At 45.9% G+C, this 284,720-nt stretch overlaps 1 protein-coding gene and 1 pseudogene across 2 annotated transcripts; both read left to right on the forward strand.

Annotated features, from left to right (window-relative positions):
- The first annotated feature begins 398 nt into the window (after positions 1–398).
- Positions 399–62,139, forward strand: LOC136586557 (ATP-binding cassette sub-family B member 5-like; annotated as a pseudogene).
- A 17,231-nt stretch (positions 62,140–79,370) lies between these two features.
- Positions 79,371–220,579, forward strand: LOC136586954 (ATP-binding cassette sub-family B member 5-like). Of its 2 annotated transcripts, XM_066585312.1 has the most exons (29): positions 79,371–79,405; positions 91,272–91,476; positions 130,168–130,289; positions 137,417–137,474; positions 137,663–137,813; positions 141,522–141,564; positions 141,651–141,842; positions 141,928–142,099; positions 157,027–157,151; positions 157,238–157,412; positions 157,545–157,658; positions 159,482–159,592; positions 159,725–159,850; positions 159,947–160,150; positions 164,075–164,245; positions 164,375–164,536; positions 178,003–178,161; positions 185,792–185,935; positions 189,674–189,778; positions 190,940–191,017; positions 191,114–191,197; positions 193,152–193,355; positions 194,922–195,022; positions 195,132–195,272; positions 198,707–198,863; positions 199,234–199,431; positions 214,796–215,002; positions 219,099–219,245; positions 219,396–220,579. In XM_066585312.1, the coding sequence occupies exons 2-29, from the start codon at positions 91,414–91,416 to the stop codon at positions 219,591–219,593; spliced, it is 3,912 nt and encodes a 1,303-aa protein (XP_066441409.1). In that variant the 5' UTR covers positions 79,371–79,405; positions 91,272–91,413; the 3' UTR covers positions 219,594–220,579. The 2 variants fall into 2 exon arrangements, with proteins under 2 accessions (XP_066441409.1, XP_066441410.1); XM_066585313.1 differs by lacking the exons at positions 79,371–79,405; positions 130,168–130,289 and having other exon boundaries at positions 91,371–91,476.
- Positions 220,580–284,720: the final 64,141 nt, after the last annotated feature.

Consider the following 284,720-nt stretch of genomic DNA (forward strand, 5'->3'; position numbering starts at 1 on the left):
CATACTATGTTAACAGGCTGCATTAGAGCAAACGAGCTAGCGATGATGTCATTTGCTTGTTCAAACGAGAATCGGCTCGTGTAAATGGACCCTTACTTCTATCAACTAAAGTAAACTCATGAGAGAAACTGAGCAATGTTTGTTTGAAAAGTCCAAAAAGTGGAAGATTTGTTTCAGATGACTATTACATGGCCACATTTCAGCAAATGTACTGTATAAACTCACTTCTACCGCGTTCCCCTGAAAATAAGACCCACCCAAATAATAAGCCCTATCCTGATTTTCAGAGGGGGTTGAAATATAAGCCTTCCCCTGCAAATACGTCCTAGGTAAACTACATGAAAAAAATTACTTTGAAAGACTGTCAGAGCGCCTGGAGAGCAGCAAGAGGAACCAGAATGGTGCCTGCTAGGTAAGCATTAAGACACCCCCCGAAAATAAGACACTGTGGCTCTTTTCGGGCAACAATTAATATAAGACAGTGTCTTATTTTCGGGGGAAACATGGTAATAACATAAAGTCGTATGTCGTCTTATTGGCCTTCTAGCTACGATCAAGTATATTATCATATTACCAATCTGGGTTAACCAAATTATTATTTTTTTTATTCTACATAGTGGTTTTCTTGGTTTCATAACCTAAGAGAAAACATGACCACAGTTAAAGACCCCGATGCAATAATGAATAATAATTATCCAACCACAGAGATTTTACTAAAAGAAGCCAGTGACTCCAGCAGGTACAGTACACACAAATGACAAGAATCACTTTGTTATCCACGTACAGTATATAGATTTTAATGGATGTGCAGTCCAATTTATATCATTTCCAGCCAAAATCACTGCCTTGGCACAAAAGAGTCTGACAGATGTGGACTGAAAGCGGGTAAAGTTGATCTGTTCTGTTAGATTTTTTTGGCTGTTACCAGATGTAGACATGGGAATATTTGGAAAGTCATTCACAACAAATTACATGTCTACGGGACTTGCACAAATCAAATGCACTTACACAATTCTGTTTGTGGTATTCCCAGGTGCTTTGATAAAAACTCAGCCTTGATCGGACAGTAAAATATAGATTGAACTGTTAATGGCGTTTTCATCCACAATGGCAACCTACAAGGATCAACCATGAACAACAAGCTGTTGAAAAAGTAGACATCTAGATTCTTTAGTTTACGATCAACTTTAGAGAACTTTACAAGATTTTTTATCAATAAGGGTGTTTTACATAATTAGAAACTATAGGATAGACAAAACATAAAAACGCAGATCATCTAAAGTGATTTTAGATTTTGGAAAATTATGAAAGTGATTATGAAACACAGCAAGATACATAACACAAATTGTCTATGGTAAGGCCTCATGTCCACTGGTAAAATAAGATTTAAAATCCGCAGCGTTTTTCCCGCAGCGTGATCCGCGCCCCATAGGGATGCATTAGACACCCGCAGGTAGTTAAATACCTGCGGATGTCATTTTCCCTTCAGGCGCCGATTGCGTCTGCAGGAAATCACCCGCGGCATGCTGCATTTTAGTGCGGGTCTCCCGCGGGGACGGCTCCCACAGGCTTCTATTGAAGCCTATGGAAGCCGTCCGGATCTGCGGAACACTAATACCTGAATTTCTGCTCCAGGGAGCAGGAGTTCAAAAGAAAAATGGAGTGCCGAGCACATCCGCCGGGCCGAAGAAGAAGATCCGGCCGCGACGGAGGGAAGATCCGCAGCGTCTGGACAGGTGAGTTTAATCTTATTTTTAGCCTCATGTCCCCGGGAAAGGAGGAACCCGCTGCGGGATTCTGCATGGAGAATCCGTGGTGGGCCTTATTTTCCCCATGGACATGAGGCCTAAAAAGTAGTATGAAGCAGCAGCATTGTTTACAGCAGATTTTAACCCTGGGAATAGCAATCAAATACATTATATAAAAAAGTGTGAGATGTGGTGTCAATGAGTATTAATTTGAATAAAGTGGTCCAGCATAGGATATGTGATTTGAACCAACAACAGAAGCATTTAGGCCAGGTCTGCACAAGGGAGTTCAATGCAGTTTTTGATATTCTTTCTGCATCTAATTCCAGTGTACATAGAAATGATTATATTCTAACCTTTTTATGCACCCCTATTTTTGCTAAAAAGAGATGCATCTTGAAATGCAATATGTTTTAGTGACTTGAAGCTCATATAATACTTAAACATTACAAAAATGCAATTGTAGTACATAATACAACAGTTAGAAATTACACTGATATCTGGAATCTTGAACACTAGAAAAAATGTATGCCATTAAAAAATGGGTGCTCTTTTGTATCTATCTATCTATCTATCTATCTATCTATCTATCTATCTATCTATCTATCTATCTATCTATCTATCTATCTATCTATCTGATCATTCTATGTCTTTTTCCTAGGGATCATGAAGAAAATAAGAAAAAACCAAAGACTGTTGGGCCAATTGAAATTGTAAGTCACTTAACATAGCTCATTTCTAAAGTTGCATTTTTCAAAAAAGTATTCATAAAATGGTATGAGAATTAGAGATGAGCGAGCACCAAAATGCTCGGGTGCTCGTTACTCGAGTCGAACTTTTCGCGATGCTCGAGGGTTCGTTTCGAGTAACGAACCCCATTGAAGTCAATGGGCGACCCGAGCATTTTTGTATATCGGCGATGCTCGCTAAGGTTTTCATTTGTGAAAATCTGGGAAATTCAAAAAAGTGATGGGAACGACACAGAAACGGACAGGGCAGGCGAGGGGCTACATGCTGGGCTGCATCTCAAGTTCCCAGGTCCCACTATTAAGCCACAATAGCGGCAAGAGTGCCCCCCCCTCCCAACAATTTTTACTTCTGAAAAACCCTCATTAGCAAGGCATAACTTAGCTAAGCACCACACTACCTCCAACAAAGCACAATCACTGCCTGCATGACACTCCGCTGCCACTTCTCCTTGGTTACATGCTGCCCAACCCCCCCCCCCCCCCCGCACGACCCAGTGTCCACAGCGCACACCAAGTGCCTTCAGCTGCCCTCATGCCACACGCTGGCCTCATAGCCACACCACCCTCATGTTTATTTTTAAGTGCGTCTGCCATGAGGAGGAACCGCAGGCACACACTGCAGAGGATTGGCACGACCAGGCAGCGACCCTCTTTAAAAGGGGCGGGACGATAGCCCACAATGCTGTACAGAAGCACTGAGAAATCCAATCCTGTGCCACCTCCATCAGGAGCTGCACACGTGGGCATAGCAATGGGAAACCCATGTGCCACACACTATTCATTCTGTCAAGGTGTCTGCATGCCCCAGTCAGACCGGGGTTTTTTTATAAATAGTCACATGCAGGTTCAACTCCGCAATGGGAATTCCGTGTGCACCCACAGCATGGGTGGCTCCCTGGAACCCACCAGCTGTACATAAATGTATCTCATTGCAGTGCCCTGGACAGCAGAGCCAACGTCAGATTAAATGCAGGTGAGCTTGGGCCCACACTGCATGCCCCAGTCAGACTGGGGTTCTTTATAAGTAGACACATGCAGTTACAACTCCGTGTGGACCGACAGCATGGGTGGGTCCCAGGAAGCCACCGGCGGTACATAAATATATCCTATTGCAGTGCCCTGGACAGCAAAGCTAACGTCAGATTACATGCAAGTGGCCTTCGGCCCACACTGTATGCCCCAACCTGACCGAGGTTTTTAATTCATAGACACAGGCAGGTACAAATCCCCAATGTGAAGTCCCTGTGGACCCACAGCATGGGTGGCTCCCTGGAACCCACCGGGGGTACATAAATATATCCCATTGCAGTGCCCAGCACAGCTGAGGTAACGTCAGGTTTAATGCAGGTGGGCTTCGGCCCACACTGCATGCCCCAGTCAGACTGGGGTTCTTTATAAGTAGACACATGCAGTTACAACTCCGTGTGGACCGACAGCATAGGTGGGTCCCAGGAAGCCACCGGCGGTACATAAATATATCCCATTGCAGTGCCCTGGACAGCAAAGCTAACGTCAGATTAAATGCAGGTGGTCTTCGGCCCACACTGCATGCCCCAGTCTGACCGGGGTTTTTAATACATAGACACTGGCAGGTACAAATCCCTAATGTGAAGTCCCTGTGGACCCACAGCATGGGTGGCTCCCTGGAACCCATCGGCGGTACATAAATGTATCCCATTGCAGTGCCCTGCTCAGCAGAGCTAACGTCACATACAATACAGGTGTGCTTCGGCCCACAGTGCATGCCCCAGTCAGAGTGGTAATATGTACCTTAACAGTAACCGCGTTGGTCGGAATGTGGTGGCGACTGTGGACCTAGTAGCGTGGTTTTATTTAGTTGGTTTTCGGAATGTGGACAGTATTAAGTGGGCCGTGGCGGGGGGATGGTGTGGGGGCTCTCTTGTTGTGTCGGTAAAGGTGAAATTCTTGGACTGCCACCAGACGAACCAATGCAAAGGTATTTGCCAAGAATGTTTTCATTGTTGGAGGAGGAGGGGGATGTTTTTGAGGCACTACGTGTCCTCTCCACGTGTCCGTGCTTATATACACCTTAACAGTAACCGCGTTGGTGGGAAATGGCCTCGCCACCATCATGTCTTTGGGAAGCCTCCATTTCCACAGCCCAGTGACATAGCATTAGCAGCGGTATAGGCAGAGCCCAGAATTAGTAATATTTCAGAGGTAGCATTAGGGCCAGGCCCCAGTAACATATCACTAGCAGCATTATAGGGGGAGCACAGTATTAGTTCCATTTCAGTAGTAGTAGCAGTCCAGACAGGCCCCAGTAACAATTCCGAAGCAGCAGTATAGGGGGAGCACAGTCTTAGTTCCATTTCAGTAATAGTAGCACTGAAGACAGGCCCCAGTAACAATTCCGAAGCAGCAGCATAGGGGGAGCACAGTATTAGTTCCATTTCAGTAGTAGTAGCAGTCAAGACAGGCCACAGTAACATTCCTATTGCAGCAGTTTAGGGAGATAACAGTCTCTTTCACATTTCAGTAGTTGCAGTATAGACAAGGCCCCAGTTACATTTATGTAGCAAAAGTGTAGGCCAACCCCACACACCTTGCTGTAGCATGAGTGCAGGCGAAGCCCATAAAAATTACTAGGATTACACTGTAGGCGAGGGCCCCAAAAAATTGGTGTACCAACAGTACTAATGTACCTCAGAAAAATTGCCCATGCCCAACCAAGAGGGCAGGTGAAACCCATTAATCGCTTTGGTTAATGTGGCTTAGTTGGTAACTAGGCCTGTAGGCAGCCCAGTCAAAATAAAATTGCTTCAGGTGCAAGTTTCAACGCTTTAATGAGAATTGAAACGTATAAACATTGTTTACAAAAGTAATATGACTGAGCCTTGTGGGCCTAAGAAAAATTGCCCGTTCGGCGTGATTACGTGAGGTTTCAGGAGGAGGAAGATGAATATAATACACAGATTGATGAAGCTAAAAGGTCCCCGTTTTTGATGGTGATAGAGAACAATGCTTCCATCCGCGGGTGCAGCCTACGTATTGTTTAGGTACCGCTGCTGTCCGCTGGTGGAGAAGAGAAGTCTGGGGAAATCCAGGCTTTGTTCATCTTTATGAGTGTAAGCATGTCGGCACTGTCAGTTGACAGGCGGGTACGCTTATCCGTGATGATTCCCCCAGCCACACTAAACACCCTCTCTGACAAGACGCTAGCCGCAGGACAAGCAAGCACCTCCAGGGCATACAGCGCGAGTTCAGGCCACGTGTCCAGCTTCGACACCCAGTAGTTGTAGGGAGCAGAGGCGTCACGGAGGACGGTCGTGCGATCGGCTACGTACTCCCTCACCATCCTTTTACAGTGCTCCCGCCGACTCAGCCTTGACTGGGGAGTCGTGACACAGTCTTGCTGGGGAGCCATAAAGCTGGCAAAGGCCTTGGAGAGTGTTCCCCTGCCTGTGCTGTACATGCTGCCTGATCTCCGCGCCTCCCCTGCTACCTGGCCCGCGGAACTGCGCCTTCTGCCACTAGCGCTGTCGGATGGGAATTTTACCATCAGTTTGTCCGCCAGGGTCCTGTGGTATAGCAACACTCTCGAATCCCTTTCCTCTTCGGGTATGAGAGTGGAAAGGCTCTCCTTATACCGTGGGCCGAGCAGTGTGTACACCCAGTAATCCGTAGTGGCCAGAATGCGTGTAACGCGAGGGTCACGAGAAAGGCATCCTAACATGAAGTCAGCCATGTGTGCCAGTGTACCTGTACGCAACACATGGCTGTCCTCACTAGGAAGATCACTTTCAGGATCCTCCTCCTCCTCCTTCTCCTCCTCCTCCTTCTCCTCCTCAGGCCATACACGCTGAAAGGATGACAGGCAAGCAGCATGGGTACCCTCAGCAGTGGGCCAAGCCGTCTCTTCCCCCTCCTCCTCATGCTCCTCCCCCTCCTCCTCATGCTCCTCCCCCTCCTCCTCAACGCGCTGAGATATAGACATGAGGGTGCTCTGACTATCCAGCGACATACTGTCTTCCCCCACCTCCGTTTCCGAGCGCAAAGCGTCTGCCTTTATGCTTTGCAGGGAACTTCTCAAGAGGCATAGCAGAGGAATGGTGACGCTAATGATTGCAGCATCCCCGCTCACCATCTGGGTAGACTCCTCAAAGTTTCCAAGGACCTGGCAGATGTCTGCCAACCAGGCCCACTCTTCTGTAAAGAATTGAGGAGGCTGACTCCCACTACGCCGCCCATGTTGGAGTTGGTATTCCACTATAGCTCTACGCTGCTCATAGAGCCTGGCCAACATGTGGAGCGTAGAGTTCCACCGTGTGGGCACGTCGCACGGCAGTCGGTGCACTGGCAGATTAAACCGATGTTGCAAGGTCCGCAGGGTGGCAGCGTCCGTCTTGGACTTGTGGAAATGTGTGCTAAGCCGGCGCACCTTTCCGAGCAGGTCTGAGAAGCGTGGGTAGCTTTTCAGAAAGCGCTGAACCACCAAATTAAAGACGTGGGCCAGGCATGGCACGTCGTCTGGCTGCCGAGCTGCAGAGCCGCCACTAGGTTACGGCCGTTTTCACACACGACCATGCCCGGTTGGAGGCTCAGCGGCGAAAGCCAGCGGACGGTCTGCTCTGTCAGACCCTGCAGCAGTTCGTGGGCCGTGTGCCTCTTCTCTCCTAAGCTGAGTAGTTTCAGCACGGCCTGCTGACGCTTGCCCACCGCTGTGCTGCCACGCCGCACGACACCGACTGCTGGCGACGTGCTGCTGCTGACACATCTTGATTGCGAGACAGAGGTTGCGTAGGAGGAGGAGGAGGAGGGTGGTTTAGTGGAGGAAGCATACACCGCCGCAGATACCAGCACCGAGCTGGGGCCCGCAATTCTGGGGGTGGGTAGGACGTGAGCGGTCCCAGTCTCTGACTCGGTCCCAGCCTCCACTAAATTCACCCAATGTGCCGTCAGGGAGATATAGTGGCCCTGCCCACCTGTGCTTGTCCACGTGTCCGTTGTTAAGTGAACCTGGCAGTAACCGCGTTGTTGAGGGCACGTACAATGTTGCGGGAGACATGGTCGTGCAGGACTGGGACGGCACATCGGGAAAAGTAGTGGCGACTGGGAACCGAGTAGCGCGGGGCCGCTGCCGCCATCATGTTTTTGAAAGCCTCCGTTTCTACAAGCCTATACGGCAGCATCTCCAGGCTGATCAATTTGGCTATGTGCACGTTTAACGCTTGAGCGTGCGGGTGCGTGGCGGTGTATTTGCGCTTGCGCTCAAACAGTTGCGCTAGCGACGGCTGGACGCTGCGCTGAGAGACATTGCTGGATGGGGCCGAGGACAGCGGAGGTGAGGGTGTGGGTGCAGGCCGGGAGATGGTCGTGCCTGTGTCCTGAGAGGGGGGTTGAATCTCAGTGGCAGGTTGGGGCACAGGGGGAGAGGCAGCGGTGCAAACCGGAGGTGGTGAAAGGCCTTCGTACCACCTTGTGGGGTGCTTGGCCATCGTATACCTGCGTATGCTGGTGGTGGTGAGGCTGGTGGTGGTCGCTCCCCGGCTGATCTTGGCGCGACAAACCTTGCACACCACTGTTCGTCGGTCGTCTGCACTCTCAGTGAAAAACTGCCACACCTTTGAGCACCTCGGCCTCTGCAGGGTGGCATGGCGTGAGGGGGCGCTTTGGGAAACAGTTGGTGGATTATTCGGTCTGGCCCGGCGTCTACCCTTGGCCACCGCACTGCCTCTTCCAACGTGCCCTGCTGCTGCACTTGCCTCCCCCTCTGAAGACCTGTCCTCAGTAGGCTTAGCAAACCAGGTGGGGTCAGTCACCTCATCATCCAGCTGCTCTTCCTCCGAATCCTCTGTGCGCTCCTCCCTCGGACTTACTGCCGTTACTACTACCTCACTGATAGACAACTGTGTCTCATCGTCATCATCCTCCCCACCCACTGAAAGCTCTTGAGTCAGTTGCCGGAAGTCCCCAGCCTCATCCCCCGGACCCCGGGAACTTTCCAAAGGTTGGGCATCGGTCACGACAAACTCCTCCGGTGGGAGAGGAACCATTGCTGCCCAATCTGGGCAGGGGCCCGAGAACAGTTCCTGGGAGCCTGCCTGCTCCTCAGAATGTGTCATTTTAATGGAGTGAGGAGGCTGGGAGGAAGGAGGAGCAGCAGCCAGAGGATTCAGAGTTGCAGCAGTGGACGTCGTAGAAGTCTGGGTGGTCGATAGATTGCTGGATGCACTTTCTGCCATCCACGACAGGACCTGCTCACACTGCTCATTTTCTAATAAAGGTCTGCCGCATGGACCCATTAATTGTGAGATGAATCTGGGGACCCCAGAAACTTGCCTCTCTCCTAATCCCGCAGCAGTCGGCTGCGATACACCTGGATCAGGAGCTCGGCCTGTGCCCACACCCTGACTTGGGCCTCCACGTCCTCACCCCCGTCCACGTCCTCTAGGCCTACCCCTACCCCTCAGTATGGTGTATTACGAGATTAGCAGAAACAGAATGCTGTAATTAAATGTGCCGCTTATTGGCCTGTGGTTGGAGGCTGACTTCACGTATGTAACGCACTACAGAGGCAGGAAACAATTATGCGCAAGGCTGGGTATTAATTCACCAACTACTACCCCCAGCAGAGACGCTGTAAATGGAAGGCACTGACAGGCAGGCCAAATATTGTATATTTTTTAACTTTGTGGGAACAAGCACACTGCCTGTGATATACACTGTATTTCGATTGCCCTGTTGGAGGCTGACTTTGCGTACGTAACGCACTGCAGAGGCAGGAAACAATTATGTGCAAGGCTGGGTATTAATTCACCAACTACTACCCCCAGCAGAGACGCTGTAAACTGAAGGCAAACGCACTGCAGAGGCAGGAAACAATTTTGCGCAATGCTGGGTATTAATTCACCAACTACTACCCCCAGCAGAGACGCTGTAAACGGAAGGCACTGACAGGCAGGCCAAATATTGTATATTTTTTAACTTTGTGGGAACACGCACACTGCCTGTGATATACACTGTATTTCGATTGCCCTGTTGGAGGCTGACTTCGCGTACGTAACGCACTGCAGAGGCAGAAAACAATTATGCGCAAGGCTGGGTATAATTCACCAACTACTACCCCCAGCAGAGACGCTGTAAACTGAAGGCAAATGCACTGCAGAGGCAGGAAACAATTATGCGCAAGGCTGGGTATTAATTCACCAACTACTACCCCCAGCAGAGACGCTGTAAACTGAAGGCACTGACAGGCAAGCCAAATATTGTATATTTTTTAACTTTGTGGGAACAAGCACACTGCCTGTGATATACACTGTATTTCGATTGCCCTCTTGGAGGCTGACTTCGCGTACGTAACGCACTGCAGAGGCAGAAACCAATTATGCGCAAGGCTGGGTATTAATTCACCAACTACTACCCCCAGCAGAGACGCTGTAAACTGAAGGCAAACGCACTGCAGAGACAGGAAACAATTATGCGCAATGCTGGGTATTAATTCACCAACTACTACCCCCAGCAGAGACGCTGTAAACGGAAGGCACTGACAGGCAGGCCAAATATTGTATATTTTTTAACTTTGTGGGAACAAACACACTGCCTGTGATATACACTGTATTTCGATTGCCCTGTTGGAGGCTGACTTCGCGTACGTAACGCACTGCAGAGGCAGGAACAACTATGCGCAAGGCTGGGTATTAATTCACCAACTACTACCCCCAGCAGAGACACTGTAAACTGAAGGCAAATGCACTGCAGAGGCAGGAAACAATTATGCGCAAGGCTGGGTATTAATTCACCAACTACTACCCCCAGCAGAGACGCTGTAAACTGAAGGCAAACACACTGCAGAGGCAGGAAACAATTATGCGCAAGGCTGGGTATTAATTCACCAGCTACTACCCCCAGCAGAGACGCTGTAAACGGAAGGCACTGACAGGCAGGCCAAATATTGTATATTTTTTAACTTTGTGGGAACAAGCACACTGCCTGTGATATACACTGTATTTCGATTGCCCTGTTGGAGGCTGACTTCGCGTACGTAACGCACTGCAGAGGCAGAAAACAATTATGCGCAAGGCTGGGTATTAATTCACCAACTACTACCCCCAGCAGAGACGCTGTAAACTGAAGGCAAACGCACTGCAGAGGCAGGAAACAATTATGCGCAAGGCTGGGTATTAATTCACCAACTACTGCCCCCAGCAGAGACGCTGTAAACGGAAGGCACTGACAGGCAGGCCAAATATTGTATATTTTTTAACTTTGTGGGAACAAGCACACTGCCTGTGATATACACTGTATTTCGATTGCCCTGTTGGAGGCTGACTTCGCGTACGTAACGCACTGCAGAGGCAGGAACAATTATGCGCAAGGCTGGGTATTAATTCACCAACTACTACCCCCAGCAGAGACGCTGTAAACTGAAGGCAAATGCACTGCAGAGGCAGGAAACAATTATGCGCAAGGCTGGGTATTAATTCACCAACTACTACCCCCAGCAGAGACGCTGTAAACTGTAGGCAAACACACTGCAGAGACAGGAAACAATTATGCGCAAGGCTGGGTATTAATTCACCAACTACTACCCCCAGCAGAGACGCTGTAAACGGAAGGCACTGACAGGCAGGCCAAATATTGTATATTTTTTAACTTTGTGGGAGCAAGCACACTGCCTGTGATATACACTGTATTTTGATTGCCCTGTTGGAGGCTGACTTCGCGTACGTAACGCACTGCAGACGCAGGAAACAATTATGCGCAAGGCTGGGTATTAATTCACCAACTACTACCCCCAGCAGAGACGCTGTAAACTGAAGGCAAACGCACTGCAGAGGCAGGAAACAATTATGCGCAAGGCTGGGTATTAATTCACCAACTACTACCACCAGCAGAGACGCTGTAAACGGAAGGCACTGACAGGCAGGCCAAATATTGTATATTTTTTAACTTTGTGGGAACAAGCACACTGCCTGTGATATACACTGTATTTCGATTGCCCTGTTGGAGGCTGACTTCGCGTACGTAACGCACTGCAGATGCAGGAAACAATTATGCGCAAGGCTGGGTATTAATTCACCAACTACTACCCCCAGCAGAGACGCTGTAAACTGAAGGTAAATGCACTGCAGAGACAGGAAACAATTATGCGCAAGGCTGGGTATTAATTCACCAACTACTACCCCCAGCAGAGACGCTGTAAACGGAAGGCACTGACAGGCAGGCCAAATATTGTATATTTTTTAACTTTGTGGGAGCAAGCACACTGCCTGTGATATACACTGTATTTTGATTGCCCTGTTGGAGGCTGACTTCGCGTACGTAACGCACTGCAGATGCAGGAAACAATTATGCGCAAGGCTGGGTATTAATTCACCAACTACTACCCCCAGCAGAGACGCTGTAAACTGTAGGCAAACACACTGCAGAGACAGGAAACAATTATGCGCAAGGCTGGGTATTAATTCACCAACTACTACCCCCAGCAGAGACGCTGTAAACGGAAGGCACTGACAGGCAGGCCAAATATTGTATATTTTTTAACTTTGTGGGAGCAAGCACACTGCCTGTGATATACACTGTATTTTGATTGCCCTGTTGGAGGCTGACTTCGCGTACGTAACGCACTGCAGACGCAGGAAACAATTATGCGCAAGGCTGGGTATTAATTCACCAACTACTACCCCCAGCAGAGACGCTGTAAACTGAAGGCAAACGCACTGCAGAGGCAGGAAACAATTATGCGCAAGGCTGGGTATTAATTCACCAACTACTACCACCAGCAGAGACGCTGTAAACGGAAGGCACTGACAGGCAGGCCAAATATTGTATATTTTTTAACTTTGTGGGAACAAGCACACTGCCTGTGATATACACTGTATTTCGATTGCCCTGTTGGAGGCTGACTTCGCGTACGTAACGCACTGCAGATGCAGGAAACAATTATGCGCAAGGCTGGGTATTAATTCACCAACTACTACCCCCAGCAGAGACGCTGTAAACTGAAGGTAAATGCACTGCAGAGGCAGGAAACAATTATGCGCAAGGCTGGGTATTAATTCACCAACTACTACCCCCAGCAGAGACGCTGTAAACGGAAGGCACTGACAGGCAGGCCAAATATTGTATATTTTTTAACTTTGTGGGAACTACCACACTGCCTATATAGACAGTATATCTCTTTCACCTTTCCCACTGTCCCTGTATCACCAGTACTGCCCCTATACTCTGTAAAATGACTGCAGACTGAGGACGCAATGGTCTGCACGCCCGATATACAAAAAAAAAGCGTGGTGCTCGTCTCGAGTAACGAGCATCTCGAGTACCCTAATACTCGAACGAGCATCAAGCTCGGACGAGTACGCTCGCTCATCTCTAATGAGAATGTATATAAGGCCAGTCGTTATTGATAAAGTAAAAGAGACTTTTAGATCTGACACTAACAGTATTCCTCTTCTATAATTGTAAATTATTAAGTGATTTTCTTTGTTGTTTCTTAGTTTCGATATGCGACTCGACTGGATATTTTCCTCATGATTACTGGATTTCTTGGAGCTGTAGGAAACGGCATGTGCCAACCACTATTGATGCTTGTGTTTGGGGAAATGGCAGACAGCTTTGTATGTCACGATTCAGCAAACCAAAGTAGAAGTAAGACTCACGTTATGATTTTTTTTCCATATTTAGCCACATATTGACATGTTTTGACACAATTTATGATTGTGTCAAAAAACTAAACATTTTATAGGTATATCAGTTCAGAATTTGGCTCTCCGGGCAGCTACTGATCCCCAGCAATCAACTGCTATTATTTAGGGAGCTGAAATGCAAATCTGTAATACTCCCCAGCCTCTGTCTGTAGATTTATGATCTAGAATCCTCTAGTGTTCTTCGGGGTTACATTATGTTGATACCTAAAGAAGATAAACTCATTTACCCTTTCAACAGAAATCACAGTGTTCCTTCCAGTAATCAGGCACTGCCTCATGGCCCATGGCTTAAAGGGGTTTTATCATTAAAAAAAAAAAAGAAATCTTTACTTACCTATTCCTTCCCTGTCAGTTTCCTTAGCACATCTTCTCCTAGCTGAGCTTTGGAGGTGTCCCGGGTCACCTCACCGCACGCTGGGCCCAGCTTGTTATGAAGGCTGCATTCCTCAAATTCCTTCCGGCCGGGTCAGTGAAGGTCATGTTCCTGTGCTGTAGCTTCACTGTCTAGGAAGGACCTGTAATATATTTCAGAGACAACTCGCATGAGCAATCTCTAAAGAAGATAGGTAGTCCTCCTGCTGGCCTGCGAGCTGTGACATAACGTACATTGGTTGGCAGGTAGAAGACTGCCAACCAAATGTACATAACCTCACAGAAAGGAGAAGAATCAGGCAGCTGAAGGTAAAGTGACCCCCGCCCCATGGACTGCAGGAAACAGGAGAAGTTGAGGAAGGTGAAGATCTGGTAGACTGATGGGGAAATAGATAAGTATAGAATTTTTCTTTTTTAGTTACAGAACCCTTTTAAGGGTTGCCTGCACTTTTCCACTTAAAAATACACCATATTTTATGGAAATCATGGCCCTATTTTTCTTCTATGGAACTCTGTCTATGGACCTACAGTGGATATAAAAAGTCTACACACCCCTGTTAAAATGCCATTTTATTTCTATTTTAAAAAATTTGACAAAGATGAATCATTACAGATTTACTTCCACCTACAATGTGACCCATTATCTGTACAACTAGATTGAAAAGCAAACTGAAATCTTTTAGGGTGGGAAAAAAAATAAATAATGTGGTTGCATAAATAAGCACACCCTAAAAATGATATTTTGTTGATGTACCCTTTGACTTTATGACAGCATTCGATCTTTTTGGGTAGGTATCTATCACCATGGCATATCTTGATTTGGTAATCTTTGCCCATTATTCCTTGCAAAAGTGCTTCTAATCTGTCAGATTATAAGGGCATCTTGTGTGTAGCACCCTCTTGAAGTAAACTCAAAGATTTGCAATGGGATTCTGGTCTGGGCTCTGGCTGGGCCATTACAAAAGTTTGTGCTTTTTCTGACAAAGCCATTCTTTTCTTTATTTGAAAGTGTGCTTTGGGTCCTTGTCTTGCTAAAAGATAAAATTCCTATTCATCTTCAGCTTTTTAGCAGAGGCCTGAAGGTTTCATGCCAAAATGCACTGATATTTGAAGCTGTTCATACTTCCCTCCACCTTGACTAAATCCCCAATTCCAGCAGCAGAAAAACAGCCCCAAAGCATAATGCTGCCTCCACCATCTTCACTGCGGGCCTAGTGGTCTTTAGGTGATGCCTAGTGTTGGCTTTGTATCAAATATACCTTTTGTAATTATTGACAAAACATTTAACCTTGATCTCATCAGACCATAACATGTTCTCCCAGGGGCGTAACTATAGGGGATGCAGTTGAACCTGGGCCCATGAGCCTTAGGGGGGCCATAAGTGCTCTTTTCCCCAAATAGGGAGCCCAGTACCATGAATAAAGCATTATAGTTGGGTGCCCTGTTACAGATTTTGTATTGGGGCCCCAAAGCTTCAAGTTATGCTGCTGTGTCCTCCCACATACTTTTGGCAGACTTGATGTAGGTTTTGGCAAAACATAGCCACACCTGGATCTTTTTCTTCATCAGAAAAGGTTTCTGTCTTGCCTTCTACACCACAGCCCAGACATATGTAGAATACAAGAGATGGTTGGCACATGCACTACACAACCAGAACTTGCTTAAAATTTCTGCAACTCCTTTAATGTTGCTCTCAGCCTTTTGGCAGCCTCCCGGACCAATTTTCTTTGGGTATTTTCATAAATTTTTGAGGGATGTTCAGTCCTTGGTAGTATCACTGTTGTGTCAAATTTAATCCACTTCTTGATGATCGTCTTTACTGTGTTCCATGGTATATATAATGTTTTGGAAATGTTTTCTACCTTTCTCCTGACTGATACCTTTCAACAATCAGATCCCCTTTGATGTGTTGTAAGCTCTTTATGGACCATGGCTTTTGCTGAAAAACACAACTAAGTAAATGTCAGGAAAATTCTACTAGAAGAGCTGAACTTTATATAGTGTGAATCAGAATCACTGTAAATAATGGCAGCTGTGTACTTGCTACTTTTTATCGTGAGTTTAAATGTGAATGGCTAATTCTGAATACAACCCTATCCCCAAATATAAGAGGGTGTTCACACTTATGCAGCTACATTTTAGTTTTGTTATGTTTATTTTTCCATCATAAATGATTTCAGTTTGTTTCTAATGGAATTGTACAGATAACGGGTCACACTGAAGCTGGAAATAAATCAGATTTTTTAATATGACAAAAACATGTAATTTCAACAGAAAACGATACACACACTGATGCAGTGATAAATCATAATTCCATTTGGCAGGCTAGAGCTAAGGTTACCTTTAATTTTGAATATAGTAACAATACTCTTATGACTCTTGAGAGTTATACAAGATTTATGGATTTGTATGGAGCAGTTGCAGCATGCTGCCAATCCATACAACTTAATGGAAGGTATGAAAACAGCAGACCGAGCGCTAAGACCCCCAGCAATCTAACATTCATCTTCAATCCCCCAGTTGAAAAATCTCTTTAACCGATGATGAAATTACAATTAGAGATGAACGAACGTACTCGGATAAGCACTACTCGTCCGAGTAATGTGCTTTATCCGAGTACCTCCCCGCTCGTCCTGAAAGATTCGGGTGCCGGCACGGAGCGGGGAGCTGCAGGGGAGAGCGGGGAGGAACGGAGGGGAGATCTTTCTCTCCTTCTCTCCCGCCCGCTCTGCCCCGCTCCCCGCTGCGACTCACCTGTCAGCAGCGGAGCGCCCCGAATCTTTCAGGACGAGCGGCGAGATACTCGGATAAAGCACATTACTTGGACGAGTAGTGCTTATCCGAGTACGTTCGCTCATCTCTAATTACAATCCAATATAATACATTTTCTTTTTTTTTCATAGCTGAATGTGAAACGTTCAAATCACTAACGGAACAGATGACCGAGTCAGTATATTGATTTATATGATTTTTAGCCACACTTTGTTATGAGAGAATAATTGTATCTATTATGCTATTATTTGTACCCCCAGGTATGCCTTGTACGATGTGGGAATAGGAGCGGCTGTTCTACTCTGTGGCTATGTCCAAGTGTCTTTTTGGGTTTTAGCTGCAGCAAGACAGACAAGGAGGATGAGGAAAATGTTTTTTCATGCAGTTTTGTCAAAAGACATTAGTTGGTTTGATGTGAACAAATCTGGAGAAATGAACACTCGTCTTACCGAGTAAGAGAACCATCATCCTGTCCTAGTCTTGTACTGGATCTTTTGTATTAGTGTATATTTTATTTACAGCACTGATTGTTTTTGTAGAGATGTCAATAAGATCAATGATGGAATTGGAGATAAAGTTGGCAATCTTGTGCAAAATGTTGTATGTGCCGTAGGAGGGCTAGTAATTGGAGTAGCCAAGGGGTGGCAACTGGCACTGGTCATACTGGCCACAAGCCCGTTGGTGGCGATTTCAACCGCAATTTGTTCCAAGGTAAAGTCTTCAATTTTGTTAATACACTAAAGCAAACACAATGTATAACATAATAATGTGTTAAATATATGAAGCACTGGTGAGGAGACCATTTATAATTTGGCAAATTGTATAAGTTACATTTGAAAAAGCAGAATATGTTTTAATCTATCTATAAGAGTTTTATAACAGGCCATTATACTTTTCTAGGCATTAGTGAAAGGTTCCACTAAAGAAAATATCCATCAAACTGTATGAAGTTTCATTAAAAAATGGGCTATAAAGTACTACGCTGGCTTTATAACATGTTGCATCAATGTGAAACTATTTCAGGAACTGTCATAATACTAAATCAAGATTCTAAAAGAATTTAAATAGAAGCGTTACTTGTCCAGAATTAGAAAAGTGTCTGTTTTTGCTAGAAAGAGTGCAAATTCATCTGTCCATGGACTGGGAATTAAATTGCAGATCAGGCCCACTCAGTTTACTAGGGATAAAGGCCAATATTACCACCACACAATGACTATATAGTAGGAATATGGCAAATAAAAAAGTGACTGCTATACAGCAAGACACCTTCCCAATTTGTTACATCTGCTAATAGTAATGTTGGGGTAAAGTTTTAGCTTTAAATTCCAACTGCAGGATGTGGCTCAAAAGTGATGTATATTATGAGAAGTGGTGCTTACACAAAAGGTTTCCAAGTACACAAGTTACAGCATTAATATTAACAATATGCTTTTGCAAAAAACCCACTATACTTTAAAACATGAAGTATTGACAATGGTATTTGTCCTTACAATTTACACATTTTTGTTGTTCCTCCAAAAATACCTCCAAATATATGAAAATAGTCAAAATTACAACACAAATACTTGTCAGTCAACGCTTAAGGACTGGGCAGCAGACTTCGTGGCAATCTATGTTGGAACAGCCTTGCAATTTGCTTCCATGATTTGAAGCAACAATTGTTCTTCTTTGTCATTAGTAAAAAAGTCATGGTCTTTGAGCACAACCTTGTCATAGACATAAGAAGCTGAAACTCTGCCCCAAATAAAGGTTTGTTAAAGGGAAAAAAATTAGAGGGTGTCTTGCTTTATAGTTGAAGGTTGATTTTTTTGGGCCACCCTACTATATAGTCATAGATACTGTACAAGTTCTACATAGCTGCTCTGCAGACCATGTAAGTGATTGCAGCACCCTTAAATCCAGGTGACATTTTCTTTGATTGTAGTCATTCACTTTTCCCATCTTTTTCATCAGGCCCAGACCACCATGAAGATTTCTTTCAACTATGACTTGCGTCTGCACAATTTGCTGTCCAGACATCTTTAGCTCCTTGCTTTTCCAGCAGCTTCTTTGCCTTCTGCCCACCTACACAAATTCCCTATTCTGTTGCTATCCCTAAATATGTGCATAGTGTTGCTCCATATGTGTTCTTGTACACACTTCTTCTTATGCCTCTAGTTCTCTCACAGGTTGCTCCCTATGCCATCCTCAAGGACTGCTCTCCATGTCTCTCCTCTCCCACAGAACCTGATAGTTCAGCTTCCTATTTCCTCCCTCTGCTGATCAAAGAGATGAGCACGTAGACTGCACAGTTCTCTCTGTGATTGGGCAAAAAGCTTCATCAGCTCTGTCCAATCATTACAGGGAGAGTTCAGGGAATCTCTTGGAAGCAGGCTTAACCTGGGCAGTGGGGGGCAGAATTTTAAAACTGCAAGGAGGGGAAACAGTGATAGGAGACCCCTTTGAGATTGGAAACTCTCAGCCATTCCCCATTTTGACCTCCACCAATGCTCGCCCTGACTGGAGATGAGCTACAATAGCAGACCTTGTTTTCTAATCCTGGACAAGCTCTTTAAAGAGGTCAATATAAAGGCGTCTACAATGACCCACCCCTTATCTTTTTGGAGTTCTACTCAGACATTTGCAACCGGAATCCTGTGAAGCTGGTGTTGTCGTCCTCTACAAAAACTGTAGTGTTGATATGTAAAGTATTAGGAAAAGTAAAATAATTTTTTTGCGATTCTTAACTGCTGGTAAGAATGGAATATGACTGCGATTATGCTAGACTCGCTAATATTAATCACTTTTTTAGATGGTAGTATCACTGACTAGTCAGGAGCTGTCAGCTTATGCAACAGCTGGAGCTGTAGCTGAAGAAGTTCTTTCATCGGTTCGGACCGTGGTCGCATTTGGTGGACAAGAGAAAGAAATACAAAGGTACATATGTCATATATGGACTCATATAATGGCTTTTCAGATAAAAGTAATGCAGTACTTAAATAATGTGTTCTCATATTTTTAGATATACAAATAATTTAGGAGAGGCCAAAAAAATTGGAATAAAAAAGACCATTACCTCTCAGTTGGCTGTTGGTGTTATGTATGGCTTTATTTATGGCTCTTATGCACTTGGATTTTGGTATGGCTCAGTCTTAGTATTGGGAGGAAATGGATATACCATCGGAGATGTTCTTGCGGTGAGTTTACAAAATGAATATTAAAAGAGGTTTTTTGTAGCTTTGTATAACCAAGATCCCTTGGTTAGTAATCATTCTATAAAAGGTCTGTAATTAAATGATTTATAAAGTCTATCTTACATTAAAGGGGTTGTCTCGCGAAAGCAAGTGGGGTTAAGCACTTCTGTATGGCCATATTAATGCACTTTGTAATATGCATCGTGCATTAAATATGAGCCATACAGAAGTTATTCACTTACCTGCTCCGTTGCTGGCGTCCCCGTTCCAGCCTCTGATTGGCTGGAATCGGCACATGTGACGGGGGCGGAGCTTCGCGATGACGCGTACAAGGGGGCGGAGCCAAAATGCAGGTGATGCCGAGCCGAATGGAGAAGATAGATCTGCGCAAGCGCGTCTAAAAAAGCAAGAAGACACCGAAGTTAGACGGAGCCATAGCAACGGGGACGCCAGCAGCGGAGCAGGTAAGTGAATAACTTCTGTATGGCTCATATTTAATGCATGATGTATATTACAAAGTGCATTAATATGGCCATACAGAAGTGCTTAACCCCACTTGCTTTCGCGAGACAACCCCTTTAATGTCTCTCCTTTCAGGTCTTATTCTGCATTGTCCTTAGCAGTTCTTGCGTTGGTGAAGCTGCTTCTCATCTTGAAGCTTTCTCAGTGGCAAGAGGCGCTGCTTATCAAATATTCCATACTATTAACCAGGTAAAGCACTGAGTATATTTTTTTGGAAACAAAACTTTTGCTATATTAAGATCTCATCTAGGCTGCACTGCAAAATATTACATGTTTTCTTTAAAAACATTCACACTAATTTCTAGGAGGCTTGGAAGGTATTTTGAGGGTGCAGCTGCAGTGAGAGAGAGAGGCAGAGAGACACAGAGATGCAGCTGTAGCTTCTAGTAAGTGTTTTACTGTCTCACCATGTGAGCTTTGCCTAAGTATCACCAGTTTTGCTGTATGTGAATGTAAACAATAATACTTTCATTCATTCACAGCAAACTAATGTCTTGACTAGAGATGAGCGAGCATGCTCGATAAGGTCAGTTACTCGAGGGAGCCTCACTCATCTCGAGTAACTGCCTTTCTTCTCCGTGCTTGGGGAGAAAGGGGGGGTAGCAGTGAGCAGCGGGCGGCAGGGGGTAGCGGAGGGGAAAGTGAGAGCTCCCCTCCACTCTCCCCCACCGCCGTTTAGCGTAGGTGCGCGTTTCTGTGCCCAGGCCCCGCCTATCTCATCTGTCTACATCTCTTCCCTTGCACATACCCGGCCACCACGGTTCCCAATCGCATAGAGTTTGCCATCATACAATCCAGCCAAGTTGCCCAAGCGGACATCCGAGAGGGCTTAATGACATGTCTGCGGGAATAAGCTTCCTCTAAGTGAAAGTTTTGATTCACCAAGTTTTTCACCTCAAGAATAGAGGGACCATCTTTTGATCTCCAATGTTCCAAAAGGAACGTATAGCCGGACACGACCACCACATGTGGAAGTACGTGCCCTTCACACCACAACCTCTCCAGCATGTCTCTGGAGCATCTTTATTCATTCTGGACAACCTTGCTGGAGTCAGATACGAGCACAGGAATATCTTCTAGGAAGATTCCCAGTGGGTAATGCCGTGCAATATCTTCTTAGTCCAGGCAAGGGCACCTTTCCATTATTCCAGGCTAAACTGTTGCTTTAGATCAAATTTCCAAAGAATCCTCATAAAATGCGGATATACTGCCAGAAGCACTCACAGGGAGTGAAACGAAAAATGAAGGGCGCCTTAGGGAACATCGGGCTATGGATATCCAAGGTCTGTAAAGCGTATCTCAAGTGAGCAAAGCCCAGTCTACTAGGGAGATGAAATAACTCACTTAGCGTAGGGAAGTCCATTACAGCCCCCTCTTTACATAGGTCACCTATTTTTTGATACCGAATTCCTCCCACCCTCCAAAGTCAAAATCTGAAAGGATAGAGGAAAGGAGTCTTAAGGGGAGAGTCATGATCGGGTCCTTTACTGAGGCCGAGGAGACTAGTTGGCTCCATATCTGGACCGAGACTTGAAGACTCGGCAGCGCATTTGTCGTCAAGGAGGGTTCCCTCACTACAAGAAGGGTAATCAACGGGACGCCGCCTGTATAGAAATCCATCTTTTGAGCAATGAACCACCTTTGTTTAATTTGGGCTAAAATGGCTGCAGCAAAATATTGTTTAATGTCAGGAGCCCTCATGCCCCCTAACTCGTATGGTCTTGCAAGGGTGGAAAATTTGATTCTGGCATGGGCTCCTTCCCAAATAAATTGGTTAATAATGGATTGGAGCTTAGAAAGGAAATACCTAGTGATAGGGATCACTACTGTTCTGAAAATGTACAAAATTCGTGGAAGGATCATTATCTTAACCGCTGTGAGTCTACCTGCCCAGGATATGAAAGGTTTACGAAAATTGTTTAAGATTCGTGGGACCTGATTAAGAAGAGGTAGATAGTTTTTAGCAAAAGTAAGGGAGATAGGGTATGCTATATTAATATCTAGGTGCGGGATAGAGTGCTCACTCCAAGTGAAGGGAAAGGAGGCCGATATAAATTGTTTTGTCTTAGCATCTATACCAATATTTAACATCTGTGATTTTGAAGTATTCATCTTATAATATGAAACCCCACCAAATTGGGTTAGGGTGGACAGGGCCTGTGACAGGGGGGTAATAGGGTTAGTAATTGCAAGTATGACGCCATCTGCGTATAATCCTATTTTGTGTTTTTGAGATGCTATTTTAATTCTTTGTATATTTTGGTTATGCCTAATCCGCTACGCCAGCGGCTCCATCAGTAGAGCAAAGATTAGTGGCGAGAGAGGGCACCCCTGCCTTGTGCCATAAGAGATAGCGAATGGAGGAGACATACAACTTGAGGAAAAGACTCTTGCAGAGTGCAGAGACATGATCGCTACTATAATGGACCCTGAGAAATCGAACCTCTCCAGGGTAGCCCTCAGGAATCCCCAATAAATCCGATCAAATGCTTTCTCTGCATCTAGCGCCAGGAGCAAAGCAGAGATCCCATTCCTTTTCGCTACCCTGACGAGGTTCAGAAATCGCCATGTACCATTAGGAGCCTGTCTCTGGGGACAAATCCCACTTGGTCCGTTGCTACTAGTGCCGGAAGGACCGAGAACATCCTCACTCTTAAGAGCTTTGCATAGATTTTAACGTCTGTGTTCAACAGGGAGATGGGTCGGAAATTAGCCGAGGAGGTATTTTCCCTTCTTGGTTTAGGAATCGTAACAATCAATGCCTCTAGCATCTCAGGTGGGAAGGAGCCATTGTTCATCTCCCCGTTGAATACAGACGCCAGGTAAGGATCCAGCAAAGGGGCATATTTTCTATAATAACCATTTGAAAACCATCCGGACCCGGCACCTTATGAGACTTCAATAGTTTAATTGTGTCCAGGACTTCCTGCTGAGTAATTGGCACTGAGAGTGTGGCCACTTGTTCGAGGGATAGGCTGGGGAGGTTGATACTCTGTAGGAAACTCTGAATTTCTTCATTTTGCGGGTGGTGTAAGTTTTTGTTATTCTTTAGGTTATATAGAGATGAATAATATGCAGCAAATGCATTTGCGATCTTTTGGGGATGAGTGATTTTTTTACCGTTTGAGTCTAAAAGGAATCTAATTTTCTCTTTGGCTTTGAGGTCTTTAAGTTGTTTTGCTAGTAATGCTCCTGTTCTATTGTCATGTGCATAAAATTGCATTTTTAACTTCTGGAATGTGATATCATGCCTGGCAGCTAGAAGGGTTTTGAAGTTTTACTCGTAGTTTAAAGAAATCAGCTGTTTTCTGTGGTGACGGTTCGGTTTTATTTAAGGAATCTAATGAATTAATTTGTTCCATCAGGCGATTAAATTCCTCTTCTCTTTTACTTTTAATCCTCAAGCTAAATTTAATAAACAGGCCTCTCATGAAAGCTTTGTGCGCATTCCATACAGAAAATGTGTTCGGGACAGAGCCTACGTTATTCAGAAAAAACTCTTCTAACTCTTTTTTGAGGGGCTGCTCATATTCGGGGTGGTTGAGAGTAAATTCGTTCAGCCTCCATGGGGATGCTGGAGATTGGCTACATTTTTCTTTAAGGATATCGGGGCATGGTCAGACCACGTAATAGTCCTAATTTCAGCCCGCAGGACTTCCACCAAACCCCTCCACTGCAATACAAACATATCGATTCTAGAATAGGAAGAGTGGGGCAGGGAGAGAAATGTATAATCTCTTTCCAAACCGTGTAGACACCTCCATACGTCATGTAGTTCCTTCCTATGTAGGATCGGAACAACAGGCGATGAATGTCTAGTGCTCGCGGATTAGTCTAGCGAGGGGTCAAACACAGAGTTGAAATCTCCTCCAATTACTAAGTTACCCTCCTGAATTTTAGCCGCTTCTGACAGGATGTGCCTGAAGAATCTAGCCTAACGTCCTAACGTTTTGGAGAGAAATAGACATTTACAAAGGTGTAGATAGTACCATTACGGCAATTAGTACTCCTCCTTTCTTTTTTCCGGGGTTAGAAGCAAATAATAGATTTGGGAATTTAGGATGTGTGCAAGGGGGTTGTCTATCCTTCAGGAAATGTGTTTCCTGAGCGAAAAAAAAACATCCGAACAGAGCTTAAGAGCCTCCCGCCAGAGCATATTGCGCTTGTAGGGGCTATTCAGAACCCTTAACATTCAATGATATAATGTTAATAGGCATGACTGCCAGGTGGGCTAGGAGCTAGACTGTTGTGTTGTCTTGTTATTGTAGATAGAAACCTAAAATGGGGAAAGGACCTCCTAGGTAAACAGTTATAACCAATAGAAACATAAAAATAGATATCAACATTTGAAAACATCAAAATATTGTTCACCCATCGCCAGCGGGGGTTGGGTGAATAGAATTTGAGGGGATAGCATTACGAACCATGTATAAACGGCTACGAATAGCAAGAAAAAAAACTTAATAGATTACCAGTTCACGCATGTTGACCATGTTTGCCTGCGGTTGACCATTCTTCCCCACCCTCTCTGGGGGTTTCTGGGAAGTCTGGATTTCCAATATCTTCAAAAGAGAGAGGCCTTCCACCACCGATGCCACAACATGGAGTGTTCCATCTCTAGAAATCATTAGTTTGGTGAGAAAGCCCCACTTGTATTTGATGTGAGCCCCTCGAAGTGCTGCTGTGATTTCCGCAAATTGCCTGCGCGACTTTAGTGTAGCAGCAGAGAGGTCTGGGAATATCTGATTTTTTTCGAATGTGGCTGGCAGGGAACCCCTACATCTTCAAACAGACAGTCTCTTCTTTAGTCTTTAGTCCATAGACATGGATCCTAACCAGGATATCTCTTGGAGCGGATTCAGGAAAGGAGCGGGCTTTCGGTATCCTGTGGGCTCTGTCAAATATTCCACGACAGGGAGATCCAGGAGAAGTGTTTGAAGCATCTTAGGTAAATACTGGGGAATGTCAGATGATGACACCATTTCTGGAATTCCCCGAAATTTGAGATTATTTCTTCTAGATCGGTCTTCTAGATCTGTAACTTTTGCTCGTAAACAGATTACTACTTACTCCAGATTTCCATGAGCATCTACTAGCTGGTTATGTGCCTTGGTGAATTCTCCCATCTTTAGTTCGATGTGATCAGTAAGGGCGGCCAAATGGTCTATATTGGATTGGAATTGACCTGAGAGATTTTGCATGTCTTGTGAAATGTCCTTCTGTAGAGATAGCAGCATTTCTTTCAGAGTACTAATAGTTAGGGGACTTTCAGAATCCGGGTAGGATTGGAGGTTTCTGGTGGCCTCTATCTGCAGAGGTATTTCTGGCAATGGATCATTTTGGCTTTTTTTGCACCACTGAGCACTCACAAGGGTCGCCAGACGTCCTCTGTGCCACTAAAGGGGGGAGATTTCTCGTATTTTTTAGGTATCCTGAGAGGAGCTCCAGAGAACACGTCTTCCCGCTCTGAAGCCAGGCCACGCCCCTACAGTTTCTGTTTTTTTCAGTAGACAGATTTATCACAAAAACAATAATTTAACCCTTCCCAATCCACTGTCTGACGTCTAACGACATTATGACTTAAGGCTGTACAGCTCCGATGTTGGAAGTAGTCCGTCGGGGTTCTCTTACTGTATATTGCCAGCCTCTCTGCTGTCGGAGCCTATCCAACGCGTCACCTCATGCAGTACTGGCTTTAGCCAGCATATAGCATCATTGTATAACGGCAGAAAAAGAGTAAGTCCCATAGGGAAACCAGGATAGAAATTGGATTGGAAAGGATTAAGTTTGTTTCATTTTGTTTACTCCTGTTTTTAACAGATTCATTTTTTTTTGTCTTTTTCTCTTTTGTGCATGCTCATTTAAAATGAATCAGTTACACAGACAATAAAAACAATGCCAAACTGTAACCTTTGTGCTCAGCCCTGTTACCCATTTACAATAATCTATATATATAAAATTGAATGTATGTCTGTCTGCGTGCGTGCGTGCGTGCGTGCGTGCGTGCGTGCGTGTTTGTCCTTTATGCGCTACTACACCATTCATCCGATCGCCATGAAACTTTGGGAAGTTGTTAAGTACACTCCTGGGAAGATTATAGGCATAGTACAAATATCCTACGATAAATGGCGCGCGAGCGTCGTCGAAAGTTACGCCCCCCCCCCCACGTAGATCGAATAAGTAAGCCACCTGCTATTGTGATGTCATCACTGATGTCATCAACATCGGACGCCCTTGAACATGCCCCAACATGTTCTAAAAAGCTGCATTGTGATGTCATTAAGGCTGTATTATGACACGTACAGCTTGGAACCACTAGAGCACGCCAGCCAATTACCATTGGAGTTGGAAGTGGGTAAACAAGCACTAGGATATCTTCCTAAGAAGCCACAGCAGCCGGATAAATTGTATGTTCCACCCAACGGCTATTTTATTCAGCCCGCAAGGGGGAAGCAGCGGCCTACAAAATCTCATTCAGGTAGGTAGGTTCAGTTCTTGGAGGTTGGGGAATGCTTATGGGCAAGGCCTTATGTCTCATCCCAACTTAATTCTCTCACTTCCCAATGTCATAGAAACTTCTGACTGCTTTTTAGATGCGGAAATGCTGCAGAATTTTCCACAGAAATCTCCGCTGAGCACATTCTATGATTTTACCCCCGTCGTTCTAAAAAGGACAAGGCTGTTTCAGAATAGACCGGGTGCAGATTCTGACTGCTTTTTGGACGCGGAAATACTGCAGAATGTGCTCAGCGGAGATTTCTGTGGAAAATTCTGCAGCATTTCCGCATCTAAAAAGCAGTCAGAATCTGCACCCGGTCTATTCTGAAAGAGCCCTGCCCATTTCTGCCACATGTACACATACCCCAGCGGTAATAGTGACACCTTCACCCCAGCGATAATAGTGACATCCCACAGCAGTAATAATAGTGACACTCCCCCCATTAGTAATAAGAGTGACATACCCCAGCGGTAAACCTCAGTGGTCGCTGCTGCCGTCATCTAGATATATAAAAACGTAGTATGTATGTATGTCTGTCTTCGCAGCAACGCGCGAACATGCCCCAACATGTTCTCATAAGCTGCATTGTGATGTCATTAAGGCTCTATTATGACACGTACAGCTTGGAACCACTAGAGCACGCCAGCCAATTACCATTGGAGTTGGAAGTGGGTAAACAAGTACTAGGATATCTTCCTAAGAAGCCACAGCAGCCGGATAAATTGTATGTTCCACCCAACGGCTATTTTATTCAGCCCGCAAGGGGGAAGCAGCGGCCTACAAAATCTCATTCAGGTAGGTAGGTTCAGTTCTTGGAGGTTGGGGAATGCTTATGGGCAAGGCCTTATGTCTCATCCCAACTCGATTATTCAATTCTAAGCGCAAAAGAATTAGCGTCCAAATTTTATTAGAAACTTGAAATTTGGCTCGAGCATTGATTATGTCATAAATAGGAAAAGTTAATGGGTCCCAACTCGATTATTCAATTCAAAGCGCCAAAGAATTAGCGTTCAAATTTTACGTACGGAATCTAATTCTCTCATTTCCTGATGTCATAGATAGATAGATAGATAGATAGATAGATAGATAGATAGACTGTATGCAATAACCTAGATAGATAGATAGATAGATAGATAGATAGATAGATAGATAGATAGATAGATAGATAGATAGATAGATAGACTGTATGCAATAACCCAGATAGATAGATAGATAGATAGATAGATAGATAGATAGACTGTATGCAATGACACGTACAGCTTGGAACCATAAATACTAGAGCACGCCAGCCATTTACAGTCAGTCTCCATTGGAGTTGGAAGTGGGCAAACATGTACTAGGCTATCTTCCCAAGAAGCCACAGCAGCCGGATAAATTGGATGTTCCACACAACGGCTATTTTATTCAGCCTGCAAGGGGGAAGCAGCGGCCTACAAAACCTCAGTGGTCGCTGCTGCCGTCATCTAGATATATAAAAACGAATGTATGTATGTCTGTCTGTCTTCGCAGCAACGCGCGACGGGTACGCTAGTGTAAAATAAAAAAGGGCCCTTTTAATTAACTTTCTGTATTTGTTTAGTAGAAAAAGCACTGAGGTATGTACTATTTTTTCATTAAAAAATAAATAAAAGTATAGAAAACAGATGAAATGAGCACAACTGAAGCTCAGGAAATCTCACTATAATCAGTGGGAAGTCAAACTTTCCCCCCCATTTTGCTCCTCTTCTAATATGACAACAAAACAGAAATTAAAAGCGCTGATGTGAATGAGCCCTTAGAAAGTTATTTACATTTCATTTGCATAGCGATTAAGCTTTATTTAGATAACACCAGAAAACCTTTACCAGTAGTGGAAGAGATGATTTATGACTGTTCATTCTTCACCAATGCTTTTATGTGGACAATTACATTTTACTTTTTATTATTTACAAATTTTAATTTTTGTCTTTATGTTTTCTTTCCCGACCCCACAGTCATCTGCGATTAACAGTTATTCGACAGAAGGGTACAAGCCTGATAATATAAAAGGAAATATTGAATTTAAAAATGTGCATTTTTGTTATCCTTCAAGGCCAAAGGTTCAGGTAAATTTTATGTTATTTCTTTGCTATAGTATGCTTTATTACATTACATTTTGTGCTTTTTTTGTAAATTATGTGTAATCTTGTATTTGTGAATGGACATACACAATGGACTCTTTTGTGCTTAACTAAAAGGTTTTAAAAGGACTTAATCTAAAAGTTAAACCTGGACAGACGGTGGCATTGGTCGGACAAAGTGGATGCGGTAAAAGCACCACAGTGCAGCTCCTACAGAGAATGTATGATCCACAAGAGGGATCGGTGAGTAGATTTGTTGTTTTTTTCTAAATAGAAACTTCACAAATTTGATTGGCCTTGTATTGAGGTTTGAGTCATGTTTTGGTCTTTTGGCTTAGATAATGGTTGATGAGCATGATATAAGATCTCTGAATATTAGACACTACAGAGAAATGATCGGTGTGGTCAGCCAAGAGCCCGTCCTGTTTGCAACAACTATTAAGAACAATATCAAATACTAGCGTACCCGTCGCGCGTTGCTGCGAAGACAGACAGACATACATACATTCGTTTTTATATATCTAGATGACGGCAGCAGCGACCACTGAGGTTTTGTAGGCCGCTGCTTCCCCCTTGCAGGCTGAATAAAATAGCCGTTGTGTGGAACATCCAATTTATCCGGCTGCTGTGGCTTCTTGGGAAGATAGCCTAGTACATGTTTGCCCACTTCCAACTCCAATGGAGACTGACTGTAAATGGCTGGCGTGCTCTAGTATTTATGGTTCCAAGCTGTACGTGTCATTGCATACAGTCTATCTATCTATCTATCTATCTATCTATCTATCTGGGTTATTGCATACAGTCTATCTATCTATCTATCTATCTATCTATCTATCTATCTATCTATCTATCTATCTATCTAGGTTATTGCATACAGTCTATCTATCTATCTATCTATCTATCTATCTATCTATCTATGACATCAGGAAATGAGAGAATTAGATTCCGTACGTAAAATTTGAACGCTAATTCTTTGGCGCTTTGAATTGAATAATCGAGTTGGGACCCATTAACTTTTCCTATTTATGACATAATCAATGCTCGAGCCAAATTTCAAGTTTCTAATAAAATTTGGACGCTAATTCTTTTGCGCTTAGAATTGAATAATCGAGTTGGGATGAGACATAAGGCCTTGCCCATAAGCATTCCCCAACCTCCAAGAACTGAACCTACCTACCTGAATGAGATTTTGTAGGCCGCTGCTTCCCCCTTGCGGGCTGAATAAAATAGCCGTTGGGTGGAACATACAATTTATCCGGCTGCTGTGGCTTCTTAGGAAGATATCCTAGTACTTGTTTACCCACTTCCAACTCCAATGGTAATTGGCTGGCGTGCTCTAGTGGTTCCAAGCTGTACGTGTCATAATAGAGCCTTAATGACATCACAATGCAGCTTATGAGAACATGTTGGGGCATGTTCGCGCGTTGCTGCGAAGACAGACATACATACATACTACGTTTTTATATATCTAGATGACGGCAGCAGCGACCACTGAGGTTTACCGCTGGGGTATGTCACTCTTATTACTAATGGGGGGAGTGTCACTATTATTACTGCTGTGGGATGTCACTATTATCGCTGGGGTGAAGGTGTCACTATTACCGCTGGGGTATGTGTACATGTGGCAGAAATGGGCAGGGCTCTTTCAGAATAGACCGGGTGCAGATTCTGACTGCTTTTTAGATGCGGAAATGCTGCAGAATTTTCCACAGAAATCTCCGCTGAGCACATTCTGCAGTATTTCCGCGTCCAAAAAGCAGTCAGAATCTGCACCCGGTCTATTCTGAAACAGCCTTGTCCTTTTTAGAACGACGGGGGTAAAATCATAGAATGTGCTCAGCGGAGATTTCTGTGGAAAATTCTGCAGCATTTCCGCATCTAAAAAGCAGTCAGAAGTTTCTATGACATTGGGAAGTGAGAGAATTAAGTTGGGATGAGACATAAGGCCTTGCCCATAAGCATTCCCCAACCTCCAAGAACTGAACCTACCTACCTGAATGAGATTTTGTAGGCCGCTGCTTCCCCCTTGCGGGCTGAATAAAATAGCCGTTGGGTGGAACATACAATTTATCCGGCTGCTGTGGCTTCTTAGGAAGATATCCTAGTGCTTGTTTACCCACTTCCAACTCCAATGGTAATTGGCTGGCGTGCTCTAGTGGTTCCAAGCTGTACGTGTCATAATACAGCCTTAATGACATCACAATGCAGCTTTTTAGAACATGTTGGGGCATGTTCAAGGGCGTCCGATGTTGATGACATCAGTGATGACATCACAATAGCAGGTGGCTTACTTATTCGATCTACGTGGGGGGGGGGGGCGTAACTTTCGACGACGCTCGCGCGCCATTTATCGTAGGATATTTGTACTATGCCTATAATCTTCCCAGGAGTGTACTTAACAACTTCCCAAAGTTTCATGGCGATCGGATGAATGGTGTAGTAGCGCATAAAGGACAAACACGCACGCACGCACGCACGCACGCACGCACGCACGCAGACAGACATACATTCAATTTTATATATATAGATGGGAGAATAGATGTGACAGATGAAGAAATAGAGCAAGCGGCGAAGGACGCCAATGCCTATGACTTCATTACGGCACTGCCTGATGTAAGTATACACAGTTTGTGTGGCTCTGCTCACACATTTCTGTTACAAAAGATGATATGAAGGGCTCAAGGAAAGAATGATCAAAGTCTGCTTTTACTGAAAATTAGCGATAAGTAGACTTTTCAAAAGGTTGGTTTGGCTGGTCCAAATTAGTGTCAAAAGAAGAATTACTTAGGTGAATTCAACCGAAAAACCATGTAATGCTTTGTGACAACTGTTGTAGTGCTGCAGAAGCATGAAGTATAAACAGTTTTCTTGCACTCTTTCTAAGGATTTAATTTAGCATAGGACCTAACGATCCAAGTTCTAGTGCTATAAATAAGAGAAGTATTGTCCCAACCACATCTGTGCCTTGCAGTTCTAGTCTATTTCTGTTGTTTGGCTCTGTTCTCAGAGATGAACAATGAAAATACTGCACCTGCCAGATCCAGCTGATGCCAGACTCAAACAATGCTTGATGGACCCCATTGACTATAATGGGGTCCATCTAGATTCTGGTATTCCAGCTGGCATTTTAGAGGAAAAAGTAGCTCAGCATGCTGCACTGTTTTGTCTGGAATTTTGTGCTCTGAATTGAGCCTACGACATAGATGTAAATTGAGTAGACAAAGTATAAAAGAACCCTACGCTCCAATGCACTTAGGATAATGTGAACGATATAAGTCTAGTCATGGGTATAACTTACTTCATTGAGGAGCCCTATACCTATACAGGACTTCTCTCAATCCAGGAACGTCCTTAGTAAGCCCGAGGGAGCCTGAGAGTTTTCAATTTTAACTGGTTTATTGGTAGGAAAATTACCATTACCAGCAACCTAGACCACCAGACTGATTTATTCTTGAAAAAGGAGCATGTTTTGCTCCATAACGTGTTGCGCTCCATTGGGTTTTCCTCTATTATTGCCTGTGTCTGCTTATGTTTGTTTTGCTACCAATGAACCAGTTAATATTGAAATCTCCCAGGGCTCCTTCTGGCTTACTAAGGACGCTCGTGGATTGAAAGAAGTCCTGTATAGGCATAGGGCTGCTCAATGAAGTAAGTTATACCCATCACTAAACCTGCATCGTTTACATTATCCTAAGTGCATAGTAGTGCGGGGTTCTTTTCTACTTTGTCTACTGTGTTCTTGACCGAGGTCCTTCTACTTGTGGGCTCTCCTCCAGATGCTCTCCCTAAGGACAAGCGATCCTGATCTTCTGGATACTTTATTTAGCCTCTCTGGACTGACAGTGTGGACGCCTGTCATTGAACAGGTGCTCCACACCAGGTAAGTCCCACCTTTTACAGTTCTACCCACCTACGTATTATTTATTAATCCCTCCTTGAAGGAATCCTGTAGATTGGAGTGCTAGTCCGCTGATTCTCATAGATGTAAATGGGCCCTTATCTCTGTCATTTGCTCAAAGGCTTTCTGAATTTTATTCTTGCTAACCCTAAATATTTCAAACACAAACCAGTACTGAAAGATATTACAATATAAGTTCCTAGTAAGCTTGACGTAAAATTCTTCACTAAAATGCTAAGCATGCGTGATAAGGTCATCTCGTACTTTTAATGATTTCATCTTGTTTTTTTTAGAAATTTGAAACCCTTGTTGGAGAAAGAGGAGCTCAGTTGAGTGGTGGCCAAAAACAAAGAATAGCCATAGCCAGAGCTCTGGTACGAAATCCTAAAATACTTCTTCTAGACGAGGCCACCTCTGCTCTGGACACTGGCAGTGAGTCTATCGTACAAGCTGCTCTAGACAAGGTATATACGTTCTTCTGTTATCTGATAATATATCCCAAGGTCATAAGGTTCTCCTAAATGTCTGCTAGAGCTATTGCACCAGTTTACAGTATATCATCTGATAAGAATATAACACCCTGTTTTCAGGCCACTGAAGGACGCACTACAATTGTTATCGCTCACCGCCTGAGCACTGTGTGGACCGCAGATTTGATTGTTGTGGTAGAGAATGGCTCTGTAGCTGAGCAAGGAACACATTCTGAATTAATGGAGAAAAAGGGAATATATTATTCACTTGCAACAGCGCAGGTATGTTTACTGTATTACAATAAAAAATAATTGGGGCAGATTGCCGAATACAGCCTAAGGGCTCAGTCAGACGAGCATTTTTTCACGCGTTTTGCGCATGCGCATGCGTTTCGCGCATATATGGAACCAATGGTTCGCTATGGCATCGGTCACATGTCCGCTTTTCCGAAAAATTATAGGACACGGCGATTCGCAAATCGCGCCTATCGGCATTTTGCGATTAATGTGCGCACCAAAATCATTTTTTTCGCCGGTCAGACGAAGTTTCATGCGCATTTTGATGCGCACAGCGATTTTTCTGCGGTCAGACGGGCGTTTTTCTGCGACGATTAACGCGGCTAGGTGCAGATTTTTCCTGCGATTTTTCGCCTCCGGTCACGCGATTTGCGCATGCGACATGCGATGCGCAAAACGCGCAAAAAAACGCCCGTCTGACTGAGGCCTAATACTTAGACAGTGCCAGCTTAGACAAGACAATCTTTAAATGCACAAGTTTTACCACAGAGACTTTACTGAACAATAAATCTGTTGAATTGTTATACTGTCTGGTCTAACCTGATACAGCCTATAACTTGGTGTAATTTACAGCAAAAAGTGCAAGAAAATTTTGGCACAATTTGGCACATTTAAGCCACACACCATTTTCCACGAAGCCATGCACCTTTGTCAGACATGTTGAAAAAAGTGTCCAAAAGTATCTAAAACACATCAGAAATGTGATGCAAAGTATGTTAGACAGTCTTTTTTGCGCAATTTGCATCAGAGATTGTCACATTTTTTATAGTAAATCTGCCATATTGAGTACAATTTTCTGTCTAAACATTTTTCACATACAATCTTATCTTGCCATCTACTGCAGTGTTTATAAAGCAAACACATTGTGGGGGCCTCAATAGCCCTTTGATTCCATTTATCATAGCATTTACTCACTTGTTGGGTCAAGGGATACAAATACCCATATGTAGGTCATTTTTTAATGGCTGCATTTGTACCAGGCGTTCTCTTCATATTATACATAGCAAAATACTGATTTGACAGGAGAAAAAACAACTTTCCAACTTTCCAAAATATCTTCTGAGATCTGTTAAAAAAATATATGAGGATTGAACAGAGACCACGGGCATATAAAAAAGTCGATGCAAAAACAGAGCAGATCATGCAGCATACAGGAGCATTCATGCCTGATCCCTTTTGTAAGAAAGGCGGCTATGCTATATGAATTTGCTTTCCCCTGAGGTCCACATATCACATACATGTGGGTTATCAGCTGGACATCACTGATCTAATACATTGAAACCACAGGGATAGTTAAAGATTAGAGATGAGCGAACGCGTTCGTCCGAGCTTGATATTCGTGCGAATATTAGGGTGTTCGGGATGTTCGTTATTCGTAACGAACACCATGCGGTGTTCTGGTTAATTTAACTTTCTTCCCTGAGACGTTAGCGCTTTTTTTTGGCCAATATAAAGACAGGGAAGGCATTACAACTTCCCCCTGCAACGTTTAAGCCCTATACCACCCCCCTGCTGTGAGTGGCTGGGGAGATAAGGTGTCACCCGAGTATTGAAATCTGCCCCTCCCGCGGCTCGCTATGGATGCATTCTGACATGAGTTTAGGGAAAGCGCTATCGTGTTGGAGCTGCTATAGGGAGAGTGTTAGGAGTATTTTAGGTGTCAAGAACCCCAACGGTCCTTCTTAGGGCCATAAATCTTCTCTATATGCGCTCAATGGGGCCGGCGGCAGCAGCGCTGACCCCATTGAGAACATATAGAAGAGAAATCCTTCTTCTCTGGCACAGCTGTAACAGCTGTAGCAGAGAAGAACGATGTTTGCCCATTGAATTCAATGGAGCCAGCAATACAGCATGTTCCACTGAATGCAATGGGCTGCCGGCGATCGCAGGATGAATATATAACCCCTTTCCTGCAATTCATCCAGAAATGTGTTACACTAAAAATATATACCGGCGTATAAGGCGACCGGGCGTATAAGACGACCCCCCAACTGTCACCTTATACGCCGGTAATACAGTGGAGCAAAGAATAAAAATCATTACTCACTTTTTCAGATGATCTGCGGCGCTCCTGCAGGCTGTCGCTCCTTCCTGGTTCCCGGCAGACTATTCCTTTCTCCACGAAAGGCTTTAAATCCACGCCTCCAGAAACACATGTGCCTTCAGCCAATCACAGCCAATGACAATGATGTCATTGAATGGCTGTGATTGGCTGTTTTTCTGGAGGCGGGGATTTCAAGCCAATCACAGCCATTCAATGACATCATTGTCATTGGCTGTGATTGGCTGTGTTTCTGGAGGCGGGGATTTCAAGCCTTTCGTGCAGAAAGGAATACTCTGCCGTGGATTAGGAGGGAGCGACAGCCTGCAGGAGCGCCGCAGATCATCTGAAAAAGTGAGTAATGCTTTTTATTCTTTGCTCCACATTATTACCGGCGTATAAGGTGACAGTTGGGGGGTCGTCTTATACGCCCCGTCGCCTTATACGCCGGTATATATTTTTAGTGTAACACATTTCTGGATGAATTGCAGGAAAGGGGTTATATATTTAACCCCTTTCCGACCATTCATCCTGCGATCGCGGGCAGCCCATTGCATTCAGTGGAACCTGTTGTTTTTCTGGCTCCATTGAATTCAATGGGCAAACATCGTTCTTCTCTGCTACAGCTGTTACAGCTGTGGCAGAGGAGAACGATCTTTATGCTGACAGTGGGGGGGGGGGCACTCTTGCCGCTATTGTGGCTTAATAGTGGGACCTGTGAACTTGAGATGCAGCCCAACATGTAGCCCCTCGCCTGCCCTATCCGTCACTGTGTCGTTCCCATCACTTTCCTGAATTGCCCAGATTTTCACACATGAAAACCTTAGCGAGCATCGGCGAAATACAAAAATGCTCGGGTCGCCCATTGACTTCAATGGGGTTCGTTGTTCGAAACGAACCCTCGAGCATCACGGGAAGTTTGTTCCGAATAACGAACACCCGAACATTTTGGTGTTCGCTCATCTCTATTAAAGATATATTTCTAAAGTTCATTATTAGAGATGAGCGAGCATACTCGGAAAAGCACTACTCGTTCGAGTAATGTGCTTTATCCGAGTATCGCTGTGCTCGTCCCTGAAGATTCGGGTGCAGCTGCGGCTGACAGGTGAGTGGCAGCGGGGAGCAGGGGAGAGCTGGCGGGAGAGAGGGAGAGAAAGATCTTACCTCCGTTCCTCCCCGCTCTCCCCTGCAGCTCCCCGCTCCGTGCCGGCACCCGAATCTTCAGGGACGAGCACAGCGATACTCGGATAAAGCACATTACTCGAGCGAGTAGTGCTTTTCCGAGTACGCTCGCTCATCCCTATTCATTATGCATCGTATAATCAGTTGACACCCTGTGGTCCAGTGTGCATGCTACTATTCACTCTATCAGTCATAAACTAATGAATGGTGACAATGATTTCCTTCTGTCATATTATCATAAATCTACACTACTTTTAGTTTCTCAATACTAAACATGATGTATAAAAACAACCCATAATTAACCAGTGGTGTACTCCATTTAGGCATGTCTTCCTTCGCAATTCATTCTTAGGGCCCTTTTACATGGACTGATAATTCGTTCAGTGTAAATGTGTGCCCCGACTGAACGAAAAACAAAAATTAATTTGCTTCTTGTTCGTTGTTCAGTTTTTGCATGCAGAAAAGGGAATGACGGATCGGCCTGTTCCCTTATGAATGACTGCCTGTTTATTGTGAATGGAGGCCGGCGTCCAGAACAACCCCAGATTCCATTCACTAGCAATGCTCGTTCCTGTGTAAAAGCACAGGAATAATTATCTCTGGGACGACCTGTTGGGCATCTGTGCCTGACAGGTCATCCCATGTAAAAGAGCCCTTAGGGGCTATTAACACTTTATATTTTACTTCATCCCTAAGTTTTGTCTGGGGGCTACATCTAAATCCCCAGAAACAGTATTCAGACGGAACCATAGACTTTTACTGCTCAAATAAGGACTCGTTTTGAGCAGCTTTTTATGCATTACCAGAATTTATGCCAAAGAGAATAACATGGTCAACTGCAATAAACAAATGAAAGGCTGCTCAAATGAAGACCTTATTAATGTTTGTTTAAGACTATGATTCTGTCCTAGGGCTCTGTCTAAATCTTGTTTTCAGAAATTCAGACAAAACACAGGAATGGAACCCGAGAACCTAAGGAAAAATGAAGTATGAGTGGCCCCTTACTTCAAAAGACATAAAAACTTAAGTGATTTGTAAAATACTAAAATAGTAAATAAAAGAATATAAAAATATAATCCATCTGTCATAATATAATCCTATTTCTCATGGCTCGAGTCATGTTGTAGAATGGACCTTACAAAATAATCTTGTCCCCTTATCCTTATTTTTTCTTTTAGACTATAAAAGTAGCAGAAGACACAGAAACTGAAGAAAATGAACAAGCGACGCCGGGTAAACCACCTCTAGTACAGAGATTATATTCTAACTTGTCTAATGGAAAATGTTCTATGTCGGAAAAAGACGAAGAAGAAGACAAAGAGGAGGAAACCAAAGAGGTAAAGAGATAAAATGGGCTGTAGCTGATGAATGTACTGATAGCACAACAGATTTTTATTTGTTCTGCTACATAACTATAACCAAAACTTTCCTCAAACTCCGTGCTGAAAATCATTTTAGGGACATTGTTACAGAACAAGGGAAAAGCTATAGGGAGTACAGATCTAACAGTCCAAACTGGGCCCAAATATACCTCTACCACATTAGAAAATACTAGTAATATAAATGATACATGGTAGATGATTCCTTTTTTCAATTTTGGCATTGAAAAAAGGAATTCCAATCAGGTTAAAAATATGAAGCAACTTTGAAAACTGATTGGATATTTTCTATGCAGACCTATGCCTCTCCATGGTAACAGACTACAAACAAGCTGTGTGTAGTCTGATCCTGCTATCATGTGTTAGGTCTCCTTCACAAAGGTGACAAAGTCGCGCAGTTTTGTTGCGTTGCTACAATGCTACATGTATTTGAAGCCCATGCTTTCCTATGGGTTACTTCACACATGCAATGTTTTGTAGCATGCAACAACCTGACACAATAACCTCGCGGGTCCGGCTATATGCCTGCAATACGCGAGGTTTTGTAACCCATGTTTCTCTATGGAGCCTTCCTCTCTGTTGAACTAATCACAGCCATTCATCGAGCACTGGCTAAGATAGGCTAAGCATCAGCTAATCACAGCCAGCTCTTTCAGCAGCCGGGGATTTATCAATCACCGACCAGAAGATGAAGACGATGATCAGTGCCGGGACCCAGGGAGATGCTGCGGTGGCGCCCAAGCAGCGCGGGAGAGGTGATATATACTTTTCTTTCTCTAGCTACACCTTTTTTTCGAGGTAGGGTTTATATTTTAAGACCCCTTCTGAAAATCATCGCATGTGATGCTACAAAGTCACGCGACTTTGTAACATCACATGCGACTTTGTAGTGCTACAGAATCGCGGTATTGCTGCAAGAAGGCACAGTGATATCGCACGTTGCAGTGATGCGATATTGCTGCGATTTTCTCACGGCAATGCTATGTTGCCCGTGTGAAGGAGGCCTAAATCCACTGCTTCTACCCCCTCTTATTGCTGACCAACAGGCAGTAGGCATAGGAAACTGAAAGAACGCAATTAAACATGACTGCAGGATCAGGATACACAAGGTTTGGTTGTAGTTTGCTACCATGGAGATACATAAATCCGCATAGCAGCTATATACATAAAATAGTAGAAGATAGTTTTTACCAAGATTACCTGCAAAGATGCTTCACGTTTTTTATTTTAGATGCATTGGAATAATAAAATTGCAATTGAACTAGTACATTGAGGACAAATTTAGCACTAAAAAAACCATTCGGTACCGTATGGAGACCAAACATTTTTCTTTTTACTGAATGGAGGATATCAGAATGCATCACACACAAGATGGAACAAAAACATCTTCTGAAACAGGACAACGGCAGCACTAATTTACTAACAATACACTCTTTATTGGTAATTGATGTGTGAAATTATTTGTTCATTTATTTAGATACTATATCATAGCTGTGAGATAATACTAGCGCAGTTTTCGAACAGCAGATGCAGAAGAGGTAACAGTCATTAACAATCAGTCTGATTTGGTGAATAATAGCTTTTAAGATAAAGAGTAACTGTTGTTTCTTCTTCGCTCTAGGAAAAACTTCCAAACATTTCATTCTTCAAGATATTAAGTCTGAATAAATCAGAGTGGCCATATATCTTGATTGGAACTCTTGCTGCAGCGCTCAATGGAGCAGTTCACCCAGCTTTCAGCATCATATTTGCTAAAGTTATAGCTGTAAGTATATTATAGGCATAGATTACAACCTGGGATATATCTATCAGGAAAATGGCACCCCCTGGCCGAACGGCCTTATGACGGAGCAAAACGGCGCTGTATGGCCCCCTCATTGATTATAACGGGGGGTCCGTTCAATTTCCGTTCATCAGTCCAACATTTTGCCACAGTATACAGCTCGTATTTCGGCCTGTTTTCTAGCGGAAATCAGTTTATGCAAACGAACAGAAAAGATTTTATGTGGCATTTTTTATACAATTTTTCCATAAATTACTGCAAAAGCCACAGTCTTATACAGTGGTATACATAGAAATGTGGGGACCTGATAGTAAAGATAAAAATGGGTCCCTTATTAGGGCTCAGTCACATGGGCGCATCAGCGCCCGTCTTACTGCAGGTAGCAGACGGCCGTACCTGAAGAAGGACGTCTCTCTGCAGCGCCGGAGGAAAGAACATGTGAGCGGCTTCATTGCCAGTCATGTGTTCTTTCATCAGCGCTGCAGAGAGACGTCCGTCATCAGGTACAACCGTCTTCTTTCTGCAGTAACGGCTCAGTCACACGGGCGCATCGGCGCCAGTGTACGGGTGCCGATGCGCCTGTGTGACTGAGCCCTTAAGATGCAAGAAGGATCTGATGTTTGCTTTCCTCTCCACTCCCTTTTCAGGACCCTTAAGATAATTCTCAACCCCTTTATTTTTGAGCAATTTGGTTTCTCTGGAGAGGGAAGTCTCACATAATTCCTGCCACCCAGTTGAAAGGGGGATGCAACCAAATATCACTTGGCCTCCTCTCTCCATGTGCCCCATAGCAGCCGCATGGTCTGTCCTTATGGTATGTACGCCCTTGGCCTTATGCTATATAGGCAAATTATTATTTCTAACAATGCAGCATTCTTACTATTTAGTTAATGAACAAATTACTGAGCAAAAATTGCAGAATTCATGAATTAGGCTGCATCCACATTGGTGCTTTCTGTTTCCGTTTTTCAATAGCAAGACAATGGGACATGTGCCCAAACAGAACCGTCATATAATAGTACCGAACAGCAGTGAACGGACCCCACTGACTTTAATGGAGTCCATTTTGTTTCCCTCATTTTACAGGATGAAGTAAGGCAGCATGCTGCGCCATTTCTTCCTCTTTTTTAAAAAAAAGATTTTCAAAGAATCTCTGACTCTAAATTAGTTCTAACTAGAATTTCAGAATCTCTCATGATTATATTTCATTTTAATATAACTGTTTCTTTTTTCATAGATTTTTGGAACTAATGAAGAAGAGACGATACAACGTGAAATAAATATTTATTCTATTATAGTTGGTGCTATCGCTTTGGTTTCTTTCTTCTTATTCTTTATACAGGTTAGTAATCTCTAAAACCTATGTATGGATTATATGTATATTTCAAGCTTCAAGCCCATGCATATGGCTATATTACAGATACGTGTGGCAGCCTGGCATGGGTATATTCTGTAGCTCTATTGGCCTTTGATTTCATTATGAGTCACATAAAGGTATTGTTGATAAATTGTGGCATGTTCCAGTACATGGGGACATACAGAGACCCAACTGGGACACATGGAGTCCCTATAGATAAATATAAACAATCATAAAAGGATTCTGTCTGGCACCGTAGAGGGCCAAAGCAAACAACAGTGGCTTGTGTATGAATGCTTGATTTTTTAATTAAACCTAAGAAAATAAGCACCTACTATACATCAGAATTAAAAGGGTTTTCCAAGGAAATACTATTCATGACCTGTCCCCAAAAAAGGTCATCAATAATTGATTGGCTGGGGTCCACCGATTGGGACCCCAGCCTATCAGATGACCGGATGTGCACTGACAGTGGGTACCCGATTAGCTGAGGTTCTTAGCGGCAGACCCTAGCCAATCAACTATTGATGACCTATCCCGAGGACAAGTCATGAATAGGGATGAGCGAGCGTACTCGGAAAAGCACTACTCGCTCGAGTAATTTGCTTTATCCGAGTATCGCTGTGCTCGTCCCTGAAGATTCGGGTGCCGGCACGGAGCGGGGAGCTGCAGGGGAGAGCGGGGAGGAACGGAGGTAAGATCTTTCTCTCCCTCTCTCCCGCCCGCTCTCCCCTGCTCCCCGCTGCGACTCACCTGTCAGCCGCAGCGGCACCCGAATCTTCAGACCCGAGCACAGCGATACTCGGATAAAGCACATTACTCGAGCGAGTAGTGCTTATCCGAGTACGCTCGCTCATCTCTAGTCATGAATAGTATTTCTCTGGAAAATCTTTATAATTTATTTCTACAAATAATGACCTTTTTAGACACATTTTTGTATCTATAAAGTTTTATGTTCACAGATTTAAAAAGATTGTTTCTCCAACCTCCTGTGATCTGTTGTTATTACCAGAGAAAGCCATCTTTACAGTAGCTAAACATTTTCCCTGGTGCTGCTATGTAATGATTGGTGGACCATGTAATGTATGGACAGGCCAGGTCCACCAGAGAAGGAGCTGCCAATACAGAGCAAATCTTCATTCTATCTCATAGTGGGGAGTTCTGAGCAGAGAACCCCACTATAATATCAAATTAATATGATATGTGACTATAAAATAATAGTTGCCAACTGAAGGCGTTGTTTGTACTGTTTTATGCCATTTATTGTCCTGCATGTGGTAGTTATAACAGATTGTGTACTTTTTTTATTAGGGTTTCATGTTTGGAAAATCAGGGGAAGTTCTTACCATGCGGCTTAGACAAATGGCATTTAAATCTATGCTGCGTCAGGTTAGTTTGAGAATGGATACTACCTAATGTCGTGAGTCTTGTGTTTATATGTGGTTTTTAGATATACAATATGTTGTCTTTTTGTACTCTAAAGGAAATGTCATGGTTTGATGACAAGAAAAACAGCACTGGAGCTTTAACAACCAGACTTGCCACAGATGCTTCTGAGATACATACTGTAAGTAGACATGGCCATTCGATGAATTTGATATTTAGTATTAAAAATGATTGACTATTCTAAAAACTTTTTTTTTTTTACCATAAAGCATTCAAAAGCACCTATTAAAGTTTGCAATTGGCAGTAAAGGAAACCAAAACCCGGATTTAGATAAGACCATGAGTTTTACACCCATTAAACTTTTAGGGGCAGCCTGTTAAAGCTTCTGGGTCCCAATGCAAAGTCTATAAAAAGCCTTTCCAACTACCATGTGCCACTTATACTGCTGGTGCTTTTTATGTGGCAGGAGGTCATTTAGGTACTCTCAGGTATTTAGTAGTGCAACCATCACCTTTGTACCCCCTTAAGGTTTGAGCAAGGGCCATCAGCCTTCTTGGGCGCAACCTGACCCTTGAAGGATTTGTGGTGATATGATGGAGAAAATACATAGTTTTGGCTAAACCAAAAAAGCCTGTGATATTCTAGTAGGGCATAGTAATGCCCCCCTTTCAAATATATGTGAAACCCCCAGAGATCATCTCACGGTAAAGACGACATATGTAGCCAATAACACATACAGGTACGTATTTTTATAGGAATATTGTAGAAATTCTCATAGCAGATTTCTTTTGAAGTCTATACAAATCAGTAAATGCTTTTCATAAGATGAAATACTTTGGAGAATAGTAATATTGTTATAAACCTACTAGATAGGATTTAAATTTCATTCAGGATTTTTATTTGTTGATTCAATGTTATTCAGGCAACTGGCTCCAGACTTGGGCTGATCGCTGAATGCCTTTCCACAATGGGGGTAGGAATCATTATCTCTTTCATTTTTGGATGGGAAATGACATTGCTGGTTCTAGCCCTGACTCCTGTTCTTGTGGTCACTGGACTTCTTGAGACCAGAGCACTAATTGGCTTCGCTAATCGAGATAAAAAGCAGCTCCAACAGGCTGGCAAGGTAATTATTCCAGGCTACATTAAAATGAATGCTGCATGTAAACTGCAATATAGAACTAATACTTATATACTGTATGTTATATTATTGTTTCTGTTGGCCGTTGCCAAACTTCTATTCCTCCTCTTTGGAAGTCTTCATAATGTCCTTTTTTTGAATAACTAGTTGGTGAAGGTAGACCAGTTACATCTCATTGAAGAGGCAGCTGCCCTTGCAGTCCACTCTTTCACAAATTTGTATCTGATCTGGGATCCCTGGCACAGATTTTGTATCTCCACAGAGTAGCTCTCATGGATATCTATGACTTCCTGATTCTCTAGCCTCGTCCAACACTATTAGGCCATTCTAACCCCTATTGGTTATTTCAGGATATGTGGTGCACTCAACTCATACTTCAATCCTTTTACCTAATTCTCTCACTACCTGCTCTCCCCTATGCCTATTATTCACAGTTTTAAGTACTCTTATGCACATTATATTGTAGGCACATTACGATACTAAGTTTATTGTACTATCCCATGTTTATTTAAATATTTTCTTTTTTTCCCCAAATTTGTACCACAGCTCAGATCCCCACTAAACAGCTGATTCTGGTACCACGGTTGCTTTGGTCAGTGGAGGAAGCAGAAAGCACTGGCATAATGCTGCTGCTAGGGTTGGTATTTCAGGCACAGAACCCATTGAATTCAGCCAGAGTGCACTGTAATACCAACCCAGGTAACTGCACTACGGTCAGTTCTTTCTGCTTCCTCCTCTGACCATGGCAACAGCGGTGCCAGGAATCAGCTGAACAGCGGGGATCTGAGTGGCGAGTCCCTGCTCATAATCTATACAAAAAAGTTAACAAAGTCCTGGAATTCACCTGTAGAGAGTGATTCAAGATAAATATTTTTGAAAGAAGAATTTACCCTAAATTGTACTGATATGTGTTGGCTAGTTCAACCTCATCAAAGGGTTTTTCCATCACAGAAAGTGATCGCTAGGGTTAGAGGCGTAACTTGAAGCTTCTGGGCCCTAATGCAAAGTCCGTAAAGCGGCCCCCAACTATAATTCTCTATTTATAGTACTGGGCTCCCTACATGGAGAAAAGAAGCCTTATGGGCCCTGTAAGGCTCCTGGGCCGGGGGGGACCGCATTCTCTGCATCCCCTGCATCCCCTATAGTTATGCCCCTGGCTAGTCAGCTACGCCTTTTTGCTGGCAGTTACTATGACGCACATCCAGACCACTACACTGACAGCTAGCCGGGTGATCACGTGATCGGCGTGGATCCTATGCGGTGGGTCCCCGGCAATTAACTATTGATGACCTATCCTTCGGATAGGTCATCAATTTTTTTGTCGCCCAGAAAACTCCTTTAATGTTTCCACATACGTTTAGTTTATATTGTGATATATAAAAACCCAGAGCACCAGCTTATGGATGTGCATGAATGTTTTAGAGAGCGTACTGATGAATATGGCAAATGGAAGACAATTTCTTATTTCATTAACCGGAAATATATTGTCATGCATAAATCTTTTTCTGTTTTTGCTAAATTTAATAGATCGCAACTGAAGCAGTGGACAACATTCGCACAGTGGCATCATTGACTAGAGAGAAGACGTTTGAAGAAATGTATAGTGACAGCTTACAGAAACCCTACAAGTCAGAAGATATTTACTTTTTTTTTCACATTATTACATTAAATTTTGTCCGCTTGAAGTTTGGAATTTATTTGACTCTTATTGTTTTAACATTGCCTTTAAATTGATATATTTTAGGAACGCTAAGCGCAAGGCCCAGACGTATGGCATCTGTTTTGCATTTAGCCAGTCCTTCATCTACTTCACCTATGCTGCCAGCTACCGTTTTGCGGCTTTTTTGGTAGAAATTGGAAGGATGGATCCAGAGGAAGTATTTCTGTAAGTATTATTATTTGTATGTGTTTTATAGTAGAAATCATTAAGATCAGGGGCGTAACTATAGGGGATGCAGGGGATGCGGGCACCCGGGCCCAGAAGCCTTAGGGGGCCCATAAGGCCTCTCCTCGCCATAAAGATAGCCTAGTACTATGAATAATGCATTATAGTTTGGGCCGGCCCTATTACAGGTTTTGCATTAGGGCCCAGAAGCTTCAAATTAGCCTCTGATTAGGACAACCTGCCAATCCTATCTTTCACTGCTGTATGGTATAGAATTTACAAAAGGCATATTCATCATTGTGCTATGAGAATCCTCAGGGTGTAGAAAACATGTTCTGCCTGTTCGTAATTGCCATGAGCAGATGCTTTGGCTATTCATCATTACTGGAGTACACTGCACAGAGCATGCTCAGAGTGTGCTAGCTGTGCTCCATCCAAAACTAGGGTTGAAAGCAGAGCATCTAAATGTCAGTACCTGGTGCAATAGCTCTGATCCAATTTATCCTGGACAGACAGTTGTGCCACTTTGAAATTGGTGCAGAAGCAGCACAGAAGGTAATTCTCTGTCTGATAATTATTTAGAAGCACGTATAGACTGATGATAGAAGCATGTATAGACTGATGATAGAAGCATGTATAGACTGATGATAGAAGCATGTATAGGTTAAAGCATTTTGTTGGTTTACTGCAGAGTTTTTAACTGATCAAGTGAAAATTAATGTTCAGCTTGTTGCTATTGATGGACAAATAATTCAAAACAACTAGGTTTCATCTGCCTCAGACTTCTGGTCACATGATTAGAGATGAGCAAGCACACTTGTCCGAGCTTGATGCTCGATCGAGTATTAGACTACTCAATGTACTCGTTACTCGAGTCCAGCACCACGCGGTGCTCGAGAAAATTTAATTTCCCTTCCCTGCATGTTTAGCGCCATTTTTTAGCCAATAAACATGCAGGTAAGGCTTTACCACTTCCTGCTGTGATGTGCCAACCCTGTGCACATCCTTGGCAGTGACTGGCTGGGCTGATCAGGTGGCGGCCGAGTATTAAAACTCGCCTCAGACGCATGCTGCATGAGCTGAGGGATAGATCTGCTGCCATAGGGAAAGCATTAGTGTAGAGATTAGGTTGCGGTTAGGCAGGGAATGGATCCTTGCTTCAAAAACTCAACAGTCCTTTTTAGGACTACTACTCCTCTCATTGTGTGCATCAGCATTGTGGCTGGCTGGGACTAGTAGTGTGCACAAATTTGTTCTCAAGCATCCCGGCTGTATTCTGCCCACTGTCACCGGTTTTATGCCGTGTACTGCCAGTGGTGTACATAGGAAGTAACAAAACTCTTTAATTTTTAATTTTTTTAGTTTTTAGGGGCCCAAACGTACGCTATATACCAGTGTCTGCGGGCTGTGAATCTGCGCTATTTCACAACAGTATACACTGTACTAAATTTTTCTGGCCCTGCTGAGAGCGTACTCTATATACAAGTGTCTGGCGGCTGTGAATCTGCGCTATTTCACAACAGTATACACCGTTCTAAATTTTTCTGGCCCTGCTGAGAGCATAATCTATATACCTGTAAGTCTGAGGGAGGAGCAGACTGAGGAGTCAGAGGAAGAGCTAGTGGATAAGGAGGTGACTGACCCGACCTGGGTTGCTAAGCTTACTGAAGACAGGGCTTCAGAGGGGGAGGCAAGTGCTACAGCAGAATCGGTTGGAAGAGGCAGTGGGGTGGCATAGGGGAGAAGCAGGGCCACAGAAAATACTCCCCCAACTGTTCCCCACAGCACCTCCTCCCGGCAAGCTCCCATGCAGAGGGCTAGGTGTTCAAAGGTCTGGAGAGCGTGAACGACCGATGAACAGTGGTGTGCAACCTGTGCCACACCAAGATCAGCAGGGGAGCCACCACTACCAGCCTGACCACCACCAGCAAGCGCAGGCATCCTGTCACTGACATCCAATCCCCCTCCCAGGACGCAAGCACGAGCGTCTCCCAGCCTGCACCCACACCCTCACCTCCATAGTCCTGCACTGCGTCCACCAGCTTATCCCAGTGCAGCGTTCAGCTGTCGATAACACAAGCATTGAAACACAAGCGGAAATACACGGCCACCCACCCGCATGCACAATTTTTAAATGTGCATATTTCAAAACTACTGAGCCTGGAGATGCTGCCATATAGGCTAGTAGAAATGGAGGCTTTCCGCAACCTGATGGCGGCGACGGTCCCTCGGTACGCGGTCCCCAGCCGCCACTATTTTTCCCGCTACGCCATTCCCACCCTACACCAGCACGTCTCATGGAACATAAACCGTGTCCTCACCAATGCGGTTACTGGGAATGTCCACTTGATATGTGGACAAGTGCTGGCGGGCTGGAACGCTACATCTCCCTGACGGCACATTGGGTTAATCTTGTGGAGGCTGGGACCCAGTCTGACCCTGGTTCCGCTCACGTGCTACCCACACTGAGGATTGCGGGTCCTACCTCTGTGAAGGTTTCTCCAGCTTATTATGTCACGTCCTCCAAACACACCCCTCCTCCACCCCCTCCAGCTCTCAATTATCACGTGTGAGCACGTCGCCTGCAGCCGGTACTTCGAGGTGCTGTAGCACTGCGGTGGGGAAGTGTCAGCAGGCTGTGCTGAAACTCCTCAGCTTGAGAGACAAGAGGCACACCGCCCAAGATCTGTTACAGGGTTTGACGGAGCAGACCAATCTGTGGCTTTCGCCACTGAACTTCCAACCAGGCATGGCCGTGTGTGACAATGAGCGTAACCTGGTGGCGGCTCTGCAGCTTGGCAGACTAACACACGTGCCATGCCTGGCCCATGTGTTCAATCTGGTGGTTCCGCTTTCTTAAAAACTACCCCCATTTGTCTGACCTGCTCAGCAAGGTGTGTCGCGACTGCGCACAAGTCCACCACAGATGCTGCCACCCTCAGGACACTGCAACATCGCTTCCAGCTGCCAGTGTACTGACTGTTGTCCGATGTTCCCACGCGCTGGAATTCAACATTGCACATGTTGGCCAGGCTTTACGAGCAGCATAGAGCCATTGTTGAATACCACCTGCAACATGGCCGGCGGAGTGGTAGTCAGCCTCTGCAGTTCTTCACAGAGGAGTGGGCATGGGTGTCTGACATCTGTCAGTTCTTAGGAAACTTTGAGGAGTCTACACAAATGGTGAGCGGCGATGCGGCCATTATCAGCGTTACCATCCCACTGCTTTGCCTGCTGAGAAGGTCGCTGCTAAGCATTAGGGCCGACGCTTAGCAGCTAGAACAGGAGATGGGGGATGACAATACATCGCTTGATAACCAGACCACCCTCACGTCTGTTTCTTAGTTCGTATTGGAGGAGGAGGAGGAGGGGGAAGAGACTGCTGCCCACACTGCAGAGGGTACCCATGCTACTTCCTTCACATCTGTTCAGCGTGTATGGGCTGAAGAGGAGGAGGAGGAGGACAGTGAGAGTCATCCTACTAGTGAGGACAGCGATGTGTTGCATACTGGGACTCTGGCACACATGGCTGACTTCATGTTAAGCTGCCTTTCCCGTGACCCTCACCTTAGACGCATTCTGGCCAACCAGGATTACTAGGTGTTTACCCTTCCTGACCCACGGTACCACAAGGGCCTGGTGGAAAAGCTGATGCTAAAGTTTCCATCTGACAACGCTAGCGGTAGAGGACGTACTTCAGTGGGCCAACTAGCAGAGGATATGCGATGAACAGGCAGCATGTCCAGCGCAGGCAGGGGAACACTCTCCAAGGTCTTTGCCAGTTTTATGGCTTCCCAGCCAGACTGCGTCATCACTCCCCAGTCTAGGCTGAGTAGTAGGGAACACTGTAAAAAGATGGTGAGGGAGTACAAAGCCGACCGTACCAACGTTCTCCGTGATCCCTCAGCTCCATACAACTATTGGGTGTCAAAGCTGGACACGTGGCCCGAACTTGCGCTGTACGCCTTGGAGGTGCTAGCCTGCCCAGCCGCTAGCGTGTTATCAGAGAGGGTTTTTAGTGATGCTGGGGGGATTATCACGGATAAGCGTACCTGCCTGTCAACTGACAGCGCCGACAGGCTTACACTCATTAAGATGAACAAAGCCTGTATTTCCCCTGATTTCTCTTCTCCATCGTTGGAAAGCAGCAGAACATAAAGATTTTTTAAGCTGGAACAGGAGAACCATGCATCCTCTACCACCCCAAAAAGGGGAGAAGTAGCATGGTATATCCTTCTCTGATCTTCCTCCTCCTAAACCAGCATGTCAGCACGCAGAACAGCCAATTCTTCAGAGGGCCAAAAGGCTCTGTAAGAACAAATTTTTTCGGAGGGCTGCTTCTTGGCTCTGTTAGCAAATTAAGCAAGTACGAGCTCTATGTTAAAAAAAATTTCTGGGCTTCACCTGCACTCTGGGTAACCAAATTTTTCAGGGGTACACCTAGAATCTTGGTACACAAATGTTTCAGGGGTTCCCCTATACTCTCGGTACACAAATGTTTCAGGGGTTCGCCTATACTCTTGGTCAACAAATCTATCAGGGGTTCGCCTATACTCTTGGTACACAAATGTTTCAGGGGTTCACCTATATTCTTGGTACACAAATGTTTCAGGGGTTCACCTATACTCTTGGTACACAAATGTTTCAGGGGGTCGCATATACTCTTGGTACACAAAGGTTTCCCAGCACAGAGTTCAGCTATCTGATACATACACAGAATGAATTGTCCTCCTTTGGCCACTCAAATTTCTTCATGGTTTATGCTGTCCTTTTAGCGATCAAATGAAGCGTAACTGATTTAATGAGACTTTCACAGGTTCACTGTATACCTGTGGTGGCTACTTTTGTGACACCTCCTGCTTTCGGTCTGATAGACACACGCATCCCAGGGGGTCAGCGCTGGTCGCCATGTATTATCTCTCGTGTTACCACCGTTTTCCAAGATACTGAATTAGAGCACTCAAAGGAAACATAACTGATTTCATGAGACATTGACAGTTTCACTGTAGAGCCGTGGTGGCTAGTTTTGCAACACCTCCTACTTCAAACCAATCTTTGGTTTTAGAATGGGTTGTTGAATAGTACTGATAGTTTGAAGTACTAGCATCTGAGTCCGCTTTATGGCCACGTTTGTAGCTCCTGACAATTTAGTGACGAAGGTGGCACTGGATCGTAATTCTGATCAGCACTGTATAACAAGACAACTCATTCCACACAGTCTGTTTTTGGATGTACGCTGACGTATAATACTCTGAGTGGTAAACAGGCGGATTGGTTTAGGCCTGATAAACGCACACATCCCTGGGCTCAGCGCTGGTCGGTATGTAGAATCTGCTCCAGATATGCTGCCCAGCGTGGGGTCCTGCTTTGGCCACTCAAATTTATGCAGGGATCACCCATTCCTCGTAGCGATCAAAGGAAGCGTAACTGATTTCATTAGACATTGACGGTTTTACTGTAGACCTGTGGTGGCTAGTTTTGTGACACCTCCTTCTTCAAATCAATCTTTGGTTTTGGAATGCGTTGCTGAATTGTGCAGAAGGTTAGAAGTACTGGCATCCGAGTCCACTTTATGGCCACTTTTGTGGCTCCTGAGAATTCTGTGACGGAGGTGCCATGGGATTGGAAAATTTTGTGACCCAACAGTCCTTTCTAGGACTACAACTCCTCTCATTGTATGCATCATCAGTTTGGCTGCCTGGGACCAGTAGTGCGCACAAAGCATTCACAAGCATCCCGGCTGTATACTGCATACTGTTACCGGTTCTATATAGTATACTGCTACTGGTGTACACAGACTATATAGGAACTTACAAAGCTCCTCTCATGTTTCATTTCTTTAGTTTTTTTGGCTGAAATCATTTGCATAATAGGCCTAAGGGTTATATAGTGCAGATCAAGAGGACACACAAGACTGTACACATTTTACACTGTCTATTTTTGGCTGAAAGTGTATGCAAAATACCTCGCAGTTTGCCTAGCATTTTGACGCAGGGCATTATCCAACATGATGAAGACTAGGGGTAAGGGTCGAGGACGTGGACGTGAGCGCCGGAATGAGGGTGTGGGCAGAGGCTGAGGTCCTGGCCGGAGTGCACCTGTGCCTGGTTTGGCTACTCAATTTTCTTCATGGTTTATGCTGTTCTTGTAGCGATCAAAGGAAGCGTAACTGATTTCATGAGACTTTGACAGTGTCACTGTAGACCTGCAGTGGAATCTTTTGTGACACCTCCTGCTTAAAAGAAAGCTTTTGTTTTAGAATGCGTTGCTGAATTGTGCAGATGGTTAGAAGTACTAGCACCCGAGTCTGCTTTATGGCCGCGTTTGTGGCTCCTGACAATTTTGTGACGGAGGTGGCATGGGATTGCAATTCTGATCTGCAGTGTATAGCAAGACAGAACCCATTGCACATTGTCTGTTTTTGGATTTAAGCGAGTGTAAAATACCCAGAGTCGTAAACAGCCAGATTGGTTTAGGCCTGAGAAACGCACGCATCCCTGGGGGGTCAGCGCTCGTCGGTATGTAGAATCTGCTCCAGACACGCCCATAGATTTTAATGAGCTTACTCATATCCGCGCTCGAACATGGTGTTTCTAACGATGTGATTTTCAAGAGCTGTCTGTTATATTTTTGCATTTTCGTGGTTTTTAATACATCTCATCACCTATCACAATGATGGGGTGCATTAAAAAGCGCTGTAACCTGTTCGAAAAAGCTGCTCGAAGTTCCGGTAAAAATGCCACAATTTCAAGCTGCATTTTCTGAACACGTGTGAGAGCGGCCTCAGGGTGGTTCATGTTTATGTTGTACTTTAGAACCACAATAAAGAAAAACACATAAAAAAACCTGCATGCAGTATTTAAAGACCGCGTACGTTATTAAGCAGCTGCAGACACTATTAAAAACTGCATGTGGTTTAGATGCGTTTTTTAATTGTGTGTATAGTGAAACAAATAAATACAGTAAATCCAGGGAGCTGTGTAACTTAGGCCGCCTGCAGATGGGCGGAAATCCCGCGGCGGGATTTCCGCCACTAAAAGCCTGCATAGGAGTGCATTACAATACGCACTCCTATGCAGACGGCCGCGGTTTGGCCGCGCGAAATGTCGTGCGGCAAACAAACCGCTGCATGTCCTATTTTTGTGCGGGGCTCGCACTCACCCGGCCGCCGGCTCCGGTCTGCGCATGCGCCGGCTGCCCGGCAGCCGGCACATGAAAGAGCCGAGGCCGCCGGGCGCAGGTGAGTACGCGCTCCTGCCTGCAGGTGCTCGGGTCGGGTCCCGCGGCGGGAATTCTCGCCGCCGGATCCGACCCACCCGTCTGCAGGCGGCCTTATACCAGAGATAGATAGATAGATAGATAGATAGATAGATAGATAGCAGATAGATATGAGATAGATGAATAGGAGATAGATGGATAGGAGATAGAAGGATAGGAGATAAAAGGATAGGAGATCGATGGATAGGAGATAGATGGATAGGACATAGATAGATAGATAGCAGAAAGATATGAGATAGATGGATAGGAGATAGAAGAATAGGAGATAAAAGGATAGGAAATAGATAGATAGGAGACAGATGGATAGGAGATAGAAAGATAGGAGATAGACAGATAGATAGCAGAAAGATATGAGATAGATGGATAGGAGATAGAAAAATAGGAGATAGATAGGAGATAGATAGATAGATAGATAGATAGATAGATAGATAGATAGATAGATAGATAGATAGATAGATAGATAGATAGGAGATAGATAGATATGAGATAAGATGGATAGATATGAGATAGAAGGATAGGAGATAGATGGATAGGAGATAGAAGGATAGGGGATAGATGATAGGAATCTTGCTGCAGACAGAATGGCCAGCCATTAATGCACTGAATGTGCATGTGCGTATGGCGGAGGGCGGCGGAGGGGCCCCCTGAGCGCAGGGGCCAGGTCACCATGGCGACCCCAGCAACCCCTGACGCTATGCCTATGGTTATCAATATGAGATATGTGGGTGTTCGACTCACAGCACCCCCTCCAATCAGCAATTCGTAGAGGCTGTATCGCAGCTTTTTCTTTGAACTATAACATCAGTCATATGGCCTTTCTGCAGCTCAGTCCCATTCAAGTGAATGGGATTGAGCTACAATACGAGGCTGTGATTGGTATATATATAGTAAAGAGATCGCATCCCTCACCCAAGCCCCTTGAAAATGCCGATTGGCATGGGTGTCAGACCCGCAATGTTATACTGATGATCTATCCTAAGTATAGGCCATCAATATCATAGTTTATGTCTATACATATAGATATATGATCACCCCATGAGGTTGGTGTAAATATGTTTCTATTATCAGATAATGTTAACATCTAAATCCATATTCTAATATAATAATAAAAGTACATACAACTAGCTAAAATAATGTATTTTGTTTTCTTGAAATGTATGAATACAATTATTTTTGGGGTAAGAGATGAAATAAAATGATTATTTTCTCATGAAAATTATTGCTATATTTTGCAGTGTGTTTTCCTGCCTGGCGTACGGATCCATTATTGTAGGCCAAATATTATCCTTCACTCCAGATTATGCAAAAGCCAAATCCGCAGCTTCCCATTTGTTTAGCTTATTCAACAGTGAGCCGTCTATTGACAGCTACAACATGGCAGGAGAGAAACCGGTAAGTCAGTGACAGCCAGTATGTATGGAAGGGTCGGGACAGTTTATTAAAGGGGTGGTCTCGCGAAACCAAGTGGGGTTATACACTTCCGTATGGCCATATTAATGCACTTTGTAATGTACATTGTGCATTAAATATGAGCCATACAGAAGTTATTCACTTACCTGCTCCGTTGCTAGCGTCCTCGTCTCCATGGTTCCGTCTAAATTCGCTGGCAGCTTGCTTTTTTAGACGCGCTTGCGCAGTCCGGTCTTCTCCATTCAGCACGAGCCGCTTCAGTGTGCTCCCCGCTACAGCTCTTCTGCGCATGCGCAGACGAGCTGTCACTGCTCGGGAGCGCGCTGAAGCGGCCATTCTGCACCATCCTCTGTTAGAGGAAGGTGCAGAAACTGGAGCTGCCCAGCGGAGAAGACCAGCCCAGCCCAGCAGCCCCGAGAAGCCTCCCAGGTAAGTGATGGGTCGGGGGGGCTGCCGCTGCGCCGGGGGGGGCTGCCGCTGCGCCGGGGGAGCTAGCGCTAGGCCGGGGGGGCTGTCGCTGCGATGGGGGGGGCTGTCGCTAGGCCGGGGGGGCTGTCGCTGCGCCGGGGGAGCTAGCGCTAGGCCGGGGGGGCTGTCGCTAGGCCGGGGGGGCTGTCGCTAGGCCGGGGGGGCTGTCGCTAGGCCGGGGGGGCTGTCGCTGCGATGGGGGGGGGCTGTCGCTAGGCCGGGGGGGCTGTCGCTGGGCCGGGGGGGCTGTCGCTAGGCCTGGGGGGCTGTCGCTGCGCCGGGGGAGCTAGCGCTAGGCCGGGGGGGCTGTCGCTAGGCCGGGGGGGCTGTCGCTAGGCCGGGGGGGCTGTCGCTGCGCCGGGGGAGCTAGCGCTAGGCCGGGGGGGCTGTCGCTGCGATGGGGGGGCTGTCGCTAGGCCGGGGGGGCTGTCGCTGCGCCGGGGGAGCTAGCGCTAGGCCGGGGGGGCTGTCGCTGCGATGGGGGGGGCTGTCGCTAGGCCGGGGGGGCTGTCGCTAGGCCGGGGGAGCTAGCGCTAGGCCGGGGGGGCTGTCGCTGCGCCGGGGGAGCTAGCGCTAGGCCGGGGGGGCTGTCGCTGCGATGGGGGGGGCTGTCGCTGCGCCGGGGGAGCTAGCGCTGGGGAGCCGGGGGCTAGCGCCGGTTACCTGCTGTCTGGTCGGCGGCTGCGGGGCGTCTGGTCGGCGGCTGCGATGCGTCCGGTTGCCATGGAGACACAGCTGGCGGCGTCTCGGGAGCGCGCACGTCGGGCTGCAGCGAGCGACTGGGAAAGAGCCGGCGGCCATCTTGAGGAAACTTTTATAACTTGCTGAAACGCTGGAACGGTAAGTACGAACCAGCTAGAAATGTCATTTACAGGGGGGCTTAGTAATGTGTGTTTAATGGGGGGGACTGGGCAAAAAAAAAAATTAACTGCTTCCTCGAGACATCTCCTTTAACCCTTATAATATACGTTGTGATTCTAACATTAATTTATATTTTCTACAAATAGGAGGACTATGACGGAAATTTGGGCTTTTCAAAAGTTTGCTTCAATTATCCGTCTCGCCCGGATGTGCCTGTGCTGAAATCGCTATCTGCTGCCATACTCCGAGGACAAACGGTGGCATTTGTAGGCAGCAGTGGATGTGGGAAAAGTACCTCTATTCAGCTTCTCCAGAGGTTCTATGATCCACACCAAGGAGCGGTGGTAAGATCTCAGACTTTCATCAGAATTATTGAATAACCTTTGTGAATTATTGAAAGAGGAAATCCAGTAAAATCATCTGCTGATATGATACAGCTGCAAGCAGGGGTGCAACTATAGGGGATGTAGGGGATGCAGTTGCAACCGGGCCCAGGAGCCTTAGGGGGCCCAAAAGGCCACTCTTCTCCATATTGGGAGCCCAGTACTATGAATAAAGCATTATAGTTGGGGTCCTGTTACAGCTTTTGCACTGGGGCCCAGAAGATTCAAGTTACGCCTCTGGCTGCAAAAAAAAAAGGATAAATGAAGCCTTTAAAATTCCCTGGATTTCTGCATTGATTACTAATAAAATGTGGTCTAATTATTATCTAATTTACAACAATGGCTTAGAAGCTCGGCAAGGGTCATAAATAACTTAAACTGAAAACATATGCCAGAGGCATTAACCCCTATACCAAGTTCCCTAAAATATAACTTTTATTAGATATAAATTTATTTTCAATTGCTAAAGATTAAACATCCAGATTGCAGGCTGTCTGGGACAAATAAGCACCCATTAGGTAAAACACCTATAAGAGTACAGATTTGCCCTATTTACAAGGGATATGAGTGGAAGACTCAAACTTCCTCCTCAGAATAGGAAAGTGCTTGAAATATATGATCACAATCAGAGGCAAAAGATCATATATAAGCAAAAGGGGGAAAAATCATCAAGTGATACTAATATGCAGGTGAAAAACTGCCCTAAACTCCCTATGAACTGAGTGGAAGAACAATGACTTCATCCGGGCCACAGCAATTCACCCCAACTCCCATCTTCCTCAGATGGCCGTAGGCCATAATGAACTTCTGTACATGTACCCTAGATCTTCTTTTATCCCATTGCGGCTATGTTACTTCAATGAAGTGCACAACAGTGTAGATGTCAACTTTAACCATGCACCACAGGTCTATCCCCGGCTACATTATATTTTCTCAGCAAGACACGTGTTAGACACCAAGAAACACATAAACATCCCATTCCTTTCCATCGCAGGCCTGGGCATAACTTAAAGGGGTTGTCCCGCGAAACAAAGTGGGTCTATACACTTCTGTATGGCCATATTAATGCACTTTGTAATGTACATTGTGCATTAATTATGAGCCATACAGAAGTTATAAGAAATTTTTCACTTACCTGTTCCGTTGCTAGCGTCCTCGTTTCTATGGAGCCGTCTAATTTTCAGCGTCTAATCGCCAAATTAGACACGCTTGCGCAGTCCGGGTCTTCTTCTTTTCTCAATGGGGCTCCGTGTAGCTCCGCCCCGTGCCGATTCCAGCCAATCAGGAGGCTGGAATCGGCAATGGACCGCACAGAAGCCCTGCGGTCCACCGAGGGAGAAGATCCCGGCGGCAATCTTCAGCAGGTAAGTAAGAAGTCACCGGAGCGCGGGGATTCAGGTAAGCGCTGTCCGGTGTTCTTGTTTAACCCCTGCATCGGGGTTGTCTCGCGCCGAACAGGGGGGCTGTTGAAAAAAAAAAAAAAACGTTTCGGCGCGGGACAACCCCTTTAAAGTCACATGGCATTCGCACCCAACTGAGGCCAAGCCTCACTTATGTCCTGATGATACAGCAATGTCCCTCATCCTCTGGTGGCACAATCTGCCACCATTGTAACTCTGCTTCAAAGCTTTTCCTTCGCAGGCCATTGCATCCCGATCTGCCCTTCAGTTCCCAATTACCAGGACACTTTCATCATAACAGTTCGGTTCTTGCTCATTGGGTCCTTTGTGTCCCGATTCTCCATATGCTGGGCTCTCCTGACCGCTTACCCCAGCACAAGGATCCGCCAGTTCATGCGGTTTGCACTGCTCTCAGTTCACCTTAGCATCTAGGCCGCTCTCCAGTCTAAAGCTAAGGCATTGCAGCAGCAAGTTTGAGCACTGACAGTTAAGGGATTGGTGGGGAAGGCAAGTACTGTATAAAACTAACATCCACAGAATCAGTGGGTCAGCTACTTTGAGCTCATGAACTTAGCTTATAGGACTCAAAGTACCTGGCAGATTCCTTTTAAGCTCCCAGATGATAGACTAGACTGGATACAATTAAAATTGATGGCATTACATACACCTGTGAGAATTATTTGATCTGTATTGGTAGTTCAGCATTTGCTGATAGCAAATACACACAAATGTATCAGAACAATGCATATCTTCTTATTATGATGATTAAACTTTCTTTACATATGACTGGAAGTGTTATATACCTATTGTGGGAGGACAGCTCGGTAGAGTGTGGGTTGGCGGCAGTCAAAGACGGAAACCAGTGGATAAAGTCCAAGAGCAGGCGTGACCTGCGTTTATTTCAGTTCAGAATAATCAACACAAATGCAGCCTTAGCTTCAGGCAACAAAGTAACAGTCCAGCAATCGGATATCAGGCAGTTCCTGCCTGACCAGGTCACGCTCAGCAGGCGCACACACAGCAGGGTTTTCAGTTCTAGCAGGTATCACAGGCTGCCAGGGTCCAGCAGCCATCTTATTCCCCCCCTGTGTCTGTGCATACTGCTATTTATATGCACACCTATCCTGGCTCAGCCTCAGCACCTGTGCTGATTGACCTCACACACAACCTGGAGTGGAGGAAGTGGAATGGATGGCCCCACTACCAACCTGACATCCATTCCAAAAAACAAACCCAAATACTTTTAAAGGAAAGACCTCCAGCAACTACTTGCTGGAGATTACATTGCCCTCCTGGCTTTTCATGTCTCAAACAGCGGGATATGAACTTCCTCCAGCCCCACAAGGCATAATAGCAGAACCTAGGGGCGATGTAGCGACCATCCACTATCACGCCCCTCACTACCTCACACTATGTTTAGGCTTGTACATCACCACATTGCCCAACATTTTCCTAGTATGCTTGGGGTTGTAGCACTACTTAAAGGGAACCTCTCATCTTCAAACAGCACTTTAAACTAAGTTGTGGTTCAGTTCCAGGAGGTGAAGAGGAATCGGGGGATTTGTTTTCTTTACTCATCGGCAGCCCAGTGAAAATTGTGCACACTCTGAACAAAAGGACTCTTTTTAGACCATTGAGCATTCGCTCTCCAATAGACTTCTATGAGAGAATGAGAGCACAATGGCCTGAAGAGAGTCAGATTTCAGATAGCATTTGATCTTCACCGGGTGACAGCATGGGAACTAAAAAGTGGATAAGTGTAAAAAACATGTCCCCTGGGTCTCCATGACCTCTCTGGAACTGCACCATAACTTAGTTTATGGTGCTGCTCCAGGGTGACAGGTTCCCTTTAATTTCACCCTGAGAATATGGAGTCATTTTTAAAATGTGACATCTGGATTTCTTGGGCACATAAAGGAACATATTTTTCTAGAAATAAACTAACATTACAATTTATAACTATTAGTTATAACTTTTCCTATAAAATCTTTAACCATTAACTCTTTGTTTTCAGCTGTTTGACAAAAATGGAGCCAAGGACTTGAATGTGCAGTGGCTAAGAAATCAGATAGGAATTGTATCCCAAGAACCAGTACTGTTTGACCGCAGTATTGCTGAAAACATCGCCTATGGGGACAACTCCCGTGAAGTTCCTATGGAGGAAATACAACGTGCTGCAAAAGCTGCAAATATTCACTCCTTCATAGAAGAGCTGCCAGAGGTAAATATTTGGCTAGGATTATATTACAAAACACATATCCACTTTGCACCCATGGTCTCTATGGTCTGTGTACAGTATGTAGGAGTGAGGAAAGGAACAAAACCTCTAGCAATCTAGATAGACCATCAGGATAGGTCATCAATAGTAGATCTGTGTAGATCCATCAGCAGGGATCCCAGTTGAGCAGCTGTCCACCAATACAGTGCGCTCAGCTGATTTCTACAGGAAGCAGACAATTTTGTTCCCACTGTAGTGGTGCAACTTGTTATTGCAGGCCAAGTTCTTGATAAAATGAATGGGTACTTGGTCTGCTATACCATCCTGGCCACTGTAGTGGGAACGGAGCCGTCTACATCCTGCACAATTAGCTCAGAACACGAGTGCACCAGTAAATAGCTGATTGTCAGGAGTGCCATTTGACAGACTGCTCATCTACTGCAAAATGATCATTCACTGGGCGATCATTCATTCAATGGTTGTTCAACCATCAACCAACTTTTATGGCCACTTTTAGAAGGGGAACAACTAGAAGTTTTGACAATCTTCAGGATGAGAATCTTATTTTATCGTCGCGTGATGACAGCCTTAGGCTACATGCACACACCAAAGTGCTGAACCTGTAAGGGCGGTTACTGTCTCTCCTTAAGGTGAGCATCCTAGAAGGTGAGTGAAGAGACTTATAAGGCCATGCATGCTCCTCTGGGAAATATATCCAAATAAGGAAGATGGAACAATGCCTCTGCAGCGCCACCTATTGGATGGCAGCATTCCTGCAAATCATAGTCGAATCCTTTGTACAGATCTTAACAAAGATTGGGAATTGAAAACCAAGCCAGAATCCAAGAATCCATACACAGACGGCTGTTTCAGGATGTTTGCCCCTCATCACTGGGCAGTAGAATTCTGTCTTGGCTAGAGATAGGCCTATGATGTGAGTCGGGAGGGGTATTGTTTCTCCTTGAGGAGAGCACCTAGAAGGTGTGTGAGGAGACTTATAAGGCCATGCATGTTCCTCTGGGTTATGCAAATAAGGAAGATGGAACAATTTTGTTCCATCTTCCTTATTTGAACCTTTAAGGAGACACACAGTCCTGAATGACAGACCAGTAGGCACTCTGTGTGTCATTGTCTAATGCTTCTATAAGATGCCTTGTCCTTCTCTAGAACCAGATTCCAAATGTATCTGTTAGAAAGAAGACCTCTGTGTGCCTCCATTAGAAATTGAGAGTAGAGTATTAGGTTAAACATATCTATGGGTGTTACATTGCTATACTGAAGCTTTGCACAACACAGATCAGTAATACACACGTGTACATGAAGTCTTGTTGTGCTGTTAATATGCTGCTTCTAACATGTACAATTAACCTTTCAGAAATATAACACCCGAGTTGGAGGAAAAGGTACTCAGTTGTCTGGGGGCCAAAAGCAGAGAATCGCTATCGCCCGAGCTCTCATCCGCTCTCCAAAAGTTCTGCTTCTTGATGAAGCCACCTCAGCCCTGGACAATGAAAGTGAAAAGGTGGGGATAAAAAAATTATTTTTTATTACTACTCTTTTATATACCTCATTACCCAACACTAACAGGCATAGGGTTGGGTGACAGGAGGTATTCATTGTGGGTCTACTTATTTTGGTCAAACTTGAATGTTATCTTTTTCTGTCATGGTCAGGTAGTACAACAAGCACTGGATCAAGCACGGAAAGGAAGGACTTGTATCCTAATCGCTCATAGGCTGTCCACAGTCCAGAATGCAGATCTCATTATCGTTATGAAGAATGGGGAAGTAATAGAAAAGGGAACTCATCAACAGCTTCTGTCACACCGAGGGGAGTATTACGATCTTGTGAATGCACAAACTATAACGTAATGTCAAATAACCATATGGTGAAGTCCGAATAAAAAACCTGCTGCATACCATTGCGATATAGAAAGTCAACCCTAGCAGTCATGGATGGGAGACTGCTTCTAAATCCAACAGCATGAAGAAGAGCAAACATCAGTACAAAGAGGACGAATTGTTGAGTCTTACCAATCCCAGTTTGGGTTAAAGGACTCTATTATGGGTGTTGTGGCCCAACTGAGACTCAACTGTTGTCTCTATTCAATGGAAATGAAAAAACTGTGGTTATATAGTTCAACGAGGATCACGATGAATAAGGCAGACCACATTTCTGCCTTTTAAATAAGTATGATAAGGTATCTATAGCTTTAACACTTGACTGTGCTTTGTTCTTAAACGGAATCCGTCATCAAGTATAAGCATCATAAAATAAGTTATACTGCTTATAGTTTAGGTGACATGGAGTCCGGGGAACCTCTGTTCTTGCGGTTCTCCGACAAAGTCAGTGTGCCTTTTTAGAAGGGTGTGCACATGCATTACCATTCATCTCTATGGGAGTGCATGAGTACAACCTTCTGGCACAGCAGGAACAAGGGACCAGGTCAGTATGAAATGAAGCTCCCAGGACTCCATGTCACCCAAACTATAAGGATCATAACTTAGTTTGTGGTGCTTATACTTGATGAGCGGTTCCCTTTAACACAACATTCTATACACTGGAGGTCGGAAGTGTGGTCAGAGTTTCATTTGTTTTATACAGTGCGCCAAATTGTGTGGAAAGATGGAGTGTTAAAGCAGTTTTCTACGAATGAAGAAAAAGTCTTTTTCACCATGCTGTAAAAAAAGTAAAGGAAGCCATACTCACCTGATCCGTTCCTCTGCCTCTTTTGTTTCCCGCTGGCCTTTACTTCCGGCTGCAGGGTGATGATGTCTTGACAATGGAACCACAGCAGTCAGGCCGGCTTCACACGGGCAATTAAATTGTGCATGATTTGTGCGCTTTGAGATTCACAAATATGAACCTCATTCTTTTGAATAGGGTCATACACATGAGTGATGTTTTTTTTACATGGCATCGCGATGCGGGAAACAAATCGCAGTATGTTCTATTTGGCTGCATGATCTCGCATCGCAGCCCCATTGTTTTCACTAGGGTTGGCGGTAGCGATGGGAGAAAGTCAACGATTCTCTGTCACAGCTGCTGCGGAGGTTCTCTTCATTCCCAAAGTGGATTTCACATGTGGGGATTTCCCATGGTGGGGAGCGCGATATGGGAGTGGGATTTGGTGCCCATTATCATGCTCGCCTGTGTGAAGTTAGCCTCAAAGTGAGTCACTGATTGAATGTGGCATTCACCTGTCCCTGGTTTAAGTAATGTAATCACTGACTTGCTGCAGACAGAAGTCAAGACCTTTAGGTAACCCAGCACCAGTGTAACGGGAGTGGTGGGGGCTCACCCAAAAAAACTTGTTCAAGGCTGATCCACCATTTTCATGCATCAGCTGACTTTTCCCCTCATTAGTGGGGCTTGTCCCTATATAGGCCAGTTTCACAAGTGCATAAAGTTGCCCATATCACAGCCGCAAATTCTGGCGTGACCAGTGATTTACTGACCCTAACTGACAACATCGTGGGGATATGTACTCAGCTATCAGTCTCATAGACTTTGAGTGGAGCAGTAGCGCACCAATGCGACCACTACCTTATTTAAATGGGGGACATGGGACCCCATTCTTGTCACTGGTGAGGATCCTATCAGACGGACCCCCAGCAATCACACACATTACAAATGTATTCTGTGGATAGGTGAAAGTATTGATTCTGGGATAACTCCTTAAGGGCTTGTTTACATGGTCGTATTTGCGACACGTATTACATGCACAATTTTTGTGCATGTAACATGCAGTGAATAGAACCCATTGATTCCAATGGGTTTGTTCACATGAGCATATTTTTTCACGTGATGTGCGATTGCGTGAAAAAATATGTGGCATGGCCTATTTTGGTGAGTATTACGCAACTCAACACGCCATTGAAGTAAATGGGCCGGCACAAATATGCAGTGAATTTACAGGAACCTGTTTATGGGTCTGTCTATATTCTTTTTGCGTATGCAAATACTTTGTTTCCTCAAAAATATGACCTACCCTGAAAATAAGTTTTACTGTCATATTTCGAGATTTTCTGGGAGGCTAGAAATATAAGCCCTGCCCTGAAAATAAGCCAAAGCTGCATTACATAAAAAAAGGAATACATTACCTAGCAGGCTCGGTCCAGGTTCATCCTGCTGCTCTCCGGATCTCCCACATGCTTCTTGCAGTCCTCAGCCGCCCACAGAAGATCACTTTCTGGTTACGGGATTTATAAATCCAACCTTCAGGAAGTGATGGCTCTGATTGGTTCTCGAGCACTGCTTAGCCAATCAATGCAAAGCTCAATGACACAATGCGATAGGTGTGATTGATTCATCGAGAGTTGCATTGATTGGCTAATTCATAAATTCTGCTGCTCAGCCAATCAATGTCGTGGCTCAGCCAATTCATAAATCCCGCCTCCACAATGCGATGGCTGTGATTGTTTTTTCAACTGCTGATCAGCAAATCAATGCAGCACTCAATGAACCAATCACAGCCATTGCATTGGTTCATTGAGCGCTGCATTGATTGGCTGAGCAGGGCTCAAAAATCAATCAGAGCCATCGCTTTCTGGAGGCGGGAGTTATGAATCCTGTAACCAGGAAGTGAGGACTGCAAAAAGGGCATCGGAGCTCCGGAGAGCAGCGGGAGGGACCTGGACCGAGCCTGCTAGGTAAATATAATAAGACATCCTCTGAAATTAAGGCCTAGCATCTCTTTTGGGGCAAAAATGAATATAAGACATGGTCTTATTTTTGAGGAAACATGGTATGTAGTGTATTTGCACACAAAAAAACAAGCCGGAGCAGTTCAAATATGCAGGCATAAGCGATTTTTGGTCACATACATATGCAGTGTATTCATGTGACCGAAATACGCTTACACCTATGTGAATTAGCCATTAATCTATATAGGTTGACACCCTATTGACAATGGTAGTGGTAACATCCAGTTGTCAATTTATTCATATATTTCCATGATGAATGGCACAATGCAGAGAATAAAAGATGTTCCAGAGTTATTATTTCATGAGGAATACAAGTATGCACTAAAAGAGACATATGAGGATTGCTGACCGGCCCTCCTGAACTGGCTCTATGGACACGTCTTGTAATATAAATCTCTTTCAGAGATGCTGTAAAAGCGGCTCAAGAAGTTGAACTAAATATGGCCTTCCCCATCTCAGCTAGTCAAATTGACTCAGTAAAATACTGTATATTTGAGAATGTATGCAAATGTCACGGTCCACAGCGGAAGCCTTAACGTTCTGTTTTCTCAACAGTGTATTTGTCATTTTAACGTACGGAGCCGTCGCAATAGGTCAAACATTATCCTTTGCTCCTGACTCTGCTAAGGCCAGATCCGCGGCTGCCCATCTCCTTGCTTTATTTAATAGAGAACCAAGTATTGACAGCTACAGTTTAGAAGGACAAAAATTAGTAAGCCTTTTTCTTGTCTTTTCACACCTTTATTGCAGAACATTGAGCTACGATATTACAAGTACTTGATTGTACATAGTATAGCAGATGAGAAAGGCTGAGCGAGTCCGGCCAAAAAATACACTACCGTTCAAAAGTTTGGGGTCACCCAAACAATTTTGTGTTTTCCATGAAAAGTCACACTTATTCACCACCATGCGTTGTGAAATGAATAGAAAATAGAGTCAAGACATTGACAAGGTTAGAAATAATGATTTGTATTTGAAATAACATTGTTTTTACATCAAACTTTGCTTTCGTCAAAGAATCCTCCTTTTGCAGCAATTACAGCATTGCACACCTTTGACATTCTAGCTGTTAATTTGTTGAGGTAAGCTTGTGAAATTGCACCCCACGCTTCTAGATGCCTGCTTCTGCTGTAAATAGTTCTTGCACAATTTGGAGGTGTGTTTAGGGTCATTGTCCTGTTGTAGGATGAAATTGGTTCCAATCAAGCGCTGTCCACTGGGTATGGCATGGCGTTGCAAAATGGAGTGATAGCCTTCCTTATTCAGAATCCCTTTTACCCTATACAAATCTCCCACCTTACCAGCACCAAAGCAACCCCAGACCATCACATTACCTCCACCATGCTTAACAGATGGCGTCAGGCATTCTTCCAGCATCTTTTCATTTGTTCTGCGTCTCACAAACGTTCTTCTTTGTGATCCAAACACCTCAAACTTGGATTCATCCGTCCACAACACTTTTTTCCAGTCTTCCTCTGTCCAATGTCTGTGTTCTTTTGCCCATCTTAATCTTTTTCTTTTATTGGCCAGTCTCAGATATGGCTTTTTCTTTGCCACTCTGCCCTGAAGCCCTAAAATCCCGCAGCCGCCTCTTCACTGTAGATGTTGACACTGGTGTTTTGCGGGTACTATTTAATGAAGATGCCAGTTGGGTACCTGTGAGGCGTCTGTTTCTCAAACTAGAGAATGTGCTTATCTTCTTGCTTAGTTGTGCAACGCGGCCTCCCACTTCTTTTTCTACTCTGGTTAGAGCCTATTTGTGCTGTCCTCTGAAGGGAGTAGTACACACCGTTGTAGGAAATCTTCAATTTCTTAGCAATTTCTCGCATGGAATAGCCTTCATTTCTAAGAACAAGAATAGACTGTCGAGTTTCAGATGAAAGTTCTCTTTTTCTGGCCATTTTGAGCGTTTAATTGACCCCACAAATGTGATGCTCCAGAAACTCAATCTGCTCACAGGAAGGTCAGTTTTGTAGCTTCTGTAACGAGCTAGACTGTTTTCAGATGTGTGAACATGATTGCACAAGGGTTTTCTAATCATCAATTAGCCTTCTGAGCCAATGAGCAAACACATTGTACCATTAGAACACTGGAGTGATAGTTGCTGGAAATGGGCCTCTATTCACCTTTGTAGATATTGCACAAAAAAACAGGCATTTGCAGCTAGAATAGTCATTTACCACATTAGCAATGTATAGAGTGCATTTGTTTAAAGTTAGGACTAGTTTAAAGTTATCTTCATTGAAAAGTACAGTGCTTTTCCTTCAAAAATAAGGACATTTCAATGTGACCCCAAACTTTTGAACGGTAGTGTATGTCACCTCAAGATGCCAAGGACTTTGTATTCGATGTATAAAACTTATTCTGCTGTGGTCACTTGAACTGGTCACATACTGTACTTGTTTGTCAGCTGATATTTAATACTATGTGATGGTTGCAGCATTTATAATCCCAGAACCAAAAAAGCTGCAGAAATTCACTTACTAAAGCAATTCATTAACTGACATATACAGAGGATTGTAAAGTACGGAACATTTTATGAAAAGGGTTTTCCATGACTAAAGAAAAAATCCAATGGGCGGGGAATAGTTGGCGCAAAGTAAAAAAAGTATATGTATATGCTTCCCTCCTTAAATGGGCCACCAGTCCAGCACAGGAGTCCCAGCTTCCACCACTTCAATCCCAGAAGAAGCTGTAGCGGTTACATGTGGGTGATGTGAAAAAGACTTGGGTATACTAATAGATCATAGACTGAACATGAGTCAACAATGTGATGCAGCAACCAAAAAGGCAAACACAATTCTGGGATGTATTAAGAGAAGCATAGAGTCTAGATCACATGAGGTAATTATTCCCCTCTACTCTTCCTTAGTCTGACCTCATCTGGAATACTGTGTCCAGTTCTGGGCATCCCACTTTAAAAAAGACATAGACAAACTGGAGCAAGTTCAGAGAAGAGTTACCAAGATGGTAAGCGGTCTGCAAATCATGTCCTATGAAGAACGGTTAAAGGATCTGGGAATGTTTAGCTTGCAAAAAAAGAAGGCTGAGAGGAGACTTAATAGTGGTCTACAAATAGCTGTCACACTGCCGAGGGATCAGCCCTATTCTCATTTGCACAAGGAAAGACTAGAAACAATGGGATGAAACTGAAAGGGAGGAGACACAGATTAGATATTAGAAAAAACTTTCTGACAGTGAGGGTGATCAATGAGTGGAACAGGTTACCACGGGAGGTGGTGAGTTCTCCTTTAATGGAAATGTTCAAACAAAGGCTGGACAAATATCTGTCTGGGATGATTTAGTAAATCCTGCACTGAGTTGGGGTTGGAGCTGATGACCCTGGAGGTCCCTTCCAACTCTACCATTCTATGATTCTATGATTGTTTTTGTGACCACTTAGCCAATCACTGGCTTGATCGATGGTTCTGCCATGAACTGCACACTCTGAAGCCAGTGATTGGCCAAGTGGTCATGAATACAATGAATGGAACGTGACAACTGCAATTTCTTCTGTGAAGATCGTAGCCCCTGCATGGAACTATGGGCCTTTTAAGACTTTTTCATGACTTTTTATTCTATTCATTGACCATTAGATTTTTTTCTCACAGAAAACACCCTTAACGATTAATTGAAATGAATGCAACTAGTGAACACCAACAGGGTAGAAGATTGCATATAATTCAATATAAAAACAATTAGCTAGCTTCTGGGTCATTCGTGTTTCTACATATAAGAGGTATTTTATACTGCTAAATTATTTAAAGGGGCTTTCACAGACATTTAAAAACCCCAGAATAGGTCACCAATATCCGATCAATGGAGCGCACTGCTCAGGATCAACTCTTTGAAGAGACTACGGTGCTCAGTGGGTTTCTTCTCAGGCCTTTGACGTCACGTTTATTGGTCATATGACCTGCGAGCAGCTCAGCCCCAGTGAAGTAAATGGCTTTTAGCTGCTACACCAGGCACAGCTGCTATGGAATGTACTCCGCTGTGCCTGGTAAGCAATGAAGTGGCTGCAGTGCTTACTAGAGCACCGCAGCTACTTCAAACAGCTCATCGATGGCAGTAGGGTGTGGCAAACCCTCATTGATCAGTTATTGGTGATCTATCCATAGGAAATTTACCATAGAAGTTAGTACATTGGGCCTATTTACTTAGATCAGCATTTCACACGCCAATCTAAGTAAACCAAGCATTTGGCTACGATCCATACACCAAATGAAAGCCTGCATCAGCTACAAGATGGAGTAGGTTTTTGCTATAATCTATGCCAGTTTCTGATGTACATTATAATGATTATGATGGGCTTTTGGAAAAAGTGGTGAAACACAGCATACATTCTGAAAAAGTTAAAGTTTTAGGGCGAGCACTAAAATTACAAACTTTGGACACCAGAATTGTGTATGCTAGAATGAGGTAGCACCACAAAATGAATGGGACTAACACTGGTGACAGACAAGGCCTCTAGTCTTTTTTTCTATCACTCTACTGTCCCTGCTATCACTGTGGATACTGTAATAACATGTTCTTGTCATTTTTTTTTTGATTGTACAACACATTTTCATGAAAGTTACCGATGTTATGGGAATAAATCATATTCCAGAAGATTTCACTAGTCCGCTCCAAATTGGTTTTAACCCCTTAGTGACCAAGCCTGTTTGCGCCTTAATGACCAAGCCAAATTTTGCAAATCTGACACATGTCACTTTAACATGGAAAAACACCAGAAAGGTTTTGCATATCCAAGCGATTCTGACATTGGTTTTTCGCCACATGTTGTACTTCATTTAAGCGGAAAAAAAAGACCGATAGAATTTGTGTTTATTTATTAAAAGCGCCAAAATTGGGAAAATTTTGAAAAAATCGTCATTTTTTCACATTTCCAACTGCAATATCTCAAATATGTGCAAACATAATATAGAAATTTTTGCTAAGATAAATATTTCCACCCGTTTACTTTGTTTTGGGTGCACATTGGATAAACTTTAGGGTTTTTTTAACCATTTAGGAGACGTACAAATTTAACATTACTTTTCAGCATTTTGAGGAACACTTTGTTTTCCTACACCAAGCCAAGATCGGAAAAGCTCATAGGAGTCAAAATGATAGATACCCCCACAAGTGACCCCATTTTAAAAACAACGCCCCTTAACGTATTCACTGAGGGGTGTCATGAGTATTTTAACCCCACAGTTTTTTTTCAGGAGTCAATGCAATTTAGAAGAGAAAAACTAAAATTTCATATTTTTGCAAATATGTCATTTTAAAGACTGGACTTTTTTCTATAGTACACATGAAAATGAGGATTTGCACCCCAAAATGGGTACCCCCGTTTGTCCCGTGTTCAGAAATATACCCACTGTGGCCCTAGTATTACGTCTGTATACACAATGGGGCCCAAAATGAAAGGAGCAACCGGTGGCTTTCGGAACAGACATTTTGCTTGAAGGAGATTTAGTCCCCATTGCCCACTTGTAGAGCCCTTGAGTGACCAAAACGATGGAGAACCCCCACAAGTGACCCCATTTTGAAAAGTAGACCCCTTAACAAATTTATCTAGGGGTACGATGACTTTTTTCACTTCACAGTTTTTGAATGAATCTAAGCCAAGCAGAAGGAAAAAATTATGATTTTCATTTTTTTGGCAATTGTGTCAATTTAAAAACAGTTTTTTTCATACAGTGTACATAGGAATGAAGACGTTCACCCCAAAATGGGTACCCCCGTTTGTCCCGTGTTCAGAAATCTAATCTACTTAAAGGAAACATGACTAGGCCTATAATGGAAGGAGCACCCGTTGGATTTCAGAGTACAACTGAATAAATTCCAGGCCCACTTGCCCACTTGTAGAGACACTGAGCGGCCAAAACGATAGAGAACCCCCACAAATGACCCCATTTTGAAAACTAGACCCCTTAACGAATTCATCTAGGGGTGTACTGCGCATTTTGACCCCACAGTATTTGACTGAATCTAAGCAAAGCAGAAGGAAAAAATTACGATTTTCATTTTTTTGGCAATTTTGTCAATTTAAAAACTGTTTTTTTTTGTACAGTGTACATAGGAATGAAGACCTTAACCCCAAAATAGATACCCCCGTTTGTCCCGTGTTCAAAAACATACGCCTTGTGGCCCTAATCTACTTACAGGACACATGGCTAGGCCCATAATGGAGGGAATGCCCGCTGGATTTCAGGGTACAACTGAACAAATTCAAGGCCCCATTGCCCACTTGTACTGAATAAAAATTGACTTCCTAAAAATAACCCCCCCCCCCCCTCCCCATTTTTTGGCATTCCCTAAATATTAGATAAAAGTAATAATATAAACCGCATTTTATGTCCGAAGACAGGGGTAATTACGGAGGCTGATTGGGTTGGGCACATGGGGCAAGAAAACCGAGTATCCCCCCTCCTCTCTCGCTTGTGGGTATTTCGTGACCTCAGCGGCGGGGATGGGGTGTAAAAAGTGGCCCTCTGTGAGGCTTTGTAATCTTGCTGCGGTGCGGCGGTCTCACACAGAAGGCGCTCAACAAGCTGCTCCTGGAACTGCAGGAAGGTGAACGTTCCCGGGGCTTCTTGTAAATTGCATATTACAGGTAGCGGTCTGAATAACGCCGGGCTCACGCAGCCGTAGGTGGAATCCGCTTGTGGAGGACCGCAGCGGATCCCGGCTGTGAGCCCGGCTGTGACCCTGCATACGGCCGCGTAATGTACTGCGCATAACTGCCTACTCATACGGGCGGTCATGCGCAGTACTTTTTTTGTTGTTTGTATTTACCACACCGTCACTTAGCGATGACGCAGGTACCCGCAGCCCGTATACAACGTAGTTGCGTATGCGCTGCGGGTATATCCGCGACCATGGAGCACAATGGGCTCTATGTTGCGGATATCCGCAGTAAAATAAAACCTGCTGCGTTCTCTTTTCTGCGAGTGGATTACACAATTCCGACCCGTGAGCAGAATTGTGTAATCCAATGCGATTGATCTGCGTATTACCGCGGATCAGACGCATGCGGAATCCGTAATTCCTATCCGGTCATGTGAGACCGACCTAAGGTAGATCGCTACCTTTTTATCACGTGACCGGCGACCGCTCAACGAGGCCACCCGTCACTGCTCCAGGCTCTCGGCGAACGTTGGTCGCTGGGAGCAAGGAGATTTTAAGTTTCCTGGGCTCCCCGACAGCTGAGAGCTGCCCCTGATTGGCCCTGCGCTGAGCCAATCAGAGGCAGCACTCACTCACCCATTCATGAATTAATGAATGGGCGTGAGTGAGAGCTGCCTCTGATTGGTTAGGCTGTGACCAATTAGAGGCAGCTCATTCAGTAGGCGGGGATTTTAAATCCCCGGCTGCTGAATACTACAGAGAGCAGTTCAGAGCAGTTCAGGAGAACTGCAGCCGGCCGCGGCAGAACTCCGTCTGCCGGGACAAGTTGAGTATATATATATATTTTATTTTTACACATTTCTGGATGAATTGCAGGGAAGGGCTTATATATTTAAGCCCTTCCCGACAATTCATCCCGCGATCGCCGGCAGCCCATTGCTTTCAATGGAACCGGCTGTATTGCCACTCTTGCCACTATTGTGGCTTAATAGTGGGACCTGGGAACTTGAGATGCAGCCCAACATGTATCCCCTCACCTACCCATTGCTGTGTCGTTTCCATCACTTTCTTAAATTTCCCAGATTTTTACAAATGAAAACCTTAGCGAGCATCGGCGATATACAAAAATGCTCGATTCGCCCATTGACTTCAATGGGGTTCGTTACTCGAAACGAACTCTCGAGCATCACTGAAAGTTCGACTCGAGTAACGAGCACCTGAGCATTTTGGTGCTCGCTCATCTCTAGTCGTTAATAGAGATGAGCGAACGTACTCGGTAAAGCACTACTCGTCCGAGTAATGTGCTTTATCCGAGTATGTCTCCGCTCGTCCCGAAAGATTCGGGGCGCGCCGCGGAGCGGGGAGCTGCAGGGGAGAGCGGGGAAGAACGGAGGGGAGATCTTTCTCTCCCTCTCTCCCGCCCGCTCTCCCCTGCTCCCCGCCGCAACTCACCTGTCAGCAGCGGCGCGCCCCGAATCTTTCAGGACGAGCAGAGACATACTCGGATAAAGCACATTACTCGGACGAGTAGTGCTTTACCGAGTACGTTCGCTCATTTCTAGTCGTTAAGGATACAATGATACCAAATATGTAGGATTTTGTTTTTAAATTTCAGACAAATGTAAAAGTGCACAAAAAAGGGATTTTTTTGGTTATTTTTTATGTTTTTTTAACATTATTTTTAATTTATTTTTTTCACATTTTTTATGTCTCTACAATAGCGATCCTAGGCCATGGCAGGCTGGGACACCAGTGTAAAGTGTACATTGTGAAGGGCAAATTACATCGCATCGATAGCGGCATGTAGAGGGCGCATTTCCACTGCAGTGGTCTGGCTTGGTATTACAGGCAAAGTTTATATCCGCAGCTTGTGGATAAGATTTTCAAAATCTCATCCACTTTTCTGCTACTGTAAATGCCGCAGAATTCCTGTGCGGAGAGTCCGAAAGTTTGGCAGAGCTAAACTCCCACCCCCCCGGCCAAATTCAGCAGAGCTAAACTCCCACTCCCTAGCTGACGGTATTTCAAAGCTGCAGCGTATATGCGCCACAGCCTCAGCCGTCTGAACGGGCATTTAAACAGGAGTTGCAGCCGTGACTTAGTCATGGCTGACTCTCGTTCACGCAATTTTCGGCCATGCTGTGGCCATGACACGACCGGTCGAAAATCGTCACGCCCGTGTGAATGGAGCCTGAGAAATACAGTGGGAAGTACCCAGAACTTGGCTGAGGGACTGTGTATTTTTGAGAGTCCAGGATGGATTAATGAAAAATCCCCAAATTTTGTGTAGTTCAGAAGGCCAAAGATTGCCTAGTCTTGAGGGGGTTAAAAAAAAAAACTGGTCATATTTGTTCACTTACATAAGACCTCCTTCTGGGTATGACTTTCTTCAAACCCAAAATCTTAGAACCAAAATGAAAAGAACTGAAAACAAACAATGATAAACAATATTTTCAGGATACATTTCATGCAGGAAACATCCATCCTTCCTGCGGTCACATGATTTACATTATCTGTTACTTACACATCATTTTGAATGTGATTGGCATTAGTATCAATGTCGGTGCATGCCATGGCCATGGTCAGCAACAGTTTGGGGTCAGCATATGGTCACATGTATCCATCTCGGTGCAGGCATGGTCACGCTGGCGTGTGCACACCTGATTATTTGGAATTTCTACAGTGATCCAGCACCATGCTGGTAGTCCTAAACTAGTAAACATTATATTACAGAATTATATATATATTATATATATATATATATATATATATATATGATCTATCAAAATTGTAGGATATATTCTTTCCATTTACTATCAATGTTCATCAATAAATGTTATGTGCAGAATTCATAATAGGATACTATAGTTCACTGTCTCCAGTGATACCACTCCAGTGATCTCCAATGATACCACTTCATGGAAGCAAGGAAGTTTGTGTAAGTTTCTGCTTGCCAACTTGTTTATATCTCCCTAATCATGGCATCTGTATATGCAGTTTACAGGTTTCTGACCAGAACTTGGCAGAAACTATCTTTCGTTACCCCTCACATATCACTTATATCTTAGGGCAAGGGTACATGTTGCAGTCATGGTACGGCCGGAAACAGTGTTGACATGACGTTTGGTGTTGTAGTGGCCCAGAGTTAGTGGCGTCCTTCCATAATGTTACATGTCCGTCTCGTGCCATTGTCATGTCAGTGTCTGAATTCTGAAGTGAATTAGAGTTATGTGTATTGCATCTCTGCAGGATTGAATGGGTTAATGTCTGTGTTATGTCTGGAAAATCTATCACTTTGTGTGTAATTTGGTCATGTTAGATATATACACATGCAAGGGTGCTAGTGTGAGCAGTTCATGCCAGCCTAAGTCAGTGTTAGAGTTAGTTAGAGTCAGGCTGCAAGTCTGCAAGCGAGAGAAGTCTCATACCCACACTTCAGAGATTGGCCTGTGTGTAGAGAGAATGGAGGAAGCTGAGCGATTTCCTTCTGCGTGGCCTGGGACCAGTCTACCCAGGATATATCAGTGCTACCACTAAGTACTGAAGAGAAGGAAGGACCGCTGCTTGGTGAGAGCTGACCGGTAGAGAGTTGGAGAGAGAGAGAGTCGCCGGGAGCGGGATTCCACAGATAAATAGGACTGTGGATTGTCTGGAATACCTTGAGTATCCTCCCTGCCACACCATCTTCTATGGTTGTAAATGTGCCAAACTGCTGTTATAAAGAGGACTGTGCTGAAGTTACAGTAAACAAACATTACTGACCGTTCACGGTTTGTCCATAACATTTCCCTGTATGTGAATTACTATTTTTTTCTACCGTCAAGGTTCACAGCAGAGCAGAGGTGGAGTCACGAGTTACAAGAAAGACTACAGGTAACCTCAGGTTACTTTTGCCTGTGATCTCCCCCAGCAGTAACTTGGTTGGGTCCTCAGCTACCCCCAGGGGAGGAGATGGTAGAGCCCCGTGACAAGGCTTTTATCTACATCACTGTCTCCTCGGCTGTGGGCCCGCTCCTCGGACCTGTGATTTCAGTGTGATTTTCAAATATATTGTTCACAACTGTGCAGATTTGTGAGTAAAACTGCTGTGTACCTGCAAAATCATGTGGTCATTAATAAATGATCCCTTAACGGGCAAATGATTGTGGAGCTACACAGCAGTTTTAGTTGCAGAACTACGTGGCTACCAACAATCAATAAGCAAGGCAGGGTGGGTGTCTATCGAGTAGGAGAAGGGATTGTAGCATATGATTCACTAGACTTGCTGTTTCAACATGTAGAAACAATGGGACTCCTGAAGTTGAAGATAAAAACATCTTGACTAAGACCTTTGTCCTAGAGGGATTCTAGGCAGCATGCCAGTGCTTCAAGTCAGCATAGGGAGTTCCTTCTGATATCATGGAAGACTTTCGAGGAAAGCTGAAAGCACCTGGTGACCTTATCTGGGGCTTCAAGGAGTATCCCCAGGAATGACATAATAAGTGTGCTTTGGTACTGGGAAATCTTGTTGTAGAGGAATGCCAGGGGCATAGTCAGTAGATGATGCATCAATGATGGATCTACTTTGAGGATGTTGGAAATATTTTTGCAGTAGCTGGGGTGTAAGAGCAGGTTCTTCACATTCCCTGATAGGGTTTTGGGGGCAGCCTGGTGAGCATTGTAGTCATGTTTCAGTAAGCAGTGGCTACTAATAGTGAGGCAGATCCAAGTAACACCTCACACCAGTCTAAAGCCAAGAGTGGGGCTGTCGTTGCTGGAAGTACATGTATATTGAGATTTTTTTCTTTGTTACGCCTTGAACATTTTAACTTAGACCGGCTTCACATTGGCGATAGGCTATCTTGCATTGCGAGAGTGAGCGAAAAACATGAAAATGAAACCAATGATATTCAATGGTTTCATTCTCATTTGCGGTGCCTTCACTGCACACTTGCCGCGCTAATACAAATCAGCGCTATCACCCATTGTTTTCAATGGGGCTGATGCCAGCAGGCTGGCCCCATGGAAAACACAGGCAGCACTTTGCACTCCCCTGAAACATCTGTGATAGATGTAACAGCTATGGCAGGGGATTCTTTCATCTATGCGGGGACCGCGTTAGTTAGAGTCACAGAGTTAGCGCTTTCTGGGGGCGGGGATTTTTCAATCGCCGGCCTCCAGAAGACAGAAGAAGACTGCCGAGGATGGAGAAAAGAGCCGGACAGCTCTTCTAGGTGAGTTAAATTATTTTTTTTTCTTTTCTTTACAGCTATGGAGGATTTTCAGGGAAGGGCTTATATATCAAGCCCTTCTCTGAAAATCATCGCTGCGGTCGTTCCCTGCAAATCATTGCTTTCCATGCGGTGACAGTAGCGCTGACCCCACTGAAAGCAGTAGATAACATTGCAGACCTCTGCCACAGCTATGGCAGAGGATTCCTTCATCCCCATGGACGATAGCGCTGATTTTTCTTAGCACTGCAAGTGTGCTTCATCCAGTACATTACCTTGCTGTTGAGTGTTCATCAATTGTTACCGTGACTTGGTTTGAGGTTTCACGCACTCCTCCTCATGGGCCGTGAATCTGTAACATGATTTAACATAATGACAGTGAAATTATGAAATTATGACATTATCCTACGCAAATGTCTTCTATACATACAGTATATAATGTATACTGTATATAATGTATACTGTATATATATATATATATATATATCCCTACCAACTATTGTATTGGTCCAACAATCAACAGTGCTATTACCTTGGCTGTTGGTTGCACTATGTATCTCACTAGCGTCTATGTAGTACATATTAGCGACATTCTTATATTGGTTCCCTGCAGTTATGCATTACCTGTCCCTCACTGCCATATCAAAACATTATGGCATGGTATCTACATATTTTACCTCTCATATGAAGATCCGGATATACACGCTACATTCAACTGGACATGTCTATATATTATACTTTACAAATAAAGGCATGTCTGGACATCACTTAATAGTACCATAATGTACCTGAATCACCTGGATACATTCCTATGCTTTTTGGCAAACAGCCACACTAACTAGATACATTCCTACAGAGGGGTTATCTAGTAGAACAAGTGAAACCCGCTCTCCCACACCGGACACTATCCTGGAATCTAAGTAGCATGGTGCCGGGATGGAAGCCACCTCGGCCACGGATGGATCTAATTCCAAAACACAAGATTTCTTCCAGGACTCATATAAAGTAAAAACCAAACTTGTATTATAGCGACCTTAAAAACATCCTTATAGAAGCAGACAGAAAAAAAGGGAACACTTATCTAGTATTTGCATACATTTACTAGCTAACTCTAGGCAAATACACATTTTACTATGTTTAACCATGATAACTCTCTTTAAGGGCTCCTTCACATGGGCGTATTTTGTCAGCCAAAACCAGAAATGGAACCTACGGAAGGAAAGTATAAGGGAAAGATTTGAATTTCTTCCAAATTCTGGACCCGTTTTTGATTTTGGTTCATAAAATACTGATTAAAAGTACCCCGTATGAAGAGCCCTGGGGTTGGTTTCAGACAAATGTGTTTTGGCTTCATATTTGGTCCATGGTTTGCGAACTGTAAGGACGGTTTCAGACGAACTTATTTGCAGAGGTGTTTCCGCACATGAAAATCTCACCCATAGAATGCGACGAAGCGATGCTTTTGATTTCAATAGATTTGTTCAGATGAACGTGTCATTTCTCGCTCAAAATCTTCTAAAAGATAGGACCTGCTCTACCTTTGTCCGTGTTATGCAGAAAGCTGCCGTAGACAGCTGCAGCAGCTCAAAAAGAGGGAGGGGAAGGGAGTTACCCTGCCTACAAAGGAGGGAGAATAAGACAGTGGGCCTTAATTTGGCATGTAACTACCATTCTATTCCATGGGAAGCGTCAAACATGCAAGTGTGGGAACTGGTATTTTGATCGCTGGCACGAACGTATCAGCCTGATTCTTGCCATCTCCAAACTTCGTTCATGTGAAAATACATTCTGTACCGCCAAACGTATTTGTACATACGCTCGTCTGAATCCGTCCTTATACAGAGCTAACGTAGATCTATGCATCTACTCACACTGACTTATATTTCATAGCTAGATTTTAAAAACATAGCAAGACATATTTTTTTGCGTTTCTTCCTCCGTATTGCTATTATTTTCTATTGGTCAAATACGGATCAGCATTTGCCAAGTAGAAAATAAAAACAATACGAAGGCAATTACTGATGACATGCGGTTGTAATACCATCCGTAACACTTCCATAATACGAATCCATATTACAGACGTGTTACAATCCGTTCATTTGAAACCAGCCTTAGGCCAGTCTCACACAACCGGATTTCAATTGCGGAATCCGCGGTCGTCACCCGCGCAGACGATCCACAGTATTCCTCACACATTGAAAAAATAGAGCATTCGCAGATGAGTGGATAGCAATTGCTATTTACGCAAGGCTTCTGATCTGCAGCCTATCCGCAGTTGACATTGCGGATTGGATGCAGGTATCTGTGTTTTCACTTAGCAGGGAAAGCAAACATTAAATAAAAATAATCTGTACTGCACATGACCGATGGCGCGTGTCCGTACAACTAAACTTTTAAAAACTTTTTAAAAACATTAGCCATGTGATAGTGACTCGTCTGACATTTTGATCAATGGGGGTGTATAATAAGGATTATTATTACTAAGATTATTATCTATAGGTAGAAGGGGTCTCAGATAGTGATAGAGGCACTGGCGTAACTATAGAGGATGCATAAGATGCGGTTGCACCTGGGCCCAGGAACCTTAGGGGGCCCATAAGGTCTCTCTTCCCCATATAGGGAGCCCAGTACTATGAATAAAGCATTACAGTTGGGGGCCCTGTTACGGGTTTTGCATTGGGGCCCAGAAGATTCAAGTTACGCCTCTGGGTAGAGGGGCAGTGGTTAGTCCTAACAATAGAGTAAACTGGTGTTTAATTTCTCCAGTGATGAACACGAAACTTGTAGTATAGGCAGTGCATTGTTTTCCCCCAGACCGTCTGCACAGCCTCCACAGCGCGAATATAATGACGTACAATGGGCTAGTAGTAACATGTCCTTATATAACCTCTGGCACACACTGAGCAAATATGTATGACTCACTCTCCTAATCTGAAACATCAAACAGGAACTTGTAGAAGCCTTAGCAGCTACACCTCACTGATTTCCTGACTCATCTAAGTAGATTTGTTAAGGTATCTGGTGCTAAGAAGAATGTTTTATCCCAGGCATGTGAGTTTTTAAATGAAGGTTTAATGCTAATTTTGGTATCATTAAATCATGTACTGATGTTAAGGTAGTGATGTGCACCTTCGGTTGGTTCCATTATAAACCTTTAGGTCAGTTTCCCATGGCTGAATTTCCGTGTTCATAATATGGATATCTGTCCCGTCAGGACCACAGGGCTTACTGCACAGAACTGCCACCATATGGGTGAGCATAAGAGTAACATAATGGGGTTATTTAAAGAACCCATCCGGTGAAGGAAGATGAGCATGAAAAAAAACAAATGTGAATATGAATAAAGTCATCATGGTGGCCATACACATGAAATGAATGTCGGATGGATCTCAACGATACTAGTGGGATCAGCTTAGTATCTAATAGGTAAGATGGTTTGCACCAAAATATGCGACTTTTTGCATTTTACACTTCATCTCTTTTTTTTTTTTAAGTCAGCGCACGGACAGCAAGTTGACTCTTTTGAGAAGGCTGTGCGCCTGACCCATCAGAAACTGAGTTACATTACAGCTGAAACCTAGGCCAGCTCATAGTTGGCATAGGTTTCAGATTCAATACAGGGGTGCCTCATAGATGCAATAAATGTAGTAAGAGGCTTACTCCTCTCAATATATTTGGCACTATATTCACACCAAGACTAACTTTACTTAGACTTGGATGTTAAAATGCTGGGGGCCCCCTGCCATACTACAGTAGAGTATAAAGTTAACTATTTACGTTACTGTTTGTGTCAGAACCTGCAACTCTCGGGGCCGCCGTGCCCACACCACCGGTCCTGCCACCCGGGTTACATGAGTGCGGCGTAGGGGAGCCCCGGTTCTTGTGATCTCCCCGGGCCGCTGTAAGACTGGTCGCCGCCGGGTTGCTAGGGAGGCAGCAGGTGCTTCTCTAGTCACTTGACTACCTAGCTGGCTTCCTGGTAACGGTCTGTGCAGCAAGGCTGGGGGCGTGTCCCCAGCACCTCCCTGATTAGCCCTGCTGCTGTCAGGCTCCCTCCCCCCAATCAGCTGCTGGGGCGGGAGCTCTGGCAGCATTTTAAAAGGTGTGTTTTCCCTCCAGCCCTTGCCAGTGTTAGTTTGGTCTTCCAGCTGCACTCGCGTTTATTCTGACTGCTCTTGTGACCCCGGCTTTCCTGACCTCTGCTTTAGACTTGACTACGTTTTTGCCTTCCCCTCTGTACTGCGTACCCTCCTGTTGCCGGCCCGGATTGTCTGACCACTCTACCGTTTGTTTGTCTTCAGTGTCTGTTTGTTCTTCCCATGTCCCGCTTCCCTAGTGAGGGTAGGGACCGCCGCCCAGTTGTCGCCCTGGGGGTTAGCCCAGGGGGGCAAGTAGGCAGGGACAGGGGTTGCGGGATATCTCAGGGACCCCCATATCCCGGACACTGTCCTGACAGTTTGTATGAGGCAACATATAGAGCATAGCCTGACTTCTTCCCTAGCTCCTGATCTCTGCTTTCCCTATGTACATAGGAGAAGAGGAGCTGGGGAAGAAGTCAGGCTATGCTATCCAAACTGCAGCATAGCCCACCAGACAGCAGTGTGAATAGTCAACTTTGTAGTGCCCTGCTGTCTGTCAAAAGCGCAACACAAAGGGGAAGTCAAAGAGGGGGCACCATTACTTTATAGTGCACCGAGAGGGCAGTATTACTTTGGAGGGGAAGCAGAGGTGGTACCATAACTTTGAGAAAGTCACTGAGCCTGTACCATTATGGTGGGATACAGAGGGGGCACTATTACTTTGGGTAGGCACAGAGGGAGTACCATTCCTTAGGGCGGGCGTACAGGGGACAGTATTACTTTGTGGGGCACAAAAGATGGCACTAGTACTGTATAGGGCACAAAGGAAGGGAACATTTATTGGAAAGGAACTGACAAGAGCAAGGGGGAACATTTATTGGAAAGGAACTGACAAGAGCATTGGGGGTAGCAACAGAATGGGAAGTTTATACAGAGATGAGCCACGGCTGGCAGAAGTCTTCATGGCGGTCTGAGCTGGGGTAAAGAGGAGAGGGAACAGTAAATGGCTCCAATCAGAGACAATGTTACATGTGATCACTGCAGGTAACTGCACTGTGACCTGTGTACTTTCAATAGGACATGTTCATGATACTTATTGGGTGTCGGTTGTCTGCCCACCTTTGATTGATCATTGTCCAGCTCAGTAACCTCTTCACTCACCTGATTTCAAGGCTTAGAAAGAACACTGCTTAAAACATGCTATTTTAGAAGGAACACTGCTTAAAACACCTCAAAAACATGCTATTCTTGAATGTACATTGAAGTCTGCAAAAGGGCTTAAAAGGTTGTAAATAGAGATGAGCGAGCACCAAAATGCTCGGGTGCTCGTTACTCGGGAAGAAATTTTCGCGATGCTCGAGGGTTCGCTTCGAATAACAAACCCCATTGAAGTCAATGGGCGACCCGAGCATTTTTGTATATCGCCGATGCTCACTAAGGTTTCCATTTATGAAAATCTGGGCAATTCAAGAAAGTGATGGGAACAACACAGCAACGGATAGGGCAGGCGAGGGGCTACATGTTGGGCTGCATCTCAAGTTCCCAGGTCCCACTATTAAGCCACAATAGTGGCAAGAGTTGCCCCCCCCCTCCCAACAATTTTTACTTCTGAAAAACCCTCATTAGCAAGGCATACCTTAGCTAAGCACCACACTACCTCCAACAAAGCACAATCACTGCCTGCATGACACTCCGCTGCCACTTCTCCTGGGTTACATGCTGCCCAACCCCCCCCCCCCGCACGACCCAGTGTCCACAGCACACACCAAAGTGTCCCTGCGCAGCCTTCAGCTGCCCTCATGCCACGCCACCCTCATGTCTATTTATAAGTGCGTCTGCCATGAGGAGGAACCGCAGGCACACACTGCAGAGGGTTGGCACGGCTAGGCAGCGACCCTCTTTAAAAGGGGCAGGACGATAGCCCACAATGCTGTACAGAAGCAATGAGAAATATAATCCTGTGCCACCGCCATCAGGAGCTGCACACGTGGGCATAGCAATGGGGAATCCATGTGCCACACACTATTCATTCTGTCAAGGTGTCTGCATGCCCCAGTCAGACCGCGTTTTTTTATAAATAGTCACAGGCAGGTACAACTCCGCAATGGGAATTCTGTGTGCACCCACAGCATGGGTGGCTCCCTGGAACCCACCGGCTGTACATAAATGTATCCCATTGCAGTGCCCTGGACAGCAGAGCTAACATCAGATGAAATGCAGGTGGGCTTCGGCCCACACTGCATGCCCCAGTCACACTGGGGTTTTTTATAAGTAGACACAGGCAGGTACAACTCCCTATTGTGAGGTCCGTGTGGACCGACAGCATGGGTGGCTCCCTGGAACCCACCGGCGGTACATAAATATATCCCATTGCATTGCCCATCACAGCTGAGGTAATGTTATGTTTAATGCAGGTGGGCTTGGGCCCACACTGCATGCCCCAGTCAGACTGCGGTTCTTTAGAAGTGGACACATGCAATTACAATTCCGTGTGGACCGACAGTATGGGTGGGTGCCAGGAAGCCACCGGCGGTACATAAATATATCCCATTGCAGTGCCCAGCACAGCTGAGGTAATGTCATGTTTAATGCAGGTGGGCTTGGGCCCACACTGCATGCCCCAGTCAGACTGGGGTTCTTTAGAAGTGGACACATGCAGTTACAACTCTGTGTGGACCGACAGCATGGGTGGGTGCCAGGAAGCCACCGGCGGTACATAAATATATCCCATTGCAGTGCCCAGCACAGCTGATGTAACGTCAGCTTTAATGCAGGTGGGCAAAAAATTAATTGGATTACACTGTAGGCGAGGGCCCAAAAAAATTGGTGTACCAACAGTACTAATGTACCTCAGAAAAATTGCCCATGCCCAACCAAGAGGGCAGGTGAAACCCATTAATCGCTTTGGTTAATGTGGCTTAATTTGTAACTAGGCCTGGAGGCAGCCCAGTTAAAATAAAAATTGGTTCAGGTGCAAGTTTCAACGCTTTAATGAGCATTGAAACGTATAAGAATTGTTTACAAAAATTATATGACTGAGCCTTGTGGGCCTAAGAAAAATTGCCTGTTCGGCGTGATTACGTCAGGTTTCAGGAGGAGGAGCAGGAGGAGGAGGATGAATAGAATACACAGATTGATGAAGCTAAAAGGTCCCCGGTTTTGATGGTGATAGAGAACGATGCTTCCATCCGCGGATGCAGCCTACGTATTGCTTAGTTATTGCTGCTGTCCGCTGGTGGAGAAGAGAAGTCAGGGGAAAACCAGGCTTTGTTCATCTTTATGAGTGTAAACCTGTCGGCACTGTCGGTTGACAGGCGGGTACGCTTATCCGTGATGATTCCCCCAGCCGCACTAAACACCCTCTCTGACAAGACGCTAGCCACAGGACAAGCAAGCACCTCCAGAGCATACAGCGCGAGTTCAGGCCACGTGTCCAGCTTCGACACCCAGTAGTTGTAGGGGGCAGAGGCGTCACCGAGGACGGTCGTGCGATCGGCTACGTACTCCCTCACCATTCTTTTACAGTGCTCCCGCCGACTCAGCCTTGACTGGGGAGCGGTGACACAGTCTTGCTGGGGAGCCATAAAGCTGGCAAAGGCCTTGGAGAGTGTTCCCCTGCCTGCGCTGTACATGCTGCCTGATCTCCGCGCCTCCCCTGCTATCTGGCCCTCGGAACTGGGCCTTCTGCTACTAGCGCTGTCGGATGGGAATGTTACCATCAGTTTGTCCGCCAGGGTCTTGTGGTATAGCATCACTCTCACACCCCTTTCCTCTTCGGGTATGAGAGTGGAAAGGTTCTCCTTATACCGAGGGTCGAGCAGTGTGTACACCCAGTAATCCATAGTGGCCAGAATGCGTGTAACGCGAGGGTCACGAGAAAGGCATCCTAACATGAAGTCAGCCATGTGTGCCAGGGTACCTGTACGCAACACATGGCTGTCCTCACTAGGAAGATCACTTTCAGGATCCTCCTCGGGCCATACACGCTGAAAGGATGACAGGCAAACAGCATGGGTACCCTCAGCAGTGGGCCAAGTGTCTCTTCCCCCTCCTCCTCATGCTCCTCCACCTCCTCCTCCTCCTCAACGCGCTGAGATATAGACATGAGGGTGCTCTGACTATCCAGCGACACACTGTCTTCCCCCGCCTCCGTTTCCGAGCACAAAGCGTCTGCCTTTATGCTTTGCAGGGAACTTCTCAAGAGGCATAGTAGAGGAATGGTGATGCTAATGATTGCAGCATCCCCGCTCACCATCTGGGTAGACTCCTCAAAGTTTCCAAGGACCTGGCAGATGTCTGCCAACCAGGCCCACTCTTCTGTAAAGAATTGAGGAGTCTGACTCCCACTACGCCGCCCATGTTGGAGTTGGTATTCCACTATAGCTCTACGCTGCTCATAGAGTCTGGCCAACATGTGGAGCGTAGAGTTCCACCGTGTGGGCACGTCGCACAGCAGTCGGTGCACTGGCAGATTAAACCGATGTTGCAGGGTCCGCAGGGTGGCAGCGTCCGTCTTGGACTTGCGGAAATGTGCGCAGAGCTGGCGCACCTTTGCGAGCAGGTCTGACAAGTGTGGGTAGCTTTTCAGAAAGCGCTGAACCACCAAATTAAAGACATGGGCCAGGCATGGCACATGCGTGAGGCTGCCGAGCTGCAGAGCCGCCACCAGATTACGACCGTTGTCACACACGACCATGCCCGGTTGGAGGCTCAGCGGCGAAAGCCAGCGGTCGGTCTGCTCTGTCAGACCCTGCAGCAGTTCGTGGGCCGTGTGCCTCTTCTCTCCTAAGCTGAGTAGTTTCAGCACGGCCTGCTGGCGCTTGCCCACCGCTGTGCTGCCACGCCGTGCGACACCGACTGCTGGCGACGTGCTGCTGCTGACACATCTTGATTGCGAGACAGAGGTTGCGTAGGAGGAGGAGGGTGGTTTAGTGGAGGAAGCATACACCGCCGCAGATACCACCACCGAGCTGGGGCCCGCAATTCTGGGGGTGGGTAGGACGTGAGCGGTCCCAGTCTCTGACTCGCTCCCAGCCTCCACTAAATTCACCCAATGTGCCATCAGGGAGATATAGTGGCCCTGCCCACCTGTGCTTGTCCACGTGTCCGTTGTTAAGTGGACCTTGGCAGTAACCGCGTTGGTGAGGGCGCGTACAATGTTGTGGGAGACGTGCTCATGCAGGGCTGGGACGGCACATCGGGAAAAGTAGTGGCGACTGGGAATCGAGTAGCGCGGGGCCGCCGCCGCCATCATGTATTTGAAAGCCTCCGTTTCCACAAGCCTATACGGCAGCATCTCCAGGCTGATCAATTTGGCTATGTGCACGTTTAACGCTTCAGCGTGCGGGTGCGTGGCGGCGTACTTGCGCTTGCTCTCAAACAGTTGCGCTAGCGACGTCTGGACTCTGCGCTGAGAGACATTGCTGGATGGGGCCGAGGACAGCGGAGGTGAGGGTGTGGGTGCAGGCCAGGAGACGGTAGTGCCTGTGTCCTGAGAGGGGGGTTGGATCTCAGTGGCAGATTGGGGCACAGGGGGAGAGGCAGTGGTGCAAACCGGAGGCGGTGAACGGCGTTCGTCCCACCTTGTGGGGTGCTTGGCCATCATATGCCTGCGGACCCTGGGAACTTTCCAAAGGTTGGGCATCGGTCACGACAAACTCCTCCAGTGGGAGAGGATTCGGAACCATTGCTGCCCATTCTGGGCAGGGGCCCGAGAACAGTTCGTGGGAGTCTGCTTGCTCCTCAGAATGTGTCATTGTAATGGAGTGAGGAGGCTGGGAGGAAGGAGAAGCAGCAGCCAGAGGATTCAGAGTTGCAGCAGTGGACGGCGCAGAACTCTGGGTGGTCGATAGATTGCTGGATGCACTTTCTGCCATCCACGACAGGACCTGCTCACACTGTTTATTTTCTAATAAAGGTCTACCGCGTGGACCCATTAATTGTGAGATGAATGTGGGGACGCCAGAAACGTGCCTCTCTCCTAATCCCGCAGCTGTCGGCTGCGATACACCTGGATCAGGAGCTCGGCCTGTGCCCACACCCTGACTTGGGCCTCCGCGTCCTCGCCCGCGTCCACGTCCTCTAGGCCTACCCCTACCCCTCAGCATGCTGTATTACCAGTAGTGCAGAAACAGAACGCTGTCATTAAATGTGCCGCTTATTTGCCTGTGGTTGGAGGCTGACTTCGCTTACGGAACGCACAGCAGAGCCAGGAAAGAATTTTGCGCAAGCCTGCTGTAACACTTAGCTGGCTGCGTATGAATTAGGACAACTACCCCCAGCAGAGACGCAGTACACTGAGGACGGTCACAGGCAGCCCAAATAGATTTTTTTTCCAAAATTTTTTTGGAAAAGCCCACTGCCTATATAGACTGTATATGTCTTCTGTCCCTGCCTCACCACTACTGGCCCTGGACTATGTAAAATTACTGCAGGATGCAATGCTCTGGATGCAATGCTCTGCACGGCCGATATACAAAAAGAAAAAAAATGTGCAACACTGCAAAAAGCAGCCTCAACAGTACTGCACATGGTCAGATGTGGCCCTAAGAAGGACCGTTGGGGTTCTTGAAGCCTAAAATAACTCCTAACACTCTCCCTATAGCAACTCCAGCAAGACAGCACTTTCCCTGAACAATGTCAGAATGCATCTGTGGCGAGCCGCGGGAGGGGACGATTTATATACTCGGGTGACACCTGATCTCGCCAGCCACTCACTGCAGGGGGGTGGTATAGGGCTTGAACGTCGCAGGGGGAAGTTGTAATGCCTTCCCTGTCTTTCTATTGGCCAGAGAAGCGCGCTAACGTCTCAGAGATGAAAGTGAAAGTAACTCGAACATCGCGTGGTGCTCGTTTCGAATAACGAGCATCTCGAACACGCTAATACTCGAACGAGTATCAAGCTCGGACGAGTACGTTCGCTCATCTCTAGTTGTAAACTTTCATAAGATGTTATATACGTAGTATATGTATATGCTATAATTGTAGTTCAAAACTATTGGATCTATGTCTCCTCGGCAGCCACCCAGATTGTAGTCTGGAAAATATGCCATTACATCCCTCCTACCTGATATTAGAGAGCACTTTGTGATATAATGCTCTCTTGTCAGTTTCCAAAACTGAGTGGCTGTTACGATCGTGTGGGCAACCTAAGCCCGGGAGCCCACACGATCATACCCAAAAGGGGATAGAATGGATGGGATGGACGCACACAGGTAGCACCAGGGTCACACGGGATTCACACAGGTTTCAGGCAACTGACCCTGTTCTACACAGGAGGATGGCATGGCCCTACCTAAGCGGGGAACATTGCCCCAATAAGGGCAGCCCAGCGGTCTTCGGATCTGGGCCCGAGCTGATCCTAGGAACCACGCCACAGAACAAGAGACATACACATGCTACATGACAGAGCCAGAACCACAGGATACACAGCATACAGCAGCCACAATGCAACCACTAGAAACTGATGAGCTGAATATGAATACCAGGTATTGGTTGACATTTTGTACAAAACATGGAAGCTAGCGGGCCACTTCACGGCTCCTGGTTATACTGCTAGTCCCTACACTAACCAGGAGTCCAGAAGAATCGGACAGAGTTCACACAGAAAGCTGAAACAGGATAGGACACAGATAGCAGGTCACGCAGCAAACTGACACAAAACTGACAGAATTTAAACGTACAAACGGACATGAACCAGCAAGACAGATTACTCAGCAAAGCTTGCAACAGGACAGAACAGAGCACTGGACACACAGCCAGCTGCATCAGGAACAGGACAGAGTACAGGGAATACAGCCAGACAGACTCCACTCAGATCACATGCACACAGATGAAACTCAGCAAGTCTATGTGTCCTCATACCAGGGGGAATAGACAGTGAACTACACAAGCTCACATAGGGAACCGTGTCAAGTTACACCAACTGACACACAGAACAGACAGTCAACAACACAAGCTGACATAGGGAACAGTTTCCAGTTACACCAACTGAGACCCAGAACAGACAGTCAACTACACAAGCTGACATAGGGAACAGTGTCCAGTTACACCAACTGACACCCAGAATAAGACATAAGACCTTTGGAGGCTGCACCTGTACAGGGGGAAGGAAAAGGGGGCTGCATGTACTGCAGACTAGGACTACAGGTGTCCAAACAATCTTGGGGAAGCAGAGAGACAATAGACCTACTTGCAAACACAGATCAGAGTGGGAACAAGCTGAACATGACTGATAACAAGTTACAGGACACAGAAGTAACATGAGTGCACACCCTAGGGTACAGCCAGAGACTGGCCAGGAGCTGGGTTTATATGTGAGCACAGACCCAGGAGATTGGCTAGCAGGAAGTACCACACCCAACCAGCTCAATTAACCCTCAACCACCTGACTGTGCTGCTATGAGTACATAGTACAACAAATCCCAGCAGCACACGTAACAGTGGCAATCTATAGCAGTCTACTTTCCCAACTAATATACTGTACATGCAGTCAGGTGACTAGTAAGAATCTATCACTTTTTTGACATGTACAGTACAAAGTATCCAGATTATATTTACTTGGAATCCATAGCAAATGCATGGAATTAAATGTAATCTGAAGCAACTAGTAACTGCATTATCAGGATCAGGGCTTAGTCACACGGGCATTTTTTTTTTGCGCAATTTTTTGTGTGCAAAACTGATGCGCACAAAAAATCACGTGACCGAAGCCTCTGTCACGGCTGAAAAAACCGCTGCTAGCAGCGTTTGTCACCCCAAAGGGCTTGGTCACACGGGCGCTACCCGCTATCCTCTGCCACAGCTGTGGCAGAGGAGAACGATGTTCGCCCATTGAATTCAATGGAGCTGACAATACAGCTGGCTCTATTGCAAGCAATGGGCTGCCAGCAAGCGCTGTATTAATTTTCGGGGAGGGGCTTCAAATATAAGCCCTTCCCTAAAAAGCATCCAAAATTAGTGTAAAAAATAAAAAAATATATATACCCAGCTTTTTGCAGCTGCCAGAGATCAGCCGCGTCCAGCCGGCTCTTCTCCTGAACTGCTTTCTGAAGTTTTCAGCAGGCGGGGATTTAAAATCCCCGCCTGCTGAATGGGCTGCCTCTGATTAGTCACAGCCCTCAGCGAATCAGAGGTAGCACTCACTCACCCATTCATGAATTCAGAGGCCCCCCTCCAGCATATACAGCTCTACTTTCACTTCGCATTGTTGGCGGCCGCTTGCTAAGTTAGTGCGGTCTGGCCGACAGCACAAGCCAGAGAGGAGAGGAGGAGAAGGGAGGGGGGAGGACTTGGAGAGAAGACAGGCGAAGAGGAGGGGGAATGGGGGAAAGAGCAGAGAGGACACAGAAGCAGACTCACCGCACACGGGCACAGCACCGCAAGGCATCGAGTGGAGCAGGGATGAGGTTATCTCCCTGCTGCTTCCCTCCTGCTGACACTGTGTACAGCTGCTCTTCTCAGCAGAGAAGTAGTCCGGGCACCAGGGTATGTATCTATCTATCTGCTTGTCTGCCTGTCTGTATGTCTTTCTATGTGTATCTATCTATCTATCTCATATCTATCTATCCATCTCCTATCTATCAATCTATCTATCCATCTCCTATCTATGTATCTATTGATCCATCTCTTATCTATCCATCCATCCATCTCTTATCTATTTATTATTCTATCTATCCATCTATCTATCCATCTGCTATCTATCTATCTTCTATCTATCTATCATCTATCTCTGTATCTATCTATCTATCTGCTATCTATCTATCCATCTCCTATCTATCTATCCATCCATCCATCTCTTATTTATTTAGTATTCTATCTAATCTATCTATCTATCTATCTATTCATCCATCTTCTATCTATGAATGTATCTATACATCTATCTATCCATCTGCGATCTATCTATCTATTTATCTATCCATCCATCCATTTTCTATCTATCTATCTATCTATCTATCTATCTATCCATTTTTTATCTATTCATCCATCCCCTATTTATTATTCTATCTATCAATCTATCTATCCATCTCCTATTTATCTCTGTATCTATCTGCTATCTATCTATCTATACATCCATCCATCTCTTATCTATTTATTATTCTATCTATTTATCCATCTCCTATCTATATATCAATCTCCTATCTATCTATGCATCTATCTATCCATCTGCTATCTATCTCCTATCTATCTATCTATCTATCTATCCATCTCCTATCTATCTATCTATCTATCTATCTATCTATCTATCTATCTATCTATCTATCTATCTATCTATCTATCCATCCATCTGCTATCTATCTATCTATCTATCTATCTATCTATCTATCTATCCATCCATCTGCTATCTATCTATGTTTCTGTCCATCCATCTCCTATCTATCTATCCATCTCCTATCTATCCATTGATTATCTATCTATCTATCTATCTATCTATCTATCTATCTATCTATCTATCTATCTATCCATTATCTATCTATCTATCTATCTATCCATTCATCTCCTATCTATCTATCTATCTATCTATCTATCTATCTATCTATCTATCTATCTATCTATCTATCTATCTATCTATCAAAAACATGAACACACCCTAAAGCCACTCTCACACGTGTTTCGAAAATGCAGCTTGTAATCATGGCATTTTTGAACACATGGTACAGAGTTTGACAGCGCTTTTTAATGCACCCTATCATAATGATGAGATGTGTTAAAAACCACGAAAACACAAAAATAGAACAGACAGCTCTTGAAAATCATGGTGTTAGGAACACCCCGTTCGGGTGCAGGTTTGAGTAACCCCGTGGTTAGTACGGCGCTCGGAACGAGCTAATAGCGGTAAAAAGCGGTGTGTGTGTGGCCTGCGGGGCTACAAACAAATTTTCATGTAGTGCAGGAAATGCATCATATTTGGAAAGATTACGCCAAGGGCCAGATCATGTATGCAGCATGAGTTAGGTATGGGTACGGGGAGTCTGGGGTAGAGGCCCAGGGGGGGCCCCGAGCAGAACTTTTGCACGCGGGCCCCTGAGCCTTTAGGTATGCCCCTGCTGTCATGGTATATGCTATTATTAATCAGGATGATTTTAATGTATATCCAATGAAAAAAATGGGGGTTTGGTTCTGCTTTACTTCCATTTTTTCCATCCATGTGTGATGTAGAGTATTACATGTTGCCGGGCAGCATCCTGATAGCTGAATGTCTTGTTTGCTCTTAGATTCTATGGATGAATCAGCTCCACGTGATGCGGCAGGAGCTTATTAAAGGAAATTTGACTCCAGGACACAACTCCTCCTTTCTTCTCCATCTGACTTCTCAGAGCTCACCGGCTGCCGGCAAAGTAACATCCAGACTTCAGGATGGCTGCTAACAGGACGAGGAGGATGAGGAGGAAGAGGAGGGGAAGCCCCATTTACTCAGGGGTAAGAAGATAGGGGGAGTTAAGTTACCTAGATGTTAGCCAGCTGTATTACTGAAGGAGATAGTGAAAATTTAGCAGCTACGAGAAATATGATGTAATTATTTGGCAACTTCCTCTACTATGAGACGGAAATGTCTGCTAGAGAAAACTGTACTGCAATGAAGCGAAAAGTCATTCTAGCCAAAGAGCCAGAATAATACATGGTGACCTTTTTGTTGAGCTTTGACATTCTGAATGTCAAATTCCTGTCATGCTAGAAATGAGTTCTGTGACTTCTGCTTGTACTTATTTTACCATTGTAAACTTTAAAGAGGTATTCAAGCCTGGTTCCCCTTAGTTGTAAGAGAGCAGCTAGTAGGAATGGAGTAGTGGTCGAGCATACATCCTCACACTAGCTGGCACTACCATATCCCCCAGACAGCACATTCGCTGCCTAGAGGGTCACATTGGACTCGGACCTCTCCTTCACCCACCCAACCTCTCCTTCACCCAACCTGCAATCTGCACCTCAGGAACATCGCAAAAATCTGTCCATTCCTGACCACGGACACGCTAAAGACTCTCGTTGTTGCCCTCATCCATTCAAAACTTGATTATTGCAACTCATTGCTAATTGGCCTTCCCCGCACTAGACTCTCCCCCTCTCTAATCCATACTAAGTGCGGCAGCTAGACTTATCTACCTGTCCAGCTGTTTCTCAGATGCCTCCACACTATGCCAGTCATTGCACTGGCTGCCCATTTATAACAGAACTCAATTTAAACGCATTACCCTCACTCATAGAGCTCTCCATGGCACCGCGCCACCATACATCACCTCCCTCCTGTCCATATTTCACCCAGCCGGCGCATTGCGCAATGCCAACACGCTCAGATTAGACATTCCCCTTATGCGAACCTTACATGCTCACCTCCAGGACTTCACAAGAGCAGCGCCGACCCTATGAAACGCCCTATCCGGATTATTCCTGATGCATGGAACTTCAGACGTGCCCAAAGACTCACCTCTTCAAAGAAGCATACCAACTTCCCTGCCCTCAAACTTTGCCCCTCATGTACACTCCTTGCACCCATGCCCCCACCCCGTCCTGACTGAGTCCCCATGCATCAAATGCGCTGTGAAATAAGTTGGCACTATACAAATAAAGATTATTATATTGTTATTATTATACGATATGTAAAGTCTACGACACTGACTGAAACCGCCAAGTATAGTGTTATGGTGGTTGGGTCTCTATCCACTGGAAAAGTGAGAATTGATTTAGGCTGGAATACCACCTTAGTAGTTAAAGGGAACCTGTCATACTCAATATACACTATAAATTAAGCTACAGTGCTCACAGTGAAGTGCTCCATGAACTTGGAGTCCGAGGTATACTTCTTAGACTTACCCTTCATTATCACCCTTTGAAGATGGTGTATGCATGCACACTGACTCCAAAAAAGAGTCACGCTTGCTGACCAAGCCCTAACTTCAAGAGGGAACACAGAGGGAACAGTGAGCTGGGTACATTAAAGAAGTATACCTTCTGAATCCACGTTCCCTGTCCTATGAGCACAATAACTTCGTTTAAGGTACTTATAGAAAGTGGCAGGTTTCCTTTAAATGGGCTTTCAAGGATGTTGTTTCAAGGAGTATAGAATAGTGTAGTTGACAAGGTTACTCTATACTCCAAGTATAACTGAAATGAATGGAACTCTTGTAAAAGGGATTCCAAAGTGGTGTGGATTTCACTAATGCAAGTCAATGGATCTGCACCTTTCCGTTCAGGGGTTCCATCACAATGTTTTAGGCAGCTGCGATGGAACCCCCTGACCTAATCACACAACATAGTAAATAACGCTGTTTAAACACTCCCTAAGACACTTTTTATATGGTTACCTGACTAATTGTTCTCTACTTACCTTGTCTGATACATTGCATGACGACAGGTTGTGCAGGCCAAGGTGGCCAGTCACTGACAACCATAGCGATGTTTTGCCTATAATAACATTGCTGTGGAAGATATTGATTGGTCACTGTGGTCTCATGCAAGGTCATCAGTATGGATTACATGTTATTACACTCAAGGAATGGTGGGAGAAGACTGGTGGTGGGGAATGGAAAAATATTGGTAAAATAATTCTATTGTAAAGATTATTTTTTCTATTTTAGGCTCAAAGAGACTTTATTAGCTAGATTACTGGGGAAACCACAATTGAACCCCTTCTCACATGGGGCTATAGAAGTAGTGCCCACTTAGATGCTGAGCCTAAGCCATCTCTCCTTTACTTCCTGTCTCTGTATCTTTTACTAGAGACAGATTTCACATGACAATAGACAACAAATTAGAGGGAAGGGAGACCCCTAGTGGCACTTTAGAGGGATGTTTCAACACAAAAAACAATTTTAGAAAAAGTAAATTGCATTTTTGATAGTTATCGCATTGGCTATAAATAGAGATGAGCGAGCGTACTCGGATAAGCGGTACTCGCTCGAGTAATTGGCTTTATCCGAGTACCACTGTGCTCGGGGCTAAAGATTCGGGTGGCGCTGCGGCTGACAGGTGAGTCGCAGCGGGGAGCAGGGGAGAGCGGGCGGGAGAGAAGGAGAGAAAGATCTTACCTCCGTTCCTCCCCGCTCTCCCCTGCAGCTCCCCGCTCCGTGCCGGCACCCGAATCTTTAGCCCTGAGCACAGCGGTACTCGGATAAAGCCAATTACTCGAGCGAGTACCGCTTATCCGATTACGCTCGCTTATCTCTAGCTATAAATGCAAGGTGTTTGAAAAGTCAGTGATTATCATGTATCAGGGCCATGGCTGTTGATGTTCCTCATCTTCTCCCAGTGGCTGTGGCCTCCATCTTCCTTCCTTTGTTTTCGTTATCAGCGACACAACAGCTAACATCTCTCTGCCTTCCAAAGGGAGTGTGCCTGCGCTCAGGCTTCCTTTAAAAGGGCCAGTGCGTGCACCCAGCTTTCCCAACCCCAGCCAATACTGACCATTCCTGCCCTGTGTAAGGCTTCCTCTTCAACTAAATTGCGTCTGAGTAGTTGGTCTCTATAACATGTGAAGGTGTTTGGTGCTCTGTCCGTTCACCTGGTTTTGATCCATGCCTGTCTGACACAGCTTTTCCTGACTTCTCCATTTCCAACCTCAGATTGTTTATTGACCACCTCTGCCTGTGATTTGGTTATACAAAAATTCAGCCTGCCCTAACCTCTGCTCCTCAACTACGTCTCTGCACCCTCTGGTACCACGTTATGGTAAACCTGACCAAGTTATGGTAAACCTGACCATCAGCTGCCTCTTAACCATGAGTATTCCTGGGGTAGCTGTCTGGGGTTCCGCAAAGACCATATCCCAATTGCTGCTGTTAAAAGGTGAAAACCAGAGAACCCCATGTGCAACCTTCAGATCTAGCTTTAAAGGCGTTTTCCAGGAAGTGCATGCTGTCAGTGCTGGGTTACATCAGGGTTGGAGCGGAAGTTAGTGGCAGACAGTCGTAATTGCGGATGCAGTTCTCATAGAAATCAATGGGAACTGCACTTGTAATTGCATCAATGGGGTCCCATTGATCTTAGTGAAAGCTGTGCCTGTAATTACAAGCGTTGCCAACTTCCGCTCTGACCCGTAGGCCAAATTGGTTTAGAGGCACAGCGGATCTGCTGTCCTGACAGCCAAAAGATCAGATAAATATTGTGTACTGCTGCATGCTCCGTGCATGCGATATGTGCGCGATAAGCACATTAACACACTTGTGTCAGATAGCATAAAACAAACAGAACAACTCAGAGACGTTTTAATGGAAAGGTAGTTTCCTTTTACTTTGGGAGAGCTATCTTACAAAAAAGAGGAAATTGTATAAATGATGATATAATTAAGAAACCTGTAATAGTTATACTATAATACCACTTCTGGGCAGTAGGTGGCGTTCCAGTGCTTTTTTTTAAAGAGATACTATGAGGTCTATTTACTTAGACCAACACTTCAGATGCCAGTCTAAGGAAACTATGCGCCTACCGGTAGTTATGAGCGGAAAATGTACTAAGAGGGGCAAGCCTCATGATATGTTTGTCTCATTTGGTGGCACTGCCACAAACCAGATGTAAATCTATGCCAGCTCCAAGATGAAGTCAATTTTTGATATAATTTATGCCAGTTATTAGCGTAGGCTTTAGTAAATGTGATGACTCCATATAGCCATGTCCCTAAAGCCAGTCCTGCCTACTTTCTGAAAAAGTGTCAGGGAGTTCTGCTAATGCTCTGAAAGTCACAGTTTGGGTGCGTGCAACGAAACTGCAACTTTTAGATGTCATAATTCTGGCATCCATGGTATAATAATATAGAGATGAAAAAAAATAGCATCACATGCTCCATTTAGGCTAGTTTCACACGGGCAAGGGCAATATCGGGCCGTGAATCATGACCCGATATCGCCCTGGCCATCCATGTAAAAGCCCCGTGGATGCGAGGCGTTTTCATGTGAAAATAGTCTCACATCACTCTGTAGATGAAGGGATTCCCTGTTGCAGCTGTCACAGAGGATCGCAGCATTCTCCCATTGCTTTCAATGGGGCCGTTAGGGCTGCTAGCTTTGATCTTGCAGCTAGATAGAACATGCCACGTTTTTTTTTCCTGCATAGCATCGCTCATGTGTCTGAACCTATGCAGAAGAATGGGGTTCATATTTGTGTTTTGCCACACATAAATCTTGCGCGATTTTCTTGGTCGTGTGAAAACGGCCTTAGTGTTTGATACTGAAAAGAGTAAATATGCTGTAGAAAACCTGAGAACTGTTGGAGTTGTTTATTAAATGTAATTATATTTAGTTAAATTTATTTACCTATTATTTACATCAGTTTACGCAGGGGCTGATATAGGGCACTATTACTACTGAAGCCACTCTGCATGTGACAGCATACCTCAAGATTACTTAGGGTTAGAGATGAGCGAGCATACTCGTCCGAGCTTGATGCTCATTCGAGTATTAGGGTGCTCGAGATGCTCGTTACTCGAGACGAGCACCACGCGGTACTCGTCTCGATTAAACGAGCACTGACCATTGAATTCAATGGAGTCGGCAATACAGCCAGCTCCATTGAAAGCAATGGCCTGCCGGCGAGCGCGGGATGAATTGTCAGGAAGGGCTTAAATATATAAGCCCTTTCCTGCAATTCATCCAGAAATGTGTAAAAAAAATATATATATATATATACTCACCTTGTCCCGGCAGAACGATGTTAGCCTATTGAATTCAATGGAGCCGGCAATACAGCCGGCTCCATTAAAAGCAATGGGCTGCCGGCGATCGTGGGATGAATTGTCGGGAAGGGGTTAAATATATAAGCCCTTCCCTGCAATTCATCCAGAAATGTGTAAAAAAAAAAATATATATATATATACTCACCTGGTCCCGGCAGACGGAGTTCAGCGCGGCCAGCGGCAATCCTCCTGAACTGCTCTGAACAGCTGTGAGTAGTATTCAGCAGCCGGGGATTTAAAATCCCCGCCTGCTGAATGAGCTGCCTCTAATTGGTCACAGCCTGACCAATCAGAGGCAGATTCCACTCACACACCCATTCATGAATTTATGAATGGGTGTGTGACTGCTGCCTCTGATTGGCTCAGCGCTTACATTTCATCTCCCCTCATGGATCATATCCGTGAGGGAGGATAAAATTACGTACCTAAGGCCCGCGGATTTATCCGCGGACCTTACCACAGCTTCTGCGCACGCGGCCGTCGCCAAAGCGGTGGACGCATGCGCAAAAGCCGTGGATTGCCAGGATAACTTAAAATCTCCCTGCTCTTGGCTACAAAACTTAGTCAAGAGCCTGGAAATTTCACGGGGGCCGCGCTGAGCGGTTCCTGATCACGTGTTCGTCGTCATCCAATGGATAATGGCGATTACATAAAATAAAAAAAAAAAAGTTAGTTTCATCTCCCCTCACCGATGCGATCGGTGAGAGGAGATGAAACTTTTTACCTGAGGCCTCTGTATTTGCACCCCGACGCGATCCTCATCCGTGAATTTACCCGGATTCTGCACATGAGACCGCCGGCAAAATACCGGACACATGCGCAGGAGTCGGGGAGCCCAGGAAACTTAAAATCTCCTTGCTCTTGGTGACCAACGGTCGCCGAGAGCCTGCAGCAGTGATGGGTGGCCTCGTTGAGCAGTCCCCGGTCACGTAATAAAAAAGTAGCGATCTAACATAGGTCGCTCTCACATGACCGGATAGGAATTACGGATTCCGCATGCGTCTGATCCACGGTATTACGCAGATCAATCTCATTGGATTACACAATTCCACTCACATTAGTGGGTTGGAATTGCATAATCCACTCGCAGAAAAGAGAACGCAGCAGGTTCTATTTTACTGCGGCTCCACAGCATAGAGCCTATTGTGCTCCATGGTCGCGGATATACCCGCTGCCCATACGCAACTACGTTGTATACGGGCTGCGGGTACCCGCGTCATCGCTAAGCGACGGTGCGGGAAATACAAAAAAAAAAAAAGGTGTACTGCGAATGACCGCCTGTGTGAGTAGGCAGTTATGCGCAGTATATTACGTGGCCGTACGCAGGGTCACAGCTGGGCTCACAGATGGGATCCGCTGCGGGCCTCGGCAAGCGGATTCCACCTACGTTCGTGTGAGCCCGACGTTATTCAGACCTACCTGTGATACGTATTTTACAAGAAGCCCCGGGAACGCTTGCCTTCCTGCAGTTCCAGGAGCACCTTGTTGAGCGTCTTCTGTGTGAGGCCGCTGCACCTCTGCAAGCTTACGAAGACTCACTGAACACTACTTTTTACACCCTATCCCTGCCGCTGAGGTCACGAAATACCCCCCAAAAAGCATGAAAGGAGGGGGGATACCCGGTTTTCTTGCCCCATGTGCCCAACCCAACCAGCCTCCGTAATTATCCCTGTCTTCGGATATAAAATGCAGTTTATATTATTACCTTTATCTAATAATTAGGGAGTCAATTTTTTTTCCATATAAGTGGGCAAGGGGGCCTGGAATTTAGTCAGTTTTGCCCTGAAAACCAGTGGGCATTCCCTCCATTACAGGCCTTGCCATGTGTCCTGTAAGTTGATTAGGGCCACAATGGGTATGTTTCTGAACATGGGACAAACGGGGGTATCCATTCTGGGGTGAACGTCTTCATTCCTATGTACACTGTACAAAAAAAACTCTTTTTTTTAAATTGACAAAATTGCCAAAAAAATGAAAATCGTAATTTTTTCCTTCTGCTTTGCTTAGATTCATTCAAATACTGTAGGGTCAAAATACGCAGTACACCCCTAGAGGAATTTGCTAAGGGGTCTAGTTTTCAAAATGAGGTCTTTTGTGGGGGTTCTCTATCGTTTTGGCTGCTCAATGGTACTACAAGTGGGCAATGGGGCCTGGAATTTATTCCGTTGTACACTGAAATCCAACGGGTGCTCCTTCCATTATAGGCCTAGCCATGTTTTCTTTAAGTAGATTAGGGCCACAATGGGTATGTTTCTGAACACGGGACAAACGTATTTTGGGGTGAACGTATTCATTCCTATGTATACTGTACAAAAAAAACTGTTTTTAAATTGACACAATTGCCAAAAAAAGAAAATCATAATTTTTTCCTTCTGCTTGGCTTAGATTCATTCAAAAACTGTGAAGTCAAAAAAGTCATCGTACCCCTAGATAAATTCGTTAAGGGGTTTACTTTTCAAAATGGGGTCACTTGTGAGGGTTCTCCATCGTTTTGGTCACTCAATGGCTCTAAAAGTGGGCAATGGGGACTAAATCTCCTTCAAGCAAAATTTCTGTTCCAAAAGCCACCGGTTGCTCCTTTCATGTTGGGCCCCATTGTGCATCCAGACATAAGATTAGGGCCACAGTGGGTATGTTTCTGAGCACAGGACAAACAGGGGTATCCATTTTGGGGTGCAAGTCTTCATTCATATATGTGCTGTACAAAAAAACTGCTTTTAAAATGACAGAATTACCAAAAAAAATGAAAATCGTATTTTTTTTCCCTTCGGCTTGGCTTAGATTCATTCAAAAACTGTGAAGTCAAAAAAGTCATCGTACCCCTAGATAAATTCGTTAAGGGGTCTACTTTTCAAAATGGGGTCACTTGTGGGGGTTCTCCATCGTTTTAGTCACTCAATGGCTCTACAAGTGGGCAATAGGGCCTAAATCTCCTTCAAGCAAAATTTCTGTTCTGAAAGCCACCGGTTGCTCCTTTCATTTTGGGCCCCATTGTGCAGCCAGACATAATACTAGGGCCACAATGGGTATGTTTCTGAGCACGGGACAAACAGGCTTATCCATTTTGGGGTGCAAATCCTCATTTTCATGTGTACTATAGAAAAAAGTCCTGTCTTTAAAATGACATATTTGCAAAAATATGAAATTTTAGTTTTTCTCTTCTAAATTGCATTGACTCCTAAAAAAAAACTGTGGGGTTAAAATACTCATGACACCCCTCAGTGAATACGTTAAGGGTTGTAGTTTTTAAAATGGGGTCATTTGTGGGGGTATCTATCATTTTGACTCCTATGAGCCTTTCCAATCTTGGCTTGGTGTAGGAAAACAAAGTGTTCCTCAAAAATTCTGAAAAGTAATGTTAAATTTGTACGTCTCCTAAATGGTTAAAAAAATGAAAGTTTTTCCAATGTGCACCCAAAATAAAGTAAACGGATGGAAATATATATCTTAGTAAAAATTTCTATATTATGTTTGCACATATTTGAGATATTGCAGTTGGAAATGTGAAAAAATGACGATTTTTTCAAAATTTTCCCAATTTTGGCGCTTTTAATAAATAAACACAAATTCTATCGGTCTTTTTTTTCCGCCTAAATGAAGTACAACATGTGGCGAAAAAATAGTGTCAGTATCGCTTGGATATGCAAAACCTTTCTGGTGTTTTTCCATGTTACAGTGACACGTGTCAGATTTGCAAAATTTGGCCTGGTAATTAAGGCGCAAACAGGCTTGGTCACTAAGGGGATAAGCAATGGTCAGACCATAAAAAAACAGCGCTCCAGGAAATGAACAAAGCAGAAGAATATGTAGGAGTTATATATTCCTTACGTCATCTGAATTTGTATGATTGAAAAGGGCTCTTAAAGGGCCAAAATGCGTTGCTGTTTACAATAAAGATAATATAGAAATCCACTTGCTGCCTATTGAATCTTGCACTGGATAGTATTTAGGAGCTGGAGTCCTCCAAAGGGATTGGATTGCTCTTTTGGATTAGGGGTATTCTCTTCTGGAACACCCCTGTGAAGTAAGTTCTTCACCTACTACATATTTTTCTGCTTTGCTCATTTCCTGGAGTCCGGGGTTTTTTATGGTCTGACCATTGCTTATTCCTTCGTATGTTTTCCAATCCCCCCATTCGGAACCCCCACTGACACTCTCCTTGTGTGGATGTCCAGTGGACCAGAGCAGATGTACCTAGCGGTTTATTGAATAGAATGCCTACTTGGATTGGAGGCGTGCCAGACTGTCCCTTTCCAGGGAGTCCAGGCACATCAGGGTGAGTTATTAATAAATTTTTCACCATTACACCTGATACTTGAGATCACCGGATGGTCTTTTTTTCACCTTATCCTTGGAGCGCTGTCTTTGGCTGATTCTTGATCATCTTTGAGATGTTTCTACACCTTGATCGGAGTCACCTGTGGTAAAGTCAGTTGACTGAACATCATTTTAAAACACCTATTCTACACTGATAAACATGAAGCAAACAGAACAACTCAGAGACGTTACTGTCTACAGACAAATGTGTTTGGGTTGGCTGGTAATCCATATCATGGTTCAAGGCTACTATGGGGGACAAACGTTAACTTATAGGATATAGGTTTTAATGGAAAGGACGTTTCCATTTACTTTGGGTAGACTATCTTACAAAAAGAAGAAATTGTATAAATGATGATATAATTAAGAAACCTGTAATAGTTATACTATAATACCACTTCTGGGCAGAAGGTGGCGTTTCGGTGCTTTTTTAAAGAGATGCTATGAGGCCTATTAACTTAGACCAACACTTCAGATGCTGGTCTAAGTAAACTATATATAATGTACATACTATGCATTCGGAAAGTCTTCAGACCCTTTCCCTTTTTTTTTTACATTTTCTTATCTTGTGGCCATGTGTAGTGGAATAATAATAAAGTGGAAACAGAATGTTAGAAATCTGTGTATTTTTTTTATTGTAACAAACATTTTGCATTAATATAAGTATTCAAGCCATTTGGTATGATACTTGAAATTTAGCTCTGGAGGCCTCCCATTTCTCTTGATCATCTTTGAGATGTTTCTATACCTTGATTGGAGTCACCTGTGGTAAATTCAGTTGAATGGACATAATTTTAAACAACTTAAGGTCTTACAGCTCACAATGCATATCAGAGCCCAAAACCCAGCCATGAGGAGAAAATAACTGCCTGTAGAGCTCAGAGACAGGATTCTGTGGAGGCACGGATCAGGAGAGAGCTACAAAAATATTTATGCTGCACTGAGCCCTCAAGAGCATAATGGCCTCCAAAATTCTGAAATGGAAGAAATTTGGAACAACCAGGATTATTTCTAGTGCTGGCCAAATCAACAAACTAAATTATCGGGGAAGAAGGGCCTTGATAAGAGAGGTGACCAAGAATCCAATGGTCACCCTGATGATGTTGCCACCACCATGGTGCAGCATGGTGGTGGCAGCATCATGCTGTTGGGGTGTTTTTTAGAAGGTGAGATAGGGAAACTGGTCAAGGCTAATGGAAAGCTGAATGGAGCAAAGTACAGAGATAGGCCGGGCTTACACGAACATGTAGTAAAACGCAGGATTAGAGATGAGCGAACGTACTCGTCCGAGCTTGATGCTCGGGCGAATATTAGGTTGTTCGGGATGCTCGTTACTCTTAACGAGTACCACGCGGTGTTCGGGTTACTTTCACTTTCATCTCTGAGACGTTAGCGCGCTTTTCTGGCCAATAGAAAGACAGGGAAGGTATTACAACTTCCCCCTGTGACGTTCAAGCCCTATACCACCCCCCTGCAGTGAGTGGCTGGCGAGATTAGGTGTCACCCGAGTATTGAAATCTGCCCCTCCCGCGGCTCGCTACGGATGCATTCTGACATTAGTTCAGGGAAAGTGCTATCGTGTTGGAGCTGCTATAGGGAGAGTGTTAGGCGTTATTATAGGCTTCAAGAACCCCAACGGTCCTTCTAAAGGCCATAAATCTTCTCTATATGCGCTCAATGGGGCCGGCGGCAGCAGCGCTGACCCCATTGAGAACATATAGAAGACAAATCCTTCTTTTCTGCCACAGCTGTAACAGCTGTGACAGAGAAGAACGATGTTTGCCCATTGAATTCAATGGAGCGGCAATACAGCCGCTCCATTGAAAGCAATGGGCTGCCGGCGTGCGCGGGGTGAATTATCGGGAAGGGGTTAAATATATAACCCCTTCCCTGCAATTCATCCAGAAATGTGTAAAAATAAAAATATATACCGGCGTATAAGGCGACGGGGCGTATAAGACGACCCCCCAACTGTCACCTTATACGCCGGCAATACAGTGGAGCAAAGAATAAAAAGCATTACTTACTTCTTCAGACGATCTGCGGCGCTCCTGCAGGCTGTCACTCCCTCCTGGTGTTTGCAGGCTCTTGCTCCCTCCTGGTTCCCGGCAGACTATTGCTTTCTCTACGAAAGGCTTTAAATCCCGAAAGGCTGTATTGCTGCTCCATTGAATTCAATGGGCAAACATCGTTCTTCTCTGCTACAGCTGTTACAGCTATGGCAGAGGAGAACGATCTTTACGCTGACAGTGCGGGGGGGGGGCACTCTTGCCGCTATTGTGGCTTAATAGTGGGACCTGGGAACTTGAGATGCAGCCCACCATGTAGCCCCTCGCCTGCCCTATCCGTCACTGTGTCGTTCCCATCACTTTGTAGAATTGCCCAGATTTTCACACATGAAAACCTTAGCGAGCATCGGCGAAATACAAAAATGCTCCGGTCGCCCATTGACTTCAATGGGGTTCATTACTCGAAACGAACCCTCGAGCATCGCGAAAAATTCGTCCCGAGTAACGAGCACCCGAGCATTTTGGTGCTCGCTCATCTCTACGCAGGATGTATAACGCAGCGTTTTAGCACTGTGTGAGCCGGTCTATCACTACATATAGCAGCAGTCTTGAACTGTGCAGGACAGTGTATCTCACGCACGCTGTCATGCTCAGTCTTCCTTGTTTCTTTTTTTTTTTAGCAACGTTGCGTATAAACGCCGCAAATAGCAATGAAATTGCATAAACACAGCGTTTATTACACAATAAGAACAATAGGCCCCTATCGCGCATAGTACACGGTAAAATATAACATGCTGAGTCCTTTTTTATGCCCGTATTATACGCAATGTATATATGCAAGTTTGAATGGATCAATGAAAATCAATGTACTTTCATTGACTCCATTCATCGCATATTACGCAAAATACGCTTTTATATTACGCTTATGTGAGCCTGTCCATATTCTTAATGAAAACCTGATCAGGAGCGCAAGGGACCTCAGATTGGGCATCTTCCAATAAGGCAAAGACCTTAAGAACACAGCCAAGGGAACACAGGAGTGGCTTAGGGACAACTCTGTGAATGTCCTCGAGTGACCCAGAGAGAGCCCTGAGTTGAACTCAATCAAACATCTCTGGAGAGACCTGAAAATGTCTGTTCACAGACGGCCTCCATCCAACCTGACAGAGCTTGAGAGAATTTGCAGAGAGGAATGGCAAAAAATCCCCAAATTCAGCTGCGCAAACCTTTTGGCATCATACCCAAGAAGATTGGAGGCTGTAATCACTGCCAAAGGTGCTCCAACTAAGTACTGAGTACAGGGTGTGAATATCCTGTTTTCACTTTGTCATTTTGGGGTACATACAATTTCAGGCTTGTGAAAATTGCATGCTATTTCAATAGGAAAAATAAAAAAAGCACTTGCATGAAAATCGTATCTGCATGCGAGTGCGTTGCAATTTTTTTTCTCCCATAGACAATAATGGTTGAGATCACCCCAAAAAAATAGCACATGCTGCAACTTTTCTCTCTGCCGTAAAATAATGGACTCTATTTTCATGCAAGTTTTGTGTTCCTCGCAGTGCACATAACCCACGCAATTAAAATGCTCGTGTGAAAGCACCTTAATTCACAAACTGGGAAATCTGAAAGTAAGTAATTCAGGTGAAACACTTAGGCCTCATGTCCATGGGGAAAATCAGGCCCGCTACGGATTCTCCATGTAGAATCTGTTCCGGGTCCCTCCTGCCCCACGGACATGAGGCATAAAAATAAGAATTAACTCACCTCTCGCCCGCTCCGGATCTTCCCTTCGCTGCGGCTTCATCTTCTCTCCGTCGTGGCCGGATCTTCTTTCTTCGGCCCGGCGGATGCGCAGGGCACGTCGGTTGTGTGCCCCACGCATGCGCCGGCCCGAAGAAAAAAGATCCGGCCGCGACGGAGAGAAAATGAAGCCGCAGCGAAGGGAAGATCCGGAGCAGGTGAGTAAATTCCGATTTTGGTCTCCCGCGGATCTGGACGGCTTCCATAGGCTGCAATAGAAACCTGCGGGAGACCCGCACGAAAATGGAGCATGGTCCAGATTTTTTCATGCTCCATTTTTTTTAAAATCACTTTTATTGACGGTATTTATCTACCCGCGGGTGGTCAATGCATGCCTATGGAATGCGAATTCGCGGGCAGGAGAAGAGTTAAAATCCGCTGCGGATTTTAATTCTTCTTTTGCCCGTGTACATGAGGCCTTACTCATCTTTAATCACCTTGCAGTTTAATTGCCCCAAAATGTCCTACTCAGCCTTATATACCAATAGAAAGCATTATGTTATCGCATGCATCATACAGTAACTCACTAATAGGATTCAGAAGGGGTGTCATCTTTCCTTAAGGAGAGCACCCAGAAGGGTTGTGGAGACACCTAGTAGGCAAGTGGGTCGGGGTGGCTTTGGGGGGCGGGGGGGGGGGCATCGTCTCTTCCCAAGGAAAGTACCTAGAAGGGGTGTGGAAACTCTTAATAGGTGAGTGGGTCAGGAAGGGGGAGCCTCATCTCTCCCCAAGTAGAGCACCCAGAAGTGGTGTGGAGACACCAGTAGGTGAGTGGGTCGGGAAGGGGGGGGGCCTCGTCTCTCCCCAAGGAGAGCACCCAGAAGGGCTGTGGAGACACCTAGTAGGTGAGTGGGTCGGGATGGCATTGTGTCTCCCTAAGGAGAGCACCCAGAAGGTGTGTGGAGACAACTAGTAGGTCAGTGGTTCAGGGGGGGGGCATCGTCTCTCCTAAAGGAGAGAACCCTAAACCGGTATGGAGACACCTGGTAGGTGAGTGAGGAGACTTTCGAGGCAGGAGTCACATAAGGTAACCAGCTCCTATTGCAGTTAATAAATAGCCATGTTGCTGATAACAAGGAGAACGTTTGTTAATATATAGTGTGAATGAACTGCCATGCACTATGTGAACTCCATGTATTATATCTAATAGATAGAAGTGGATATAATGGAATAATATGAATACAATTTAGACAGAAATGTGACTTTTATGAGCAATGTTAAAAAATTATAGAAAACTCGAAGAACATTTAGTACTGTTTATATTACAAATTAGTGCTTGGCATCATTTCTAGTGATGAGCGAGCATACTCGTCCGAGCTTGCTACTCGTTCGAGTATTAGGGTACTCGAGATGCTTGTTACTCGAGACAAGCACCACACGGTACTTGAGTCAATTCCATTTCCTTCCCTGCATGTTTAGCGCCATTTTCTGGCCAATAGACATGCAGGGAAGGCATTACAACTTTTTTTTGTGACGTTCCAGCCCTATCCCACCCTCCTGCAGTGAGTGGCTGGTGACATCAAGTGACCGCCGAGTATTTAAAGCGGTCCCGCCCGTGGCTCGCCTCAGACACACACTGGGAGAGATCAAGGAAAGTGCTGCTGCTGCTGCTATAGGGAAAGTGTTTGTGTAGGTTCCAGTCTTCAAGAACCCCAACGGTCCTTCTTAGGGCCACATCTGACCGTGTGCATTACTGTTGTGGCTGCTGGGAGCAGTTTTGCACAATTTTTTATTTTTTTTATATCGGGCTGTGCAGGCCATTACAGCTATAGCGTTCTCAGTCTGCAGTCTGTAATACAGAGTATAGGGAAAGTGCTGCTGAGAAAGGGTAGTGTAGTGTAGGACCCTGTCTCCAAGAACCCCAACGGTCCTTCTTAGGGCTACCTCTGACCGTCTGAATTTTACAGGGTGTCTGGTGGGAGTTGTAGTCCATCAGTATTGCACAGTTAGGCCTGTGTGCAGCCTTCCGTATAATTTTTTTCTGGCTGCAGTTTGCATTACAATACCACTCTAAGTGAGAAAGTGTACACAAACCATTCCATAATTATTTTCACATGTCTGTGTCCGCAGTGAATTTGAGACACACAGTATACGGCCCACGCAGCCACTTATAAATAGAATGTCATATACAGTACACACTATACAGCCTGTATTCTTTAAAAAAAAAAAGAAAAAACCCTTCTTAGGGCTACCTCTGACCGTCTGAATTTTACAGGGTGTCTGGTGGGAGTCCATCACTATTGCATTTAGGCCTGTTTGCAGCCTTCCGTATAATTTTTTTCTGCCTGGAGTTTGCATTACAATACTGCTCCCAGTGAGAAAGTGTACGCAAACAATTCCATAATAATTTATACAGGTCTGTGTCCGCAGTGAATTTGAGGCGTACGGCCAACACAGCCACTTATAGAGGGAAAGTGATATACACACTATATAGCCTGTATTCTTTTCCAAAAAAACCCAAAACGCTCCTTCGTAGGGCTACCTCTGACCGTTTAAATTTTACTAGGTGTCTGGAGGGAGTTTTAGTCCATCACCATCACTATTGCACAGTTAGGCCTGTTTGCGACCTTCCTTACTATTTTTTTCTGCCTGGAGTTAGTGTTACAATTCCGCTCTCAGCGTGAAAGTGTACACACATAATTCCATAATTATTTACAGCGGTCTGTGTCTGCTCTATTCGTAATCCACCATGCTGAGTGGTAGTGGTCGAGGACGCGTACGCGGGACGCGGAGTTCCAAGTGAGGGTGTGGGCACAGGCCGAGTTGCTGGTCCAGGTGAATCCCAGCCGGCTGCTGCGGGATTAGTAGAGAGGCAAGTTTCTGGGGGTCCCCAGCTTCATATCACAATGTATGGGTCCACGTGTTAGACCTTTATTGCAAACAGAGCAGTGTGAGCAGGTCCTGTCGTGGATGGCAGAAAATGCATCCAGCAATATATCGGGCACCCAGTCTTCTACGCAGCCCACTGCTGCAACTCTGAATCCTCTGGCTGCTGCTCCTCCTTCCTCACAGCCACTTCACTCAATGAAAATTACATCATCTGAGCAGGCAGACTCCCAGGAACTGTTTTCGGTTCCCTGCCATGAGTGGGAAAACCTGGTTCCTCTCTCACCTGAGGAGTTTGTCGTGACCGATTCCCAACCTTTGGAAAGTTCCTGGGGTCCGGCTGAGAAGCCAGGGGACTTCTGCCAAGTGTTTCCAGAGCTTTCAGTGGCTGAGGAGGACGATGATGATCAGATGCAGTTGTCTATCAGTGCGGTAGTAGTAAGGGCAGTCAGTCCGAGGGAGGAGCGCACAGAGGATTCGAAGGAAGAGCAGCTGGACGATGAAGTGACTGACCCCACCTGGTTTGCTAAGCCTACTGATGACAGGTCTTCAGAGGGGGAGGCAAGTGCAGCAGCAGGACAGGTTGGAAGAGGCAGTGGGGTGGCCAGGGGTAGAGGCAGGGCCAGAGAGAATAATCCCCCAACTGTTTCCCAAAGCACCCTCTCGCACCAAGCCACCGTGCAGATGGCTAGGTGTTCAAAGGTGTGGATGTTTTTCAGTGAGAACGCGGATGACCGCCGAACAGTGGTGTGCAACCTGTGTCGCACCAAGATCAGCCAGGGAGCCACCACTACCAGCCTCACCACCTCCAGCATGCGCAGGCATGGTGGGACGTAGGCCATTCACCGCCTGCAGGTCACACCACTGCCTCTTCCCCTGTGCCCCAACCTGCCACTCAGATCCAACCCCCCTCTCAGGACACAGGCACGAGTGCCTCCCGGCCTGCACCCACACTCTCACCTCCGCTGTCCTCGACCCCATCCAGCAATGTCTCTCAGCGCAGCGTTCAGCTGTTGCTAACAGAAGTGTTGGAGCGAAAGTGAAAGTACGCCGCCACGCACCCGCACGCTCAAGCTTTAAACGTGCACATTGCCAAATTAATCAGCCTGGAGATGCTGCCGTATAGGGTTGTGGAAACTGAGGCTTTCAAAAACACGATGGCGGCGGCCGTCCCGCGCTACTCGTTCCCCAGTCGCCACTATTTTTCCCGGTGTGCCATCCCAGCCCTGCACGACCACGTATCCCGCAACATTATACGCGCCCTCACCAATGCGGTTACTGGGAAGGTCCACTTAACAACGAACACGTGGACAAGTATAGGTGGGCAGGGCCACTATATCTCCCTGAAGGCACATTGGGTGAATTTAGTGGTGGCTGGGACCGAGTCAGAGCCTGGGACCGCTCACGTCCTACCCATCCCCAGAATAGCGGGTCCCAGCTCGGTGCTGGTATCTGCGGCGGTTTATGCCACCTCCACTAAACCCTCCCCCTCCTCCTCCTCCTCTTCCTACGCAACCTGTCGCGCGGTGTGGCAGCACAGCGGTGGGCAAGCGTCAGCAGGCCGTGCTGAAACTAATCAGCTTAGGAGAGAAGAGGCACACGGCCCACGAATTGTTGAAGGGTCTGACACAGCAGACTGACCGCTAGCTGTCGCCGCTGAGCCTCCAACCGCACATGGTCGTGTGTGACAACGGCTGTAACCTGGTGGCGACTCTGCAGCTCGGCAGCCTCACGCACGTGCCATGCCTGGCCCACGTCTTTAATTTGGTGGTTCAGAGCTTTCTGAAAAGCTACCCACGCTTGTCAGACCTGCTCGTAAAGGCGCGCCGTCTCAGCGCACATTTCCGCAAGTCCAAGATGGACGCTGCCACCCTGCGGACCCTGCAACATCGGTTTAATCTGCCAGTGCACCGACTGCTGTGCGATGTGCCCACAAGGTGGAATACTATGCTGCACAAGTTGGCCAGGCTGTATGAGCAGCGTAGAGCAATAGTGGAATACCAACTCCAACATGGGCGGCGTAGTGGGAGTCAGCCTCCTCAATTCTTTACAGAAGAGTGGGCCTGGTTGGCAGCCATCTGCCAGGTCCTTGGAAACTTTGAGGAGTCTACCCAGATGGTGAGTGGGGATGCTGCAATCATTAGCGTCACCATTCCTCTGCTATGCCTCTTGAGAAGTTCCCTGCAAAGCAAAAAGGCAGACGCTTTGCGCTCGGAAATGGAGGTGGGTGAAGACAGTATGTCGCTGGATAGTCAGAGCACCCTCATGTCTATATCTCAGCGCATTGAGGAGGAGGAGGAGGAGCATGAGGAGGAGGGGGAAGAGACAGCTTGGCCCACTGCTGAGGGTACCCATGCTGCTTGCCTGTCATTCTTTCAGCGTGTATGGCCCGAGGAGGAGGAGGAGGATCCTGAAAGTGATCTTCCTAGTGAGGACAGCCATGTGTTGCGTACTGGTACCCTGGCACACATGGCCGACTTCATGTTAGGATGCCTTTCTCGTGACCCTCGCGTTACACGCATTCTGGCCACTACGGATTACTGGGTGTACACACTGCTTGACCCACGGTATAAGGAGAACCTTTCCACTCTCATACCCGAAGAGGAAAGGGGTTCGAGAGTGATGCTATACCACAGGACCCTGGTGGACAAACTGATGGTAAAATTCCTATCCGACAGTGCTAGTGGCAGAAGGCGCAGTTCCGAGGGCCAGGTAGCAGGGGAGGTGTGGAGATCAGGCAGCATGTACAGCGCAGGCAGGGGAACACTCTCCAAGGCCTTTGCCAGCTTTATGGCTCCCCAGCAAGACTGTTTCACCGCTACCCAGTCAAGGCTGAGTTGGCCGGAGCACTGTAAAAGGATGGTGAGGGAGTACGTAGCCGATCGCATGACCTTCCTCTGTGACGCCTCTGCTCCCTACAACTGCTGGGTGTCGAAGCTGGACACGTGGCCTGAACTCGCGCTGTATGCCCTGGAGGTGCTTGCTTGTCCTGCGGCTAGCGTCTTGTCAGAGAGGGTGTTTAGTGCGGCTGGGGGAATCATCACGGATAAGCGTACCCGCCTGTCAACTGACAGTGGCGACAGGCTTACACTCATAAAGATGAACAAAGCCTGGATTTCCCCAGACTTCTCTTCTCCACCAGCAGACAGCAGCGGTACCTAAACAATACGTAGGCTGCACCCGCGGAGGGAAGCATCGTTCTCTATCACCATCAAAAACGGGGACCTTTTAGCTTCATCAATCAGTGTATTATATTCATCCTCCTCCTCCTGCTCCTCCTCCTGAAACCTCACGTAATCACGCCGAACGGGCAATTTTTCTTAGGCCCACAAGGCTCAGTCGTATTACTTTTGTAAACAATGTTTATACGTTTCAATTCTCATTAAAGCGTTGAAACTTGCACCTGAACCAATTTTTATTTTAACTGGGCTGCCTAGAGGCCTAGTTACAAATTAAGCCACATTAACCAAAGCGATTAATGGGTTTCACCTGCCCTCTTGGTTGGGCATGGGCAATTTTTCTGAGGTACATTAATACTGTTGGTACACCAATTTTTTTGGGCCCTCGCCTACAGTGTAATCCTAGTAATTTTTATGGGCTTCGCCTGCACTCATGCTACAGCAAGGTGTGTGGGGTTGGCCTACACTTTTGCTACATAAATGTAACTGGAGCCTTGTCTATACTGCAACTACTGAAATGTGAAAGAGACTGTTATCTCCCTAAACTGCTGCAACGGGAATGTTACTGTGGCCTGTCTTGACTGCTACTACTACTGAAATGGAACTAATACTGTGCTCCCCCTATACTGCTGCTTCAGAATTGTTACTGGGACCTGTCTTGACTGCTACTACTACTGAAATGGAACTAATACTATGCTCCCCCTATACTGCTGCTTCGGAATTGTTACTGGGGCCTGTCTGCAGTGCTACTATTACTGAAATGGAACTAATACTGTGCTCCCCCTATACTGCTGCTTCGGAATTGTTACTGGGGCCTGTCTGGAGTGCTACTATTACTGAAATGGAACTAAGACTGTGCTCCCCCTATACTGCTGCTTCGGAATTGTTACTGGGGCCTGTCTTCAGTGCTACTATTACTGAAATGGAACTAAGACTGTGCTCCCCCTATACTGCTTCTTCAGAATTGTTACCAGGGCCTGTCTTCAGTGCCACTATTACTGAAATGGAACTAAGACTTTGCTCCCCCTATACTGCTGCTTCGGAATTGTTACTGGGGCCTGTCTGGACTGCTACTACTACTGAAATGGAACTAATACTGTGCTCTCCCTATAATGCTGATAGTGATATGTTACTGGGGTCTGTCCCTAATGCTAACGCTGAAATGTTACTAATTCTGGGCTCTGCCTATACCGCTGCTAATGCTATGTCACTGGGGTGTGGAAACGGAGGCTTCCCAAAGACATGATGGTGGCGAGGCCATTTCCCACCAACGCGGTTACTGTTAAGGTGCATATAACCACGGACACGTGGAGAGGACACGTAGTGCCTCAAAAACATCCCACTCCTCCTCCAACAATGAAAACATTCTTGGCAAATACCTTTGCATTGGTCCGTCTGGTGGCAGTCCAAGAATTTCACCTTTACCAACACAACAAGAGAGCCTCCCCACCATCCCCCCGCCACGGCCCACTTAATCCTGGCCACATTCCGAAAACCAACTAAATAAAACCGCGCTACTAGGTCCGCAGTCGCCACCACATTCCCACCAACGCGGTTACTGTTAAGGTACATATTACCACTCTGACTGGGGCATGCACTGTGGGCCGAAGCACACCTGTATTGTATGTGACGTTAGCTCTGCTGAGCAGGGCACTGCAATGGGATACATTTATGTACCGCCGATGGGTTCCAGGGAGCCACCCATGCTGTGGGTCCACAGGGACTTCACATTAGGGATTTGTACCTGCTAGTGTCTATGTATTAAAAACCCCGGTCAGACTGGGGCATGCAGTGTGGGCCGAAGACCACCTGCATTTAATCGGACGTTACCTCAGCTGTGCTGGGCAATGCAATGGGATATATTTATGTACCGCTGGTGGCTTCCTGGGACCCACCTAGGCTGTCGGTCCACACGGAGTTGTAACTGCATGTGTCTACTTATAAAGAACCCCAGTCTGACTGGGGCATGCAGTGTGGGCCAAAGCCCACCTGCATTAAACCTGACGTTACCTCAGCTGTGCTGGGCACTGCAATGGGATTTATTTATGTACCGCCGGTGGGTTCTAGGATGCCACCCATGCTGTGGGTCCACAGGGACTTCACATTGGGGATTTGTACCTGCCTATGTCTATGAATTAAAAACCCCGGTCAGGTTGGGACAAGCAGTGTGGGCTTCGGCCCACCTGCATGTAATCTGACGTTAGCTTTGCTGTCCAGGGCACTGCAATGGGATATATTTATGTACCGCCGGTGGCTTCCTGGGACCCACCCGTGCTGTCGGTCCACACGGAGTTGTAACTGCATGTGTCTACTTATAAAGAACCCCAGTCTGATTGGGGCATGCAGTGTGGGCTGAAGCCCACCTGCATTAAACCTGATGTTACCTCAGCTGTGCTGGGCACTGCAATGGGATTTATTTATGTACCGCCGGTGGGTTCCAGGGAGCCACCCATGCTGTGGGTCCACAGGGACGTCACATTGGGGATTTGTACCTGCCTGTGTTTATGAATTAAAAACCCCGGTCAGGGTGGGGCATGCAGTGTGGGCCGAAGCCCACCTGCATGTAATCTGACGTTAGCTTTGCTGTCCAGGGCACTGCAATGGGATATATTTATGTACCGCCGGTGGGTTCCAGGGAGCCACCCATGCTGTGGGTCCACACGGTCTTCACAATAGGGAGTTGTACCTGCCTGTGTCTACTTATAAAAAAACCCAGTCTGACTGGGGCATGCAGTGTGGGCCGAAGCCCACCTGCATTTAATCTGACATTAGCTCTGCTGTCCAGGGCACTGCAATGGGATACATTTATGTACAGCTGGTGGGTTCCAGGGAGCCACCCATGCTGTGGGTGCACACGGAATTCCGATTGCGGAGTTGTACCTGCCTTTGACTATTTATAAAAAACCCCGGTCTGACTGGGGCATGCAGACACCTTGACAGAATGAATAGTGTGTGGCACATGGATTCCCCATTGCTATGCCCACGTGTGCAGCTCCTGATAGAGGTGGCACAGGATTGGATTTCTCATTGCTTCTGTACAGCATTGTGGGCTATCGCCACGCCCCTTTTAAAGAGGGTCGCTGTCTAGCCCTGCCAACCCTCTGCAGTGTGTGCCTCCGGTTCTTCCACATGGCAGACGCACTTATAAATAGACATGAGGGTGGTGTGGCTATGAGGCCAGCGTGTGGCATGAGGGCAGCTGAAGGCTGCGCAGGGACACTTTGGTGTGCGCTGTGGACACTGGGTCATGCGGGGGGAGGGGGTTGGGCAGCATGTAACCCAGGAGAAGTGGCAGTGGAGTGTCATGCAGGCAGTGATTGTGCTTTGTTGGAGGTAGTGTGGTGCTTAGCTAAGGTATTCCTTGCTAATGAGGGTTTTTCAGAAGTAAAAATTGTTGGGAGGGGGGGGCCCACTCTTGCCGCTATTGTGGCTTAATAGTGGGACCTGGGAACTTGAGATGCAGCCCAACATGTAGCCCCTCGCCTGCCCTATCCGTTTCTGTGTCGTTCCCATCACTTTCTTGAATTTCCAAGATTTTCACAAATGAAAACCTTAGCGAGCATCGGCGATATACAAAAATGCTCCAGTCGCCCATTGACTTCAATGGGGTTCGTTACTCGAAACGAACCCTCGAGCATCGCGAAAAGTTCGTCTCGAGTAACGAGCACCCGAGCATTTTGGTGCTCGCTCATCTCTACTACTGAGTAAAATATGTCAAAGATACTTGTGACAAAGTCAAAAATGGATAAATGATTAATTAACAAGAGAATCAAAAACATATACGTACCATAGTACATGTAGTATACTCCTCATGTGGTCTACCGGTAGTAGGTAGGGGTCTTTACTGCATCTACGAGGACATAGACAGCATGATATGTAAGAATACCACTTGACAATAAAATGTAGGAAGAGTAAATATGCCTGAAATGTATGTTAGCAGATTGTTCTGGTATTTGTGTAACTGGTATTCCACTGCACTTGTGTGTAATTGTAGTTTATCACAGTTACATAGTAACATTGTATGCTGGGCTGAAAATAGACAAATGTCCATCCAGATCAGCCTGTTTCCACCCCCCTATGTTGATCCAGAGGAAGGCAAAAAAAACAATGAGGCAGAAACCAGTTTACCCCACCCTGGGGGAAAAAATTCTTCCCAACTCCAAAATGGCAGTCAAAATAATCCCTGGATCAACACTTTAGAGAAGGTTCTTCCCTGACTCAAGTCCGGCAGTCAGAAGCTCCGTGGATCAACAACCCCCCTGGTCACCTAATGTCTATATCCTGTAATATCATAGTGCTCTAGAAAGATGTCTAGTCCCCTCTTAAACTCCTCTATCTATTTTGCCATCACCACGTCCTCAGGCAGAGAGTTCCACAGTCTCACTGCTCTTACAGTAAAGAACCTCCTTCTGTGTTGGTGATGAAACCTTCATTCCTCTAGATGTAGAGGATGCCCTTTTGTTACAGTCGCAGTCCTGGGTATAAACAGATCATGGGAGAGAACCTTGTATTGTCCCCTGATGTATTTATAAATGGCTATTTGATCGCCCCTTAGCTGTCTTTTTTCAAGGGAGAATAATCCCAATTTTGATAGCCTCGCTGGGTATTCCAGACCTCCCATTCCATTTATAAGTTTAGCAGCCCTTTTTTGAACCCCCTCAAGCACTGCAACATCCTTCCTGAGCACCAGAGTCCAAAACTGTACACAGTATTCAATGTGAGGCCTGACAAGTGCCTTATATAGTGGAAGAATAGTGTTCTTGTCCCTCGCTCTATACCTCTTTTAATGTGCCCCAAGATTTTATTTGCTTTTACAGCAGCTGACTGGCATTGATTGCTCCAGTTAAATCTACAATCCACTAGTACCCCCAGGTATTTTTCCATATCATTTTTCCCTAGTGGTACCCCATTTAGTGTATATTGGTGACATCCATTTTAATGCCCATGTGCATAACCTTACATTTATCAACATTGAACTTCATTTGCCATTTTTCTGCCCAAGCCCCCAGTTTATCTAGGTCCTTTTGCAGCCATGCATTGTCCTCCTTTGTATTAAATATCTTGTATAGTTTTGTATAGTCTGCAAATATTGATATTTTACTGTGGAGTCCTTTTATCAGGTCATTAATAAATATATTGAACAGAATGGGTCCTAATACTGAACCCTGTGGCACCCCACTAGCAAAGGTGGCCCAATCAGAGTACAAACTATTTATTACCACCCTCTGCCTTCTATCTCTTAGCCAGTTCTTTACCCAGATAAACACGTTTTTGCCCAGACCGAGGTGCCTCATTTTATATATCAGCCTGTTATGCGGCACGGTGTCAAATGCTATAGAGAAATCTAGATATACGAGATCAATAGACTCTCCCAGGTGCAGCCTAGGACTTACTTTATTGTAGAAGCTGATCTCTCTGGTTAAATGTGTAGATGGAATATACTGTATTACTGAATGAGAAATTACACAAATTATACTAAGCATGCCCAGACAGTGCAGTACAGGCCACAGAAGAAAGAAGGGGCGGAGCTCTGTGCTGCCAGGAAGGAGGGGCTGTGAGGAGCTGCTCCAGTGATGACAGTTGGTGCTGTTTGGAAGCCACAGAGTTGGCATGGTAACTACCTCCTGTGCTAAGTGAAATATACATCGAACTAGAAGTATTCTTCAAAGACAGGGACTGAGAGACTTCAGGGAACCGTTGCTGATGTGAGTTGTCAATGTACTAGTCCTGTATTGGAAGGAAGCGACTTGCTTTCCTGAGGCCTATCAAGTGGTCAGAAATATAGTTCAGCAGAGTGAGTGGACTGATAGCATTAGGAGAGACAACAAGCCAAGAGAGTTCCTGTAAGTCAAGTGTCATGGAATATAAAGTGTTAATTTTCAGAATGCAATAAGTGTATGTTTCTTACGTTGTATTGGACTATCAACACTTAAATAGAAGACTAAAACCTATGCTTGGTAGTGCCAGTAACTAGGATTTTAAGATAGTTGGTCAACAGAAAAGTTAAATAAGACTAAGCCGTGTTAACAGAGAAGACACACAGCGATAGCAGAAATAGTGTCTAATGCGATAACAATATCCTGGCTGTACTGATTTCCCTGTCTAAAGCGACCCTTAAGAGCTTTAAGACTATTTGGTAGATGGCAATAAGCCTTATGATCAATAAGCTTTGTCACGTATGTAACATTAATCTTTGTACCAAGTCACTCTTGAATACGCCTTCTTTCTGTATAAGAGTTGGTAATGTTGATAACAAAGTAGAATTCATTGAGTTCTCATGGAGAAGTGCCTTGACATAACATGGAGTGATTTCATGCTATCGATAGATAATTGCTAGCAAATCTTCTCATCGCGGACTCCCCTATATACCAATTTGGCACCTGGCAACGAGGTCATCAGATCGGTACTGGTGTGGTCTGATAGAACAAGCAATAGAGAGTTATCCATTCTTATCCCATAAAGTGTGTCTGAGACCTTTATTGCTACAGTTGTTGAAGAGAAAAATAGAGCAAGGGTGCATTCACACAGGTGGATTCCAACACAATTGTTCAAATGGCCAATTTTCCCCTGGGTAACATCGTCCGGATGGAAAAGATAGCGCACGCACTGCACATTCTGGCCAGCCGCTTTTACGCGTGATCGAAAAAGACAGGACTTGTCCTATCTTTTGGGGGAATACGCAGGCCAGTCCCATAGCTTCCTATGGGAGCCTATGAGAGCTGCCGATAAAAGGAAGGAGTTTAGCAGCAGCTTGCGTTGCTAAAGTCCATCCCCCTCCCCTTGCCAACAGCTCCCATAGGCTGGGGAGGGAGAGGGTGCGACTAGCTCTGCTGAGCTCCCACCCCCTCCCCTTGTCAACAGCCGTAGAGGTGGAGGAAAGGGGGCGGGAGTTTAGCAGAGTTGAACTCTCTCCTCCCAGATGACGGTATCCAGGGCTGCATCGTATATACGCCGCAGCCCGGCTGTTTGAATGGCTGAAAATTAGAGATGCAGCCGCGAGTTGATCGCGGTTGCCACTGGTTCTTTAAATTTTTGGGTGGTCAAAAGTCACAGTGCCCACGTGAAAGAGCCTCGTATCTAAGAATGATCGTGGATAAACCCTCAATTCATCAAAACATGTTTAATAAAACAGAAGACGAGATGCAATAATTAAATAATAGAGATGAGCGAACGTACTCGTTTCGAGTAATTACTCGATCGAGCACCGCGATTTTCGAGTACTTCAGTACTCGAGTGAAAAGATTCGGGGGGCGGCGGGGGGGGCGGGGGGAGGCGTAGCAGTGCGGGGGATAGCAGCGGGGAACAGGGGGGAGCCGTCTCTCTCTCCCTCTCCCCCGCCACTCCCCGCTGCAACCCCCCGCTCACCCACGGCGCCCCCCCAAATCTTTTCGCCCGAGTACGGAAGTACTTGAAAATCGCGGTACTCGGGCAAAAAAGGGGCATGGCCAAGTACGCTCGCTCATCTCTATTAAATAACAAAAACTACTTTATTACCAATCAATGATCAGCCAGTTATTCTTTCAAGGAATGGGAAATGACCTCACTCATTCCTGAGCATGTAGTGAGAGTCCTGCATGTGGATTGCACAATACCGGCCTTTACACCCAACATGATTAAAGATTAAATTATACAACCACTAGATGAATCGCCACTCACTCTGCCTCTATATAAAGGAACGAGCTGGTATAAGATTTCTCAATCCTCTTTCCTGGAATCGGGTCAGTAAGGCAAATCTTTTTTTAACATGTTAAGTCACTTGGATATTATTACATTAACTGATGAATTGATTCTTCATATAGTTGCTTCAGATTCTTCTATATGTACTTTCCATTTCTATTATTTATTATATAAAACTAGTAAGAGTATTTGTTAATCTAATCTGTGGCGATTTACTAATCTAACATGTAACAGATATTAAAGGAACTCTGATGTTACATAAATTTATGTTAATATCGGCAATTTTATTGACAGTCAAATAGAATTACATATTATAGTGATCTCAGTAATCAGGTCCAACTGAGATGGAGGAGTTTGTACTGTTAGCGGGTTCTGTAACAACTTCTTGATCTACTCTTTATATGACTGGATTGGGGAGGATTTATTGTAGTCTAACTATCAGTAGATCTACATGTGACAGGATCCCTATTAAATGAGGGATCTGCTTTGTATTGGAAGTTCTGTTACTTGGACAACTTGTTCACCATTCTGAGAACCTGAAAGGTTAATTGGTGGGTGACGAGAAACAGAAGTGCTCATTATTGTTGGATGGATATATTCTCATACCAGCTTTTAAAATGATTCTTGTAAATCTAGGATCTCAAGTTGAACCTCTAGAAGAAAGTTTTACATGCAGTTTTTTAGGAGGGGAAGGAGGGGGGGGCACAATGTGTTTGATGCAGTGTTTTGAGCCAAAGACAGAAGTGAATCCAGCAGGCAGAATTATGAGTCCATCCTTTATATTTCACTTTCCTAATGAATCTATGAATTTTGGTTCAAAAACTGCCTCAAAAGCTGAGACCTTTTTTCTGCAAATAAAAAACACCTGTGTGTGAAGCCTTCTTAACCCCTTAGTGACGAAGCCTGTTTGCGCCTTAGTGACGGAGCCAAATTTTGGAAATCTGACATGCATCGTTCAACGTGGCATAACTCCGTAAAGGCTTTACATATCCCAGTGATTCTGACATTGTTTTTTCGCCACATGTTGCACTTCATTTAGATTGTAAAAAGAGACCGATATTATTTGTGTATATTTATTAAAAGTACCAATATTGGAAAAATTTTGAAAAAATTGTCATTTTTTCACATTTTCAACCGTAATATCTCAAATATGTCCAAACATACTGTACAAATTTTTGATAAGATATGTATTTCCATCTGTTTACTTTATTCTGAATGCACACTTGAAAAACTTTTGTGTTTTTTTTAACCATTTAGAGGACGTACAAATTTAACATTACTTTTCAGCATTTTGAGGAGCACTTTGTTTTCCTGCACCAAGCCAAGTTTGCAAAGGCTCATAAGTGTCAGAATAATAGATACACCCACAAATGACCCCATTTTAAAAACTACACCCCTTAGTGTATTCACTGAGGGGGGTCATGAGTATTTTGACCCCACCAGTTTTTTTCAGGAATTAGTTCAATTTAGGGGAGAAAAAATAAAATTTCATATTTTTGCAAATATGTCATTATAAAGACATATTTTTTTTCCTATAGAGCCCATGAAAATGAGGATTTACACACCAAAATGGATACCCCCGTTTCTCCTGTGTTCAGAAATGTACCCATTGTGGCCCTAATCTTATGTCTGGATGCATAACGGGAGCCAAAATGAAAGGAGTAGTCGGTGTCTTTCAGAACATAAATTTTGCTTGAAGGCGTTTTAGGCCCCATAGCACTTTTGTAGAGCTCTTGAGTGGCCAAAACCAAAGAGAACCCCCACAAGTGACCCCATTTTGAAAACTAGACCCCTTAACGAATTTATCTAGGGGTGTACTGACCATTTTGACCCCACAGTTTTTGAATGAATTCAAGCCAAGCAAAAGGAAAAAATTGTGATTTTCGTTTTTTTGTCAATTCTGTCATTTTAAAAACAGCTTTTTTTGTACAGCACACACATGAATTAAGCCTTTCACCCCAAAATGGATACCCCTGTTTCTCCCATGTTCAGAAATATACCCATTGTGGCCCTAATCTCATGTCTGGATGCACAATGGGGCCCAAAACGAAAGGAGTAGTCGGTGGCTTTCAGAACATAGATTTTCCTTGAAGGCGTTTTAGGCCCCATAGCACATTTGTAGAGCTCTTGAGCGGCCAAAATCAAAGAGAACCCCCACAAGTGACCCCATTTTGAAAACTAGACCCCTTAATGAATTTATCTAGGGGTGTACTGACCATTTTGACCCCACAGTTTTTGAATGAATTGAAGCAAAGCAAAAGGAAAAAATTGTGATTTTCGTTTTTTTGCAATTCTGTCGTATTAATAACTGCTTTTTTGGTACAGCACACACATGAATGAAGACTTGCACCCCAAAGTGGATACCCCTGTTTCTTCCGTATTCAGAGACATACCCATTGTGGCCCTAATCTTTTGTCTGGATGCACAACAGGGCCCAAAATGAAAGGAGTAGTTGGTGGCTTTCAGAACAGAAATTTAGCATAAGGGTAATTTAGGCCCCATTGCCCTCTTGTAGAGCCCTTGAGCGGCCAAAACGACAGAGAACCCCCACAAATGATCCCATTTTGAAAACTAGACCCCCTAACGAATTTATCTAGGGGTGTACTGTGTATTTTTACCCTACAATTTTTGAATAAATCTAAGCAAAGCAGTAGGAAAAAAATTACAATTTTCATTTTTTTGGCAGTTGTATCAATTTAAAAACTGTTTTTTTTTGTACAGCACACATAGGAATGAAGACTTTCACCCCAAAATGGATACCCCTGTTTGTCCCGTGTTCAGAACCATACCCCTTGTGGCCCTAATCTACTTAAAGGACGAATGGCTAGGCCTATAATGGAAGGAGCACCCGTTGGATTTTAGGCTACAGCGGAATAAATTCCAGGCCCCATTGCCCACTTGTAGAGCCATTGAGCGTCGAAAACTATAAAGAACCCCCACAAATATCCCCATTTTAAAAACTAGACCCCTTAACGAATTCATCTAGGGGTGTGCTGCATATTTTGACCCCACAGTATTTGACTAAATTTCAGCAAAGCAGAAGGAAAAAATTACGATTTTCATTTTTTTGGCAATTTTGTCAATTTAAAAACTTTGTTTTTGTACAGTGTACATAGGAATGAAGACGTTCACCCCCAAATGGATACCCCCGTTTGTCCCGTGTTCAAAAACATACCCATTGTGGCCCTAATCTACTTACAGGACACATGGCTAGGTCTATAATGCAGGGAACACCCGTTGGATTGCAGGGCACAACTGAATACATTCCAGGCCCCATTGCTCATTTGTACGGAATAAAAATTGACTCCCTAAAATCCCCCCCCCACCCCTCCACGCCCTTTTCGGCATTCCCCAAATCTTAGATAAAAGTAATAATGTGAACTGTGTAGTATTTCCAAAGACGGGTAATTATGGAGGCTGGTTGGGATGGGCACATAGGGCAATAAAATCAGGTATCCCCCCTCCTCTCATGCTTTTTGGGGGTCATTTTTTGACCTCAGTGGCGGGGATGGGGTGTAAAAAGTGGCGTTCCGTGAGTCTCCGTAAGCTTGATGAGGTGCGGCGGTCTCACACAGAAGACGCTCAACAAGCTGCTCCTGGAACTGCAGGAAGGCGAGCGTTCCCGGGGCTTCTTGTAAATTGCGTATTACAGGTAGCGGTCTGAATAACGCCGGGCTCAGGCAGCCGTAGGTGGAATCTGCTTGTGGAGGCCCGCAGCGGATCCCAGCTGTGAGCCCGGCTGTGACCCTGCGTACGGCCGCGTAATGTACTGCGCATAACTGCGTACTTACACGGGCGGTCATGCGCAGTACACTTTTTTTGTTGTTGTTTGTATTTCCCGCACCGTCGCTTAGCGATGACACGGGTACCCACAGCCCGTATACAACGTAGTTGCATATGGGCTGCAGGTATATCCATGACCATGGAGCACAATGGGCTCTATGTTGCGGATATCCGCGGTAAAATAGAACCTGCTGCGTTCTCTTTTCTGCGAGTGGATTACACAATTCCAACCCGCTAATGTGAGCGGAATTGTGTAATCCAATGCGATTGATCTGCGTATTACCGCTAATCAAACGCATGCGGAATCCGTAATTCGTATCCGGTCATGTGAGACCGGCCAAAGGTAGATCGCTACCATTTTTTCACGTGTCCGGGGACCGCTCAATGAGGCCACCCGTCACTGCTCCAGGCTCTCGGTGACCATTGGTCGCCGAGAGCAAGGAGATATTAAGTTTCCTGGGCTCCCCGACTCCTGCGCATGTGTCCGGTGTTTTGCCGGCGGTCGCATGCGCAGAATACGGGAAAGTTCACGGAAGAAGATTGTGTCGGGGTGCAAATATGGAGGCCTCTGGTAAAAAGTTTTATCTCCTCTCACCGATCGCATTGGTGAGGGGAGATGAACCTTCCCCTTTTTTTAACTTTTACGTGATCGCCATTATTCTTTGGATAACGGCGAACACGTGATCAGGAACCGCTCACCGCGGCCCTCCGTGAAATCTCCAGGCTCTCGGCTAAGTTTTGTAGCCAGGAGCAGGGAGATTTTAAAAAACCACGGCTTTTGCGCATGCGCCTGCCACATTGGCGACGGGCGCGTGCGCAGAAGCTGGGGTGAGGTCCGCGGATAAATCCGCAGGTCTTAGGTACGTCATTTCATCCTCCCTCACGGATATGATCCGTGGGGGGAGATGAAACGCAAGCTTTTTTTAACTTTTTAAAACTTTTTTTTTACTTTTTGCACTATTTTTTTTTTACCTTTTACCCCTTTTTTTATTTTTATTTTTTTACTTTTTGCACTTTTTTTTTACTTTACATGATCACTGTCATCCATTGGATGACAGTGATCATGTCCCCAGTGACATCCCTCTGCTCTTGGCTACACATGGCAGCCAGGAGCAGAGCAATTTTGAATTCTCCGGGGCTCGAGCCCCTCTGTGCATCGGGCGCGCATGCGCAGACGGGGATTTCGGGTCCCGGGACATCGGGACATCGCAGAGGATCGGGGGTGAGTATCTTCACCTCCCCTCATGGATCCGATCCATGAGGGGAGGTGAAACTTTACTTTTGTTTTACTTTTTCAACTTTTTCGCGATCACCGCTATCGCAATGGATAGCGGTGATCGCGGGCCCGGGGACCGCTCACAGTGGTCCCCGGTAACACCTCCTGGTTCCCGGCTACCTTTAGGAGCCGGGAGCCAGGAGATTTTAAATTTGCCGGGGACACCCGGGCTTCTGCGCGTGCGCGTGACGTCATCGGCTGGCTCGCATGCGCAGAAGGCCGCCGGCGGGTCCGGGAGGACCAGATCTCCGTGGGACACCGCCGACAAGCCGTGTGAGTATTTTCAGCTGCCGTGATGGATCCGATCCATCATAGCAGCTGAATTACTACTTTTTTACACTGTTTTATTTACTTTTTTGCGATCGGCGCTATTCATTTTATAGCGCCGATCGCAATGCCGGGGGGGACTGCCCGCATCCTGGGATGACAGCTCCATGCTGTCGGCTACCTGCGGGCACTGACAGCATGGAGCTGTCACGTTCTCAGGCCAGTGGGCATCAATCCAAAGAGGATGCATAAAACTACGTCCTCTAGGATTAAGGCCCACTTTCTGAGAACGTAGTTTCCCGATGGGGCGGTCGTTAAGGGGTTAAATCTGAAGTGCTTGACCTCAGTTTTGGATTAAATCTGCTTACTCCTAACTTCGTTACATAGAATAAACTTCTTATTACACCTCAGGATCAAACTCTCCCCACAGAGTGATTCCATTTATAAAGTTAATGACAGTCTACTACTCTGAAAAGTAAAGGAATAACTCATACTTTGGACTTCCTTGCAGCTTTTATGGTTAGGGGTGCATATTCTCCATATTGCATAGGATAGGGAGAAGGATATTTTTTTCCTTTAGAATCAAAACAAATACAAGGTGGCATCATTATTTTGTACGGTGTACAAAAGCTGTATTTTATGGGTCAGTACGATTACTACGATACAAAATTTATATAGTTTTTTTTTTGTACTATTTTCAAAATACAAAATATCTTTGGCAAAAAATAAAATTATTTTCTGCCGCCATCTTCTGACAGTCATAACATTGTTATTTTTACTTCAATATAGTTGTGTGAGGGGCAAGATCTTGGGATGGTGTGATGGCATTGTATTATATTACACCACGATCTGACAGACAATCTATCTATCTAACCAAATGGCTCCCTCTGATCTCATCACATTAAAATTCAGCTGTTTTAATTGATGATGAAATTTTAAGGGTTAACAGCTGTGATCCGTGGGAGTCTTGATCAGAGCTGTTATGGGTGGGTGTTAGCTGTAGGATGCAGCCAGCACCTACATTGTATAGAGTGGGATTGACCCCAGATTCACCTCTATACAAACCCCAAAACTCCATGATGTAAATGTACATCTTGGAGCGTTAAGGGGTTAAAGGGGTTGTCTCAAGTGGGGTTATACACTTCTGTATGGCCATATTAATGCACTTTGTAATGTACATCGTGCATTAAATATGAGCCATACAGAAGTTATTCCACTTACCTGCTCCGTTGCTAGCGTCCTCGTCTCCATGGTTCCGTCTAAATTCGCTGGCGGCTTGCATTTTTTAGACGCGCATGCGCAGTCCGGTCTTCTGCTCAGCGCGAGCCGCTTCAGTGTGTTAGCCGCTACAGCTCTTCTGCGCATGCGCAGACGAGCTGTAACCTCTCGGGAGCGCGCTGGAGGGCCATTCTGCTACCATCCTCTGTTAGAGAAAGGTGCAGAAACTTCAGCAGCCCAGCCGAGCGGAGACGAGAAGCCCAGCTCAGCCCAGCCGAGCGGAGACGAGAAGCCCAGCCGAGAAGCCGCCCATGTAAGTGAGGGGTCGGAGGTGATGTGTTAGCCTACCGCCCTGCCCCGTAGCCCACTAGCCCACCGCCCTGCCCCGTAGCCCACCGCCCTGCCCCGTAGCCCACCGCCCGGCCCCCGAGCTCACCGCCCGGCCCCCGAGCCCACCGCCGGACATCGGAGCCCACCGCCGGACATCGGAGCCCACCGCCTGGCCCCGGAGCCCACTGCCTGGCCCCGGAGCCCACCGCCGGACATCGGAGCCCACCGCCTGGCCCCGGAGCCCACCGCCCTGCCCTGTAGCCCACCGCCCGGCCCCCGAGCTCACCGCCGGACATCGGAGCCCACCGCCGGACATCGGAGCCCACCGCCTGGCCCCGGAGCCCACTGCCTGGCCCCGGAGCCCACCGCCGGACATCGGAGCCCACCGCCGTGCCCCCGATGCTGCCGCCGTGCCCCCGAGCCTGCCGCCATGCCCCCGATGCGGCCGCTGTGCCGCCCGAGCCTGCCGCCGTGCCCCTGATGCTGCCGCTGTGCCGCCCGAGCCTGCCGCCGTGCCCCCGATGCTGCCCGCCGTGCCTCCGGAGCCTACCGCCGGGCCCTATACATACATACATACATACACGCATGCATGCATACACACGCATAAATATATACACATGCACACACATACATATATATACATGCATACACACACATACATATATACACATGCACACACACACATACACATATATACACACACATACATATATATATACATGCATACACACACATACATATATACACATGCACACACACACACATACATATATACACATGCACACACACACACACATACATATATATACATACATACACACACATAGATATATATACACACGTGTGTGTATGTATGTATGTGTATATATATATATATATACATATACACAGACACACGTGGGTGTATATATGTATATATACACACACACATATACAAACACGTGTGGGTATATATATATATATGTGTGTATGTATGTATGTATATATATGTATGTGTGTGTGTGCATGTGTATATATGTATGTGTGTGTGTATGCATGTATATATATGTATGTGTGTGTATATATGTGTATGTGTGTGTGTGCATGTGTATATATGTATGCGTGTGTATGCATGTATATATATGTATGTGTGTGTATATATGTGTGTGTGTATGTATGTATATATATATATATATATATATATATGTGTGTGTATATATATGTGTGTGTGTGTGTGTATGTGTATATATGTATGCGTGTGTATGCATGTATATATATGTATGTGTGTGTATATATGTATGTGTGTATGTATGTATGTATATATATATATATATATATATATATATGTGTGTGTGTGTGTGTATGTGTATATATATATATATTATATATATATAATGTGTGTGTATATATACACTCACGAATACGCGTATGCGTATACTCGTACACACGTATACTATATATATATATATATAAATATATATAGATAGATATATATAAAATGTGTACACGCATATATATTTAGGTGAAAAAACTATTTCATCTAAAACAGTGGAAAGTGAATTGCAGGGAGGCATTACAGTACCTTCTGCTGAGAATTCAGCACTGGACAGCTCCCTGCTATACTGAAGCCTGGATTCCCTTGGGCAGGGGAAAGGATCAGCACTGGACAGCTCCCTGCTAAAACGAAGCGTGACCGGCGTCTCGGGAGCGAGCACGTCGGGCTGAAGCAAGCGCAGGGAAAAGAAGCGGCGGCCATCTTTGGGAAACTTTTTATAAGTTCATGAAACGCCAGAACTGTAAGTAGGAATCGGCTTTAAAAGCCATTTACATTGGTACTTAGTAATGTATGCTGAAGAAGGGGGACTGGGCAAAAAAAAAATTTCACTGCTGCCTCGAGACATCTCCTTTAAGTTAGATTTACACAAAAATACCTTGTACAGCAAAAATTGAATTGAATTCAATGAATGGCTGAGTGCTGTCTGTAATTGGCTGAGCGCTCAACCAATCAGATACAGCCCTTTCAGGAGGCAAGGATTTTAACCCCCCCCCCCCTGCTAAAAGAGTTTCAGTACAGTACCAGGGAGCCAAGCGGCAAGACGCACCAAGCCCCGACAGCGCTGGAGAGGATATTTTTTTTAACACAAGCTAGGGATGATTTTCAGGGAAGGGCTTACATTTCAAGCCCTTCCCTGAAAATCACTGCAATCCATTGCTGTCAATGGGGCCGCTGGCAGCAGCGGCAACCCCATTTAAAGCAATGGGAGAACATCGCGATCCTCTGCCACAGCTGTAACTTCGCTTGTCACTGAACACTGTGACAGTGCTGCCACAGTGTTCAGTGATGAAGGGACTCCCCGCAGGGAATATTTATGCGCAGCATGGACCTTCCCGGTGTGCGAATATCCTATCTTTTGCAGGATTTGCGAATTTGCACACCTGGAAAACCCAGACATGTGAACACACCATTGGAAAACAATGGTTCTAATAGACACGTGGTTTTGTGCGCACATACGTGTGCACAAATACACGCTCGTGTGAGCGAGGCCTTATAGAAATGATACCTTATAGAAATTATATTTGCAAGCTTTTGAGTCCTATAGGCCTTTTCATATTGATGATTCATGCCATGTACAGTGTCTGGTTGTGACATCATTTAACCCCCAAGCAGTTAGTGGTGAACTGTATTCTAGTACATTCTACTTTAAACAGCTGTAGCTCTGGTTCTATCAGATTAGATTAGATTAGATTAGATTCTTAGAAAAACAGAGTTACAGAGTTGGAATCACTGAATTTACATCTGTCATCTTCTTTTAGTCAGTGTATACAGAGGAAAAAGGTAGGGTGAAGGGAACCAATCACAGCAGAGAAGATCTGTGATTCTCCTATATATCTGCCTATCACATGGAAAGAGTGACATGAATTTTTGTTCATGCTATCACCCGCCCCCACATCACTCAGAGAGCATATTTGCTCTCTGATTATTACTTATGGTTTTTTTTCCTAGAAAATTAGTGAAAAAATGAGGACGTACTCATCACAACTCTACAGCGTTTAACCCTGCAAATGCTGCAGTTATTGAGGACCTTGACATCTAAATGTTTTTACAGATAGAAAAACTTTAATACATATGAATAATTCTGAAATTTAGAATATTCTTCAAAATACAAGTAAATGAAACAAAAAAGAAAAACAACAGAAATTAAACTCGGTACTTTAGGGAAATGTCACATGGCCATAAGTACAGAATTCTAATAGCAGATATGGTTGTTAATTAAGGGGCTTTTAGATTGAGCAATTATCATTCAAAACAATGGAGCGAAACTGAACGATAATCGTTCAGTCTAAATGCGAACTGACGACTGAATGACAAACGAGAATCATTTGCTCTTTGCCTTTCATTTTATGCAGTCATAAAAACCATTGTTGGCTCATTCGCTTATCATTCAGTCTGAACAGCGAATGTAAAAGAGTGAGCGATTCTCATCTGAACGAACCAACAATGCATTTGCCTGTATAAACAGGCTGCAAGAGAGCGAACGAACAAGAGGTGATGGCACTCGCTAATTGAAATGAGACTCTGCTCCTTCTAAAAGGACCCTTACTTTCATCAGCTATAGTAAACTCATGAGAGGAACTAAGCAATGTTTAAATCACAGAGGCAGAGGAATACGAGAAGAAAGAAATTCTTTTGGAAATATTCACTGTGTGTATTCCTTAAAACGTAACTTTTAATACACAATACTTAAAAACTCGAGGTGCCTCGCTGACACGATATCACATACACAAATAGACATTCAAAACTAAAATAAGCTCAACAAAGAGCCGGTGGCCAGAAAAACTATGAGAGCAGTCTACTTTGAGTATTGACTCACGAAAAAAGGCGGTGGCACCTATAGATTACGTGCCAGCCGGCCGTGATTAGGGGCTGGTGACCAAAATGAAGGTCAATGACTCATAGTTATGGCAATGAAGGTTATAGTTCTGGAATGATGCCAGAAATAAGATAGATGACTCATATGCTTGTTGTCCAGAAAAACCGGACAGCACGGATAAATTGGTTCACAAATGTTATTTGGTTCAACGCGATTCTGTCAAGAACTGACTCATCAGGAACCTTATAGTGGAAAAATTGTCATCCCAAAAATGGGCAAAATAACCCGTACCAATATATGAGTATAGGGCTGAGGTAGTCTATGGGCAAGAGGTATGCACCAGTACTAGGCAGATGGCCCGATAATAACCTTCTAGTGGCCTTCAGACTGTGCACCTGTTGCACACTCTTTCCTAAAAGATGAGAAGGCAACACCAAAACCATACACCTAAAGGAGATAGTAGTGTAGGTAAATGGTCATCTGAACCATAAAGTAGTCGTTCAACAGAAAAACCTAAATAGGTTGGTATATGACCAAAAAGTCTCGGCTAATCTATCAGCAAAAAAAGGGGTAACCAATGCTGGCACCAATAGAGCAAAGCGACCAATACAAAAGTAAGGTAGGATAAGAGAGACAGAGATATGCAGCAGCACCTCCAGTCTGGATGGTAGACTGGAGGCTAAGAACTAAGCAATGTTTGCTTCAAAGACAAAGTCTAAAATGTGGAAGATCTGTTTCAGATGACTATAACATGGCACATTTTAGCAAACGTATTTGGGCATGTACTGTATAAACTCACTGCTGGTAATATAAAGCCATATGTTGTATTATTGGCCTTTTAGCTAGGATTAGGTGTATTATCATATTACCAATTTGGGTTAACCAAATTTTCAAATTTTTTTATTCTACATAGTGGTTTTCTTGGTTGCATAACTTAAGAGAAAACATGACCACAGTTAAAGACCCCGACACAACAATGAATAATAATTATCCAACCACAGAGATTTTACTGGAAGAATCCACTGACTCCAGCAGGTACAGTACACACAAATGACAAGAATCACTTTGTTATCCACATACGGTATATAGATTTTAATGGATGTACAGTCCAATTTAGATCAATTCCAGCCAACTTCACTGTCTTAGCACAAAACAGTGTGACAGATGTAGAACCAAAAGCAGGTAACTTTGATCTGCTTTATTAGCTTTTTTCGGCTGTTACCAGATGTAGTCATGGGCATATTTGCAAAGTCGTTCATAACAAATTTCATGCCTACGGGCCTTGCACTTACACAATTCTTTTTGTGGTATTCCCAGCTGCTTTGATAAAAGCTCAGCCCTGATAGGACAGATAAAGATAGATTGAAATGTTAATGGTGCTTTCATCCACAATGACAACCTACAAAGATCAACCATGAACAGCAAGCTGTTCAAAAAGTGGACATCTAGGGGGGCGTGGCCTGGACGGAGCCAATGGTGGACGCGTATTGAACGGCTCCGTTGCCATTATCAGCCACAAGTAACACAAAGCAAGCAGAGACCGCAAAAACCTGCTCAAACTGACAGGGGAAGCTCATCTGAAGCCAACAATGTCTAGGAGAAGAGCGGTGAAGACCGGACCGAAGCGCCTGACAGATTTTTATCCAGCGCGCGGCCCGGAGGAAGAGACAGACAAGATGGCGCTGCCTGCACACAGAGAGAGAGGAGGACAGGAGAATGCAACGGCGGCCCTGACGGAACCTCCAGAGGGGAACAACGGTAAGCAAAACTTACCTAACACTCAGCAGCAGATGTCTCCCAGCTCTGGAGCCTCTAAATCTCCCTATACACGATCCCCCAGCCCTGCAAGAGAGCATCTAGAAGGAGGGGAGACGGAGTGTGACAGGAGCGCAGCAGAGGAGAGAGGTGGGGCCGAGGGGGTGCCACCATCTTCCCTAACACAGCACATTACATGCTCAGAAAAGAGAAGTATAAGCTCTCCCAAGGGAAGCCCGGAAAAAAGTCGCCCTAGAAGAGAGAATACCTCACCCCCCCAACCTCTAATGAAACAGATTGGCTAGAGGAAGAAGACACTGCAGACCCCCTATACAACATTCAATGTTCCAATCAAACAGCTTCCGAATTCTTTATTCGAGATATGGTCATAGCCTTAAAAGGTTCGATTAAAAAAGACATATCCCAAATGAATAAAAAGATTAACAACGTTATTGAAGAACTAGAAGAAAGAGTAGACCATCTAGAAAATAAAACTGGAGAGATTACTAGTTCACACAACGAACTTATTGATGCTCACTACAAACTCGAAGAAGAGTTTGAATCCTTAAAAAACAAAATGGCGGATTTGGAAGACCGCAACCGCCGCAATAATATAAAATTCAGAGGAATCCCCGAATCGGTCAAACCTGATCAACTAAATAAATACGCCCAAGATCTCATAAGGGCCCTCCTCCCAGACTCAACAACCAACGACTGCTTATTAGACAGAATACATAGACTTTCTAAACCGAAAGGGGTACCCGAAAGTGCTCCCAGAGACGTCATAGAAAGAGTACACTTTTACCACATCAAAGAAAATCTTATGAGAGCGACCAGGGGCATGAGAGACCTCCCTCCACCATTTGAAAACATCAGGCTCTACTCCGATTTCTCTCAGACCACTATGGCCACGCGCAGAAAGCTCTCCCCCATAACAACGACTCTGAGAGAGAATAATATCCTTTATAGATGGGGCTTCCCCACCAAACTTTTCATTAACAGAGAAGGAAACATCACCATCATAAACACTCAAGAAGAAGGCTTTAAGATCTTACAAAAATGGAACATCCCGTTGTCTTAAGCCTATAATCCAAACCACATCTCCAAGGACTGCTCACGGAAACAACCAAACAGAAACAACAAGGGAGGTGCCCCCAACCGCTAAGCCTCCCCAACCTAGATCCTAATGATCTTTATCCAGATCTCGTGCTAAAGAGAATAAAGCTCAGAACGCCGGCTGATCTACAAAAACCCCCAACCAAGACCTTATTCCAAGGACTCAAATCCAATAACTGGAAAGGTCCTTTTCTGGTAATTCGTTATCAACGATCAAATCACAGCTCAAGTAAAGTTCTTACCTTGAGTATGAAGATCGCATCTGTTTTTACCCCAACCCCTACTCCCTTCTCCCCATCCCCAATTGAATAAAACTCGCAAGAACCTGGATCAACACTTCCATCAACCGGATCGAAAAAAGAAACCGGCTCTTCACTAACCTATAAACAGAGACAGTTTGTTCAAGCCCTTTCATCAAGGACCTACATATGGATCTAAAACTAGTCTCCCTCAATGTTAAGGGATTGAACTCTCCTTACAAGAGATCTACTATGTGGAAGGAGGCTATCTCGTCGGAGGCAGATATATTCTGCGCCCAAGAAACTCACCTATCTAACCATAATACTCCAAAGATGACTCATCCTAAGTTCCCAAGACTTTTTATGGCCAACTCACCAAAAAAAAAAGTCAGGAGTCCTGATCGCAGTTAGAGAAACGGTAAACTTCCAGCTGGTGGAAGTAATAGAGGATACAGATGGTAGATTCTTAATCCTAATTTGTAAACTTGATGATCTCCTTGTCACCCTGGTCAATATTTATGTCCCAAATTCTCGTCAACTTAGATTCTTGAACGGAGTGACAAGGAAAGTAAAGAAGGTGCAACAAGGTTCATTAATTATTTATGGGGATTTCAATGCTATCGCAGATGAAACCTTAGACTCCAGCAACACAAGAAGAAATGAGGGATCAAACCTGACCTCCTGGTTACATAATACCGAGCCTTTCAATGCATTTAGGGCCCTAAATGTAAACTTCAGGGAATACACCTTCTACTCATTTAGGCACAGGTCATTCTCAAGAATTGACATGTTTATGGTGGACTTCCAAATTCTTACTAGAACACAAGAAGCAAAAATAGGGGTCACTTCTTAGTCTGACCATGCCCCGATCATATTAAAACTAAAATTAGGCCCCAAAGCAACACGTTTCAACAACTGGAGAAACAACACTTTCCTTATGAGGATCCCGAAATATCAAAAGAAAATTAACGACACAATAACAGAATACTTTCACATCAACGATACCCCAGAAACGTCCCGATTCACCCTCTGGAATGCCCACAAACCAGTTGTAAGAGGTGCAATAATACAACAGGGCTCCATATACAAAAGGGAAAAAATTAGCCTACTCAATAAGACATTAGAGGAACTGAAAACACTGGAAAACTCTATGAGATCCAACCCCTCGCCATCCATATCCAACGAACTTAGAACAACTGGACTAAAATTTTGCAACATTATGATTGACGAACATGAAAAAAATTTTAAATCTATAAAAACAACTTATTACACCGCTTACAACAAAGGAACAAAATGGATGGCCAATAAAGTCAAACAAAAAAGAATTAAAGCAAAGATACCCTTCATAATTGACCCCCTAACAAAAACCAAAATTACCAACCTACTAGACATAGCTGAGGAATTCAGGAAATTCTATGAGGCATTATATAATCTCAAGAAGGACCCATCAGTAGTCCAACCCACAGAAACGGCCATAAACAGTTTCTTATCCTCCATACAGCTCCCTAAACTGTTAGATAAACAAATAGATAAACTAAACTCTCCCATCTCATCTCAAGAAATACTCCAAACCATCAACAAAGCTAAAAAAGATAAAGCACCAGGCCCGGATGGTTTTTCGTACGAATATTATAAAATCTACAAAGACCACCTAATACCCCATATGAAAAATCTATTTAATAAAGCCATGAAAGAAGGCTCACTTCCGCCCGAAATGCTTCAGGCAAACATAGTTACAATCCCCAAACCGGGCAAGGAACCCACAACCCCCGCAAACTTCAGACCCATATCATTGCTAAACAATGATACAAAAATTTATGCAAAAATACTCTCCTTAAGATTACTTGAGGTGATTCCGGATCTGGTTCACAGTGACCAAGTCGGCTTTGTAAAGGGCAGACAAGCGTCAGACGCAACAAGACGTTTGCTGGGGGTTGTGAATGGAGCCGAGAGCTCTCGAATGCCTTCTCTGCTCCTTACTCTGGACGCGGAGAAGGCATTCGACAGAATTCACTGGGGCTACACCTTTTCAGTGCTTGATAAAATGGGATTTAAGGGAAACATCATGCAAGCCATCCAAGCCTTATACAGGTCACCCTCGGCAAGAGTCCTCACCAACAGAGTTATCTCCAAATCCTTTGACATCACCAACGGGACCAGGCAGGGGTGCCTATGTCACCCTCACTATTTATACTCACATTAGAACCATTAGCGGAAGCAATACGAATCCACACTGAAATCAGAGGTATACCCATAGCAAACAGACAGCATAAAATCGGCTTATTCGCAAATGATATTGTACTCATGCTCTCATCCCCCCTGAGTTCACTCAGAACAGCCTTGAACCTCTTGACCCAATTTGGGAAGATCTCCTTTTATAAAGTTAACCCAACCAAATCTAAAATCTTACCAATTAATCTACAACCGGATCTCACAGAACTGATAAAACAGGAATTCCCGTTCGACTGGGACCCGGCCGGCATCCAATATCTGGGAACTACTATTAATCTACCACTAAATAATATTATGGACCACAATCTATCCATGCTAACGGAAAGTATCCAAAGGAACTTAAATAACTTCAACAAGACAGAACTTTCCTGGCTGGGTAGGATCGTTATTTATAAGATGATAGTCCTCCCAAAAATTTTATATATCTTTAGAACATTAGCCCTCAAATGCAACCCCAAACTACTTAAAACCCTACAAAAACAACTAATGACATTCATATGGAATAACAAAAGACCCAGAGTAGCAGCTGCCATATTGTACAAACCCAGAAGATTGGGAGGTTTAGGTGTGCCCAACCTAACAGCCTATTATGAAGCTAACACTATAGCCCAACTGAGACCCTGGGGGGTTCCCTCCAAAGAAGTTAGCTGGCCCACAATTGAGCAAAGCTCTCTGGGCAATAAATCCCTTAGAAACCTCCTACTAACCACAAGCACTAATGCAGATTCTGACCCTATAAAAAACCCAATAGTCCAAAATGCAATCCACACATGGAAACACATCCTTCGTATCACGAAAGACTTCTCCCAATAGAGACGATCGAGTTCCAAATAAAAAATCTTAATACAAAAAATTGGAGAAACAAAGGAATTGAGCTGATATCCGATTTGGCGATAGGAAGTAAAATAAAACCCTTCAACATTCTACAAGAGGAATATGGTCTCCTGAGTGGAGACATTCTTTTATACTCCCAAATTAAAAGTAGTTGGCAAACGATAACAAGGAAAACCTCCTTACCCTCCCCATTAGCTAAATACCTCTTCAACCCCTTACCCTGCAAACTCCCTCTGAAGGACATTTACGAACTTATTTGCAACAGAGGCAAATCCATACAAAATTCTCAGAAAAAGGCACATATTCTCAACTGGGAAAAAGAACTGGGAGAATCTCACTCAACCTCTAAATGGATCACAGCATATAAATGGGCAAACCAAGCATCAGCTTGCGCCTCCCTGGTAGAGGTCCATTACAAGACGATAACCCGATGGTATAGATCCCCAGTGAGATTAGCAGACTTCTTCCCAGGAACTTCAGATAGATGTTGGCAAGGATGTGGGAAAAGGGGTTCCCTTCTCCACATATTTTGAGGATGCCCCAACATCAATTCCGTGTGGCTTGAGTTTTTCAATCTCATAAAAAATATAACTGGAGTGGAGATTCCCCCATCCCCAGAATTAGCAATATTATTAATAGGCATAGAGAACATCCCTCAAAAATTTAGAAAGATGGTTGCTCATGGTCTATTGACCATAAAACTACTGATAACTAGGAACTGGAAGTCTCTAAACTCCCTCTCCTTGTCAGACATAACCCAGCAAATTTCTGAACACATAGCGATGGAAAAGATTTTCGCATTCAGACAAGACAGAGTCACCAGATTTATAGAGGAATGGACCCCTTGGATTAAGCACTTCCAACTTGACCATGCTAACATTAGATTAGACCCTTAGAAGAAGAACTTAACAACTTACCATCCCCTAAAATCAAAGTGAAGCAAATGATGATGTAGTACCAAGACTGATCCAATATATGTATTAAGTGAACAGATCCCTTTCCTTCCCCCCTCTCCCCCACTTACCCCTATTAACCCCCCCTTCCCCTTCTACCCCCCCCCCCTACCCACCAACCCCTTCCCCTCACCTATCCTCTACAGTTAAGACATCTTGTAATGTTATCAGTTAATACGTTTTGTATTCAAGTGCATTTAGTTATTGGTAATATACCTGTATATGCAAAAGTTTATGAATAACTTGTATACATGTCCATGTCATGTAAACTCTCAGTAATCTTACAATAAAAATTAATGAACAGTAAAAAGTGGACATCTAGATTCTTTAGCTTATGGTCAACTTTAGAGAACTTTACTAAAGTTTTTATCCATAAGGTTGTTTTACACAATTAGAAACTATAGGATAGACAAAACATAAAAATGCAGATCATCTAAAGGGATTTTAGATTTTGCAAAAAATTATGAAAATTATTATAAAACACAGTAAGATACATAACACAAATTGTCTATGGTAAAAAGTAGTATGAAGCAGCAGCCTTTACGGCAGATTTTAGCCCTGAGAATAACAATCGTCATATACATTATATAAGAAAGTGGGAGATGTGGTGTCATTGAGTATAAATTTGACTTTGAATGAAGTGACCGAGCATAGGATATGTGATTTGAACCAACAGCAGAATAATTTAGGTCAGGTATGCACAAGGGAGCTCAGTGCAGTTTTTGATATTTTTTCTACATCTAATTCCATTACTGGATGTTGAAGGATGCAATTGCAGATACAAATGATTTAATTCTACCCTTTTTATGCACCCCATTTATGCTAAAAAGAGATACATCTTGAAATGCAATATGTTTTAGTGACTTGAAGCCCATATAATACTTAAACATTACAAAGATACAATTGTAGTACATAATACAACAGTTAGAAATTACATTGGTATCTGGCATCTGGACTGGCATCTTCAATACTAGAAAAATGTATGGCATTAAAAATCGTATGTCATTCAATCATTCAATGTTTTTTTTCCTAGGGATCATGAAGAAAATAAGAAAAAAGAAAAACCAAAGACAGTTGGGTCAATTGAAATTGTAAGTCAGTTAACATGGCACATTTCTAAAGTTGCATTTTTCGAAAAACTATTCATAAAAAATGGTATGAGAATGTATATAAGGCCGGTCGGTATTGATAAAGTAAAAGAGACATTCAGATCTGGCACTAACAGTACTTCTCTTCTATAATTGTAAACTATTAAGTGATTTTCTTTGTTGTTTCTTAGTTTCGATATGCGACTCGACTGGATATTTTCCTCATGATTACTGGATTTCTTGGAGCTGTAGGAAATGGCATATCCCAACCACTATTGATGGTTGTGCTTGGAGAAATGACAGACAGTTTTGTATGTCACGATTCAGGAAACCAAAGTAAACGTAAGACTTACGTTATGATTTTTTCCGTAATTAGCCACATATTGACATGTTTTGACACAATTTATGATTATAAAAAAATAACATTTTACAGACATATCAATTTCAGAATTTGGCTCTCCGGGCAGCCACTGATCCCCAGAAATCAACTGCTATTATTTAGGGAGCTGAAATGCAAATCTGTAATACTCCCCAGCCTCACTCTGTAGATTTGGAATCTAAAATCCTGTAGTGATCTTGGGGGTTACATTATGTAGATACCTAGATCACAGAAAACCTCTTTTAATCAGGCACTGCCTCATGGCCCAAGCGTTAAGGGTTGCCCACACTTTTCCACTTAAAAATACACCATATTTTATGAAAAACATGGCCTTGTTTTTCTTCTAAGGAACCTACAGGGGAAATAAGAAGTCTCCAGAAACACACCTTCACAGGTGAGGGATAATTGTGCTGGCTGGGTGTAAAGTTCTTCCTGCCAGCCAATCCCCACTGGTCTGCTGCATACATATATACGCCAGTTCCTCTGCAAGAGGAAGCTTGTATCCCTTCACTCTATGGTTTGGTTTTCCTGCATGCTTGTTATATCTGTTCTGTGTCAGTTGTGCTCATTCTCTGGGTACTGTCTTGCAGTTTGACTTCTGTCTTATCTGTGTCCCGTCTCCCTCTATGTCTTGAGTCTGTTTCCTGACCTTCTGTTCTGTATGAGGCTTCCTGCAAATCTGCATCTGCCCTTATGTTTATTTTCTATCAGTTTCATGTCAGTTTGTCCTCACTCTGTCCTGCATTTGTTTGCTGCCAGTTCCATCTGGCTTTGTCTGTGTGCCGGGTTCATCTGGTTTTGTCTGTATGCCAGTTCCGTTTGGTTCTGTGTATTACCCCTTCAGGGATAGTCAGACCTGAGGTTCCAGCTCAGGGACGCTTTTATCAGGGCGATCGCCTTGCTTACAGGTAAGGTTCTACCATTCTCCCTGCAGCCTGGGGTGAGTTGTCTTGTTAGTGTAAGGACCAGCAAGACAATGAGGAGCCTTTAGTAGCTTGTGGGCCAATCCACGAACCAATACCTCATACTTTTATAACTATTCTGTTATGTATGCAGGTATGCAAAGTGAGTATTTGAGTCATTTGTTGGTCCCTATTTCTTGTAACGTTCGGGTGGGCCCGATGCTCTCTTGCCCACACAAACGTAAAAGTTTTTGTACCTCTCTCCTGACTGACACCTTTCAACAACCAGATCCCCTTTGATGTGTTGTAAGCTCTTTATGGACCATGGCTTTTGCTGAAAAACGCAACTAAGAAAATGTCAGTAAAATCCTACTAGAAGAGCTGAACTTTATATTGGGTACATCAGAATCACTGTAAATAATGGCAGCTGTGTACTTGCTACTATTTATCGTGAGTTTAAATGTGAATGGCTAATTCTGAATACAACCCCATCCCCAAATATAAGAGGGTGTTCACACTTATGCAGCTACATTTTAGTTTTGTTATTTTTATTTTTCCACCATAAATGATTTCAGTTTGTTCTCATGGAATTGTACAGATAACGGGTCACACTGAGGGCTTAGTCAGACGGGCGTTTTTTGCCGCGATTTGCGCATGCGTCCGGCGATTTTTTAAAACCATTGCTTCGCAATGGTATCGGACACATGAGCGCTTTTTATGCGCTCGTCCGAAAAATTATAGAACAAAAAATCGCAGATCGCACCTATCTGCGATCTGCGATTCCTGTTCGCTTCTGTATATGCGCTCAATGGGGCCGGCGGCAGCAGGGCCGACCCCATTGAGAACATATAGAAGACAAATCATTCTTCTCTGCCACAGCTGTAACAGCTGTGGCAGAGAAGAACGATGTTTGCCCATTGAATTCAATGGAGCGGCAATACAGCCGCTCCATTGAAAGCAATGGGCTGCCGGCGTGCGCGGGGTTAATTGTCGGGAAGGGGTTAAATATATAAACCCTTCCCTGCAATTCATGCTAAAATGTGTTAAAATAAAAAAAAAAATGGATACTCACCTTTCCGCTGCAGCCGGAGTCCAGCCGCGGCCGCTGTCAGTTCTCCTGAACTGCTTCTCGGCACTATTCAGCCGGCGGGGCTTTAAAATCCCCGCCTGCTGAATGATCTGCTCTGATTGGTCACAGCCTGACCAATCAGAGGCCGGTTTCACTCACACACCCATTCATGAATTCATGAATGGGTGAGTGACTGCTGCCTCTCAGCGCTGAGCCAATCAGGGGCAGGTCTGACTCACATCCATTCATGAATTCATGAATGGGTGTGAGTGAGGCATGCCTCTGATTGGCTCAGCGCTGAGCCAATCAGGGGGCAGGTCTGACTCACACCCCCTTCACACCCACTGCAGGACGGCTGCCCGGAGCTGCAGGCAGAAGGTGAGAATGCAATTTTTTTTTATTTTAACACATTTTAGGATGGATTGCAGGTAAGGGCTTATATATTTAAGCCCTTACCGACAATTCATCCCGGGCTCGCCCGCAGCGCATTGCTTTCAATGGAGACGGCTGTATTGCCGTCTCCATTGAATGCAATGCGCTGGACAGCTCCGGCCCGTTTCTAATGAAACGCGGCTAGGAGCAGATTTTCGGGCGATTTGCGGGCGACTTGCGCGCACCGGTCACGCGATTTGCGGATGCGCATCCGTCATGCGATCAGCAAATCGCGGCAAAAAACGCCCGTCTGACTAAGGCCTGACGGTGGAAATACATCTGAAATGCTTCATCTTTGTCGGATTTTTTAACATGACAAAAACATGTCATTTCAACAGAAAATGATACACACAATGATCCAGTGATCAATCATACTTCTTTTTGGCAGGCTAGAGCTAAGGTTACCATATACCATACCATATACCATACCATATACTCGAGTATAAGCCTAGTGTTTTAGCACATTTTTCTGTGCTGGAAAAGCCCCCCTTGGCTTATACTCGAGTCAGGGAAGGGTTAAAAAAAACAAGAAAAAAAAAACTCCATAATCACCTCCCGGCCAGTGTCCCTGGCGGTGGTGCGGCAAGCTGCTTGAATTCCTGTGTTCCCGGCGGCGATGCGGCAAGCTGCTAGAAATCTCCCCGCTGTCATCCCCCACCATCCTCTCTGCTCGGCTCTGTCATACCCCGCCGTCAACGCTGTGATTGGATTGAGCACCAGCCAATCACAGCTAGCGCTCGATCATTCACAGCCAATCGCAAGTTGCTTTAGAATTTTTCCCGCTGTCATCTCCCTGCTCGGCTTTCAAATCCCCCGCCATCAGCGCTGTGTAAGTAAGCGATGTGATTGGCTGGTGCTTGATCCAATCACAGCGCTTACTTACACAGCTCTGACAGAGATGACAGAGCCGAGCAGAGAGGATGGCGGGGATGACAGCGGGGAGAATTCACGCTGGTTGCGCACAGACACAGATGCTGGCTGGGAGGTGAGTATGGAGGTTTGGTTTTTTTCACCCAGTATATACTCGAGTATAGCTAGGTTTATACTCAAGTCAATAAGTTTTCTCCGTTTTTAGTGGTAAAACTTATTAACTCGGCTTATACTTGGGTCGGCTAATACTCAAGTAAATACGGTACTTTTCATTTTGAATATAGTGTCCCCCAAATGTAGATCTTTACATTGTGCCTGATACACATATATAAAAAGTTGAAAAATACCTTTGACCGATGATGAATTTCAATATAATACATTTTCTTTTATTTTCACAGCTGAATGTGAAAAGTTCAAACCCCTACCAGAACAGATGACCATGTAAGTATATTGATTTATATGATTTTTAGCCAGACTTTGTTATGAGAGAATAATTGTATCTATTATGTTATTATTTGTACCACCAGCTTTGCCTTGTACTATGTGGGAATAGGAGCGGCTGTTCTACTCTGTGGCTACGTCCAAGTGTCTTTTTGGGTTATAGCTGCAGCAAGACAGACAAGGAGGATGAGGAAAATGTTTTTTCATGCAGTTTTGTCAAAAGACATTAGTTGGTTTGATGTGAACAAATCTGGAGAAATGAACACTCGTCTTACCGAGTAAGAGAACCATCATCCTGTCCTAGTCTTGTACTGGATCTTTTGTATTAGTGTATATTATTTACAGCACTGATTGTTTTTGTAGAGATGTCAATAAGATCAATGATGGAATTGGAGATAAAGTCGGCCATCTTGTGCAAAATGTTGTATGTGCCATAGGAGCGCTAGTAATTGGAGTAGCCAAGGGTTGGCAACTGGCACTGGTCATACTGGCCACAAGCCCCGTGGTGGCAATTTCAACCGCAGTTTGTTCCAAGGTAAAGTCTTCAATTTTGTTAATACACTAAAGCAAACACAATGTATAACATAATAATGTGTTAAATATATGAAGCACTGGTGAGAAGTCCACTTATAATTTTAGAATTTGTATATGTTAGATTAAAACATTTTGCTTTTTCAAATGTATCTACAAGAGTTTTATAACAGGCCATTATACTTTTCTAGGCATTAGTGAAAGGTTCCACTAAAGAACATATCCATCAAACTGTATGAAGTTTCATTTTTAAAAATGGGCTATAAAGTACTACGCTAGCTTTACAACATGTTGCATCAATGTGAAACTATTTCTAGAGCTGTCATAATATTAAATCAAGATTGTGAAAGAATTTAAATAGAAACGTTACTTGTCCAGAATTAGAAAAGTGTGTGCTTTTTTCTAGAAAAAGTGCAAATTATGTCCATGGACTGGGAATTAAATTGCAGATCAGGCCCACTCAGCTAACTAGGGATAAAGGCCAATATTTTCACCACACAGTGACTATATAGTAGGGTGGCACATAGAGCTATGGCAAAAAATAAAGTGGCTGCTATACAGCAAGACACCTTCCCAATTTGTTACATCTGCTAATAGTAATGCTGGGGTAAAGATTTAGCTTTAAATTCCAACTGCAAGACGTGGCTCAAAACTGCTATAGATCATGAGTAGAGATGAGCGAGCACCAAAATGCTCGGGTGCTCGTTGCTCGAGTCGAACTTCCCGCAATGCTCGAGAGCTCGTTTCGAGTAACAAACCCCATTGAAGTCAATGGGCGACTCGAGCATTTTTGTATATGACCGATGCTCCGCTTAGGTTTTCACTTGTGAAAATCTGGAAAACATCCGAAAGTCATGGAAACGCCACAGAAACAGAAAGGGCAGGGGCAGCATGCAGGGCTGCATCTCAGGCTCCCAGGTATCACTATTAAGCCACAATAGCGGCAAGAGTGGGCCCCCCCCTAACAATTTTTACTTCAGACAAACCCTCATTAGCAAGGCACACCCTAGCTAAGCAGCACACTACCTCCAACCAAGCACAATCACTGCCTGCAGGTCACACCGCTGCCTCTTCTCCTGGGTTACATGCTGCCCAACCCCCCGCACGACCCTGTGTCCACAGCACACACAAAAGTGTCCCTGCACAGCCTTCAGCTGCCCTCATGCCACACGCTGGCCTCATAGCCACACAACCCTCATGTCTATTTATAAGAGCGTCTGCAATGAGGAGGAACCGGAGTCCCACACTACAGAGAGTTGGCAGGGCCAGGCAGCGACCCTCTTTAAAAGGTTTCAAATGCTGTTGAGAATCGATGAGAAATTGACATACGATCATCATTCCAATCCCATGCCACCTCCGTCGCAAAAATGTCACAAGCCGCAAATGTGGGCATAAGGGGGACTCAGGTGCCAACCCAGCACTTCCACACATCTCCACAATGCAGCAATACTCTGTGTGGGAAGTATGTGAGCGGGCCCTGGGTTAGCCTCTGTCCCAGCAAACACCTTGTGTGGTCCAAGGTGCTGCGAGTGACATAGCAATGGGGAATCCATGTGTCCACACACTACTCATTCTGTTTGGGTGTCGGATACCTCATTGACAACGCAAGGAGTAAGCCATCTGCACTCTGCACCCTACCCAAGTCAGTCAGTGTTTTGGGGATAGACAGGTAAAACACCTGTATAGGAAGTCTGTGTGCACCCACAGCATGGGTGGGTCCCAGGAACCCAAAGACAGTACATAAAGAAATCCCATTGCAGTGCCCCGGATAGCTGTGGTAACGCGAGAGAAAATACATGTTGGCCTCAGCCCACAATCCATGCCATAGTCAGTCACTTTTTTTTTAGTGCCAGGCAGGTACAACACCGCTATGGGAAGTCTGTGTGCACCCACAGCATGGGTGGGTCCCAGGAAGCCAAAGACAGTACATAAAGAAATCCCATTGCAGTGCCCCGGATAGCTGTGGTAACGCGAGAGAAAATACATGTTGACCTCAGCCCACAATCCATGCCCTAGTCAGTCAGTGGTTTTTTTTGGGCAAGGCAGGTACAACCCTGCTATGGGAAGTTGTGTGCACCCACAGCATGGGTGGGTCCCAGGAAGCCAAAGGCGGTACACAAAGAAATCCCATTGCAGTGCCTCGGATAGCTGTTGTAACGCGAGAGAAAATACATGTTGACCTCGGCCCACAATCCATGCCTTAGTCAGTCAGTTTTTTTTTTAGTGCCAGGCAGGTACAACACCGCTATGGGAAGTCTGTGTGCACCCACAGCATGGGTGGGTCCCAGAAAGCCAAAGACGGTACATAAAGAAATCCTATTGCGGGTTGCAGCAAAAAGAATCTTTAGTTTCCGCTGCTCTCCGCTGGTGGAGAAGAGAAGTCTGGGGAAATCCAGGCTTTGTTTATCTTTATGAGTGTAAGTATGTCTGCACTGGCAGTTAACAGGTGGGCACGCTTATCTGTGATGATTCTCTCAGCTGCACTAAACACCCTCTCTGACAAGACGCTAGCGGCAGGGCAAGCAAGCACCTCCAGGGCATACAGCGCAAGTTCGTGCCACTAGTCCAGCTTTGACACCCAATAGTTATACGGAGCAGAGGCATCTGGGAGGACAGTGGTACGATCGGCTACGTACTCCCTCACCATCTTTTTACAGTGCTCCCTCAGACTCAGCCTTGACTGTGGAGTGGTGACGGAGTCTTGCTGGGGAGACATAAAGCTGGCAAAGGCCTTGGAGAGTGTTCCCCTGCCTGCGCTGAACATGCTGCCTGATCTCCGCGCCTCCCCTATGAACTGCGCCTTCTGCCACTAGCGCTGTCAGATGGGAAGTTTACCATCACTTTGTCCACCAGGGCCCTGTGGTATTGCATCACTTTCGAACCCCTTTCCTCTTCGGGAATGAGAGTGGAAAGGTTCTCCTTATACCAGGGCTCGAGAAGGGTGTACACCCAGTAATCCGTAGTGGCCAGAATGCGTGTAACGCGAGGGTTACGAGAAAGGCAGCCTAACATGAAGTCAGCCATGTGTGCCAGGGTACCAGTATGCAAGACATCGCTGTCCTCACTAGGAAGATGACTTTCAGGATCCTCCTCCTCCACAGCCCATACACGCTGAACAGATGAGAGGCAGGCAGCGTGGGTACTCTCTGCAGTGAGCCCAGCTGTCTCTTCCCCCTCCTCCTTGTCAGGCTCCTCCTCCTCCTCCTCCAAAACGCGCTGAGATATAGACATGAGCGTGCTCTGACTATCAAGCGACATACTCTCTTCCCTCATCTCCTGTTCCGACCGCAAAGCGTCAGCCTTTATGCTTTGCAGTGAACTTCTCAGCAGGCACAGCAGAAGAATGGTGACGCTAATGATTGCAGCATCGCTGCTCACCATCTGGGTAGACTCCTCAAAGTTTCTGAGGATCTGGCAGATATCTGCCATCCAGGCCCACTCCTCGGTAAAGAATTGAGGAGGCTGACTCCCACTACGCCGCCCATGTTGGAGTTGGTATTCCACTATTGCTCTACGCTGCTCATAAAGCCTGGCCAACTTGTGCAGTATAGTATTCCGCCTTGTGGGCACATCGCACAGCAGTCGGTGCACTGGCAGATTAAACCGATGTTGCAGGGTCCGCAGGGTGGCAGCGTCCAAGGTGGACTTGCGGAAATGTGTACAGACCCGGCGCACCTTGCCAAGGAGGTCTGACAAGTGTGGGTAGTTTTTCAGAAACCGCTGAACCACCAAATTTAAGACGTGGGCCAGGCATGGCACGTATGTGAGGCTGCCAAGCTGCAGAGCCACCACCAGGTTACGGCCATTGTCACACACGACCATGCCCGGTTGGAGGCTCAGCGGTGAAAGCCAGAGGTTGGTCTGCTCTGTCAGACCCTGCAACAGTTCGGGGGCCGTGTGCCTCTTCTCTCCTAAGCTGAGTAGTTACAGCAGGGCCTGCTGACGCTTGCCCACCGCTGTGCTGCCGCGCGACACCAACTGCTGGCGACGTGCTTCTGACACATCTTAATTGCAAGGTAGAGGTTGCATAGGAGGAGGAGGAGGAGGAAGGGGAGGGTTTAGTGGAGGTGGCATAAATGCCGCAGATAGCAGCACCGAGCTAGGACCCGCTATTCTGGGGGTGGGTAGGACGTGAGCAGTCCCAGGCTCTGACAGGTGCTGAGAGACATTGCTGGATGGGGTCGAGGACAGCGGAGGTGAGGGTGTGGGTGCAGACCGGGAGGCGCTCGTGCCTGTGTCCTGAGAGGGGGTTTGGATCTGAGTGGCAGGCTGGGGCACAGGGGAAGAGGCAGTGGTGTGACCCGCAGGCGGTGAACAGCCTTCGTCCCACCTTGTGGGGTGCTTGGCCATTATATGCCTGCACATGCTGGTGGTGGTGAGGCTGGTACTGGTGGCTTGCCAGCTGATCTTGGTGCACCACAGGTTGCACACCACTGTTCGTCGGTCGTCCGCACTCTCACTGAAAAACATCCACATCTTTGAACACCTAGCCCTCTGCACGGTGGCTTGATGTGAGGGGGTGCTTTGGGAAACAGTTGGGGGATTATTCGGTCTGGCCCTGCCTCTACCCCTGGCAACCCCACTGCCTCTTCCAACCTGTCCTGCTGCTGCACTTGCCTCCCCCGCTGAAGACCTGTCCTCAGTAGGCTTATCAAACCAGGTGGGATCAGTCACCTCATCGTCTAGCTGCTCTTCCTCCGAATCCTCTGTGCGCTCCTCCCTTGGACTGACTGCCCTTACTACTACCGCACTGATAGACAACTATGTCTCATCATCATCATCCTCCACACCCACTGAAAGCTCTTGAGACACTTGCCGGAAGCCCCCAGCCTCCTCACCCGGACCCCGGGAACTTTCCAAAGGTTGGGCATCGGTAACGACAAACTCCTCAGGTGAGAGAGGAACCAGGTTTTCCCACTCATGGCAGGGACCCGAAAACAGTTCCTGGGAGTCTGCCTGCTCAGATGATGCCATTTTCATGGAATGTGGTGGCTGTGAGGAAGGAGGAGCAGCAGCCAGAGGATTCAGAGTTGCAGCAGTGGACTGCGTAGAAGACTGGGTGCCCGATACATTGCTGGATGCATTTTCTGCCATCCATGACAGGACCTGCTCACACTGCTCTATTTGCAATAAAGGTCTACCACGTGGACCCATAAATTGTGATATGAAGCTGGGGACCCCAGAAACTTGCCTCTCTCCTAATTCCGCAGCAGACAGCTGTGATTCACCTAGACCAGGAACTCGACCTGTGCCCATACCCCCACTTGGACCTCTGCGTCCTCGCCCGCGTCCGCGTCCACGTCCACGTCCTCGACCCCTACCCCTCAGCATGGTGGATTACGAATAGAGCAGACACAGACTGGTGTAAATAATTATGGAATTATGTGCGTACACTTTCACGCTGAGAGCGGTATTGTAACGCTAACTCCAGGCAGAAAAAAATTGTAAGGAAGGCCGCAAACAGGCGTAGCTGTACAATAGTGATGCACTACAACTCCCACCAGACACCCTGTAAAATGCAGACGGTCAGAGGTAGCCCAACGAAGGAACTTTTTGTTGGTTTTTTTTAAAAGAAGACAGGCTATATACTGTGTATATCACTTTCCCTCTATAAGTGGCTGTGTTGGCCGTACGAGCGTCAAATTCACTGCAGACACAGACCGTTGTAAATAATCATGGAATTATGTGCATACACTTTCTCGGTAAGAGCGGTATTGTAAGGCAAACTCCAGGCAGAAAACAATAGTCATGAAGGCCGCAAACAGGCCTTAGCGCAATAGTGATGGACTAAAACTCCCACCAGACACCCAGTAAAATTTAAACAGTGAAAGGTAGCCCAACGAAGGGGCTTTTTTTTTTTAAAAAAGAATACAGACTATATAGTGTGTATATCACTTTCCTTCTATAAGTGGCTGTGTTGGCCAGACGCTGTGTGTCTCAAATTCACTGCGGACACAGACCGGTGTAAATAAATATGGAATTGTTTGCATACACTTTGTCGCTGAGAGCAGTATTGTAATGCAAACTCCAGCCAGAAAAATTATACGGAAGGCTGCAAACAGACCTAGCTGTGCAATAGTGATGGACTACAACTCCCACCAGATACCCTGTAAAATTCAGACGGTCAGAGGTAGCCCTAAGAAGGACCGTTGGGGTTCTTGTAGACAGGATCCTACACTACCACTTTCCCTATCTCAGCAGCACTTTCCCTATACTCTGTATTACAGACTGAAGACTGAGAACGCTATAACTGTAATGTCCTGCACAGCCCAAGATTGAAAAAAAAAATTTGTGCAAAACTGCTTCCAGACAGTCACAACAGTTATGCACACGATCAGATGTGGCCCTAAGAAGGACCATTGGGATTCTTGTAGGCAGGAACCTACACTACCACTTTCCCTATCTCCTCAGCAGCACTTTCCCTGATCTCTCCCAGTATGTGTCTGAGGCGAGCCGCGGGCGGGACCGCTTTAAGTACTCGGCGGTCACTTGATCTCACCAGCCACTCAGTGCAGGGGGCTGGGATAGGGCTGGAACGTCACAGGAGGAAGTTGTAGTGCCTTCCCTGCATGTCTATTGGCCAGAAAATGGTGCAAAACATGCAGGGAAGGAAATGGAATTGACTTGAGTACCGTGTGGTGCTCGTCTAGAGTACCCTAATACTCGAACGAGCATCAAGGTCGGACAAGTGTGCTCGCTCATCTCTAATCATGAGAAATGCTGCTTACATGAAAGTTTTCCAATTACATAAACTACTGCATAAATGCAAAAAAACCCACTAAACTTTAAAACATGAAGTATTGACAATGGCATTTGTCCTGACACTCTACACATTTGTGCTGTTCCAAAAAAATACCTCCAAATATATGAAAATAGTCAAAATTATGACACAAATACTTGTCAGTCTGAGCTTAAGGACTGGACAGCAGACTTCTTGGTAATCTTTGTTGGAAGAGCCTTGCAATTTGCTTCCATAATTGGAAGCAACAGTTGTTCTTCTTCGTCATTAGTAAAAGGTCATGGTCTTTGAGCACAACCTTGTCTTAGACATAGCAACCTGAAACTGCCCCAAATAAAGATTAGTTAAAGAGAAAAAGAGAGTGTGTCTTGCTTTGTAGTTGAAAGTTGAGTTTTTCGGCCACCCTAGTATATAGTCATAGATACTGTACAAGTTCTACACATGTGCTCTGCAGACCATGTAAGTGATTGCAGCACGGTTAAATCCAGGTGACATTTTCTTTGATTGTAGACATTCACTTTTCCCATCTTTTCTATCAGGCACAGAGCACCATGAAGACGTCTTTCAACTATGACTTGTGTCTGCACAATTTGCTGTCCAGACATCTTTAGCTCCTTGCTTTTCCAGCAAATTTTTGGCTTTTGCCCACCTACACAAATTTCCTATTCTGTTGCTATCTAGAGATGAGCGAGCACCAAAATGCTCGGGTGCTCGTTGCTCGAGTCGAACTTTCCGCGATGCTCGAGGGTTCGTTTCGAGTAACGAACCCCATTGAAGTCAATGGGCGACTTGAACATTTTTGTATATCGCCGATGCTCGCTAAGGTTTTCATTGGCGAAAATCTGCAAAACCCAAGAAAGTGCTGGAAACAACACAGAAACGGATAGGGCAGGCGAGGGGCAACATGTTGGGCTGCATTTCAGGTTCCCAGGTCCCACTATTCAGCCACAATAGCGGCAAGTGTGGCCCCCCCCCCCCTACCAATTTTTACTTCGGACAAACCCTCATTAGCAAGGCACACCTTAACTAAGCACCACACTACCTCTAACAAAGCACAAGCACTGCCTGCGGGACACACCCCTGCCTCTTCTCCTGGGTTACATGCTGCCCCCCCCCCCCCCCCCCCCGCTCAACCCAGTGTCCACAGCGCACACCAAAGTGTCCCTGCGCAGCCTTCAGCTGCCCTCATGCCACACGCTGGCCTCATAGCCACACCACCCTCATGTCTATTTATAAGTGCGTCAGCCATGAGGAGGAACCGGAGGCACACACTGCAGAGGGTTGGCAGGGCCAGGCAGCGACCCTCTTTAAAAGGGGCAGGGCGATAGCCCACAATGCTGTACAGAAGCAATGAGACATCCAATCCTGTGCCATCTCCATCAGGAGCTGCAAACGTGGGCATAGCAATGGGGAACCCATGTGCCACACACTATTCATTCTGTCAAGGTGTCGCATAGCTCAATCCAGACTGCAAGGGGAAAGCCGTCAGCGCTCTGCCCTCTACCCAAGTCAATCAGTGTCTTTGTGCCAGACAGGTCAAACACCGCGATGGGAACTAAGTTTGCACCAACAGCATAGGGGGGTCCTAGGAAGCCCAAGACATGAACAAAAAATTGATTTGAACGGCCAAACATGGCAGACTTGCACCGCGCCCACGACATAGGCCTCGGCCCACAGCTTCAGCAATCCTAGGCAGAAAGCGGACTTTCACTGCACCAAGGACATAGGCCTCTGCACAAACCCTCAGCAATCGCGGGCCTACAGCGGACTCCTATGCTAGCATAGCTGTGCACGTCTCATTAGCGCTGTATTGCTCCTGTAGTTTGTCCCATTGCAGTGCTCCGGATAGTAGAGCTAACGTCAGATTAAATTCAGGTGGGCCTCGGCCCACACTGCATGACCCAGTCAGACCGGGGTTTTTTATAAATAGTCACAGGCAGGTATAATGGGAATTCCGTGTGCACGCACAGCATGGGTGGCTCCCTGGAACCCACCGGCGGTACATAAATATATCCCATTGCAGTGCCCTGAACAGCAGATCTAATGTCAGATTAAATGCAGGTGGGCTTCGGCCAAGAATGTTTTCATAGTTGGAGGAGGAGGACGGGAAAGCTTTTGAGGCAGTACGTGTCCTGTCCCCGTGTCCATTGTTATATGCACCTTCCCAGTGACCGCATCGCTGAAAAGTTGTCACGCCTTTGGAACCTAGTAGCGTGGCCTCGCCACCATCATGTCTTTGGGAAGCCTCAGTTTCCACTACCCTGTAACATTGCAGTAGCAGCAGTATAGGCAGAGCCGAGAATTAGAAACATTTCAGCGGTAAGAGTATGCACAAACCCCTGTAACATTTCATTGGCAGCAGTGAGGACAGACCCCACTAACATTTCATTTGCAGCAGTATACACAGACCCCAGTAACATTTCAGTAGTATCAGTATAGACAGACCCCAGTAACAGTAAAGTAGAAGTAGTATGGGCAAAGCAGCAGATTCAAATTTCCCTGGCAGCAGTGTAGGGAGAGCATAGTATTGGTAAGATTTCAGTAGTAGGAGTATAGACAGGCCCCAGCAACAGCAACGTAGAAGCAGTAGAGACAAAGCAGCAGATTCACATTTCCCTGGCAGCAGTGTAGGGAGAGCGTAGTATTGGTAAGATTTCAGTAGTAGGAGTATAGACAGGCCTCAGCAACAGTAACGTAGAAGCAGTATGGACATAGCCCACTATTAGTTACATTTCTGTTATAGCAGTATAGACATGCCCCAGTAACATTTCCATTGAAGGATTATGGGCAGAGCCCAGTATTAGTAAAATTACAGTAGTAACAGTATACACCAACCAAGGTAACATTTCAGGAGCAGAAGTATCGGCAGACCGAAGTAACATTTCTGTTGCTGAAGTATAGTCAGACCCCTGTAGCATTACTGTGGCAGAAGTATAGGTAGGCAGAACAGAGTTACATTTCTGTAGCAAATGTGTAGGCCAACCCCAGACACAGTGGTGTACCATGAGTGCAGACGAAGCCCATAAAAATTACTTGGATTACATTGTAGGCGAGGGCCCGAAAAATTGTTGTACCGACAGTACAAATGTACCCCAGAAAAATTGCCCATGCCCAACCCAGAGGGCAGGTGAAACGCATTAATCGCTTAGCGTACTGTGGCTTAATTTTTAACTAGGTCTAGAGGCAGCCCAGTCTAAAAAACATTAGGTTCAGGTGAGAATTGAAACAGATAAATATTATTTAGAAAAGTTATATGAGCCTTTTGGCCCACAGAAAAATTGCCCATTCGCGGTGATTACGAGAGGTTTCAGGAGGAGAATCCGGAGGAGGAGGACGAATACCATACACAGATTGACAAAGTTCTTTAGGTAGCGCTGCTGTTCGCTGGTGGAGAAGAGAAGTCTGGGGAAATCCAGGCTTTGTTCATCTTTATGAGTGTAAGCCTGTCGGCGCTGTCAGTTGACAGGCGGGTACGCTTGTCCGTGATCATTCTCCCAGCTGCACTAAACACCCTCTCTGACAAGACGCTAGCCGCAGGGCATGCCAACACCTCCAGGGCATACAGCCCGAGTTCGGGCCACGTGTCCAGCTTTGACACCCAGTAGTTGTACGGAGCAGAGGCGTCACGGAGGACGGTGGTACGATCGGCTGCATACTCCCTCACCATCTTCTTACATTGCTCCCTCCGACTCAGCCTGGACTGGGGAGGTGTGAGAAAGTCTTGCTGGGGAGCCATAAAGCTGGAAAAGGCCTTGGAGCGTGTTCCCCTGCCTGCGCTGAACATGCTGCCTGATCTCCGTGCCTCCCCTTCTACGTGGCCCTCGGAACTGCGCCTTCTGCCACTAGCACTGTCAGATGGGAAGTTTACCATCAGTTTGTCCACCAGGGCCCTGTGGTATTGCATCACTCTCAAACCCCTTTCCTCTTCAGGAATGAGAGTGGAAAGGTTCTCCTTATACCATGGGTCAAGCAGTGTGTACACCCAGTAATCCGTAGTGGCCAGAATGCGTTTAACATCAGGCTCACGAGAAAGGCATGCTAACATAAAGTCAGCCATGTGTGCCAGGGTACCTGGACACAACATATGGCTGTCCTCACTAGGACGATCACTTTGAGTATCCTCCTCCTCCTCCTCAGGCCATACACGCTGAATGGAAGAGAGGCAAGCTGCATGGGCACCCTCTGCAGTGGGCCTAGCTGTCTCTTCCTCCTCAGGCTCCTCCCCCTCCCCCTCCTCCTCCACGCGCTGAGATATAGACATGAGGGTGCTCTGACTATCCAGCGACATACTGTCTTCCCCCGCCTCCGTTTCCGCCCTTTATCAGCCTTTATGCTTTGCAGCGAACTTCTCAACAGGCATAGCAGGGGAATGGTGACGCTAATGATTGCAGCATCGCCGCTCACCATCAGGGTGGACTCCTCAAAGTTTCCAAGGACCTGGCAGATATCTGCCATCCAGGCCCACTCCTCTGTAAAGAATTGAGGAGGCTGACTCCCACTACGCCGCCCATGTTGGAGTTGGTATTCCACTATAGCTCTACGCTGCTCATAGAGCCTGGCCAACATGTGGAGCGTAGAGTTTCACCGTGTGAGCACGTCGCACAGCAGTCGGTGCACTGGCAGATTAAACCGATGTTGCAGGGTGCGCAGGGTGGCAGCGTCCGTGTTGGACTTGCGGAAATGTGCGCTGAGCCGGCGCATCTTTCCGAGCAGGTCTGACAAGTGTGGGTAGCTTCCTCGAGGACAGCAGAGGTGAGGGTGTGGGTGCAGGCCGGGAGACGGTCGTGCCTGTGTCCTGAGAGGGGGGTTGGATCTCAGTGGCAGGTTGGGGCACAGGGGGAGAGGCAGTGGTGCAAACCGGAGGCGGTGAACGGCCTTCGTCCCACCTTGTGGGGTGCTTGGCCATCATATGCCTGCGCATGCTGGTGGTGGTGAGGCTGGTGGTGGTGGCTCCCCGGCTGATCTTGGCACGACAAACCTTGCACACCACAGTTCGTCAGTCGTCTGCACTCTCAGTGAAAAACTGCCAGACCTTTGAGCACCTTGGCCTCTGCAGGGTGGCATGGTGCGAGGGGGCGCTTTGGGAAACAGTTGGTGGATTATTCGGTCTGGCCCTGCTCTACCCCTGGCCACCGCACTGCCTCTTCCAACCTGCCCTGCTGCTGCACTTGCCTCCCCCTCTGAAGACCTGTCCTCAGTAGGCTTAGCAAACCAGGTGGGGTCAGTCACCTCATCGTCCAGCTGCTCTTCCTCCGAATCCTCTGTGCGCTCCTCCCTCGGACTTACTGCCCTTACTACTACCTCACTGATAGACAACTGTGTCTCATCGTCATCGTCCTCCTCACCCACTGAAAGCTCTTGAGACAGTTGCCGGAAGTCCCCAGTCTCCTCATCCGGATCCGGGGAACTTTCCAAAGGTTGGGCATCGGTCATGAGAAACTCCTCAGGTGATAGAGGATCCATTTTTTCGCACTCAAGGCCGGGACCCGAGAACAGTTCCTGGGAGCCTGCCTGCTTGTCTGAATGTGTAATTTGCTGGGAGGGAGGAGGCTGGAAGAAGGGCGGAGCAGCAGCAAGAGGATTCAGGGATGCAGCAGTGGACAGCGTAGAAGACTGGGTGGTGACGGTGGATAGTTTGCTGGATGCACTTTCTGCCATCCACGACAGAACCTGCTCACACTGCTCAGTTTCTAATAAAGGTCTACCGCGTGGACCCATTAATTGTGAGATGAATCCGGGGACCCCAGAAACTTGCCTCTCTCCTAATCCCACAGCAGTCGGCTGCGATACACCTGGACCAGGAGCTCGGCCTGTGCCCACACCCTGACTTGGGCCTCCGCGTCCTCGCCCGCGTCCACGTCCTCTAGGCCTACCCCTACCCCTCAGCATGGTGTATTACGAGTAGAGCAGAAACAGAACACTGTAATTAAATGTGCCGCTTATTGGTCTGTGGTTGGAGGCTGACTTAGCTTACGGAGCGCACAGCAGAGCCAGGAAACAATTATGCGCAAGCCTGTAGTCAGACCTAGGGTCGTATGACTGAGCTACTGGAATTTACAGGGCAGAGCTAGTCAAGTGGCCAAACGCCAATGGTAGGCCTTAAGTATTTTGCTTCAATTTTTTAAAATGGTGAGGTGAAAAACTAGACAGACACCGTATGCAGCGTATATATGTATACTCTTTCCCTCTGGCGGGATGACGGCGATCATGTAACGGACACAGCAGAGCCAGGAAACAATTATGCGCAAGCCTGTAGTGAGACCTAGGTGCGTATGACTGAGCTACTGGAATTCACAGGGCAGAACCAGTCAAGTGGCCAAAGGCCAGTGGTAGGCCTTAAGTATTTTGCTTCAATTTTTTAAAATGGTGAGGTGAAAAACCAGACAGACACCGTATGCAGCGTATATGTATACTCTTTCCCTCTGGCAGGATGACGGCGATCATGTAACGGACACAGCAGAGCCAGGAAACAATTATGCGCAAGCCTGCTGTAATGCTTAGCTGGGTAATAATGAGCGACTACTATCCCCAGCAGACACGCAGTAAACTGTACACGGTCACAGGCTTGGCTGGGTAATAATGAGCGACTACTACCCCCAGCAGACACGCAGTAAACTGAAGACGGTCACAGGCAGCCCAAATATAGTATTTTTTTCCACTTTTTGGGAAAAAGCCCACTGCCTATATAGCCTGTATATGGATTTCCCTGTTGGAGGATGACTGTGGTTATTGAAAGCACAGTGCAGCCAGAAAAAATTATGAGCAAGGCTGCAGTAACACCTAGCTGGGTAATAGTCAGCGACTACTACCCCCAGCAGACACGCAGTAAACTGAACACGGTCACAGGCAGCCCAAAGATTTTTTTTTCCAATTTTTTTGAAAAAGCCCACTGTCTATATAGCCAGTATATCTCTTTCCCTGTACCACTGTCCCTGCCTCACCAGTACTGCCCCTATACTCAGTAAAATGACTGCAGACTAAGGACGCTATGGTCTGCACGCCCGATATACAATTTAAAAAAATGTGCAAAACTTCTAAAAGCAGCCTCAACAGTACTGCACACGGTCAGATGTGGCCCTAAGAAGGACTGTTGGGGTTCTTGAAGACGAAGATAACAGCCTAACACTCTCCCTATAGCAGCTACAGCAGGACGGCACTTTCCCTAATGTCTTTCAGCGTGCATCTGTGGCGAGCAGCGGCCGGCCCCAGTTTATATACTCGGGTGTCACCTGATCTCCCCAGCCACTCACTGCAGGGGGGTGGGATAGGGCTGGAACTTCACAGGAGGAAGTTGTAATCCCTTCCCTGTGTTCTATTGGCCAGAAAAGGGCGCAAATTTCTCAGGCAAGAAAATGAAAGTGACTCAAACACCGCGTGGTGCTCGTCTCGAGTAACGAGCATCTCGAGTACCCTAATACTCGAACGAGCATCAAGCTCGGATGAGTACGCTCACTCATCTCTATTGCTATCCCTAAATATGTACTTAGTGTTGCTCCATATGTGTTCTTGTACACACTTCTTCTTATGCCTCTATTTCTCTAACAGGTCGCTCCCTATGCCATCTTCTTTTACAATGACTGCTCCCCATGTCCCTCCTTTCCCACAGAATCTGATAATTGAGCTTCCTATTTCCTCCCTCTGCTGATCAAAGAGATGAGCGCAGAGAGCATACAACTGCACAGTTCTCTCTGTGATCGGGCAGAAAGCTTCATCAGCTCTTTCCAATCATTATAAGGAGAGTTCAGGGAATCACTTGGAAGCAGGCTTAACCTGGGCAGTGAGGGCAGATTTTCAAAGCTGCAAGGGGGAAACAGTGATAGGGGGCCCCTCTGAGATCGGGAACCCTCAGCCATTCCCCATTTTGACCTCCACCAATGCTGGCCTTGACTGGAGATGAACTACAATACCAGACTCTGTTTTCTAATCCTGGACAAACTCTTTAAAGAGGTCAATATAAAGGCGTCTACTATGACCCACATCTTATCTTTTTTAAGTTGTACTCAAACTTTTGCAACCGGAATCCTGTGAAGCTGGTGTTGTCGTCCTCTTCAAAAACTGTAGTGTTGAAAATAATGTAAAGTATTAAGAAAAGTAAAAGAATCTTAATATTTTTTTGTGATTGGTAACTGCTGGTAAGAATGGAATATGACTGAGATCATGCTGGACTCACTAATATTAATCACTCTTTTTAGATGATAGTATCACTGACTAGTAAGGAGCTGTCAGCTTATGCAACAGCTGGAGCTGGAGCTGAAGAAGTTCTTTCATCAATTCGAACCGTGGTCGCATTTGGTGGACAAGAGAAAGAAATACAAAGGTACATATGTCATATATGGACTCATATAATGGCTTTTTCAGATGAAAGTAATGCAGTACTTAAATAATGTGTTCTCATATTTTTAGATATACAGATAATTTGGGAGAGGCCAAAAAAATTGGAATAAAAAAGGCCATTACCTCTCAATTGGCTGCTGGTGTTATGTACGGATTTATTTATGGCTCTTATGCACTTGGATTTTGGTATGGATCAGTCTTAATATTGGGAGGAAACGGATATACCATCGGAGATGTTATTGTGGTGAGTTTACAAAATGAATATTAAAAGAGGTTTTCTGTAGCTTTGTATAACCACGATACCTTGGTTAGTAATCAATCTATAAAAAGTCTGTGATGTATAAAGTCTATCTTACATTAATGTCTCTCCTTTCAGGTCTTATTCTGCAATGTCATTAGCAGTTATTGCGTTGGTCAAGCTGCTTCTCATCTTGAAGCTTTCTCCGTTGCAAGAGGCGCTGCTTATCAAATATTCCATACTATTAACCAGGTAAAGCATTGAGTATACTTTTTGGGAAACAAAACTTTTGCTATATTAAGATCTGTTTCATCTAGGCTGCACTGCAAAATATTACATGTTGTCAAAATTTTAAAAAATTCACACTAATTGCCAGGAGGCTTGGAGGTTATTTTGAGAGTGCAGCTGCAGTGAGAGAGGCAGAGAGACACAGAGATGCAGCTGTAGCTGCTAGTAAGTGTTTTACTGTCTCACCATGTGAGCTTTGCCTAAGATTCACCAGTTTTGCTGTATGTGAATGTAAACAATGATACTCACATTCATTCACAGCCAACTAATTTCTTGAAGTTATGAATAATTAAGACAAGAAATATATTAGATTTACTATAAATATATTAAATTATACTTTTCACATCAGCATTTTTAACTGATCAGTTTTTTAAGGAAACTAATAGCAAAACTAATTTAAAACGAAACCCAACAGAAACCAGTTTCTGTTTTTTAAACTAATCCAGTAGATAGCTTTATCACAAAAATAATTCTATCAGTTTGTTTCATTTTGTTTACTTCTGTTTTTAATGAAACCATTTTGTTTTCTTTTGTCTTTCTTCTCTTTTGTGCATGCTCATTTAAAATTAATCAGTAAGGCTAACCTTACATGGGTGACCGAGATATGGGGCCATGAATCCAGCCCCCATATTGCGCTCCCTACCATGTGAAATTTTCAGAGATGCTAGGCGTTTTCATTTGAAAACAGCCTTGTATCACTTGGGGAATGAAGGAATCCTCTGCCGCGGCTGTCTCAGCCACGGCAAAGGATTGTAGAGTTTCTCCCATTGCTTTTAATGTGGCCCGCACTGCTGCCACCAGCCTAATTAAAAATAATGGGGCTGCGACGCGAGATCACAGAACCAGATAGAACATGCTGCTATTTGCTTCCCTCATAGCATTGCATCACGGTGCCATGCAGGAAAACACCTCTCATGTGTATGAACCCATTCAAAAGAATATGGTTCATATTTATGCATCTCAAAATGCACAAATCTCACGTGATCTTATCGCCCGTGTGAAGCCGGCTTTAAACAGGCAATAAAAGTGAAGCCAAACAGAAACCTTTCTGTTCAGCCCTGTTATCCATTGACATCAATGTAAAAAAAAGGGTCCTTTTAATTAACTTTCTGTAATTTTTTATCAGAAAATCACTGCAGTTTGCATTATTTTTTCTATTAAAAAATAAATAAAAAAGCAGAAAACAGATGAAACGGAACTGAATGAGGACAACTGAAGCTCAGGAAATCCCACTGAAATCAATGGGAAGTCAAACTTTTTCCCCCATTTTGTTGCTCTTCTGTTGAAACAACAGATTAGAAATTAAAGAGGCTGATGTGAATGAGCCCTTGGAAACACTGGCGTATTTATAGGGGATGCAGTTGCACCCGGGCCCAGGAGCCTTAGGGGGCCCATAAGACCTCTCTTCTCCATATAGGGAGCCTAGTACTATGAGTAAAGCATTATAGTTGGGGACCCTGTTACAGGTTTTGCATTGGGGCCCAGAAGCTTCAAGTTACGCCTCTGCATTAAAGGGTTAAGAGAAGTTGGGGAGACCCAAGATAAACTTTTGCATCCGGGCCATGAGCCTTTAGTTATTCCCCTGCTTAGAAAGTTATTTACTTTTTCATTTTCATAGTGATTAAGCTTTATTTAGATAACACCAGAAAACCTTTAACGGTAGTGGAGGAGATGATTTATGACTGTTCATTCTTCACCAAATGCTTTTGTGTGGACAATTACATTTTACTTTTTATTATTTACAAATATTAATTTTTGTCTTTATGTTTTCTTTCCCGACCCCACAGTCATCTGCGATTAACAGTTATTCGACAGAAGGGTACAAGCCTGATAATATAAAAGGACATATTGAATTTAAAAATGTGCATTTTTGTTATCCTTCAAGGCCAAAGGTTCAGGTAAATCTTATGTTATTCTTCTGCTATAGTATGCTTTATTACATTACATTTTGTGCTTTTTTTGTAAATGATGTGTAATCTTGTATTTGTGGACGGACATACACAATGGACTCTTTTGTGTTTAACTGAAAGGTTTTAAAAGGACTTAATCTAAAGGTTAAACCTGGACAGACGGTGGCATTGGTCGGGCAAAGTGGATGCGGTAAAAGCACCACAGTGCAGCTCCTACAGAGAATGTATGATCCACAAGAGGGAGCGGTAAGTAGATTTCATTTTTTTTTTCTGAATGGAACCTTCACAAATTTGATTGGCCTTGTATTGAGGTTCAAATCATATTTTGGTCTTTTGTTTTAGATAATGGTTGATGAGCATGATATAAGATCCCTGAATATTAGACACTACAGAGAAATGATTGGTGTGGTCAGCCAAGAGCCCGTCCTGTTTGCAACAACCATTAAGAACAACATCAAATATGGGAGAATAGATGTGACAGATGAAGAAATAGAGCAAGCTGCGAAGGACGCCAATGCCTATGACTTCATTATGGCACTGCCTGATGTAAGTATACACAGTTTGTGTGGCTCCGCTCACTCAATTCTGTTAGAAAAGATGATATAAAGGACTCAAGGAAAGAATGATCAAAGTCTGCTTTTACGGAAAATTAGCGATAAGTAAACCTTTCAAAAGGTTAGTTTAGCTGGTTCGACAAATTTGGGCAAAACGTTTAGTTTGGTCCAAATTAGTTTTAAAAGAAGAGTTATTTAGACGGATTCAACCGAGAAACCATGTAATGCTTTGTGTCTACTGTTTTAGCACTGCAGAAGCATCAAGTATAAACAGTTTTCTTGCACTCATTCTAAGGATTTAACTTAGCATAGGACCTTACTATCCAAATTCTAGTGCAATAAATCAGAGAAGTATGGTCCCAATCACATCTGTACCTTGCAGTTCTGGTCTATTTCTGTTGTTTGGCTCTATTCTCAGAGCTGAACAATGAAAATACTAAACCTGCCGAATCCAGCACATGCCAGACTCAAACAATGCTGAATGGACCCCATTTACTATAATGGGGTCCATCTAGATCAGTGTTGGCGATCCTACGGCACACTTGCCAGAGGTGGCACGCAGAGCCCCTCCCTATTGGCACGCGTCGCCATCGGCCGCTCACCACGATAGTGAATACCAGCAGGGGCCACCGGCACTGATCCTGGAGCACACTGTGACGTCAGTGTGCAGCCGGAATCCTCCTCCCACCTCCCCAGATGTCTCCTACTTGGTTCCGCGAGAGCAGGGGGACGAGGTGTCCGGCAGCACACTGACGTCAGTGTTCACCTGCGATCACTGACGTCAACGGCAACAGCGCTTCCATGAGGAGGAGGTAAGTATGCGGGTCTCGTGGGGTAATGGGGGGCCACTGTGGGGTGTCACTATTACACTGGGACCGCAGTCGGGTGTCACTATTACTACTGGGGCCCGCTGTGGGGTGTCACTATTATTACTGGGGGCCGCTGTGGGGTGTCACTATTATTACTGGGGGCCGCTGTGGGCTGGCACTATTACTGGGGGCCGCTGTGCGGTGTCACTATTATTATAGGGGGCTGCTGTGGGGTGTCACTATTATTACTGGGGGACCACTGTGGGGTGTCACCATTATTACTGGGGGGATGCTGTGGGGGGTCACTGTGATACGGGGGGGCGCTGTGGGGGAGGGTCACTGACATACTGGGGGCCGCTGTGTGTGTGTGGGGGGGGTCACTGTGATACTGGGGGCCGCTGTGGGGGGGAGTAGTCACTGTGACACTGGGGACCGCTGTGGGGGGTCACTATTAGTGCTAGAGGGGGTCACTATTATACTGGGAGCCGCTGTGGGTTGTCACTAATATTGCCACGGCTACTTGGGGGACACTATTATTGCTGGGGCCTGCTGTGGGGTGTCACTATTATTACTGGGGGGCCACTGTGGGGGGTCACCATTATTACTGAGGGCTGCTGTCGAGGGTCACTGTGATACTAGGGGCCACTGTGTGTGGGTGGCGTCATTGTGATACTGGGGGCTGCTGTGGGAGGGAAGGAGTCACTGTGACACTGGGGGCCGCTGTGGGGGGGTCACTATTATCACTTGGGGGGTCACTATTATCCTGGGAGCCGCTGTGGGATGTCATTATTATTGCCGGGGCTACTGGGGGGGGGCACTATTATTGCTGGGGCCTGCTGAGGGGGTCATTATTGCTGGGGTATGTGTACATGTGGCGGAAATGGGCAGGGCTGTTTCAAAATAGACAGGGTGCAGATTTTGACTGCTTTTTGGATGCGAAAATGCTGCCGAATTTTCCACAGTAATTTCCGCTGAGGACATTCTGCAGTATTTCCACGTCCAAAAAGCAGTCAAAATCTGCACGCTGTCTATTTTGAATCGGCCCTGTCTTTTTTAGAACGACAGGGGTATAATCATACGTTGTGATAAGCCCCACCCCCTGACGTGTTGGTACTTTGCAGTAAATAAATGGGTTTTAGGTTGCAGTTTGGGCACTTGGTCTCTAAAAGGTTTGCCATCACTGATCTAAATTCTGGTATTCCAGCTGACATATTAGAGGAAAAAGTATCTTAGCATGCTTCACTATTTTGTCTGGAATTTTGTGCTCTGAATTGACCCTACGACACAGATGTAAATAAAGTAGACAAAGTATAAAAGAACCCCATGCTCCTGTACACTTAGGATAATGTGAAAAATACTGTGTTTCCCCGAAAATAAGGCACCCCCTGAAAATAAGACACCCCTGAAATTTGCAGAAGTCCCAAATATAAGGCACCCCCCGATAGTAAGGCATAGGAAAGTGTGCAGGCAAGTCAAGAGGCCTGTCCCCTGCTGCCATCCCCGTTGTCTCCTACCTCCAGATGTATAGGTAGATCTGCAGACAGTCTGCTGTTATCCTGTCCCTGCTGTGCTGTACGAGTGTGCTGTTGTGAGCTCCCCTTGCTGGCTGGAAAAGTCCATACTGTACGTTCTGTTCCTGCTGTACATGTCTGCTGTGATGAGCTCCCCCTGGTGGCCGGAAGCTGCAATACCATCCCTGCTTACAAGTGGTACAGGAACTTCTGTTTGCAGACAGGTACGTTACTTTACAGCCCTTATTTTATGGCTCTGTGTGAGTCAGGCACCCTGTGTGTGATTCTTAAGGCTGGGTTCTCACAGAGCATATTTCCAGCAGAAATCTCGCAGTTTGGCCACAGCAATAAACAGCGAAATTTCTGCCGGGAAAGCGCTGCTTCAAAACCCACGGCACTCAGCCGCTTGTTTTGAAGCGACCTGGCTGCACGCTTTTCCATTTCTGTGGCTGGTGAATCCGCACCACAACACCGGCTTCTCCCAGCTTTGCCGTGACAGATTTGCTGTCCCATGTGGACGAGATTTCTGAGAAATTTCGTCCACAAAGCTGGCCAATTGAGGGATTAGCGGCCACAGACGGCTTTGCCGCGGCAAAATAAGACACCCTCTGAAAATAAGACGGAGCAAAAATTAATATAAGACGCGTCTTATTTTCGTGAAAACAGGGTATAAGTCTAGTCATGGGTATAACTTACTTTGTTGAGGAGACTATACTTACACAGAACTCCTCTTAATCTAGGAACATTCTTAATAAGTCTGAGGTAGTCCAGGGAGACTTCAATTTTAACTGGTTTATTGGTAGGAAAATGCGGCCATTACCAGCAATCTAGACCACGAGACTAATTTTTGTTTGAAAAAGGAGCATGTTTTGCTCCGAAATGCGTTGCGCTCCATTGGTTTTTTTCCCTCTATTATGGCCTCTGTCTGCATATGTTTGTTTTCCTACCAATAAACCAGTTAAAATTGAAATCTCCCAGGACTCCCTCTGGCTTACTAAGGATGTTCCTGGATTGAGAGGAGTCTTGTATAAACATAGGGCTCCTCAACTAAGTAAGTTATACCCATCACTAGACCTGTATTGTTCACATTATTCTAACAGCATAGGAGCGCGGGGTTCTTTTCTACTTTGCCTGCTGTGTTCTTGACTGAGGTCCTTCTACCTGTGGGCTCTCCTCCAGATGCTTTTCCTAAGGACAAGGGATCCTGATCTTCTGGATACTTAATTAAGCCTCTCTGGACGGACGGTGTGGACGCCTGTCATTGAACGGGTGTTCCACACCAGGTAAGTCCCACCTTTTACAGTTCTACCCACCTACGTATTATCTTTTAATCCCCTCCTTGAAGAAATCCTGTAGATTGGAGCACTAGTCCGCTGATTCTCATGGATGTAAATGGGCCCTTATCTCTGTCATTTGCTCAAAGGCTTTCTTAAGTTTATTCTTGCTGACTCTAAATATTTCAAACACAAACCAGTACTGAAAGATATTACAATATGTAAGCTCCTAGTAAGCTTGACATATAATTCTTTACTAAAATGCTAAGCATGCGTGATAAGGTCATCTTGTACTTTTAATGATTTCATCTTGTTTATTTAGAAATTTGAAACCCTTGTTGGAGAAAGAGGAGCTCAGTTGAGTGGTGGCCAGAAACAAAGAATAGCCATAGCCAGAGCTCTGGTACGAAATCCTAAAATACTTCTTCTAGACGAGGCCACCTCTGCTCTGGACACTGGCAGTGAGTCTATCGTACAAGCTGCTCTAGACAAGGTATATACGTCCTTCTGTTATCTGATAATATATCCCAAGGTCATAAGGTTCTCCTACATGTCTTCTACAGCTATTGCACCAGTTTACAGTTTATTATCATCTGATAAGAATATAACACCCTGTTTTCAGGCCACTGAAGGACGCACTACAATTGTTATCGCTCACCGCCTGAGCACTGTGTGGACCGCAGATTTGATTGTTGTGGTGGAGAATGGAGCTGTAGCTGAGCAAGGAACACATTCTGAATTAATGGAGAAAAAGGGAATATATTATTCTCTTGCAACAGCGCAGGTATGTTTACTATATTATAATAAAAAAATAATTGGGGCAAATTGCCGAATACAGCCTAATACTTAGACAGCGCAAGCTTAGACAAGACAGTCTTTAAATGCACAAGTTTTACCACAGTGACTTTACTGAACAATAAATCTGTTGAATTTTTAGACTTTCTGGTCTAACCTGATACAACCTGTAACTTGGTGTAATTTACAACAAAAAGGGCAAGAATATTGTGGTGAAATTTTTGGCACAAATTGGCACATTTAAGCCACACACCATTTTCCACGAAGCCATGCACCTTTGTCAGACATGTCAAAAACAGTTTCAAAAGTATCTAAAACACATCAGAAATGTGATGCAAAGTATGTTAGACAGTCACTTTTGCGCAATTCGCACCAAATTCCCAATAGTAAATCTGACATATTGAGTACAATTTTCTGTCTAAACATTTTTCACTTACAATCTTATCTTGCCATCTATTGTTCATAAACCGAATTCATTGTGAAGGCCTCAATAGTAGAGATGAGTGAGTAGCAGTCTTTTCGAGTAACTGCACTCGCCGGAGCAGCATGCGGGGGGGGGGGGGGGGGGAGGGTGGAGGAGGGAGCACGGGGAGAGTGGGAGAGATCTCTCTCTCCCCCCGCTGCCCCCTCTCCCCCCCCCCCCCCCCTCGCATGCTGCTCCAGCGAGTACACAGTTACTTGAAAAGACTGCTACTTGCTTGAGTAGCAGGCTTAAATGAGCACGATCGCTCATCTCTTCTCAATAGCCCTTTGATTCCATTTAACATAGCATTCACTCATTTGTTGGGTCAAGGGCTACACATACCCATATTAAAGGAGATGTCCCGCGCCGAAACGGGTTTTTTTTTTTTTAACCCCCCCCCCCCGTTCGGCGCGAGACAACCCCGATGCAGGGGTTAAAAAAACCACCCGCACAGCGCTTACCTGAATCCCGGCGGTCCGGCGTCTTCATACTCACCTGCTGAAGATGGCCGCCGGGATCCTCCGTCTTCGTGGACCGCAGCTCTTCTGTGCGGTCCACTGCCGATTCCAGCCTCCTGATTGGCTGGAATCGGCACGTGACGGGGCGGAGCTACACGGAGCCGCTCTCTGGCACGAGCGGCTCCATAGAAGACTGCTGAAGACCCGGACTGCGCAAGCGCGGCTAATTTGGCCATCGGAGGCCAAAAATTAGTCGGCACCATGGAGACGAGGACGCCAGCAACGGAGCAGGTAAGTATAAAACTTTTTATAACTTCTGTATGGCTCATAATTAATGCACAATGTACATTACAAAGTGCATTATTATGGCCATACAGAAGTGTATAGACCCACTTGCTGCCTCGGGACATCTCCTTTAAGGTCATTTTTAAATGGCTGCATTTGTGCCAGATTGTTTATCTCCATATTTTACATTGCAAAATACAGGTTTGGATTTGACAGGAGAAAAAAACAACTTTCCAAAATATCTTTTGGGATCTCTTCTTGTTTATCTCATAGCAAGGGGGGAACAAAGACCACAGGCATATATGAAGTCGATACAAAAACATTTTTTAGGATAGCAAAGATACCCCATAACAGAGGAGTAATTTTGTTCTTTATGGTTGAGCAGAACATTCATGCCTGATCCTTTTCCTAAGAAAGGCAGCTATGCCATATGGGGTCCACATATCACATACAGATGCGTTATCAGCTGGACATCACTGATCTAATACACTGAAGCTACAAGGATAATTAATAGAGATGAGCGAGCACCAAAATACTCGGGTGCTCGTTATTCGGGACGAACTTTTCGCAATGCTCGAGGGTTCGTTTCGAGTAACGAACCCCATTGAAGTCAATGGGCGACCCGAGCATTTTTGTATTTCGCCGATGCTCGCTAAGGTTTCCTTGTGTGAAAATCTGGGCACTTCAAGGAAGTGATGGGAATGACACAGCAACGGATAGGGCAGGCGAGGGGCTACATGTTGGGCTGCATCTCAAGTTCACAGGTCCCACTATTAAGCCACAATAGCGGCAAGAGTGGGCCCCCCCCCTCCCAAAAACTTTTACTTCTGAAAAGCCCTCATTAGCATGGCATACCTTAGCTAAGCACCACACTACCTCCAACAAAGCACAATCACTGCCTGCATGACACTCCACTGCCACTTCTCCTGGGTTACATGCTGCCCAACCGCCCCCCCTCCCCCCCACAGCGCACACCAAACTGTCCCTGCCCAGCCTTCAGCTGCCCTCATGCCACGCCACACTCATGTCTATTTATAAGTGCGTCTGCCAGAGGAAAAGCAGGCACACACTGCAGAGGGTTGGCACGGCTAGACAGCGACCCTCTTTAAAAGTGGCGGGGCGATAGCCCACAATGCTGTACAGAAGCAATGAGAAATAGAATCCTGTGCCACCGCCATCAGGAGCTGCACACGTGGGCATAGCAATGGGGAACCTATGTGTCACACACTATTCATTCTGTCAAGGTGTCTCTGCATGCCCCTTTTTAATTCATAGACACAGGCAGGTACAACTCCCTATTGTGAAGACCCTGTCGACCGACAGCATGGGGGGCTTCCTGGAACCCACCGGCGGTACATAAAAATATCCCATTGCAGTGCCCAACACAGCTGAGGTAGTAATGTCGTGCTTAATGCAGGTGAGCTTCGGCCCACACTGCATGCCCCAGTCAGACTGGGGTTCTTTACAAGTGGAAACAGATGCATTTATAATTCCCTGTGGACCCACAGCAGGGGTGGGTGCCAGGAAGCCACCGGCGGTACATAGAAATATCCCATTGCATTGTCCAACACAGCTGAGGTAGTAATGTCGTGCTTAATGCAGGTGGGCTTCGGCCCACACTGCATGCCCCAGTCTGACTGGGGTTCTTTACAAGTGGACAGATGTAGTAAAAACTCCGTGTGCACCTACAGCATGGGTGGCTCCCTGGAACCCACCGGCGGTACATAGAAATATCCCATTGCATTGCCCAACACAGCTGAGGTAGTAATGTCGTGCTTAATGCAGGTGGGCTTCGGCCCACACTGCATGCCCCAGTCTGACTGGGGTTCTTTACAAGTGGACAGATGTAGTAAAAACTCCGTGTGCACCTACAGCATGGGTGGCTCCCTGGAACCCACCGGCGGTACATAGAAATATCCCATTGCATTGCCCAACACAGCTGAGGTAGTAATGTCGTGCTTAATGCAGGTGGGCTTCGGCCCACACTGCATGCCCCAGTCTGACTGGGGTTCTTTACAAGTGGACAGATGTAGTAAAAACTCCGTGTGCACCTACAGCATGGGTGGCTCCCTGGAACCCACCGGCGGTACATAGAAATATCCCATTGCATTGCCCAACACAGCTGAGGTAGTAATGTCGTGCTTAATGCAGATGGGCTTCGGCCCACACTGCATGCCCCAGTCTGATTGGGGTTCTTTACAAGTGGAAACAGATGCATTTATAATTCCCTGTGCACCTACAGCATGGGTGGATGCCAGGAAGCCACCGGCGGTACATAGAAATATCCCATTGCATTGCCCAACACAGCTGAGGTAGTAATGTCGTGCTTAATGCAGGTGGGCTAAAGATTTATTTGATTACACTGTAGGCGAGGGCCCACAAAAATTGCTGTATCAACAGTACTAATGTACCTGAAAAAAATTGGCCATGGCCAACCAAGAGGGCAGGTGAAACCCATTAATCACTTTGGTTAATGTAATGTGGCTTAAGTGGTAACTAGGCCTGGAGGCAGCCCAGTTTAACGAAAAATTGGTTCAAGTTAAAGTTCCAACGCTTTTCAGAGCATTGAAACATCTAAAAATTGTTTAGAAAAATTATGAGTGAGCCTTGTGGCCCTAAGAAAAATTGCCCGTTCAGCGTGATTACGTGAGGTTTCAGGAGGAGGAGGAATATTAGACACAGATTGATGAAGCAGAAATGTCCCCGTTTTGGATGGTGAGAGAGAACGTAGCTTCCATCCGCGGGTGCAGCCTACGTATTGCTTACGTATCGCTGCAGTCCGCTGGTGGAGAAGAGAAGTCTGGGGAAATCCAGGCTTTGTTCTTCTTGATGAGTGTAAGCCTGTCGGCACTGTCGGTTGACAGGCGGGTACGCTTATCTGTGATGATTCCCCCAGCCGCACTAAACACCCTCTCCGACAAGACGCTAGCCGCAGGACAAGCAAGCACCTCCAGGGCATACAGCGCTAGTTCAGGCCACGTGTCCAGCTTCGACACCCAGTAGTTGTAGGGGGCAGAGGCGTCACCGAGGATGGTCGTGCGATCGGCTACGTACTCCCTCACCATCCTTTTACAGTGCTCCCGCCGACTCAGCCTTGACTGGGGAGCGGTGACACAGTCTTGCTGGGGAACCATAAAGCTGGCCAGGCCCTTAAAGACTGTTGCACTGTCTGGGCTGTACATGCTGCTCGATCTACGCACCTCCCCTGCTACATGGCCCTCGGAACTGCGCCTTCTGCCACTAGCGCTGTCGGATGGGAATTTTACCATCAGCTTGTCCGCCAGGGTCCTGTGGTATAGCAACACTCTCGAACCCCTTTCCTCTTCGGGAATGAGACTGGGAAGGTTCTCCTTATAGCGTGGGTCGAGCAGTGTGTACACCCAGTAATCCGTAGTGGCCAGAATGCGTTGAATGCGAGGGTCACGAGAAAGGCATCCTAACATGAAGTCAGCCATGTGTGCCAGGGTACCTGTACGCAACACATGGCTGTCCGCACTAGGAAGATCACTTTCAGGATCCTCCTCCTCCTCCTCCTCCTCCTCCTCAGGCCATACACGCTGAAATGATGACAGGCAACCAGCATGGGTACCGTCAGCAGTGGGCCAAGCTGTCTCTTCCCCCTCCTCCTCATCCTCCTCCTCCTGAACGTGCTGAGATATAGACAGGAGGGTGCTCTGACTATCCAGCGACATACTGTCTTCCCCCGGCTCTGTTTCCGAGCGCAAAGCGGCTGCCTTTATGGTTTGCAGGGAACTTCTCAAGATGCATAGCAGAGGAATGGTGACGCTAATGATTGCAGCATCGCCGCTCACCACCTGGGTAGACTGATCAAAGTTTCGAAGGACCTGGCAGATGTCTGCCAACCAGGCCCACTCTTCTGAAAAGAATTGAGGAGGCTGACTCCCACTGCGCCGCCCATGTTGGAGTTGGTATTCCACTATAGCTCTACGCTGCTCATAGAGCCTAGCCAACATGTGGAGCGTAGAGTTCCACCGTGTGGGCACGTCGCACAGCAGTCGGTGCACTGGCAGATTAAACCGATGTTGCAGGGTGCGCAGGGTGGCAGCGTCCGTGTGGGATTTGCGGAAATGTGCGCAGAGCCGGCGCACCTTTACGAGCAGGTCTGACAAGCGTGGGTAGCTTTTCAGAAAGCGCTGAACCACCAAATTAAAGACGTGGGCCAGGCATGGCACGTGCGTGAGGCTGCCGAGCTGCAGAGCCGCCACCAGGTTACGGCCGTTGTCACACACGACCATGCCCGGTTGGAGGCTCAGCGGCGCAAGCCAACGGTCGGTCTGCTCTGTCAGACCCTGCAGCAGTTCGTTGGCCGTGTGCCTCCTATCTCCTAAGCTGAGTAGTTTCAGCACGGCCTGCTGACGCTTGCCCACCGCTGTGCTGCCACGCCGCGCGACACCGACTGCTGGCGACGTCCTGCTGCTGCTGACACATCTAGATTGCGAGACAGAGGTTGAGGAGGAGGAGGAGGAGGAGGAGGGTGGTGTAGTGGACGAGGCATACACCGCCGCAGATACCACCACCGAGCTGGGGCCCGCAATTCTGGGGGTGGGTAGGACGTGAGCGGTCCCGGGCTCTGACTCTGTCCCAGCCTCCACTAAATTCACCCAATGTGCCGTCAGGGAGATGTAGTGGCCCTGGCCGCCTGTGCTTGTCCACGTGTCCGTAGTTAAGTGGACCTTGCCACTAACCGCATTGGTGAGGGCGCGTACAATGTTGCGGGAGACGTGGTCGTGCAGGGCTGGGACGGCACATCGGGAAAAGTAGTGGCGACTGGGAACTGAGTAGCGCGAGGCCGCCGCCGCCATCATAGCTTTGAAGGACTCCGTTTCCACAACCCTATACGGCAGCATCTCAAGGCTGATAAATTTGGCTATGTGGACGGTTAACGATTGAGCGTGCGGGTGCGTGGCGGTGTACTTGCGCTTGCGCTCCAACAGTTGCGCTAGCGACGGCTGGACTGTGCGGTGCGAGACATTGGTGGATGGGGCCGAGGACAGCGGAGGTGAGGGTGTGGGTGCAGGCCATGAGACGGTTGTGCCTGTGTCCTGAGAGGGAGGTTGTATCTCAGTGGCAGGTTGGGGCACAGGGGGAGAGGCAGCGGTGCAAACCGGAGGCGGTGAACGGCCTTCGTCCCACCTTGTGGGGTGCTTGGCCATCATATGTCTGCGCATGCTGGTGGTGATGAGGCTGTTGGTGGTGGCTCCCTGGCTGATCTTGGCGCGACAAAGGTTGCACACCACTGTTCGTCGGTCGTCAGGCGTCTCTGTGAAAAACTGCCAGACCTTAGAGCACCTCGGCCTCTGCAGGGTGGCATGGCGCGAGGGTGTGCTTTGGGAAACACTTGGTGGATTATTCGGTCTGGCCCTGCCTCTACCCCTGGCCCCCGCACTGCCTCTTGCAACCTGCCCTGCTGATGCCCTTGCCTCCCCCTCTGAAGACCTGTCCTGAGTAGGCGTTGCACACCAGGTGGGGTCAGTCACCTCATCGTCCTGCTGCTCTTCCTCCGAATCCTCTGTGCGCTGCTCCCTTGGACTTACTGCCCTTACTACAACCTCACTGCAAGACAACTGTGTCTCATCGTCATCGTCCTCCTCACCCACAGAAACTTCTTGAGACAGTTGGCGTAAGTCCCCAGCCTCTTCCCCCGGACCCCGGGAACTTTCGAATGGTTGGGCATCAGTGACGATAAACTCCTCTGGTGGGAGAGGAACCGCTGCTGCCCAATCTAAGCAGGGGCCCGAGAACAGTTCCTGGGAGTGTTCCTGCTCCTGAGCAGGTGTCATTGTAGTGGAGTGAGGAGGCTGGGAGGAAGGAGGAGCAGCAGACAGAGGATTCGGATTTGCAGCACTGGACGGCGCAGAACTGTGGGTGGATGATAGCTTGCTCGAAGCACTTTCTGCCATCCAGGACAGGACCTGCTCACACTGCTCATTTTCTAATAAAGGTCTCCCGCGTGGACCCATTAATTGGGCGATGAATGTGGGGACGCCAGAAACGTGCCTCTCTCCTAATCGCGCAGCAGTCGGCTGCGACACACCTGGATCAGGAGCTCGGCCTGTGCCCACACCCTCACTTGGCCCTCCGCGTCCTCGGCCGCGTCCACGTCCACGTCCTCTAGGCTTACCCCTACCCCTCAGCATGCTGTATTACCAGTGATTTGATTTCCCAGGCAGGAAATAAATTGGCGCAAGCCTGCAGGCCAAATATAATGTTTTTGCTTTTTTGCAAACGGAAGACCCCACTGCGTGTATTCAATGAACAAGAAGTTTAATATCTGTGGTGTGGCCCTCAAAAAGTGTCACACAAGTATAGTGTAGCAGAGTTATTAACTCTAGCAGAGCAGGTATTTGCCAGTCAGGATACACAATGGCGCTAGGCTGCAGTAAAGCGTAGCTGGTTGCGTCTGATTTTTGTACGTTGTCCACGCAGCACACACGTACACGCAGACCTTAGGACTGACACAGGCAGGCCAAATATAATTTCTTTTCCTTTTTAGCTTAGGGAAGACCCCACTGCGTATATTCAATGAACAAGAAGTTTAATATCTGTGGTGTGGCCCTCAAAAAGTGTCACACAAGTATAGTGTAGCAGAGTTATTAACTCTAGCAGAGCAGGTATTTGCCAGTCAGGAAAGACAATGGCGCTAGGCTGCAGTAAAGCGTAGCTGGTTGCGTCAGATTTTTGTACGTTGTACACGCAGCACACACGTACACGCAGACCTTAGGACTGACACAGGCAGGCCAAATATAATTTTTTTTCTTTTTAGCAAAGGGAAGACCCCACTGCGTGTATTCAATGAATAATGTATGTCTTCTGGCCCTGCCTACACAATTCTATCCCTGTAGTATTAATGCCGGGTGCAATGCCCTGCACAGCCGGTTTTGAGAAAGAAAAAAAAAATGCAACACTGCTAACAGCAGCCTGGACAGTACTGCACACGGATAGAAGTGGCCCTAGAAAGGACCGTTGGGGTTCTTGAAGCCTACACTAACTCCTAACACTCTCCCTGCCTAACCCCCACTTCTGTCCCTATTGCTGGGCGCAATGCTCTGCAGATCCAATTTTGGACAAAAAAAAAAAAAATACTGTGCTAACACAGTACTGCACACTAATAGATGTGGCCCTGAGAAGGGCCGTTGGGGTTCTTGAAGCCTACACTGACTCCTAACGCTCTCCCTACAGCAGCACCAGCAGCAGCACTTTCCCTCAGCTAAGTCACAAGGCATGTGTGGCGAGCCGCGGGAGGGGCCGATTTTTATACTCGGGTGACATCTGATCGCCCCAGCCACTCACAGCAGGGGGGTGGTATAGGGCTTGAACGTCACAGGGGGAAGTTGTAATGCCTTCCCTGTCTTTCAATTGGCCAGAAAAGCGCGCTAACGTCTCAGAGAGGAAACTGAAAGTAACCGGAACACCGCATGGTGCTCGTTACGAGTAACGAGCATCCCGAACACCCTAATATTCGCACGAATATCAAGCTCGGACGAGTACGTTCGCTCATCTCTAATAATTAAAGATATATTTCTAAAGTTCATTTTGCATCTTATAATCAGTTGACACCCTGTGGTTTTTGGTCAAGTGTGCATGCTTTTATCCACTCTATTAGTTGTAAACTAATGAATGGTGACAATGATTTCACAGTGGAGGGGGGAAAGACACTTGTTATTTGAATAGCACCAACTTATTCCACAGCTTTGAGGTAATTTTTTATTATTTTTTGGGTACTCATTTTACCAACCTCGGAAGGATGGAAGGCTGAGTTGACCTTGGGCTGGCTATCTGAACCATACATAGATTGAACTTGCAACCTTCAGGCCGTGAGCGAGAGCCCACGCAAGGCCCCATAGTGTTTTATTATCATAAATCTAGACTAATCTGGATTCTCTCATAGGATCTATGAAACAACCCATAATTAACCAGTGGTGTACTCCATTTAGGCATGCCTTCCTTCGCAATTCATTCTTAGAGCCCTTCTACATGGACTGATAATTTGTGCAGTGGAAATGTATGCCCCAACTGAACGATAAACAAGAATTAATATACTTCTCGTTTGTCGTTCAGTTTCTGCATGCAAAAAGCAGAACGACAGATCGGCCCGTGTAAACAGGCAGTTGTTTACTTACAAATGACTGCCTATTTATTGTGAATGGAGGCAGGTGGGCCGGAATCATTCCCAATTCTATTCACTAGCAATGCTCATTCCTGTGTAAAAGCTATTAACACTATATATTTTCCACTATCCTCAAGTTTTGTCTTGGGGTTACATCTAAATCCCCAGAAACAGTATTCAGACGGAACTATAGACTCAAATAAGGTCTCCTTTTGACCAGCTTTCTATGCATTACCAGAATTTGTGCCAGAGAGAATAATATGGTCAACTGCGTTATTCTCTTCAGCACAAATGCAATAAACAAATGAAAGGCTGTTCAAATTCAGACTACGGTTCTGTTACCATACAGCGCGGCACGGGGTCCCGCGGTCGGCGCGCGTCGCTCCGGCGTCGGCTCCAGCAGCCTGGAGCCCTGTGTCGAGGTCATCCCAGCAGCTTGGGTTGGCCAGTGGGCGGCGGCGTGGGCGTGCCCGCCCGTAGGGTGCCACCCGCACTCCTCTGTGCTTCTTATACAACAGTGGGTGGAGTTGCCTCCTCCCACTCTCCGCCCCTGGGCGGAACCTTGTGGTTAAAAGACTGGCAGTGAACTGAGCTCACTGCCAGTTATTGGTTCTGCATGCACCTAGTCAGTCTGTCTGCGGTTCTCCTCAGCCAGTCCCTAGTTGCCGGTCAGCTCCCTCTGGTTCCCTATTACTCTGTCTGTTTTTGTTGGTTCTGTTTGCCTCTAATCTAGTCTGGCCCAGTCAGCGCTAGTTGCTATCCAGCACCCTGCCAGTTTGCCTGTGAGCTCCATCTCCAGCCTTGTAAGTTTTGTTGGTCTGATTCATCTGCCTCCTCAGTCGGCACTCTGTTCCCCCCATTAGGTAGTTTCCTTCTTGTCAGCCGCCAGGTCCCTAGCCAGGGCAGGGACCGCCGTCCAGTTGTCCGCCTGGGGTTAACCAGGGCCGAGGCAAGTAGGCAGGGACAGTGGGGTGCGGGAAGATCAGGGCACCCCACTTGGCGCTCGGGGGGCAGAGTGCCGTAACATAATAACTGGCCCTTAAAATATTGTTTTTCTTTTCATGGCGGCGATCAGCGCCCTTGCAAACCAGCTGCAAGACCTGGTGCCGGTGATCCGGGATTTGTCAGCTCGCATGGTGGCCCAGGAGCAGTGGGCGTTGTTGCAGGGGCAGAACGCCTTTACCTGTCCCGAACCCAAGTGCCCTCTTCCTGAGGTGTTCTCTGGGGAGAGGAACAAGTTTTTTGTTTTTCAACAGGCGTGTCGCCTGTTTTTTCGGATGCGTCCCCATTCTTCCGGCTCGGAGGTCCAGAGGGTTGGGCTTATAATGTCCCTGCTGCGGGGCTCTGCCCAGACCTGGGCCTTTTCCATTCCCGAGGGTTCCCCCTCCCTGCAGTTGCTGGACTCCTTTTTTCAGGAACTCGGGGGTATCTTCGATGAACCGGACCGAGTAGGGTTGGCGGTTTCGCGGTTGCTGGCGCTGCACCAGGGGTCGCTTTGTGTGGAGGATTATTGCTCCAATTTCAGACGCTATGCGGGCGATACTGCATGGAACGATAGCGCCCTGAAAGACGTTTTTATGCAAGGTCTCTCGGACGCGGTCAAAGAACTGTTGATCTCCCATCCCGTTCCCAGGTCCTTAAAGGAGGCTATGGAGTTAGCAGTGAAGGCAGATAGGAGGCTCAGGGCTGGGAAGCAAGATAGACCGACCCATAGAGTCAGGGAGGTCATTTGTCCTGTTCCCTCCCCGTCCGTACCAGTCTCTGTTCCCGAACCTATGGAGCTGGACCCCGAGGAGCGACGCCGGATTCGGTTATTACATCATCTCTGTCTCTACTGCGGGAAAGCTGGACATCGGGTGATAACTTGCCCCTGGAGGCCTCAGCGTCCACAGTCTGAATCGGCAGAAAGACTTCCAGTCCTAGGCGATTGCAGGGAGGGTCGCCTAGGACCTCAGGTACGTCCTAGACTTCTGATACCCTGCCAGGTTAGATTCCGGAACTTCTCCCGCCTAGGGCAGGCGTTTATTGATTCCGGAGCAGCTGCTAACCTGATAAGCATGCGTCTCGTTGAGCCCCTGAGGGCTGAATTTGTGGCGCTGAAGACGCCAATTCGTTTTGCTAGCATTGATGCTACTCCTCTTGCTTCGGGCTTGGTACGATGGAGGACCCCAGTGTTACAACTCACGGTGGGGGGTCGCCATTCGGAAGGTCTACCATTCCTGGTGATGGAGAAAATGTCGGTAGACATGGTACTAGGGATGCCGTGGCTGGCGTTGCACAACCCCCAATTCGATTGGGCCACCGGGGAGCTAACCCAGTGGGGCCGTCCTGCCATAGCCATCGCGCTCCCCTTCCTCCCTGCTCAGTCGATACTGCACTCAGTCCCCGAGGTATCACTTACCCTCACACCCCGTCCGCCCGTCCTGCTGCTGATGTCGCCACCGGTGCGCTGCAGGGGGGACGGAAGAAAGGGGTGGGGTCTCGTATGCAGTTGCGTTGTGAGGAGAGTCTGTCGGTATTTGAGCCGTACAGGGTGGGACAGAAGGGGTACCGGTCCTCTGGAAATCGCAAAAGGAGGGGTCGCCCGGGGTTCCATAAGTCTTTGTCGAAACCTGTTGTCTCTTCGGTGATGCCCACCTCCGGTCCCCCGCCACCCACCCTGGTCTGTGATGAAGTGGAACACAAGGCCCAGGAGGTCCTGGATTCTTGCCGGGGTCCAGGAACCTTACAATTTTTGGGGGCCCGGAAGAGTTTTTTGGAGTATGATAGCTCAGATGACAGTGATTTTAAAGTTAGAGATGCCTCAGATTTTGAAGGCAGCGTCATTGGTAGCGAGGATGGGTCAAAAGACAGTGGTGAATGGTTGGACATTGACTCGGAAGACGACCTGAAACATGACGATATGTCAACGGTTGGCCCTGAAGGTAATGGGGCAGCCACAGACTACCAAAGTCATGGACCTGAGGATCAGTCCATGGTGTCCGCTCAGGAGGGTCACATTCTCGGGTTGGTACAGCGTTTTCACAGCCGTTGCCTGGATAAGCCTGGTCGAGTTTCCGGGGGCCCGGAGGTCCCCCGTCAGAGGGGGGGTAATGTTACCATACAGCGCGGCACGGGGTCCCGCGGTCGGCGCGCGTCGCTCCGGCGTCGGCTCCAGCAGCCTGGAGCCCTGTGTCGAGGTCATCCCAGCAGCTTGGGTTGGCCAGTGGGCGGCGGCGTGGGCGTGCCCGCCCGTAGGGTGCCACCCGCACTCCTCTGTGCTTCTTATACAACAGTGGGTGGAGTTGCCTCCTCCCACTCTCCGCCCCTGGGCGGAACCTTGTGGTTAAAAGACTGGCAGTGAACTGAGCTCACTGCCAGTTATTGGTTCTGCATGCACCTAGTCAGTCTGTCTGCGGTTCTCCTCAGCCAGTCCCTAGTTGCCGGTCAGCTCCCTCTGGTTCCCTATTACTCTGTCTGTTTTTGTTGGTTCTGTTTGCCTCTAATCTAGTCTGGCCCAGTCAGCGCTAGTTGCTATCCAGCACCCTGCCAGTTTGCCTGTGAGCTCCATCTCCAGCCTTGCAAGTTTTGTTGGTCTGATTCATCTGCCTCCTCAGTCGGCACTCTGTTCCCCCCATTAGGTAGTTTCCTTCTTGTCAGCCGCCAGGTCCCTAGCCAGGGCAGGGACCGCCGTCCAGTTGTCCGCCTGGGGTTAGCCAGGGCCGAGGCAAGTAGGCAGGGACAGTGGGGTGCGGGAAGATCAGGGCACCCCACTTGGCGCTCGGGGGGCAGAGTGCCGTAACAGGTTCTGCCCTAGGGCTTCCTCTAAATTCTGTTTTCAGAAAATCAGACAAAACCCAAGAATGGAAGACGAGCACCTAAGGAAAAATGAAGTACGAGTGGTGCCTTACTTGAAAAGACATAAAAACCTAAGTGATTTATAAAATACTAAAATAGTAAATAAAAGAATATAAACATATAATCCGCCTGTCATGAAAAACTTTACATTTCATATTGTAATTGCAGCAATAAAACTATATGGAATTGGTATAACTTTTCCCATTTCTCATGGGTCAAGTCATGTTGTAGAATGAACCTTACAAAATAATCTTGTCCCCTTAATCTTATTTTTTTTCTTTTAGACTATAAAAGTAGCAGAAGACACAGAAACTGAAGAAAATGAACAAGCGACGCCGGGTAAACCACCTCTAGTACAGAGATTATATTCTAACTTGTCTAATGGAAAATTTTCTATGTCGGAAAAAGACGAGGAAGAAGACAAAGAGGAGGAAACCAAAGAGGTAAAGAGATAAAATGGTCTGTAGCTGATGAATGTACTGATAGCACAGCAGGTTCTCATTTGTTCTGCTACATAACTATAACCAAAACTTTCCTCAAACTCCGTGCTGAAAATCATTTTAGGGACATTGTTACAGAACAAGGGAAAAGCTATAGGGAGTACAGATCTAACGATCCCACCTGGGCCCAATGTACCTCTACCACATTAGAAAACACTCATAATATAAATTGTACATCATGGTAGATGATGAACCTGTTACAATTTTGGCATTGAAAAAGGGAATTCCAATCATGTTAAAATATGAAGAAACTTTGAAAACTGATTGGATATTTTCTATGCAGACCTACGTCTCTCCATGGTTACAGACTACAAACAAGTTAAGTGTAGTCTGATCCTGCCATTATGTGTTACTCCACTGCTTCTACCCCTTCTTATTGCTGACCGACAGGCACTAGATATAGGGAACTGATAGAACACAATTAAACATGACTGTAGGATCAGGATTAGAGATGAGCGAGTATACTCGTTTCGAGTAATTACTCGATCGAGCACCGCGATTTTCGAGTACTTCCGTACTCGGGTGAAAAGATTCGGGGAGGCGCCGGGGGGAGCCCTCTCTCTCTCCCTCTCCCCCCCACTCCCCGCTGCAACCCCCCACTCACCCACGGCGCCCCCCGAATCTTTTTGCCTGAGTACGGAAGTACTCGAAAATCGCGGTGCTCGGGTGAAAAAGGGGCGTGGCCGAGTAGGTTCGCTCATCTCTAATCAGGATGTACGGGATTTGATTGTCATTTGCAATCATGAAGATACATAGATCCGCATAGGAGCTATATACATAAAATAGTAGAAGATAGTTTTTATCAAGATTACCTGCAAAGATGTTTCACTTTTTTATTTTCGATGCATTGGAGTAATAAAATTGCAGTTGAAGTAGTGCATTGAGGACAAATGTAGCACTAAAAAAAAAGGTTTTGTACCGTATGGAGATCAAACTTTATTCTTTTACCTAACGGAGGATATCAGAATGTGTCGCACACAATACACTCTTGGTAATTGATGTGTGAAATTATTTGTTCATTTATTTAGATACTATATCATAGCTGTGAGATAATACTAGTGCAGTTTAGGACAGCAGATGCAGAAGAGGTAACAGTTAGAGATGAGCGAACGTACTCGTCCGAGCTTGATATTCGTGCGAATATTAGGGTGTTCGGGATGCTCGTTACTCGTAACGAGTACCACGCGGTGTTCCGGTTACTTTCAGTTTCCTCTCTGAGACGTTAGCGCGCTTTTCTGGCCAATTGAAAGACAGGGAAGGCATTACAACTTCCCCCTGTGACGTTCAAGCCCTATACCACCCCCCTGCTGTGAGTGGCTGGGGCGATCAGATGTCACCCGAGTATAAAAATCGGCCCCTCCCGCGGCTCGGCTCAGATGCCTTGTGAGTTAGCTGAGGGACAGTGGTATCATGCTGGAGCTGCTGTAGGGAGAGCGTTAGGAGTTAGTGTAGGCTTCAAGAACCCCAACGGTCCTTCTCAGGCCCACATCTAATAGTGTGCAGTACTGTGTTAGCAGTTTTTTTCAAAATTGGATCTGCAGAGCATTGCGCCCTGCAATAGGGACAGAAGTGGTGGTTAGGCAGGGAGAGTGTTAGCAGTGAGTGTAGGCTTCAAGAACCCCAACGGTCCTTTCTAGGGCCACATCTATCCGTGTGCAGTACTGTCCAGGCTGCTGTTAGCAGTGTTGCATATTTTTTTTTTTTCTCAAAACCGGCTGTGCAGACCATTGCACCCGGCATTAATACTACACGGATAGAATTGTGTAGGCAGGGCCAGAAGACATACATTATTCATTGAATAGACGCAGTGTGGCTTGTCCTTTGAAAAACAAGGGAAAAAATTCTATTTCGCCTGCCTCTGACAGTCCTCAGGGCTCTGGGTACGTGTGTGCTGCGTGCAGAACGTTAAAAAAAATCAGACGCAGCCAGCTACGTTTTACTGCAGGCTTGCGCCAATTTTTTTCCTGCATGGGAAATCCCTGATCTGCTGTAGCGAATAACTTTGCATCACTGCAGTTCTCTGACACATTTGCAGGGCCACAACACAGTTATTAAACTTAGTAGTATTCATTGAATACACGCAGTGTGGCTTGTCCTTTTGAAAAACAAGGGAAAAAATTCTATTTTGGCTGCAGGCTTCCGCCAATTTTTTTCCTGCATGGGAAATCCCTGATCTGCTGTAGCAAATAACTTTGCATCACTGCAGTTCTCTGACACATTTGCAGGGCCACAACACAGTTATTAAACTTAGTACTATTCATTGAATACACGCAGTGTGGCTTGTCCTTTTGAAAAACAAGGGAAAAAATTCTATTTCGCCTGCCTCTGACAGTCCTCAGGGCTCTGGGTACGTGTGTGCTGCGTGCAGAACGTTAAAAAAAATCAGACGCAACCAGCTACGTTTTACTGCAGGCTTGCGCCACTTTCTTTCCTGCCTGGGAAATCAAATCACTGGTAATACACCATGCTGAGGGGTAGGGGTAGGCCTATAGGACGTGGACGCGGGCGAGGACGCGGAGGCCCAAGTCAGGCTGTGGGCACAGGCCGAGCCAGTGCGGTGTCCAGGGGTAGAGGCAGGGCCAGACCGAATAATCCACCAACTGTTTCCCAAAGCGCCCCCTCGCGCCATGCCACCCTGCACAGGTCAAGGTGCTCTACGGTGTGGCAGTTTTTCACAGAGACGCCTGACGACCGACGAACAGTGGTGTGCAACCTTTGTCGCGCCAAGATCAGCTGGGGAGGCACCACCAACAGCATGCGCAGACATATGATGGCCAAGCACCCCACAAGGTGGGACGATGCCCGTTCACCGCCTCCAGTTTGCACCACTGCCTCTCCCCCTGTGCCCCAACCTGCCACTGAGATCCAACCCCCCTCTGAGGACACAGGCAATACCGTCTCCTGGCCTGCACCCACACCCTCACCTCCGCTGTCCTCGGCCCCATCCAGCAATGTCTCTCAGCGTAGCGTCCAGACGTCGCTAGTGCCACAGTTTGAGCGCAAGTACGACGCCACGCACCCGCACGCTCAAGCGTTAAACGTGCACATTGCAAAATTGATCAGCCTAGAGATGCTGCCGTATAGGCTTGTGGAAACGGAGGCTTTCAAAAGCATGATGGCGGCGGCTGCCCCGCGCTACTCGGTTCCCAGTCTCCACTACTTTTCCCGATGTGCCGTCCCAGGCCTGCACGACCACGTCTCCCGCAACATTGTACGCGCCCTCACCAACGCGGTTACTGCCAAGGTCCACTTAACAACAGACACGTGGAAAAGCACAGGCGGGCAGGGCCACTATATCTCCCTGACGGCACATTGGGTGAATTTAGTGGAGGCTGGGACAGAGTCAGAGCCTGGGACCGCTCACGTCCTACCCACCTCCAGAATTGCGGGCCACAGCTCGGTGGTGGTATCTGCGGCGGTGTATGCTTCCTCCACTAAAGCACCTTCCTCCTCCTCCTCCTCCAACGCAACCTCTGTCTCGCAATCAAGATGTGTCAGCAGCACGTCGGCAGCAGTCGGTGTCACGCGGCGTGGCAGCACAGCGGTGGGCAAGCGTCAGCAGGCCGTGCTGAAACTACTCAGCTTAGGAGAGAAGAGGCACACGGCCCACGAACTGCTGCAGGGTCTGACAGAGCAGACCGACGGCTGGCTTGCGCCGCTGAGCCTCCAACCGGGCATGGTCGTGTGTGACAACGGCCGTAAGCTGGTGGCGGCTCTGCAGCTCGGCAGCCTCACGCACGTGCCATGCCTGGCCCATGTCTTTAATTTGGTGGTTCAGCGCTTTCTGAAAAGCTACCCCCACTTGTCATACCTGCTCGGAAAGGTGCGCCAGCTCTGCGCACATTTCCGCAAATCCCACACGCACGCTGCCACCCTGCGGACACTGCAACATAGGTTTAATCTGCCATTGCACCGACTGCTGTGCGACGTGCCCACACAGTGGAACTCTACGCTCCACATGTTGGCCAGACTCTATGAACAGCGTAGAGCTATAGTGGAATACCAACTCCAACTTGCGCGGCGCAGTGGGAGTCAGCCTCCTCAATTATTTACAGAAGAGTGGCCCTGGTTGGCAGCCATCTGCCAGGTCCTTGGAAAGTTTGAGGAGTCTACCCAGGTGGTGAGCGGCGATGCTGCAATCATTAGCGTCACCATTCCTCTGCTATGCATCTTGAGAAGTTCCCTGCAAAGCATAAAGGCAGACGCTTTGCGCTCGGAAACAGAGCCGGGGGAAGACAGTATGTCGCTGGATAGTCAGAGCACCCTCCTGTCTATATCTCAGCGCGGTGAGGAGGAGGAGGAGGAGGAAGAAGATGAGGAGGAGGGGGAAGAGACATCTTGGCCCTCTGCTGACGGTACCCATGCTGCTTGCCTGTCATCCTTTCAGCGTGTATGGCCTGAGGAGGAGGAAGAGGAGGAGGAGGAGGATCCTGAAAGTGATCTTTCTAGTGAAGACAGCCATGTGTTGCGTACAGGTACCCTGGCACACATGGCTGACTTCATGTTAGGATGCCTTTCTCGTGACCCTCGCGTTACACGCATTCTGGCCACTACGGATTACTGGGTGTACACACTGCTCGACCCACGGTATAAGGAGAGCCTTTGCACTCTCATTCCCGAAGAGGAAAGGGGTTCGAGAATGATGCTATACCACAGGGCGCTGGGGGACAAACTGATGGTAAACTTCCCATCCGACAGCGCTAGTGGCAGAAGGCGCAGTTCCGAGGGCCAGGTAGCAGGGGAGGCGCAGAGATCAGGCAGCATGTACAGCGCAGGCAGGGGAACATTCTCCAAGGCCTTTGCCAGCTTTATGGCTCCCCAGCAAGACTGTGTCACCGCTCCCCAGTCAAGACTGAGTCTGCGGGAGCACTGTAAAAGGATGGTGAGGGAGTACGTAGCCGATCGCACAACCATCCTCCGTGACGCCTCTGCCACCTACAACTACTGGGTGTCGAAGCTGAACACGTGGCCTGAACTCGCGCTGTATGCCCTGGAGGTGCTTGCTTGTCCTGCGGCTAGCGTCTTGTCAGAGAGTGTGTTTAGTGTGGCTGGGGGAATCATCACGGATAAGCGTACCCACCTGTCAACCGACAGTGCCGACAAGCTTACACTCATCAAGATGAACAAAGCCTGGATTTCCCCAGACTTCTCTTCTGCACCAGCGGACAGCAGCGATACCTAAGCAATACGTATTCTGCACCCGCGGATGGAAGCATCGTTCTCGCTCACCATCCAAAACGGGGACATTTCTGCTTCATCAATCTGTGTATAATATTCCTCCTCCTCCTCCTCCTGCTCCTCCTCCTGAAACCTGACGTAATCAGGCCGAACGGGCAATTTTTCTTAGGGCCACAAGGCTCACTCATATAATTTTTCTAAACAATTTTTATACGTTTCAATGCTCTTAAAAGCGTTGAAACTTTAACTTGAACCAATTTTTCGTTAAACTGGACTGCCTCCAGGCCTAGTTACCACTTAAGCCACATTAACCAAAGCGATTAATAGGTTTCACCTGCCCTCTTGGTTGGCCATGGCCAATTTTTTGGATGTACATTAGTACTGTTGATACAGCAATTTTTGTGGCCCCTCGCCTACAGTGTAATCATAGCAATTTCTATGTTCTTCGCCTGCACTCATGGTACAGAAAGGTGTGTGGGGTTGGCCTACACTTTAGCTACATAAATGTAACTTGTGCCTTGTCTATACTGCAGCTACTGAAATGGAACGAAGACTGCGCTCCCACTATACTGCTGCTTCGGAATTGTTACTGGGGCCTGTCTTGAGTGCTACTATTACTGAAATGGAACGCATACTGTGCTCCCCCTATAATGCTGCTAGTGATATGTTAGTGGGGCCTGTCCTAATGCTACGGCTGAAATGTTACTAATTATGGGCTCTGCCTATATCGCTGCTAATGGTATGTCTCTGGGGTGTGGAAACAGAGGCTTCCCAAAGACATGATGGCGGCGAGGCCATTTCCCACCAACGCTGTTACTGTTAAGGTGCATATAACCACGGACACGTGGAGAGGACACGTAGTGCCTCAAAAACATCCCCCGCCACAGCCCACTTAATCCTGGCCACATTCCGAAAACCAACAAAATAAAACCGCGCTACTAGGTCCGCAGTCACCACCACATTACCACCAACGCGGTTACTGTTAAGGTAAATATTGCCAGTCTGACTGGGGCATGCAGTGTGGGCCGAAGCCCACCTGCATTAAGCACGACATTACTACCTCAGCTGTGTTGGGCAATGCAATGGGATATTTCTATGTACCGCCAGTGGCTTCCTGGCACCCACCCATGCTGTGGGTCCACAGGGAATTATAAATGCATCTGTTTCCACTTGTAAAGAACCCCAGTCAGACTGGGGCATGCAGTGTGGGCCGAAGCCCACCTGCATTAAGCACGACATTACTACCTCAGCTGTGTTGGGCAATGCAATGGGATATTTTTGTGTATCGCCGGTGGGTTCCAGGGAGCCACCCATGCTGTAGGTGCTCGCGGAGTTTAACCTACGTGTGTCCACTTGTAAAGAACCCCAGTCTGACTGGGGCATGCAGTGTGGGCCGAAGCCCACCTGCATTAAGCACGACATTACTACCTCAGCTGTGTTGGGCAATGCAATGGGATATTTCTGTGTATCGCCGGTGAGTTCCAGGGAGCCACCCATGCTGTCGGTCGACAGGGACTTCACAATAGGGAGTTGTACCTGCCTGTGTCTATGAATTAAAAAGCCCAGTCTGACTGGGGCATGCAGAGACACCTTGACAGAATGAATAGTGTGTGGCACATAGGTTCCCCATTGCTATGCCCACATGTGCAGCTCCTGATGGCGGTGGCAGAGGATTATATTTCTCATTGCTTCTGTACAGCATTGTGGGCTATCGCCCCGCCCCTTTTAAAGAGGATCGCTGTCTATGCGGGGCCAACCCTCTGCAGTGTGTGCCTGCGGTTCCTCCTCATGGCAGACGCACTTCTCAATAGACATGAGGGTGGTGTGGCATGAGGGCAGCTGAAGGCTGCGCAGGGACACTTTGGTGTGCGCTGTGGGGGGGAGGGGGGGCGGTTGGGCAGCATGTAACCCAGGAGAAGTGGCAGTGGAGTGTCATGCAGGCAGTGATTGTGCTTTGTTGGAGGTAGTGTGGTGCTTAGCAAAGGTATCCATTGCTAATGAGGGCTTTTCAGAAGTAAAAGTTTTTGGGAGGGGGGGTTTTGTGGCTTAATAGTGGGACCTGTGAACTTGAGATGCAGCCCAACATGTAGCCCCTCGCCTGCCCTATCCGTTGCTGTGTCGTTCCCATCACTTTCTTGAATTGCCCAGATTTTCACACAAGGAAACCTTAGCGAGCATCGGCGAAATACAAAAATGCTCGGGTCGCCCATTGACTTCAATGGGGTTCGTTACTCGAAACGAACCCTCGAGCATCGCGATAATTTTGTCCCGAGTAACGAGCACCCGAGCATTTTGGTGCTCGCTCATCTCTAGTAACAGTCATTAAAAATCTGTCCGATTTGGTGAATAATAGCTTTTAGGATAAAGAATATCTTTCTTTTCTTCTTCGCTCTAGGAAAAACTTCCAAGCATTTCATTCTTCAAGATATTAAGTCTGAATAAATCAGAGTGGCCGTACATGTTGATTGGAATTCTTGCTGCAGCGATCAATGGAGCAGTTCACCCAGCTTTCGCTATCATGTTTTCCAAAATTATAGCTGTAAGTATATTATAGGCATAGATTACAACTTCATTTATATCTATCAGGAAAATTACCCCCCCTAGCAAAAATTAGCTTATGAAAACCAATGTTAAGATTTTATTCAAATGTGGTATTTTTGACACAATTTTTCGATAAATCACTGCAAAAGCCAAAGCCTTATACACTGGCATACACAGGAATGCAGGGACCTGATAGTAAAGATAAAAAAAAAACGGGTCCCTTATTAAGGTGCAAGAAGGGTCTGATGTTTACTTTCCTCTCCACTCCCTTTCCATGACCCTTAGGATAATTCCCAACCCCTTTATTTTTGAGAAATTTGGTTCCATTAGGGTGGCTTCACACAAGCATGTTTCTGTGCATGCATACGCGCGCACAAAAACACGCTTCTATTAGAACCAACGCATTCCCTATGGTGTGTTCACATGTCCGTGTTTTACAGGTGCGTACCTGTAAAGATAGGACATGCGTGCCCCATAGGGAATGCACGCATTGTCTTCAATGGAGCTGCGGCTGCCACCGGCGGCTCCATTGAAGGCAATGGTCTGCTGGCAACCCTGAATTGTTTTTCAGGAAAGGGCTTTACATATAAGCTCCTCCCTGAAAAACAAGAATTTTAGTGTTTTTTTTAGTGTAAAAAAAATACTTACCTGTCCGCCTCTGCTGTGTCCCCGCGGGATGAAGAACACATCTGCCGCATGTTTTTTAGTGAAGAGCTTATATGTAAAGCCCTTCTTTGAAAAACAATTCAGGGGTGCCGGCAGACCATTGTCTACCATGGAGCTGCCGGCAGCAGCCGCGGCTCCATTAAAGGCAATGCACAGAACTTCATACACGTGTGTTTTTGCACATACATAGGTTTCAGCCACCCAGTAGAAAAGGGATTACAACCAAATATCACTGGGCCCCCTCTCTCCATGTGCCCCATAGCAGCCGCATGGTCTGTCCTCATGGTTTGTACACCCTTGGCCTTATGCTACATTTCCGAATTATTATTTCTAACAATTATTTAGTTAATGAACAAATTACTGAGCAAAAATTGCATAATTTATAAATTACGCCTCGTTTACACGAGCGTGCATTTGCACATGCATAGGTGCGCACAAATCTGTGCATCCATGCACGTGTCAAAACAGGCGCGAACGAAGCTCCGTGCAGCATTGCTCTCAATGGGGCCCCATTGAAAGCAATGGCCTGCTGCAACCCCTGCAGTGACTTTCAAGGAAGGGCTTTAAAAATACGCCCTTCCCTGAAAATCATCCCTAGCTGTAGTAAAAAAATATATATACCTCTCCGCCGCTGTCGGGGCTGAGGCACATCTAGACACTTGTCATCCCGGCACTGTTATTTAAAATCCCCGCCTGCTGAAAGGGCTGCACCTGATTGGCTGAGCACTTAGCCAATCGCAGGCAGTGCTCAGCCATTCATTGAATGACAGCTGAGCGCTGCGTGTGATTGGTCACAGCGCTCAGCCAATCAGAGGCAGCGCTCAGCCATTCCTTGAATGACAGCTGAGCACTGCCTGTGATTGGTCACAGCACTTAGCCAATCACAGGCAGCGCTCCGCCATTCAGTGAATTCAATGAATACCAGAGCGCTGCTTGCGATTAGCTGAGGGCTGTGACCAATCACAGGCAGCGCTCATCGGTCATTCAACGAATGGCTGAGTGCTGCCCATGATTGGCTGAGTGCTTATCCAATCAGATGCAGCCCTTTCGGCAGGTGTGGATTTTAAATCTCTGCCTGCTGAAAGAACTTAATTACAGTGTCTGGAACCAAGTGGCTAGATGCGCATGAGCCTCGACAGCGGCGGACTGGTGAGTGTGTGTGTGTGTATATATATGTGTATATATATATATATATATATATATATATATATATATATATATATATATATAATATTTTTTTTTTTTTTTTTACTACAGCTAGGGATGATTTTCAGGGAAGAGCGTCCCCATTGAAATCAATAGCAGAGCTTTGTGTTCCTCTGCCACAGCTGTCACAACTGTCACAGCTGGGGCAAAGGATTCTTTACTTCCTGCCAGGAGTCCCTTTGTCACTGAACACTGTGACAGTGCTGTTAGGGCTCCCACCCACTGGCGTTTTTTTCTCCACTGCGATGCGATTCTAAGGTTAAAGTCTCGCATCGCAGTGCGAGAAAAACGCAGGCAGATATCCCAAAATCGCTGGGATATCGCTGCGACATCGCCAGTCTTTTTGATGGGGCCAGCGGCAGCAGCGCTAGCCCCATTGAAAAGATATGGAGAATGCCGCGGACTTCTGCCACAGCTGTGGCAGAAGTCAGCAGCATGCTATCCCACTGCTGCCGATCCCATTGAAAGCAGTGGTTTCTGACAAGCCCTGCAGAATGATTATCGGAGAAGGGCTTGAAATATAAGCCCTTCCCCGATAATCATAAAAAAGTGGTTAAAAAATAATTTTAAAAAGTGAATGAATAGCTAAGAGCTATCTGCCATTGGCTGAGCGCTCAGCCAATAGCTAAGCAGTAGCCGCTATTGGCTGAGCCCTCAGCCAATCTGCACAGCCCTTTCAGGAGGCGGGGATTTTTAAATCCCCGTCTGCTGAAAGAGCTCAGTAGCAGTGTCGGGGAGCTAGCCAGAGGACGCGGCTGACAGCAGGAGAGGTGAGTAACCTTTTAATTATTTTTTTAACCACTTTTTTATGATTATCGGGAAAGGGCTTATATTTCAAGCCCTTCTCCGATAATCATTCTGCAGGGCTTTTCAGAAACCACTGCTTTCAATGGGATTGGCAATCCATTGAAAGCAATGGGATAGCATGCCGCTGACTTCTGCCACAGCTGTGACAGCTGTGGCAGAAGTCCGTGGCATTCTCCATATCCTTTCAATGAGCTAGCGCTGCTGCCGCTAGCCCCATTGAAAAGACTGTCACAGCGATATCGCTGCGATTTCTCGCACTGCTCTGCGAGAGTTTTCACTTACTCTCGCAGCGCAGTGGAGAAAATAAACGCTAGTGGGTGGGAGCCCAGTGTTCAGTGATGAGGGGACTTCCCGCGGGGAATATTTAAACGCAGCATGGACCTATGGTGCACGCATGTCCTATGTTTTGCAGATTCGCGCGTTTGCACGCCTGTAAAAAATGGACATGTGATCACAACATAGGAAACCAATGGTTCTAACAGATGCACTGTTTTGCACGGACGTATGTATGTGCAGAACATCGCTTATCTGAATGAGCCCTTAGGCTGCATTCACATTGGTGCTTTGTAGAGATGAGCGAGTATACTCCGTGGCCGCCACCGGAACCCAAACCTTCAGTCTCGAGCGGGCAGGGAGCTGAGGGAGAGAGCGGGGAGGAACGGAGGGGAGATCTCTCTCTCCCTCTCTCCCCCCTGCTCCCTCCTGCTGACAGCCGCTACTCACCGCTCCCCCGCTCCGGCACCTGAACCTTCAGTCTCGAGCGGGCAGGTACTCGCTAAAGGCAATGCTTGCTCGAGCAATTGCCTTTAGCGAGTATACTCGCTCATCTCTAGGGCTTTCTGTTTTCTCACTTTTAAGAAGTCTATTTAGTTTCCAACATTTTACAGGATGAAATAAGGCAGCATGCTGCACCATTTCTTCCTGTTTTGTTTTTTAAACGAAATTTAGCAAATCTGACACTGATGTGAATAAGCCCCAAATTAGTTCTAAGTAGAATTTCAGTATCCATCATCATGACTATATATCATTTTAATATAACTGTTTCTTTTTTTCATAGGTTTTTGCAATTAATGAAGATGAGACTATACAGCGTGAAATAAATATTTATTCTATTGTAATTGCTGTTATAGGTTTGGTTTCTTTCTTCTCATTTTTTCTACAGGTTAGTCAACTCTAAAACCTATGTATAGATTATATGTATATTGCTGCAGAATTTTCCACAGTAATTTCCGCTGAGGACATTCTGCAGTATTTCCGCATCCAAAAAGCAGTCAAAATCTGCACGCTGTCTATTTTAAAGCAGCCCTGTCCTTTTTAGAACCAAGGCGGTATAATCATACATTGTGATAAGCCCCGCCCCCTGACGTTTTGGCACTTTGCAGTAAATAAGTGGGTTTTGGGTTGCAGTTTGGGCACTGTCTCTATAGGGTTCGGCATCACTGGTATGTTCTGCAGCTCCATCGGCCTCTGATTTTATTATGAGTCACATAAAGGTATTGTTGAAAAATTGTGGCATGTTCCAGGATCAATATCAAGAATAATGAAGGGATTCGGTCTTCCACCATAGAGGATCAATGCAAGCAACAGTGGCCTGTGTATGAGCCCTTGATGTTTTAATTAAACCTAAGAAAATAAGCACCTACTCTCCGTCAAAATTAAAGGTTTTTCCAGCCTAATACTATTGATGACCTGTCCCCAGAAAAGGCCATCAGCTTGGGTCCCCAGCCTATCAGATGATTGGGTGTCCACTATAAGCACCACTACACACTGAGGTAGCGGCACTGACAGTGGGCACCCAATCAGCTGATCAGCCAAGGTCCCTAGCGGTGGACCCTAGCCAATTAACTATTGATGACCTATCCCGAGGACAGGTCATGAATACTTTTTCCCTGGAAAACCTCTTTCATTTATTTCTACAAGTAATGTCCTTTTTAGACCCATTTGTGAATCTATAAAGTTTTATGTTCACAGATTCAAAAAGATTATCTCTCCAACCTCCTGTGATCTGCTGTTATCGCCAGGGAAAGCCACCTCTACAGTAGCTAAACATTTTTCCTGGTGCCGCTGATATGTAATGATTGGCCCACCATGTATTGCATGGACAGGCCAGGTCCACCAGAGAAGGAGCTGCCAGTACAGAGCAGATCTTCATTCTATCTCATAGTGGGGAGTTCTGAGCAGAGAACCCCACTATAATATCAGATCAATGTGATATGTGACTATAAAATAATAGTTGCCAACTGAAGGCATTGTTTATACTGTTTTATGCTATTTATTGTCCTGCATGTGGTAGTTATAACAGATCCTGTCCTTTTTTTATTAGGGTTTCATGTTTGGAAGATCAGGGGAAGTTCTTACCATGCGGCTAAGACAAAGGGCATTTAAATCTATGCTGCGTCAGGTTAGTTTGAGAACGAATACTACCTAATATTGTGAGTCTTGTGTTTATATGTGGTTATTAGATATGCAGTATTTTGTCTTTTTTTGTACTCTAAAGGAAATATCATGGTTTGATGACAAGAAAAACAGCACAGGAGCTTTAACAACCAGACTTGCCACAGATGCTTCTCAGATACATACTGTAAGTAGACATGGCCATTTGATGAATTTGAAATTTAGTTTTATAAATGATTGACTGTTCTAAAAACTTTTTTACCATAAAGCATTCAAAATACATATTAAAGTTTGCAATTGGCAGCAAAGGAAACCAAAACCCAGATTTAGATAAGACTATGAGTGTTACACCCATTAAACTTTTAGGGTGCACCTTTTGGGTCCAAATGCAAAGTCTATAAAAAGCCCTTCCGCCTACCATGTTCCACTTATACTACTAGTGCGTCTTATGTGACAGGGGGTTCTTTAGGTCCATCAAGGACCATCGGCCTTCTTTTGCGCAACCTGACCCTTGAAGGATTTGTGGTGATATGATGGAGCTTGCCTGTGGGAACAATATTATTAGGAGTGCAGGACAGGAGCAGCAAAATGAGGGCCTACCGATTGTCACATAAAGTCAGGGAGCACTTTAACAATAGCCTCGGTGCAGCTGTACCCATCTGTAGGATCTGTAGGACAAATTCCATGTTGACTCATGTAAGATGCTCCAGAAAGCACAACTTTATTGGAAACGAGTAACAGTTCCAATTAATGAACTCGTTTGCTTGTATAACAACACTGCTGCAGCCAGGCAGGTAGGAGGTGATGCCAGCAAGGTAGAAAGTAGAGGTGGTAGGGTAAATACCGACTTCTATAACTTGTCATGGGCATTATACTGTATCGAATCTGCTCAGTTTTTCTCCTGTTCAAGAGTATTTTCTCACCAAGTGTGAGAGAAACCATCACATTTATAGTACCTCAACTAGAGACTGTAACTGTTATGCTTATATACTATGTAAAATTACAGTAACTAGTAAGAGTGCTGTGCCTTTGTGTAAGAAACTACATAGTTTTGTCTAAACCTAAAGGAGTCTGTAACATTCTAGTGGGGCATAGTAATGCCCCCCTTTCAATTATATGTGAAGCCCCCAGAGATCATCTCACGGTAAAGATGACATATGTAGTCAATAACACATACAAGTACGTATTTTTATAGGAATATTGTAGAAATTCTCATAGCAGATTTCTTTTGAAGTCTATACAAATCAGTAAATGCTTTTCATCAGATGAAATACTTTGGATAATGGTTCCAGACGAGGTTATCCAATACAGAATAGTAATCTATATATATAAAGACGAAAGCCCTCACTGACTCACTGACTGACTCACTGACTGACTTGCCACTAATTCTCCAACTTTCCGATGTCGTAGAAACATGAAATTTGGCACAAGCATAGATTATGTCCAAAATAGGAAAAGTAAACGGGTCCTAATTCGATTATTCAATTCTAGTGCAAAAGAATTAGGGCGAGCACCCACTGGCGTTTTTTTACCTGCGTTTTGCGTTTTGCGTTTTGCGTTTTTCCTGCACAGGCATAGAGATAACATGTGTTCCTGTCCACTGGCGTTTTTTTTGCGTTGCGTTTGCGTTTTTAACATAGGAACTGTCAGTTGCATATGTGTCCTTATTTTTCTCCATTGAAATTAATGGAAAAGCCGCGAAAATGCCGCGAAAACGCCGCGAAAAACGCCGCGAAAAGCGTGCGGAAAAAACGCGGGAAACGCGGCGAAAACGCTGCGTTTTTTCCCGCGGAAAACGCAAACGCCAGTGGGTGCTCGCCCTTAGTGTCCAAAATTTACGTACGGAATCTAATTCTCTCACTTCCTGATGTCATTTTATATAAAGGAAACGACGCATGGTTACCTCCCCGTGGTGTTTCCTGGTTAACGCAAAGAACCATACAAAATAGTGAACATATTTTTTTCCCGGTATCTCTAAAGTAACCTCAACTTCATAAGATTTTCTGTGTGAACACCAGATAAACACCAGTACCAAATTAACTTGGGCGAAGCCGGGTATATCAGCTAGTATTGTTATAAATCTACTAGATAGGATTTAAATTTCATTCAGGATTTTTGTTTGTGAATTCCATGTTATTCAGGCAACAGGCTCCAGACTTGGGCTGATCACTCAAGGCCTTTCCACAATGGGGGTAGGAATCACTATCTCTTTAATTTTTGGATGGGAAATGACATTGCTGGTTCTAGCCCTGACTCCTGTTCTTGTGGTCACTGGACTTCTTGAGACCAGAGCACTAACTGGCTTCGCTAATCGGGATAAAAAGCAGCTCCAACAGGCTGGCAAGGTAATTATACAGACTGTATTAAAATGAATGCTGCATGTAAACTACAATATAGGACTAATACTTATATACTGTATGTTATATTATTGTTTCTGTTGGCCAATGCCAAACTTCTATTTCCTCCTCTTTGGAACACTTCTTAATGTCCTTTTGATGAAGGTAGACCAGTTACATCTCACTGAAGAGGCAGCTGCCCTTGCAAACCATTCTTTCACACATTTTTATCTGATCTGAGGTGCTTTGTGCAAATTCTGTATCCCCACAGAGTAGCTCTCATGGATATCTATGATTTCCTGCGGAATAAGTTGGCGCTATACAAATAAAAATTATTATTACTTCCTGATTCTTTAGCCTCGTCCAACACTATTAGGCCATTCTAACCCCTCTTGGTTATTTCAGGATATGTGGTGCACTCAAATCATACTTCCATCAATTTACCTAATTCTTTCACTACCTGCTGTCCCCTATGCCTATTATTCACAGTTCTAAGTACTCTTATATTTCTATGCTCGTTGGCACATTTCGAAACCAACTATTCCATGTTTATTCAAATGTTTGTTTTTTTTCAAATATGTACCACAGCTCAGATCCCCCTAAACAGCTGATTCTGGTATCGCTGCTGCTTTGGTCAGTGGAGGAAGCAGAAAGCACTGACCATAATGCTGCTGCTAGGGTTGATATTGCAGGCACAGAACCCATTGAATTCCGCCAGAGTGCGCTGCAATACCAACCCAGGTAACTGCGCTATGGTCAGTTCTTTCTGCTTCCTCCCCTGACCATGGCGACAGCGGTGCCACAAATCAGCTGAACGTTGGGGATCTGAGTTGTGAGTCCCTCTCATCATCTTTTGATGAACCAATGGTCATCTATACAAAAAAAAAGTTAAGAAAGTCATGCAATACCTCTTTAAAGAGTGATTCAAGATAAATAATTTGAAAGGGTTTTTTCAGCACAGGAAGTGATCGCTAGGATATGCCATCACCCTGATTACAGGGAGGGGGCAACTGAAAGGACCTTCACTAATTCAGAAAATGAATTATCCTGCCCGACTGTCAGTGCAATGGGCCGGATGTGTGTCATAGTAGGCAGCAGCTAAAGTGCCCTAGCTGACTTCATTAAGATTCAAATCAATAGGCATTGAAGCTGATCATTACACTTTCGGCATTTTCGCCTCCGACACCAAGGTCACATACGAAAGTGTAATAGCCATTTCAGCTCTTATTGATTTCAATAGGAATGAAGTCAGCTTGGCCACTTTTGCTGCCGTTTACTATGATGCACATCCAGCCCACTACACTGACAGCCAGCCGGGTGATCACGTGATCAACGGGCATCCTATGTGGTGGGTCCCTGGCATTTTTTTTTTGCCAAGAATTCTCCTTTAATGTTTCCACATACGTTTAGTTTATATTGTGATGTATAAAAACCAGAGCACCAAATAATGGATGTGCATGAATGTTTTAGAGAGCGTACTGATGAATATGGCAAATGGAAGGCAATTTCTGATTTCATTAACTTGAAATATATTGTCATGCATAAATCTTTTTCTGTTCTTGCTAAATTTAATAGATCGCAACTGAAGCAGTGGACAACATTCGCACAGTGGCATCATTGACTAGAGAGAAGACGTTTGAAGAAATGTATAGTGACAGCTTACAGAAACCCTACAAGTCAGAAGATATTTACATTTTTTTACATTGTTACATTAAATTTTGTCCGCTTCAAGTTTGGAATTTATTTGGCTCTTATTATATTAACATTAAAATTGATATATTTTAGGAACGCTAAGCGCAAGGCTCAGACGTATGGCATCTGTTTTGCATTCAGCCAATCCTTCATGCATTTCACCTATGCTTCCTGCTACCGTTTCGGGGCTTTTTTGATAGAAATTGAAAGGATGAAACCAGCGGACACAATTCTGTAAGTATTATTATTTGTATGTGTTTTTAGTAGAAATCATTAGGACAACCTGCCAATGATATCTTTCGCTTCTGTATGGTATAGAATTTACAAAAGGCATATTCTTCATTGTGCTATGAGTATCCTAGCGGAGTAGAAAACATGCTCTGCCTGTTCAGAATCACCATGAGCATCTCTGGAGCACATGCTCTGGCTGCTCATCATTACTGGAGTAAACTGCACAGAGCATGCTCAGAGTGTGCTAGCTATGCTTCATCCAGAAGCAGAATTGAAAGCAGAACATTGAAATGTCAGCACCGGGTGCAATAGCTCTGATCCAATTTGTCCTGGACAGACAGTTGTGTAACATTGAAATGGGTGTAGAAGCAGCACAAATGTACCAATCAGAAGTTAATTCTCTGTCTGATGATTATTTAGAAGCACGTATAGACTGATGATAGAAGCATGTATAGGTTATAGCATTTTGTTGGTTCACTGCAGAGTTTTTAACTGAACAAGTGAGCATTAAAGTTCAGCTTGTTGCAACTGATGGATAAATAATTAAAAATAACTAGGTTTCATCTGCTTCAGACTTCTGGTCACATGATGTGTTATATAGCTGCTGGTACTCAACTTGTTCATCATTGCATCTGCTGGAGCACTCTACACTCCAGCAGGTCACATGATTCACTCTATGATCTCACAGATTACTGTGGGAGTAATCCAAGAGTGTAATGACGAATATACCTAAAGGCCCATTTAGACCCAACGATTCTCACTCAAAAAATCGCTCAAACCCGTATTTTGAGCGAGAATCGTTTGGTCTAACTGCACGGACATCATGCAGTTTTCGTTAAGGAGTCATTCATCGTTCTCTTTCAGCAAGCTGAAAGAGAACAATGAGCCTTATCAGCGCTGCGTTCTGAGTTCTCAGCGGGATACTGCTGATACTATTGTTTCAGCTGGTATCCCCGTCAGAGAACACAGCCAGAGTATCTCCAGAGCGCTCCTGCTGTCTTCTGTATACCCCACTCGAAGCGATCAGCTGGTATACAGCTTAGCGCTCTGTGAACACAGCAGCTGAATACAGAAGACAAGTGGCCCCGTTTGTCTTTTGCATACCCCGTTTAGAGCACTCAGCTGTATACCATCTGAGTGCTCTGAGAAGACAACAGCTGTATGCAGAAGATAGCATACAACTGTCTTCTGCATACCCCGCTCGGAGTGCTCAGCTGTATACCAGCTGTGCGGTCCGAGAAGACAACAGCTGTATGCGGAAAATAGCGGTCCTGCTTGTCTTCTGCATACAGCGTGAGCCTTCATTTACAAACTTATGCAAATAAATAAAGTAAATGCACAATGATTATTGCTCAAAAGATGTCTTTTAAGTGACTTTTGAGCGAGAATCGTTGTGTCTAAATGGGCCCTAAAACATTTAATGTGGGCAGAACTGATGAATGGAATGAAAATGTAAATGAAAGGAGATTATTTTATAGTACATAAAAAGCAATAAGGACAGCGCCCCTCTTATGAAATATCCAAATGAGCCAAGCAATATGGTGAAGTAAAAATTAGAAACGACTTACCCGGTGTAGGTGGAGGGTGCTTCCCATTAGGGGAGGACCCTTCCACTCCACACCTCCAAGTCCTGGTCGGCACGTAAAGTCAAAGGACGAGCATCAGCAGGATCCAATGAACCATAGAATGTATTCCTTAAATGACCCCCCGTAAAAATGGGGAGGAGCTTGCCCAAGTTTGTTGTATCCCCCAAAAACAAGGGGATTCAACTCCTCAAGAGGAAAACAAAGGGAAGAAAAATTTACGAAAATATCTTAGGCGCTCCAAAGGACCATTCATATTTAGATGTAAATGCAGGAAATCCCTGCTAGATTTATTCAAAAGATAAATATGCCAATAGCAAATTATGCAAATATGCAACGCGTTTCGTCGCCCCTATGGCGACTTTCTCAAGCATAAATATGAACACTCACATCTGGCGACGAAACGCGTTGCATATTTGCATAATTTGCTATTGGCATATTTTTCGCTATTGTTTTATTTATCTTTTGAATAAATCTAGCAGGGATTTCCTGCATTTACATCTAAATATGAATGGTCCTTTGGAGCGCCTAAGATATTTTCGTATATTCTTCCATTTTATAGTACATGGAGTGTTTCAAAAGGAAAGATGGAAAATAGATTCATTTGGATTGCAGTTTCTGGCGTAAATTATAGTAAATGTGAAGGTCCGCATGTGGTTACATTACCAAATGCTAGGTGCTGTCCACTTTACAAAATTAATGGGGTCTGGTGTAAAAGTGGGAAAAGTTTAAATTTTGATGCATGCACCAAATTTGTACAACAGATAATCAATATACCCATTTGTTACTTCTAATATTCTTATACTTTACTGTAGTGGGCACATTAAAGATGTTATCCAGGACTTAAAGGAAGTCGGTCACCATCTTATAAAACTGGTAATATATTATACACATGGAAGAGGGAATGCATGATGTCTCCAGCGGACGGAGCCGGAGACGTAACTGAACGAGGAAGGGGCCATTATTTAGTAGAATAGCTATGGGTACTCAGTCACACGGGTGCATTCGGGCACCGATGCGCCCGTCTTACTGCACGATAAGACGGCCGCACCTGCAGGTGCAAAGAAAGAACACATGACCGGCTCCATTGCCGGTCATGTGTTTTTTCTTCCGGTGGTGCGGAGAGTCTGCAGTGCGGCCGTCTTCTTCATGCAGTAAGACTGGCGCATCGGCGCCCAGATGCGCCCGTGTGACTGAGCCCTTAGGGATGTAAAGGTACTGCTGCATCCATCATGACATCGCAAATGTAAAAGTAAATTGTGTTACTATGGGAAAATTATGGTGACAGACTCCCTTTAAATATTGATGAATTACTATTAGGATGTGTTATATCAGATATGTGGGGGTTTGACTCACAGCACCTCCTCCAATCAGCAATTCACAGAGGCTGTATCACGATTTCTTCTTTGACCTGTAACATCAGGTTCATCAGTCACATGGCCTTTCTGCAGCTCAGTCCCATTCAAGTGAATGGGATTCGCTACAATACCAGTTGGTGCTTGGTATACAGTAAAGAGGTCGCATCCCTCACCCAAGCCCCTTCAAAATGCTGATTGGCATGGGTGTCAGACCCGCAATTTGATACTTATGATCTAACCTAGGTACAGGCCATCAATATCAGTCTATGGCTATAAATATAGATAGATGATCGCCATTGAGGTTGGTGTGAATATGTTTCTATTATCAGATAATGTTAACATCTAAATCTATATTCTAATATAATAATAAAAGTACATACAACTAGCTAAAATAATGGGGTTTTTTTCTTGAAATGTATGAATACAATTATTTTTGGCGTTAGAGATGAAATAAAATGACTATCTTCTCATAAAAAATAATTGCTATATTTTGCAGTGTGTTTTCCTGCCTGGCGTACGGATCCATTATTATAGGGCAAATATTATCCTTCACTCCAGATTATGCAAAAGCCAAATCTGCAGCTTCCCATCTGTTTAGCTTATTCAACAGCGAGCCGTCTATTGACAGCTACAACACGGCAGGAGAGAAACCGGTAAGTCAGTGACAGCCAGTATGTATGGAAGGGTCGGGACAGTTTATTAATAGAGATAATCGAGCACGCTCGCTTAAGGCAGTTACTTGAGCGAGCATCGCTCTTCTCATGTAACTGCATACTGGTCCGAGCAGATTAGGGGTGGGGAAGCGGGGTGAATGGGGGGGTAGAGAGAGAGAGAGAGAGATTTCTGTCCCCCCGCTGTCCCCCGCCACCTCCCTGAATCTGCTTGGACCAGTATGCAGTTACTCGAGAAGAGTGATGCTCGCTCGAGTAACTGTCTTAACTGAGTGTGCTCACTCATCTCTATTTATTAACTCTTATAATGTGCTTGTTGATTCTAACATTAATTTATATTTTCTACAAATAGGAGGACTATGAAGGAAATTTGGGCTTATCAAAAGTTTGCTTCAATTATCCGTCTCGCCCGGATGTGCCTGTGCTGAAATCGCTATCTGCTGCCATACTCCAAGGACAAACGGTGGCATTTGTAGGCAGCAGTGGATGTGGGAAAAGTACCTCTATTCAGCTTCTCCAGAGGTTCTATGATCCACACCAAGGAGCGGTGGTAAGATCTCAGACTTTCATCAGAATCATTGAATAACCTTTGTGAATTATTGAAGGAGGAAATCCAGTAAAATCATCTGCTGATATGATACAGCTGCAAGCAGGGGTGTAACTATAGGGGATGCGGTTGCAACCGGGCCCAAGAGCCTTAGGGGGCCCATAGGACCACTCTTCTCCATATAGAGAGCCTAGTACTTTGAATCAAGCATTATAGTTGGGGCCCTGTTACAGGTTTTGCATTGGGGCCCAGGAGCTTCAAGTTATGCCTCTGGTTGCAAAAAAAAGTATAAGTGAACGTTTTAAAATTCCCTGGATTTCTGCATTGATTATGTAACGCCCCAAATGAGCCGGAGGCCTAAACCTTATCACGGTGACGCCACACTCTAGTTCGACACTTCGGATAATGATGACACAGAAATAACGGAGACCAGTCCAGTTTAGTTTAGTAATCTGAGAGTGAGCAGATTTACTAACTTTGGAACTTTGCAACAACAGGTTAACTTTACAATCCTTAGGAAATGTATTTATAACAGATATTCAAGAATATTGATTTGATAATACTCTATCGTCAACACTCTCACTTATATTACTGAAGATTTGATTTAACAGACAATTTTCCCAACTATAGAATTCAGATGATTAATTGAGTTGGATTTAACTGTAGGATTGGATGAGATAGAGAGACAAGTGGCTCTATACTAATCCGGGCTTGAGCTTCACCAGGTAGCTATAACTCACGGTTTAGATTAAAGGGGTTGTCCCGCGGCAGCAAGTGGGTCTATACACTTCTGTATGGCCATATTAATGCACTTTGTAATGTACATTGTGCATTAATTATGAGCCATACAGAAGTTATCAAAAGTTATTCACTTACCTGTTCCGTTGCTGGCGTCCTCGTCTCCATGGTTGCCGTCTAATTTTCGCCGTCTAATGGCCAAATTAGACGCGCTTGCGCAGTCCAGGTCTTCTTATCTTCTCAATGGGGCTCCGTGTAGCTCCGTGTAGCTCCGCCCCGTCATGTGCCGATTCCAGCCAATCAGGAGGCTGGAATCGGCAATGGACCGCACAGAAGCCCTGCGGTCCACCGAGGGAGAAGATGCCGGCGGCCATCTTCAGCCGGTAAGTAAGAAGTCACCGGAGCGCGGGGATTCAGGTAAGCGCTGTGCGGATTTTTCTTTAGGTCCCTGCATCGGGGTTGTCTCGCGCCGAACGGGGGGGGGGGGTTGAAAAAAAAAAACCCATTTCGGCGCGGGACAACCCCTTTAAGATGGACCTCTGAGAGGATCTTCTGTGTTCTCTGCTGTATGATGCCAAGGGAGTGGGTTAATCACCCCACTCGACCTTGAGTAACGATAACTACTAGAATACTCTTCCTCGAGGACTAGGGAACTACAACCTCTCCTCACTCACTCCTGGCTGAGTCTGCCTAACTGCTAGGCGTCACTTCCTTTTATAACGTCTCCCGCACTCTTACATAGGGACCTCTATGTTTACTTCCCACCCTTAGGCTTGAACCAGTAAGATTAAACCTGACTGTCAGCCAATGGGAGGCCAGCTGACATCAGGATTGAGTTCTATGACTAGAGCAGAAGGGGAGGCACAGGGTCTCTCCTACAGACAGCACCTTCTGTATCTAAGGACGGCATCCAGACAGGTGAAACAGGACAAGTGTACCGGGAGTGTTCTGTTGGGCCACTACAGCTCCCTGCTACTTAAAAACACAGCCGCCCTCGGCTGTACTGAGCTGCGAGGGGCAGAAAGGTGTGCCTACCAAGTATGTGTGACAGTACATAAGTTGAAGTTTTGTTAGGTTAGTGGTTTGGTTGGGTAAGGATGGAATCCTAATTTCCAGCTTGCTATCGGGCACTTATATAGTTCTTCTCCCCAAAGACACAAAGAAAATGCATAACATTTGATGCTATAAAGACATAAGAAATGTACTGTATTGTAGACAACCTGTGAAGAAGGAAATTTTTAAAGGTTAGGCAACAAACACGGCGCAAAATTACTTTAGAGTCCTGTTCAAGGTTTAGCAGGTACATCCTGGAAGAAAGCATAAAACAGCTTGATTCTTGGCAAACCTTCTGTTGACGGCGTGATAGCTAGGATGTGCAAGAGCCCATAGGAAGCAGATTAAGTCCACAATGTGATGGTGCGGTGCACTAATACAAGCGTCTCTGGAAAGAGGATATAAAATGTGAGCAGCAACAATAACAACAAAACTGGTAGCAAACTTTAAGTAGTCTCTTGAGACACATATCTTAAACGTTGCAAAAACCGTTAAACTTGGAACTTGTAGGACACTTTGAGTAGTCTCTCAGGGCAATGAGCTTGATTATGGCAAATGTTGCAATAGATATATACAGGTATTTCCGAATTCATAGGATTTATAAACTGAAACTTGTAGAATAAGTCTATTCCAGAAATCTTGGTGGTGGTAGTGCATATGTGGACCTAGTGGATTTCCTGAGGTCTGTGGGTAATGCTGGTAATCTTCTTCTTCTGGAAGTTGTTAATACTGTGGGAGAAGCTGGTGTGGAGTTGGATGAATTGGATGAAGTGGAAGAACTTGAGGGTGAAGAATTTGATGCTGAGGGACTTGGTGAGGTTTCTGTGGAATTGGGTGGTGGTGCTTGGTATACTAGATGTGAGAATGGATTCAAATACCAGAGCAATTGATTTTCCAGATTAAATGGAGATTGGCATTCTTGGACTGCTTGGGGTGGAGGTTTGATGATTTCTTCTTCTTCCTCTGCTCTGTGGGTGAAGCAGGTTGGGCACGGCAAATCTTAATAGGTTACAGTGGACAACTTGAATTTTTCCTTCAGGATGGGCTATACGGTAATGTCCTTTCTCTGGGGATATGGCTGTGATGATTGTATATCGGGTGAGTTCCCAATGGGTATCTAATTTTCCGACGCAGTGTTCTTTCTTCAGCCAGACCCAGTCTTCAATTTTTAGGTCTGACATGTGGGCACCACGAGCTTGTTTTTCTCTTTTTTCCTCCAAGCGGGTGTCGACAATTTCTTGGGCTTCTTTGGGTCGTCTTTGGTGGTCCTGGAACCAGGGGGATTTGGGCATTGAGTTGTGATTAGAGATGAGCGAGCACCAAAATGCTCGGGTGCTCGTTACTCGGGACGAAATTATCACGATGCTCGAGGGTTCGTTTCAAGTAATGAACCCCATTGAAGTCAATGGGCGACCCGAGCATTTTTGTATTTCGCCGATGCTCGCTAAGGTTTTCATGTGTGAAAATCTGGGCAATTCAAGAAAGTGATGGGAACGACACAGCAACGGATGGGGCAGGCGAGAGGCTACATGTTGGGCTGCATCTCAAGTTCACAGGTCCCACTATTAAGCCACAATACCGGCAAGAGTGGGCCCCCCCCCTCCCAACAATTTTTACTTCTGAAAAGCCCTCATTAGCATGGCATACCTTAGCTAAGCACCACACTACCTACTACAAAGCACAATCACTGCCTGCATGACACTCCGCTGCCACTTCTCCTGGGTTACATGCTGCCCAACCCCCCCCCCCCCTGCACGACGCAGTGTCCACAGCGCACACCAAACTGTCCCTGCGCAGCCTTCAGCTGCCCTCATGCCACGCCACCCTCATGTCTATTTATAAGTGCGTCTGCCAGAGGAAAAGCAGGCACACACTGCAGAGGGTTGGCACGGCTAGACAGCGACCCTCTTTAAAAGGGGTGGGGTGATAGCCCACAATGCTGTACAGAAGCAATGAGAAATATAATCCTGTGCCACCGCCATCAGGAGCTGCACACGTGGGCATAGCAATGGGGAACCTATGTGCCACACGCTATTCATTCTGTCAAGGTGTCTGCATGCCCCAGTCAGACCTGGCTTTTTAATTCATAGACACAGGCAGGTACAACTCCCTATTGTGAAGTCCCTCTGGACCCACAGCATGGGTGGGTGCCAGGAAGCCACCAGCGGTACATAAAAATATCCCATTGCATAGCCCAACACAGCTGAGGTAGTAATGTCGTGCTTAATGCAGGTGGGCTTCGGCCCACACTGCATGCCCCAGTCAGACTGGGGTTCTTTACAAGTGGACACATGTAGGTTAAACTCTGTGTGCACCTACAGCATGGGTGGCTCCCTGGAACCCACCGGCGGTACATCAAAATATCCCATTGCATTGCCCAACACAGCTGAGGTAGTAATGTTGTGCTTAATGCAGGTGGGCTTCGGCCCACACTGCATGCCCCAGTATGACTGGGGTTCTTTAGAAGTGGAAACAGATGCATTTAGAATTCTCTGTGGACCCACAGCATGGGTGGGTGCCAGGAAGCCACCGGCGGTACATAAAAATATCCCATTGCATTGCCCAACACAGCTGAGGTAGTAATGTCGTGCTTAATGCAGGTGGGCTTCGGCCCACACTGCATGCCCCAGTCAGACTGGTAATATGTACCTTAACAGTAACCGCGTTGGTGGTAATGTGGTGGTGACTGCGGACCTAGTAGCGCGGTTTTATTTTGTTGGTTTTCGGAATGTGGCCAGGATTAAGTGGGCTGTGGCGGGGGATGTTTTTGAGGCACTACGTGTCCTCTCCACTTGTCCGTGGTTATATGCACCTTAACAGTAACAGCGTTGGTGGGAAATGGCCTCGCCACCATCATGTCTTTGGGAAGCCTCTGTTTCCACACCCCAGAGACATACCATTAGCAGCGGTATAGGCAGAGCCCATAATTAGTAACATTTCAGCCGTAGTATTAGGACAGGCCCCACTAACATATCACTAGCAGCATTATAGGGGGAGCACAGTATTAGTTCCATTTCAGTAATAGTAGCACTCAAGACAGGCCCCAGTAACAATTCCGAAGCAGCAGTATAGTGGGAGCGCAGTCTTCGTTCCATTTCAGTAATAGTAGCACTCAAGACAGGCCCCAGTAACAATTCCGAAGCAGCAGTATAGTGGGAGCGCAGTCTTCGTTCCATTTCAGTAGCTGCAGTATAGACAAGGCCCAAGTTACATTTATGTAGCTAAAGTGTAGGCCAACCCCACACACCTTTCTGTACCATGAGTGCAGGCGAAGAACATAGAAATTGCTATGATTACACTGTAGGTGAGTGCCCAAAAAAATTGGTGTACCAACAGTACTAATGTACCTCAGTAAAAATTGGCCATGCCCAGCCAAGATGGCAGGTGAAACCCATTAATCGCTTTGGTTAATGTGGCTTAAGTGGTAACTAGGCCTGGAGGCAGCCCAGTTTAACGAAAAATTGTTTCAAGTTAAAGTTCCAACGCTTTTAAGAGCATTGAAACGTATAAAAAATTTTTAGAAAAATTATATGAGTGAGCCTTGTGGCCCTAAGAAAAATTGCACGTTCAGCGTGATTACGTGAGGTTTCAGGAGGAGGAGCAGGAGGAGGAGGAGGAATATTATACACAGATTGATGAAGCAGAAATGTCCCCGTTTTGGATGGTGAGAGAGAACGATGCTTCCATCCGCGGGTGCAGCCTACGTATTGCTTAGGTATCGCTGCTGTCTGCTGGTGGAGAAGAGAAGTCTGGGGAAATCCAGGCTTTGTTCATCTTGATGAGTGTTAGCCTGTCGGCACTGTCGGTTGACAGGTGGGTACGCTTATCTGTGATGATTCCCCCAGCCGCACTAAACACCCTCTCCGACAAGACGCTAGCCGCAGTACAAGCAAGCACCTCCAGGGCATACAGCGCTAGTTCAGGCCACGTGTCCAGCTTCGACACCCAGTAGTTGTAGGTGGCAGAGGCGTCACGGAGGACGGTCGTGCGATCGGCTACGTACTCCCTCACCATCCTTTTACAGTGCTCCCGCCGACTCAGCCTTGACTGGGGAGCGGTGACACAGTCTTGCTGGGGAGCCATAAAGCTGTCCAGGCCCTTAAAGACTGTTGCACTGCCTGTGCTGTACATGCTGCTTGATCTCCGCACCTCCCCTGCTACCTGGCCCTCGGAACTGCGCCTTCTGCCACTAGCGCTGTCGGTGGGAATTTTACCATCAGCTTGTCCGCAAGGGTACTGTGGTATAGCAACACTCTCGAACCCCTTTCCTCTTCAGGAATGAGAGTGGGAAGGTTCTCCTTATAGCGTGGGTCGAGCAGTGTGTACACCCAGTAATCCGTAGTGGCCAGAATGCGTGTAACGCGAGGGTCACGAGAAAGGCATCCTAACATGAAGTCAGCCATGTGTGCCAGGGTACCTGTACGCAACACATGGCTGTCCGCACTAGGAAGATCACTTTCAGGATCCTCCTCCTCCTCAGGCCATACACGCTGAAATGATGACAGGCAAGCAGCATGGGTACCGTCAGCAGTGGGTCAAGCTGTCTCTTCCCCCTCCTCCTCATCCTCCTCATGCTCCTCCTCCTCCTCCTGAACGCGCTGAGATATAGACAGGAGGGTGCTCTGACTATCCAGCGACATACTGTCTTCCCCCGGCTCTGTTTCCGAGCGCAAAGCGGCTGCCTTTATGGTTTGCAGGGAACTTCTCAAGATGCATAGCAGAGGAATGGTGACGCTAATGATTGCAGCATCGCCGCTCACCACCTGGGTAGACTGCTCAAAGTTTCAAAGGACCTGGCAGATGTCTGCCAACCAGGCCCACTCTTCTGAAAATAATTGAGGAGGCTGACTCCCACTGCGCCGCCCATGTTGGAGTTGGTATTCCACTATAGCTCTACGCTGCTCATAGAGCCTGGCCAACATGTGGAGCGTAGAGTTCAACCGTGTGGGCACGTCGCACAGCAGTCGGTGCACTGGCAGATTAAACCGATGTTGCAGTGTCCGCAGGGTGGCAGCGTCCATGTGGGACTTGCGGAAATGTGCGCAGAGCCGGCGCACCTTTACGAGCAGGTCTGACAAGCATGGGTAGCTTTTCAGAAAGCGCTGAACCACCAAATTAAAGACATGGGCCAGGCATGGCACGTGCGTGAGGCTGCCGAGCTGCAGAGCCGCCACTAGGTTACGGCCGTTGTCACACACGACCATGCCCGGTTGGAGGCTCAGCGGCGCAAGCCAGCGGTCGGTCTGCTCTGTCAGACCCTGCAGCAGTTCGTGGGCCGTGTGCCTCTTATCTCCTAAGCTGAGTAGTTTCAGCACGGCCTGCTGACGCTTGCCCACCGCTGTGCTGCCACGACGCGCGACACCGACTGCTGGCGACGCGCTGCTGCTGCTGACACATCTTGATTGCGAGACAGAGGTTGCGTTGGAGGAGGAGGGTGGTTTAGTGGAGGAAGCATACACCGCCGCAGATACCACCACCGAGCTGGGGCCCGCAATTCTGGGGGTGGGTAGGACGTGAGCGGTCCCAGGCTCTGACTCTGTCCCAGCCTCCACTAAATTCACCCAATGTGCCGTCAGGGAGATGTAGTGGCCCTGCCCGTCTGTGCTTGTCCACGTGTCCATTGTTAAGTGGACCTTGGCAGTAACCGCGTTGGTGAGGGCGCGTACAATGTTGCGGGAGACGTGGTCGTGCAGGGCTGGGACGGCACATCGGGAAAAGTAGTGGCGACTGGGAACTGAGTAGCGCGGGGCCGCCGCCATCATACTTTTGAAGGACTCCGTTTCCACCACCCTATACGGCAGCATCTCAAGGCTGATAAATTTGGCTATCTGGACGGTTAACGCTTGAGCGTGCGGGTGCGTGGCGCCGTACTTGCGCTTGCGCCCAAACACTTGCGCTAGCGACGGCTGGACGGTGCGAGACATTGCTGGATTGGGCCGAGGACAGCGGAGGTGAGGGTGTGGGTGCAGGCCAGGAGACGGTAGTGCCTGTGTCATCAGAGCGGGGTTGGATCTCAGTGGCAGGTTGGGGCACAGGGGGAGAGGCAGCGGTGCAAACCGGAGGCGGTGAACGGCCTTCGTCCCACCTTGTGGGGTGCTTGGCCATCATATGTCTGCGCATGCTGGTGGTGGTGAGGCTGTTGGTGGTGGCTCCCCGGCTGATCTTGGCGCGACAAAGGTTGCACACCACTGTTCGTCGGTCGTCAGGCGTCTCTGTGAAAAACTACCAGACCTTAGAGCACCTTGGCCTCTGCAGGGTGGCATGGTGCGAGGGTGCGCTTTGGGAAACAGTTGGTGGATTACTCGGTCTGGCCCTGCCTCTACCCCTGGACACCGCACTGCCTCTTGCAACCTGCCCTGCTGCTGCCCTTGCCTCCCCCTCTGAAGACCTGTCCTGAGTAGGCGTTGCAAACCAGGTGGGGTCAGTCACCTCATCGTCCTGCTGCTCTTCCTCCGAATCCTCTGTGGGCTCCTCCCTCGGACTTACTGCCCTTACTACTACCTCACCGATAGACAACTGTGTCTCATCGTCATCGTCCTCCTCACCCACTGAAAGGTCTTGAGACAGTTGCCGGAAGTCCCCAGCCTCATCCCCCGGACCCCGGGAACTTTCCAATGGTTGGGCATCAGTGACGATAAACTCCTCTGGTGGGAGAGGAACCACTGCTGCCCAATCTGAGCAGGGGCCCGAGAACAGTTCCTGGGAGTGTTCCCGCTCCTGAGCATGTGTCATTGTAGTGGAGTGAGGAGGCTGGGAGGAAGGAGGAGCAGCAGACAGAGGATTCGGATTTGCAGCAGTGGACGGCGCAGAACTGTGGGTGGACGATAGGTTGCTCGAAGCACTTTCTGCCATCCACGACAGGACCTGCTCACACTGCTCATTTTCTAGTAACGGTCTCCCGCGTGGACCCATTAATTGGGCGATGAATGTGGGGACGCCAGAAACGTGCCTCTCTCCTAATCGCGCAGCAGTTGGCTGCGATACACCTGGATCAGGAGTTCGGCCTGTGCCCACACCCTCACTTGGCCCTCCGCGTCCTCGGCCGCGTCCACGTCCTCTAGGCCTACCCCTACCCCTCAGCATGCTGTATTACCAGTGATTTGATTTCCCAGGCAGGAAATAAATTGGCGCAAGCCTGCAGGCCAAATATACTTTTTTCCCTTTTTTTTAAAAGGAAAGGCCCACTGCGTCTCTTCAATGAATAATAAGTTTAATATAACTGTGTTGTGCCCCTGCAAATGTGTCACAGAACTTTAGTGTTGCAGAGTTATTAACTACAGCTGAGCAAGGAATTTCACAGGCAGGAAAGAAAGTGGCGCAAGCCTGCTGTAAAACGTAGCTGGTTGCGTCTGATTTTTTTACGTTCTCCACGCAGCACACACGTACCCAGAGCCCCGAGGACTGTCAGAGGCAGGCCAAATATACTTTTTTCCCTTTTTTTTTAAAAGGAAAGGCCCACTGCGTCTATTCAATGAATAATAAGTTTAATAACTGTGTTGTGCCCCTGCAAATGTGTCACAGAACTTTAGTGTTGCAGAGTTATTAACTACAGCTGAGCAAGGAATTTCACAGGCAGGAAATAAATTGGCGCAAGCCTGCTGTAAAACATAGCTGGCTGCGTATGAATTTTTTACTATCTCCACCCACCACACACGTACACAGAACGCTGAGGACTGACAGAGGCAGGGCACATAGAATTTTTCCCCTTTTTTAAAAAGAAAAGGCCCACTGACTATATTTAATCAGATAAGAAATCTGTTCCACAGAAATGCAGTTATATGAAGTGCAGCAGAGCAGTGATTTTTCCCAGGAAGGCAGGAAATAAATTGGCGCAAGCCTGCTGTTAAACGTAGCTGGCTGCGTATGAATTTTTTACTATCTCCACCCACCACACACGTACACAGAACGCTAAGGACTGACAGAGGCAGGGCACATAGAATTTTTCCCTTTTTTTAAAAAGAAAAGGCCCACTGACTATATTCAATCAATAATATATGTCTTCTGGCCCTGCCTACACAATTCTGTCCCTGTAGTATTACTGCAGGGCGCAATGCTCTGCACAGCCGATTTTGAAAAAAAAATAATGCAACACTGCTAACAGCAGCCTGCACAGTACTGCACACGGTTAAATGTGGCCCTAAGAAGGACCGTTGGGGTTCTTGAAGCCTACACTCACTCCTAACACTCTCCCTGCCTAACCACCACTTCTGTCCCTGGACTATTACTGCAGGGCGCAATGCTCTGCAGACAGCCGATTTTGAAAAAAAAAAATTGTGCAACACTGCTAACAGCAGCCTCCACACGGATAGATGTGGCCCTAAGAAGGACCGTTGGGGTTCTTGTAGCCTACACTCACTACTAACACTCTCCCTACAGCAGCTCCGGCACCAGCAGCACTGTCCCTCAGCTAACTCACAAGGCATCTGAGGCGAGCCGCGGGAGGGGCCGACTTTTATACTCGGGTGACATCTCATCTCCCCAGCCACTCACAGCAGGGGGTGGTATAGGGCTTGAACGTCACAGGGGGAAGTTGTAATGCCTTCCCTGTCTTTCAATTGGCCAGAAAAGCGTGCTAACGTCTCAGAGAGGAAACTGAAAGTAACCGGAACATTGCGTGGTACTCGTTATGAGTAACGAGCATCCCGAACACGCTAATATTCGCCCGAGCATCAAGCTCTGACGAGTACGTTCGCTCATCTCTAGTTGTGATGATCCGCTTGGATTCCTAGTTTTAGATTTGCAGGCAATCTTCCTTGGTGGCCGAACATCAGATAATAGGGAGTGTATCTGGTGGAACAATGTGGGGTGTTGTTGTATGTGTAGATCAATTCTGGTAATACTCTGGGACAATATTCTCTCTGTTTAGTTGTGAAGGTTCTGAGTAATTCTAGTATGGTTTGATTGGCTTTTTCACAGAGTCCATTTCCTTGAGGGTGATAAGCGGTGGTATGAAGCTTCTTACATTCATTGGTGTAACATAATTCCTGGAAGAGTTGGGATTCGATTGCGGGTCCTCTGTCTGAAAGTATTTGATCGCGGCATCCATAACTGAGAATGAGGGGGAGGCAAGGGCAGCAGCAGGGCAGGTTGCAAGAGGCAGTGCGGTGTCCAGGGGTAGAGGCAGGGCCAGACCGAATAATGCACCAACTGTTTCCCAAAGCGCCCCCTCGCGCCATGCCACCCTGCAGAGGCCGAGGTGCTCAAAGGTCTGGCAGTTTTTCACTGAGAGTGCAGATGACCGACGAACAGTGGTGTGCAACCTTTGTCGCGCCAAGATCAGCCGGAGAGCCACCACCACCAGCCTCACCACCACCAGCATGTGCAGACATATGATGGCCAAGCACCCCACAAGGTGGGACGAAGGCCGTTCACCGCCTCCGGTTTGCACCGCTGCCTCTCCCCCTGTGCTCCAACCTGCCACTGAGATCCAACCCCCCCTCTGAGGACACAGGCAGTACCGTCTCCTGGCCTGCACCCACACCCTCACCTCCGCTGTCCTCGGCCCCATCCACCAATGTCTGTCAGCGCACCGTCCAGCCGTTGCTAGCGCAAGTGTTGGGGCGCATGCGCAAGTACGCCACCACGCACCCGCACGCTCAAGCGTTAAACGTGCACATAGCCAAATTTATCAGCCTGGAAATGCTTTGTGGAAGCTTTGTGGAAGGGTTGTGGAAACGGAGGCTTTCAAAAGCTATGATGGCGGCGGCGGCCCCGCGCTACTCAGTACCCAGTCGCCACTACTTTTCCCGATGTGTCGTCCCAGCCCTGCACGACCACGTCTCCCGCAATATTGTACGCGCCCTCACCAACGCGGTTACTGCCAAGGTCCACTTAACAACAGACATGTGGACAAGCACAGGCGGGCAGGGCCACTATATCTCCCTGACGGCATATTGGGTGAATTTAGTGGAGGCTGGGACAGAGTCAGAGCCTGGGACCGCTCACGTCCTACCCACCCCCAGAATTGCGGGTCCCAGCTCGGTGGTGGTATCTGCGGCGGTGTATGCTTCCTCCACTAAACCACCCTCCTCCTCCGCAACCTCTGTCTCGCAATCAAGATGTGTCAGCAGCAGCACATCGGCAGCAGTCGGTGTCGCGCGGCGTGGCAGCACAGCGGTGGGCAAGCGTCAGCAGGCCATGCTGAAACTACTCAGCTTAGGAGATAAGAGGCACACGGCCCACGAACTGCTGCAGGGTCTGACAGAGCAGACCGACCGCTGGCTTGCGCCGCTGAGCCTCCAACCGGGCATGGTCGTGTGTGACAACGGCCATAACCTGTTGGCGGCTCTGCAGCTCAGCAGCCTCACGCATGTGCCATGCCTGGCCCATGTCTTTATTTGGTGGTTCAGCGCTTTCTGAAAACCTACCCACGCTTGTCAGACCTGCTCGGAAAGGTGCGCTGGCTCTGCGCACATTTCCGCAAGTCCCACACGGACGCTGCCACCCTGCGCACCCTGCAACATCGGTTTCATCTGCCAGTGCACCGACTGCTGTGCGACGTGCCCACACGGTGGAACTCTACGCTCCACATGTTGGCCAGGCTCTTCTTTACAGAAGAGTGGGCCTCGTTGGCAGACATCTGCCAGGTCCTTCGAAACTTTGAGGAGTCTACCCAGATGGTGAGCGGCGATGCTGCAATCATTAGCGTCACCATTCCTCTGCTATGCCTCTTGAGAAGTTCCCTGCAAAGCATAAAGGCAGACGCTTTGCGCTCGCAAACAGAGGCGGGGGAAGACAGTATGTCGCTGGATAGCCAGAGCACCCTCCTGTCTATATCTCAGCGCGTTGAGGAGGAGGAGGAGGAGGAGCATGAGGAGGATGAGGAGGAGGGGGAAGAGACAGCTTGGCCCACTGCTGAGGGTACCCATGCTGCTTGCCTGTCATCCTTTCAGCGTGTTTGGCCTGAGGAGGAGGAGGAGGATCCTGAAAGTGATCTTCCTAGTGAGGACAGCCATGTGTTGCGTACAGGTACCCTGGCACACATGGCTGACTTCATGTTAGGATGCCTTTCTCGTGACCCTCGCGTTACACGCATTCTGGCCACTACGGATTACTGGGTGTGCACACTGCTCGACCCACGGTATAAGGAGAACCTTTCCACTCTCATACCCGAAAAGGAAAGGGGTTTGAGAGTGATGCTATACCACAGGACCCTGGCGGACAAACTGATGGTAAAATTCTCATCCGACAGCACTAGTGGCCGAAGGCGCAGTTCCGAGGGCCAGGTAGCAGGGGAGGCGCAGAGATCATTGTGGCTTAATAGTGGCACCTGGGAACTTGAGATGCAGCCCAACATGTAGCCCCTCGCCTGCCCTATCCGTTGCTGTGTTGTTCCCATCACTTTCTTGAATTGCCCCGATTTTCACTAATGGAAACCTTAGTGAGCATCGGCGATATACAAAAATGCTCGAGTCGCCCATTGACTTCAATGGGGTTCGTTACTCGAAACGAACCCTCGAGCATCGCGATAATTTCGTCCCAAGTAACGAGCACCCGAGCATTTTGGTGCTCGCTCATCTCTATATATAACCAAAGGGTGAAAAAATCATCAGATGATACACTCATATGGAGGTGAAAGACTGCCCTAAGTTCCCTATGAACCGAGTGGAAGAACACTGACTTGATCCGGGCCACAGCAATTCACCCCAACACCCTCTTCCCCCACTTCCTCAGATGGCCGTAGGCCATAATGAACTTCTGTACATGTAGCCTGGATCTTCTTTCATCCCATTGGAGCTATGTCACTTCAATGAAGTGCACAACAGTGTAGATGTCAACTTTAAACATGCACCACAGGTCTATCCCCGGCTACATTACATTTCCTCAGCAAGACGTGTTAGACACCAAGAGACACATAAACATCCCATTCCTTTCCATCGCAGGCCTTGGCACAACTTAAAGTCGCATGGCATTCACACCCAACTGAGGCCAAGTCTCACTCATGTCCCGATGATACAGCAATGTCCATCATCCTCTTGTGGCACAATCTGGCACCTTCGTAATACTGCTTCAAAGTTTTTCCTTCGCAGGCCATTGCATCCCATCCGGCCCTTCAGTTCCTAGTTATCAGGACCCTTTCATCATAGCAATTCGGTTCTTGTTCATTTGGGTCCTGGCTCTCCATATTCTGACCACTTACCCCAGAACAGGGATCCGCCAGTACATGCGGTTTGCACTGCTCTCAGTTCACCTTAGCCTCCAGGCCGCTCTCCAGTCTAAAGCTAAGGCATTGCAGCAGCGGGTTTGAGCACTGACAGTTGGGGGAATGGTGGGGAAGGTAAGTATAAAACTTACATCCACAGAATCAGTGAGTCAGCTACTTTGAGCCCTTGAACTTAGCTTATAGGACTCCAAGTACCTGACAGATTCCCTTTAAGCTCCCAGATGATAGACTAGACTGGATACAATTAAAATTGATGGCATTACATACACCTGTGAGAATTATTTGATCTGTATTGGTAGTTTAGCATTTGCTGATAGCAAATACACACAAATGTATCAGAACAATGCATATCTTCTTATTATGATGATTAAACTTACATATGACTGGAAGTGTTATATGCCTGTGTTTAGGCTTGTACATCACCACATTGCCCAAGATCTTCCTAGTATGCTTGGGGTTGTAGCACTACTTAAAGGGAATCTGTTATCTTTAAACAGCATTTTAAACTAAGTTGTGGTGTAGTTCCAGGAGGTGAAGAGGAATCGGGGGATTTGTTTTTCTATACTCATCGGCAGCCCAGTGAAAATTGTGCACACTCTGAAAATATCACTCTCTTTAGACCACTGCATTTGCTCTCCCATAGACTTCTGAAGAGAGTCAGATTTTCAAACCGCGTTTGATCTTCAACAAGTGACAGCATGGGAACAAGGGAGTGGATAAGTATAAAAAACATGTCCCCGAGTCTCCATGACCTCTCGGGAACTGCACCATAACTGAGTTTATGGCGCTGCTTCAAGGTGACAGGTTCCCTTTAATTCCACCAAGAGAATATGGAGCCATTTTTAAAATGTGAAATCTGGATTTCTTGCGCACATAAAGGAACATTTTTTTAGAAATCAACCAGCATTACAATTTACAAGCACAGAAAATGGCCATTACTTACTGAGTGAGGAGTGCATATAGATGCATCCTCCTCTCACCATGCAGGTAGCTGACTACCAAATGGAGGAGCCAATAACACCTGTGCAGGGCAACCCGCCGAATTATCATGGCGTCATTAATAGGTTGCTGGTCTGCATGGTGAACTACATATATCAGAATGGTCTGGCACCCTGTATCCACTATGTGTGGGAGTGTACACCAAGCATCCACCCCCCGCATTATCAGGAGGCAGTGTGAGTGGTTGTCTTATCGGTGTCCTGCACAGGTGTTATTGGCTCCTCCATTTGATAGTCAGCTACCTGCATGGTGAGAGGAGGATACATCTATATGCACTCCTCAGTCAGTAAGTAACGGCCATTTTCTGTGATTGTTTTTAATTTTTTATTTCCCCTTCTGTGAAGCATTACAATTTATAACTATTAGTTATAACTTTTCCTATAAAATCTTTAACCATCAACTCTTTGTTTTCAGCTGTTTGACAAAAATGGAGCCAAGAACTTGAATGTACAGTGGCTAAGAAATCAGATAGGAATTGTATCCCAGGAACCAGTACTGTTTGACCGCAGTATTGCTGAAAACATCACCTATGGGGACAACTCCCGTGAAGTTCCTATGGAGGAAATACAACGTGCTGCAAAAGCTGCAAATATTCACTCCTTCATAGAAGAGCTGCCAGAGGTAAATATTTGGCTAGGATTACATTACAAAATATATATCCACTTTGTACCCATGGTCTCTATGGTCTGTGTACAGTATGTAGGACTGAGGAAAGGAACAAAACCTCCAGCAATCTAGACAGAGCATCTGGAAAGGTCATCAATAATAGATCTGTGTGCGTCCATCACCAGGGATCCCAGTTGATCAGCTGTCCACCGAGACAGTGCACTCACCTGATTTCTACAGAAAGCAGACAATTTTGTTCCCCCTGCAGTGGTTCACCTTGTTATTGCAGGCCAAGTTCCTGACAAAATAAATGGGAACTTGGCCTGCAATACCAACCCAGGTCACTGTAGTGGTAACGGAGCTATCTACTTCCTGCACAAATCAGCTGAGAACAGGAGTGCACCAGTAAACAGCTGATTGTCGAGGGGCCCATGTGATGGACTGCCGCTCTACTGAGGGCCTATCTTGAAGATAGGGAATCAGTAGTTTCCAACCGGACAACCCTTTTATATCATGGAAAACTTTTGGCCACAGACTTGCTCTCTGTAGACATTCAGTTCCCTCTTTACTGTTACCAGATCAGTAAACACTTGTTCAACAGCATTGTGTCACCCATGGGTGTTTTCTTAGAAACAGGGTTCTGATAATGCAAATGTCCCATCTATTAAAAATATTAGACTATAAAGTTTATGAAAAGTTTATGAAAATGGACAAGTATTCGTCGGGTGAAATTTACCAGCAAATGCTCCATTTAGCTGAGCGAAGACAGACTACCATTGTCTGGAAAGAATTCAGTCATGTTTGAATGTTTTGCCTGTATGATGAAAGATCTTTCATACATGGACAATCTTTCTTTGAAGAAAAACGTTCATAGAAAAATGATTTACTCCTCGGTCGGTGTGAATGAACATGTATGGCCAGGTCGAATGACTGTAATGGTCAAAATGGACTAAAATATGTACGGCTGCATTTGCAAAATGAGCATTCACCAGGCAATCATTCATTCAATGGTTGTTCAACCATCCGACAACTTTTATTGCCACTTTTAGAAAGGGAACAACTAGAAGCATTTGCCAATTTTTATGATGATAATTTCTGCTTACATCTTCGTGTGATGACAACCTTACGGTACATTCACACGAGCATGTGTGTGTGTATAGGTGCGCACAAAACTGCGCACCCACGTACCTGCATGAACTCCTGTGAATGCAAGTCCATGCCCACTGCCTTGAATGGGCCCGCAGCTGCCGGCGGGCCCATTAAAAGCAATAGGCTACCGGCAACCCCTACAGTGATTTTCGGGGAAGGGCTTGAAATATAAGCTCTTCCCTGAAAATCATCCCTGGTTTGTGTAAAAAAAAAATTAAAAAAAAAAAATATATATATATATATATATATATATATATATATATATATACTCATCTGTCTGCCGCTGCCATGTAAATATTCCCTGTGGTGAGTCCCCTTGTTACTGAATACTGTGACAGCACTGTCACAGTGTTCAATGACAGGGGGACTCGCCGTGGGGCTGAAGAATTCCCCTGTGACAGCTGTGGCGGAGGATCGAGATGTTCTCACAATGCTTTCAATGGGGCCGGCGCTTCTGAATTCAATGAATGGCCGAGCGTTGCCTGTGATTAGCTGAGCGCTGTGAGCAATCACAGGCAGCGCTCAGCAGTCATTCAATGAATAGCTGAGCACTGCCTGTGATTGGCCAAGCGCTTAGCCAATCAGATACAGCCCTTTCAGCAGGCAGGTATTTTAAACCCCCGCCTGCTGAAAGAAATTCAGAGCAGTGCAGGGACAAAACGTGGCTGGACGAGCCTAAGACCTGGCAGCTGCGAGGAGTATATATTGTTAACATATTCTAGTGATGATTTTCAGGGAAGGTCTTATATTTAAAGAAAATCCCTGAGGGCTTGCGGCAGCCCATTGCTTTCAATGGGGCTGCAGAAGCGCCGGTCCCGTTGAAAGCAATGGGAGAACATTGCGATCCTCTGTCCCAGCTATGACAACTGTGGCAGGGGAATTCTTCAGCCTCGCGAGAAGTCCCCCTGTCACTGGACAACGTGAAAGTGCTGTCACAGTGTTCAGTGACAAAGCGACGCCCCGCTGGTGAATATTGACACACACCACGGATCTATGATGCACGCATGCCCTATGTTTTGCAGGTATGTGCGTTTGCATGCCTGTAAAGCACAGACATGTGAACGCACAATAGGAAACAAAAAGTTTTAATAGACGCGTGGTTTTGTGCGCACCTATGTACGCACACGCTCGTCTGAATGCACCCTCAGGCCTTAGTCACACAGGCGTTTTTTCACGCGATTTGCGCATCGCATGACGGATGCGCATGCGCAAATCGCGTGACCGGCGCCGAAAAATCGGCCCAAAAATCGCCCGAAAATCTGCTCCTAGCCGCGTTTCATTAGAAACGGGCCGGAGCTGTCCAGCGCATTGCATTCAATGGAGACGGCAATACAGCGGCTCCATTGAATGCAAGCGCTGCGGGCGAGTGTGGGATGAATTGTCGGGAAGGGGTTAAATATATAACCCCTTTCCTGCAATGCATCCTGAAAAGTGAAAAAATAAAAAAAATGTATGTACTTACCTGCTCCCGGCAGCTGGAGATCCCGGCGGTCGGCCTGCAGTGGGTGTGAAGGGGGTGTGACTCAGGCTTGCCCCTGATTGGCTCAGCGCTGAGCCAATCAGAAGCAAGTCTCAGTCACACCCATTCATGAATTCATGAATGGGTGTGACTGAGATCAGCCTCTGATTGGCTCAGGCTGAGCCAATCAGGGGCAAGCCTGAGTCACACCCCCTTCACACCCACTGCAGGACCGCCGCGGGGATCTCAGGCTGCCGGGAGCAGGTGAGTACATCCTTTTTTTTTATTTTTTCACTTTTCAGGATGCATTGCAGGAAAGGGGTTATATATTTAACCCCTTCCCGACAATTAACCCCGCGCACGCCGGCAGCCCATTGCTTTCAATGGAGCGGCTGTATTGCCGCTCCATTGAATTCAATGGGCAAACATCGTTCTTCTCTGCCACAGCTGTTCCAGCTGTGGCAGAGAAGAATGATTTGTCTTCTATATGTTCTCATTGGGGTCGGCGCTGCTGCTGCCGGCCCCATTGAGCGCATATAGAGAAGAGAACAGGAATCGCAGATCGCAGATAGGTGCGATCTGCGATTTCTGTTCTCTAATTTATCGGACGAGCGCATAAAAAGCGCTCATGTGTCCGATGCCATTGCAAAGCAATGGTTTTAAAAAATCGCCGGATGCATGCGCATGCGCAAATCGCGGCAATAAACGCCCGTGTGACTGAGCCCTTAGGCTACAAGCACACAACCAAGTGCTGAACTTGTAAGGACAGGTATTGTCTCTCCTTGAGGAGAGCACATGGAAGGTGAGTGAGGAGACTTATAAGGCCATGCATGCCCCTCTGGGAAATATATGCAAATAAGGAAGATGGAACAATACTTTTGCAGTGCCACTTATTGGATGGCAGCATTCCTGCAAATCAATGTCCGACCCTTTATACAAATCTTAACACAGATTTGGAATTGAAAACCAAGCCAGAATCCATACACAGACTGCTGTTTCGGAGGGTTTTCCCCCCATCAGTGCGCAGTAGGATTGCAGTAGGATTGGCTAGTAAGAGGCCTGTAACGTGAGTCGGAAGGGGTAATGTCCCTCCTTGAGGAGAGCACCTAGAAGGTGAATGAGCAGACTTATAAGGCCATGCATGCTCCTCTGGGTAATATGCGAATAAGGACGAGGGAACAATATTGTTCCATCTTCCTTATTTGAACCCCCAAGTAGATACACAGAGTCCTGCATTACAGACCAGTATTTACTCCGTGGGTCATTATCTAATGCTTCTATAAGTCCTTCTCTAGAACCAGATTCCAAATATATCTGTTAGAAAGAAGACCTCTGTGTGCCTCCATAAGAAATTGAGAGTAGAGTATTGGGTTATACATATCTATGGGTGTTACATTGCTATACTGAAGCTTTGTACAACACAGATCAGTGATACACACATGTACATGAGGTCTTGTTGTGCTGTTAATATGCTGTTTCATATATGTACAATTAACCTTTCAGAAATATAACACTCGAGTTGGAGGAAAAGGTACTCAGTTGTCTGGGGGCCAAAAGCAGAGAATCGCTATCGCCCGAGCTCTCATCCGCTCTCCAAAAGTTCTGCTTCTTGATGAAGCCACCTCAGCCCTCGACAATGAAAGTGAAAAGGTGAGGATAACATTTTTTTTAATTACTACTCTTTTATATACCTCATTACCCAACACTAAAAGGCATAGGGTTGGGTGAGAGGGGGGGTATTCATTGTGAGTCTACTTATTTTGGTCAAACTTGAATGTTATCTTTTTCTGTCATGGTCAGGTAGTACAACAAGCACTGGATCAAGCACGGAAAGGAAGGACTTGTATCCTAATCGCTCATAGGCTGTCCACAGTCCAGAATGCAGATCTCATTATCGTTATGAAGAACGGGGAAGTAATAGAAAAGGGAACTCATCAACAGCTTCTGTCACACCGAGGGGAGTATTACGACCTTGTGAATGCACAAACTATAACGTAATGTCAAATAATCATATGGTGAAGTCTGAATATAAAACCCGCTGCATACCATTGCGATGTAGAAAGTCAACCCTAGCAGTCATGGATGGGAGACTGCTTCTAAATCCAACAGCATAAAGAAGAGCAAACATCAGTACAAAGAGGACGAATTGTTGAGTCTTACCAATCCCAGTTTGGGTTAAAGGACTCTATTATGGGTGTTGTGGCCCAACTGAGACTCAACTGTTGTCTCTATTCAATGGAAATGAAAAAACTGTGGTTATATAGATCAACGAGGATCACGACGAATAAGGCAGACCACCTTTCTGCCTTTTAAATAAGTATGATAAGGTATCTAAAGCTTTAACACTTGACTGTGCTTTGTTCTTAAAGGGAATCAGTCATCAAGTATAAGCACCATAAAATAAGTTATACTGCTTATAGTTAAGGTGACATGGAGTCCGGGGAACCTCTGTTCTTGCGGTTCTCCGACAAAGTCAGTGTGCCTTTTTAGAAGGGTGTGCACATGCATTCCCATTCATCTCTATTGGAGTGTATGAGTACAACCTTCTAAAAAAAAAAATCAATGAGGGACCAGATCAGTATGAAAAGAATGAAAAGAAGCTCCCAGGACTCCATGTCACCCAAACTATAAGGACCATAACTTAGTTTGCGGTGCTTATACTTGATGACCGGTTCCCTTTAACACAACATTCTATACACTGGAGGTCGGAAGTGTTGTCGGAGCTGCATTTGTTTTATACAGTGCGCCAAATTCTATGGAAAGATGGAGTGTTAAAGCAGTTTTCTACAGATGAAGAAAAAGTCTAAAGGTTTTCACCATGCTGTAAAAAAAATAAAGGAAGCCATACTCACCTGATCCGCTCCTCTGCCTCTTCCGTTTCCCGCGGGCCTTCACTTCCGGCTGCAGGGTGATGATGTCTTGACAATGGAACCACAGCAGCCAGGCCGGCTTCACACGGGCGATTAAATCGTGCATGATTTGTGCGTTTTGAGATTCACAAATATGAACCTCATTCTTTTGAATAGGGTCATACACATGAGTGATGTTTTTCTACATGGCATCGCGATGCGGGAAACAAATCGCAGCATGTTCTATTTGGCTGCATGATCTCGCATCGCAGCCCCATTGTTTTCACTAGGGTTGGCGGTAGCGATGGGAGAAAGTCAACGATTCTCTGTCACAGCTGCTGCGGAGGTTCTCTTCATTCCCAAAGTGGATTTCACTTGTGGGGATTTCCCATGGTGGGGAGCGCGATATGGGGGCGGGATTTGGTGCCCATTATCGCTCTCGCCCGTGTAAAGTTAGCCTTAAAGTGAGTCACTGATTGACTGTGGCATTCACCTGTCCCTGGTTTAAGTAATGTAATCGCTGACTTGCTGCAGACAGAAGTCAAGACCTTTAGGTAACCCAGCACCGGTGTAATGGGAGTGGTGGGGGCTCACCCAAAAAAACTTGTTCAAGGCTGATCCACCATTTTCATACATCAGCTGACTTTTCCCCTCATCAGTGGGGCTTGTCCCTATATAGGCCAGTTTCACAAGTGCATAAAGTTGCCCATATCGCAGCCGCAAATTCTGGCGTGACCAGTGATTTACTGACCCTAACTGACAACATTGTGGGGATATGTACTCAGCTATCAGTCTCATAGACTTTGAGTGGAGCAGTAGCGCACATATTTGACCACTATCTTATTCAAATGGGGGACATGGGACCCCATTCTCGTCACTGGTGAGGATCCTATCAGACGGACCCCCAGCAATTACACACATTACAAATGTATTCTGTGGATTGATTCTGGGATAACTCCTTAAGGGCTTGTTCACATGGTCGTATTTGCGACACGTATTACATGCACAATTTTTGTGCATGTAACATGCAGTGCATAGAACCCATTGATTCGAATGGGTTTGTTCACATGAGCATATATTTTCACGTGATGTGCGATTGCGTGAAAAAATATGTGGCATGGCCTATTTTGGTGAGTATTGCAGAACTCAATAGAAGTAAATGGGCTGGCACAAATATGCAGTGAATTTACGGGAACCTGTTTATGGGTCTGTCTGCATTCTTTTTTGTGTAGGCAAATAGTTTGTTTCCTCAAAAATATGACCTACCCTGAAAATAAGCCTTACTGTCATATTTCGGGATTTTCGGAGAGGCTTAAAATATAAGCCCTACCCTACATAAAAAAAGGAATACATTACCTAGCAGGCTCGGTCCAGGTTCATCCTGCTGCTCTCCGGATCTCCAACATGCTTCTTGCAGTCCTCAGCCACCCACAGAAGATCACTTTCTGGTTACGGGATTCATTAATCCAACCTTCAGGAAGTGATGGCTCTGATTGGTTTTAGAGCGTTGCTTAGCCAATTAATGCAAAGCTCAATGACACAATGCAATGGGTGTGATTGGTTCATCGAGAGTTGCATTGATTGGCTAATTCATAAATTCTGCTGCTCAGCCAATCAATGCCGTGGCTCAGCCAATTCATAAATCCCACCTCCACAATGCGATGGCTGTGATTGTTTTTTCGACTGCTGATCAGCAAATCAATGCAGCACTCAATGAACCAATCACAGCCATTGCATTGGTTCATTGAGCGCTGCATTGATTGGCTGAGCAGGGCTCAAAAATCAATCAGAGCCATCGCTTTCCGAAGGCGGGAGTTATAAATCCTGTAACCAGGAAGTGAGGACTGCAAAAAGTGCATAGGAGCTCCTGAGAGCAGCGGGAGGGACCTGGACCGAGCCTGCTAGGTAAATATAATAAGACATCCTCTGAAATTTAGGCCTTGCATCTCTTTCGGGGCAAAAATTAATATAAGACATGGTCTTATTTTGGGGGAATCATGGTATGTAGTGTATTTGCCCACACAAAAACAAGCCGGAGCAGTTGAAATATGCAGGCATAAGCGATTTTTGGTCACATACATATGCAGCGTATTCATGTGACTGAAATACGCTTACAGCTATGTGAATTAGCCATTAATCTATATAGGTCGGCACTAGAGATGAGCGAGCACCAAAATGCTCGGGTGCTCGTTACTCGGGACGAAATTATCGCGATGCTCGAGGGTTCGTTTCGAGTAACGAACCCCATTGAAGTCAATGGGCGACCCGAGTATTTTTGTATATCGCCGATGCTCGCTAAGGTTTTCGTTTGTGAAAATCTGGGCAATTCAAGAAAGTGATGGGAACGACACAGAAACGGATAGGGCAGGCGAGGGGCTACATGTTGGGCTGCATCTCAAGTTCCCAGGTCCCACTATTAAGCCACAATAGCAGCAAGAGTGGGCCCCACCCCGCCAACAATTTTTACTTCTGAAAAGCCCTCACCCCCCCCCCCACGACCCAGTGTCCACAGCGCACACCAAACTGTCCCTGCCCAGCCTTTCGCTGCCCTAACGCCACGCCACCCTCATGTCTATTTATAAGTGCGTCTGCCAGGGGAAAAGCAGGGACACACTGCAGAGGGTTGGCACGGCTAGGCAGCGACCCTCTTTAAAAGGGGCGGGGCGATAGTCCACAATGCTGTACAGAAGCAATGAGAAATCCAATCCTGTGCCACCTGCATCAGGAGCTGCACACGTGGGCATAGCAATGGGGAACCTATGTGCCACACGCTATTCATTCTGTCAAGGTGTCTGCATGCCCCAGTCAGACTGGGGTTCTTTAGAAGTGGACACATGCAGTTACAACTCCCTGAGGACCCACAGCATGGGTGGCTCCCTGGAACCCACTGGCGGTACATAAATATATCCCATTGCATTGCCCATCACAGCTGAGGTAATAATGTCATGTTTAATGCAGGTGAGCTTCGGCCCACACTGCATGCCCCAGTCAGACTGGGGTTCTTTAGAAGTGGACACATGCAGTTACAACTCCCTGTGGACCCACAGCATGGGTGGCTCCCTGGAACCCACCGGCGGTACATAAATATATCCCATTGCATTGCCCATCACAGCTGAGGTAATAATGTCATGTTTAATGCAGGTGGGCTTCGGCCCACACTGCATGCCCCAGTCCGACTGGGGTTCTTTAGAAGTGGACACATGCAGTTACAACTCCCTGTGGACCCACAGCATGGGTGGCTCCCTGGAACCCAACAGTGGTACATAAATATATCCCATTGCAGTGCCCAACACAGCTGATGTAACGTCAGCTGTAATGCAGGAGGGCTAAAAATTAATTTGATTACACTGTAGGCGAGGGCCCCCAAAAATTGGTGTACCAACAGTACTAATGTACCTCAGAAAAATTGCCCATGCCTAACCAAGAGGGCAGGTGAAACCCATTAATCGCTTTGGTTAATGTGGCTTAATTGGTAACTAGGCCTGGAGGCAGCCCAGTTAAAATAAAAATTAGTTGAGGTGAAAGTTTCAACACTTTAATGAGCATTGAAACGTATAAAAATTGTTTACAAAAATTATATGACTGAGCCTTGTGGGCCTAAGAAAAATTGCCCGTTCGGCGTGATTATGTCAGGTTTCAGGAGGAGGAGCAGGAGCAGGAGGAGGAATATTATACACAGATTGATGAAGCAAAAAGGTCCCCGTTTTTGATGGGGATAGAGAACGATGCTTCCATCTGCGGGTGCAACCTACGTATTGCTTAGGTATCGCTGCTGTCCGCTGGTGGAGAAGAGAAGTCTGGGGAAATCCACGCTTTGTACATCTGAGTGTAAGCCTGTCGGCACTGTCCGTTGACAGGCGGGTACGCTTATCCGTGATGATTCCCCCAGCCGCACTAAACACCCTCTCTGACAAGACGCTAGCCGCAGGACAAGCAAGCACCTCCAGGGTATACAGCGCGAGTTCAGGCCACGTGTCCAGCTTCGACACCCAGTAGCTGTAGGGGCAGAGGCGTCACGGAGGACGGTCGTGCGATCGGCTACGTACTCCCTCACCATCCTTTTACAGTGCTCCCGCCGACTCAGCCTTGACTGGGGAGCGGTGACACAGTCTTGCTGGGGAGCCATAAAGCTGTCAAGGGCCTTAGAGAGTGTTGCCCTGCCTGTGCTGTACATGCTGCCTGATCTCCGTGCCTCCCCTGCTACCTGGCCCTCGGAACTGCGCCACTAGCGCGGTCGGATGGGAATTTTACCATCAGTTTGTCCGTCAGGGTCCTGTGGTACAGCATCACTCTCGAACCCCTTTCCTCTTCGGGATGAGAGTGGAAAGGTTCTCCTTATACCCTGGGTCAAGCAGTGTGTACACCCAGTAATCCATAGTGGCCAGAATGCGTGTAACGCGAGGGAAAGGCATCCTAACATGAAGTCAGCCATGTGTGCCAGGGTACCTGTACGCAACACATGGCTGTCCTCACTAGGAAGATCACTTTCAGGATCCTCCTCCTCCTCCTCCTCAGGCCATACACACTGAAAGGATGACAGGCAAGCAACATGTGTACCCTCAGCAGTGGGCCAAGCTGTCTCTTCCCCCTCCTCCTCATCTTCCTCCTCCTCCTCACCGCGCTGAGATATAGACAGGAGGGTGCTCTGACTATCCAGCGACATACTGTCTTCCCCCGGCTCTGTTTCCGAGCGCAAAGCGTCTGCCTTTATGCTTTACAGGGAACTTCTCAAGAGGCATAGCAGAGGAATGGTGACGCTAATGATTGCAGCATCGCCGCTCACCAACTGGGTAGACTCCTCAAACTTTCCAAGGACCTGGCAGATGTCTGCCAACTAGGCCCTCTCTTCTGAAAAGAATTGAGGAGGCTGACTCCCACTGCGCCGCCCATGTTGGAGTTGGTATTCCACTATAGCTCTACGCTGCTCATAGAGCCTGGCCAACATGTGGAGTGTAGAGTTTCACCGTGTGGGCACGTCGCACAGCAGTCGGTGCACTGGCAGATTAAACCGATGTAGCAGGGTGCGCAGGGTGGCAGCGTCCATGTGGGACTTGCGGAAATGTGCGCAGAGCCGGCGCACCTTTACGAGCAGGTCTGACAAGCGTGGGTAGCTTTTCAGAAAGCGCTGAACCACCAAATTAAAGACGTGGGCCAGGCATGGCACGTGCGTGAGGCTGCCGAGCTGCAGAGCCGCCACCAGGTTACGACCGTTGTCACACACGACCATGCTCGGTTGGAGGCTCAGTGGCGCAAGCCAGCGGTCGGTCTGCTCTGTCAGACCCTGCAGCAGTTCGTGGGCCGTGTGCCTCTTATCTCCTAAGCTGAGTAGTTTCAGCACGGCCTGCTGACGCTTGCCCACCGCTGTGCTGCCACGCCGCGCGACACCGACTGCTGGCGACGTGCTGCTGCTGACACATCTTGATTGCGAGACAGAGGTTGCGTTGGAGGAGGAGGAGGAGGGTGCTTTAGTGGAGGAAGCATACACCGCCGCAGATACCATCACCGAGCTGGGGCCGCAATTCTGGGGGTGGCTAGGACGTGAGCGGTCCGAGGCTCTGACTCGGTCCCAGCCTCCACTAAATTCACCCAATGTGCCGTCAGGGAGATATAGTGGCCCTGCCCGCCTGTGCTTGTCCACGTGTCCGTTGTTAAGTGGACCTTGCCCGTAACCGCGTTGGTGAGGGAGCGTACAATGTTGCGGGAGACGTGGTCGTGCAGGGCTGGGACGGCACATCGCAAAAAGTAGTGGCGACTGGGAACTGAGTAGCGCGGGGCCGCCGCCATCATACTTTTGAAGGACTCCGTTTCCACAACCCTATACGGCAGCATCTCCAGGCTGATAAATTTGGCTATGTGCACGTTTAACGCTTGAGCGTGCGGGTGCGTGGCGGCGTACTTGCGCTTGCGCTGAAACACTTGCGCTAGCGACGGCTGGACGGTGCGCTGAGATACATTGGTGGATGGGGCCGAGGACAGCGGAGGTGAGGGTGTGGGTGCAGGCCAGGAGACGGTAGTGCCTGTGTCCTCAGAGCGGGGTTGGATCTCAGTGGCAGGTTGGGGCACAGGGGGAGAGGCAGCGGTGCAAACCAGAGGCGGTGAACGGCCTTCGTCCCACCTTGTGGGTTGCTTGACCATCATATGTCTGCGCATGCTGGTGGTGGTGAGGCTGGTGGTGGTGGCTCCCCGGCTGATCTTGGCGCAACACAGGTTGCACACCACTGTTCGTCGGTTGTCTGCACTCTCAGTGATAAACTGCCAGACCTTTGAGCACCTCGGCCTCTGCAGGGTGGCATGGCGCGAGGGGGCGCTTTGGGAAACAGTTGGTGGATTATTCGGTCTGGCCCCGCCTCTACCCCTGGCCCACGCACTGCCTCTTACAACCTGCCCTGCTGCTGCCCTTGCCTCCTCCTCTGAAGACCTGTCCTCAGTAGGCGTAGCAAACCAGGTGGGGTCAGTCACCTCATCATCCTGCTGCTCTTCCTCCGAATCCTCTGTGCGCTCCTCCCTTGGACTTACTCCAATTACTACTACCTGAGTGATAGACAACTGTGTCTCATCGTCTTCGTCCTCCTCACCCACTGAAAGCTCTTGAGACAGTTGCCGGAAGTCTCCAGCCTCATCCCCGGACCCCGGGAACTTTCCAAAGGTTGGGCATCGGTCACGACAAACTCCTCCAGTGGGAGAGGATTCGGAACCATTGCTGCCCATTCTGGACAGGGGCCCGAGAACAGTTCCTGGGAGTCTGCCTGCTCCTCAGAATGTGTCTTTGTTATGGAGTGAGGAGGCTGGGAGGAAGGAGTAGCAGTAGCCAGAGGATTCAGAGTTGCAGCAGTGGACGGCACAGAACTCTGGGTGGTTGATAGATTGCTGGATGCACTTTCTGCCATCCACGACAGGACCTGCTCACACTGCTCATTTTCTAATAAAGGTCTGCCGCGTGGACCTATTAATTGTGAGATGAATGTGGGGACGCCAGAAACGTGCCTCTCTCCTAATCCCACAGCAGTCGGCTGCGATACACCTGGATCAGGAGCTCGGCCTGTGCCCACACCCTGACTTGGACCTCTGCGTCCTCGCCCGCGTCCACGTCCACGTCCTCTTATGTGCCGCTTATTGGCCTCTGGTTGGAGGCTGACTTCGCTTACGGAACGCACAGCAGAGCCAGGAAAGAATTTTGCGCAAGCCTGCTGTAACACTTAGCTGGCTGCGTATGAATTAGGACAACTACCCCCAGCAGAGACGCACTACACTGAGGATGGTCACAGGCAGCCCAAATAGATTTTTTTTCCCAAATTTTTTTGGAAAAGCCCACTGCCTATATAGACTGTATATGTCTTCTGTCCCTGCCTCACCACTACTGGCCCTGGACTATGTAAAATTACTGCAGGACGCAATGCTCTGGACGCAATGCTCTGCACGGCCGATATACAAAAAAATGTACAACACTGCAAAAAGCAGCCTCAACAGTACTGCACACGGTCAAAGGTGGCCCTAAGAAGGACCGTTGGGGTTCTTGAAGCCTAAAATAACTCCTAACACTCTCCCTATAGCAGCTCCAGCATCAGCAGCACTTTCCCTGAACTATGTCAGAATGCATCTGTGGCGAGCCGCGGGAGGGGCCGATTTATATACTCGGGTGACACCTGATCTCGCCAGCCACTCACTGCAGGGGGGTGGTATAGGGCTTGAACGTCGCAGGGGGAAGTTGTAATGCCTTCACTGTCTTTCTATTGGCCAGAAAAGCGCGCTAACGTCTCAGAGATGAAAGTGAAAGTAACTCGAACATCGCGTGGTGCTCGCCTCTAGTAACGAGCATCTCGAACACCCTAATACTCGAACGAGCATCAAGCTCGGACGAGTACGTTCGCTCATCTCTAAATGATACCAAATATGCAGGATTTTTTTTTTTATTTCAGACGAATGGAAAAGTGCACAAAAAAGGGATTTTTTTGGTTATTTTTTATGGGGTTTTTTAACACAATTTTTAGTCTATTTTTTTCACATTTTTATGTCTCTACAATAGCGATCCTAGGCCAGGGCAGGCTGGGACACCAGTGTACAGTGTACATTGTGAATGGCAAATTACATCGCATCGATAGCGGCATGTAGAGGGCACATTTCCACTGCTGTGGTCTGGCTTGGTATTACAGGCAAAGTTTAAATCCGCAGCCTGTGGATACGATTTTCAAAATCTCATCCACTTTTCTGCTACTGTAAATGCCGCAGAATTCCTGTGCGGAGAGTCCGAAAGTTTGGCAGCGCTAAACCCCCCCCCCCCCCCCCCCCCAGACAAGTGCAGCAGAGCTAAACTCCCACTCCCTGGCCGACGGTATTTCAAAGCTGCAGCGTATATGCGCTACAGCCTCAGCCGTCTGAACGGGAATTTAAACAGGAGTTGCAGCCGTGACTTAGTCATGGCTGACTCTTGTTTACGCGATTTTCGGCCATGCTGTGGCCGTGACATGACCGGTCGAAAATCATCACGCCCGTGTGAATGGAGCCTGAGAAATACAGTGGGAAGTACCCAGAACTTGGCTGAGGGACTGTGTATTTGTGAGAGTCCAGGATGGATCAATGAAAAATCCCCAACTTTTGTGTAGTTCAGAAGCCCAAAGATTGCCTAGTCTTGAGGGGGTTAAAAGAAACTGGTCATATTTGTTCACTTACATAAGACCTCCTTCTGGGTATGACTTTCTTCAAACCTGAAATCTTAGAACCAAAATGAAAGTAACTGAAAACAAACAATGATAAACAATATTTCCAGGATACATTTCATGCAGGAAACATCCATCCTTCCTGCTGTCACATGATTCACATTATCTGTTACTTACATGTCATTTTGAATGTGATTGGCATTAGTATTAATGTCAGTGCATGGTATGGCCATGGTCAGCAACAGTTTGGGGTCAGCATATGGTCACATGTATCCATCTCGGTGCAGGCATGGCCACACTGGCATGTGCACACCTGATTATTTGGAATTTTTACAGTGATCCAGCACCATGTTGGTAGTCCTAAATTAGTCAACATTATATTACAGAATGTCAAAGAATTATATATATATATATATATGATCTATCAAAATTGTAGGTTATATTCTTTCCATTTACTATCAATGTTCATCAATAAATGTTATATGCAGAATCCATAATAGGATACTATAGTTCACTGTCTCCAGTGATACCACTCCAGTGATCTCCAATGATACCACTTCATGGAAGCAAGGAAGTTTGTGTAAGTTTCTCCTTGCCAACTTGTTTATATCTCCCTAATCATGGCATCTGTATATGCAGTTTACAGGTTTCTGACCAGAACTTGGGAGAAACTATCTTTCGTTACCTCTCACATATCATAGGATACATGTTGCAGTCATGGTGCGGCCGAAAACTGTGTTGACATGACGTTTGGTGTTGTGGTGGCCCAGAGTTAGTGGGGTCCCTCCATAATGTTATATGCCTGTCTCGTGCCATTGTCATGTCAGTGTCTTAATTCTAAAGTGAATTAGAGTTATGTGTATTGCACCTCTGCAGGACTGAATAGGTTAACCCTTTCCAATCCACTGTCTGACCTCTGAAGACATTATGATTTAAGGCTGTACAGCTCCGATGTTGGAAGACGTCCGTCAGGGTTCTCTTACTGTATATTGCCAGCCTCTCAGCTGTCGGAGCCTATCCAACGTGTCACCTCATGTAGTACTTGCTTTAGCCAGCATATAGCGCTGTTGTATAATGGCAGAAAAAGAGTAAGCCCCCAAGGAAAACCAGGATACAAATTGGATTGGAAAGGGTTAAAGGGGTTGTCCCGCAGAAGCAAGTGCAGTTATGCACTTCTGTATGGCCATATTAATGCACTTTGTAATATACATTGTAGAGATGAGCGAACACCAAAATGTTCGGGTGTTCGTTATTCGAAACGAACTTCCCGCGATGTTCGAGGGTTCGTTTCGAATAACGAACCCCATTGAAGTCAATGGGCGACCAGAGCATTTTTGTATTTCGCCGATGCTCGCTAAGGTTTTCATGTGTGAAAATCTGGGCAATTCAAGAAAGTGATGGGAATGACACAGAAACGGATAGGGCAGGCGAGGGGCTACATGTTGGGCTGCATCTCAAGTTCACAGGTCCCACTATTAAGCCACAATACCGGCAAGAGTGGGCCCCCCCCCCTCCCAACAACTTTTACTTCTGAAAAGCCCTCATTAGCATGGCATACCTTTGCTAAGCACCACACTAGCTACAACAAAGCACAATCACTGCCTGGATGACACTCCGCTGCCACTTCTCCTGGGTTACATGCTGACCAACCGCCCCCCCCCTCCCCCCCACAGCGCACACCAAAGTGTCCCTGCGCAGCCTTCAGCTGCCCTCATGCCACACCACCCTCATGTCTATTTAGAAGTGCGTCTGCCATGAGGAGGAACCGCAGGCACACACTGCAGAGGGTTGGCACGGCTAGGCAGCGACCCTCTTTAAAAGGGGCGGGGCGATAGCCCACAATGCTGTACAGAAGCAATGAGAAATATAATCCTGTGCCACCGCCATCAGGAGCTGCACACGTGGGCATAGCAATGGGGAACCTATGTGCCACACACTATTCATTCTGTCAAGGTGTCTGCATGCCCCAGTCAGACTGGTAATATGTACCTTAACAGTAACCGCGTTGGTGGTAATGTGGTGGTGACTGCGGACCTAGTAGCACGGTTGTATTTTGTTGGTTTTCGGAATGCGGCCAGGATTAAGTGGGCCGTGGCGGGGGGATGGTGTGGGGGCTCTCTTGTTGTGTCGGTAAAGGTGAAATTGTTGGACTGCCACCAGACGAACCAATGCAAAGGCATTTGCCACGAATGTTTTCCCTGTTGGAGGAGGAGGGGGATGTTTTTGAGGCACTACGTGTCCTCTCCACGTGTCCGTGGTTATATGCACCTTAACAGTAACCGCGTTGGTGGGAAATGGCCTCGCCGCCATCATGTCTTTGGGAAGCCTCTGTTTCCACACCCCAGAGACATACCATTAGCAGCGGTATAGGCAGAGCCCAGAATTCGTAACATTTCAGCCGTAGCATTAGGACAGGCCCCACTAACATATCAGTAGCAGCATTATAGGAGGAGCGCAGTCTTCGTTCCATGTCAGCAATAGTAGCACTCAAGACAGGCCCCAGTAACAATTCCGAAGCAGCAGTATAGCGGGAGCGCAGTCTTCGTTCCATGTCAGCAATAGTAGCACTCAAGACAGGCCCCAGTAACAATTCCGAAGCAGCAGTATAGCGGGAGCGCAGTCTTCGTTCCATGTCAGCAATAGTAGCACTCAAGACAGGCCCCAGTAACAATTCTGAAGCAGCAGTATAGCGGGAGCGCAGTCTTCGTTCCATGTCAGCAATAGTAGCACTCAAGACAGGCCCCAGTAACAATTCCGAAGCAGCAGTATAGCGGGAGCGCAGTCTTCGTTCCATGTCAGCAATAGTAGCACTCAAGACAGGCCCCAGTAACAATTCCGAAGCAGCAGTATAGCGGGAGCGCAGTCTTCGTTCCATGTCAGCAATAGTAGCACTCAAGACAGGCCCCAGTAACAATTCCGAAGCAGCAGTATAGCGGGAGCGCAGTCTTCGTTCCATGTCAGCAATAGTAGCACTTAAGACAGGCCCCAGTAACAATTCTGAAGCAGCAGTATAGTGGGAGCGCAGTCTTAGTTCCATTTCAGTAGCCTTAGTATAGCCAAGGCCCAAGTTACATTTATGTAGCTAAAGTGTAGGCCAACCCCACACACCTTTCTTTACCATGAGTGCAGGCGAAGAACATACAAATTGCTATGATTACACTGTAGGTGAGGGCCCCAAAAAATTGGTGTACCAACAGTACTAATGTACCTCAGTAAAAATTGGCCATGCCCAACCAAGATGGCAGGTGAATCGCTTTGGTTAATGTGGCTTAAGTGGTAACTAGGCCTGGAGGCAGCCCAGTGTAACGAAAAATTGGTTCAAGTTAAAGTTCCAATGCTTTTAAGCGCATTGAAACATATAAAAATTGTTCAGAAAAATTATTTGAGTGAGCCTTGTGGCCCTAAGAAAAATTGCCCGTTCAGCGTGATTACGTGAGGTTTCAGGAGGAGGAGCAGGAGGAGGAGCAGGAGGAGGAGGAGGAATATTAGACACAGATTGATGAAGTAGAAATGTCCCCGTTTTGGATGGTGAGAGAGAACGTAGCTTCCATCCGCGGGTGCAGCCTACGTATTGCTTACGTATCGCTGCTGTCCGCTGGTGGAGAACAGAAGTCTGGGGAAATCCAGCCTTTGTTCATCTTGATGAGTGTTAGCCTGTCGGCACTGTCGGTTGACAAGCGGCTACGCTTATCTGTGATGATTCCCCCAGCCGCACTAAACACCCTCTCCGACAAGACGCTAGCCGCAGGACAAGCAAGCACCTCCAGGGCATACAGCGCTAGTTCAGGCCACGTGTCCAGCTTCGACACCCAGTAGTTGTAGGGGGCAGAGGCGTCACCGAGGATGGTCGTGCGATCGGCTACGTACTCCCTCACCATCCTTTTACAGTGCTCCCGCCGACTCAGCCTTGACTGGGGAGCGGTGACACAGTCTTGCTGGGGAGCCATAAAGCTGTCCAGGCCCTTAAAGACTGTTGCACTGCCTGGGATGTACATGCTGCTCGATCTCCGCACCTCCCCTGCTACCTTGCCCTCGGTACTGCGCCTTCTGCCACTAGCGCTGTCGGCTGGGAATTTTACCATCAGCTTGTCCGCAAGGGTCCTGTGGTATAGCAACACTCTCGAACCCCTTTCCTCTTCGGGAATGAGAGTGGGCAGGTTCTCCTTATAGCGTGGGTCGAGCAGTGTGTACACCCAGTAATCCGTTGTGGCCAGAATGCGTGCAACGCAAGGGTCACGAGAAAGGCATCCTAACATGAAGTCAGCCATGTGTGCCAGGGTACCAGTACGCAACACATGGCTGTCTTCACTAGGAAGATCACTTTCAGGATCCTCCTCCTCCTCCTCAGGCCATACACGCTGAAAGGATGACAGGCAATCAGCCGGTGTACCGTCAGCAGCGGGCCAAGCTGTCTCTTCCCCCTCCTCCTCATCCTCCTCATGCTCCTCCTCCTCCTCCTGTACGCGCTGAGAAATAGACAGGAGGGTGCCCTGACTATCCAGCGGCATACTGTCTTCCACCGCCCCCGTTTCCGAGCGCAAAGCAGCTGCCTTTATGGTTTGCAGGGAATTTCTCAAGATGCATAGCAGAGGAATGGTGACGCTAATAATTGTAGCATCGCCGCTCACCACCTGGGTAGACTCCTCAAAATTACCAAGGACATGGCAGATGTCTGCCAACCAGGCCCACTCTTCTGAAAGGAATGAGGAGGCTGACTGCCACTGTGCCGCCCATGTTGGAGTTGGTATTCGACTATAGCTCTACGCTGTTCATAGAGCCTGGCCAACATGTGGAGCGTAGAGTTCCACCGTGTGGGCACGTCGCACAGCAGTCGGTGCACTGGCAGCTTAAAGTGATGTTGCAGGGTGTCCAGGGTGGCAGCGTCCGTGTGGGACTTGCGGAAATGTGCGCAGAGCCGGCGCGCCTTTACGAGCAGGTCTGACAAGCGTGGGTAGCTTTTCAGAAAGCGCTGAACCACCAAATTAAAGACGTGGGCCAGGCATGGGACGTGCGTGAGGCTGCCGAGCTGCAGAGCCGCCACCAGGTTACGGCCGTTGTCACACACGACCATGCCCGGTTGGAGGCTCAGCGGCGCAAGCCAGCGGTCGTTCTGCTGTGTCAGACCCTGCAGCAGTTCGTGGGCCGTGTGCCTCTTATCGCCTAAGCTGAGTAGTTTCAGCACGGCCTGCTGACGCTTGCCCACCGCTGTGCTGCCACACCGCGCGACACCGACTGCTGGCGACATGCTGCTGCTAACACATCTTGATTGCGAGACAGAGGAGGAGGAGGAGGAGGGTGCTTTAGTGGAGGAAGCATACACCTCCGCAGATACCACCACCGAGCTGGGGCCGGCAATTCTGGGGGTGGGTAGGACGTGAGCGGTCCCAGGCTCTGACTCTGTCCCAGCCTCCACTAAATTCACCCAATGTGCCGTCAGGGAGATGTAGTGGCCCTGCCCGCCTGTGCTTGTCCACGTGTCTGTTGTTAAGTGGACCGTGGCAGTAACCGCGTTGGTGAGGGCGCGTACAATGTTGCGGGAGACGTGGTCGTGCAGGGCTGGGACGGCACATCGGGAAAAGTACTGGCGACTGGGAACTGAGTAGCGCGGGGCCGCCGCCTCCATGATACTTTTGAAGGACTCCGTTTCCACAACCCTATACGGCAGCATCTCAAGGCTGATGAATTTTGCTATGCGGACGGTTAACGTTTGAGCGTGCGGGTGCGTGGCGGCGTACTTGCGCTTGCGCTCCAACAGTTGCGCAAGCGACGGCTGGACGGTGCGCTGAACTACACTGCTGGATGGGGCCGAGGACAGCGGAGATGAGGGTGTGGGTGCAGGCCATGAGGCGGTAGTGCCCGTGTCCTGAGAGGGGGGTTGGATCTCAGTGGCAGGTTGGGGCACAGGGGGAGAGGCAGGGGTGCAAACCGGAGGCGCTGAACGGCCTTCGTCCCACCTTGTGGGGTGCTTGGCCATCATATGTCTGCGCATGGTGGTGGTGGTGAGGCTGTTGGTGTTGGCTCCCCGGCTGAGCTTTGCGCGACAAAGGTGGCACACCACTGTTCGTCGGTCGTCAGGCGTCTCTGTGAAAAACTGCCAGACCTTAGAGCACCTCGGCCTCTGCAGGGTGGCATGGCGCGAGGGGGCGCTTTGGGAAACAGTTGGTGGATTATTCGGTCTGGCCCTGCCTCTACCCCTGGCCACCGCACTGCCTCTTGCAACCTGCCCTGCTGATGCCCTTGACTCCCCCTCTGAAGACCTGTCCTCCTGCGTAAGCGTTGCACACCAGGTGGGGTCAGTCACCTCATCGTCCTGCTCTTCTTCCTCCGAATCCTCTGTGCGCTGCTCCCTCGGACTTACTGCCCTTACTACTACCTCACTGCAAGACAACTGTGTCTGATCGTCATCGTCCTCCTCACCCACAGAAAGTTGTTGAGACAGTTGGCGGAAGTCCCCAGCCTCTTCCCCCGGACCCCGGGAACTTTCGAATGGTTGGGCATCAGTGACGATAAACTCCTCTGGTGGGAGAGGAACCGCTGCTGCCCAATCTAAGCAGGGGCCCGAGAACAGTTCCTGGGAGTGTTCCCGCTCCTGAGCAGGTGTCATTGTAGTGGAGTGAGGAGGCTGGGAGGAAGGAGGAGCAGCAGACAGAGGATTCGGATTTGCAGCAGTGGACGGCGCAGAACTGCGTGTTGACGATAGGTTGCTCGAAGCACTTTCTACCATCCAGGACAGGACCTGCTCACACTGCTCATTTTCTAATAACCGTCTCCCGCGTGGACCCATTAATTGGGCGATGAATGTGGGGACACCAGAAACGTGCCTCTCTCGGCTGCGACACACCTGGATCAGGAGCTCGGCCTGTGCCCACACCCTGACTTGGCCCTCCGCGTCCTCGGCCGCGTCCACGTCCTCTAGGCCTACCCCTACCCCTCAGCATGCTGTATTACCAGTGATTTGATTTCACAGGCAGGAAATAAATTGGCGCAAGACTGCAGGCCAAATATAATTTTTTCCCTTTTTTGAAAACGAAAGGCCCCACTGCCTCTAGTGAATGAATAATCTAAGTTTAATAACTGTGCTGTGGCCCTGCTAATGTGTCACAGAACGTGAGGGTAGCAGAGTTATTATAACTCTGGCAGAGCAGGTATTTTTTTCCCAATTAAGGAAAGCAAATGGCGAAGCCAGCAGTAAACCGTAGCTGGGTGCGTCTGATTTTTAAACGTTGCACACGCAGCCGACACGTGTCCACAGCCCTTAGGACGGACAGAGGCAGGACAAATAGAATTATTTTCAGTTTTTTTCCACCAAAAGGCAGCACTGCGTATATTCAATGAACATGAGAAGTTTAATAACTGTGCTGTGGCCCTGCTAATGTGGCACAGAACTTGAGGGTAGCAGAGTTATTAACTCTGGCAGAGCAGGTTTTTTTTTTTTCCAATTAAGGAAAGCAAATGGCGAAGCCAGCAGTAAACCGTAGCTGGGTGCGTCTGATTTTTAAACGTTGCACACGCAGCCGGCACGTGTCCACCGCCCTTAGGACGGACAGAGGCAGGACAAATAGAATTATTTTCAGTTTTTTTCCACCAAAAGGCAGCACTGCGTATATTCAATGAACATGAGAAGTTTAATAACTGTGCTGTGTCCCTGCTAATGTGGCACAGAACGTGAGGGTAGCAGAGTTATTAACTCTGGCAGAGCAGGTATTTTTTTTCCAAATTAAGGAAAGCAAATGGCGAAGCCAGGAGTAAAACGTAGCTGGGTGCGTCTGATTTTTAAACGTTGCACACGCAGCCGACACGTATCCACCGCCCTTAGGACGGACAGAGGCAGGACAAATAGAATTATTTTCACTTTTTTTACAAGCAAAAGGCCGCACTGCGTATATTCAATGAATAATAACTGTGTTGTGGCCCTGCCTACACAATTCTTTCCCTGCAGTATCAATGGAGGGTGCAATGCTCTGCAGAGGCGATTTTGAGAAGAAAAAAAATATGCAGCACAGCTAACAGCAGCCAGCACAGTACTGCACACGGTTAAATATGGCCCTAGAAAGGACCGTTGAGGTTCTTGAAGGCTACACTCACTCCTAACACTCTCCCTGCCTATGCAACACTTCTGTCCCTAATGCCGGGTGCAACGCTCTGCAGAGCCGATTTTGAGAAGAAAAAAAAATTGCCGCTGCTAACAGCAGCCAACACACAGCTATCAGTGGCCCTAATAAGGACCTTTGGGGGTCTTGAAGCCTACACTAACTACCAATTCTTTCCCTACAGCAGCTCCGGTACAAACAGCACTGTCCCTCATCTAACTCACCAGGCATCTGAGGCGAGCCGCGGGAGGGGCCGACTTTTATATTAGGCGGACACCTGATCTCCCCAGCCACTCACTGCAGGGGGGTGGTATAGGGCTTGAACGACGCAGGGGGAAGTTGTAATGCCTTCCCTGTCTTTCAATTGGCCAGAAAAGCGCGCTAACGTCTCAGGGAAGGAAGTGAAAGTAACCCGAACGCCGCATGGTGTTCGTTACGAATAACGAACATCCCGAACACCCTAATATCCGCACGGATATCAAGTTCGGACGAACACGTTCGCTCATCTCTAATACATTGTGCATTAAATATTGGCCATACAGAAGTTATATACTTACCCCCTCCGGTGCTGGCGTCCCCGTCTCCATGGCGACGACCAAACTTCTCCTCTGGTTGCCGCAACAGTCGCGCTTGCGCAGAGAAGAATCCTCTTCTGGAGGGTCCCGGCTCACGAGCTGCATCCTGGCTCCTCCCCCTTCTCAGTGTCATCGGGTAGCTCCGCCCCCGTCACGTGGTGCCAATTAGCCAATGAGGTGGCTGTAATTGGCAGTGGAGCTCAGACTAGAGAAGAACATCCACGGTGCACCATGGGAGAAGACCCACAGTGCACCCTGAGAGAAGACCAGCGGTGCACCTTGGGAAATGACGGCGGCCAGCTTGGAAGAAGATTTTTATAACTTCATGAAACAGCTTCATGGTGAGTAGAAACACTCTAAAAAACCGATTTACATGGGCAGTTTGTGATGCTTGCTTAACATGGGGGACTGGGGTGTGAAAAATGTTTTGTTTTGGCCCCAGGACAACCCCTTTAATGTCTGGGTTATGTCTGCAAAATGTATCACTTTGTGTGTCATGTGATCATGTTAGATATATATGTATGCAAGGGTGCTAGTGTGAGCAGTTCATGCCAGTCTAAGTCAGTGTTAGAGTTAGTTAGAGTCAGTCTGCAAGCGAGAGAAGTCTCATACCCACACTTCAGAGATTGGCCTGTGTGTGGAGAGAATGGAGGAAGCTGAGCGATTCCCTTCTGCGTGGCCTGGGACCAGCCTAACCAGGACGTGCCAGTGCTACCACTAAGTACTGAAGAGAAGGAAGGACCGCTGCTTGGTGAGAGCTGACCGGTAAAGAGTTGGAGAGAGAGAGAGAGTCGCCGGGAGCGGGATTCCACAGATAAATAGGACTGTGGATTGTCTGGAATACCTTGAGTATCCTTCCTGCCACACCATCTTCTATGGTTGTAAATGTGCCAAACTGCTGTTATAAAGAGGACTGTGCTGAAGTTACAGTAAACAGACATTACCGACCGTTCACAGTTTGTCCATAACATTTCCCTGTGTGTGAACTACTATTTGTTTCTACCGTCAAGGTTCACAGCAGAGCAGAGGTGGAGTCACAAGTTACAAGAAAGACTACAGGTAACCTCAGGTTACTTTTGCCTGTGATCTCCCCCAGCAGTAACTTGGTTGGGTCCTGAGCTACCCCCAGGGGAGGAGATGGTAGAGCCCCGTGACAAGGCTTTTATCTACATCACTGTCTCCTCGGCTGTGGGCCCGCACCTCGGACCTGTGATTTCAGTGTGATTTTCAAATATATTGTTCACAACTGTGCAGATTTGTGAGTAAAACTGCTGTGTAAGTCATGTGGTCTTTAATAAATAGTCCCTTAACGGGCAAATGATTGTGGAGGTACACAGCTGTTTTAGTTGCAGAACTACATGGCTACCAGCAATCAATAAGCAAGGCAGGGTGGGTGTCTATCGAGTAGGAGAAGGGACTGTAGCATATGATTCACTAGACTTGCTGTTTCAACATGTAGAAACAATGGGACTCCTGAGGTTGAAGATAAAAACATCTTGACTAAGACCTTTGTCCTAGAGGGATTCTAGGCAGCACGCCAGTGCTTCAAGTCAGCATAGGGAGTTCCTTCTGATATCATGGAAGACTTTCGAGGAAAGCTGAAAGCACCTGGTGACCTTATCTGGGGCTTCAAGAAGTATCCCCAGGAATGACATAATAAGTGTGCTTTGGTACTGGGAAATCTTGTTGTAGAGGAGTGCCAGGGGCATAGTCAGTAGATCATGCATCAATGATGGATCTACTTTGAGGATGTTGGAAATATTTTTGCAGTAGCTGGGGTGTAAGAGCAGGTTCTTCACATTCCCTGATAGGGTTTTGGGAGCAGCCTGGTGAGCATTGTAGTCATGTTGAGAAGAGGCGTTGGTCACTGTATTTGGAGTACGGTTTCAGTAAGCAGTGGCTACTAATAGTGAGGTAGATCCAAGTAACACCTCACACCAGTCTAAAGCCATGAGTGGGGCTGTCATTGCTGAAAGTACATGTATATTGAGATTTGTTTTTTTGTTACGCCTTGAAAATTTTAACTTAGGCCGGCTTCACACTGGCGATAGACTATCTTGCATTGCGAGAGTGAGTGAAAACACATGAAAATGAAACCAATGATTTTCAATGGTTTCATTCTAATTTGCGGTGACTTCACTGCACACTTGCCACGCTAATACAAATCAGCGCTATCATCAGTGTGAAGCTGGCCTTAAGCACAACTCATATGAGGATAAAAAGGAAGAGCAGAAATATTGATATTTTTTGATACAAGCAACTCTTCCAATTGACTACAGGCTTTCATTATTTTCACCAGTGTCATAGGAGATAAGGCTGCTGAGAACCGATCAGCATAATTGTGTTATCTTGACTCAATAGGGAAGTTGTACCGTACTTGGTTCCCCTTTGAGTGGTACTAACACTCTTCTATGGTCTACTGTCCGGACCCACATGTTACGAAGAGGACGTTCCTTAGCCCCTCACACACAGACTTTCTGCTTTACACCTGCTCTTCTGCCCTTGTGCACTTCTGTCTGCAGCACGTTGCTTCATCCAGTACATTACCTTGCTGCTGAGGGTTCATCAATTGTTACCGTGACTTGGTTTGAGGTTTCACGCACTCCTCCTCATGGGCCGTGATTCTGTAACATGATTTAACATAATGACAGTGAAATTATGACACTATGCTACACAAATGTCTTCTATACATACAGTATATAATGTATACTGTATATAATGTATAATATATATATATATATATATATATATATATATCCCTACCAACTATTGTATTGGTCCAACAATCAACAGTGCTATTACCTTGGCTGGTTGCACTATCTATCTCACTAGCGTCTATGCAATACATATTAGCGACATTCTTATATTAGTTCCCTGCAGTTATGCATTACCTGTCCCTCACTGCCATATCTATACATTATGGCATGGTATCTACATATTTTACCTCTCATATGAAGATCCGGATATACACGCTACATTCAACTGGACATGTCTATATATTATACTTTACAAATAAAGGCATGTCTGGACATCACTTTTCAACACTTAATAGTACCATAATGTACCTGATTAATGGATACATTCCTAGACTTTCTGGCAAACAGCCACACTAACTAGATACATTCCTACAGAGCGCTTATCTAGTAGAACAAGTGAAACCCGCTCTCCCACACCGGACACTATCCTGGAATCTAAGTAGCATGGTGCCGGGATGGAAGCCACCTCGGCCACGGATGGATCTAATTCCAAAACACAAGATTTCTTCCGCAGTCATAAGAAGTAAAAACCAAACTTGTATTATAGCGACCTTAAAAACATCCTTATAGAAGCAGACAGAAAAAAAGGGAACACTTATCTAGTATTTGCATACATTTACTAGCTAACTCTAGGCAAATACACATTTTACTATGTTTAACCATGATGACTCTCTTTAAGGGTTCCTTCACATGGGCGTATTTTGTCAGCCAAAACCAGAAGTGGAACCTACGGAAGGAAAGTATAAGGGAAAGATTTGCATTCCTTCTGTATTTTGGACCCGTTTTTGATTTTGGCTCACAAAATACTGATTAAAAATACCCCGTATGAAGAGCCCTGGGGTTCGTTTCAGACAAATGTGTTTTGGCTTCATATTTGGTCCATGGTTTGCGGACTGTAAGGGCGGTTTCAGACGAACTTATTTGCAGAGGAGTTTCCGCACATGAAAATCTCGCCCATATAACGCGACGAAGCGATGCTTTTGATTTCAATAGATTTGTTCAGATTAACGTGTCATTTCTCGATCAAAATCTTCTAAAAGATACATTTGTCCGTGTTACACAGAAAGCTGCTGTAGACAGCTATGGCAGCTCAAAAAGAAGGACGGGGAGGGAATTACCCTACGTACAACGGAGGGAAAATAAGACAGCTGGCCCTAATTTGGCATTTATGGTTCAAAATGTGTTTTATTTTTAAAAGTTATGCAATCAACATCTTATATCAAACGTTGTCAGGTAATATCACTTTGCAATATTGTGCAATTTTATACGTTATAACAATAAACTGAATGTATCAGCCAAACTTGACTTATGAAACTATTTTAACAAACTAACAATGATACTAACGGTGCTTATTATTAAAAGATAGCAAGAAAGACAAGGGGAAGAAGAAAAAGCGAGGAGAGCGAAAGACAGATTTAAAGATGAAGCTGGAGAGGAAGGGGGGAATTGTAGGAGAAAAAGGGAGGGGAGTGGAGGTGGGAAGGGTGGACCGACCTGCTAGTTGCTTAGGCATCGATCAATTGTCTTATCAACTTAATCATGGTAAGGTGGTTTGGAATTGTCGTGGGGGGGTGATGCCGCTTATGACCCATGTTGACACCTCTGATGATTTCCGATGTATGACCCAGGCGGACCAGGTTGCCAGATAGCTACTATGCCTCATCTCGTCTCTAGCACATAGTTCTTCCAGGTATTGTCTAATTTGGCATTTAATTGCCATTCTATTCCATGGGAAGCATCAAACATGCAAGAACTGGCATTTTGAATGCTGGCACGAACATATCAGCCTGATTCTTGCCATCTCCTAACTTCGTTCATGTGAAAATACGTTCTGTACTGCCAAACGTATTTGTACATACGCTCGTCTGAATCCGTCCTTATACAGAGCTAACGTAGATCTATGCATCTACTCACACTGACATATTTCATAGTTAGATTTTTAAAACATAGCAAGACATTTTTTTTTGCGTTTCTGCCTCCATATTGCTATTACTTTCTATTGGTCAAATACGGATCAGCATTTGCCAAGTAGAAAATAAAAACAATACAAAGGCAATTACTGATGACATGCGGTTGTAATACCATCCGTAACACTTCCATAATACGAATCCATATTACAGACGTGTTACAATCCGTTCATCTGAAACCAGCCTTAGGCCAGTCTCAAACGACCGGATTTCAATTGTGGAATCCGCAGTCGTCACCTGCGCAGACGATCCACAGTATGCCTCACACATTGAAAAAAATAGAGCATTCGCAGGTCCGCTCAGATGAGTGGATAGCAATTGCTATTTCCGCAAGCCTTCCGATCCGCAGCCTATCGGCAGTTGAGATTGCGGATTGGACGCAGGTACCTGTGTCATCACTTAGCAGGGAAAACGAACATTAAATAAAAATAATCTGTACTGCACATGACCGATGGCGCGTGTCCGCAGTCATCCACAATACAGAAGAAGCAGGTACGTTGGGTTGTGGTAGACATGATGATTAGTCAGCGTAAAATGTCTATTGCTTTGTAATGAACTGGAAGTATTACGCAGCTGTAGTGATTTGACGCTATAGAGGCTAATGACTGCTTAATCTCATTATGGTAGTTGCTGGACAATGGCATGGTGAAAGATGTGTGTTTTGTGACTTCAGCCAAATGTGGAGTTCTGCTGCATAAGGAAAGAGTTAAATCACAGTGCTATATGTATTGCTTGTGTTCATCTTGGATGTTTCCCCAGCCCTGCCCGCACACAGAAACTTCTTAAATAACACAGAAACTACTTAAACAATGACTGTCACATACACAGAAATTCCTTCAGCTAGACCGCATGCTGAGAAGACAAAGTCCACACTGGACTTGAAAGATGGAGGGGAAGGAGGCTGGGAATTCTATATGACCCAGCGAATAAGCATATGTATATGTTCCTGATGTAATCTGTTGCATGCCCATAAAGGGCAGGTATCATGTGTTTCAATAAAAACCCGAGGCTCTGTAACTCGAGAGAGAGCTGGTTGAGATTCAAGGCTGATGACTTGTGTCTGACTGGTTTCTTTCATTATGTGTGCACACTATACAATTAGGAAGCTACAGAATACCCTGAAACCTGCTGGAGGAAATTCCGCTGCGGGCTCCCAGATCGTCCATGTGAGACCAGCCCTACTCAGAGGAATAACTTTTCTGCCCCCTTACTGGTTTATGGCTATAAAATTGTTATGTGCAAGTGGAGGTTTCCACATAGATTTCATACTATGAACAGACCCACAATGTTTTTATTGAAAGTGTAACTAAACTTTTTAAAAACATTAGCCATGTGATAGTGACTCGTCTGACATTGTGATCAATGGGGGTGTATAATAAGGATTATTATTACTAAGATTATTATCTATAGGTAGAAGGGGTCTCAGATAGTGGTAGAGGCACTGGCGTAACTATAGAGGATGCATAAGATGTGGTTGCACCCGGGCCCAGGAGCCTTAGGGGGCCCATAAGGTCTCTCTTCTCCATATAGGGAGCCCAGTACTATGAATAAAGCATTACAGTTGGGGGCCCTGTTACAGGTTTTGCATTGAAGCCCAGAAGCTTCAAGTTACGCCTCTGGGTAGAGGGGTAGTGGTTAGCCTTAACAATAGAGTAAACTGGTCTTTAATTTCTCCAGTGATGAACACGAAACTTGTAGTATAGGCAGTGCATTGTTTTCCTCCATAGACCGTCTGTGCAGCCTCCACAGACAGGATATAATGACGTACAATGGGTTAGTAGTAACATGTCCTTATATAACCTCTGACAAACACTACTTGCAAAAGCAAATATGTATGACTCACTCTCCTAATCTGAAACATCAAAGAGGAACTTGTAGAAGCCTTAGCAGCTACACCTCACTGATTTCCTGACTCATCTAAGTAGGTTTTTTAAGGTATCTGGTGCCAAGAAGATGTTTTATCCCACGCATGTGAGTTTTTAAATGAAGGTTTAATGCTAATTTTTGTATCATTAAATCATGTACCGATGTTGAAATAGTGATGTGTACCTTCGGTTGGTTCCATTATAAACCATTAGGACAGTTTCCCATGACTGAACTTCTGTGTTTGTAATATGGATATCTGTCCAGGCAGGACTACAAAGCTTACTGCGCAGAACAGCCACCATATGGGTGAGCATAAGGGTAACATAAAGGGGTTATTTAAAGAACCCATCCGGGGAAGGAAGATGAGCATGAAAAAAACAAACCTGAATATGAATAAAGTCAGCATGGTGGCCATACACATTAGATGAATGTCGGATGAACCCTGGCAATATTGGTGGGATCAGCTGATCATCTAACGGGTAAGATGTTTTGCATTAAAATGTGCGACTTTTTGCATTTTACACTTCATCTCTTTTTTTTAAGTCAGCGCACGGACAGCAAGTTGACTCTTTTGAGAAAGTTGTGCGCCTGACCCATCAGAAACTGACTTACATTACAGCTGAAACCTTCGCCAGCTCATAGTTGGCATAGATTTCAGATTTGATACATGGGTGCCTCATAGATGCAATAAATGTAGTAAGAGACTTACTCCTCTCAATATATTTGGCACTATATTTACACCAGAACTAACTTTACTTAGACTGGTGGATTAAAATGCTGGGGGCCCCCTACCATACTACAGTAGAGTATAAAGTTAACTATTTACGTTACTGTTTGTATGAGGCAACATATAGAGCATAGCCTGACTTCTTCCCTAGCTCCTGATCTCTGCTTTCCATATGTACATAGGAGAAGAGGAGCTGGGGAAGAAGTCAGGCTATGCTATCCAAACTGCAGCATAGCCCATCAGACAGCAGTGTGAAAGTAAACTTTGTAGTGCCCTGCTGTCTGTCAAAAGCGCAACACAAAGGGGAAGTCAAAGAGGGGGCATCATTACTTTATAATGCACAGAGAGGGCACTATTACTTTGGAGGGAAAGCAGAGGTGATACCATAACTTTGAGAAGGTCACTGAGCCTGTACCATTATGGTGGGATACAGAGGGGGCACTATTACTTTGGGTAGGCACAGAGGGAGTACCATTCCTTAGGGTGGGCGTACAGGGGACAGTATTACTTTGTGGGGCACAAAAGATGGCACTAGTACTGCATGGGGCACAAAGGGAAGGAAACATTTACTAGGAAAGGAACTGACAAGAGCATTGGGGGTAGCAACAGGATGGGAAGTTTATACAGAGATGAGCCACGGCTGGCAGAAGTCTTCATGGCGGTCTGGGCTGGGGTAAAGAGGAGAGGAAACAGTAAATGGCTCCAATCAAAGACAATGTCACCTGCGTACACTGGAGGTAACTGCACTGTGACCTGTGTACTTTGAATAAGACATGTTCATGATACTTATTGGGTGTTGTTGTCTGCCCACCTTTGATTGATCATTGCCCAGCTCAGTAACCTCTTCACTCACCTGATTTCAAGGCTTAGAAGGAACACTGCTTAAAACATGCTATTTTAGAAGGAACACTGCTTAAAACACCTCAAAAACATGCTATTCTTGAATGTACATTGAAGTCTGCAAAAGGGCTTAAAAGGTTGTAAACTCTCGGAAGATGTTATATACTTAGTATATTTATATGCTATAATTGTTGTTTCAAACTATTGGATCCATCTCTTCTCAGCAGTCACCCAGATTGTAGTCTGGGAAATATGCCATTACATCCCTCCTAGCTGATATTAGAGAGCACTTTGTGATATAATGCTCTCTCATCAGCTTCCAAAACGGAGTGGCAATCTATAGCAGTCTACTTTCCCAACCAATATACTGTACATGCAGTCAGGTAACTAGTAAGAAACTATCACTTTTTTGACATGTGCAATACAAAGTATCCAGATCATATTTAGGGTGGACACCCACTGGCGATATTTTCTTTCTTGTGCTGCGAGAGCACGGGAAAACTCTTGCCTCGCAGCGCAAGAAAGACGCCAAAATAGAACTGGCATATCGCCAGTGTTTTCAATGGGGCCAGCGGCAGCAGCGCTAGCCCCATTGAAAACATAGGGAGCATACCACGGACTTCTGCCACAGCTGTCACAGCTGTGTCAGAAGTGCAGAATGAATAGCTAAGCACAATCTGTAATTGGCTGAGCACTCAGGCAATAGCTAAGCACTAGCTGCTATTGGCTGAGCCCTCAGGGCTCGTCGGCAGAGAATTGTATAGTGTGCACACATAATGAAAGAAACCAGTCAGACACAAGTCATCAGCCTTGAATCTCAACCAGCTCTCTCTCGAGTTACAGAGCCTCGGGTTTTTATTGAAACACATGATACCTGCCCTTTATGGGCATGCAACAGATTACATCAGGAACATATACATATGCTTATTCGCTGGGTCATATAGAATTCCCAGCCTCCTTCCCCTCCATCTTTCAAGTCCAGTGTGGACTTTGTCTTCTCAGCATGCGGTCTAGCTGAAGGAATTTCTGTGTATGTGACAGTCATTGTTTAAGTAGTTTCTGTGTTATTTAAGAAGTTTCTGTGTGCGGGCAGGGCTGGGGAAACATCCAAGATGAACACAAGCAATACATATAGCACTGTGCGTCGGCAGAGAGGTGAGTAAATTTAAAAAAAAATTTTTTAACACTTATTGATGATTTTCAGGGAAGGGCTTATATTTCAAGCCCTTCCCCGATAATCATACTGCGGGGCTTGCAAGAAAGCACTGCTATCAAGGGGATCGGCTGCCGATCCCATTGAAAGCAATGGGATATCATTCTGCACAGCTGTGGCAGAAGTCCGCGTCATTCTCCCTATCTTTTCAATGGGGCTAGCGCTGCTGCCGCTGGCCCCATTGAAAAGACTGGCGACATCCCAGCATGATGCCGTTTTTTTTCTCGCACTGCGCTGCGAGACTTTTTGTTTACTCTCGCAGCGCAGTGCGAGAAAAACCGCCAGTGGGTGTCCGCCGTTACTTGGAATCCATAGCAAATGCATGGAATGAAATGTGATCTGAAGCAACTAGTAACTGCATTATCAGGATCAGGGCTTAGTCACACAGGCATTTTTTCGTGCAATTTTTTGTGCGCAAAACTGATGCGCACAAAATATCGCGTGACCGAAGCCTGCGTCACGGCTGAAAAAAACGCTGCTAGCAGCGGTTATGAGCCCAAAGGGCTCGGTCACATGGGCACTGCCCACTATCCTCTGCCACAGCTGTTGTGTGCCACTTGCTAAGTTAGTGCGGTCTGGCCGACAGCATGAGCCAGAGAGGAGAGTAGGAGAAGGGAGGGGGGAGGACTTGGAGAGAAGACAGGGGAAGAGGAGGGGGAATGGGGGAAAGAGCAGAGAGGACACAGAAGCAGACTCACCGCACACAGGCACAGCAAGGCATCGAGTGGAGCAGGGATGAGGTTATCTCCCTGCTGCTTCCCTCCTGCTGACACTGTGTACAGCTGCTCTTCTCAGCAGAGAAGTAGTCCGGGCACCAGGGTATGTATCTATCTATCTGCCTGTCTGTATGTCTGTCTGTTTATCTATCTATCTATCTATCTCATGTCTATCTATCTCATATCTATCTATCTCATATCTATCTATCTATCTATCTATCCATCTCCTATCTATCAATCTATCTATCCATCTCCTATCTATGTATCTATCTATCCATCTCCTATCTATCAATCTATCTATCCATCTCCTATCTATCAATCTATCTATCCATCTCCTATCTATCCATCCATCCATCCATCTCTTATTTATTATTCTATCTATCTATCTATCTATTCATCCATCTCCTATCTATCTATGTATCTATCTATCCATCTGCTATCTATCTATCCATCTTCTATCTATCTATCCATCCATCCATTATCTATCTATCTATCCATCTCCTATCTATCTCTGTAGCTATCTATCTGCTATCTATCTATCTGCTATCTATCTATCTATTCATCTCCTATTACCCTGTTTCCCCGAAAATAAGACGCGTCTTATATTAATTTTTGCTCCCAAATATGCGCTACGTCTTATATTCAGGGGGTGTCTTATTTCGCCGTGGCAAATCCGTCTGTGGCCACTAATCCCTCAATTGGCCAGCTTTGTGGACGAAATTTCTCAGAAATCTCGTCCACATGGGACAGCAAATCTGTCACGGTAAAGCTGGCAGAAGCCGGTGTTGTGGTGGGGATTCACCAGCCACAGAAAGGGAAAAGTGTGCAGCCAGGTCGCTGCATAACAAGCGGCTGAGTGCCGTGGGTTTTGAAGCAGCGCTTTCCCGGCGGAAATCTCGCTGTTTATCGCTGTGGCCAAACTGCGAGATTTCTGGTGGACATACGCTCTGTGAGAACCCAGCCTTAAGAATCACACACAGGTTGCCTGACTCACACACAGAGCCATAAAAAAAATAAGGGCTGTAAAGTAACGTACCTATCTGCAGACAGAAGGTCCTGTACCACTTGTAAGCAGGGATGGTATTGCAGCTTCCGGCCACCAGGGGGAGCTCATCACAGCAGACATGTACAGCAGGAACAGAACGTACAGTATGGACTTTTCCAGCCAGCAAGGGGAGCTCACAACAGCACACTCGTACAGCACAGCAGGGACAGGATAACAGCAGACTGTCTGCAGATCTACCTATACATCTGGAGGTAGGAGACAACGGGGATGGCAGCAGGGACAGGCCTCTTGACTTGCCTGCACACTTTACTATGCCTATACTATCTGGGGGTGCCTTATATTTGGGACTTCTGCAAATTTCAGGGGGTGCCTTATTTTCAGGGGGTGTCTTATTTTCGGGGAAACACGGTATGTATCTATCTATCCATCTCCTATCTATCCATAAATCCATCTCTTATCTATTTAGTATTCTATCTATCTATTCATCGATCTCCTATCTATCCATTTATCCATCCCCTATCTATTTATCATTCTATCTATCCATCTATCTATTCACCCATCTCCTATATATCTTTCTATCTATCCATCTCCTATCTATCTCTGTATCTATCTATCTTCTATCTATCTATCTATATATCTATCTATCCATCTTCTATCTATCCATCCATCCATCTCTTATTATTCTATCTACCTATCTATTCATCCATCTCCTATCTATGTATCTATCTATCTATCCATCTATCTATCTAACCGTTTGCTCTCTATCTGCTATCTATCAATCTATCCATCTCCTATCTATGTATCTATCTATCTATCTATCTCATATCTATCTATCCATCCATCCATCTTTCTATCTATCTTTCTATCTATCTATCTATCTATCTATCTATCTATCTATCTATCTATCTATCTATCTATCTATCTCCTATCTATCTCTGTATCTATCTGCTATCTATCTATCTATCTATACATCCATCTCTTATCTATTTATTATTCTATCTATCCATTGATTATCTATCTATCCATTCATCTCATATCTATCTATCTATCTATCTATCTATCTATCTATCTATCAAAAACATGAACACACCCTAACGTCACTCTCACACGTGTTTAGAAAATGCAGCTTGTAATCATGGCATTTTTACCGGAATTTTGAGCAGCGTTTTGAACACATGGTACAGAGTTTGACAGCGCTTTTTAATGCACCCTATCATAGTGAGGAGGTGTGTTAAAAACCACGAAAGCACAAAAATAGAACAGACAGCTCTTGAAAATCACTGTGTTAGGAACACCACGTTTGGGCGCAGGTTTGAGTAACCCTGCAGTTAGTACGGCGCTCGGGACACCGCGCTAATAGTGGTAAAAAGTGGTGTGTGTGAGTGTGGCCTATGGGGCTACAAACAAATTTTCATGTAGTGCAGGAAATGTGTCATATTTGGAAAGATTACGCCAAGGGCCAGATCATGTATGCAGCACGAGTTAGGTATGGGTACGGGGAGTGTGGGGTAGAGGCCCAGGGGTGGCCCTGAGCAGAACTTTTGCACCTAGACCCCTGAGCCTTTAGGTACGCCCCTGCTGTCATGGTATATGCTATTATTAATCAGGATGATTTTAATGTATACCCAATGAAAAAAATGGGGTTTTGGTTCTGCTTTACTTCCATTTTTTCCATCCATGTGTGATGTAAAATATTACATGTTGCATGGCAGCATCCTGATAGCTGAATATCTTGTTTGCTCTTAGATTCTATGGATGAATCAGCTCCACGTGCTGCGGCAGGAGCTTATTAAAGGAAATTTGACTCCAGGACACAACTCCTCCTTTCTTCTCCATCTGACTTCTCAGAGCTCACCGGCTGCCGGCAAAGTAACATCCAGACTTCAGGATGGCTGCTAACAGGACGAGGAGGATGAGGAGGAAGAGGAGGGGAAGCCCCATTTACTTGGGGGTAAAAAGATAGGGGGAGTTAAGTTACTTAGTGTGTTAGCCAGCTGTATTACTGAAGGGGATAGTGAAAATTAGCAGCTACGAGAAATATAATGTAATCATTTGCAACTTCCTGTACAGTGAGATGGAAATGTCAGCTAGAGAAAACTGTACTGCAATGAAGTGAAATGTCATTCTAGCCAAAGAGCCAGAATAATACATGGTGACTAGAGATGAGCGAAGGTACTCGGTAAGGCCGATTTCTCAATCGAGCACCACGATTTGCGAGTACTTCACTACTCGGGTGAAAAGTACTCAGGGGCGCTGTGGGTGAGCCGGGGGTTGCAGAGGGGAGTGGGGGGGGAGAGGGAGATAGAGAGAGCTCCCACCTCTTCCGCGCTGCTACCCCCCGCTCCACCACACCACGCCCCGCCCCCCGGCGACCCCCGAATCTTTTCACCCGAGTAGTGAAGTACTCGAAAATCGCGGTGCTCGATTGCGAAATCGGCCTTACCGAGTACGTTCGCTCATCTCTAATGGTGACCTTTTTGTTAAGCTTTGTCATTGTGAATGTCAAATTCCTGTCATGCTAGAAATGAGTTCTGTGACTTCTGCTTGAACTTATTTTACCATTGTAAGCTTTAAAGAGGTATTCCAACCTGCTCCCCTTAGTTGTAAGATGGCAGTTAGTAGGAATGGAGCAGCGGTCGAGCATACAAGCATACATCCTCACACTAGCTGGCACTACCATATACAGCACGTTCGCTGCCTAGGGGGTCACATTGGACTCGGACCTCTCCTTAACCCACCACACCCAACCTCTCCTTCACCCAACCTGCAATCTGCACCTCAGGAACATCGCAAAAATCTGTCCATTCCTGACCACGGACACGCTAAAGACTCTCGTTGTTGCCCTCATCCATTCAAAACTTGATTATTGCAACTCATTGCTAATTGGCCTTCCCCGCACTAGACTCTCCCCCTCTCTAATCCATACTAAGTGCGGCAGCTAGACTTATCTACCTGTCCAGCTGTTTCTCAGATGCCTCCACACTATGCCAGTCATTGCACTGGCTGCCTATTTATAACAGAACTCAATTTAAACGCATTACCCTCACTCATAGAGTTCTCCATGGCGCTGCGCCACCATACATCACCTCCCTCCTGTCCATATGCCACCCAGCCCGCGCACTGCGCTCTGCCAACACGCTCAGATTAGACGTTCCCCTTATGCGAACCTTACATGCTCACCTCCAGGACTACACAAGAGCAGCACCGACCCTATGAAATGCCCTATCCGGATTATCCCTGATGCATGGAATTTCAGACGTGCCCAAAAGACTCACCTCTTCAAAGAAGCATACCAACTCCCCTGCCCTCAAACTTTGCCCCTCATGTACACTCCCTGCACCCATACCCCCACCTCGTCCTGATTGAGTCCCCATGCATCAAATGCGCTGCGGAATAAGTTGGCACTATACAAATAAAGATTATTATTATATTATTATACGATATGTAAAGCTATAACATTGACTGAAACCGCCAAGTATAGTGTTATGGTGGTTGGGTCTCTATCCACTGGAAAAGTGATAATTGATTTAGGCTGGAATACCCCCTTAAAGGGGGGTTAAAGGGAACCTGTCATACCCAATATACACCATAAATTAAGTTAAAGTGCTCACAGTGAAGTGCTCCATGAACTTGGAGTCCGAGGTATACTTCTTAGACTTACCCAGCTCCCCGTTCCTTCATTATCACCCTTTGAAGATGGTGTATGCATGCACACTGACTGCAAAAAAGAGTCACGCTTGCTGACCAAGCCCTAACTTCAAGGGGGAACACAGAGCGAACAGTGAGCTGGGTACATAGAAGAAGTATACCTTCTGAATCTACGTTCTCTGTCTTATGAGCACAATAACTTTTAGGGTACTTATAGAAAGTGGCAGGTTTCCTTTAAATGGGCTTTCAAGGATGTTGTTTTAAGGAGTATAGAATAGTGTAGTTGACAAGGTTACTCTATACTCCAAGTATAACAGAAATGAATGGAACTCTTGTAAAAGGGATTCCAAAGTGGTGTGGATTTCACTAATGCAAGTCAATGGATCTGCACCTTTCCGTTCAGGGGTTCCATCACAGTGTTTTAGGCAGCTGTGACGGAACCCCCTGACCTAATCACACAGCATAGTAAATAACGCTGTTTGAACACTCCCTAAGACACTTTTTATATGGTTAACTAACTAATTGTTCTCTACTTACCTTGTCTGATGCATTGCATGACAACATGTTGTGCAGACCAAGGTGGCCAGTCACTGTCTACCATAGTGATGTTTTGCCTATAATAACATTGCTGTGGAAGATATTGATTGGTCACTGTGGTCTCATGCAGGGTCATCACTATGGATTACATGTTATTACACTCAAGGAATGGTGGGAGAAGACTGGTGGTGGGGAATGGAAAAATATTGGTAAAGTAATTGTATTGTAAAGATTATTTTTTCTATTTTAGGCTCAAAGAGACTTTATTAGCTAGATTCCTGGGGAAAAACACAATTGAACCCCTTCTCACCTAGGGCTATAGAAGTAGTGCCCACTTAGATGCTGAGCCTAACATCTCTCCTTTACTTCCTGTCTCTGTATCTTTTACTAGAGATAGATTTTACATGACAATAGACAACAAATTAGAGGGAAGGGAGACCCCTAGTGGCACTTTAGAGGGATGTTTCAACACAAAAACGTAATTTTAAAAAAAGTAAATTGCATTTTTGATAATAATTACCACATTGGCTATAAGTGCAAGCTGTTTGAAAAGTCAGTGATTATCATGTATCAAGGCCATGGCTGTTGATTTTCCTCATGTTCTCCCAGTGGCCGTGGTCCCCATCTTCCTTCCTTTGTTTTCGTCGGCAGCGACGCAACAGCTAACATCTCTCTGCCTTCCAAAGGGAGTGTGCCTGCCCTCAGGCTTCCTTTAAAAGGGCCAGTGTGTGCACCCAGCTTTCCCAACCCCAGCCAATCCTAACAGGTCATTTCAGGCTCCCTCTTCAACTAAAATGCATCTGAGCAGTCATTCTCTACAACATGTGAAGGTGTTTGGTGCTCTGTCCGTTCACCTGGTTTTGATCCTTGCCTGTCTGACACAGCTTTTCCTGACTTCTCCATTCCCAACTTCGGATTGTTTATTGACCACATTTACTCTGTCTGCTCCTTGCCCTGACCCTCAGCCTCTGCTTTGGTTATGCAAAAATTCAGCCTGCCCTAACCTCTGCTCCTCAACTACGGTACGTCTCTGCACCCTCTTGTACCACGTTATGGTAAACCTGACCAAGTTGCATCAGCTGCCTCTTAACCAAGACTATTTCTGGGGTAGCTGTCTGGGGTTCCGTGAAGACCAAATCCGAATTGCTGGGGTTAAAGGTGAAAACCAGAGAACCCCATGTGCAACCTTCAGATCTAGCTTTAGAGGCGTTTCCCAGGAAGCGCATGCTGTCAGTGCTGGGTTACCTCGGGGTTGGAGCGGAAGCCCCTGTTCCAACCCCCCTGTAGTGGCAGACAGTTGTAATTGCGGATTCAGTTCTCATAGAAATCAATGGGAATTGCGCTTGTAATTGCATGCTGGGGTCCCATTGATCTCAATGAAAACTGCGCCTGCAGTTGCAAGCGTTGCCCACTTCCTCTCTGAAGCCGCTGTATCCTGGCACTGATAACCAGCACTGCCTGGAAAGCCCCTGTAGGCCAAATTGGTTTAGAGTCACCGAGGATCTGCTGTCCTGACAGCCAAAAGATCAGATAAATATTGTGTACCGCTGTGTGCACTGTGCATGCGATATGTGCGCGATAAGCACGTTAACACGCTCATGTGAGATACCATAAAACAAACAGAACAACTCAGAGACATTTTAATGCAAAGGAAGTTTTCTTTTACTTTGGGAGAACTATCTTACAAAAAAGAGGAAATTATATAAATGATGATATAATTAAGAAACCTGCAATAGTTATACAACAATACCACTTCTGGGCAGTAGGTGGCGTTCCAGTGCTTTTTTTTTAAGAGATACTATGAGGTCTATTTAATTAGACCAACACTTCAGATGCCGGTCTAAGGAAACTATGCGCCCAGTTACGAGCGTAAAATGTACTAAGAGGGGCAAGCTTCTTGATACATTTGTCTCATTTGGTGGCACTGCCACAAACCAGATGTAAATCTATGCCAGCTCCGAGATGAAGTCAATTTTTGCTATAATCTATGCCAGTTTTTAGCGTAGGCTTTAGTAAATGTGACAACTGCATATGGCCACGCCCCTAAAGCCAGTCCTGCCTACTTTCTGAAAAAGTGTTAGGGAGTTCTGTTAATGCTCTAAAAGTCACAGTTTGGGTACGTGAACCGAAATTGCAACTTTTAGATGTCATAATTCTGGCATCCATGGTATAATAAATATAGAGATGAAAAAAAATAGCATCACATGCTCCATTTAGGCTAGTTTCAAACGGGCGAGGGCGATATCGGGCCGTGAATCATGACCCGATATCGCCCTGGCCATCCATGTAAAAGCCCCGTGGATGCGAGGCGTTTTCATGTGAAAATAGTCTCACATCACTCTGTAGATGAAGGGATTCCCCGTTGCAGCTGTCACAGAGGATCGCGGCGTTCTCCCATTGCTTTCAATGGGGCCGTTGGGGCTGCTAGCTTTGATCTTGCAGCTAGATAGAACATGCCACGTTTTTTTTCCTGCATAGCATCGCTCATGTGTCTGAACCTATGCAGAAGAATGGGGTTCATATTTGTGTTTTGCCACACATAAATCTTGCGCTATTTTCTCGGCCGTGTGAAAACGGCCTTAGTGTTTGATACTGAAAAGAGTAAATAAGCTGTAGAAAACCTGAGAACTGTTGGAGATGTTTATTAAATGTAATTATATTTAGTTAAATGTATTTATTTTTATATTATTTACCTCAGTTTACAGAGGTTTTATGCAGCCTTCTTAAGCCCACTCTGACACTGGCGCTTTGTACAGTGATTTGCATGGCGTTTCGAACGTCACGCTAATTGCAGCACAACGCTTTCATTGATTTCAACGGGGCTTCGCTGGGGCTGATTTAGGGCACTATTACTACTGAAGCCACTTTGCATGTGACAGCATACCTCAAAATGACTTAGGGTATGTTTATATGTGGAGGAATAGCTGCAGAATATCCACAGCATCATTTTCTGCTGCAAATTCTGCAGCATTTCCGCATTCAAAAAACAGTTGAATTCTGCTGTGGATTTTGCCGGGAAATCAGCCGCGCATCTGCAGTGGAACCCCCCCTCTTCACCTCCTCCAAGGGCTTCCCGCTGTCAGTGGTCCCTGGCTTCCGGTTACCAGCGGCCTGGTCAGGTGCGCCGCCACAGATCAGGTGATACTGGTCTTGTGAGGCCACTACAGCCACTGGAACCTAGAAGCCGGGGAACACTGACAGCGGGAAGTCTTAGGAGGAGGTGAGGGGGAGCGCCGTATAGTAGGAAATTTCCAAGTCAAAATCCGCACCAATGGTACAAATTTTGACAGAAATGCTGTGGCCCTGTCCTTTTTATAAGAACAGAAGTAAAATTATACTTTGTGATAGGCCCCGCCCCTGACCACACCCCTCTGTCCCGCTTTGACCCTGAAAAAATCTGGTGACCTCATACAATGTATTTGGAAAGTCTTCAGACTCTTTTTTTTTTAAATATGTTTTTGTGTTGTTACCATGTGCAAATGAAAATAAAAGATTTTACCATATTTTTGCACTTAAAGGGGTTGTCCCGCGAAAAAAGTGGGGGTATACACTTCTGTATGGCCATATTAATGCACTTTGTAATGTACATCGTGCATTAATTATGAGCCATACAGAAGTTATTCACTTACCTGTTCCGTTGCTGGCGTCCTCGTCTCCATGGTGCCGTCTAATTTTCAGTGTCCAATCGCCGGATTAGACGCGCTTGCGCAGTCCGGTCTTCTTCTTTTCTGAATGGGGCCGCTCGTGCCGGAGAGCGGCTCCTCGTAGCTCCGCCCCGTCACGTGCCGATTCCAGCCAATCAGGAGGCTGGAATCGGCAATGGACCGCACAGAAGACCTGCGGTCCACCGAGGGTGAAGATCCCGGCGGCCATCTTCACAAGGTAAGTAAGAAGTCACCGGAGCGCGGGGATTCAGGTAAGCACTATCCAGTTTTCTTTTTTAACCCCTGCATCGGGTTTGTCTCGCGCCGAACGGGGGGGCTGTTGAAAAAAAAAAAAACCCGTTTTGGCGCGGGACAACCCCTTTAATACCCCATAATAAAGTCAGAACAGATTGTTAGAAATCTTTGGCATTTTTTTTGTATTCTAACAAACATTTTGCATTGATATAAGCATTCAGACCCTTTGGTATTACACTTGAAATTTAGCTTTGGGACCTCCCTTTTCTCTAGATCATCTTTGAAGGAATTAGCAATGGTCAGACCATAAAAAAAACCAGCACTCCAGGCTGGGCATGAACAAAGCAGAAGAATACGTAGGAGTTATATATTCCTTACGTCATCTGAATTTGTATGCTTGAAGAAGGCTCTTAAAGGTCTGAAACGCATTGCTGTTTACAATAAATAGAATATAGAAATCTACTTGCTGCCTATTGGATTTTCCACTGGATACTATTTAGGAGCTGGAGTCCTCCAAAGGGATTGGATTGCTCTTCTGGGTCAGGGATGTTCTCTTCTGGGACACCCCTGTGAAGTAAGTTCTTCATCTACTTACTATATATTCTTCTGCTTTGTTTATTTCCTGGAGCGCTGGGGTTTTCTATAGTCTTACCATTGCTTATTCCCTTTTATAGTCTCCGATCTTCCCATTCGGAACCCACACTGACACTCTCCTTGTGTGGATATCCGGTGGACCAGAGCAGACGTACCTAGCGGAAGTTTATTGAAAAGATTGCCTACTTGGATTGGAGGCGTGTCGGACTGTCCCTTTCCAGGGAGTCCAGGCACATCAGGGTTATTAATAGAGATGAGCGAACGTACTCGGTAAGGGCGATTTCGCAATCGAGCACCGCGATTTTCGAGTACTTCACTACTCGGGCGAAAAGTACTCGGGTGCGCCGGGGGGCGGGGAGAGGCGTGGCGGCGCGGGGGGTAGCAGCGGGGAACAGGGGGGAGCCCTCTCTCTCCCTCTCCCCCCCACTCCCCGCTGCAACCCCCTGCGCCGCCACGGCGACCCCCGAATTTTTTCGCCTGAGTACGGAAGTACTCGAAAATCGCGGTATTCGGGCGAAAAAGGGACGTGGCCGAGCACGTTCGCTCATCTCTAGTTATTAATCAATTTTTCACTATTACACCTGATATTTGAGATCACCGGATGGTCTTCTTTTTCATCTTATCCCTGAATCGCTGCCTTTGGCTGATTCTTGATCATCTTTGAGATGTTCCTAAACCTTGATCGGGGTCACCTGTGGTAAAGTCAGTTGAATGGACATCATTTTAAAGGTACTATTCTATACTGATAACAAACATGAAACAAACAGAACAACTCAGAGGCGTTTCTGTCTACAGATGAATCTGTTTGGGTTGGCTGGTAACCCATATCATGTTTCAAGGCTACTATGGGGGTCAAACGTTAACTAATAGGATATAGGTTTTAATGTAAAGGAAGTTTCCTTTTACTTTGGGTAGGCTACCTTACAAAAAAAGAGAAAATTGTCTAAATGATGATACAATTACGATACCTGTAATAGTTATACTATAATACCACGTCTGGGCAGAAGGTGGCATTTCAGTGCTTTTTTTAAAAGATGCTATGAGGCCTATTAACTTAGACCAGCACTTCAGATGCCAGTCTAAGTAAACTATATATAATGTATGTACTATGCATTCAGAAAGTCTTCAGACCCTTTCACTTATTTTTACATTTTCTTATGTTGTGGCCATGTGTAGTGGAATAATAATAAAGTGGAAATAGAATGTCAGAAATCTGTGCATTTTTTTAAAAATTGTAACAAACATTTTGCATTGATATAAGTATTCACACCCCTTGGTATGACACTTGAAATTTAGCTCCGGGGACCTCCCATTTCTCCCAATCATCTTTGAGATGTTTCTACACCTTGATTGGAGTCACCTGCAGTAAATTCAGTTGAATGGACATAATTTTAAAGGACTACAGCTCACAATGCATATCAGAGCCAAAAACACAGCCATGAGGAAGAAATAACCGCCTGTATAGCTCAGAGACAGGATTCTGTGGAGGCATGGATCTGGAGAAGGCTACAAAAGTATTTATGCTGCACTGAAAGTCCTCAAGAGCATAATGGCCTCCAAAATTCTGAAATGGAAGAAGTTTGGAACAACCAGGATTAATTCTAGTGCTGGCCAAACCGACAAACCAGTCAGGGAAGAAGGGCCTTGGTAAGAGAGCTGACCGAGAAACGAATGGTCATCCTAATGATGCTGCCACCACCATGGTGCAGCATGGTGGTGGCAGAATCATGCTGTCCGGGTGTTTTTTAGCAGGTAAGATAGGGAGACTTGTCAGGGCTAATGGAAAGCTGAATGGAGCAAAGTACAGAGATAGGCTGGGCTTAAACGAACATGTATCACGCAGTGTTTTAGCGCTGTGTGAGCCGGCCTATCACTACATATGGCAGCAGTCTTGAACTGTGCAGGACAGTGTATCTCCCGCACTCTGTCATGCTCAGTCTTCCTTGTTTCTTTTTTTTTTTTAATTTCCTGTTCTGTTGCTTAGCGGCGTTGCGTATAAACGCTGCAAATATGCAATGTAATCGCGTAAACACAGCGTTTATTACACAATAAGAACAATAGGCCCCTATCGTGCATAATACGCGGTAAACTAGAACATGCTGGGTCCTTTTTTATGCCCGTATTATACGCAATGTATATATGCAAGTGTGAATGGATCAATGAAAATCAATGTACTTTCATTGACTCCATTCATCGCATATTACGCAAAATACGCTGTTATATTACGCTCATGTGAGCCTGTCCATATTCTTAATGAAAACCTGATCAGGAGCGCAAGGGACCTCAGATTGGGCATCTTCCAATAAGGCAATGACCCTAAGCACACAGCCAAGGGAACACAGGAGGGGCTTAGGGAGAACTCAGAGTGACCCAGAGAGAGCCCTGAGTTGAACTCAATCAAACATCTTTGGAGAGACCTGAAAATGTCTGTTCACAGACGACCCCCATCCAACCTGACAGAGCCTGAGAGAATCCGCAGAGAGGAATGGCAAAAAATCCCCAAATTCAGCTGCTCAGACCTTTTGGCATCATACCCAAGAAGATTGGAGGCTGTAATCACTGCCAAAGGTGCTCCAGCTAAGTACTGAGTACAGGGTGTGAATATCCTGTTTTCACTTTGTCATTTTGGGGTACATACAATTTCAGGCTTGTGAAAATTGCATGCTATTTCAATAGGAGAAATAAAAAAAAGCACTTGCATGAAAATCGTATCTGCATGCGAGTGCGTTGCAATTTTTTTTCTCCCATAGACAATAATGGTTGAGATCACCCAAACAATAGCACATGCTGCAACTTTTCTCTTTGACGGAATATAATGGACTCTATTTTCATGCAAGTTTGGTGTTTCTCGCAGTGCACAAAACCCGCGCAATTAAAATGCTCGTGTGAAAGCACCCTAATTCACAAACTGGGAAATCTGCAAATTAGTAAATCAGGTGAAACATTTACTCATCTTTAATTACCTTGCAGTTTAATTGCCCCAAAATGTCCTACTCAGGGCGCGGTCACACGAGCGTAGGCGTATTTACGTTCGCACGTGCGCAGCATTTAATCGCCGGAAAGAACGTTTTTCGTCGATCATGACCAGAGCTAGAAAGCGTATTATCGTTTGTTCCTACTTTGCAAACTATCTTTTCGGCCATCGAATATGCGTTGGCGCGTATTTCGGTCGCATATGTTCCGTTTTTTTTTCGGGTTGCCGTTTTTACGTGCCGTAAAATCACCCGTGCGAACGAATACATTAGAAACCAACGCCTCAGATGGTCACGTTTATATGATTGGGCGCAAAAACGAGCCGTTTATGCGCTCGTGTGAACGCACCCTCAGCCTTATATACCGACAGAAAGCACCCAGAAGGCGTATGGAGACACCTGGTTGGTGAGTGGGGAGACTTTCGAGGCAGGAGTCAAATAAGTTCACCGACTCTTATTGCAGTTAATAAACAGCCATGTCGCTGATAACACAGAGAACGTTTGTTAATATATAGTGTGAATGAACTGCCATGCACTATGTGAACTCCATGTATTATACCTAACAGATACAACTGGATATCATGGAATAATAGGAATACAATTTAGACTAAAATGTGACTTTTATGAGCAATGTTAAAAAATTATAGAAAACTGGAAGAACATTGAGTACTGTTCATATCACAAATTAGTTATTGCCATCATTTCCTGCTGTTGACTGTCATTTGGCCTTTCCGGTATCTATTGCCTATTTATTATTAATAATCTGTATTTGTATATCACCAATTTATTCCGCAGCACTTTCAAGCACAGAAGAACACAGGCAATACAACAATTACATGTGATATACACTCAATTTGAAACAGATGGTGTGGGGGGTGGTACAGGAGGTACACAGGGGAGGGTGGGGGGGCACAGGCAGAATGGGAATTACATGTGGAAATCAGTTATTAGAAGTAAATGGGGGTTGGGCGGTAAGGAGTTGAAAGGGTAGAGGTCAAATGCAATAAGCAAGGTGGAAGGTGTGGGGAGCCATATGGAGGGGCAGGGCGACCAGGTCAGGAGATTTGGTATGCCTCCCTGAGGAGGTGAGTTTTTAAGGCACGTCTGAAATTTTGTGCATTGGGAATTGTCTGGATGCCTTGGGGTAGAGCGTTCCAGAGGATGGTTGCTGCTCTGGTGAAGTGCTGTAGGCGAGCATGTGAGGTTCGTATTAAAGGGGTGTTTAGTCTGAGTGTGTTAGCAGAACGGAGTGTACGGGCTGGGTGGTGTACGGACAGGAAAGAGGCAATGTATGGCGTACGGACAGGAGGGAGGCAATGTACGGTGGCGTGGCACCATAGAGAGTTTTGTGGGTGAGGAGTTTAAATTTAGTTCTACAGTGAATGGGCAGCCAGTGTAGTGACTGGCATAGTGCAGAGGCATCTCAGTAACGGCTGGATAGAAAAATGAGCCTAGCTGATGCATTTAGTATGGATTGGAGGGGAGGGAGTCTGGTGCGGGGAAGGCCAATGAATAGCCAGTTGCAGTAGTCGAGTCGGGAGTGGATGAGGGCAACAATGGGTGTCTTTAGCGTGTCCGTGGTGAGGAACGGATGGATTGTAGCAATATTTCTAAGATGCAGGTAGCATCTTTGGGCCAGATATTGGATGTGTGGGGTAAAGGAGAGGTCAGAGTCCAGTGTGAACCCAAGGCAGCGGGCACGCTGTTAGGGGATTATGATGCTGCCAGACACTGGAATGGAGATGTTGAGAGGAGGCTGGTTGGAAGGTGGAAAGACAAGAAGGTCAGTTTTAAAGAGTTTTTTTGTTTTGTTTTGTTTTTTAACTTCGCTTTATTAGCAGATCATAAACAAATATTACATATATTTGTATATAGTATTTCTTTTGTTTACATCTTGAATTACATTTGGGAAAATGTATCATCTTTATTAACATTTAACAGTGAAAATATGAGAATTTTTTTTTTTACAAAAAGAAAAATAAAATTAAAGGAACATCTTTCATATGCTTGGTCTACTGTGTCTTATTTTGTTTCAACAACTGTCAAGATTATGTGTGTTCGACTTGTAATGTGCAATGCGAGCCTGTCCATAAGCCCCATACTTTCTCGAATTTATTAGGGCATCCTCCATGTTGATATATTATTTTTTCATATGGGATTATGGTATCTACCAATCTCATCCAGCATGAAACCGAGGGCGATCTCGTTGCCATCCATCTCATGGCCACCACCTTCCGGGTCAAAAATAGCACCTCTCTAATGAATATTTTGTTGTAGTGGCTCCATGCTTCTTCATCTATTAACCCAAATATTGCCACTTTGGGATCTAGTGTCAGAGGGATCGATAGAAGCACTGACAGGAAGGCGAGTTTTAAAGAGGTTAAGTTTGAGAAAAGAGGGGACATAGTATTAGAGACTGCAGACAGACAGTCGGTGATATTTTGGAGGAACGGTTCAGAGATTTCACGGGAAGAGTTGTATAGTTGGGTGCTGTCAGTTTATAGATGGTATTGGAGGCCGAATTTAGGGATGGTTTGTCCATTTCGGGCTATTTAGGATTAATAGCAATGCATGTTTTGCTTTCTTTGTCCAATTTGCTTGGGTCTAAGTGATGTGACACCTCTTTCCAGCCTTTTTCTCATTGCTGCTTAACATCTTCATCTTCCAAGAGCTATAAGGGCGGCACTTTTCTATCTAGTGTAAAAGACTGTCAGGGATGGAAACAATGTGAGACAGAAACCAAAGAGGTCTATGTCTCATATATTCTCCATTATGGTCCATCCGGGTTCAAACCTGGTTTCAGTCCCCATGAAGTTTTCTACATGGAGGACTGAAACCAGGAAAGACTTAGCGCTGAATTCATATGACGTAAAGTGAAATGAGCCTTCCATTATATTTTATTAGATTGGACTATTCCAGACACAACTATAAGAATTATATGTAATTTTGTTTAGATTTTTTTTAATCAGGAAAATGGGGGGTGAAATTTTAAGATTTTAATAAAAATTTAATTTTAGCAAACGTGCAATATCTTTGTTGCTTCTTCAATACACTGCAATACTTACCTTCTTGTTCATGTGACACACCTGCTATGTATATGGGCAGCCGAAGGAATGTTTTTGATAGATGAATGCCAATATCACCGAGGCATAGGTCTATTTCTGTGAATGGGGTGTACATCTGAAAACAGAAAATCATAACACTTTTTATGAATGTACAAAATTCACATCTGTGGCATTAAAAAACCTTGTGTAAAGTTTTAGTGAATATCGATATTAAATCTTCAATACAACATTATATAAGGATAAGGGATAACAAAGGAATATCTAATTGAATTAGATGGGTTTTCAAAGTTTTTTTTTAATAGGCTGTCAATCTTAAAAAACAATAAAAGATCCTATACTTACCCCACCCGGGTGCCTGCAACTCCAGTGCCGCATCTCCTGCCAGCGTTTTCCATCCTCTGAAACCAGCCTTAGGCCCAATGTCCACAGGCGGATTTAAATTGCGGAATCCGCACCCGAGCAGACGATCTACAGTTCCAGACGCCCATAGGGAAACATGGACGTCCGCACCTGAATTAAAGCATGTGGATTTGATTTGTGGATCTTTGGATGTGGAAATCAAATCATAGCATGCTCCATTTCATGCGGTTCCCACATGGACGACATCCGATCCGCGGCCCGTCCACAATTGACATTGCAGATGGGCTGCGGGAAAGCAGGAGTTTAAAGAAAAAAATCTACTGAGCTTGTGACCCGGATGATGACCCGGACAGGTAAGTATGGTCCTCAGCCTTGGGCAGGGTCGGATTCTGCTGCGAGCTCCCGCATGCAGAATCTGACGGCCCGTGGACATAAGGTCTTATAGTCTTGAAATCTAGGCTAGGACTATGGATTTCTTTTGTATTATATGCCTCTTTAGCACTTTTTATTTATATTTTATAGTGTATAAGGGAGCTTCCACGCTATATTTTGCAGTGTGCATCGAAGGTATAGGTCGGGAGAATTTCCCAATATACAGATGTACAGTGGAATTTGCTGCCTATAGGCCCTCATGTTAGAAAAAGTATACCATACATAGTACCTATATGGAAGAACGCTGCAGACTGCGCTGTTCTTTGCAGCAGAAAAAAGATATAGCAACGTATATCACCCTGATGAGAGCCAATAGTGCACTCCTTTGGCCTCTGTTGAGTAAATGGAGGCTTTTGCATTTATAAGTAGGTTATATTGCATAAGATTGGATTAGAATACTGCCAAGCTGATAATAAAAGAGCTTCAAATGAGATACTGCTTGACCTCAAAGAGTTCAAGGGTTTTCACGTCACCCAGGATCCCCTGTTCCTCCCAGCCTGCTGTCAGTGCAGCCGAGCTGGACGTCGTCATCAGGATTGGAGCCGGAAGTGTAGTAGGTGCATTTGTTCCCATTAATTTCAGTGCGAGCAAAGCTGCCTATTACACTTCTGGCTCCAACCCCGGTGGTAATGACCAGCTCAGCTGAACTTAGCTGATTGGTGTAGATCCCTGACAATCGACTATCGATGACCTATCCTGAGGATTAGTAAAAGCTCAAAAAACCCCTTAAAGTGTTTGACCTGACTTATTGATTATGGCAAAAAATGATATATACCAAACATTAATCTGAGACTAATTATGGCTAAGCCCTCCCTGCCCCATAATCACCATATTTTATTTTCTGCAAGGCATCTAAATAATAGATGCAGTTGGCACCTTGTAGTGGTTGGCAAGCGTTGGTCACAAAAGTGGAAAAGCTCTACAGCAATGTAACAGGGTTCACTTTATTCTGTATATGCAGGTATGCAGCACAATAGATGTAACACATCTAACTGAGCCCGTCTCAAACTATGTAGCACATTTGTCATACTAATTGTCCTCTAGTCGAAGAATAGAGCAAAGTGACATCTTGTTGCTATGTAACCATTGACTCTCCCTCACTACTGAGTGAAATATGTCAAAGATACCGGTGACAAAGTCCAAAATGGATAAATGATTAATTAACAAGAGAATCAAAAACAGATATCAAGGGACATACAGTATATTCCTCATGTGGTCTAGTAGGTGGGGGTCTTTACTGCATCTACGAGGACATAGACTGTATGATATGTAGGAATACTACTTGGCAATAAAATGTAAGAAAACTAAACATGCCTGGAATGTATGTTAGCAGCCTGTTCTGGTATTTGTGTAACTGGTATTCCACTGTACTTGTATGTAATTGTAGTTTATCACAGTTACATAGTGAGGATGGCTTCACACAAGCGTGTTTTTGTGCGTAAATAGGTGTGTACATATGTGCGCTCCTCTGTACGAGCAAAAACACGCGTGTATGTAGCTGCGTGCAGTGTTTTCAATGGAGCCACGGCTGCTGCCAGCGGTTCCATTGAAGACAGTGGTCTGCCGGCACCCCTGCATTGTTTTTTCATGGAAGGGCTTTATATATAAGCCCTTCCCTGAAAAAACAGAATTTTAGTGTAAAAATTTTTTTTTAAAAACTTACCTGTCGCCGCTGCTGTGTCCCTCGCGGGGATGAAGAACACATCTTCCACATGCGGCAGATGTTTCCTTCATCCCCACTAGTAAAAAGAATTCCCTGCGGCCCCTGCCACATCTTTGATGGATGGAACAAAGGAATTCTTCAATTCCCTACCGCAGCTGTCACACATGACAGCTGCAGTAGAGGAACCGGCTGCCGGCACCCCGTCATTGGATTTTAGGGAAGGACTTTAAATATAAGCCCTTCCCTGAAAAACCAGTTAAAGTAGTGTAAAAGAATTTTAAAAAAAAGATACTCCCCTTCCTTCAGCTGCCGGAGCTCAGCTGCGTCTTCTCTGCGCTGTCCCCGGCTCTGTAGTGCTGTTCTTTGAACAGGTGGAAATTTAAAATCTTTGCCTGCTGAAAGAGCTGATTGTGATTGGCTGAGGCGCTCAGCCAATCACAGGCAGCTCTTGCCTGTCATTCATTCATACTTGTACTGTTTTTTTCAGGGAAGGGATTATATTTAAAGCCCTTCCCTGAAATCCAATGATGGGGTGCCGGAAGCAGGATCCTCTACCGCAGCTGTCATTTGGGAATTCTTTTTACTAGCGGGGATGAAGGAAACATCTGTGTTCTTCATCCCCGCGAGGGATACTGCAGCAGCAGACAGGTAAGTTCTGTTTTTTTTTTTTTACACTAAAATTCTGTTTTTTTCAGGGAAGGGCTTATATGTAAAGCCCTTCCATGAAAAACAATGCAGGGGTGCCGACAGACCACTGTCTTCAATGGAGCCGCCTGAGAACAATGCCTGCATTCACTATGGTGCACGCATGTCCTATCTTTGCACGCACAAACCTGTAAAGAATGGACATGTGCACACAGCATAGGGAATGCATTGGGGCTAATAGACACATGTTTTGTGTATGCGTATGCATGCACAAAAACACACTCGTGTGAAGCCACCCTAACATTGTATGCTGGGCTGAAAATAGACAAATGTCCATCCAGTTCAGTCTGTTTCCACCCCCCCATGTTGATTTAAAGGAAGGCAAAAAAACAAAAAACAATGAGGCAGAAGCCAATTTACCCCACCCTGGGGGAAATAAGTTTCTTCTCAACTCCAAAATGGCAGTCTGAAAACTGAAAACTTTTTATTAGTCCTGGAGTACTTAACCAAGGGAACTCCTTGAGACTGTGAATAAAAGGCTTTGCCTCACCCGACCCTGTGACCCTGCTGGATCATTGGCTGGGGGCTATCACTCCGCATATGGTATAAACACTCACTAAGTGGTTTTGATACCCGGTATCCATTTAGTAGAAAGGTCACAGGCAAACGGGTTATCTGATTGGGGGGGCCGAGGGATTTTTTCTTCATCATAAAAACTCCTTTTCCAAAGGCTCTCACTTTCACAATATATGTTTTGTTCTGTCCATTTATTTTAGATTTCATTAATAAAGTTAGTAAATTTTAACAGGTTCTTCGTCGGTGAATTATTAGAGATTTATTTGAAGAATTACTGTCTCGGTGACAATCAAAATAATAACTGGATCAACACTTTAGAGAAGGTTCTTCCCTGACTCAAGTCTGGCAGTCAGAAGCTCTGTGGATCAACAACCCCGCTGGTTATTTAATGTCTATATCCTGCAATATCATAGCGCTCTAGAAAGACGTCTAGTCCCCTCTTAAACTCCTCTATCGATTTTGCCATCACCACGTCCTCAGGCAGAGAGTTCCACAGTCTCACTACTCTTACAATAAAGAACCTCCTTCTGTGTTGGTGATGAAACCTTCTTTCCTCTAGGTTTAGTGGATGCCCTCTTGTTACCATCGCAGTCCTGGGTATAAACAGATCATGGGAGAGAACCTTGTATTGTCCCCTAATGTATTTATAAATGGTTTTTTGATCGCCCCTTAGCTGTCTTTTTTCCCGGGTGAATAATTTCCCTTTTTGAAAGCCTCTTGGGGTATTCCAGTCCTCCCATTCCATTTATTAGTTTAGTTGCCCTTCTTTGAACCCCCTCAAGCACTGCAACATCTTTCCTGAGCACCGGTGACCAGAACTGTACACAGTATTCCCTGTAAGGCCTAACAAGTGCCTTATATAGTGGAGGAATAATGTTGTTGTCCTTCGCCCCTATGCCTCTTTTGATGCACCCCAAGACTTTATTTGCCTTTGCAGCAGCTGACTGGCATTGGTTACTCCAGTTTAGTCTATAATCCACTAGTACCCCCAGGTCCTTTTCCATATCACTTTTCCCTAGTGGTACCCCATTTAGTGTATATTGGTGACATCCGTTTCTCCTGCCCATGTGCATAACCTTACATTTATCAACATTGAACTTCATTTGCCATTTTTCTGCCCAAGCCACTAGCTTATCTAGGTCCGTTTGTAGCTGTACTTTGTCCGCCGTTGTATTAATTATCTTGTATAGTTTTGTATAGTCTGCAAATATCGATATTTTACTGTGGAGTCCTTTTATCAGGTCATTAATAAATATATTGAGAGACTTCCTGTTCCAGGGCTAGCATGTAGAGCTGCAGATAGGTAAGCTCCTGCTGCACACCCGGCATCAGAGAGCTACACAAGGAGCAACATCCAGCTGACAGACCAGGAACAGGCCAGCAACATAGTGGGCACCCATCTGACCCGTCCCAGCCCTGCCGAAAGAGTCTGTGGAGCTATCGGGAGCCTCCCCACACCAGCTCCACTTAAACACAACAGCCAGGGGTTAACTGACATGTGCCTGTGCAGGGAGGCCCAGCGCTGCTGACAGCAGCCAGTAAAGTGCCCAGCAACATACCTCGATAGGCACCTCTAGCAGCGGGGGGACTCACCAACAGGAGGGAAAACAGCTGACATCGGAGCGCTGCTCTCTGCCCTCAGCCCCTGCATCTCCAGCTTCTGCCAGGAGCCCGGCCATAGCAGGAGGTGAAGCCACGTCCCCCTGGTTGAGTGAGGCTGGCAGCACACAGGCCCTGCTAGAAGGCAGACTGCAGTGAAGAGCAACAACAAGGGGAGCACACTGCTAGAAGGCAGATTACAGAGCAGAGCAGTAACAACGGGAGCACACTGCTACAAGGCAGATTACAGAGCAGAGCAGTAACAAGGGGAGCACACTGCTACAAGGCAGACTACAGTGCAGAGCAGTAACAAGGGGAGCACACTGCTACAAGGCAGATTACAGCGCAGAGCAGTAACAACGGGAGCACACTGCTACAAGGCAGATTACAGAGCAGAGCAGTAACAAGGGGAGCACACTGCTACAAGGCAGATTACAGCGCAGAGCAGTAACAACGGGAGCACACTGCTAGAAGGCAGACTACAGTGCAGAGCAGTAACAAGGGGAGCACACTGCTACAGTGCAGAGCAACAACAATGGGAGCACACTGCTACAAGGCAGATTACAGAGCAGAGCAGTAACAATGGGAGCACACTGCTACAAGGCAGACTACAGTGCAGAGCAGTAACAAGGGGAGCACACTGCTACAGTGCAGAGCAACAACAATGGGAGCACACTGCTACAAGGCAGATTACAGAGCAGAGCAGTAACAATGGGAGCACACTGCTACAAGGCAGACTACAGTGCAGAGCAGTAACAATGGGAGCACACTGCTACAGTGCAGAGCAACAACAATGGGAGCACACTGCTACAAGGCAGATTACAGAGCAGAGCAGTAACAATGGGAGCACACTGCTACAAGGCAGATTACAGAGCAGAGCAGTAACAATGGGAGCACACTGCTACAAGGCAGATTACAGAGCAATAAAGCACTAAAGTCATAAAGCTGTTGTAACCAGCAAAAGTGACCGAGCAGTCAGTGGGACACTGAAGCCACTGCTGAAAGTAGCCCTGAATATCAGAGTGCAATTAGCAGGGAACTGTGAAAAGTTAACCCAGCATTGCCAGATAGGGGGACTGATCATACTGCCACCCCATGCCAGAATAAGCTCACAGACATTGGACATCTGCATAGAGCCCTATTCCTTGCAGATAGAGGAGGAAAACTGCAGTAAAGACATAACCTACAGCACAAACCCAAACCATAACAGAGCTCTATATGGAACGATATTTATTGCGGAGTGCCCAGAAACCCGCTTCATCTGTGCCACAACTGCTAACTCTTGAAAATATACCCAAAATGCCATAGCTCCAAAGTTATACAGAGGAATCAGTGACGCAGAAAACACAATTACATGACCCTAACATGCCAGCAGCACAACCAATAATGGACAAACTGCCCACATGCTCCACTATGGACTTCCATCAAATTGCATCAGAAGTAGCTCGGCGCATAATGCCAGATATACAGAAAGCTCTGGAAAAGGAGCTGCAAGCATCTCTCATACATATCCACGCTGAGCTGACATCGCACTCCAAGCGCAGGGGCGAGTCGGAGCAATCCTTAAAAGAGCAGCGAAGCAAGGTGGAAACACTACAACAAACAATCCAGGAGCAGGCTACTACTATGCAGACCATGGCCAATAAAAATGATGACCTGGAAAATAGATCACGCAGAAATAATTTAAGATTAGTCGGACTGCCCGAAACCATCCGACAATCAGATTTATTCAAAATAAGCGAGAAGGAGCTCCCAGAAGCATTGAGCATTGAACATTACTGCAGGGTGGAACGGGTGCACAGAGTGGGACCGGAATTGCAAACGACTAGAGGCCCTCCGAAAGAAAAAGCAGCGCAATAAAGGCCACGGCAAATAATAATGCGACTGCTGGACTTCAATGATAAAACAGCTCTTCTAAAAGCTTTTCGAAACAGAGACCACCCAATCTACATCAGAAATCACAAAATCCTGCTATTTGAGGACTTCTTGGCAGAAGTAGCAAAAAAAAGACAGGCCTTCAGCGATGTCTGCACCATACTATACAAAAAAAAATTTGCTTCCAATTACAATACCCAGCACTCCTCAAAGTATTCCAGAATGACGGCACCTTCAATATATACAGATCACCTGTATCAGCAGAAGCAGACTGGGGACATACCAGCAAGCAACAAGATGTTGTACCTCCACGACGCCCTACAACCAGCGCAGGAGAGAAGACTGTGAACAGTCAACCAAGACCGATGAACGCAGCGCGCTCCACTACACAGCAGTCACAAGAGACACGCACTCCCCCTGATGACCGCTCTTCACCCACGTGCCAGACCTGAAGGAGTGAGTATGTGTACAACAATGCATACACAACGCCGGGACTTACTACATGACAAGAACTGACACCACAGACTTAACCTGGAAACCCTAACTCAAGGGGAAAAGTTATTTCATGCTTTAAACAGATTTTAAAATGTTAGCATAATTAGGATGTGACAATTTAAACAGCAGGCCGAGGTAACTGCGGCACTACATGCTAGAAAAAAGGAAGTCCAATAACTAATACTAGGAGCATTGCTCTGAATATATAGTCTAGTTTATCTCACTACCAGAACTGTATAGGTGGCAGAGTATAAAGTGAGTCAGATTAACAGCTAGAGAGTAACCTAGACCACATTTCTGTTTGAGTAGTTCTGTTCTAGTTTTGTTTTTGTTACTAAGATATTAACCGAGAATTTCTCCATAGCAGCATATAAAAAGTATTGTGTGTAAGTCTAACATATCACCCCTATTTTCCCCGCACCCATGCCCTTCCCCTTTACTAGTAGACAGGGAAGCCACAAGTACTAAACTTAGAGGTGTCATCAAAGCAATAATACGCATAGAAACGCGTAAGGGATTAACAAACCACAAAAATGCACGTCGTGTCGTGGAACGTCAAGGGACTAGGCTCCCCTCACAAAAGAAACATGATATTACGGTACCTTAAAAAGCTATGCCCCGATATAGCCTTATTGCAAGAGACACATCTACTGGAAAAAGACTTTCATCAGCTGAGGAAAAACTGGGTGGGTATGGTGATGGGATCCCCAGCGATAAACGGGAAAGGGGGAGTTATTACATGGATCAACAAATCCTTTAAGGGTACGATCATTTCAGACAGCAATGACCAGGAAGGCAGATGGTCTCATGTAATATTGGAGCAAGAAGGCAGCAAATATAGCATCTATAACATCTACGCACCAAATGGAGAAAACAAATCTTTTTTTAGAGGTCTTCAATGATTAGTGTATAATGATTCTTACAAGCAAAAACTGATCTGTGGAGACATGAACACAGTGATGAATGTGCAGGAAGATCGCAAGGGCCCGTCCACAGCCATACGCAGTAGAGACAAAATATTAAAATCATTTACACTAAACACGGGCTTATGCGATGCATGGAGACACAATCATCCTGACAGCAGAGAATATTCTTTCTACTCGCATGCTCATCAGTCATGGTCCCGAATCGATTACACATTAGTACCACAACACATGATCAGCAAAATACAAGAAACGGAAATATTAGAAATGGTAATCTCAGACCATGCGTCAATATCGATAACCCTGCAGGACGCATACCCAAAAGGCACAGACTTTATATGGAGATTCCCATCTCACTTAACCCGGGATGAGAACTTCTCTGCAGCGCTCCAAACATGGTGGCTAGATTATGTGACTAATAATGAAGAAGATATAACAAATCCCACACTGTTCTGGGAAACAGCAAAAGCTGTAGTACGAGGCAACTTAATGGGATATATGTCAAACCTGCGCAAAAGAATTAATACTCAGTATGACACCACCAGTCTAGAGCTACGCAATGCCTACACAGCCTACTTACAATCACAAACACCACAAAACAAAGAAAAGTGGTATTTAGCCAAAGCGGACTTTGACTTGTGGTTAGATAGAAAAGAGAGGACATACAACAAGTATCTGCAGGCTGACCTATACAGACAAGGCAATAAAGCGAGACGTTTGCTGGCGCGCCTGGCAAAGGGCCAGTATGCCCTGACAAACATCTCCTCTTTGAAGGACAGGACAGGAAAGTTAGAGAACCACCCGAGACAGATAAACACAATACTGCAAGAATATTACACAGAAATATACAAGGCCCCGTCAGAAAACATAGAGAAGGGAATGGAATTCCTTAAAAATCTGCCCCTGCCCTCTCTCGGCCCAGAACAACAGCAAACCTTAAATGAAACCATAACAGCAGACCAAATTAAGACAGCCATAACCTCTCTGGCAAATGGCAAAGCACCAGGTCCAGACGGTTACACAGGAGAATTTTATAAACACCTTAAAACTGAAATATCTCCCATTCTGGCAAGTTTTTACAATCACATAATACAAACCGGGCAGCAACCTGATCAATCAAAAATAGCACACATAAAATTAATCCTAAAACCGAATAAAGACCCCCAACTACCTGAATCATATTGGCCAATATCACTAATAAACCAGGACATCAAAATACTATCCAAAATCATGGCTGATAGACTCAGTAACTTTATGACATCACTGGGGCTGACAGACTCAGTAACTATATGACATCACTGGTGGGACCGGCACAGGTAGGGTTCATAAAAGGTCGGTCAGCAGTCACAAATATCCGCAAGGTTATGGCAACACTAGACATAGCACAGCGTCGTAATACGCAGCCCCGGACACAAAGCACAAAACACAACTCAATACTGCTATCACTAGACGCTGAAAAAGCCTTCAATAGCGTGAATTGGACATGGCTAAACTTAGTGCTAGACAAGGCAAACATTAAAGGCCCTTTCAGAAAATACATTGACAGTCTATACCAGAACCCCAAAGCTAGAATCCATACACCAGGCTTCATCTCAACACCCTTTGAGCTTCACAAGGGCACCAGGCAGGGCTGTCCATTATCACCCTTGTTATTCGATTTAGCACTAGAACCACTTGTACAAAAGCTAGATGACCCTAGTACATACGAAGGCATAAAAATTGGAGACCAAGAGCTTAAAATGACCCTATTTGCAGACGACATACTGTTATTTCTAGAAAAACCAGAACAACATTTAAAGGCGCAGCTGAAAACCATAAAAGATTTTGGAGACCTTTCAGGGTATCACATTAACCCCTTAAAGAGCGAAATACTGGAGCTAGGCTCCCCCTGCCCACCAGAGTTATGGACATCATTAGGCTGGCCAAACACTATAGTAAAACCATACATCACATATCTGGGTGTCAAAATAGGAAAAGCCCCAAGCTCTTTGTACACGTTAAACTATATCCCATTATTTGATAAAATACAAAAAGAACTGGAGCGTTGGATGTACCCCCCATTGTCCCTGCTGGGGCGATGTCATCTCATCAAAATGATGAGCTTTGCAAAACTTCTGTACCCAATGCAGACGATCCCCTTACTGCTAAAACATAAAGATGTAAAACTTCTAAACTCAGCATTCACCTGTTTCTTATGGGTGGGCAAGAAAGCACGGATATCATTACAAAAAATGATGCTAGATAAAGAGGAAGGGGGAATGAGTTTCCCAAACATACGTAGCTATAACATAGCGTGCCTCACAAGACATATAGTGGACTGGATAAAACAAACAGACGCATACTCCTGTAGGAAAAGAGAATCAAACCTAGCAGCTCCTTGGAGTCTAGTGGGGTGTCTGCACAGGCCAATATCCAAATTACCGGGAGACATTAAAAGATCGCAGCTGCTAAGAGATACCATAGTAACCTGGAAAGAGTTAAGGAAGGCGTTTAACTTACCTTTTCTAATATCCAAGCACATGCCACTGATAGGACATCCTGAATTTCATAGGGGACTAGATGATAAGATCTTCAGAGATTGGAGTGCATGCGGCCTGACAACAGCAGGGCAGTTCATGCATGAAGAAGACCGGAGATGGCATACACAGAAGGAAATTCATGACAAATATAAGATACCCAGCGCACAATTTCTACAAATCAAACAAACACTTTCTTTCTGTAGTAAAATAAGCTTTTTTCACAATGGAAAGGGATTACCAATGACATGGATCTAGAAAGCAAAATACTGAAGGGCTGGAATATGATCCGTAAACATGTTCAAAGTGAGGTGTGGAGGGAAACTTTTTCCAAGGTGATGCAATACGCCATATATGGCTTCAACACACCTGCAGCACCACATAGACCTAATCAATTGGTCGAATGCCCAAAGTGTGGCGCACACGCTACCAACTTTGAACATGGTATATGGTCGTGCACATATGTAAACGCCTTCTGGACTACCATAGCATAACATATCTTGAATAAATGGAAGATAAAATATCGGTAGACGTACAATCCATGCTATTCCACGCTGCACCACAACAGACAATGGACACGCCAGACCAACAGACAATGGACACGCCAGACCAACAGACAATGGACACACCAGACCAACAGACAATGGACACGCCAGACCAACAGACAATGGACACGCCAGACCAACAGACAATGGACACGCCGGACCAACAGACAATGGACACGCCGGACCAACAGACAATGGACACGCCAGACCAACAGACAATGGACACGCCAGACCAACAGACAATGGACACACCAGACCAACAGACAATGGACACGCCAGACCAACAGACAATGGACACGCCAGACCAACAGACAATGGACACACCAGACCAACAGACAATGGACACGCCAGACCAACAGACAATGGACACGCCAGACCAACAGACAATGGACACGCCGGACCAACAGACAATTGACACGCCGGACCAACAGACAATGGACACGCCAGACCAACAGACATTACCACCTTTCCTACATATTTTTCTCTTGGCAGCCAAATGGGCATTACTTAAGCACTGGTTAGAACAAACAATGCCAGATGTAATGGAGGTAGAAGCACAGCTCATACATGTAATGACGCTAGAAAGAACAGAAGTGGAGCGCAACAAGAAAAAAGGGGCAAAACAGCATTTTAAAAAATGGAAACATTTTCTGATATCACATTTCTCAGATTCTGAGATTTCGGCTATAGTTGCTCCTTTTAAATGGTATCTAATAGAGGAATTGAAAGAAACATTAGGGAGACTAGCAGGGAGAGAGAGAAGCTAATCTTCCCAAAAGGAACTGACACATCTGCAAGAAAATCGCAAGGATCTGACAAACCACGACACGACGGAGGCAAATTGATATGATAGATTATCAGCATTATCTCCCCTCCCCCCCAGCCCATATTTTCCTTAATCAACTATGCTCCCACACAATAGTCTCAGGGAAAGAAATCTCTCTCTCTTTATTTTATTTTTTTTTAATTATTTTATTTGGAAATTATTAGCTACATGAATATGTACAATATGAGTATGCTCCATCTATGTTTTTGTTAGTTAGTTTGTTTCAATTTAATACAAACAGCTGATTTAGTATTTATATGTTATACATGGTATATACTATGTAAAACAACAAGCGTGATGTCAATGTCTTTGTACTATTTTTATTGAAAAATATGCAAAATCAACAAATAAAGAGAAGTTTGAAAATAAATAAATATATTGAACAGAGTGGGGCCTAATACTGAACCCTATGGCACCCCACTAGCAACGGTGGCCCAATCAGAGTAAGAACCATTTATTACCACCCTCTGCCTTCTATCTCTGAGCCAGTTCTTTACCCAGATACACACGTTTTCACCCAATCTAAGATGCCTCATTTTATATATCAGCCTATTATGCGGCACTGTGTCAAATGCTTTGGAGAAATCCAGATATACTAGATCAATAGACTCTCCCAGGTGCAGCCTAGGACTTACTTCATCGTAGAAGCTGATCTTTCTGGTTAAATATGTAGATGGAATATACTGTATTACTGAATGAGAAATTAACCAAATTATACTGAGCATGCCCAGACAGTGCAGTACAGGCCACAGAAGAAAGATCTAGAAAGAAGGGGCGGAGCTCTGTGCTGCCAGGAGGGAGGGGCTGTGAGGAGCTGCTCTGGTGTTGACAGTTGGTGTGGTGTGGAAGCCACAGAGTTGGCATGGTAACTACCTCCTGGCCTAAGTGACATATACATCAAACTAGAAGTGTTCTCCAAAGACAGGGACTGAGGGACTTTAGGGAACCGTTGCTGATGTGAGTTGTCAATGTACTAGTCCTTTATTAGAAGGAAGCGACTGGCTATCCTGAGGCCTATCGAGAGGTCAGGAAATACAGTTCAGCAGAGTGAGTGGACTGATAGGGTTAGGAGAGACAACAAACCAAGAGGATTTCTGTAAGCCCAGCAATAGAGAGTTATCCATCCTTATCCCACCAAGCGTGTCTGTGACCTTTATTGCTACAGTTGCTGAAGAGAAAAATAGAGAAAGGGTGCATTCACACAGGGGGGAGCGATATCGGTCCAGCATCGTGCTTGTAAAATTATAATTTTCACGAGAGTGTATTGTGATTGACAAGAAAATCATATCACATAGCTGAACATGTGCTTTTCATGCGTGTGAAAATCTTATGTATTTTCAAAAAGAAAAATTTAAAATCGCATCGTACTCACATGAAACTCATATGCACATGCGAGTACGATGCATTTTTTTTTTCTTACTCATTGGAAACAATGGGCGAGATTTCTGCGGATTTGCAGAAAAATAGAACCTGCTGCAACTCTTCATTGCTGCAAGATAAAAATCATATGCAAAAAGACTCATTGAAAGCAGCGGGGCCTATTTCAGCGCAGGTTTTGTGCCTCTCAACTCATGTGGATGCAACCTTAGGGCTTTTACCCACTAGCAATTTTTTTTTATTGCTGCGATATCGCTGCGTTTTTCTCAATTGGACTTTCTAATGTTAAAATCGCATTGCTCAAAAATCGCAAAAGCACAAACTTGCGATATTTGTGTGATGTGATTTTAACATTAGAAAGTCCCATTGAAAAAAAAACAAAACTGCGATATCACAGCGTTAAAAAAACGCTAGTGGGTAAAAGCCCTTACACTTTTTTATGACAACCACATTGTCTGCAAATATCTTAAAGGAGAACCCCCTCCTTACAAACAACATATATATATATATATATATATATATATATATATCAGTGTGGAAGCAGATAAATACAAGCAGATAGATTAATAGAACTGCAGAAGCCTAGGTTGGCACTGCAGGCACAGCTCCCACTGAATTCAATACATACCGTTGAAGATAGGTTAACAATTTTAACCGTCCTGGAAAACCTCTTTACCATACTTTGGGGAATATAGAAGTTATATATATAATCTGGGTCTATATATGTATTATATTGTATTAGGCTTCTTTCTCATGAGTGTTTTATAGCGCTATTTTGCCGCGATAAACGACGGCCAAAAATCGCGACCAACTGAAGCATTAAATTCCAACACAATTGTTCAAATGGGCGGTTTTCCCCTGTGTAATATCGTTTGGACAGAAAAGATAGCGCACACAGCGTGCATTCCGTCTGGCCGCTTTTACGCGTGACCGGAAAAGAAAGGACTTGTCCTATCTTTTGAGGGAATACGCCAGCTGGTCCTTTAGATTCCTATGGGAGCCTATAGAAGCTGCCGGAAAAGAGAAGTAGGAGGGAGTTTAGCAGCAGCTTGCATTGCTAAAGTCCCTCCCCTTGCCAGCAGCTCACATAGGCTGGGAAGAGAGAGGGTGCAACTAGCTCTGCTAAGCTCCCACCCCCTCCCCTTGTCGACAGCCGGAAAGGTGCGGAGAGGGGGAGGAAAAGGGGATGGAGTTTAGCAGAGTTGAACTCTCTCCTCCCAGCCGACGGTATCCTGGGCTGCATCGTATATACGCCGCAGCCCGGCTGTCTGAATGGCTGAAAACTAGAGATGCAGCCGTGACTTGATAGCGGTTGCCTCTGGTTCATGTCACTTTTGGCCGCGATGCGGGCGGCCAAAAGTCATAGTGCTCACATGAAAGAGCCTTAAATCTAAGACTGATCATGGATAAACCCTCAATTCATCAAAGTAGGTTTAATAGAACAGAAGACGAGATGCAATAATTAAATAACAAAAACTACTTTATTACCAATCAGTGATCAGCCAGCTATTCTCTCAAGGAATGGGAGATGACCTCACTCATTCCTGAGCATGTAGTGAGAGTCCTGCATGTGGATTGCACAATACCGGCCTTTACACCCAACATGATTAAAGATTAAATTATACAACCACTAGATGAATCGCCACTCACTCTGCCTCTATATAAAGGAACGAGCTGGTATAAGATTTCTCAATCCTCTTTCCTGGAATCGGGTCAGTAAGGCAAATCTTTTTTTAACATGTTAAGTCACTTGGATATTATTACATTAACTTATGAATTGATTCTTCATATAGTTGCTTCAGATTCTTCTATATGTACTTTCCATTGTATTATGTATTATATAAAACTAGTAAGAGTATTTGTTAATCTAATCTGTGGCGATTTACTAATCTAACATGTAACAGATATTAAAGGAGATGTCCCGAGGCAGCAAGTGGGGTTATACACTTCTGTATGGCCATATTAATGCACTTTGTAATGTACATTGTGCATTAATTATGAGCCATACAGAAGTTATAAAAAGTTTTATACTTACCTGCTCCGTTGCTAGCGTCCTCGTCTCCATGGTGCCGACTAATTTTCGCCCTCCGATGGCCAAATTAGCCGCGCTTGCGCAGTCCGGGTCTTCTGCTTTCTTCTATGGAGCCGCTCGTGCCAGAGAGCGGCTCCGTGTAGCTCCGCCCCGTCACGTGCCGATTCCAGCCAATCAGGAGGCTGGAATCGGCAGTGGACCGCACAGAAGAGCTGCGGTCCACGAAGGTAGAAGATCCCGGCGGCCATCTTCAGCGGTAAGTATTGAAGTCACCGGACCGCCGGGATTCAGGTAAGCGCTGTGCGGGTGGTTTTTTTAACCCCTGCATCGGGGTTGTCTCGCGCCGAACGGGGGGGGGGGTTTAAAAAAAAAAAAACCCGTTTCGGCGCGGGACATCTCCTTTAAAGGAACTCTGATGTTACATAAATCTACTTTAATATCGGCAATTTTATTGACAGTCAAATAGAATTACATATTATAGTGATCTCAGTAATCAGGTCCAACTGAGATGGAGGAGTTTGTACTGTTAGCGGGTTCTGTAACAACTTCTTGATCTACTCTTTATATGACTGGATTGGGGAGGATTTATTGTAGTCTAACTATCAGTAGATCTACATGTGACAGGATCCCTCTTAAATGAGGGATCTGCTTTGTATTGGAAATTCTGTTACTTGGACAACTTATTCACCATTCTGAAACCCTGAAAGGCTAATTGGTGGGTGACGAGAAACAGAAGTGCTCATTATTGTTGGATGGATATATTCTCATACCAGCTATTAAAATGATTCTTGTAAAACTAGGATCTCAAGTTGAACCTCTAGAAGAAAGTTTTACATGCAGTTTTTTAGGAGGGGAAGGAGGGGGGGGGGCACAGTGTTTTTGATGCAGTTTTTTGAGCCAAAGCCAGAAGTGAATCCAGCAGGCAGAATTATGAGTCCATCCTTTATATTTCACTTTCCTAATGAATCTATAAATTTTGGTTCAAAAACTGCCTCAAAAGCTGAGACCTTTTTTCTTAAAAAAAAAAAACACCTGTGTGTGAAGCCTTCTTAAATCTGAAGTGCTTAACCTCAGTTTTGGATTAAATCTGCTTACTCCTAACTTCGTTACATAGAATAAACTTCTTATTACACCTCAGGATCAAACTCTCCCCACAGAGTGATTCCATTTATAAAGTTAATGACAATCTATTACTCTGAAAAGTAGAGAAATAACTCATACTTTGGACTTCCTTTCAGCTTTTATGGTTAGGGGTACATATTCTCCATATTGCATAGGATAGGGAGAAGAATTTTTTTTTTCCTTTAGAATCAAAACAAATACAAGGTGGCATCATTATTTTGTACGGTGTACAAAAGCTGTATTTTATGGGTCAGTACGATTACTACGATACAAAATTTATATAGTTTTTTTTGTACTATTTTCAAAATACAAAATATCTTTGGCAAAAAATAAAATTATTTTCTGCCGCCATCTTCTGACAGTCATAACATTGTTATTTTTACTTCAATATAGTTGTGTGAGGGGCAAGATCTTGGGATGGTGTGATGGCATTGTATTATATTACACCGCGATCTGACAGACAATCTATCTATTTAACCAAATGGCTCCCTCTGATCTCATCACATTAAAATTCAGCTGTTTCAATTGATGATGAAATTTTAAGGATTAACAGCTGTGATCAGTGGGAGTCTTGATCAGAGCTGTTATGGGTGGGTGTTAGCTGTAGGATGCAGCCAGCACCCACATTGTATGGAGTGGGATTGACCCCAGATCCACCTCTATACAAACCCCAAAACTCCATGATGTAAATGTACATCTTGGAGCGTTAAGGGGTTAAATTAGATTTACAAAAAAATACCTTGTACAGCAAAAATTGAATTCAATTCAATGAATGGCTGAGTGCTGTCTGTAATTGGCTGAGCGCTCAGCCAATCAGATACAGCCCTTTCAGGAGGCAGGGATTTTAAATCCCCGCCTGCTAAAAGAGTTTCAGTACAGTACCAGGGAGCCAAGCGGCAAGACGCACCAAGCCTCGACAGCGCTGGAGAGGATATATTTTTTTACACAAGCTAGGGATGATTTTCAGGGAAGGGCTTACATTTCAAGCCCTTCCTCGAAAATCACTGCAATCCATTGCTGTCAATGGGGCTGCTGGCAGCAGCGGCGACCCCATTAAAAGCAATGGGAGAACATCGCGATCCTCTGCCACAGCTGTAACTTTGCTTGTCACTGAACACTGTGACAGTGCTGCCACAGTGTTCAGTGATGAAGGGAATCAATATTTATGCGCAGCACGGACCTTTCCAGTGTGCGAATATCCTATCTTTTGCAGGTGAGCGAATTTGCACACCTGGAAAACACAGACATGTGAACACACCATTGGAAAACAATGGTTCTAATAGACACGTGGTTTTGTGCGCACATTTGTGTGCACAAATACACGCTCGTGTGAGCGAGGCCTTATAGAAATGATACCTTATAGAAATTATATTTGCAAGCTTTTGAGTCCTATAGGCCTTTTCATATTGATGATTCATGCCATGTACAGTGTCTGGTTGTGACATCATTTAACCCCCAAGCAGTTATGGATGAACTGTATTCTAGTACATTCTACTTTAAACAGCTGTAGCTCTGGTTCTATCAGGGTTATCAACAACTTTTGGTGTACTTTTAAAACTTAGATTCTTAGAAAAACAGAGTTACAGAGTTGGAATCACTGAATTTACATCTGTCATCTTCTTTTAGTCAGTGTATACAGAGGAAAGAGGTAGGGGGAAGGGGAACAACCACAACAGAGAAGATCTGTGATTCTCCTGTATATCTGTCTATCACATGGAAAGAGTGACATGAATTTTTGCTCATGCTATCACCCTCCCCCACGTCACTCAGAGAGCATATTTGCTCTCTGATTATTACTTATGTTTTTTTTCCTAGAAAATTAGTGGAAAAATGAGGACGTGCTCATCACAACTTTACAGCGTTTAACCCTGCAAATGCTGCAGTTATTGAGGACCATGACATCTAAATGTTTTTACAGATAGAAAAACTTTAATACATATGAATAATTCTGAAATTTAGAATATTCTTTTAAAATACAAGTAAATTAAACAAAAAAGAAAAACAACAGAAATTAAGCTCGGTACTTTAGGGAAATGTCACATGGCCATAAGTACAGAATTCCAATAGCAGGTCTGCTTGTTAATTAGGGGGTTTTAGATTGAACAATTATCATTCAAAACAATGGAGCGAAACTGAACGATAATCGTTCAGTCCAAATGCGAACCGACGACTGAATGACAAACGAGAATCATTTGCTCTTTGCCTTTCATTTTATGCAGGCATAAAAACCATTGTTGGCTCATTCGCTTATCATTCAGTCTGAACAGCGAATGTAAAATAGTGAACGATTCTCATCTGAACGAACCAACAATGCATTTGTCTAAACAGGCTGCAGAGAGCGAACGAGCAAGCAGTGATGGTACTTGCACATTGAAATGAGACTCAGCTCCTTCTAAAAGGACCCTTAATTCCATCAACTAAAGTAAACTCATGAGAGGAACTAAGCAATGTTTGCTTCAAAGACAAAGTCTAAAAAGTGGAAGATCTGTTTCAGATGACTATAACGTGGCCACATTTCAGCAAATGTATTTGGGCATGTACTGTATAAACTCACTGCTGGTAACATAAAGTCATGTGTCGTATTATTGGCCTTTTAGCTACTATCAAGTGTATTATCATATTACCAATTTGGGTTAACAAAATTTGTATTTTTTTTTTATTTTACATAGTGGTTTTCCTGGTTGTGTAACTTAAGAGAAAACATGACCACAGTTAAAGACCCCGATGCAACAATGAATAATAATAATTATCCAACTGCAGAAATTTTACTGGAAGAATCCAGTGACCCCAGCAGGTACAGTACACACAAATGACAAGAATCACTTTGTTATCCACATACAGTATATAGATTTTAATGGATGTACAGTCCAATTTAGATAATTTCCAGGCAACTTCACTGTCTTAGCACAAAACAGTGTGACAGGTGTGGACCAAAAGCGGGTAACTTTGATCTGCTTTATTAGCTTTTTTTGGCTATTACCAGATGTAGTCATGGGCATATTTGGAAAATCGTTCATAACAAATTTCATGTCTACGGGACTTGCACTTACATGATTCTGTTTGTGGTATTCCCAGCTGCTTTGATAAAAGCTCAGCCCTGATAGGACAGCAAAAGCTAGATTGAACTGTTAATGGCGCTTTCATCCACAATGATAACCTACAGAGATCAACCGTGAACAACAAGCTGTTCAAAAAGTGGACATCTAGATTCTTTAGCTTGTGGTCAACTTTAGAGAACTTTACTAAAGTTTTTATCCATAAGGTTGTTTTACACAATTAGAAACTATAGGATAGACAAAACATAAAAATGCAGATCATCTAAAGGGATTTTAGATTTTGGAAAATTATGAAAGTGATTATGAAACATAGCAAGATACATAACACAAATTGTCTATGGTAAAAAGTAGTATGAAGCAGCAGCCTTTACAGCAGATTTTAGCCCTAAGAAAAACAATCATCATATACATTATATAAGAAAGTGGGAGATGTGGTGTCATTGACTATAAATTTGACTTTAAATGAAGTGACCCAGCATAGGATATGTGAGCTCTAAAAAGAGATGTATCTTGAAATGCAATATGTTTTAGTGACTTGAAGCCCATCTAATACTTAAACATTACAAAAATACAATTGTAGTACATAATACAACGGTTAGAAATTACATTGAAATCTGACATCTTCAACACTAGAAAAATGTATGGCATTAAAAAATGGGTGCTCTTATTTATCTATCTATCTATCTATCTATCTATCTATCTATCTATCTATCTATCCCATATCTATCTATCTATCTATCTATCTATCTATCTATCTATCTATCTATCTATCTCTCCTATCTATCTCTCTCTCCTATCTATCTATCTATCTATCTATCTATCTATCTATCTGTCTATCTATCTATCTATCTAATCATTCTATGTTTTCTTCCTAGGGATCATGAAGAAAATAAGAAAAAAGAAAAAACAAAGGCAGTTGGGTCAATTGAAATTGTAAGTCACTTCACATGGCACATTTCTAAAGTTGCATTTTTCAAAAAACTATTCATAAAAAATGTTTTCAGAATGTATATAAGGCCGGTCGGTATTGATAAAGCAAAACAGACTTTTAGATCTGACACTAACAGTATTCCTCTTCTATAGTTGTAAATTATTAAGTGATTTTCTTT

Source organism: Eleutherodactylus coqui, chromosome 12 (assembly GCF_035609145.1).
Source record: "Eleutherodactylus coqui strain aEleCoq1 chromosome 12, aEleCoq1.hap1, whole genome shotgun sequence".
NCBI lineage: Eukaryota > Metazoa > Chordata > Amphibia > Anura > Eleutherodactylidae > Eleutherodactylus > Eleutherodactylus coqui.

Coding starts and splice junctions, on each gene's coding strand:
- LOC136586954 (XM_066585312.1), top strand. CDS start 91,414: ATGGCTGCTAACAGGACGAGGAGGATGAGGAGGAAGAGGAGGGGAAGC. Junction 159,593..159,724: donor CTTCAAGGCCAAAGGTTCAG/GTAAATCTTATG, acceptor TTTAACTGAAAG/GTTTTAAAAGGACTTAATCT. Junction 185,936..189,673: donor TGTTTTCCAAAATTATAGCT/GTAAGTATATTA, acceptor TTTTTTTCATAG/GTTTTTGCAATTAATGAAGA.